The sequence below is a fragment of the Clupea harengus genome, chromosome 23 (genome assembly GCF_900700415.2).
Source record: "Clupea harengus chromosome 23, Ch_v2.0.2, whole genome shotgun sequence".
NCBI classification, from domain to species: Eukaryota; Metazoa; Chordata; class Actinopteri; order Clupeiformes; family Clupeidae; genus Clupea; species Clupea harengus.
In genome coordinates this window covers 11599963-11878083 of record NC_045174.1, presented here as the reverse complement: position 1 = coordinate 11878083, position 278121 = coordinate 11599963, and the positions used below count along the sequence as shown (strand labels likewise).

At 41.7% G+C, this 278121-nt stretch overlaps 16 protein-coding genes and 1 long non-coding RNA gene across 26 annotated transcripts; 6 read left to right on the top strand and 11 right to left on the bottom strand.

Annotated features, from left to right (window-relative positions):
- Nucleotides 1-18717: 18717 nt before the first annotated feature.
- Nucleotides 18718-44953, top strand: LOC105910183 (signal transducer and activator of transcription 5B-like). 4 transcript variants are annotated; one of them, XM_031560660.2, is made up of 19 exons: nucleotides 18718-18873; nucleotides 21517-21663; nucleotides 21929-22085; nucleotides 29882-29971; nucleotides 30353-30527; nucleotides 30670-30800; nucleotides 30940-31091; nucleotides 31319-31474; nucleotides 31883-32062; nucleotides 32612-32699; nucleotides 38789-38911; nucleotides 40524-40616; nucleotides 40850-41056; nucleotides 41320-41414; nucleotides 41499-41641; nucleotides 41972-42127; nucleotides 42369-42423; nucleotides 42555-42662; nucleotides 42864-44953. In XM_031560660.2, the coding sequence occupies exons 2-19, from the start codon at nucleotides 21584-21586 to the stop codon at nucleotides 42985-42987; spliced, it is 2313 nt and encodes a 770-aa protein (XP_031416520.1). In that variant the 5' UTR covers nucleotides 18718-18873; nucleotides 21517-21583; the 3' UTR covers nucleotides 42988-44953. The 4 variants fall into 4 exon arrangements, with proteins under 4 accessions (XP_031416520.1, XP_031416518.1, XP_031416519.1 ...); XM_031560658.2 differs by having other exon boundaries at nucleotides 18721-18873; nucleotides 21517-21647; XM_031560659.2 differs by lacking the exon at nucleotides 18718-18873 and adding an exon at nucleotides 18951-19195.
- A 2484-nt stretch (nucleotides 44954-47437) lies between these two features.
- On the bottom strand, nucleotides 47438-62701 carry LOC105910188 (transmembrane protease serine 9-like). Its single transcript, XM_042703364.1, has 15 exons — nucleotides 62647-62701; nucleotides 60302-60349; nucleotides 59243-59299; nucleotides 58569-58630; nucleotides 58064-58293; nucleotides 55179-55450; nucleotides 54849-54985; nucleotides 54491-54734; nucleotides 54083-54281; nucleotides 53542-53810; nucleotides 53013-53158; nucleotides 52621-52840; nucleotides 49042-49187; nucleotides 48680-48929; nucleotides 47438-47469 (listed from the first exon to the last, which is right to left on the bottom strand). Exons 1-15 carry the CDS (start codon nucleotides 62699-62701, stop codon nucleotides 47438-47440), a joined length of 2367 nt encoding a protein of 788 aa, XP_042559298.1.
- Nucleotides 62702-104035: 41334 nt separating this feature from the next.
- LOC116218789 (tryptase gamma-like) lies at nucleotides 104036-106207 on the bottom strand. The gene is made up of 5 exons (XM_031561551.1): nucleotides 106202-106207; nucleotides 105846-105965; nucleotides 105505-105745; nucleotides 104460-104622; nucleotides 104036-104318 (listed from the first exon to the last, which is right to left on the bottom strand). The coding sequence occupies exons 1-5, from the start codon at nucleotides 106205-106207 to the stop codon at nucleotides 104036-104038; spliced, it is 813 nt and encodes a 270-aa protein (XP_031417411.1).
- Nucleotides 106208-106214: 7 nt separating this feature from the next.
- LOC105910185 (testisin-like) lies at nucleotides 106215-109568 on the bottom strand. Its single transcript, XM_031561550.1, has 6 exons — nucleotides 109529-109568; nucleotides 109036-109158; nucleotides 107696-107752; nucleotides 106964-107086; nucleotides 106592-106766; nucleotides 106215-106470 (listed from the first exon to the last, which is right to left on the bottom strand). The coding sequence occupies exons 1-6, from the start codon at nucleotides 109566-109568 to the stop codon at nucleotides 106215-106217; spliced, it is 774 nt and encodes a 257-aa protein (XP_031417410.1).
- Nucleotides 109569-114174: 4606 nt separating this feature from the next.
- LOC105910187 (polyserase-2-like) lies at nucleotides 114175-123447 on the bottom strand. The gene is made up of 10 exons (XM_042703363.1): nucleotides 123384-123447; nucleotides 122943-123105; nucleotides 117959-118165; nucleotides 117545-117816; nucleotides 117186-117340; nucleotides 116777-117080; nucleotides 115683-115881; nucleotides 115193-115461; nucleotides 114677-114822; nucleotides 114175-114465 (listed from the first exon to the last, which is right to left on the bottom strand). The coding sequence occupies exons 1-10, from the start codon at nucleotides 123445-123447 to the stop codon at nucleotides 114175-114177; spliced, it is 2070 nt and encodes a 689-aa protein (XP_042559297.1).
- Nucleotides 123448-126234: 2787 nt separating this feature from the next.
- LOC105910189 (serine protease 27-like) lies at nucleotides 126235-128356 on the bottom strand. The gene is made up of 5 exons (XM_031561548.1): nucleotides 128281-128356; nucleotides 127825-128023; nucleotides 127294-127562; nucleotides 126761-126906; nucleotides 126235-126617 (listed from the first exon to the last, which is right to left on the bottom strand). Exons 1-5 carry the CDS (start codon nucleotides 128354-128356, stop codon nucleotides 126327-126329), a joined length of 981 nt encoding a protein of 326 aa, XP_031417408.1. The 3' UTR covers nucleotides 126235-126326.
- Nucleotides 128316-129864, bottom strand: LOC116218788 (chymotrypsin-like protease CTRL-1). The gene is made up of 5 exons (XM_031561547.2): nucleotides 129828-129864; nucleotides 129586-129754; nucleotides 129182-129450; nucleotides 128816-128967; nucleotides 128316-128699 (listed from the first exon to the last, which is right to left on the bottom strand). Exons 1-5 carry the CDS (start codon nucleotides 129862-129864, stop codon nucleotides 128367-128369), a joined length of 960 nt encoding a protein of 319 aa, XP_031417407.1. The 3' UTR covers nucleotides 128316-128366.
- Nucleotides 129865-133745: 3881 nt separating this feature from the next.
- Nucleotides 133746-137213, bottom strand: gnptg (N-acetylglucosamine-1-phosphate transferase subunit gamma). Its single transcript, XM_012838897.3, has 10 exons — nucleotides 137069-137213; nucleotides 136827-136881; nucleotides 136391-136513; nucleotides 136183-136266; nucleotides 135483-135576; nucleotides 135264-135378; nucleotides 135065-135147; nucleotides 134856-134978; nucleotides 134695-134776; nucleotides 133746-134547 (listed from the first exon to the last, which is right to left on the bottom strand). Exons 1-10 carry the CDS (start codon nucleotides 137118-137120, stop codon nucleotides 134462-134464), a joined length of 897 nt encoding a protein of 298 aa, XP_012694351.2. The 5' UTR covers nucleotides 137121-137213; the 3' UTR covers nucleotides 133746-134461.
- Nucleotides 137214-137344: 131 nt separating this feature from the next.
- Nucleotides 137345-141821, top strand: tsr3 (TSR3 ribosome maturation factor). Of its 2 annotated transcripts, XM_012838919.3 has the most exons (7): nucleotides 137345-137420; nucleotides 137742-137954; nucleotides 138263-138470; nucleotides 138674-138867; nucleotides 139820-139987; nucleotides 140116-140170; nucleotides 141163-141821. In XM_012838919.3, exons 2-7 carry the CDS (start codon nucleotides 137834-137836, stop codon nucleotides 141305-141307), a joined length of 891 nt encoding a protein of 296 aa, XP_012694373.2. In that variant the 5' UTR covers nucleotides 137345-137420; nucleotides 137742-137833; the 3' UTR covers nucleotides 141308-141821. The 2 variants fall into 2 exon arrangements, with proteins under 2 accessions (XP_012694373.2, XP_031417563.1); XM_031561703.2 differs by lacking the exons at nucleotides 137345-137420; nucleotides 137742-137954 and adding an exon at nucleotides 138063-138175.
- A 542-nt stretch (nucleotides 141822-142363) lies between these two features.
- Nucleotides 142364-152209, top strand: pdpk1b (3-phosphoinositide dependent protein kinase 1b). Of its 2 annotated transcripts, none has more exons than XM_012838917.3 (14): nucleotides 142364-142548; nucleotides 144307-144504; nucleotides 144735-144777; nucleotides 144903-145040; nucleotides 146181-146325; nucleotides 146421-146518; nucleotides 146682-146757; nucleotides 147065-147133; nucleotides 147229-147325; nucleotides 147408-147581; nucleotides 148945-149171; nucleotides 149262-149319; nucleotides 150207-150359; nucleotides 150531-152209. In XM_012838917.3, the coding sequence occupies exons 1-14, from the start codon at nucleotides 142525-142527 to the stop codon at nucleotides 150642-150644; spliced, it is 1614 nt and encodes a 537-aa protein (XP_012694371.1). In that variant the 5' UTR covers nucleotides 142364-142524; the 3' UTR covers nucleotides 150645-152209. The 2 variants fall into 2 exon arrangements, with proteins under 2 accessions (XP_012694371.1, XP_031417561.1); XM_031561701.2 differs by lacking the exon at nucleotides 142364-142548 and adding an exon at nucleotides 143067-143590.
- A 778-nt stretch (nucleotides 152210-152987) lies between these two features.
- kctd5b (potassium channel tetramerization domain containing 5b) lies at nucleotides 152988-161836 on the top strand. Of its 2 annotated transcripts, XM_031561704.2 has the most exons (7): nucleotides 152988-153613; nucleotides 157867-157975; nucleotides 158139-158230; nucleotides 158818-158913; nucleotides 159022-159126; nucleotides 159690-159815; nucleotides 159989-161836. In XM_031561704.2, exons 1-7 carry the CDS (start codon nucleotides 153389-153391, stop codon nucleotides 160016-160018), a joined length of 783 nt encoding a protein of 260 aa, XP_031417564.1. In that variant the 5' UTR covers nucleotides 152988-153388; the 3' UTR covers nucleotides 160019-161836. The 2 variants fall into 2 exon arrangements, with proteins under 2 accessions (XP_031417564.1, XP_012694375.1); XM_012838921.3 differs by lacking the exon at nucleotides 159022-159126 and having other exon boundaries at nucleotides 152990-153613.
- A 6422-nt stretch (nucleotides 161837-168258) lies between these two features.
- Nucleotides 168259-174143, bottom strand: LOC116218649. The gene is made up of 3 exons (XR_004162961.2): nucleotides 173923-174143; nucleotides 170926-171029; nucleotides 168259-168617 (listed from the first exon to the last, which is right to left on the bottom strand). It is a non-coding gene; the product is annotated as an uncharacterized LOC116218649 (long non-coding RNA).
- Nucleotides 174144-174149: 6 nt separating this feature from the next.
- ube2ib (ubiquitin-conjugating enzyme E2Ib) lies at nucleotides 174150-178613 on the top strand. The gene is made up of 7 exons (XM_012838922.3): nucleotides 174150-174440; nucleotides 175287-175357; nucleotides 175987-176070; nucleotides 176198-176270; nucleotides 176376-176485; nucleotides 176581-176660; nucleotides 177669-178613. Exons 2-7 carry the CDS (start codon nucleotides 175292-175294, stop codon nucleotides 177730-177732), a joined length of 477 nt encoding a protein of 158 aa, XP_012694376.1. The 5' UTR covers nucleotides 174150-174440; nucleotides 175287-175291; the 3' UTR covers nucleotides 177733-178613.
- A 114-nt stretch (nucleotides 178614-178727) lies between these two features.
- On the bottom strand, nucleotides 178728-184205 carry LOC116218648 (interleukin-4 receptor subunit alpha). 2 transcript variants are annotated; one of them, XM_031561009.2, is made up of 9 exons: nucleotides 184117-184205; nucleotides 181996-182086; nucleotides 181478-181622; nucleotides 180907-181088; nucleotides 180541-180707; nucleotides 180127-180286; nucleotides 179914-180001; nucleotides 179580-179643; nucleotides 178728-179448 (listed from the first exon to the last, which is right to left on the bottom strand). In XM_031561009.2, the coding sequence occupies exons 2-9, from the start codon at nucleotides 182063-182065 to the stop codon at nucleotides 179203-179205; spliced, it is 1122 nt and encodes a 373-aa protein (XP_031416869.1). In that variant the 5' UTR covers nucleotides 182066-182086; nucleotides 184117-184205; the 3' UTR covers nucleotides 178728-179202. The 2 variants fall into 2 exon arrangements, with proteins under 2 accessions (XP_031416869.1, XP_031416871.1); XM_031561011.2 differs by lacking the exon at nucleotides 184117-184205 and adding an exon at nucleotides 182554-184108.
- A 1954-nt stretch (nucleotides 184206-186159) lies between these two features.
- Nucleotides 186160-198046, top strand: cog7 (component of oligomeric golgi complex 7). Its single transcript, XM_012838963.3, has 18 exons — nucleotides 186160-186406; nucleotides 186804-186983; nucleotides 187132-187280; nucleotides 187445-187561; nucleotides 188237-188405; nucleotides 188506-188588; nucleotides 188843-188965; nucleotides 189540-189738; nucleotides 189942-190069; nucleotides 190236-190390; nucleotides 190559-190675; nucleotides 190824-190889; nucleotides 193076-193256; nucleotides 195529-195669; nucleotides 196760-196843; nucleotides 196945-197059; nucleotides 197200-197343; nucleotides 197546-198046. The coding sequence occupies exons 2-18, from the start codon at nucleotides 186818-186820 to the stop codon at nucleotides 197707-197709; spliced, it is 2301 nt and encodes a 766-aa protein (XP_012694417.1). The 5' UTR covers nucleotides 186160-186406; nucleotides 186804-186817; the 3' UTR covers nucleotides 197710-198046.
- An 865-nt stretch (nucleotides 198047-198911) lies between these two features.
- On the bottom strand, nucleotides 198912-244398 carry kcnc3b (potassium voltage-gated channel, Shaw-related subfamily, member 3b). Of its 3 annotated transcripts, none has more exons than XM_031560573.2 (5): nucleotides 243636-244398; nucleotides 224160-225141; nucleotides 221165-221353; nucleotides 219875-220006; nucleotides 198912-204280 (listed from the first exon to the last, which is right to left on the bottom strand). In XM_031560573.2, exons 1-4 carry the CDS (start codon nucleotides 244380-244382, stop codon nucleotides 219885-219887), a joined length of 2040 nt encoding a protein of 679 aa, XP_031416433.2. In that variant the 5' UTR covers nucleotides 244383-244398; the 3' UTR covers nucleotides 198912-204280; nucleotides 219875-219884. The 3 variants fall into 3 exon arrangements, with proteins under 3 accessions (XP_031416433.2, XP_031416435.2, XP_031416436.1); XM_031560575.2 differs by lacking the exon at nucleotides 219875-220006 and adding an exon at nucleotides 214870-214910 and having other exon boundaries at nucleotides 243636-244396; XM_031560576.2 differs by lacking the exon at nucleotides 219875-220006 and having other exon boundaries at nucleotides 243636-244320.
- An 11290-nt stretch (nucleotides 244399-255688) lies between these two features.
- On the bottom strand, nucleotides 255689-258069 carry LOC116218786 (butyrophilin subfamily 3 member A1). Its single transcript, XM_031561546.2, has 3 exons — nucleotides 257697-258069; nucleotides 256705-256761; nucleotides 255689-256279 (listed from the first exon to the last, which is right to left on the bottom strand). Exons 1-3 carry the CDS (start codon nucleotides 258067-258069, stop codon nucleotides 256143-256145), a joined length of 567 nt encoding a protein of 188 aa, XP_031417406.1. The 3' UTR covers nucleotides 255689-256142.
- Between the last annotated feature and the right edge of the window lie 20052 nt (nucleotides 258070-278121).

The window sequence follows — 278121 nt, the reverse complement described above, 5'->3', positions numbered from 1 at the left end:
GTTTGATTTTTTGAGAGACACTGGCCTTATAAAAAGGACTAAGGATGAATTAAATAAGTCATATTGATTGTCATGCATTCTTTCATCCTACCTTTTCAGCCTCTATATCTCAAGATTTTTCTTCATAATAACACTTAAACTAAAGAAAAACTAAACAATTCCTCAAAGTAAAAATACTTATAAAAACTAAACTTATATAAAAAAAAATCAAACTGAAAGACTAAATAAAAATAAAAACTACAATAACTCTGGTGAATTCACAGAGACTGAGGCATTTTCACATGAACATGGGTTGGCAGATGAACACAACCAGGATGTTTGAATGGTTTTAAAAATCAACTTTTTGAATGAATAAAACATATAGATGAGCTCTCATCTTGTTGACTTTGTAAAAAGGAGATATGAGAAATATTATTAAAAAGATACTAAAGTGCACTACTGTGAATGTCGGTGTAGGGAGGAAGTCAGAGAACAGATGGTCAACAGATAAGCATCAAACCTTCGAGTCAGAATGACACAGTGGACTGGCACGTGGAGGCAACAAAAGACGAACAAGCACAAAGCTCTATAACTTCATTCAAAGGTTTCTCCAAGGACTAATATCTGAAATTAAAGATGCATTTCCACAACATAACACAATGATAATGTAACTGCAGCCAGTAAGACAAACTCATTTGCATGAATATACCAAAGCATTTGCAATTTGTTCAAAAGACTGGGAAATTGCTGCCACCATGTGCACAAGCGACTTGTTGATGTGGAGGTTGAACAAGTCAATTGTACCAAAGTCACTGTTTAACCGGTAACGTTTCCCTGTAATTGTAAAGTGAATTCTTGGCCTTAAAGATTTCAGGTGCAAACGTAGCCAGAGACACGCGTATTTAAATCAGCATTTTGGGTGTTTTGTTGAAGGCATAAAGGCAAAAATTTACGGCAAAATGCATGACCATCCTCCACAGTGGTGGAATGGCATGGGACGATAATGTCCGCAGCCGAAACTCCTCCACTATGGAGTATAGCGGGTGCGCACCATGGAGGCTTTTTGTATTGGCAGCCGCAAATTCAAGAACTTTTCTCATGACTGGATGGAAGAGAGGCTGACACTGATCATGTGACACTGATCAGTTTCAGACCTTTAGCATCTTTATGGCAAAAGTTATTAAGATTCGGCACTTTGAAATTTTGGCCAGCCTGGTTGAGGCAAGGACATTCCCAACACCCCTTTACAGGACTTGGTTCCAAGTCTCTATGACCTCCGGCATAAGCATGGGGGGTTTCATCCCTTATCCTCATCCAAACCCTACTCAAACCCTAATTAGCTATGAGCAATGTCAGTATTATACGGCCCTCTGATATTTTACCAGCTACTCCTCAGGATCCTCCAATCTCCAAACGGGAACCAACACATTCAAACAATAGTGACTCTCCAGAAGCTCTAGAAGCTAAAAAAAAAAAGAGAACATGATGCGGGCAAGCAAGGGAATTAAGTCCAAGCACACAATGCCAATCTGATTCCTCTCCATCTCAAACTGGTAATTCCCAACCAGCTACAAAAGAAAACCCAACGATCTCATCTAATCCTAATCCCAACTCGTCTGTTTTGAGTTACAATAGGTAAATTAGACCCCTACTAGACATCCGAATACCAGCCGTAAGAACCCAGTTTTGGAACTTGGAGCAAGTAAACTTGTTGTAATTATTGGATATTCTAATGTGGCACTTCCACAATCCTCAGGTTCAAGTGGACCAACTACTGCTCAGATGATTCTACTTATAACCAAAAATCCATGTGTTTAGAGGCATGGACTGTCCCTTTTGAGGTCCCACAGGGCTGCCCTATCATGTCGGAATTTAATAGTGAATCATTCGGCTCAGTACATAGACCACTTCATCAACCCACTGTCACAACTACATGAAAGTTATATCAAATATGTACTACATCAATAAATTAAAATCCAAATAATTTCCATAGCATTCCTTTCTTTTTACAATTGATATTGATAGTTTGTATACAAACATTGATAATTACTTGAACTTGAGGGCAGTGAGCAAATTATTTCAACAACATCCAGATCCCCATTGCCCAGATCAGGAGATATTAGCTCTTGTGGATATTAACCTCACACGCAATGATTTTGAGTTTTATTCAAACTGCTTTTTACAGATAAATGGCACAGCGAGGGAAAGAAATTCGCACCAGCGTATGCCAATATTGATATGCCTCACTGGGAGGCAGTGTTGGGGAGTAACGGAATACATGTACCGGCGTTACGTATTTAGAATACAAATTATGAGTAACTGTATTCCGTTACAGTTACAATTTAAATAGATGGTATTCAGAATACAGTTACATTGTTGAAATCAATGGATTACATTACGGTACTTCTCTGTTTCACAAGTTTATTCACTCTCTAAATAAATTATGGCAACTTGATGCATTTCCCAGAAGCCCAACATGAAAACGAATGAAAATTAGCTATTTGCGTGATCAGTAGCTGCTAAGAGGAGCAGGTGCCAGAGCCGGCACAACAGAGCCAGGGCAGGAATGCTTTTCTATACTGGAAATTCAAACGGCATTTCACGTTAAAGAAAGAGAAGGGAGGACGTAATATAACTGTGCAGTGCAACCTCTGCTTGCCAGCAACCAACCTCCTTTCAGCGTCCAAAGACTCCACCTCCAACCTGAACAAGCATCTTAAAGTAGGCTACATTTATTTTTTAATTAGCCAAGGGTAGTCATCTGCTGTAGTTTTACTGGTCACCTTTCTATTTTATAGTTGTATCAGTCAGATGTGCGACTTTACATTCTCCTATGTGCTACTAGCCCCGGAGGCGTTGAAAGACTCTGATTAGCCCTGTTTGACATGCTAGCTAACGTTAGCTAAAATTAGCTCCTGTTCGCTTAAACTGCGGTTAGATTTTTGTAGTATGCAGTTCGGGACTACAAACACAAAATTGTATCTGCAAGTTCAGGTACTTGTTAGTAACACTACTGTGGAAGCTTTTATATGTTTGCACGCTCCACTTATAAAATGCAATTCAATGTGGAAGTAATCCAAGTATTCAGAATACAGAATACAGAATACTCAGATTAGTTAATGTAACGGAATACGTTACAGATTACATTTTTGGGCATGTATTCTGTATTCTGTAACGGAATACGTTTTCAAAGTATCCTTCCCAACACTGCTGGGAGGACACACTGTTTAGAATGTTGACCTTTTGCCCTTGCCTCTATTTTATATAATTGGATGACATTTTTGGAGTCTGGTCCTGTGGTAGGGACTCTTTTGAAGAGAATTTCACAAAGATTTTCTGGAAATGAATGAAGCAGTCAGTTAATTGAGGTAGCTTTTCTGGTAGTTGATGTAGCTTTTATGAAAACTGGTCTTTTTTTTAGCTGTGTTTCTTCTGTAACTATTCCACAATCTCATACTACATATGAAGGTTAGCTAATTATATGTGAAGGGATTAATGAATGGAAGTTTAATCTGATAATGTGTAATTTCTTCAGGGGTGGAAATCAGTCCATTGTTAATGGGAGTTGTTTTCCATTTTATGAAAGTGCATGTAGAATTTCCATTGTTGGTCCTCAACCTTAGTATTGCAGGTTAATCAATCATTTTTAATGTTGTGGTGCCACACTTTTACTCTGCAACTAAGAGCCTGAGTTTTTGGTATGGCATGACATGACCTTTCACCTCCTTTCATGTCTCCGGACCAATACTGGAATACACTTTGCCCGATTCGTGTCTTGAGTGTCTAGCGGTGAAACAAAAACTTAAGGTAACTTTCGCAACCCGGTTTTCTGATACTATAGGGCAGGGGTCGGCAAGTAACCTGGGCCGCGGGCCAGTATTTTTCCTTGCCACTAGGTGGCGGGCAAGAGTCTGGGTTGCAGCCTATTTAGACGCTGCGATAGGTGCCCCTTACGTGACCTCGCAACAACTAGGCCTACATTGGGCATGGATAGGTCTACTAAAAATAACTAATGATAATAAATCTTTGAATTTGAATGAGCCCATTGTGAATGTTAATGAGCCCATTGGTGGTCTGTTTGAATAATTTCATTATTTTAATGAACTCTATCTTAGCCCCCTCTGTCAATATGGCCTTGCCTATTGTGAATAATAGCAATGATGGACTTCTTTCAACATTGAGCCTCCTAATTAGACCTAGGCTACTACTTGGAGTCTATCTTAGGCTACTTTTATTTCAAAATAGTTGGTTGACGCACTTCCTTACAATGCAACAAAGTTTATTGTTTTGGGTAAATAGCGTGCAGAGAGAAGTTAGCAAAGAATTAGCTGGGAACGATGTCTTTGTCAAGAGTCTGAAGAGGAAAGTTGACAACCAAAACAGAGCCTATAAAGGGGAATGGAAAGACAATTTTGCGTTCATCTTACCCGGTTTCACTAATGGAAAGCCCATGTGTCTCATATGCAACAAAGTTGTCGCGGTTTGCGAAACATAAACCTATGTTTTTTATTTCTCAATAATCTTGTTGCAACACTTCTGTCGGGCTGAATTTCAATTAAAGACGAGTGATGAAATTAAGAATGCAAATCATAGTGACCTGGTGTTCTCTGTCATTTTAATGAACTCTATCTTAGCCCCCTCTGTCAATATAGCCTCGCCTATTTTGAATAATAGCAATGATGGACTTCTTTCAACATTGAGCCTCCTAATTAGACCTACACTGTAAACCCAAACAGTTCTACTAACTTATTAACATTATGTATTCAGTACTTAAAACCTGGTATTTAGTTGACCCAACTTTAAATGTATTAGTTTTCTGAGCAAGTGAAGACGTTTTAATTGTATTGGAATGTATTTGTTTGAGTAAACATTGCCTGATAACTCATATTTTTTTAGTTTCATTCAAACGTGACGTCTGACGTCATCAACGTCGTTGCAGGACTAGTTCACAACAGAATCAGAGATCTTGTGATGAGAGACGGAGATAGGTGGTGGGCCGAAGCCTCGTATCTGTTCAACTTTGCATTTTAATTTAGGAGGACCTGAATTTCTAAAGTTGGGATGATTATATAATTTCTAACGATAAACCAGTTGTTGCCAGGACAGTTTCCCGTGGAGTTTGTCAAACCCATAGTGTAAAAGTTTGTTAAACTCGCCGGCTAACACAGTTGCCTACTAAATCAGTCGAACCAATAACACGATGTTATCCTGGCGTAAGAAAATTATTAACCAATCAGATGCAGCCATATTGACACCCGTTTCACCGATTACTCATGTTGACATCTTTCACTGCGGCCGCGACAGCTCCAACCCATTGAAACGGAGACGTGTTGTAAGTAATAATTTGATCAGTATTAGGCCGTTTTAAACATGTTTGTTTTCTAAACCGTCTTTTTTATACGTGTGTGATGGTGTAAATAGTTTTAGTTCGCTAACGAGCCGTAGTTTGTACTATATAGCCTTGCTTACGGTTAGCTATGCTATTTGTTAATACCTCATTTACCTTGTCTCTAACGTTGATTAAACTTGACATTCACCTTGTATGGAGTCGATGGTAGACTCATAAACCACGCAACACAAAACGTTATAGTCTAAGAAATATTTAATCATCAAGGGGGAAAAGGAAAGGTAAGGGGAAAATGTGGATTTCCTGAGCACTGGGACCAGAGCCACAAGGCAAAGGTCGGTTAGTACACAAAGAGCCACCCCTCCCTGGCAGTGCTGCCATACCAGGGTAATGCCAAGGGGTGAGATCTCTCCCTCCTATTCTAAGGTGTTATTATCACAATTGGTGCACTTGCACAGGTTGGTACATGGCAGCTCATACACTTTGCATGTACGTTTTCCCCTGACACAGTTTTTTTTTTTTGCAGGAGCAGTGAACAAGCTCAAGGATTGCCTCTGGAGCCGGTGGAAGTGACATCCAGTCCACCTCATAGAGCTCCCCAGCCATCTTCCAGCCATGATTGATTGGAGGAGGAATGTCTGGGTAACACTCCAGGCTCCTCCTGTGCACTGCAGCCTGGGTGCTTGCCCGCTGAATATGTTTGTGCAGAGTGTCCTGGTTTGGAGGCAAGTCTCACTCAGAATATCTGCCTGACTTGAACAATGTAGCCCTGGCCTTATTAATGTCCTGAGAGGTCATACGTCAATGTATTCTTTTTCTTAATTCAGTTTTTTGTATACTTTAATTTTCCAACACCATACAGAGCACTGACTGTATCACACCCGGAAAATGGATGGAGACCTACAAGGGCGTCACACTTCTCCTGTCCAAGATGGCTGTGCAGTTTTGATAGATCTTATTTGGGACTCTCTCCTCTTTACAGTGTGGAAATACAGGTTCGCAATGATGTGGCTACAAAAAGACAGTGCCAGTACAAAGACATCCGTGTGGCATGGCATTTGCTGCCATGTGCCATGATGACTGTCACATTGCCAATTAGTCTTTGCAGATGTGGTCCAGTGTTCAAATACATCATTTTGCAAATTTTCATTGTTTTCCCCCACATGCCAGATATTTTTTTCCATTGTTTTGGTGTTTTTTGTCCATGTCTCCTTATTTTTTGTTATCCCTGTTCTGCACGTGTAATTTGTAATTTGACCATGTAATTGGGAATGTGACAGTCATCATGGCACATGGCAGCCAATGCCATGCCATCCGGATGAATACAACCGTAGAAATTCAAGAGCTCAAGGAGCTTGAAACTATCCAAGAAGAGGCAGACACCAGGATGCTGTTGCATGCCGCTCATGCCTCAAACACCTGGACCAATATTGTGATGAAGAGCCCAGACACAGATGGCTTTGTTCTGGCAATGTCTTTTTGTAGCCACATCAATGCGAACCTGTATTTCCACACTGCAAAGGGGAGAGAGTCCCAAATAACAGATCTATCAAAACTGCACAGCCATTTTGGACAGGAGAAGTGCGACGCCCTTGTAAGTCTCCATCCATTTTCCGGGTGTGATAGTCAGGCTACATTGTTCAAGTCGGGCAGATGTTCTGAACAAGACTTGCCTCCAAACCAGGACTCTCTGCACAAACATATTCAGCGGGCAAGCAACCTGGCTGCAGTGCACAGGAGGAGCCTGGAGTGTTACCCAGACATTCCTCCTCCAATAAATCATGGCTGTGAGGTGGACTGGATGTCACTTCCACCAGCTCCAGAGGCGATCCTTGAGCTTGTTCACTGCTCCTGCAAAAAAAAAAAAAACTGTGTCAGGGGAAAATGTACATGCAAAGTGTATGAGCTGCCATGTACCAACCTGTGCAAGTGCACACATTGTGATAATAACATCTTAGAAGAGGCCTAGGGAGAGATCTCACCCCTTGGCATTACCCTGGTATTGCAGTGCTGCCAGGGAGGGGTGGCTCCCCCCCTTTCTTTATCCATTATGTTCCTTTAATCTCTTTGTGGACTAACCGACCATAGCCTTGTGGCTCTGGTCCCAGTGCTCAGGAGATCCACATTTTCCCCTTACCTTTTCTTTTCCCCCTTGATGATTAAATATTTCTTAGACTATAACGTTTTGTGTTGCGTGGTTTATGAGTCTACCATCGACTCCATACAAGGTGAATAACGTTGATTAAACTTGACAGAGACAAGGTAAATGAGGTATTAACAAATAGCATAGCTAACCGTAAGCAAGGCTATATAGTACAAACTACGGCTCGTTAGCGAACTAAAACTATTTACACCATCACTCACGTATGAAAAAGACGGTTTAGAAAACAAACATGTTTTAAAACAGCCTAATACTGATCAAAGTATTACTTACAACACGTCTCCGTTTCAATGGGTTGGAGCTGTCGCGGCAGCAGTGAAAGATGTCAACATGAGTAATCGGTGAAACAGGTGTCAATATGGCTGCATCTGATTGGTTAATAATTTTCTTACGCCAGTATAACATCGTGTTATTGGTTCGACTGATTTAGTAGGCAACTGTGTTAGCCGGCGAGTTTAACAAACTTTTACACTATGGGTTTGACAAACTCCACGGGAAACTGTCCTGGCAACAACTGGTTTATCGTTAGAAATGATATAATCATCCCAACTTTAGAAATTCGGTTCCTCCTAAATTAAAATGCAAAGTTGAACAGATACGAGGCTTCGGCCCACCACCTAAGACAGCAGGCTCAATAATTGTATAATATCAGTTAGACTTCTATAAGTATGTTCCTCCTGTAGAAGAGGCGTCGACCAACTGTAGGGTGACCATATTTGAGTTTGTGAAAAAGAGGACACTTCGTCGCGGGGAGGGGCGTGGTAGTGTATAGTAGTGATGGGCAAATTAAGCTTTGGTGAAGCATTGAACCATTAGGCACATTGTTTCAAAAATCGGTTCATTACTTGAAGCTTCAGTAACAGTGACCTCTCCTGGTGATGTGCCAAGGCTGCAACTAAATTAGCCCAGCCAGACAGTGGCACGAATCTTTAAAACAATGACAATCTAGTGTGCACGCACCAAATCCCCCCCCCCCCCCCCCCCCCCACGCACACACACACTCACACACACTCACACACACACATGCACCCGTATACAAAGATTGTGATATATATTTTTTTTTTTACAAATAAAGATTAATTCTTTTTTGTATATTGTGTTATTGAAGAGAGAGTGCTTGGGGAAAGGATGTGCTGGACAAATATGGCACAAGTTGGGTGTAACCATGTTGGATAGGGAACAGTCAAAGATTTTGATTTAAAACATTATTTGTTCTACACTTTTTGGACTGAGCCTGTTGATATAGTCTACTTTTCCTATAGCCTAAATATTTAACAGCCAGCGCACCTTATCATGAGCGATCAGAATAAAGTGTTCACACATGTCAGTACGACCTCTCTTCCTAGATGCTTTCATAATGATGATAAATCAATACGAACGTAATGACTGTCACAGAATGAGATAGGCTACTACGAACCAAACGCAATGTTGTGCGCGGAAGTTTTTATGCTTTGAAGGCGCTACAATTCAGACTCAAAACGAGGCAACTGACTGTTTCGTGCGTGGCGCTGTGAACCACTCAGCTGGTTCATTCGGAGTAATGCCCGAATTATAGATCTGCGTCGGTGTCCGTCCGGACACATAGCCACGCCTTGGCAACACCCTTCCCCGTGGTGGAACTCCCATCCGAGCCCATCCGAGCCCTTCGGAGAGCTGGACGGACACCGACGTGCACCTCTCGATTTTTGTAACTTTTTCGGATACGAACGGATAGCGACGGATACCCCCTTGGCTGTGATTGGTCCGCTAACGAAATCATTTCCTAACGACATCATTTCCGGAATCTCACATTTCCTGTTTCATTCCCTATCTGTTCCTATTCTGTTATAGAGTGTGGATCAGCCGAATATTTCTGTCCGAGCCCGGCCTGCGTCCGACAGAGTAGTGCCCGAGCCAGACAGCCATTCAAATATATTGTCGGAATCCAACCAGACATAGTCAATGTCTCAACTGTTCATACTAATGACACATTTACGTATGTTTTTTATGAATAGCCTGTAGACCGTCTCACAAGCTTCTTCTAGTTGATTATGAACAAACATAACAGAAGAGGTCTGAAGATATTTCTGAAACACTTATAAGGACGCTCAAATGACCGCGAATTCATAGGAGAGAATACTATCCCATTCTCACAGGAGACATCACAGCAATCGGAGCATATTTGTCAAACGCGATAAAAGATAGCCCTGCTCTGAAATATTCCCATTCCATACTGAATATTCTGTTTAGATCAAAGGTTTGTTTTTCGACACCGTGATATTTCAGATGATGGAACAGTTGAAATGAATGCTCATATACAAAAGCTAACCTTAACGTGAAGTGGAGTTAACTTGCAGCCAACACCATTGCATTACAAACCCTAACACACACACATAATGAGAAAGTAGGCTTATTACACCTGGCGATTATCTCGCCTTTTATCTACCATCTTTGAATAATGTAACTTATAAACACGTCGTTTTAAAGCGCTGTGGCCGTCCTGAAAAGATGTGTCAATAAATGAATTGAATCCATAGAATCCACGTTGACTTCACTACTTATTAAGATATTGTAACAAATCACGGAAGTGTGGAATATTTGTTATGGCTTTTAATTAAACATTAAACACAATACAATGTCAAAATGGCACGGGCTTTATGCCCTGCTACAAGTTATCACGAACAGACTGTGCTACCGTCACACACCTGTATAAACTCCGTCCCAACACAGAACAACGACATGCAATTAGAACAGTAAGGAACATTGTTAAATAACATCGTTGGGCGCTGCATCATAGACATGTATATATGTCTATGCGCTGCATCACATCGAGAAAAGTATGTGCCCGCCGCACGGCATTATGGGGCGACTATGCCAAGTTAAATATGGAATGTTCAATGCCTTATCGCGCTGACTTGTCCCAGCCCTACCCCAGCCCGACAGCAAGTAAAATATTTAGTCCGAACCCCAATGAGTCAATGTCACACATTTACATACGTTTCTTAAGAATAGCCTGCCTTTATTAAACTCGAGCATCAACAGATGAATGATAAATGCACTGGCTCACACAAACAAGCCCCGTTAAACGCACAAGCGCGCACAAAAGGGATATAAGCATATTGAAATGAATTATTCACATTGCAAGAACGGAATGAAATGGCCTACACATTACACACGCTATGCATCTGATATGCCTAAATAAAACTCACGTTATATGCTACACCAGAAGAGGCGCGAATAAAACAAGTCTTACCATTGAAGATTATCTTTTGAAAAATGTAAGTACACGGACACATTCCTTATAAAAGTATCTACATAGTCCAACCATCGATGTTTAATCCATGTTGTGGAGAAAGAGGATGGCATCAATCATATTTCATTAAAGCTTCACACTTCTTACATTGGACATATCAAACAGCCTCATTAGAATCCGCATAGAATATGATGCCATCCGACAGAAATATCTCCACAGGCCTACAGTAAATTTCCCCTCGAGTGTCGTTTTAAACTCTCCAGATGACAGTTTCTTTTTTAAAAAACTTTAAGTGCACAAAGTTCGTTATAAAACGATCTACATAGTCCAACAATCGAGGTTTAATCCATTTACATTTAGTCATTTAGCCGACGCTTTTGTACAGGGGAGAAGCATGTGAAGCAAACACGTTTACTTGACTACTTATTAAGATATTTAAATATGGAATGTTCAATGCCTTGACTACTAAGCAGGAATATCTCCATACAGTAGATTCCCCCTCGTTTTGTATTGTTTTAAACTCTCCAGATGACAGTTTCTTTTTTAACTTATTCCCTGATACCAGTTTGCCTCCTGTAATCGAGTTGTCACAGCTAGGACATAAAAAAAATCCCCGCACACAAGAAGGCTATTATCCTAAATGTGATTTATTTTAGTCTCAAAAACGAACTTCTCCATCACGTGAGGCAGACACGTTGACTTGACTACTTATTAAGATATTTAAATATGGAATGTTCAATGCCTTATCACGCTTATGTTTGAAAGCCATTGTTTTCAGCTTGCAGGTGCTTTTGCCTCTGGCCCAGTTTGTCGGTTTTGACGTTCATCTCTCTCCCCCAACCATCCAGGTTTAATAAATCCGCGTTGACTACTAAGCAGAAATATCTCCATACAGTAGATTCCCCCTTGTTTTGTATTCTTTTAAACTCTCCAGATGACAGTTTATTTTTTACTTCTTCCCTGATACCAGTTTGCCTCCTGTAATCACGTTGTCACAGATATTTATTTGCCCAGTCAGCTTGTTGGTCTTGACGTTCAGATGTTGCGCCTAAACTATCATATCGTCTCGTCACATGATCAAATAGAGACTTGACATTGGACAACAGCATACATATTACCCAGCAATCATCATTACAAATCTGAATATGACAAAAAATACCAAAGAAAATGAGATAGTATTCATTTCATTGAATCGTTTTTAATAGTTTCTATAGTGTATGTAAGATAAGCATATCATTTTGTTATAGATTGCTACTATTTTTCACACAAATAATACCTACCATGATGGAAATAAGTTTGCCTTTTCAAGTGAATATATAGCGTTAGACAGACTATTCATTGTAATGTAGTGTGTCTCAAAGACCCATGTGACTACACCTGTTGGTCTTGATGACGTGACGGCTGGGAGGAGGGAGATAAGCAATCGACGAATTCTATCACTCAAAGAGGTCGCGTAGTAGCTCGTCTGTGACCAAAAAACCGCTGCTCCACCCATTGTTCTGGCGGTGAATTGTTTTCAACACCCACAGCCGTCGAAGAAGTATAAATCAAAAACAGTACGTCCGAATCCGTCCGAATCTGTTTCTCCGCCCATCCGTAAAACGGACGGACACCGACGCAGATCTATAATTCGGGCTTAAGAAGCAGTTGCTGTTTCGCACGTAATATGTCACGTGATTTTTCCGTACCAAAGCAACCTTCGAAGCAGTGGTTTTATGGTTGGTGTAGTTAAGGTATGAAGCACGTTCCGGCGCTTCAGTGTCAGGCTGCCATCACTAGTGTATAGCATACAGATGACCCCACCCCTCCCCCCGCAACGAAATTTTGACATCTTTTCCACATGCAGATGTCATTGCTGTTTTAAACAATGCAACTAGTGGAAGCGGCACGGTGCTTAGTGTTGCCAGATTGGAAATGGTGAAGTATCGTACCAAATGCTCAAAATAATCGTCTTTGGAGGATAATTATCGTGCATCTGGCAACACTGAGAGGCCGGTCGACCAATGACAGTTCTCGCTACAGTCAGAGCTTGTGCTAGAAGGTGGAACGGGAGATACCCTTTCCTAAACTTGTAAGGGCGTAAAAACTAGTTTGTGAAGGACCCAGAGAAACACAAATATCCGACGAGGCAAAATCCTGGACGATTTTGCAATCACTGCCGGACGCATTTTTTAGGTCTCGAAAAGAGGACATGTCCAGGTAAAAGAGGACGTCTGGTCACTCCACCAAAGGAGATATTTTAGTAATCCTGTCGCTGCTAAGCGTCCTTATCTGGTAAGTAAACAGTGTTTTGTAAGTGTTTGTTGAGACAAAATTGCGGGAGCAAGTGAAATTGCGATAAGAAGAGGCGAATTTCCCTCTTTGTAATTATTATTGAGTGATCACGTTTTGGCTGTCAAGTAGCAAGTTCCAGGGTTCCCACGGTACCTGGAAACCATGGAAAACATGGAATTTATTTTTTCATTTTCCAGGTTTGGAAAAATGGAAACTGAGCAAAAGTGAACACTTACATGGAAATTGAAACAGTTGTCCTGGAAAATTGTATTGGATGATGTGTAAAATAGTAATAAAATGAAACTATTGAGCACAGAATTAAGATGAGTTTATAAAAACCCTTTACATGTGAACAGCTTTTACTGTAGATAGAAATGGATGATCCCAGGTTGTAGAGCATGCTCTTGGCATCATATCTGGTATATTGGATGTTGGAATTTGACGCAGGCAACCTGGTGATATGGACTTTAAAAGTATAGTTTCGGATTGGTGGACTTAATAACGACAAACGTTACTCGCAATCTCAATAGAAGGGTCAAATACATGCATTTCCCAGCCAACACGGGAGCCTTGACATCTACAGTGAAATTTCTAATGCAAGTTTATCCTCAAATGTAAGTAGCTGTGTTTTAACTGTGTGGTAAACCTGGGTTTATCAACGTTAGTTAGTAAGCCGTTCAATCTTGCTAACTAGCTAGCTGCAACTTGCTAGCTAGTTAGCTCCAACTTGCTAGCTATCAGCTTACACTAGAATTGTTGAGGTAATTTTTACCTTGCTTTTAAAATACTAGAACTATGTTTGATCCCCATATGTATTTCACTCATTGACTTTTCCTAAAACCGTGTTATTCACCCAGGCGCGTCGCACCCGTGGGGGATGTGGGTGTTTTAACACCCACACTTTTCCTGGTGAGAGGGTTCAACACCCACACTTTTTCTGCAGTTTTTCCACAGTTTTGCACAAACGCCTTCCGTCGAACTGCCGCCGTAGCTACGTCGTAGGCTGTGTGTAGCGATTATATTGCCTGAGTGAACAGAACTGCGTCCATAGCAACGCTCTGTTTGTCATGGCAACGGTGTGTTATACTTCTCAGCGGTCTTAACAGACCGCATTCCAATAGTCCAGTACTTTTAAGAAATGTAATGCAAGTATCTTTAGTGTTTGCCGTACACGTGTTATCACCGTTAATGTGTTACATCAATGTAAAGCTTAACTCTTTAATACTGGTACAAATTGCTATCGTAATTAGGTAGATACAACCTGAGCTAACGTTAGCTAACTGAACCTATCATTTAACATTAGGCTGTTAGCAACGTCTTTTTGTCACGCAGTATCAAGATGCAGAAAAGAAAGAGGCAGGAGAATATTGACACTTTTTTTCAAGAGAAATCCTGTAAGTGAAGTTGAAAGCTGAACGTTGAAAATGTTTGACATTAAACAACAGTAGCCTACTTCCATTAGATATTGTTTGCACAGCTGTAACTGTTTGGCCCTATTCCTTTACCACTGCCCATTATTACCACTTTAGGAGAGGAAGTTGCTGGAGGCATCAGTTTCAGAGAGAGCACAGAAAGGTTCTTAATATATTTTGTTTGTATATTTGTAGTTTGTAACAAAAATAATTTCCCCCTGGGATTATTAAAGTATTTCTGATACATGTTGTACACCTCTGTCATTGTATCCAGGGCCGGCGATTGCTATAGGCGAACTAGGCGACTGCCTAGGGCGACAAATGGGTTGGGGGCGCCCTCTAGTGTCGCCCTTGGACCTACTTCCCATTAATCATAGTTAGAATAACAAGCAAACAAAAACATGTTTATTAATCATGATCATCCGAGGGCGCCCCTTCAGCCATACGTTTACTTCAACCTGATTTTTAGATTTAAATGATGGTTATTGTCGATAGAGGGGGGGGTTGCGTTGCGTTAAGTTACGTTACGTTAGTTATGTGAGAGCTCCTGGACACTACCAGGGTGGGGTGAGCCGTGAGCGTGTCAGCTACGTGACATTTGCAAAAATGAAGTGGTCAAAACCATCTGGAGCACAGGGACGAAAACAAAGAAAGGAAGAAGAGAAAGGAGAAGGGACAGGAGAAGGGACATCCAGTAGTACTCAAGGGGCCAGTAACACACAGGCCAGGAACACACAGCCTGCATCAGGTGAGTCTATTTAATAGTATTTATTCAAGCCACATCCATACTTTAAAGTACAATAGAAACATTTTAGCATGTATTAAATACAATAGCTTGTTTTCTTAAAGAAGTTCAACCACATTCATGATCATTTCACTTATTATATTAAACACCGCTTGTCTGGCTATACAATATGCTTGAATACAGGTGAAGGTGAAGGGACATCCAGGACCACATCAAGCACTCAGGGCACCAGTGAAACTACACTGCCGCCTGCAGACACCTCACCCTCCACAATTCCTGCTATCCAGGGAGAACCTATAGATCCTGCTGACTGGCCAGCCCTCTGTGATCCGGTAAGGACAGAGTTAGTTTGCAGAGGACCATACCAGACCAGTCCAGACTTTACATTTCCAAAAAGAGATGATGGGAGAAGCTGCCACCACAACCACTTCTACAGGAAATTAGTAAATGGGGAGAAAATCAAGAGAAGCTGGCTTGTATATTCAAGGAAAAACAATACTCTGTATTGCTTCTGCTGCAAGCTCTTTTCACAGAAAAATGACCACCTCATTAGGAGTGGCCTAAATGACTGGAAGAATTGTAGTGAGGTATTTGAGATATTTTGTAGTGGTACGTACAGTATCCATAAAAGTCCTTTTGTTTGTAGAGGGTATAGTTAGGGTATAGAGGGTCATAATTTGCTTAAATGTCCTTACAGGTGCTTAAGAGTGTTTTGCACAGTTTATGGAGTTAACTTAATCCTAACTTTGAGTGTGTAATAAATTATTTAAAATAATAAAAAAGAAAATGTTCTGAAACTATTCTGGTGTTTGTTGTCCATGCAACATTTATTGTTGAACTGCAATGTAGAATAGTAGAATTATAAGTGGGTGAAAAAACTAGTAAAGTGATGTTAAGTATTGTGTGTGGGGGGGGGGGCGCAAAACTCAATCTCGCCTAGGGCAACCAAAGGGCTAGAGCCGGCCCTGATTGTATCCATCGTTTCTATTGTTAATAAACAAATCACATCCATCCCCCTCACTTTTGAAAAGCTTGCTACGCCCCTGGCTGTCAGGACATACAGCTGATGGGTGCTGATGCTCTGAACTTCCTCAGCTGACGTAGGAAGTACAGTCTTTGCCTTGATTTCTTCAGTGTGTGCTGGGTGTTCACAGTCCATGTTAGATCGTCAGTAAGGTGTATTCCCAGGTATGTCAAACTTGATCTAAATGACTTAACATAAGCATAACATTATCGTATATTTGCCTCATTGTTCTTATGGGACGCGGCTATGTATACAGCACTATTTAGAATCCATTTAGGCCACTTTTGAGGATGTTCGGGTGTTTTCCTCTTTATCGGTAACGTTGAATCTAACCACGGGAGCCGCCATCTTGCCATTCTGTTGACAAAAAGCAGCTACCTCATTGGTGTAGCATGATCACGTGTCGAAAAGTGCCAGCACTCGCGACCAAGATCCTTGTGCGCTCTGAAGAAACTAGTTCGGCATAAAACATAGACGCACCAAAAATTGACTGGAAAGTCAGCGACGAACTTTTTTTTGGTAGCTAAGCACGACTCGTTCTTTTTTATGAGCTAAAGATTGTGTAGATGCGCGCCTGTGGAGCGGGTTGAAACGAAAACAGTGTTCATGTTGCGGCCTATTAGTTAATACTATGTATTATTAATTGCCAAGGAATCTGTCAGCTGATAGTGATCTTACATCAGAACATTGACACATTTATGAGTTATTGTTGAGAGGGCCTTGACAGCAGTGAACAAGTTCAAATATATTCCTGCAATAATTATTATTTTAATTTGTCAATCAAGGAATATCATGATGTCAATTTGAGACGCACTTTGTCCCTTCGTGCACTTCCTGTCTACCTGCGTGAGGATGTTTCTGTGTTCAAGACCTGCAATGTAAGCCCTGTTAATATCCATAAATATAACAAAATCTGATTGTGTCTTCGGGTATTTTACATAATGAAAATAATTCCAGAATATATTTGCATTTTTGTTCCAAGTCTGTCTGTCAGTTTTTTGTAAGTGTTTCCATTGAAACTCTCCTGGTAATTGTATTGATGGTGTTTTGCAGGAGGAAGAGGAGCCAGATTTTGATGATGCTCCTGTTGCTCTCCTTACATCGGGTCCCGACCCCTTCAGCTGCGAGAACATCTTTGAATTGGGTGCAGAGGTTTTCTGAGGCATTTATGCTGTTGTTTGGCCTGACATATGCTTTCAATTTAGAATATCCCAAAAAACTCACGCACACATTCTCATACAGAACATTTGTATGTGTCTGGATGACAACAAACCTCTGAAACGGTCCTTACTCACCTTAAAAAAATTAGTTGTTGAAATAAACGATTTGTTGTTGACTTGTTAACTTTGTAATGCTGTTCTTTAAAGCTTTGATGTAATCTTTTATTTTGTCAGTTGTTTTACAAGAAATATAAATGATGTGATACCTCTTAAGTTTTTCTCATCTCACTCTTTTTAATAGAAATCTTACATAGATTTGAATGTTTCTTGTAGAGTAACTTTCAGTTTAAAGTCAGTTTGTAAACAGAACCAGAAAATCAGTATATGTGGTCAATAATTGAAAATAAGTAGTGCTCACTTAAAAAAAGTTAGCTATTTAAGTATTACCTACTCAGAATAATCAAGCGGAGTTCACTTAAAAAAAGTAAGCTTATTAAGTATTATTTACTCAGAATAATTAAGTTGAACTCTTTCACCAATATTAAGTGCACTGAACTTGATTTTTAAGGTTTAAAACCTAATTTTATTTTGTGTTGTTGAGTGAAAATAATTTAGTACATAGAGGTTAAAAGATTTAAGTATAAAAATATTTGAATATAAGTTCAGAGAACTTAAAAATTATGAAAACGATAACAAAATAAATCAGTATAGCCGATGTATCATTTTTAAGTTAAGTTTACTTAAAAATAATAATACATGTACTCAAATTTTATTATGTAATCGGTTACATCAAACGTTTTAAGTACTCTGAACTTGTTCAGGTTTACAGTGTAGGCTACTACTTGGAGTCTATCTAAGGCTACTTTTATTTCGAAATAGTTGGTTGACGCACCTCCTTACAATGTAACAATGTTTATTGTTTGGGGAAAATAGCGTGCAGAGAGAGGTTAGCAAAGAATTAGCTGGGAACAATGTCTTTGTCAAAAAGTCTGAAGAGGAAAGTTGACAACCAAAACAGAGCCTATAAAGGGGAATGGAAAGACAATTTTGCATTCATCTTACCCGGTTTCACTAATGCCCATGCCCATGTGTCTCATATGTAACGAAGTAAAAAAAAAAAAAAAAACTCTGCTACGATCGGAATAATCTGACGGGCCCAAAAAAAAATCGCTGGCGGGCCAGAATTGGCCCGGGGCCCGCATGTTGCCGACCCATGCTATAGGGAAGTGTCAACCCAGAACACCCTCCTTGCTGCATGAAGCAGGTAAGAGGTGTACTTGTTTTGAATAACCCAAAGATGCTGTCACCCTGATATATAGTAGGGCGGGGTTTACACTCGGACACAAGTGTCACGGCTGCCAGCCAATAGAGCTGGCGTGCTGATAGTAAAGGCTTCTAATTAATAAGCCACGGTGCGAATCCCATAGTGAGACACCTCACTCATGCTATCAAAGAACTAATGTTAAACAAGTGACATGTGAAGTCCTGTAGAGGAAGAACACCCCAAAACTACCCGACGACGTTTTAAAACATTGAACGGTGGGTGTGCACTTAGCTAGATGGCGTGAATTGTTGCAAACACACACACACTCACAGAAAGCATTCTGAAGCCTAGTTGGCGTCCACGTGATAGTACACTGGGCTATGTTTCTTCTGTTTGTTCCAAAATCTGCGAAGAAGCAGCGGCAGATTTTGAGTGTGGGAGTAGCCCATATGGGAGGAACCCGGTCGTAAATCCAGTGGCAACGCAATGTATTGCTAGCTTGCCATCTCTGTTGGCGTAAACAGGAGTTCTCAGATTGATGCTACTTTTAAACACGTTCATGGTATAACACCGTTAGCAGAAGACGCAATCTTTCAGGTAACTACTTGAGAGTAGTCTTGGATCATTGATGAAAGATGTTTTATGTTGACAGTAGCTAAAAATACACTAGAGGTATGCTTTCTTAGCATTGCGCTGCTAGCTAACTAATCTAAATCCAACGCAAGGGTTAATTCACAGCCTCTTGCATTCTCCTATCTTAAGTTAATCAGTTTCGCCAACGTTGGGAATTAGCGACAAAGTGTGTTTTGCATTTCCAGTCGTTTGCTGCCGAAAGCTGTTTAAAAGCGCTGCCACTTTTGATTAGCAAGGAAATGTCACTTGCTTGCAACATGCACGCACGCTAACTAATGTTAGCCATTTCCTTGATTTTTGAAACCCCAAGATGGCATTAGCTAACTTAATGCATTCACATGAAAGTAATTATGGGCCCTGTTACAACATGTGTAAACATAGCCAATGACGGTTTTATGAATTTCGTTGCTGAAAAGAAGTGAACGGTCATGCAAAGTGTTGTGCAATTCATATCCCTTGGGATGCTAGCTAGCTAACTAGCATCTTAGATGAAGTACCATAGCATGCTCTTGGTTTGTGAAACTTTTGCGCTATAAACGATTTTAGAGAAAATATATGTCTGTCTGTCCGAATGTATTTCATATAGTCAAACGCTTGGATGAGTGCACCTTAAACGTATAATATATCGTAGAGTTGTAAGGCAACTTGCTGGCTCGATACACATCACAGTTTTGCGTTAGCTGCCAGACGAGGCGAAATGCAACAAGTGACCGAGTAGAACATACATATTTAGCACAGAGTTGGTTATAGTATGGCAACGTTCGCTACATTAGCTCATTTATGTGGCTAGGATAACTAACAGGTAGTTGAAAACGAAACTAACAGAAAGGCCTCTTGAACTTAACTTGGCGAATCCTTCCTAGCCACATGCCTCACGTATATATGCTGATGTAGTGTTACAAGTAACGTTAAATAGTTAACAAGTAATACATTAAACATAGTTCAGTAATGCTGTATGCATTTTGTTTTATTTTTCTGTTTGTTGTGTTAGAGTGTTTCATTCAATTGGTTTATGTTTTTCAGACGATGAAAACGCTTAAAACAGATAAACACATAGAATATACAGATCGAAGACCTAATGCTCTTATATTTTGAACAAATGATCAACTATAAATTATCCTTTTTATTAGTATTTTACTGATTGTATTGCATTAAACTATCTGTGTGTAGTGCCATCCGAAGCATGAGCGTCATGAAGCAAACATACTTTGAAAAGCCATCATCTGTCCTCCTTTTGGCTGATGCTCTCTCTTAGCCCTTTCCATTTCCTTGATGGTCCATGGGTATTACATGAGTGAAAAAATTGCCAAACATTGGTTGCATCCAAGGCTACACCCATAGACTTGCAGTTAATCATGATAAGAACACCATTACACCCTCATTAAATTACTCACCTAGTTTTAGCAGCATCATCACTGTCTCTGTGTGGCCATGTGGCTTGTCTGTTGGGGTTGGTATCACTCTAGGCTATATTTGTTTGGTAATTCCAGAGATATTAGTGCTATACTGACAGCCATGAAATCATTCAAGGGCAAATGATTGTACCTGCCATTTTAGTTGTTTGTCATTGATTAGTGTGATGCTCTTGGTTTTGACTAAATAGTTCATATTGCTGGTTTGGTATTGTCATCTGACATTGCTCAGGCTTGGCTTTTGGTGCATTGATGGGCTTGTCCGCTTGTTTGGTGCACTGACGGGCAACGAGGCTTGTCCCAAACACATTGAGTGAAAGATCCAGACTCCGCATTTGTGATAATCCAGAAATGGTTCTGCTAAACTCTTCAGTCAACATAAAGGACACTTGTGGACAAAGTTCAGAAAGCGGGTTCACATTTCAGTATCAGACCTTGCCCTGTCACAGGAGGTCTGTGAGCAGAAGGAGATGGAAACTTTTGTTGATTCATTGCTGTTAATAAATTAATTGGGCTATTAACAGTGAATAATGACCATTTACTTGGCAAGAATGTGCTCACGGCAAATTCTGTCTCGCATGAAAGTGGGAACCTTGTTTCTATTTCCCCAATGAAATGCATTCCCCTCGTTCTTTCTATGCCTGTTTTTGGCAAGCCCTTGGTTACATAAGACGTTGCAGATGAGTGTGGTAAATCTTTTATGTTTTCCGTCTGGGCCAATAGCCCTTGTTCTCTCTGTTAAATACGCCTGACTCCTCTGTTCCTTTCCCTCTCACTCCACCTTTCTTTTCCATCACTTCCTCCTCTAATACGTCTACTTTTCTTCTCTCAACCTTTTTTCTCTCACTCTTTGTCATGCCCTCCCTCTGTTAGGAGATGGCGTTGTGGGCGCAGACACAGCAGCTTCAGGGGGAGGCTTTGCACCAGATGCAGTCTCTCTATGACCAGCACTTCCCCATCGAGGTCCGCCACTACCTGGCCCAGTGGATCGAGGCTCAGCCCTGGTGAGAGAGGCGCTGAGTGAGTGGGGGGGTTTGAAGAAGAATGTAAGGTAGTTGTAGCAAGACTGCAAATCCCCTATGTAGCAGTAAAACCCAAGACTTGTGCCAGCTGTATTTCCTGCAGCAAGCACCTCAAGGGACCCTCAGAGAGCATGGTGATAAGGAGAGATCTGTTTCTGTATTATATAGTTTACTACTTAACCAGGTTACATTCTTTGTGAGTAGTTATTTTAATCTGGTGTGCGTACACAAGCATATGTGGGAATGTGTGTTTTCCTTCCTAGGGATGCTGTTGACCATGAAAACACACAGGAGGAGTTCAAAGCCAAGCGCTTGTTGGAAAGTCTGATTCAGGAGCTGCAGAAGAGGGCAGAGCATACGGTGGGAGAGGATGGTTTCCTGCTCAAGATCAAACTGGGCCACTACGCCACCCAGCTTCAGGTACGCTGAACAGCACATGCACAGCTTCCAGTAGCTAGTAGTGTATACTTGCAAAAGCATATTGTCATTATTATTAGCTGTAGTAAGTAAAGACTTTCTTCCTCTATAGGGAAGAAAGGGTTTCTGAAAATTATAAATTGAGAAGTGGTTGTAGTATTTGTGGCATGGGATGTTATGTGGAATCTTTCATGGCATTGAGAACCCTTCCGCTGATGATAATTGTGATTGTGAAAGTGATCTAAAAAAGTAAATTTTCTAACATGAAAGTGATCACTTTATTTACTTCCTCTAGACCTCCATAAACATTATTTAAATGACATCAAGCATCATGTTTTTTTCCATTATGTCTGGATGGAATTATTGTTCTGAGATTAGGGGTTAAGGCTGGGTAATAGATCAAATTAATTTGATTAATTCAAGTTTTTCATCAAGATTAGTGCTTCCTCTGCGGTCACTCAAACGTCAGTGCCAGCACTTCTCTGGAGTTGCCATAGAGTTATGAAGAGTTTTATCCTACAAACAGTAGGTTTTTGCTTCTTCCTGTGAGCTCGGAGTTTGTACAAGCCATCGCTACAATAACACAATCTATCCTAATTCTGCTCTGACCAGCTAGCATTTCAGCGAGCCTACGAAAGCCTAGCAAGCCAACGCCAGCTAAAGCTTAAAGTTTGACTACTTCACAGCGAGTCACCACAACATCGTAGCAAATACAAATCCATAAAATCAAGCTTTGCCTCCCGTCTGATATCGCCACGATGCCCACCCTCAGTGGTGCACCTGGATGCGACTCCTGCCTCCTGCTCAGACAGAACGTAGTGGAACTTGAAGTCAGGTTAACGAACCTCTACCAGATCAAGATGGATGAGCAGTTAATTGACTCCATTGTCTCTGTGGGTCCCCCTCGCTCATACATGCACACTGGACATCTTGATTCCACTCTGCCCTGCGTGAATCCTAACTCAGACCCCAACATCGCTCCCTGGCCACTACTGGGGACCAAGCCCACCCTGCCGCCGGCGAGCTCCACTCCTCACCAGCCTGAGCCATGGCGAACAGCTGGCAGAAGCAAGCGTCACGGAAGGCGGTCTGGACGACACACAGAGCCAGGCCAGCCCTTGCAACTGGGAAACCGCTACACCACACTGGTGGATGAAGAGGAGCCCCCTCCACTTGATGACATCCCTCCTCAGCCCCCCTAGATGACATCCCCCCTGTGACCCCCCCTGTAGACCGGCTCCAACGCAACACCGGCATCGTACCGTCATCCAACATCGCCCACACCCCCCTGCCTCCCATCCCGGGCCCTCCACACAGTCGGCACCCCCTCGACGACTTCTCCCGCTTGACACGACAACCTCCACCCTGGTCATTGGCAGCTCCATGGTCAGAGATGTCTACATCCCCCCTTCACCTAGTGGTCCCTGCAAGGTTCACTGCTTCCCTGGAGCCAGGGTCTGTGATATTCACCGTAGACTCCCAAGCATCCTCGTCCTGAAGGCGGACTTCACAGCTCTCCTCACTGCCCTCATGGACACAGGAAGATGGATCGTCATCTCTGGGCCTCTCCCTACCAGAGAGGTGCTGAGAGATGGTCCAGACTATTCAACCTCCTGCGCCTCACTAAACATTAACTTTGTTAACAACTAGGGATGCACCGATACCGATACCAGTATCTTCGTTAAAATACTCGTACTCGTACTCGTTTTTGAATTGCCGATACCAAGCACCGATACCACTCATCAGTATTTCACTGCATCAAACTGGCCGGGCTATGCTGACACAAAATGTGATTGATTTGTCCTACCTGTCCTACCACTCTCTGCCAGACTAGTAAGTAGCTTTTTTGCCGTCTTGTGTTGCATTTGCTTGATGTTTGACTGTGTTAGGAAAGTTTGTCATAGTGTCAAAGTATTTCAGTATACAGGTTTCGCTAAATTTAGCTGCTAGCATCTCGTTAGCGATTAGCAATTCCGTTGTGCTGCCTTAACGGCGATTTGGGCTCATTTTAAGATAAATGACGACGACAGGAGTAAGGCACAGTGTAAGATCTGCACTGCTACGGTGTCGAGGGGCGGAAAGGAAAGTACTTTGTTTAACACAAGCAATTTGATTAAACATCTGAAGACGCACCATAGTGCTAAGGACACAGAGTTCACTGATGCTAGTGGCGCAAGACCGAAGCAACCAATCTTAACTGACGTCTTGCAAAAGAAAAAAACGCGCACGCACACACAGAGAGAGAGAGGTAGAGAGAAAGACTGTGCCACATAGGTTAAGTGATTGTTTGTGTACTTGAGCAGGAGATTCTTCTGATCCTTTTGTAACTGAAATGTGCTCTTGTGCTAATCCAGTAATAGTTATGTTCACTTTTTGTTAAGCAGACTGTGTTGTTAACTATGCAGCAAATTGAATTGCCTTTATCTGGTTATATTTGCATTTTGTCTAATGTGGTGATATTGTCTGTTTGAAGGCTTTTTTTGTGTGTTAAAACCAGAAAGCTCTGTTTATTTTTGGCTTCGGATAGCCTTCTGTTCATTTTGTACTATAGGCTTGACATAATCTGCAGAGGATAAAATAAAATCTGCCTCCAAATTAATTGCACTTTCATGGAGACCAAATCTAAGAAGTATCGGTACTCGGTATAGGCAAGTACACAAATAAAAATACTCGTACTCGTATCGGTTTGTAAAAAAGTGGTATCGGTGCATCCCTATTAACAACTACGACCTGTTCTGGGAGAGACCCAGCCTGCTGAAGCACGAAGTGGAGCCAGTCTGCTCTCGGGCAACATTAGGACCACCCTAAGGCATTGACATCCTGTAGAAAACATCACAGAGCATCTCTTTCGATGCTTTTGCCTCGTTTGGATATCATGCCATAGTTCTAAAGTGCCAGCCTCCTGTTCTGACAGTAACTGTGTATAGGCCACCCAAGCAATGTCCCACTTTTCTAACAGATTTTTCAGAACTACTCTCCATTATCCACACAAACTACAATAAGATTATTATCACTGGTGATTTTAACATACAGTACATCTGGATAATGGGAACGACTCAAAGACCAGGGATTTTATGAATCTCTTGAATTCCATGGACTTTACTCAACACATTACTGAACCCACACACAACCTTGGCCATACCCTTGATCTAGTGATTACAAAGGGTCTTACAACTGTTATATCGTCTATCTGTGACCTTGCTCTTTCTGACCACTTTTGTATTTTCTTTACAGTACTGGTACCTAAAGTTAAAAATAGTGCTGAATGTGTTATTAAAACGTTAAAATTAAAATTAGAAACGTTATCTTAACTCTGTAGCAGCTGAGAATTTCAAAGTGATGATGAACATAACTAGTACAAAAACCCCAGAGGCGGGGCCATCGTGTGTTAATGATCTAGTAACTACACTCAATACAAAATTAAGGACAGCACTTGACTCTGTCGCACCTTTGAAACTAAAAAAGGTTTTAGCTAAACAAAAAGCAGAGAAATGCTAAGAAATTAGGAAATAATTCAACTTAAGAGATCTTACAGAAGGTCTGAGCGTACATGGAGAAAGACCAAGCTACAGGTCCATCTTGATATTTTTAAGGAATATCTTTCAGTCTTTAATAAAGCAATAAGAAATGCTAAGAAGGATAATTTCTCGAAAATTGATATCTATAAATTCTAACAATTCTAGGGTGCTCTTTTCAACAATTGACAGCCTTATAAATCCTGCACCCAAAGTAGATGATAGTCTCTTTTCCACCTCCAAATGTGCGGAATTTGCAGCAGGCTTCAGAGATAAGATAACGAACATTAGGATGAGTATTGTTCAGGAAATACCAAATGTCTTGTTTTCTGATCCCCTTCCACCATGTTATAACAGTATCAGCTTTTTTGCACTGGCTGATACAGAAATGCTGAGCAATGTAGTGTCACAACTAGATAGATAGATAGATGGATACTTTATTAATCCCGAAGGAAATTTAGGTCATCCAGTAGCTTATACACTTAACTTAACTCACAAACATACATACACAAATCACAGTAGAAAAAAACAATACACATAGGGAAAAACATGTTCACAGGGAGTGGGGTGTATACAGATATTATACAGATATTACAGTGTGCATTGATTGTGTCAGTGTTGATGTCCACAAGGAAAGTAGTGCAAAGAGTGCAGAGAGATAGTGTTCATGTGCTTGTGTGGATAGTGCAAAGATAGAGTACTTGTGCTTGTGTGTGTGAGGATAGTGCAAAGTGATATAAATAGTAAAGACTGTGCAATGGGCTAGTATAGCCAGTAAAAGAGTAAAAAGATAAAAAGATGGACAGTGGGATGGAAAAATTAAGAGCTGAGGAGGGGAGACTGAGGAAGACTCATGCAGAGAAGTCCATCTCCCTCCCCCTCCCCTTCTGTGTGGCATTAAAAAGCTGGATGGCCCTGGGGACAAAGGACTTTCTCAGCCTGTCCGATGAGCATGACAGTGACAGGAGTCTGCCACTGAAAATGCTCCTCTGTCCGTTAATAGTACTGTGAAGTGGGTGGTGGTCATTGTCCAAGATGGTCAACACTGGCTGTGGTCAGAGCAGGGGGGAGGGGTGGGGTGGTTGTGGCATGCAGAGAGCAGTTAGCAGCTGATGCAGGAATAGGTGTTAGACAGTCATTAACACCTGGAGCTGTGTTGTCAAACCTGTTGTAGAAGTGGTTAAACTGGTTTGCCCTCACCACATCCCCCTCAACAGTGCTGCTGCTCTTCTTGCAGCCTGTGATGGTTTTCATTCCATCCCACACCTCTCTCATGTTGTTTTCCTGCAGCTTCTGCTCCACCTTCCTTCTGTATGAGTCCTTTGCCTCTCTCAGCATGGTCTTCAGCTCTCCCTGTACGCGCTTCCGCTCTGCCTGGTCCCCCTCTTTGAATGCCCTCTTTTTCATGTTGAGGAGATGTTTAACATTAGAGGTAATCCAGGGCTTGTTGTTAGGGAAGCAGCGCACTGTTTTAGTGGGAGCGACAATGTCCATACAGAAGTTCAGGTAGTCAGTAGTGCAGTGTGTGACCCCATCAATGTCCTCTCCAAAAGAGTCCTGCAGCACACTCCAGTCAGTTGACTCAAAGCAGTCCCTGAGGGCATCCTCTGCCTCAGGAGTCCATTTCCTGAAGGAGCGCGTGGTGGTTGGTTGCCTGCGCACTTTTGGTGTGTATTTGGGTTGTAGGAAAACCAAATTGTGATCTGATTTCCCTAAGGGAGGAAGTGGTGTGGCTTTGTATGCATCCCTCACGTTAGCATACATTAGGTCAATTGTCCTGTTCTTTCTTGTTGGGCAAGACACAAACTGGTGAAAAGCAGGCAGAGTTGAGTCCAGGGTAACATGATTAAAGTCCCCCGAAATTGCAATGAAGGCTTCAGGATGTTGAGTTTGGAGCCCAGCGATAACGGAGTAGATGGTGTCGCACGCGACTTCGACCGTAGCTCGTGGAAGGATGTAAACACAAACAACAATGGCGTGCGAGAATTCCCTAGGCATGTAATACGGACGGAGGCTAACGGCTAACACTTCAATGTCTGGGCAACAGATGGTCTCTTTAACAGTCACATGCCCTGGGTTGCACCACCTAATGTTGACATAAAGTGCAAGCCCCCCACCTTTCCGTTTGCCACTTAGCTTAAGGTCTCTGTCCGCTCTCACCGTAGTAAAGCCGGGTAGCTCCACGTTGAGGTCCGGAATGTTGCTGGTTAGCCAGGTTTCCGTGAGGCACAGTAAGCTGCACTCTCTGTACAACTTCACGTTCATCACCAAGGCTGCCAGCTCATCTGTCTTGTTGGCCAACGAGTTTACATTCCCCATCACAAACGAAGGAATAGCTGGTTTAAACCTCCACCGCTTCTGCAGGAGCCTAGCCTTCACCAACGCCCCAGCTCTGCTTCCACGGTAGCGTCTCACCAGCTCCTCCGGTATGGGGTAAACTTTGCCGGCATGATTTCTTGTCCGCAGTGCGAACAGCTGATCCCTCATGTAAACAAAGTACTGACTGCCCTGTTGCAGTCGATTCGTAAGTGTATCCATAGGATATAAAGATATCTACACAGTGCCTATGAAAAGCAAAGTGTAAACAAGGACTAACAAACTTTAAAAAGCTAAAAAAAGACTCGAGACAACGGAGCTACGTGGAAAGGCTGCCACTCACGTCGGCGCCGGATGAAGTAGTTTACATGCCCTCTTGATCCCATTCCCACCACATTTTTTAAGAACATCTTTAACTCTGTGTCTAAGGACAGCCTAGCCATTGTAAGCTGTTCCCTGCTTACAAGCATTTTGCCATCAGAACTTAAAACTGCCCTGGTGAGACCCCTGAAGAAAAGCCATTTAGACTCCTCAGTCCCTTGCAATTTTAGACCCATCTCCAACCTTCCCTTTCTAAGCAAATTGCAAAATAAGCAAACAATTGTCTTTAAACAGTTAAATAATTTCCTAGATGCTAACTGTGCCTTTGACACTTTCCAATCTAGTTCCAATCATAGCCCAGAAAAGGCATTAGTCAAGGTTGTAAATTACCTCAGGATTAATGCTGACTCCAAAAAACTATATGTCCTGGCCCTTCTGGATCTGAGCGCAGCCTTTGACACTGTCGATCATGATATCCTTATTGATAAACTTGAACATTTTTGTATGACCTGTGGGGTCCCTCAAGGATCCATTTTAGGGCCCTTACTTTTCAGTCTATACATGTCACCCCTTGGTAGTGTTATTAAGGAGACACAACATCAATTACCATAGCTGTGCATATGACACCCAGCTCTATATTTCTGTAACACCCAACAACTACAGCTATATTGGTTGCTTGGTAAATTGCATTTCTGATATAAATGTATAGATGTTACAAAACTTTCTCTAGCTCAACCAAGATAAAACAGAGGTATTAGTCATTGGTGAAAAAGCCGAAAGAGAGAAACTATCTGCACATTTAAAAACAAAAAGCCATTAGTCAATTACAAACAATACAGAATGCAGCAGCACGAGTCCTCACTAAAACAAGACGGAGGGCGCACATCACACCAGTATTCAAATCACTGCACTGGTTACCTGTTAGTTTTTCAATAGATTTCAAGATTCTCTTACTAGTTTATAAATCACTCCATAGTCATGCACCTGAATATATAACAGACATGCTCTCAAGGTACACACCCAGTACATCCCTGAGGTCTTCTGGCATTGAACTCCTAACAGTTCCAAAAGCCAGGACAAAGAGACATGAGGAAAGCAGCTTTTAGTTTCTATGCCCTCAGCCTTTGGAATGCTCTGCTGGAATATCTAAGAATGGCTGGAAACGGTGGAAACTTTTAAACATGCACTTAAGACATACCTCTTTAATCTCGCCTGCATGTTAGCCAGTGCTCTACAGTCCCTCGAGAGATGAGAGAATACGTCTGGGGTCTGCCCATCATCTTTGCAAGTCCTCGATATATGGGGCTGTCGGGGGAACTTTTAAGAAAGCTCTTTGAGGAGTTACCTGGACAGGTGTTGCGTCCAACCCCAGACGTGCCAAAGCCATCTTTATAGCAGGCCTGACTAACCTCTGGATAGTCTCTGAGCCCTCCGGTGACCTGTGGCTCATTTCCTGGAAGTTGGGGTCAGAGGAGTGGGAGCTCTCATCTGTGTCTGTTTTTGGACATCAACTTTACCCTTTTTTTGCATGTAACTACTCCTCATGAATGTTTGGAATGCAATGTTTACTACCATGCATAAAGTCAGCTGTAAGTTTGTAATTGGCATTAACGGTTATTTGACCGGTCAGTATGATTTGCTTTCTAGAACACGTATGACCGCTGTCCCCTGGAGCTCGTTCGCTGCATCAAGCACATCCTGTGCACGGAGGAGAGACTGGTGCAGGCTACTAATAATGTGAGTAAGAGTGGCACATACATGTATGCACATGCATTCAACACACTAATGCATTGGTTACACAGTACATTCACACATTGTTAACCACTCAGTTGCATGCAGAGTAGGACTTGAGCCGTGAGCGAATAATGTATATGTAATGCAGAAAAATATTTTTTTTAAATGTTTATGTTCTCATACGTTCAGCACACACATTCTGCTAATGCATATACATACATATACACACACACACACACACACGTCTGTATGTACCATACGGCGCAGAGGCATGCATCATCCTTACAATCATTATATCATTCTGAGCTCCTCACTACAAGTAGCTTTCTGTGTGAAACCTCGTGGTTGATCTGGGCCTGTGTTGCTCTTCCTCTGTCTGGTTAGGTGAACTCTAGCAGGGGTGGGGTGGTGGACAGCACATCTCAAAAGTACCAGCAGATCAACCAGACGTTTGAGGAGTTGCGTGTGATGACTCAGGACACGGAGAACGAGCTGCGCAAGCTTCAGCACAGCCAGGAGTACTTCATCATTCAGTACCAAGAGAGCCTGCGGATACAGGGTAACACGCACATGCATATATAGTCACATTTCAATGAACTCACTGGTTGCAAAATGATCCACCATTTTCAAATTTGAGCTCTATCCCTGTTCCATCTGTCTGTCTCTCATTTACCCTGCTCCACTCCACTCTCTCTCTCCAGCTCAGCTGACTAATCTGTCCACCCTCAACCCGGCTGAGCGCGTGCAGAGAGAGACGACCCTGCAGAGCAAGCGCACCACGCTGGAAGGCTGGCTCACGCGCGAGGCCAACACGCTGCAGAAGTTCCGACAGGTACGGCACGCCTGTCACACACGCCTGTCACACACGCAGACAAGCACATCATCACAGAGACTTGCCTGAGCAGAGGTAAGGGTGGAGTTCAGTTTCAAAGAGATACTGTAATTCCGATGACTCCCTTTGTCTGTCTTAGGACCTGGCTGAGAAGCAGCAGAACACGCTGGCTCTGTTACGGAAACAGCAGACGGTGGTTCTAGACGACGAGCTGATTCAGTGGAAGAGACGTCAGCAGCTTGCCGGGAACGGCGGACCTGCAGAGGGCGGACTAGATGTACTGCAGTCCTGGTATGCAGACAGACATGTGGGCACAAGATGCATGTTCTTAGCAAAGCAGTGTTTGCTTTTCCACAGTCTCGTATGCACATAGGAATAGATTGGCCAACCATGGTCCATATTGAAGTGATAAATGAATTTAGATGCAGATTGATATAAGGAGATGAAAACGTATTCAATTTAATTATGTTGTCGGTAATTTAATGTCTGTGTGTGTGAATGGCTCGGTGTGTGTGTAGGTGTGAGAAGCTTGCTGACATGATCTGGCAGAATCGTCAGCAAATCCGGCGGGTGGAGCATCTGACCCAGCAGCTACCCATCCCAGGGCCCACTGAGGACCTCCTCAAGGAACTCAACGCCACCATCACTGACATCATATCCGCTTTAGTCACCAGGTGTGTGTGTGTGTGTGTGTGTGTGTGTGTGTGTGTGTGTGTGTGCATGGCCATATTTATAGTCTCAGGTTTCATTGTCCATCTCTACATTTACATTTACATTTAGTCATTTAGCAGACGCTTTTATCCAAAGCGACTTACAAGGATGTATTCACATTTTTTTTTTACACTGATGGCACACTGCACATCAGGAGCAATTAGGGGTTCAGTGTCTTGCTCAAGGACGCTTCGACAGGGAATCGAACTAACAACCTTCTGATTACTAAACGACTTCTCTACCTCCTGTACCACTGCCGCCCCATATCATGTTCGTAAAATGTGTATTTTGGCTTCAGCTGTTGCAGGAACAGAACAGACTAACAGTAGCAGTTGTTTGGTTCTAAGTTGGATGTGCATGTGTGTCTGCAGCACCTTCATCATAGAGAAGCAGCCTCCTCAGGTCCTGAAGACTCAGACCAAGTTTGCAGCCACAGTGCGGCTGCTGGTGGGGGGCAAACTCAACGTGCACATGAACCCCCCGCAGGTCAAGGCCACCATCATCAATGAGCAGCAGGCCAAAGCTCTGCTCAAGAACGAGAGCACCAGAAAGTGAGCTCATGCATACTCTGACCTATTGTATTGACTCCTGAATTGCTCAGTGTTGCTTAATAAGTCATACAGATCTGATGGAGCCAGGATGCGGGTTGTTATCAATTGAACTGCACTATAGCTGCTGCTTATGCCCAACATTTTCAGTTATTTAATAAAGACTAGTTATACAATCATCTATTTAAAGCTTTTAAAGCAGTTGGATTTTGTGTGTTCTGTAGTGATGATGGTAAGCAGCTCCCCATGCCTTTTTTGTTTAGATGTATAGTCAGCCTATAGAGAACTTAACCTTGTGTAAGTTCTCTACAGGCCTTACACATGTGCAGGTCTTTATTCTGTGAGTTCATTCACAACCTCTTATCCTGTTTTATGTCTGCACAACCCACATGAAAAACCAGCAGGATCTGTCTGACAAGGTTTTTTTTTAATAGTCCCTGACTTCCAAGAAAAATTCTAAGATGGCTGCAGCAGCTAAATCAAAGCTCTCTACCATATGGTGTAGCTTAGGGTCTTTTTTCTGTAAACAAAAGCGCATCATGTGTGTTTCAGTGACAGCAGTGGGGAGATCCTGAATAATAACTGTGTGATGGAGTACCACCAGACCACAGGCACCCTCAGCGCACACTTCAGAAACATGGTAAGCTGTCCAAGTGAACCTCCCGCCCGAATCGTACGATTCCTCTTTCCAGAATTCCCTTATTACTACTTTCCTCTTGGAAGCTCATTGATGAGCAACTCTGAATATACAACATCAATATACAGTGGGGAAAATAAGTATTTGAACCCCCGCCGATTTCGCAAGTTTGGCCACTTGCAAAGAAATGTGTGATCTTTAATTGTAATAGTAGGTGTATTTTAACAGTGAGAAACAGAATATCAACAAAAAAATCCAGAAAACTGCATTTTATAACATTTATGACTTAATTTGCATTTGATGCAGAAAATAAGTATTTGAAACCCTAGCAAAACATGACTTAGTACTTGGTGGAATAACCCTTGTTGGCAAGCACAGACGTCAGACTTTTCTTGCAGTTGGTCACCAGGTTTACACACATCTCAGGAGGGATTTTGGTCCACTCCTCTTTGCAGATCCTCTCCAAATCCTTAAGGTTGCGTTTTCAATGGGAGGGAATGAGGGAATGAGGTTCAAGCCCAATATTCCACATTACATGGCCCCATCCATAGTCCCCTCGATGCAGTGGAGTCGTCCTGTACCCTTGGCAGAGAAACAGCTCCAAAGCATAATGTTTCCACCTCCATGCTTGACGGTGGGGATGGTGTCATATTCAGCATTCTTACCCCTCCAAACGCGGCAAGTCGAGTTGATGCCAAAGAGCTTGATTTTGGTCTCATCTGACCATATCCTGTCTCCCAATCCTCCTTAGAATCATTCAAGTGTTCATTGGCAAACTTCAGACGGCCCTGTACATGTGCTTCCTTGAGCAGGGGGACCTTGCGAGTTCTGCAGTACTTCAAACCATTACCTTCTGGCCTTTGAGAGAAAAACTGCACGAGTTAAACATTACAAAAAAAATGAGACACCCGGCGGTTTTGTTAGTCATGATAGGAGATGAAGAACTGAAGTTCTCTACTGTGCATGAAGCAAAGCTTGAACTCGGTAAAAGATACCCATCAATCTCGGATTAATGGGAACAAATAACCTGATTGATCTGTAGGAGTTGAACTCTTCTTTTTTTTTTTCTCTTTCTCATTTGCTTTCTCCTTTTGGATATACGGTGCTGACCAGCGGAAATATAACTTTGCTTATCCCTTCATGGAGCAACTAATATCTCAGGGATCATGTTCACCTCGAGACTTCCTTAAAAAATACTGACAATATTTGATGCTTTATTTTCTACCTTTTCCGTTATTCCATGAAGCCAAGATAAGAGACTTGAGGTACTTATTGGACTGAACAAATACCTGCTGAAAATGTTAAAAGAAAAGGAAGAGGAAAACGTAGCTATGTTGGTTTTTTTTCAAATTCTCTCTCTCTCTCTCTCTCATCCCTGTGCGTGTGCTGTGTGTGAGGCTGCTTATGGTTGTGTATATATGTATTCGTGTAGGCCTATGGAGGATTGTTGGTGTATGGGTGCGTGTGTGAGAGTAAGTTTGGATGTGTGAGTGTGGGGAGTGCGGGAGGGGGTGTGTGGTGAGGGGATGAGCTGGAGGAGGGGGTTTGTTAATTAAATGTGCTACCACAGGGTACCAGGAACATTAAGCATGGGAATAATAAACTAGATTTTGTACATTTATTTGTTAATTAAGGTATGCATAGATCAATGCCCAACGCATACAACCGTTACTCCATGGCTCAGGAAAAGCTGTCTGAAAACCTTCTGAATACAATTCAGGTTTCAACGTGGAATGTTAACGGGCTACAGGAAGGTACTAAAAAACACAAAGTTTTGTACTACTTAGGGAAATTGTCTTCCGACATCGTTTTTCTTCAGGAGCTCCACTTTAAAACAGGGCAGATAGAGTTTCTTAAAAGGCAATGGGTGGGGGAGGCCTTTGAGGCAACACTCTCGTCTAGGAGTAGAGGGGTGGGGATTCTTATAAACAAAAGGTTACCGTTTAAATTATTGTCACAAGCCGCTGATAAATATGGCAGATATTTAGTACTCAGGTGTGAAATATTAGGAGAGCTGTACACACTTATTAATATCTATAAACCCCCAATATCAGATTTGAACTTTCTAAATAAGATACAGTCGGTATTAGACAGAGCGCCAACAGGTATAATAATTCTGGGGGGGGGATCTGAACAATATATTCAGTTCTAAGGACAGTTCAACACCAACCAGGAAGGTAAAACCACCAAATACACTCCTAAACTTCCTCTCTACAAATGACCTTCAGGATATCTGGAGGACTTTGCACCCTAATACCTTAGACTATACGTACCTCTCACACTCTCAGAACAGCTATAGTCGTATCGACTACTTATTCATCTCAAAGAAGCACCTGGACATGGTTCTATCAAGCAAAATTAATGATATTGTAATATCTGATCATGCCATTGTTTCATTCACATTGTCCCCAAAAGAAAATGTAATATCTAACAGAACATGGAGAATGAATAGGAAATATTTGCTTGATATGGACTTTATGAGGTGTATAAATAGCAACATTGACTTATTTATCGAGATAAATGTGACCAGAGCGGATCCTCAAGACAAACCTGATATTGGTGTAATCTGGGATACCTTCAAAGCATATATTAGGGGTATTATGATAAGCTATGCAGCAAGGGAAAAAAAAGAATTGGACAAGGAATTAAATATAATAAAACATGAAATAAAATACCTTCAAAGAGCACATAAAACCCAAACTAATAGCAAAGGTTACAAGGAACTACAGGAAGCAAAATTAAAATTAGATAGCCTCTTAATTAAAAAAGCAGATGACTACAAATATAACTCAACAAAAATAAATTACATTGCGGCCAATATGTCAGGTAAACATCTGAGCTCCTTAATAAAGAGAGTTTTGAAAAGACAACCAATTACCCTAAAAGATGAAACCTTAAGCAAAACCCACATAAACAATCAAGACATAAACGACAAATTCAGAATGTTTTATGAGAAACTTTATACTTCTGAGGTTAAAGACCAAGATCCTCTTCCCTTTTTAAATTCAGTAAATCTTAAACAGTTATCCTATGAACAAAAAGAGGAACTAAATAGAGACATTTCCAGTACAGAAATACAATCTGCCATGAAGAAATTTCCCTTAAAGAAAGCTCCAGGTATGGATGGCTTACCTATAGAGTTCTACTCAACATTTTGGAATAAAATAGATCCCCTATTTATAGAGTTGATACAGACAGCACAAAAAAGTTAATCATCTCTGTTATACCAAAACCAGGAAAGAAAGGTGAAACACAGGGCTGGAAATTGGCACCCGCCAAGCGCCAATGGCGTGTAGATTTTTGGGCTGGCGACTAAATTGTGTCCGATGCCCCGCCACTTGGCTAATGACATTGCGGAGTACAGCGCCCGACTACCGCGCAAGTCGTGGTTAAAAATAGCTTGCAACGCCAACACGAACAGTGGGAGAGAGTTCTAAGAATTTCTATACAACTATAACAATTTGCACGCGAATACAAAGTTCTAATATTTTGCCCGCGAATACAAAGTTCAAACAGACTAACTTACTTTACCAGACGCAAGTTAACGCAGATAAACGAAAGCTAAATGTCTCAATAATGTGGCGATTCATTGCTGGTGCATCACCTTCAGCAAAGGTAAACGTCAGTGGGCGTCAACCGGTCTGCTGTCAGCTAGAATCCAGAAGTTCGTTGTCTCTGAATGATGTTAGCAGCAGCTAAGCAGCTAGCTATCCTAGCCTGTCACCCTACTGGATCCATCATTAAGATAAGTTTTATACTTCCTTGTCAGGCTGACAAGAAAATCAACTATCGATAATATGATTTTGAGCTTGTCTCCACTATTGTTGTGCAATGATATCCCCTGTCCTCCCGTCTCCCGAGAAGTTAAGCTAACTAATGTTTGCGTGCTAGCTATCGTTAGCTAGCATGGGGAGTTGCCATTGACTAGCGAGCTACAAACGTCAGCCAACAATGCAAAATCAAATGATATGACAGAAACAACGTCAATACCAGGCTGTTCAGTTACATTACAGGGAAACCAGCCATCAAGTACATGGAATTGTGTTGTATTATTGTCAACACAAGTTTTTTGTTTTATTTTTCGTTTCAGGCTCTGGGCTCTGTAAAGCGCCTTGAGACAATTGTACTGTTCTGGGGCTATATAAATAACATTGAATTGAATTCATAAATTATTTAAAAAAGTAAAATGAGTTGATTTTGTTTAATCCATTCTGATTAACAATGATATTAATTACATAGGTAAAAGTCAAACAATGTCAGAGTAGGTCTGAAATGCCAGGTTTAATTTTGGCCGGTAGAAAATATGATTGGCTGGTCATTTTTTTCATCTACCAGCCATTTTGGCTGGTAAGCCAAAAAGTTAATTTCGAGCCCTGGTGAAACACCTTCTGACTATAGGCCAATACGTTTAATTAATTGTGATAAGAAGATCATTACTAAAATATTAAACAATAGACTGTTACAGATTCTACCTAGTCTAATCCATCACGACCAAGCCGGGTTTATACAACATCGGGACCTAAGAACCAATACCAGAACATCTATTACGCTGGTACAATATGCAAAGAAGTACAATAAGGATTTGTCATTATTAGCAGTAGATGCAGAAAAGGCTTTATACCCAACCAGTTGGCAGATACTTTTCTGTTCCTTAATCTTTAAAAAACTGATCTTGCAACACTGGAAAAATAAAGAGGCACCTGCATTCGAAAAATAGAAATCCTTAATGAAATACTACTTGAGCATTGAAAAAGCATTGTCAGAGGACCAAAATAAAAAGAAACAATTTGATAGCCAATGGAGCTCTATCTATAACGCACTTTAGCTAACGCTGCCCAAGCAATAGACAATAGCACCCATTCGTTTTTTTTTGTTTTTTTTTGCTTTATTCATGTATGTATGTATGTATGTACTTATTTAAAATGTTGGATGAGTGTGGATGAGTACTATGTATTAAGGGGATGGGGATGGGGGAGGGGGAGGGAAAGGTCTGGGAGGGGGTTAGTGGGTTGGGGAGGGTGTGGGATAGGGGGCTTGATGAGAGGGAGATAAGGTAGAACTGAAACTAAGGTAGAACTGAAGGGGTGGGGATAGTTGGGGCCACCTTTGCTGAATGGTGTGGGAAGCATTCATTATTAGAAGATAGCTAAAAATTATGGTTTTGTTTGTAAAACTGCATGCTTCCCCAAATTATTTGTGACTATTGTACATTTTGGTAACCTACCAAATTTTCTGTTACCTTCATACCAAATAAAATTAATTATGAAAAAAAAAAAAAAAAAAAAAGTTCTTCAAACCATTACGGCGTAGTGTGTTGCCAATGGTTTTCTTGGTGACTGTGGTCCCAGCTGCCTTGAGATCATTCACAAGCTCCCCCTGTATAGTTCTGGGGTTATTCTGCACCTTTCGGATGATCACCGATACCGCATGAGGGGATATCTTGCAAGGAGCCCCAGACCTAGAGCGATGGACAGTTGTTTGGTGTTGCTTCCATTTACGAATAATCGCACCAATAGTTGTCTGCTTCTCACCAAGCTGCTCGCCGATGGTTTTGTAACCCATTCCAGCCTTGTGCAGGTCTACAATCTTATCTCTGACGTCCTTGGTCAACTCTTTGGTCTTGCCCATGGTGGTGAGGTTGAAGGTGTGAAGTTTGATTCTTTGGACAGGTTTCTTTTATACACATCACCAGTTGAGATCAGGTGTACCTTGTTAGGCCTAATGAGGGGCACTTAACTGGTCATTGGGAGCCAGAATTCTTGCTGTTTCCTTGGGGGTTCAAATAAAGTCATAAATGTTATAAAATTCAGTTTTCTGGATTTGTTTGTTGATATTCTATTTCTCACTGTTAAAATACACCTACCATTACAATTATAGATCACACATTTATTTGCAAGTGGCCAAACTTGCGAAATCGGCAGGGGTTCAAATACTTATTTTCCCCACTGTATGTGTTTGCTATTGACACGACATAAGTCATCAATCATGTGTCTGCAGGATGGAGTAAATCATAGGGTGGCCCCACCCCCCACCCCACCCCACCTGTTGCAATCTGTATGTTTTTTTATGTGAGGTGTTGGTTTCTCTTTCAGTCTCTGAAACGTATAAAACGGTCGGACAGGCGTGGGACTGAGTCCGTGACTGAGGAGAAATTTACGATTCTGTTTGAGTCACAGTTCAGCGTGGGGGGAAATGAACTCGTCTTTCATGTCAAGGTAAGTCTCACACACACACACTCACATGCACTCTGAGAGACAGTCACTCGGTGTGTAGTGTGTTTTCATTAGTACACAAAGTACTTGTAAAAGGAACCCAATAGTGTTAACAAACTTAAACAAAGGGTTAAATAATGCTAAATAATAAAGGCTAAATGTATAGCTGATAAGTCAACGACCAGATCTCTACATTATCTGTGACTATGTCTATCTCAGGGTCCTGTGTTTGTCAATACAATATGTGTTCTCCCCTTTCTCTCTGTTCTAATTGAGGTGTGACCTGTATATGCACAACACCATTTGGCTGTGTGTGTGTGTGTGTGTGTGTGTGTGTGTGAGAGAGAGAAAGAGAGAGTTGTGAGGTTGAGGTGGCATAGTGAAAAAGGGATTATTGTTTTTTTAAAGCGTATTCATGCTCATTTTATTTATGGCTCTTGAGCCTTCAGAATTAAAATAAAGCTCTCGCATGGGGTTGGAATTCGTAATGCCTTCAGGATTTGAACCTCAGCTTTCAAAATAAAGCCACTCAAGAATGCAAAGACTCCAAGACATTATTGTTCTGATTTTGATGTTTTTATGTATGTACACAACCGTTCAAACCGGCATGGCTTCCACGAAAATCCATATTGTTGTCCATCAAACAGGATGTTAAATTAATCGAAAATGTAGCCAAGATATTGACGAACTTAGGAATGATGATTTCCCCTTGAAATAATGAGAATTCTCCTGCATCAGAGAATTCTCCTGCATTACAGCTCGATTGCTTCTTCCCTAAAAAAGGTCTTTTAATATAATAATATAATATATTATAATATAATTTGGAGCAATGCTTTGTATTAATAATAATTTGGAGCAATGTCTTGTTGTAGGATAAAATTGACTTCAGTCAAGTACCGTCCACAGGGTACCATAATGGCATGACGATGGAGTTCTAGCCTTCCTTCTTAAAGATTGATTTTACTCTGTACAAATTACGTACAAATGACATACTTTACCCGCACCAAAGCAGCCCCAGACCACATTCCCTCTCCCGTGATTGAGACATAGGGTCCAGCACCTCTCCAGCTGCTTTCCATTTGTTGCGCTCCTCACAAAGTTTCTTCTGTGATCCTCCTATGTGAAGTGAAGCACCTCACTTTTTAGATTGGTCTGTTTGCAACATTTTTCTATCATCTTCCAACCGGTATCTTTTTCCTTTTGCCTATTTCAGCTTTTGAGCTTTTTCCTTCCATCGGCCATCGGTCTCAAATATGGCAGTTTCATGGCAATTTCCTGCATGGAGTAGCCTTCTTTTTTCTTTCTTTTTTAGAACAACAATAGACTTATGTGTTTCTGCAGAAAACTCTTTCCTTTTGACCATTTTAAGACTATAATCCACAAGTGCTGATTCCATTCAAAATCTGCTGTAATAATCCATTACAACATTAACAATGCCCACGCTACATACATGGTAGATTTTAGGTTATTAAAATAGAAAAAAAAGTAATTTTCTTTCAGAAACAAGGACATTTCTTACGGATTCCAAACCTTTGAACAGTATTGTATGTGTGTATATATACAGTGTGTGTGTATTCATTCATTCATTCATTTATTTATTTATTTATTTATTTAGACTTTGTCTTTGCCTGTGGTGGTGATTGTTCATGGAAGTCAAGACAACAATGCTACAGCCACCGTGCTTTGGGACAATGCTTTTTCTGAGCCGGTAAGTGTGTGTGTGTTTTACAGATGTCTCTTATTCTGTTTCCTTGAACATAGGAAAACCCCTCTATGTAAATATCTGCAGTGGCTTTGGCTCAGGACATGTCTGTGTGGTCACTTCTTCATGGAATGATGAATTTGGTAAAGCAGGGTGTAGTTTTCCATCCCCAGATGGCATGCATGGGCTGATGTATCTTTATGCAGCAGCTGTGGCATCACACTGTGTTCCTCTGACAGGGAAGGGTGCCCTTCGTGGTGCCTGACAAGGTGTTGTGGCCACAACTCTGTGAGGCTCTGAACATGAAGTATATAGCGGAAATGCAGAGCAGCCGGGGCCTGTCGGAGGAGAACCTGGTCTTCCTGGCTCAGAAGGGCTTCAACAGCGCGAGTGTCAACGCAGAGGACTACCGCAACATGAACATGAGCTGGTCCCAGTTCAACCGGGTAGGACACTTGATGAAGCCTTCTTCCATCACCTGTTATCATGGACAGGAGCTGTGTTTGAACATAGAATAATACACTAATACAACAACTGCATGTCTGTGTCCCTTTTAACATCACATTGAAATGCAGCCATAAACACAACCTCTTAGACATTTACATTAAATACATTTAGATACAGTTTGATATGAGGAGATGAAAACGTATTCAATGGTTTAATTATTTTGTTGGTAATTTAATTTACGTGTGTGCGTCTGTGTGTGTAGGAGAGTTTACAAGGCCGGAACTTCACCTTCTGGCAGTGGTTTGATGGCGTAATGGAGCTGATGAAGAAACACTTGAAGGCCCACTGGAATGATGGGTAACAATGATGACTCCTTACTGAATCTGTAAGCTCAGCCAACGATTGCAGTCACTAAGTGTGTGTTTGTGTGTGTGCGCATAGGGCAATCCTCGGCTTTGTAAACAAGCAGCAAGCACAGGACATGCTGATGTCCAAACCCAACGGTACCTTCCTCCTGCGCTTTAGTGACTCTGAGATCGGGGGCATCACCATCGCGTGGGTGGCAGAGAACCCCAACAAATCTGGTGAGGGACTCACTCTTTTCCTCACGCTGTTCCTGTGCACCGCACAACCCCTTACCCCTGTTTCCTGTCAAGGCCGAATTTTCTGATTTCAAGAGAAATTAATGCAAGAGATTAGTAGTGTGGCAGATAACTGGGGTCCAATGTAGGAATGTAGAAGGTGTAGTCAGCTGCAAACCGCTATGATGGTGCATCCAAGAGTGTGGCCCAGTAAGGGTATATAAGAGAGTGAGTGTTCTGACATTCATTTGGAATTAGAGGAGTGTAAGAAATTGTGGAGTTTTATTTATTTTTATTTTTATTTATTTTGGAGTTGTTTATTTTGTGTGGCAGGTGAGAGGATGGTGTGGAATCTGATGCCCTTCACCAGTAAAGACTTCTCCATCCGCTCCCTGGCTGACCGCATCAGTGATCTCAACCACCTGCTTTTCCTCTACCCTGCCCAGCCCAAAGATGAGGTCTTCTCCAGATACTGCACACCTCCTCTGTGTAAGCTCCCCTGATACACACACACACACACACACACACACACACACACACACACACACACACACACACACACACACACACACACACACACTGTCATATGTTTTCACCCTTTCTTTAATGATGATGATTAGGTTCTTGTGATCATTTGATAATTTGTTACCTATACCTGAAATGGTGGCAGACTATGTATTTGTTATATATAATGTAACCTTTTGCTTAATTTTCTTTCTTTTTTCTCTAGCAAAGGCAGTAGATGGCTATGTCAAACCAGAGATCAAACAAGTCGTCAAAGTGGAGTAAGTCGCCTCATGTTTATCCACACTCACATGGACTGCTCTGTAGAACTGCATATGTGTGTACAAATGAAGCTATACGGTTCAGGGTCTGTGAATGAATCCCAATGTCTGAAACTGTCTTTGCTCCCCAGGTTCTCGTCCCCTAACCCTGAGCCGCCTCCTGGCACTCCCTCCTTCATGGACCACACAGTCTCTCCCACCATTAGCCAGCCACAGACCTTTAACCTCTACCCACCAGTGTAAGTAGAGAAAGACCTGCGTTGCTGCAGGTGATTGTGGCATCTGATTGTGGCTGCCCATGTTCAAAGGAGCACTTGGGTTCGAATAATTCTTTAACCTTTCTCCATTTAATTCGTCTGTTTTTTTTTATTCTTTTATTCTGTTTTACGCTTGTCTGTGTGTTAATATTGCGTGTCTCTGCTTGTGGTGTGGGCCCTCAGGAGTGACTCTATGCTGGATGCAGACGGGGACTTTGACCTGGACGAGACCATGGATATGGCACGGCAGGTGGAGGAGTTCCTGAGGCAGCCCATGGAGACTCGCTGGGGAGGGCAGCAGTCTTGACCCTATGCTAACACACCCACGTCCACACATCAGCACCACGCACATACATGCATCGCCCCACTGTCAACCCCAACCGTCTTCCTCTACTGAAAGACCTGTTTTACCTACATCCACTGACTGACTCACATCCTAGTCCTGTCCTGTGCACATCACACCACACAATCTCCTTAAACACTCTTCCTTTCTCTACCCATTTACCCCACCCACTCCTTGAGTAATCAGTGTCCAGTCCTCCTCTCCTGTCCCCTCTCCTCTCTACAACACAACTCACGCAATTGGCTGTTTCCATTGGAATTCCAATTGTTTTTCTTCTGTTGTTTTGATGTGCTATGAGATCCTATGTAATGGTGGAGAACTGGTGTAATGATCTCTGGTTTGTTGCAATGACTTTGACAGTGATGTCATGAAAAGGGAAAACAACAAAAGGAGACAAGACCTTGAGGACCACGCTACCTTCAGGAGTCAACATGCCTTTAAAGTTAGTTACATTGCTAGGATCAACAAACGTGTATGCTATGCAACACCATTTATATTTACAGCTGGGCTGGTACTTATCTGTGTAGTCATCCACCTCAGTCATCGCCGCCATATTGCCAATAACAGTTTGCCTCATCTCCATTTCACCTCCATTTTAAACTCAAATCTGGAGCAACTCAAAACTTAGCACTTCCCTCTTTCTCTTAACAGAGTATTAGTTTTTATCTCAAGTACCACTTCATATAGTCCAGAGCTCTTCCTCTCTCTTCACCTCTTCCTGTGTGCCTTGAGAACGTAAGTTTGTCAAATACCAAAACCAAAGTCTAGTTTTCTGATAACTGCCCGTTACATGTGTCCGTTTCTCAGAGTACTCGGCATTGTTCAGTAGAAAAATATCCTTTAACTATTTTTGAAATAAATTCCAGTTTGTTTCACGATTGGATACGATTGGAGTGGAGAGTAGTGCAACATCTCCCTCCAGAGGCCGGAAGGTGCAGACCTATGGCTTTCCCTGCCTGGTGTTGACCCACAAGAATCTACACCTAGTTTGTGCTGGAGTTGTGTCCCAGATAGGCTTGGATACCAGTACCATTAATTATAAGCTGCACCACCAGCTCTTCACGCAAATGACCAGTCATTGGCTAGATGGTGTGTTCCACTAGGAGCAGTCCATTGGCTAGATGGTGTGTTCCACTAGGAGCAGTCCATTGGCTAGATGGTGTGTTCCACTAGGAGCAGTCCATTGGCTAGATGGTGTGTTCCACTAGGAGCAGTCCATTGGCTAGATGGTGTGTTCCACTAGGAACAGTCCATTGCAGCAGCAGTGCCACTGGGTAAAGCTGTGCTCAAAGCTAATGCCTGCCACCTGTGCTTTATATGTTCCCAGCCCACTACGCAAGGTGCACAATCAGAGTAATCAAATAACTGAACTTATTGTTATGACAACCAATTATTTAATAATTGTGAACATATTTAATGTGTCTCTCAGCCCCAAGTTTTCTGTGATGTTCTGATTCTGTCTCATCTTTCCTGTTGTACTGTACTCCGCTCTTTCCTTTCCTTGAACTGGAATTGTTTATTTCTTATGAACACACCATTCCTTGATATGTCCCGCTTGTGTGGGTCATCTGTGGTTCGCCCCCCTTACGGTTACGGTTTTCAAACTCACCGCTTGTATACACCTCAGGACAATGCTGATGACCAACGTGGATGTAAGATACATTTCCCCCAAAAAGTTACTCTATTAGCTCAGTGCTATCTATATGAAATAATTGTACCTATTGAAATCATATTTTACTAACACAATGCCTTTTACAATAGTGATAACTGTTTTTATGGTTGAAAAAGTCAATCAGATCAGATGGCTGTTTTATTCTTTTGGGAGAATGTTGTTTTCTCCATTGTTTTGTACGTCATTGTTTGTATCCTTTGTAACAGTTTTTATGTTGTTTTTGTCAGAACATCGTGAATTATATCAGAGATTGTGTTATCATTTTGTTGATTGGTTTACTCCCATCATGTGAAAATTGTGTAATTAGTTGCTTATTTGGTGTTGTATATTAGTTTTCTCCGCCACCTTACAAAAGTTTTATAGATATTTTATCAGACATTCAGCACAGAGTTCTGAAGTTACCCTCATTAATGTAGATGATTTGGATATAATGTTTTTGTCTTTCGGACACGTCCAAGTACAGTCTTTGTCTTTGATCAGTCTAGGCAATTATTCAAGTCATTTTTCTAAGTAGTTTCCTGTTTGTGCTTTCCTCCATTATTTGTTGCTGTCAAGGAATGATGTCCTCTGTAGGTACAGTTGGAACTCAACAGATGAGTTTGTTCATTTTGTGATTCAAACAGAATTTGTAAGTGAAATGTAAGCCGTTCTATAAAGTTGCACCTCTCCTCCAAGAACTTCATGCAAATGTAACCTGATATGCCCCGTAAATCGTTTGAAGTGCGACTTCATGAAGGATGGGTGTTTCTCAAAGTTAAGGATGCTTCCTTGGTAGGACAGGTCCTTGCAAGTAGGGTCCTTCAGAGGCTAGGAAACACATCGGAACAGTGCTTCGGCCGTATTTGATGATGTAGCATCCTTGAAACACAACCATCAAGGATCCTTCCTTGATTTCCTTGAAACACCCATTGCTGTTCTGATGCTGCTAGTCCTTTGTTCAGAGAATTTTCAAGGATGCATTTGGAGTATCCTCAGTGTTCTTAAAGTACCCGCAGTCTTATGAGCACGTACCAAAGCGTGTTTTATTTATTTATTTATAATAATTTTAGTAGCACAGAATTGGATGGACACCTGCACACTCGCTAGACTGTCCCATTGTTCTCTGAATGCTAAGAAGGTGTCTTGCCTAGCCTCTGAAGGACTTCCCAGACACCCACTGTCTTTGCAGTTTTTAGTGTTAGCATTTTAATACTTCCTGGTTCCAAAGTAAAAATCCCTATGGAAAAATAAACGGGGTTTCGCAAAATCGACAAAAATAAGGTGGTGAAACAATGCCAGGAAAAAACCTTGGCAAACCATTTGGTGAGTTAAAATGTAGTTATAAGTTGGTCTTTTGTTGTTAACTGTTGTCCTGCTTTGTAAAAAATAAAGCTGTTGCAACCAGTTAACTAAAGCAGTAAAAAGAGGGCCTAGATCCTGTCGCTTGCCTGAAGCAGCATGTGGGACTCTAGAGAGGTATGAATGGCTACAGACAGCTCTCAACTCATTCTTTAGAAACTGAAGGTTTAAAGCTCTAGCAACTAAAACATCTGATTTATTCTATTAAATAGATTTAGGCTATCAAATCATTAGGTAGACTACTCGGTGCTTACTAAAGATATCTGTGTGGTGGTTGGGAGAACACTTGTGATCCACGATCGGTAAAGCTAACTATGGTTAGCTACGTTTTTCGCTGTAAGTAGAGGGATAGCAACAGTCATTTCAGAGCTCTAATGGGTCTGAAGTTTATAAGGAGATGACATACACATGCATTTTATTGAAGAGAATCGAAAAGGGGTTTCTCAAGCAGTTATTTAACTACCGTGGGCGTTATTTTGTGAATTTTTCGAAGCCCCCTTCAGAATCTGTCATGGTTTTTTTTATCACAAATCAGAACTTGCAAAAATGCTAATCCACAGCATGCATAGTGACGATTATCACTTGCACACTCTATTTTTCTTTCACTTCTTTTAATGCACTTCACCTCTTAACCCAATCACCAAACTCTCTCTTACAGCAGGGGAGGGAGAGTTTATAGGATTCCTTGTTAGCTCAGGGTATCAGGGGTGGCTTGATCATTTAAGCAGATGTAAGCAATGCTTAATACAAAATTCACAACAGCTGAAAACAACACGCATGGACTCAAACTACATGTGTTTGTTATAGTTAACGATTGATTACGATTTGGCCCCCACTAGCCACATTTAAAATTACATGAAGCGCATGTCTTTGGCATGAAGCACATAAATGGATTTCAATAGGTGTAATCTGTTGTGTGGTTTTTTTTCATATTGGTCAACTAATCTTTTATTCCAGTTTTTGAAGCGGGTTTTGAAGCGCTGCTTTGCTGTTTTGAATCAATTGTGCACATCTTTTGCACATTCATTCAAAGATGATTGACAGTAGGTCTGACACATTTCAGTGTTTTGAACATTCTGTGGGTCCCAGTCAGAACTTTATGATTATTCATGGTTATTCCTCGCATTCAAACAAAAGAGATTCAATCAATAAAGATGTCATTGCTTTCAGTAAACATTACAGGAAAACTTTGGGATTTTTTTACCCTATTTTTAGATATTTTTGGGTCCAAAACTTTACTACAGATACTGGATGATTGAAATTGGTCCAGTATTGAATTAGAATGCTCCAACCATCAACCACAAAACAGCTATTCAATGGAATATCATGAGGCAAGCATCTGCCCCAAAGTAAACTTCTTGTTTTCGGCACAGGCTCATAAATCTGACAACATGGAAAGGATCCTTACAGATAAACATCCATCTGCACGTCAGAGCCTAGAAGAAGAGACATATAAAACACTGACGGTACAAACATCCATTTTCTACAGCTTCATTACAATTATTGAGGTAAACAGACGTAAGTCTCTTGGCCTTAAACATGATACGTGGAGAGAGAACTCCATACACCTCCCTTTACACACTCTTTTGTTTCTGACCTTACAAGTGCATCCATGCTCGTACGCTTATTTGGAACATACCAAGGCAGGACAAAGAAACATACACATATTCCTTTAGGAGCGCACCTGACATCCACACACGCACACTCACATTCCCTCTTTAGTTCAGTAGTTGGGTACATCTAGTTTCATTGGATATTGTGTGTTTTAGTTTTGATATTTTACAGACTGTTTACAGAAGGCTTGTTGAAAGTGTTGTAACTTGGCACCTGGGGGCTAAGAACAAAAACAGACTGTCAAGAGTTACAAAAAATAGCATGGCAACAAAAAGCCTGACATTTTTTTAATAAATCATAAAACTGCCCTCAGGAAGAACCCGTAGAGCCACCGACAGCAACCAAGAACATTTACAACGTATTTTATACTGAATGCAAAAACTTTGCTGAATTCATGAACATCATTCACACTGGAACCATGTCCATTATTGTTGTCTGTACTGTATATGTTGTGTTATCTATTTTTGAATTTATTGTGATTTACTGTGAGTTTTAACCAACCAAAGGTAAATTTCCACATCCGTGGACAGTAAAGATTATTATTAATGTTTTAAATAAATGCTTTGGATTATATGTGCTGGTCTTTAAACATTGCATAAGAGTGAGTGCTGCCAGCCTCCACTATAAAGAACTCCAAAGGGCTTTAACCTTTACTATTACTATTGATATGGTAAATTTGGTTATAATTGTTAAAACTTTATATGGTGCCTCCATGTGTTCAACTTAATTGATCTGCTGTTGTGTTGAATAGTTGATGCCTATCCAGTCGGGTGAGATCACCAACATTTTATTGATGCTGATATCAGGAATGTACCAAAATGATCTCGGTGGCCTCATGAGAAAAGTATTAACATGAATGCACAATTGCACCCACATTTGTTTAGCACCTGTGCACAGAGCTGATATACTGATACTATTTTGGTACCCCTGCGTGAGGACCGAGCCAATGTGCCTTTCAGTCACCAATACAAACATGAGCGAGTGGTATAGTGAGTAGTGTGGGCAAAAGAACAAAGAACATGGAGGACGCACTGTTGGCAGCAGCGGCTGGAGATGTGGCTGGAGTGCGGGTTGTTGGTGCAGGTGCGACGCGGGAGGGGACAAACCGCACAAAGCCAGGTGGGTCACTGCTGATGTGGGATTTTATCCAGTCCTGATAACGGGATACCCTGGTGTAGACTCCAGGTAGCCCGGATCGGCCACAGCCAAGCCCAAAACTAACCACCCCAGACTGGATCCACACAGAGTCCTGTTTGTTCATCATTGGACCTCCAGAGTCTTTCTGATTGGATAAACAAAAGAAATTATTTTATTTTATTGGCGCCATATATATTGTTGCAGACAATGTGTCTTGATCCCATATCCCCTTGCCAAAGTTATGTTCTTAATTTTACCAGACATGTGTCCTTCCCTCCGTCCAGTAGGCCAGAACACATCATGTTGTCAGTTAGTGCTACAGGTTCCAGGAGGCTACTGCAAATGTCATTTCCCACCACAGGAACCTTCACTTCCTGTAGGGCTTTGGGTAAGGGTAAAGGTTCTGAAAGGAGATGTTAACCGAGGCTTAGATCACCAGTAGCTTTGTTTAGATTTGTTAGATTTTTATGTAGCCATATTTAAATATTCTATATTAAATATTATGTATAAATATCAGATGTCACTCATTCAGGTTTTCACATTTACACTGCACTGTCTGGAACAGTGGGATGATGCCATACTACAGGAAAACCTAGCGGTCACCACTAGGCTCATGACAAGTTAAACCTGTTTATAAGCATGATTTGAGTAAAAACATCAACCCTGCTGCAACTTAATGAATAGGAACGATCCCTGACTGACCTCACAATTCTATCAGTGCTACTATAAATATTTATACAAAATATGTGAATTATTCTTCCAACTGCCCCTTCCAGAAACAGTTTAACTGTAAAATGATATCATGCTTTGTTGGCACAAGTGAAATCTGTGATTGGACCTTAGATCCAGTTAAGGTAATTAATTACACTTGCATCAAATGATTACAATAGCAAACACTTCACCTCCTTCCTTGATGTAGCCCCATCCAGTCACCCAACTCTCAGTGCCATTGGGGAATAGGCTCTCTTTGTCTGCCAAACAGACAGGTCTTATATGGCTGGTGAAAGAGACAGGACTGCTGAGTCTAAGCAGAGCCATGTCATGGTTGAAAGTGTGTCTGTCCCAGCCGGCATGCAGAATGATTGCAGCCACTCCTCGGGATGCTGCGTGTGCACTGCTGCCCTGTAGGAACTGCCATCCCAAGCGCACAGTCCAGTATGAGGAGTCACTTCTAAGACGGCAGAGCAAAGAGATTATTAACATGTGGGACAGATCTAAAAGCTAATTGCTAACTCTTACTAAGTGCATTGTTTATCAGAAATGATTCCGTTGAAGGTCACCTGCTGACGCAGTGAGCAGCAGACAGCACCCACTCCTTGTTGATGAGGGAACCTCCACACACGTGACCATATGGTCTCTCGAGGCTGACCTGCCATGGCCAGCTCCCTGCAGAGGCATCCTGTCCTCCAACTATCCTGCTACTGAGAGGAGCTGTGCCACAAACTAGAGAAAAGGCCAAGACTAGACAATATCAACATTACCTGCATTTTCCATCTCAGATCAAAATCAAAAATCTATTTTGGACACACCAAAGACTATTGACGTGGCAAAAGCAGAATCATGATGGCGTCTTTATGGAAGATGTCAGTACTGAATAAAATCATGCTCAAATTGGCTGATACTCACCAATGGTAGTCCTAACTTCCTGTTCGGTTGTAGGGGCTGGGTCGGTTGTAGTTATTGAGGTGGTAGTATCTAATTTATGAAAAATACATTTATTCAGCATTTGCAGTAATGGTTAGGACATTTTGCCAGTTTCAGTAAATTTAAACTACCATGTTACACCAATGTGAACTGCCTTACCCTCTGCCATTTGAGCTTTCAGCCCTGTTTGCAAATAACATTTATATCAGTTAATATCAGTCATGATAGCAAGCATGGCATGTTCCAATGTATGTTATCTTTTTTTCTTACTTCCTTTGAAATAAAAGAACATTTTGTGATATGAATTCCTCCTGGCCCACAAAAGTAATGAAATAATCTGTGACTGGTGTGAATGTAATTGTCTTAATTCTAGGCTAATCAACCTAAAGCTATGATGATGTAAAGCTCTATTCCCCTCTGAAGCATTATAAAACAGCCACACAGTTACTTACCATTTACACAAACGATTGCAGCCACAATGTACATGCATCCTGCCATCACAGAAATGCACAGAGAAATCAATGGTGGAAAATATGTCTTAAGTCCTTTTTGGAGCCTGTGCAGTTACTTGCTGCTCAATCCAGTCCCTCACTGATTCACAAAGCATCTCCTGCAGACTAAGGTGCAAATAATATGTCATCTGATAGGCCTGTTTATACTGTAAATATTAAGCACTTCCTGGAAACTATTCTAGACACGGGTGAGTTTGTAGCAATGTTGTGGTGAAAATAAAGCAATTACATTGTGCACCTGTATTAAGCATCAAATCCACCATCCATAAAATGTGAAGAGTGTAAAATGCTGGATAGGCCTAATAATGTCAGACAGTGTTTCCTTATGTGTCCACAAAAAAACAGAACCAGTTGTTAGAAGTGGCATTTAAAGTTTATTACTGTTTTTATTTCCCATGCGTATTTTGATAATTGTTGATGCATTCTTCAAATGCAGACCTTTCATGGTTACTTGATGATGAGAGCTAATTATTTAAACAATAATTCAGGAATAATTTCACTTAGTTTATGTATTTTTGTAGTTGCTAAACATGAAAGAATAATGTAGTGATCTGTGTCTATTTGACAAAGCTGGTGGCTTGGGCAACTGAATCCACATTTTTTAATGCAAACTTTGTTTTACTGTAGAACAGATGACCAAAAGTCTGGTATGTGCTACAAAGTGAAGCTGAAGCTGTTGATTTTTTTGTTATGGGTAACATTTTTCTGCATGATTTAGCATGTATCTTTCCTCTGTTATGGAAAATGTCAATATATTTTTCCTACAATACAGATTTGAGTCTTTGTCAGGACTGAACTTTGAGTTCAGGTTGTAATTGTGCTTCTTAGTTAGTTAGTATGTGATGACCAACCATTGCCCCTTTTTATTGTTGTATGTTTTACCAGAAATGTTACAGGAGAATATTAGTTTGTCATGTCCTGATTTGCAGGTTTGTGGTAATGTTTTTTCTTCTTTTCAGATCTGGATAAAACTCTTTGTTGTAGGTCGTTCAGGAAAAATCTTCAAAAAACTTCAAAAGTCAGTGTGGATCAAAAAAGGTTTATTTTGCCAGTGCAATACCAACCGCATAAACCTGGGCAAGTCGCAAGACAATACCGATTTTACAGAGTTTTGCGTTCTCTTCTTATATCTCTGATGGACCCCTCTTGTCACACTAAATCATCTGTGGCCCTTCCTCATGAATATATGTAGTTTTTAATTGGATATTTGGTCAGCCACCTGGCCTGACCTGTCAGAGGCCCAACAGAAGATTCCTGGTATGCTAACCCACACATCAGCACTTCACACATCAGTATGTTTGCTATACTTGATAAACATTTAAACATAGAGTGCACATAATATAATTCATTTATTTCAATAGTGAATCATTTTTAGTAGTTTAGTAGTTTTTAGTAGTTTGTCAGACTGTCATGGTGGTTATACTGATTGTTGATTTTCTACACACACAGATTATTGAGTTTTCATTCACATATTCTCCACCACAAGTTACAGTAATTGCATTATAAAGAGAAAAGGCGAATGTAACAGCCAACCATTTCAACAGAATCAGAAATTGTACTCCTAATCCAGAATGTTTGGCCCTGTGTTAGGACAAGGATTTCTATCGAATCAGACAAGAGAGAGGAGGAAAAAAGAGAGGAGGAGATGCAGGCAGACTGAGGATGTGACGGTGTTCCCACTGGCTGTGGTGGAAGCTGGAAGCAGTGGAGTAGTGGTGATGACCTGGACGATGCCTGGTGGGTCACTTCTGATGTGGGATTTGATCCAGTCTTCATAACGGGATACCCTGGCGTAGACTCCAGGTAACTTAGGTCGAGCACAGCCCATCCCAAAACTAACCACCCCAGACTGGACCCATGCAGAATCCTGTTTGTGCACCATTGGACCACCCGAGTCACCCTGTTGAAAGAAATGAAAAATGTGTAAACATGGCCGTTTTTGTACATCTCTGTGCTGGTTTGGGAGAAAACAACACTCAAGACTGTAGTTGTCTTTTCCAATTGTTGACCAGTTGATTTAGAACAGTAATATTGATGCAAATATGTGGGTGGTGTGAGATTAAATAAAGTACCTGGCAAGAGTCTTTCCCTCCTTCAGGAAGCCCAGCGCATATCATGTTGTCTGTAATTCTTGTAAATGTTAAGAGCTCATCACACAGTCTGTTGTCAACCACAGGAACCTCCACTTCCTGAAGAACCCCTTGGTATGGAAGAGACTCTGAGAGCAGAGAGTGGAATGAAGAGCAGAGATAAGGACAGCAGATGGTGTAAGCTATATAGCATTCTGGAGACTAGCGCTTAGTTTCATGAGATTGATGACATGAAATGCATCATTCGCATATTATTAGAGCGTGAGTTTAAATAATGATCGATGAGACATTTTTACAATCATGGTTAGAATGCATGTTATTTTTTAGTCTTTCCATTTCCATTTACATGTAACATGTTTCTAGCAGTTGTTTCTTCTGTTCAGAGTTCTTGGACATTTTCCACTGGAAATCCACTAGCCCATTACTTGGCTCTTGGCTCATTGTTAGCAGAAGCGTTAATCAAAAGCGTACCTATTTTAAGTATAATTAATAGTTGATCAAGGAATGTCACCTCCTTCTCTGATGTTTCCCCAGCCAGTGACCCAGCTTTCTGTGCCCTGGGGAAAAATGCTGCCGCTGGCTGCCAGACAGACGGGTCTAATGTAGTTGGTGAAGGAGACAGCGCTACTCAGCCTGAGCAAAGCCATGTCATTCTCATTTGTGGAAGCATCATACCCAGGATGTAGAATTATCTCAGCCACGGTTCTAGACGCTTCATTTGGGTTCCGACCGTACATAGACTGTCGACCCAGATGGATGGTCCACCAGCTTGTGCTAGCACTGATGGGGAATAGATAAACAGAGAAAAGTGTGGGTGGTAGGAGAAGAAGATGAAGGTAAAAAGTCTTCTTGTGCAAATTTTACTGTGGGCGCACTTCGCCGCTACCAAATGCATTCTCACTCTGGAACATGTTTGGAACCAGAAATGATAAGTTGGGCAGACTCAAGGGCCATGTTTAGAAACACTGCCAGAGATAACTATCTTTTGCTTAATAGGATCAATAAAAGCAGCAGCAAAGGCAGACTAGAAAAAAAATGCTGTGGCCACTTACCTGCTGAAGCAGTGAGCAGCAGACAGCACCCACTCCTTGTTGATGAGGGAACCTCCACACACTTGACCATATCGTCTCTGGAGGCTGACCTGCCATGGCCAGCTCCCTGCAGAGGCATCCTGTCCTCCAACTATCCTGCTACTGAGAGGAGCTGTGCCACAAACTAGAGACGAGACAATAAACTTTACTGAAGCATCGCCTAAAAATGCTGAATGTTGAGCGGTTGACAAGAAAATGTTGCTGAGGCATTTCATCCAACAATTTCATCCTAGTTGTGTTGCACCCTGTAGTTGCATCCACCATGATGACTATATTAGATCTGGTTTACTTTATTATGTAGAGTAACTGCACAGCACAGAGAGTTTAGATAAAAAGTAGATGGAAGGTTATTTGAATATTTCCACTTACTGTCTTTACTGTTCTGACTGATGCAGGTGAAATCATTGTCTGTGTCCATGCCATTGGAGGTGAATTTCACAAAGCCAAGACCTGGTCCATCTCCCACATTCTCCATGATCCAAGTCTGGAATGCAGAAACACGGGCATAGACATCTGGGGCTGTACCAGTTCCACATGGGACCCCATAGTTGGTAACACCAGCCTGCACCCACACGGAGCCTTGTTTGCACTGCAGGGGACCTCCATAATCTCCCTGGAAGGAGGGGTCAAGGAGTCAGTGGAGAGGTGTTCGGTTTTCTATTTGACAAACACATCAACAATCGACATATCTCATGCCTCTTTTTATAGTTTTGTATAGTTGCCGTACATGACAAACAGCTTTGCCCTCCTTCCCTCCAGCACAGATCATAGTGGGCTGAAGGTCGTTAACCTTGCAGGCACACTCTTTGTTCCCCACTACCTGAAGCTCCACTTCCTGCAGTGTCTGAAGAGATAGACGGGGCTCTGGCAGAAGAGATAAATCAAACAAAATGTAACTGTGACCTTTTTGTAAAATGCTTTTTCCACACATTCATTTTAAAGCTTCCTGAAACTACAAACATTTATACCATAAATGCTTTTATGAAGTCTTGACATGCAAACAATATCTACAATACACAATAATAACAGTTACAGTTAGTGTATGTTAAAATGGCACCTGCAAGGTTCTCAGAGCCCCAGCCAGTAGCCCAGCAGGTGGTGGCATTGTGGAAAGTGCTATTGTTGGATGACAGGCAGACGGGTCTGATATACTCGGTGAAAGTGACTGGTGTACGCAGCTTCATTAGAGCAATGTCATTAGCAAATGGCTCATAATAGTAGTCAGGATGAGTGATGATTGACTGGACAGAACGCTGGACTTCATTAGGGTTGGCAGTGATATTCTGGGTCTGCCTGCCCAGGTAGATTGTGTACCAGGGGGGATAAGTGCTGAAATATGGAACCACACATAAGGGTTATGTGCATCTCAAATCCACATTCTATCTTAAACACATATGAAAGACAATGACTCTAAATCAGGTTAATTAGGGTGACCAGATTTGAGTTTGTGAAAAAGAGGACACTTCGTCCCGGGACCCTGCCCCCTCCCCCGTATGGGGCGCCGTTTGTAAAATGTTGCACGTTCGAAAATCCTGCTCAGTTTTGGTACATTTAGCATTATCATATGGGAAAAAAAGCATGACAATATTCAAATGTCACTTTTTCAAGCATTTAGAGATAAATTCATGTAAATTCATGCGATAACTTTTCCAAGGATCATTTTTGGCAGTAACACAAAGTTGTTAAATAATATAAATATTTCATCTAAATGTAAATGTTAAATATAAATGTAAATGTAAATGTTAAATATAAACGTAAATGTTCGATGTTATATATAAATGTTAAATATAAGTGTTAAATGTAAATGTTAAATGTAAATGTAAATACAAATATCAAATGCTAAATGTAAATGTAAATGTAAATGTAAATGTAAATGTTAAATGTAAATGTAAATGTTCAGTCTACATGTCAGACTTGACGACAGAACATTACAATATTTACGGTAATTCATAGCTTTCAGTCACACTACAAGGGATACCTTGCGGGCAAAAGCGAAGATGTCGACCAACAGTGGACATCGTCGAGCAGTGCAGCCTACTCAATTACGATCGCCATCAAACACAGATCATACCACAATAGCCAGACAGAGATATCTAGAAAAAAAATTACATTTTGGGAACCTGTGATCCCTTTACTGCACCCGCTGATATTTGTATTTCTATAACGTCGTAGAAGTCCCTGCCTGAGCTTGAGTTTGGAGATATTTACATCTATCTAATAGAAAATCCGTCCCCCTACACACCTCAAAAACTGAAAGCCTACCAAAAGCACAGATAGTAATTTAATTTTCAGAAGGGGATGGGTTCATAACGATGTTGTCTGGAAGGTGAAAACTAATATACATCTTCATTATCAGAGCAAAGATGATTGCCATTCAATAGCTAGCTACCAGCTAGCGAGCTACATGCTGTTAGCTAGCAGCCTTTAGCCTACCCAACACTGTTCTTTATCATTTGACACAATTTCCTGGTTAACACAAGTACAACCACCTGGTCTGGCGAATGACAACTGAAATTATCTTCCCAAGTATTTTCTACTGGCATTATAGTATTACCAGTTGGATGACAAAATACAGTAGCCTAGCCTACTTGCTTAGGTACTTGTCGCAATCTCAGAGCAGAAACCGGGTAATCCAATTTTAATCGTGTTGATGCTTTGTTTCTTGACTTTATTTCTTGATCTATTCCCGTTTTAGGTAGTTATTCTGATAAATGAGGCGACCAAAACAGTGTTACTGCTTTTATTGCAAGCTCCAAAAATAAGGCTACTTTACTGCCCGCCTGAGAAAAGTTGACCCAGAAGACGTTTACAATCAGCTGGAAACAGCCGGGCTTGTCTCCTCGCCGATTTGAACAGCCAACCGAGCAACAACTGTCTGGCATTTTACTACCTATGTCAGACAATTTCAAAGCGGATATACTAAATAATCTTGAATGAAAGATGGTCAGTTCCTGTATAAATTCCAGTGGTAGACAGCTGTGGAGTGTATTTCTTGCCAGCAAGCTGGTAATTCAGACGTGACGTGAAAACTATGAAAGCCAATTACCGTAAATATTGTAAGGTTCAGTCTTCAAATCTGACATGTAGACTGAACATTTAACATTTACATTTACATTTACATTTAAATTTAACATTTAAATTTAACATTTACATTTAACACTTATATTTAACATTTATATATAATATTGAACATTTACGTTTATATTTAACATTTACATTTATATTTAACATTTACATTTAGATTAAACATTTATATTATTCAACAACTTTGTGTTACTGCCAAACATTATCCTTACATGAATATCTCTCTAAATGTTTGAAAAAGTGACATTTGAATATTGTTGTGCTTTTTTCCCCATATGATAATGCTAAATGTACCAAAACTGAGCAGGGTTTTAGAACGTGCGACATTTTACAAACGGCGCCCCATACCCCCGCAACAGAGTTTTTGGAATTTTTTTTCACATGCAGATGACCCCGCGACGACGTTTTGACATCTTTTTCACATACAGATGTCATGTACTATTGTAAACAATGCAACTAGTGGAGGCGGCAAGGTGCTCAGTGTTGCCAAATTGGAAATGGCGTATCGTATCAAAGGCTCAAAATGATCGTATTTGGAGGATAATTATCATATCTGGCAACACTGGGAAGGCGGTCGACCAATGACAGTTCTCTCTACAGTCAGAGCTCGCAAGAAGGTGGAACGTAAGGGAGATACCCTTTCCAAAACTTGTAAGGACGTAATAACTAGTTTGTGAAAGACCAAGAGAAACACAAATATCGGACGAGGCAAAATCCCGGACAATTTTGGAATCCCTGCCGGACGCATTTTTTAGGTCCCGAAAAGAGGACATGTCCGGGAAAAAGAGGACGTCTGGTCACCCTAGGTTAATAAAATGCTATGCTATTGCAGTATGCAGTATGCAGGCTTGTGTTTACCTTCTCAAGCAGTGGGCAGCAGTTAGCACCCACTGGTTGTTGATGAGAGTCCCTCCACAGATGTGTTGTCCTACATGGTCATAGTCATAGTCATAGTCATAGTCATGGTAATGGATGCTAACCTGCCAGGGCCAATTGCCAGAAGGGGCGCCCTCTCCACCCACAATCCGGCTGTTCAGAGGGGCTTGCCCACAATCTGACGGAGAGGTAGAATGTGTGGTTAATGTTAACTGCATTCATTCAGTAAATGTACAGTATAAATGAATTGTGATTTTAATGTATACAGAACTGGTAATACACATATTAACTGTTCAGTTAAATAGTCCTGCATTCATTGTGTGATGTGCATAAGGGATTATTACAAGTTCATTGTGAATAGAAAAGCTTTGTCTTAAATGTGCTGCTTTGAATGATCAGTGAAAATTAAACAGGAATATATCTTACTGTCTGCAGTAGTTATTGTCCCTGTAGTGTCAGAGGTGGTGGCTGTTGTTGTGGGTCTTACATCAGGAGTGGTACTTCCTTTCCCAGTACTAGTTATGGTTTCACTGGTAGCAAGGGTGACACCTAGAGCAGAATAAAACACATAATCAAATGACAGAGATGAAAAGGATGTAAGGACTGATCTATGTTTATAACGTGTAATATTTCTGGCAGAGTCACAGCCGTGGGGATATCCTTTACCAACCACACTCTCACTTGTGTCATATTACAGAAATATACAAAAATCTTTCAAGTTATTTTAACACTTTTTCAAGAGATTTTTGAAGGTAGAACTAAACACGTCACTCAGCTGGACACATGCACTGTATACATATTTAAATAAACACACAAACACAACTACACAATATACAGTACAGTCAGAAAATATTCAGACTCAAAAAAATCATATTCAGATTCAATAAAGCTAAAAATCCTGTTTTCGCTTTGTCATGATAGGATATTGAGTGTAGATTGATGAGCCAAATTGAATTGAGATGATTTTAGCATACGACTGCAACATAACAAAATTTGAAGGGGTCTGAATACTTTCTGAATGCACTTTATATGATGTATTTACATGCTCATACTCATACAAACACACACATATATACATACAACTTTACATACACACTCTTACAAACACATGCATACAACTTTACATACCCACACTCATACAAACACACACATACACTTTACCAGGACTGGTGATGTTTTCATTTGGGGCGGTGGTGGCGTTTTCAATGCGGGGAAAGCCTACAGATAAAATGTTATTACACAAACACAATGAAATATCTGTGTAGATGTCCGTGTGCTTCAGAGAGCCTAACTTGAACTTGTGAGTGTTTGACATCAAACACACATTCACTATATACCAATACACACACAGTGGAGAGACAAATAGAATATTGGGAATGGGGTAGGGCCAATAGTTTAGATCTGTGTGCTTTACCTTCCTTTCTGAAATATTTACCTAGCCAAACAACTATTATGGTGTGATAATATGGATGCACACAAAATCACCATTAGTAATGAATACACTTACAACCTTGTGAGGGACCGGACGGTCACCCCACGTTCTTTTAGGGATGTGGCGACTGGAATTGGTAGTGTAGGATAAATACAGTGCAGGAGATGGTGGTTTTGTCATAAAAATATATATATTTATTTACAAGGGGCTATAAACCCCAACACAGTGCCCCCCAAATAAACCAACAAAAACATTCAGGCCGTACCGCCCGGAACTCAAGTGCGTGGCACCCTGGTCACCTGCTTGGCCAATTATGAACTAAACACATCACAAGGCACAAATCTTTCAAGTTATTTTAGCACTTTTTCAACAGATGTTTGAAGGTAGAACTAAATACGTCACTCAGCTGGACACACACACTGTATACATATTTAAATAAACACACAAACACACCTACACAATATACAGTACAGTCAGAAAATATTCAGGCTCAGCATATTCAGATTGAAAAAAGCTAAAAATCCTGTTTTCGCTTTGTCATGATAGGATATTGAGTGTAGATTGATGAGCAAAATTGAATTGAGATGATTTTAGCATACGGCTGCAACATAACAAAAAGTGAAGGGGTCTGAATACTTTCTGAATGCACTTTATATGATGTATTTACATGCTCATACTCATACAAACACACACATATATACATACAACTTTACATACTCACACTCTTACAAACACATGCATACAACTTTACATTCCCACACTCATACAAACACACACATACACTTTACCAGGACTGGTGATGTTTTCATTTGGGGCGGTGGTGGCGTTTTCAATACCTACAGATAAAATGCAATTACACAAACACAATGAAATATCTGTGTAGATGTCTGTGTGCTTCAGAGAGCCTAACTTGAACTTGTGAGTGTTTGACATCAAACACACATTCATTATATACCAATACACACACAGTGGAGAGACAAATAGAATATTGGGAATGGGGTAGGGCCAATAGTTTAGATCTGTGTGCTTTACCTTCCTTTCTAAAATATTTACCTAGCCAAACAACTATTATGGTGTGATAATATGGATGCACACAAAATCACCATTGGTAATGAATACACTTACAACCTTGTGAGGGACCGGACGGTCACCCCACTTTCTTTAAGGGATGTGGCGACTGGAATTGGTAGTGTAGGATAAATACAGTGCAGGAGATGGTGGTTTTGTCATAAAAATATATATATTTATTTACAAGGGGCTATAAACCCCAACACAGTGCCCCCAAAATAAACCAACAAAAACATTCAGGCCGTACCACCCGGAACTCAAGTGCGTGGCACCCTGGGCACCTGCTTGTAGTGATGGCAGCCCGACACTGAAGTGCCGGAACCTGCTTCATACCATAAACTACACCAACCATAAAACCACTGCTTCGAAGGTTGCTTTGGTACGGAAAAATCACGTGACATACGGGCGACACAGCAACTCCTTCTTTCTCTGAATGAACCAGCTGAGTGGTTCACAGCGCCACACACGGCGCTGCAACTGGCATTGCCTCGTTTCGAGACTGAATTGTTGCGCCTAATTCAAAGCATAAATACTTCAGCGCACAACATTGCGTTTAGTTCGTAGTAGCCTATCTCATACTGCGACAGTCATTACGTTCGTATTGATTTATCATCATTATGGAAGCATCTAGGAAGATAGGTCGTTCTGACATGTGGGAACACTTTATTCTGATCGCTCATAAGGTGCGCTGGCTGTTAAATATTTAGGCTATAGGAGAAGTAGACTGATAAAAATATCTATCTATCTATCGATCTAGTTAGATCGATAGACAGATAGATAGATTATTTATAAGTACAAGCACATCCTTTCCCCAAGCACTCCTCTCCCCAATAACACAATATACAAAAAATAATTAATCTTTATTTGTAAAAAAAAAATAATATCACAATCTTTGTATACGGGTGCATGTAAAAAACACACACACAGTGTGTGTGTGTGTGGGGGACACACACGGACACACACACACACACACACACACACACTAGATTGTCATTGTCTTAAAGCATCCTGCCACTGTCTAGCTGGGCTTCAAGTAATGAACCGATTTTTTAAACAATGTGCCTAAATGGTTCAATGCTTCACCAAAGCTTAATTTGCCCATCACTACCTGCTTGGCCAATTATGAACTAAACACTTCCCAAGGCACAAAGACAAGGCACACAGAACAAGCACAAAGGAACAGGCATAAAACAGGGCAAACGCTGTCCACAAAACTAGACAGAAAACACATACACCTTCTCACAACAGGGAAGTGTTTTACCCTACTACCTCTCATCATTCCTCTCCACTGCCTCTCTGTCGTGTGTCTCTCAGCCTGTCTCCCACATAACAATGAGGCACCCTTTAAAATGGGGCACAGCCACTTGGGCTTAATTAGGTCCAACCATGGACGCAGGGGAGCCCAGACCCAACCATTATGGTGGGGGAGTCCAAAAAGTCTTAAAGGGCACCATCCCTTTTTGCCACGGTGAGGAGGGGGAGAATTCACCTTCTCACAAACCTCTTTTTCTGTCATACTGGCATTTATCACATTTTTAGTTTAGTGTGGTCTGTGATGTTATTAAAGGATTCAAGAGAGACGTCCTTATAATGTGTAATTGTCATAGAGAGTTGACTGATGAGGATCAAACCCAGGTGTCTTGCTTGTCAGCTGAGAACTCTGTCAGTTGAGCCATAGAGCAGTGGTAGGACACAGTCACAGTTACAATGTTATGAAAATGAAAATTCCACCATCAAACTACAAAAATAGATAATACAAGAATCCAAGATAAATATATATATACATATACATACATAAAAAACCCATGGAAGTCAGGGAAAACATCCAAACTTACAGAGACTTGGCAACTTAGGTTCAAAAGTGATATGAGGTAGCAGACTAAAGAACTCAGCAAAGACTGAACAATTGTGCTATGAATTCCTCCTGCCTAACCACATTAAATGGATTCTCTGTGACTGGTGTGAATGTAATTGTCCAAATTCTCGGCTAATCAACCTAAAGCTATGATGATGTAAAGCTGTATTCCCCTCTGAATCATTATAAAACAGCCACACAGTTACTTACCATTTACACAAACGATTGCAGCCACAATGTACAGGGATCCTGCCATCACCGCCATGCCGAGAGAACTCAATGGTGGAAAATATATCTTAAGTCCTTTTTGGAGCCTCTGCAGTTATTTGCAGCTCAACCCAGTCTCTCACTGATTCACATAGCATCTCCTGCAGACTAAGGTACATTTAACATGTCATCTGATAAGCCTGTTTAGACTGTAAATATTAGGCACTTCCTGGAAACTACGTAGACACTGGTCAGTTTAAAGTAATCTTGTGGTGAAATTAAAGCAATTAAATTGTGCACCTGTATTAAGCATCAAATCCATCCATCCATAAAATGTGAATGGTTGAGTGTAAAACGCTGGATAGGCCTAATAATGTCAGAGAGTGTTTTTTTTTGTGTTTTTTTTACAGTAGAACAGATGACCAAAAGTCTGGTACGTTCTAGAAAGTGAAAGCCCATATGAACCTGTTGTTGCTGTTTTCTGCCTCATTTAGCAGTATCTTTCCTCACTCCTGTTATGGAAAATGTCAATATTGTTTTTCTAAAATACAGATTTATGTGGGATTTGATCCAGTCTTCATAACTGGATACCCTGGAGTAGACTCCAGGTAACTTAGGTCGAGCACAGCCAATCCCAAAACTAACCACCCCAGACTGGACCCATGCAGAGTCCTGTTTGTGCACCATTGGACCACCTGACCTGAGTGACCCTGTTGAAAGAAAGGAAAAATGTGTAAAGATGGCCGTTTTTGTACGTTTATATGCTGGTTTGGGAGAAAACAGCACAACTCAAGACAGAAATGGTCTTTTCCAATTGTTGACCAGTTGATTTAGCACACTGGTGGTGTGAGGTTAAATATTTAAAAATGGATGAATAATGTAGAAAGAAATCCAGATGTACCTGGCAAGAGTCTTTCCCTCCTTCAGGAAGGCCAGCGCATATCATGTTGTCTGTAATTTTTGTAAATGTTAAGAGCTCATCACTTGCAACTCCTTCAGTTCCCCTTTTCAAGTCTTTGAGACTTGAACACAAATCATTGTCATAAGGTCAGAGTCAACTTGTTAGTTTGCTTGAATTAAGTGATTGCTATAGGGGTGATTACCCACCCAAGTGATCTCCAGAGTCCTGAATTCTGAAAAAGATCTGAGAAATAGTTAATCCTGGGTAAAAGGTTTTATCTGCGACAAGTGAGCCCAGCTGTGTTTTCCATTCCCTAAAGACAGAAAGCAAGATGTTTCAGTTTGCATGATTATCACATAAGGTCCTTTTCATCCAGATTCCAGTGGCCCTTGGATGCCAAATCTTTTGAGCATTACTTTTTGTCCTTCATGGAATATTCTGCGCCCTGTGGTGACTTCCATCTGATCTTTTTTGTCTTGTCTTATTCTTGCCTGTAATTGTTTGTCACGTAGCAGTTTAGAAAGTGTCTGACAGTAGGCCTCTATGGCTACTCTGTGACTGTTCATACTTACTTCAACAGTTAGTATAGGATCATTTGGTAGAGTCAGATTTCTTCCAGAGAGAAGTTTAGCCGGGCTAAGACCTGTCTTTCTGTTTGGTATGTTATGCTTCATCAGTAACACAACAACACAACAGGCAAATGCGCTGGCTAGTTCCCACCGTCCTGTTCTAAGACCTGTTTTGAGAACTCTGTTATGACTTTCAACATCCCCCTATGCTTTGTGGCCGATAAGGAATATATAGTTTTGGTTTCATTCCTATACTTTTCCAAAATGACCTTCAGCACTTGTCCTGTGAAATGTGAGCCTTGGTCAACCTGGAGAGGGAATTCCCATCGGGGCCAGATGTGTGTGTATGACACCTTTGCAACAACATCAGCAGTAGCTCCCCGACATCGGTCTATACAAACAAGCAAGTATTCATATCCTTCTGACTGGGGTAGTGGTTCCACAACATCTTTTTGCAAATGGGTGAATGGCCTAGTGGATCTCTTATCATGCCCCATAATGGAGCCAGGTAGGGCAGTAAGAAAGAAACCAGGAGTATCCCAGAACTCAGACAATAGATTCTAGACAATAGATAACTTCACTTACACAGACCACACATATTTGCAGTTGCTAAAGATAAAACAATAATTTCATTATCTGTGTTTATATGACAAAGCTGATGTCTTGGCAACTGAAACTACATGTTTTAATTCAAACTTTTTCTTAAAAGTATAACTGTCAGGAATTTGCAGGAAGGGACCCAATCGCAGACCAGATGCAGGGGAAAACTCAAGATTTATTCACAAAGGTTAAAGCTCAGAAGATCCAAAAGGCAAAAAACTAAGAAATCCAAAACACACAGAAGAATCCCACTCGGGAGTCCAAAAACAGGCAGGGCAAAAAACATCAAACACGGAAGCACGGTAGAGAAAGGATGGAGGCACACAGCTAAACAGGACAGAATCTCTCACCGTACAAAAACTGACGAACCAACACGGGACAAGTGACAGACTGAACTTAAATATCAGAAGGGGGAAAGCAGGTAATGGGAAACAGGTGAACTAAACAAGGGGAATTAACGAGACACAGGAGAAACAAATCAGGCAAACAAACAGGGTTATGATTAGGGACAGGTGAGGGAAACACAACGGGAAAGAGGTGAGGGCACACAAAGAAAACAAAGGAACATGTGTATGCGACATAACAAGTCCGTTATATTGTCTTTTGGCCACCAGAGGCCGCCAATGTGCCAAATCATGGCAATGACTGCCACGATTCGTGATAATCGTAATAACAGATTACCAAAAGTCTGATACGTGCTAGAAAGTGACACATGAAGTTGTTGTTATGGGTTCATTTTTTCCCGCCTCATTTGGCAGTATCTTTCATTACTATTTTCTTAAAATACAGATCCAGGTCTGTAGTTCAGGCTGTAATTGTGTTTCTTAGTTATGAAGGAGTTGGAACAATCAGAATTGAATTCAAGGTTCAGAGTTAATAATGATGTACAATAGTCAATAATCCAGTGCATCTTATATCTATTTGTAACTGTTGCTTTTATTTGGACTGGCTAAAAAGTAAGACTTCTGGTTTTATATTCTGTTAGAGGAACTGACCTGAGGGAGGAGTGAAGGGGTTTTCACCTCTCCCCTGGTCATGTCAAAGTGTATTTGAAGGCCCTAGGCCTCATGAATACAGGCCTCAGAGATCTGTTGGTCACAGCTGGATCTCTTAACCCATTGCTGTGTCATGAAGGAATGGGACTATGGGGTGACACCCCTTGTTCTATGAAAAGTATAAGAACTTTAATGTTACAGAACAGGTTTCAAGCCTTGCAAGAAGAATAGCACAAATCAGTGGAAGAGCACTGGAACAACCTGAAAAACATATGGAAGGAGGCGTGCCTAGAAATAGTGGGCAGAAAAGCAACAAACCATAAACCTTGGCTATCAACAAACACACTGAAGAAAATTAAAGAGAGGAGGGCAAAGAAATACACACTAAACAAAAGCAAAACCCGAGCAAAAAAGCAGCAGCTCACAAAGAATATGAAACCGCAAATAAAGAAGTGAAGAAAAGTGCCAAATGTGACAAGGGGAACTACATCGAGAATTTGGCACAGGAAGCAGAGGAAGCAGCTGGAAAAACAACCTCAAAAGAACCACCAAGTAACTAGCTGGAAAGTTTAGGCAGACAAACACTCAGATCAGAGACAAACAGGGACAACTCCTCACCACCAAGGAAGAACAACATCAAAAGGTGGACAGAACACTTTAGGGAGCTGCTCAACAGACAACCCCCTGCCCTAAAGGTAGAGATCCCACCAGCCACACACACGCTTGACATCAACTCACCCAACAAGATCTGAGGTGAGAAAGGCCATCAAGGCATTGCGATGTGGCAAAGCAGCAGGGCCATTTATGTTCAGGTTTCAGGAATGAAAGATCATGCAGCGACCAAATTGCTAGCCTCAGGATCATTATTGAGCAGTCCATAGAATGGCAAACACCTGTTTATGTCAATTTCATAGACTTTGCAAAGGCATTTGACAGTGTAGACCGTGAAATGCTATGGAAACTCATGGCCCACTATGGAATCCCCCCAAAGTATATCAACATCATTAAGAACATGTACTGGGACATGCAATGCAACGTACTCTTCCAGGGATGCGCACAAGAAATTCAAAGTGCTCACCGGCGTGAAACAGGGCTGCCTGCTTTCCCCTTTCCTCTTCCTTCTGTGCATTGACTGGATCATGGTACAATCAACCCACAATAAAAAGACTGGAATCCAGTGGAGTCTAACAGAACGTCTGGAGGATCTCGACTTTGCGGAAGACATCGCACTACTCTCCCATAGCCACCAACAGATGCAGGACAAATCCAAACTGCTAGAAAAAACGGCAGCTGGACTTGAACTCAAAATAAATGGACCAAAAACCAAAGTAACGCAGATATATCAATCATCTCCCTCAAGACGAAGCTTCAAATCTTCAACTCCAACGTTAAAACCGTGCTGCTCTATGGCTCCGAAACCTGGAGAACCACCACTAACATCACGAACAAACTACAAACCTTCATAAACCACTGCCTAAGACCCATCCTTGGACTCTACAGGCTAAACACAATTAGCAACATCAACCTGTGGGAATGCACAAAACAAGAAACAGTAGATATACAGCTGTTAAGGAGAAAATGGAGCTTGATTGGACACACACTACGAAGAAACACAACAGCAATAACAAAACAGGCACTGACATGCAACCCACAAGGCAAATGGGGTAGAGGATGAGTCAAAAACACCTGGAGAAGGAGCACAGAGCAGGAATTCAAGAAGAAGGGGCTGACGTGGAAACAGCTGGAGAGGATGGCTCAGGACAGAAGAGGGTGGAAACAATTCATCAAAAGGAATACAAAGGCCTAACTAATCAAACTAATGTTACAATGGCTGACAGTAGAGTTTTGTTGAAGCCCTTGAGTGAAACCTCTGTTTCTGTCCCTTGATGTACATCACTGCAAGATTAAACCTGAATTATTGACTGATTGTATCTCAGACTGAGCCTCCAACAACTCTTTAGGTCATACAAAATTACCAACAGCTAGTTAGTATGCGATGACCAACCATTGCCACTTTTGATTGTTGAATGTTTTACCAGAAATATTACAAGAGATTACAGTTACAGTAAATTAATTAAAGAAAAGACGAATGTCACAGCCGTCCATTTCAACAGAATCAGACATTGTACTCCTAATCCAGAATGTTTAACCCTGTGTTAGGACAAGGGTCTCTATCCAATCAGACAAGAGAGAGGAGGAAAAAAGAGAGGAGGAGATGCAGGCAGACTGAGCTTGTGACGATGTTCCCACTGGCTGTGGTGGCTGTGGAAGCTGGAAGCACTGGTGTAGGGGTGATGGCCTGGACAAAGCCTGGTGGGTCACTTCTGATTGTGGTGGTTCTGGTGGTTGCCGTGGTTGCGGTGGTTGTGGGGGCTGTGGTGGTTGTGGTGGTTGTGATGGGATCTGGAGTGATGACCTGTACGAAGCCTGGTGGGTCAATACTGATGTGGGATTTGATCCAGTCTTCATAATGGGATACCCTGGTGTAGACTCCAGGTAACTTAGGTCGAGCACAGCCCATCCCAAAACTAACCACCCCAGACTGGACCCATGCAGAATCCTGTTTGTGCACCATTGGACCACCTGAGTCACCCTGTTGAAAGAAATAAAAAATGTGTAAACATGGCCGTTTTTGTACGTCTATGTGCTGATTTGGGAGAAAACAACACAACTCAAGACTGCAATTGTCTTTTCCAATGATTGACCAGTTGATTTACAACAGTAATATTGATGCAAATATTGGGGTGGTGTGAGGTTAAGTATTTAACAAATGATGAATAATGTAGAAAGAAATCCAGATGTACCTGGCAAGAGTATTTCCCTCTTTCAGGGAGGCCAGCGCAAAGCATGTTGTCTGTAATTCTTGCAAATGTTAAGAGTTCATCACACACTTTGTTGTCAACCACAGGAACCACTTCCTGAAGAGCCCCTGGGTATGGAAGTGAGCAGATAGTGGAATGAAGAGCAGGGAGGAGGACAGCAGTCAAGACGGTGCTAAGCTAATTAGCATTTTGCAGAGTAGCGCTTCGTTTTTTTATATTGATGACATGAAATGCATCATTCACATATTATTAGAGTGTGAGTTTAAATAATGATCGTTGAGACATTTTTACAATCATGGTATGAATGCATGCTATTATTTTGTTTTCTTGACCCTCATATTTCCATTCACATATAGCACTTTGCCTAACAGCAGTTTCTTTTGTTCAGGGTTCTTGGACATTTTCCATTACTTGGTTTTTGGCTCTTGGTTAGCAGATGTGTTCATGAAAAGCATACCTACTTTAAGTTTAATTAATAGTTGATCAAGAAATGTCACCTCCTTCTCTGATGTTTCCCCAGCCAGTGACACAGCTGTCTGTGCCCTGGTGAAAAATGCTGCCGCTGGCTGCCAGACAGACGGGTCTAATGTAGTTGGTGAAGGAAACAGCTCTGCTCAGCCTGAGCAAAGCCATGTCATTCTCATTTGTGGAAGCATCATACTCAGGATGTAGAATTATCTCAGCCACGGTTGTAGACACTCCATTTGGGTTCGGACAGTCCATAGACTGTCGACCCAGACGGATGGTCCACCCGCTTGTGTCAGCACTGACGGGGAAAAGATAAAAAAAGAAAAGTGTGGATGTTAGGAGGAGATGATGAAGGTAAAATGCCTTCCTGTACTAATTTTACTGGTGGCACACTTCAGCAGCAAAGGCACACTAGCAGAAAGTTGCTGTGGCCACTTACCTGCTGAAGCAGTGAGCAGCAGACAGCACCCACTCTTTGTTGATGAGGGAACCTCCACACACGTGACTATATGGTCTCTCGAGGCTGACCTGCCATGGCCAGCTCCCTACAGAGGCAACCACAAACTAGAGACGAGACAGTAAACTTAAATAGAAGCATCACCTAAAAATGCTAAATGTTGACACCTCAAAGATCTGTTCATCGTGTCACTTTATTAATTCACCAATTCCTTAATAAAAAATTGGTCTGAGAGCATGTATATGTTCCAGGTCGCATAATTGTACTGAGGAAGTCTTTATAATGTTATACTTTGTATTTCAGGCAGTTTCAAGTGCAACAGAGACAGATTGTTATCGTCAAGCAGTATTGTGAAACCTGGAGCCTCATTTATAAAACGTTCTTACGGACAGATTTGATCTTAAAGTGTTCGTACGATCAAATCCACGTCAAAGTACATATTTATGAAAAACATCTTTGACGTGGCAAATTACTAATCTCCACGTCAGGTTGCAACTTGGAGTAAGCATATTTCCTTGTGGCAATACTGGAGTACTGCAGGAATTCAGAACTCAGAGCGCCGACACACAGTTTCATCATCGTCACCACCACCATCATTATTAGGGCTAATGGTGAAAGGCCAAATTAATGTTTCGCTCAATAAAATCAATTAAACCATTCGAATAATTGAAATTGCATCAGCCCACAGCACTGTCCTTAGGACAAAAACGTGTGTAAAACATTTAGCTCAATCTATAGCCTATCAGAAGTCTGATAGTGTCTTAGTTTTTAGTAGGAGATATGGCTGCATTGGCGTTGTTAGATGATATTGCCAAACGCTCAATTTGGCATAGGATGATGTATGGCTGATAAGCAGGTACCGCTTGTCCAAGAACGGCTCTGTTAGAGCTTTGTGCCCAAATGGGCCCTCATCTACAGAGACGCTACGGATGCTACAAGGCCATACCCGTTCAGATTCAGGTTTTGTCTGTTCTTGGGTTCCTGGCTACAGGAACGTTCCAACGAGAAATTGGAGACCAGTTGGGTATATCCCAGTCATCATTAAGCAGAATTTTGCCCGATGTTCTTCGCAGTATTATCCGTCTATGTCTGCAATTTATTAGATTTCCATACAGTGCCCAAGAACAGTGAAATGTGAAAGTGTAAAACAGGGTTCCCAATGGCTTCTCACCCCGATTGCGCACACTCAGACAGCCGAGGAAGCCCACTTCAATAGCGGACAGAGTTTGGCATGCCGCACTTCCCGAAATTTTGAGAGATTGAGAAAACAGTTTTTGTCCTAAGGACAGTGCTGTGGACTGATGCAATTTAAATTATTCAAATGATTTAATTGATTTTATTGAGCGAAACATTAATTTGGGCTTTTCACCATGTAGAGTAACTGCACAGCACAAAGAGTTTAGATTAAAAGTAGATGAAAGGTTTTTCGAATATTTCCACTTACTGTCTTTACTGTTCTGATTGATGATGCAGGTGAAATCATTGTCTGTGTCCATGCCACTGGAGGTAAATTTCACAAAGCCAAGACCTGGTCCATCTCCCACTTCCTTCATGATCCAAGTCTGGAATGCAGACACACTGGCATAGATGTCTAGGCCTGTACCACTGCCACATGAGCCAAAGTGTGTAATACCAGCCTGCACCCACACAGAGCCTTGTTTGCACTGCAGGGGACCTTCTGAATCTCCCTGTAAAAAGGGGTCAAAGGGTCAGCAGAGAGGTGTTCAGTTTGTTATTTGACAAACACATCAACAATCAACAAACCGAATGCCTCTTTTTATAGTTTTGTAAATAGTTGCCTTACATAACAGACACCTTTGCCCTCCTTTCCTCCAGCACAGATCAGATTGGACTGGATGACATCACGCAAAAGAAATTCCTCATACTTGCAGGCACACTCTTTGTTACCTACTACCTGAAGTGTCTGAGGTGATGGAAAGGGCTCTGGCCGAAGAGATAGATCAAACTAAATTCAAAATGTAAAATGCTAATTTAATAGCTTTTAAAAACTCCAAAGATTTATACCATAAATGCTTTCATGAAGTGGTGACATGCAAATAATATCTCTCTTGTACACAAGTATAATTTCAGAGTTCAGGAATACTACCTCCATAGCCCACAGCGCCCCAGCCAGTAGCCCAGCAGGTGGTGCCGTTGTGGAAAGTGCTCATGTTGGACGGCAGGCAGACGGGTTTGATATACTCTGTGAAAGTGACCTGCTCACTCAGCTTCATTAGAGCAATGTCATTAGCAAATGGATCATTATTGTAGTCAGGATGAGTGATGATTGAGTGGACAGAACGGATGACTTCATTATGGTTGGCAATGGTATTCTGGGTCTGCATGCCCAGGTAGACAGTGTACAAGCTGGGATCAGGGCTGAAACATGCAAATGCACGTAAGGGTGTGGACATCTCAAATCCACATTCTATCCTTAACACAGATGAAAGACAATGAGTCTAAATCAGGTTAATGAAATGCTATGCTATTACAGTATGCAGTATGCAGGCTTGTGTTTACCTTTGAATGCAGTGGGCGGCAGTTAGCACCCACTGGTTGTTGATGAGAGTCCCTCCACAGCTGTGTTTTCCTACATCATCAGAATGGATACTAACCTGCCGGGGCCAATTGCCAGAAGGGGCGCCCTCTCCACCCACAATCCGGCTGTTCAGAGGGGCTTGCCCACAATCTGATGGAGAGGTGGAATTTGACGAGAGACAAGACAATAAACATCGCCTAAAAATGCTAAATGTTGACACCTGTAAGTAGTGATGGCAGCCTGACACTGAAGCGCCGGAACGTGCTTCATACTAGTGATGGCAGCCTGACACTGAAGCGCCGGAACGTGCTTCATACCTTAAACTACACCAACCATAAAACCACTGCTTCGAAGGTTGCTTTGGTACGGAAAAATCACGTGACATATTACGTGCGAAACAGCAACTGCTTCTTTCTCCGAATGAACCAGCTGAGTGGTTCACAGCGCCACACACGAACCAGTCAGTTGCCTCGTTTTTCGAGTCTGAATTGTAGCGCCTTCAAAGCATAAAAACGTCAGCGCACAACATTGCGTTTGGTTCGTAGTAGCCTGTCTCATACTGTGACAGTCATTACGTTCGTATTGATTTATCATCATTATGGAAGCATCTAGGAAGAGAGGTCGTTCTGACATGTGGGAACACTATTCTGATCGCTCATGATAAGGTGCGCTGGCTGTTAAATATTTAGGCTGTAATATGACTGTATCAACAGGCTCAGTCCAAAAAGTGTAGAAAAAAATCTTTGACTGTTCCCTATCCAACATAACTGGTTACACAAGCACACCCAACTTGTGCCATATTTTTCCAGCACATCCTTTCCCCAAGCACTCTCTCCCCAATAGCACAATATACAAAAAATAATGAATCTTTATTTGTAAAAAAAATATATATATATCACAATCTTTTGTATACGGGTGCATGTGTGTGGGTGGGTGGGTGAGTGTGTGTGTGTGTGTGTGTGTGTGTGTGTGAGGGGGGATTTGGTGCGTGCACACTAGATTGTCATTGTTTTAAAGGTGCCATATTATGAAAATTCCACTTTTTTAGTGCTTCTACACGTTCATTTGGGTATCTGGCGTGTCTACCAACCCAAAAACGCTGGAAAAAATCTATTGGCGATCTTTGTTATGGTTCCTGGATCTTTGTTATGGTCAGAAACGTTATGATTGAGTCTGCGAATGAGATTCCCGTTTTATTGGCCTGTCACAACACATTGGGAGGTTCCCTACATGGCCTTGGCCCACCCCCCACCTCATCCCCAGCCCACACCCCCCCCCCCCCACACACACACACACTCATTACATATTTGCCAGAGCGCAAGCCATTATTGCAAAGCTCGGATATACTTTGAATAGCTAGCTAGCTAGCAGCATGAAGCAAACTAAGTACTCAAGATGCGCTGTGGTGGGCTGCACAGATCTCTACATCACGTTCCAGCCTCAGAAGACACGAGCGAAATGGATTGAATTCATATTTGAAGGCAATGTCCCTGAATGAACTTCAGGCGAGGGAAATGTAAGTATTTTTTTAAATAATTCTGTTACTTGCCCATTCAGTGTGGTGGTTAACGACGTTAGCATGTTGTAGGGGGACTAATTCAAACAGCGATTTATGAACCGTGTTATTTTAGTGGTGGTTAATTGATACAATCGTGAATAAGTGCTGTGTCTTATCTCCTGAGCAAGCAAGAGTGTCAATATGGGCTAACGAGTTGTAGCTAAAGCCCATAGAAAAGAGCTATACAGCTCGCTAGCTATTAGCACTCTAGCTTGCTCAGGAGAGTTTAGCTGCAGAGAGAAGACACAGCAATTATTCACGATTGTATCAATTGTACATCTTGGTTTCTTTGGCGTCTGTTGTCACGTCCAACAGCACAACATATCACGGGCATTTAGAACTTTGTGTGGGTTGTGGCCGTAAACAGCTCGCTAGCTATTAGCGCTGTAGATTGCTCAAGGCAGTATCATAGCTAATAATAGTAGTTGATAACCAACGGATAATAATGTATCGCTAAAATGTATGATTCCCGTTGTTAAGGTTTGAGAATTCTCGCACCAAAAAGGCATCATTCATAAACGACTTGATAAGCAGCTTAGACTCACCTGCAGTTACCAAAACAGTTTGTCAATGTGGGGCATTTGAGGGTTTTGTGTATAGTACAGCACAAGTTAAAAATACTGTTCACTGTATGATTATTTCATAATGATTAATGAGAAAAATGCCGGGTTGGTAGTATGCCAATGTTATTGTACCTACTTTTCTGTGTTGTGAAACTGATATTAGGTGTAATGGAATACAACATTTCTTCAAATGCTAGAGATGTATTGGCTTTTAGTTCATGTTTCATGCATTGCAGTGCAAGGATAATGGTCAGTGAGATGACATTTTATTTACAGTATGGAGTATTTTCCTTTTATTACATTCAGGAAAAAACATGAATAACATTGCTGCTCTTGTGGTCAGGGGCGGAGATCCCATTTCATTGTAGGGGGGGACAATACATGGTCAAATTTCAGAGTGTAATTCCGGGGGGGGACATGAAAAAATTGCTTTCACGAGAGCTAGCATAAACTGCTAAATACCGAATTCTCTTATCACATTTACAAACAGAAATTCTAAGTCATTTTAGAATTATCTAAACAGCATTAAATGTACTAACACGAAATATCTATTCACAGACAAATAATGTCCAAAGTTCAAGAGAACTTGATGCTCAAAATAAGTTATAAAACAGCTCAACAGGGAATCAAACTAGCAACTTTTTGATTGCAATACGACTTCTCTACCTCCTACGCCACTGTCACTCCATATTACAATACCAGCATAGTTCATGGACCGCAGAAAAAGATGACATTAACTTCAGATAATTTAACAAATCTGGAGAGGCACTGAGATGTAGACCTACGTTTATTAACTAGCATGAACCTGCCCTGACAGGACATTGTCCTAGACTGTCTAGCTAGCTATCTTAACTGTGTTATTTACCGGCATGCGGGTGTTATCGGCAAACGTTCACGTTGTCATGCCAATCCATTAATAAGCTTATGTATACTTGTGCATATCGATTGGAACTTCGTAAATGGAGTTTAGAAAAAAACTTCTTCTTTACATGTTCTTACTGCGTTCGAGAATGAGGTAAATCTCTTCACATATCGGGTATCATAGCGGCAGCGACAGGGGACAGAGGAGGAAACAGTCTGACAATCTGACCGTGTAGGCTACTGGGCTGATTAACTGAAACACAGAGCTGCCGGTAGCCCTGCCCGTTGGAAACAGCATGTGAACCAAACCACTTTGAGGAATAGGGGGAACATGATTTTTCAACACTTACGTCTATAATTAGCACCGCTTGTGTCGTCGTATTTTTATTTTAAAAAAAAAATCAAAAAATATATTTTTTTTTTTAGTTTTCAATGATTGTTGGGGGGGACAACTTTATGGTAGGGGGGGACACGTCCCCCCCGTCCCCCCCGGGATCTCCGCCTATGCTTGTGGTTAAGGAAGAACATCTGAACAGTGTCCTAGGCTACATCATGTGGCCTGTCAGACAGATCCTCCAAAGCACCATCTGGAGCAGAAGAGCAGGACCACCCAGATTCTCCGTCCCAGAAAGCCCCAAGACCAGCTAACAAAGCTTCTGTACACCAAATACCTGTAACGTCTGAGCAAAGTTTACATTGTATTTAGAGAATAAATGGTGACACACATCTATTGAGTCTTCCTTTGTTAACAGTATGGCTACTGATGGCACAAATTGTGATTTTGTAATCAATGTTTTTATTATAATTGGTCTTTTTTGTATTTATTACCCATGTACTAGCCAGTACATTTAATAACTATGTTTAAAAAGCTCTGTGGCATTCTTTGAAGCAAGTCTATAGAAACAGTTTTGGTATGTAACATGTCAACAGTTGACACATGCAAGATGAGCAGTAAGCAAAGTAAGACAGAGGGAAGATGAATTTATTGTATTTTCTTCCCCAGTTATATTTGTATTGCAGAAATCACTGATGACTCATATGCATAAAAAACAAAACAACTTACTGCTATATTCCCCTTAGACATAAGGCCCATAGTCTGCTCTATAGATGTTGAATGCATTCTGTAGTGAGAACACATTCAATCACACAGCTAAAAGTCCCGGATGATGCATGTTGGTTGGTTTGGAAGCTGCAGTAGTCTTCTTGTTACCTTGAATATTGAAAGTGTAAGTATCATGAAATATAAAACAAGATGACTGCATAATTACCATGTCATTCACAAATAATTTTACCTGTGGCATCTCCCTGCAGCATCCATTCTCAGGCTCTGCAGGCATTTGCTCACACTTGGCACAATTACGCCTGTATAGAACATTGCAGGTGAAGTGTATTTGAATGTTGTGTTACAATTACAGACACAAGTTGACAAAAACGATATAATGAGAAAACAATGTTTGAACGCTAATAAACAGAGGTAAACACGTTACGTTATGTTCTACATCTGTGTTAGTGCCATTTTCCACATTGTAATTTAGACTCAGATTAAGATATTATTTTGTTTAGATTCATATTTAGTGATTGCTCATTATAATGATTGCATAATTGTATTTTATAGTTTTGCATTTCAGTTTAATATATGTTTAGTGTACATGCAATGCTTAGAATAACCAGATATGCATGGGACATAAGAGTTGCTTTGGAGTGCGCGTGGTAGTGAGCTACGACGTAGTCTGCTCGCGCATTGATGGAATGTATAAGAACTGCCATTTATTTCATTGTTCAGTATTCAGTAAGGACGGAGCGAAAACACTGTTTTCTACCGTTGTTAAACGCACTAAACACGCGTAGAGACTCGTTCTTTCCGTCTAGAGTGGTTAAGTGAATGAATATGTTGAAAATGAATTCCTGATAAGTTCCAGAAGGGAACTTTAGCCACTACAACCTGCTTGGTCCATTACTGTTGTCAGATAACATTTTACTTTACAGCTGGAGCTTTACTCGTGTAGCAGGCATAATGGCGTTCCCGTTACTTGCATTTACATAAACACTTTTCACAAACAGTAACTTACATAAACACACTGTATTTGTGACATACTCGTACATGCACACACTATTATCTAGCATTGCGATGTTCTCGTCACCGACTAGACCGTATGACCTTAGCCAAAGTAAAAACAAGTGAAGTGACAAAGTGTACTTACCATTCAGAAACGTCCTGTTGTACCCTAAATTCTCGAACTTGTTTGGGAGCCTCTTCTTGTTCAGGGTCTGAACAATCTCGTATCCAGTCGCCATATTTTACAAAACTAAACTTGGTAAGAATGAGTAGCTAAAAACTAAAAGGTTAGAATGATTAGCCCAAAACCGTAGAGGAGGGGGGAGGAGGGCGGGGGGAGGGGTTAGCTGGCTCATTAGCATAAGCGCTCAAAACAGCTCGCTGACAGAATGGCTGTGTTTGGCAGGGTAAAAAGGATGCCATTAATAATGATCCTTGTGGTATTTTGACCAAAATATGTTACAGACATTTCATTAAGACCCCAAGGAACCATATCAACTTGTGGTAAAATGGGCATACGATGGGTCCTTTAAAGCCTTGTGCCACTGTCTAGCTGGGCTAATTAAGTTGCAGCCTTGGCACATCACCAGGAGAGGTCACTGTTACTGAAGCTTCAAGTAATGAACAGATTTTTGAAACAATGTGCCTAAATGGTTCAATGCTTCACCAAAGCTTCATTTGCCCATCACTACCGGTCTGTTCATCATGCCTCTTCATCTCTTTATTAAAATACAAAGTGACAATTCCTTGATTAAAATATGGTCTGAGGCAGCGGCGTAACAGTGACTTGGTGGGCCCGAGTGAAGATCTCATCAAAGGGCCCCCTAACCGATCTATCGTCATGCGAATTTAATAAATGTTGTGTTTCCTGAGGCGCAGGCAAATCTACTTATGATGTTCAATACACATTAAGGGTTGCTACAATATGTTTTAATGAAAACACCAATGAACACAGTATTTCATCGATCAAACTGATTTTGGAGAAATAGTGTATAATTAGCAGATAGACAACACATGGGAAAACATTAATACAACTTCTTCAGTGGGTAATCAAACATTATTGTGAATTACGAACATTTGCATGGATTTATGGGAACAGCCACTCGACAGCGGATCCACAGTCAGCGCCTCGTCTGCTGCAATCAATAACAAAAAAAACTTCCTCCAACAATATCACTTAGGCCTATGCGCAAAGTCGTCGATGTCGTTTTTTTACGACATTGAAGCGAAAAAAGTAAGTAGCATTAGGCGTATGAAAAAAAACGTAACACGCATGACGTTTAGAAGGGCATCCTACGAGCCTTGCGTTGAGCAAAATCCTCAACAATTTCAGAAATGTTCAACTCCTTGGCTCGGATGCTTTCGATGGACAGGGTAGCTAATCCACTCAGTCTCTCCTGCCCGATGCTGCTCCTTAAGTGGGTCTTAATCATCTTTAGTTTAGAAAATGATCGCTCTGCTGTGGCTACGGTCACAGGTAAGGTAAGAAACAATAGCAGAGCTGTGTACACCTCGCCAAATGCTGATGTAACCGAGTGGTTAATAACAATCAGCATTTTTGCTATCTTTTGCACTGATGACGGCTGAGAGATCGCTGCTTTAAAGCAGGACCTGAAAGATAGAAGTTGCGCTGGAAACGTGGGCGCAATGTCCCTGTCATAGTGGCCTGACAAAACTTTTGCCTTTCCAAACAGCTCATCATCTCTTGCCAGTTGAAGGGTACTGGGGTGTAAAGCATCAAAGACATGACAGGTTGCTCGCATACTACTGAATCTTTGGGAAAGCTGGCTGTCAACACGCCACGCAATGGTAAGAGCAATTCCTGCATTAAAATAATGTATCATGACAGTCTGGATGATTTGAAGTGGTAATTTATTATCACACTAGCATTCAATTATCACAGCAAACTATTACGCTGAACCCTAAGTAAAGTACAAAAAAGTTAGAATAACGAAACCTGTAATTATTACTTGTGAAGGGATATCATTCACGTCTTACTAAACCTAGCCATGCGAAAGTGAACGAGGTAAACAAATCCTTTCTGTTTCCTCTTCTGAGCCTATGCAGGTCACGTGAAAAATTATTCTAAGATCCGTATCCGAAGACCCAGTCAAAATGAACGAATCATTTCTGTTTTCTCTAGCTACCAGTGCCGAGCCTATGCAGGTCACGTGGAAAATGAACGATGAACGAGATCTGATCTGTATCCGGCAGATGAACGAGTCGTTCACCTCCCGACCGTGTCTTCGGGTCAATGAACGATCCGGCAGATGAACGAGTCGTTCACCTCCCGACCGTGTCTTCGGGTCAATGGACGATCGGGAGGTGAACGATTCGTTCATCTGCCGGATACAGAGCTTCGGGTCAATGTTTCGTTCTTCTGCCAACCGAGTCTTCGGATCAATGATTCGTTCATCTGCCGGATACGGATCTTTGGATCATTTTTCACGTGACCTGCATAGGCTCAGTACTGGTAGCTAGAGGAAACAGAAATGATTCGTTCATTTTCCGACTCGGTCTTCGGATACGGATCTTTGGATCATTTCCCACGTGACCTGCATTCAACGAATCATTTCTGTTTCCTTGGCTGAGCATATGCAAGTCCCGATGCGTGGCCACGAGAAAATGAACGAATCTTTTTTTGAGAGGACTCGTTACTCTCGAGTCCTTGTAAGGATTCGTTTAAAATGAACGAATCGTTCACGAACGACACATCACTAATCGTCGTTAACGACGATGCGGCTGGCCTGGTCAGTACTTCAATGTTAAAGCAGATGGTTTGGCCGATAAGGTTGTCCCATTTCTTTAATGAGCCCGAAGACGGGCCCCCTTCCGCCACGGGCCCTAGTACAGTTGCACTCCCTATGGTTACGCCAGTGGTCTGAGGACTTTCGGTTACGCAATGGAGTCTTAAGACGTGCGTTGGCTGTGCTCCGATAACTTTCAGAATATTTTTACTAAAATAACCTATATCCAGTGGTGGAATGTAACGAAGTATTTTTACTTCGTTACTGTACTTAAGTAAATTTTTACGTATCTGTACTTTACTTAAGTAAAAATAATAGTGCATACTTTTTACTTTTACTCCATTACATTTTTTAGCTATTATCTATACTTTTACTCCGCTACATTTCTACAATATGTGTTGTTACTCGTTACATTTTATGAACACAAAATGTTGCCTACACAAAACTATGGATTGCGTTGCTGTTTTGGAAGTTTAAACCAATCAGGTGGCTCTATCAACTCCAATGATATCAGAGTGCGCGTTTGGCAGCAGCACTAGCGGTAACCTTACCTGTTATACCTGAACATTCAACAGACAGCCTGACTACTGCCTATTCAACATGGATCCAGAGTCAGCCTCAACTGAGCCCTCTGATATAAGCCACCCTTGGCCCTATTTAAAAGATATGTTCGAGTTCAAAGGCCCCAAGAATGACTCCTGGAGGTTTCAATGCGTGTCCTGTCTCCCTCAAAAAAAGGAGTTGCTAGCCTTCAATAATTCTCCCTCAAATTTAAAGTAGCATATCGAGGTAAGCAGAGTGATTGCTATGCTAAGTTAATGTCCCTGACTTTTGAATATTGATATATGTATTTAATTTGTTTACTGACATGATATTATAATGTTATCTAGCGAAATGCATGTTGACAGCAATAGCATCAAAAACATGATTGTATCTTCATTATATATGTGGGGTATTTTTTATGTTTAGATGAACATGGATTAACTCATCAGTTTGAAAGTCTCACTCAGGAAGGGCAGACTAGGCGGGAAACAGTAACTCAGCCATAGACATGATTCACTGATCTTAAAGTCAGCACTAAAAGCACGACACATTGACACATAAGCACACACACACAGGGGTCACAGAGGATGTCAGGGGGGTTTTAGGAGATCCAGACACACACATTGACACATAAGCACACACACACACACAAGGGTACTCAGGGGAGTTACAGAAGAGGGAGTAGTTAATTCTGATTGGTTTTGGCAAACAGCCAGATAGGACACATCCCACAGGTTACAGGCCTTAAATTGGTATACGGAGCATTCACACAATGAGATGATCCATGGGCATCCCCTTATTGCGGCTTATTGATTGCAATAAATACTCCAGATTTCTACATCCAGTCTCCGGTCTTCTGATTGAAAGAAAAGGTGTGGGACTCAGTCTCGCCACAACATATATTTAACTAGTGGTAAGATAAAGCTGATAGGTTAGCTATGTCAAGCTAGCGTGCCTTGTTCTGTCCAGTTTTACAATTACATTTGTTTTTCATGTTCCATGTTTCCCTTTTTTTACACGTTTACAATTAAATAAAAGATTTAAAGATATCACATGGTGTCTTTATTGGTTTGGCTTAATGGTATTAACTTTGCAAATAATCCCTGGTAGATAACTTGTCATCCGCAGAATTGTAAGATATAGTGTGAACAGTATTACAGATGGTAGGCACAATAAGTACACCAACCTTTCCAATTAACAAATGTTGTTGCTTATAATTACTACTAGTAGTGACATCTGTAGAGGCATTTATTACCAGTAGCTATTTCTTTATCAAAATGGCACAGCCTAGACATTGAGAGACAACCCATTGCGTGAGTACTTTTAATACTTAAAGTAAATTTAAAAGTAAGTACTATCTCGACATTTCCTGCCGTTGTAGCCCAACTGTCTACTACGGGAGAGCCACTGGTTTGACGTACTCAGTAATACGTAAGGATTTCAAGCAGGTCATTATACGTTTTTATCGTATTTGACACTGTCATTTCGTTTATATTCGATTCCACCATTAGTAGCTTTATGGATTATTAGTATATTTGTTAAAGATACCCGCTAATTTGACCGATTTTCCTGTTTGTTCATAGACATGTCATAGTTGCCAGCACCCACGATGATGCTCAGAGCGAACGTCAGTTTGCCCAAGAAGTAGCCGTTGAGAGTTACAATTAGTTGCTTAAGCAATATAGTACTCGTGCGAGTGGGGTAGGTAAGGGATATTCCCACCCGTGGGAATATCCCTTACCTACCCCACTCGCACGAGTACTATATTGCTTTTATAAAACAATTTTATAGTCAACCAATTAACATTTAAACACGAAGTTATTGATTAAAAAAAATTTATTTCGCCATTGTTTCTCCGCAACAAAAAAATAGTTCCATTGTCAACGTCTTTTGGAATTATAAGAGCTTTGAATTAACGGTTATCGCTTAATTGTATCAACGTGCTATAGAATGTTTCATCGCGGAGTGATTTATTATTAGCTGTGAAAAGTCAGAGTTGGGATGTCCTGGGATATTCCAACTCATGGAACGTCTCTCGTCCAATCAGAAACAGCTAAATAATTCAATAGAACCCAATTGTTTTATAATTAGTGATAGTCGATTACCACTACTACGGCAACCCGTTGGAATGTTTCGTGGACGCCGTAGCCGTCCCTCTAACGTCACTGCTTAAAGTCCCTATTAAGCCCTGAATCATCATGTCATCATGTTGAATGGCCACATTGCTAACCTCAGGTGACTGCTAGCTCTGGCTGGCTAATCTGTATATATTAACATACTGAACTGATTTGATTGAGGTTCATGCATTTTCGTTTCAGTGGGGAAAAAATGCTTGTTCTTCATTTAAGCCTGTTAATTTTGTCAGTATAATTTTACCATCACGTTTTGAGTGAGTGAATGTTAAGTGACCGCTGCCACCTCGAGGTGCTCTATCTTGTTGTACAGTTAGTGGCTAGCATTAACTTACTAGCATTAACTTACATTTTCTCTAATGTATTTTTCTAGACTTTTGGACGTTTTGTTTCCACAAACTAGATATCATATAATTGTGAGGCTCCTGTTCAGAGTGCAATATTACATAGTCTCAGTTTATTGGGTGGCTTCACTGTCTAGGGTATAACATCAGTACAATATTAGGAGCAGATAACACTACATGAAAAATCGGTTGTATGTACAGTGGGGAAAATAAGTATTTGAACCCCTGCCGATTTTGCAAGTTTGGCCACTTGCAAAGAAATGTGTGATCTATAATTGTAATGGTAGGTGTATTTTAACAGTGAGAAATAGAATATCAACAAACAAATCCAGAAAACTGCATTTTATAACATTTATGACTTTATTTGTATTTGATGCAGAAAATAAGTATTTGAACCCCCAAGCAAACAGCAAGAATTCTGGCTCCCAATGACCAGTTATGTGCAAGAGCACACAGATTAGTCCTCATTAGGCCTAGGTACACCTGATCTCAACTGGTGACGTGTATAAAAGAAACCTGTCCAAAGAATCATACTTCACACCTTCAACCTCACCACCATGGGCAAGACCAAAGAGTTGACCAAGGACGTCAGAGATAAGATTGTCCTGCACAAGGATGGAATGGGTTACAAAACCATCGGCAAGCAGCTTGGTGAGAAGCAGACAACTATTGGTGCGATTATTCGTAAATGGAAGCAACACCAAACAACTGTCAATCGCTCTAGGTCTGGGGCCCCATGCAAGATATCCCCTCGTGCGGTATCGGTGATCATCCGAAAGGTGCAGAATAACCCCAGAACTACACAGGGGGAGCTTGTGAATGATCTCAAGGCAGCTGGGACCACAGTCACCAAGAAAACCATTGGCAACACACTAGGCCGTAATGGTTTGAAGTACTGCAGCACTCGCAAGGTCCCCCTGCTCAAGGAAGCACATGTACAGGGCCGTCTGAAGTTTGCCAATGATCACTTAAATGATTCTAAGGAGGATTGGGAGACAGGATGTGGTCTGATGAGACCAAAATCAAGCTCTTTAGCATCAACTCGACTTGCCGCGTTTGGAGGGGGAAGAATGCTGAATATGACACCATCCCCACCGTCAAGCATGGAGGTGGAAACATTATGCTTTGGGGCTGTTTCTCTGCCGAGGGTACAGGACGACTCCACTGCATCGAGGGGACTATGGATGGGGCCATGTAACGTGGAATATTGGGCTTGAACCTCATTCCCTCATTCCCTCCCATTGAAAACGCAACCTTAAGGATTTGGAGAGGATCTGCAAAGAGGAGTGGACCAAAATCCCTCCTGAGATGTGTGTAAACCTGGTGACCAACTACAAGAAAAGTCTGACGTCTGTGCTTGCCAACAAGGGTTATTCCACCAAGTACTAAGTCATGTTTTGCTAGGGGTTCAAATACTTATTTTCTGCATCAAAAGCAAATTAAGTCATGTTATAAAATGCAGTTTTCTGGATTTTTTTGTTGATATTCTGTTTCTCACTGTTAAAATGCACCTACTATTACAATTATAGATCACACATTTCTTTGCAAGTGGTCAAACTTGCGAAATCGGCAGGGGTTCAAATACTTATTTTCCCCACTGTATGTGTACTATGGCTGCTCGCTGCCCTCTGCAGACGAGCATCAGACGTTCGTGCTACGTTTCCAGTTGGAATGTTGGGATTTGGGGTGGGGTGGGTGGTAGGGGTGGGCGATATGGCCAAAATCTTCTATCACGGTATTTGTAATTTTATATCACGGTTAAGGTATATATCACGGCTTATTATACGTAGGGTGACCAGATTTGAGTTTGTGAAAAAGAGGACACTTCAGCGGTGGCGAAATGTGTCCACAGACATAGGCTATACAGTATGATCATTTATTCATTGACCCTTAAGAACACTAAGGTGCAGAAACAATACTGCCTCAATAGGCTATTGGCCTAAGCAATAGTGGCCAGTATATGCCTACTTTGTACTGAACGTTTCCGTTGAATCTTTAAATAGTAAAATTAAAACAAAGTGCATGAAGTGGCATTTAGTCCAGTGCTTATGTGGCTTTCAGTGGTTCTTTAATGTACTTTCAGGAGGTAAATCAAGTGTTCATTTTTTTTTCAATGTTTGTTCATATGTTAACAGTGGTGGAGGAAGTACTGAAGTTTAGTACTTAAGTAAAAGTACAAGTACCCAGGAAGATAAAAGTAAAAGTAAAAGTAAAAGTACTACATCAACAATCCTACTTAAGTAAAAGTAAAAAGTACTTACTTTTACATTTACTTTAAGTATTAAAAGTAAAAGTACTCACGCAATGGGTTGTCTCTCAATGTCTAGGCTGTGCCATTTTGATAAAGAAATAGCTACTGGTAATAAATGCCTCTACAGATGTCACTACTAGTAATAATTATAAGCAACAACATTTGTTAATTGGAAAGGTTGGTGTACTTAATGTGCCTACCATCTGTAATACTGTTCACACTATATCTTACAATTCTGCGGATGACAAGTTATCTACCAGGGATTATTTGCAAAGTTAATACCATTAAGCCAAACCAATAAAGACACCATGTGATATCTTTAAATCTTTTATTTAATTGTAAACGTGTAAAAAAGGGAAACATGGAACAAATGTGACTGTAAAACTGGACAGAACAAGGCACGCTAGCTTGACATAGCTAACCTACCAGCTTTATCTTACCACTACGTTAAATATATAATGAAGGTCCAATCATGTTTTTTTTATGCTATTGCTGTATGTCAACATGCATTTCGCTAGATAACATTATAATATCATGTCAGTAAACGAATTAAATACATATATCAATATTCAAAAGTCAGGGACATTAACTTAGCATAGCAATCACTCTGCTTACCTCGATATGCTACTTTAAATTTGAGGGCGAATTATTGAAGGCTAGCAACTCCTTTTTTTGAGGGAGACAGGAAACGCATTGAAACCTCCAGGAGTCATTCTTGGGGTCTTTGAACTCGAACATATCTTTTAAATAGGGCCAAGGGTGGCTCATATCAGAGGGCTCAGTTCAGGCCGACTCTCGATCCATGTTGAATAGGCAGTAGTCAGGCTGAATGTTCAACTATAACAGGCAAAGCTACCGCTAGAGCTGCTGCCAAACGCGCACTCTGATATCATTGGAGTTGATAGAGCCACCTGATTGGTTTAAACTTCCAAAACAGCAACGCAATCCATAGTTTTGTGTAGGCAACATTTTGGCGAAACTATGTTCATAAAATGTAACGAGTAACAGCACATATTGTAGAAATGTAGCGGAGTAAAAGTATAGATAATAGCTAGAAAATGTAATGGAGTAAAAGTAAAAAGTATGCACTATTATTTTTACTTAAGTAAAGTACAGATACGTAAAAATGTACTTAAGTAAAGTAACGAAGTAACATAACATAGACGCCCCATTGACCGCTTCAGCCCGTTGCTGCGACGTGCGATAAAGTCGCCGCAATATTGGTGAGGTGAAGCCTGTAAACAAACGCAAGTAAACGATGGAGCTGCGGTTTTTCTGCATAAAAAGCACTTCACCGTTTACATTTCTCAACCGATTTCACTGAGTTGTTTTTATATTCAAGGGTTTATGATCTAGGTGGAGTACCAAAAAGTTTTGTCTCCATGTTACTTAGAATATCGACGGTTATAATCACCATAGACATACACAGTATACATGTATATGTCTATGTTAATCGCTGCTAGACGCTCACTGTTCTTGTGTTCCCACAGCTCCTTCACTATGAAATACTGAACATAAATCCAAACTATCGAAATAGTGCATCTTTAACTACTAATATTTGACCATCATTGAGAAAAATGGAACAGAATCTGCAAATAAATGGCTACACTAGACACTTTTCAGTACATATTTTTCAGTAGATCTTTCAGTAGAATCTTTCCCAACAGTCGAGGATTACTCAACAAGTAGGCATGACAGTCCTTGCAGGTCATGTGCTTAAAAATTGTATTAGGTATCGTATTATACGGCTCTTCAGAATGTTCAAAAAAGTTCAGTTGATTTGAATGGGCCACCCCAACGTTTGCAGGTCTGTACTTTCTTTATATTCACTGCAGCGAAAAAGTAATGACCATCATTGGCAACGGGTTTTGTGCTTTAATTCACGTCTTTCATATCATATCATTCCGCAAGTAGTCCGGTCATTTAACATAACTTGAAGACAGCAAGTAATGGGTTGCTACGCAACACCTGAAACTTGAAGGTTCTATTTGCCTGAAGAACTATTTTCTTCTAAACGGAAATCACAAAACAGCAACAAAACCGTTAAAGAGGTCAGTGTTTCCCCTACTGTTATATTAGGGGGGCGCCCCGCCCCCCCAACGGCACCCCCCGCCCCTCCTGGAAGGTCAAGTTAATTTTGTTCAATTTTATTTTCTATAAAGCGCCAGATCACAACGGAAGTAATTTAAGATTACCTTTCCTATAGAACAGGTCTATAGCTTGTTATTTTATTAAACAAAATAAATAGCCTTATGTTATTTATCTTGTTTACACGACGGCATGTAATTTCTGTCTCCACATGGTCGCGCGATTACAATTCTCTGTATCACGCATGGCGGAGTTCCGCCACGATGCGCACAAACACACACACAGACACGTGCGCGCACACACAGGTGAGCACGCTCCCACCAGCGGACAGAATTGGGCTTAAGAATCAGTGCACAGCTACGGACACTTAAGCTTTAAAAAACACATTTCCAGGAGTTCATGAATCCAGCGATCTTTTCCTAGGTAGGGTCGAGAAAGAGGCCTAATGAGAATGGCTACAAAAGACGTGGAAACAGAACGTACGCCCATGTCCGCACCGAAAATTCAGAAATAGATCTGGCTTCTATTTTTTATCATTTTCCGCGAGTTGTGCGTGGCCCTTTTTACATAGAGTCTGGTAATAAATCTATGACATGTAATGAACATTATTTATTTTGCTGTGAATAATGAAGGAAGCAATACATCTGATTATTTCCCAAACCCTCAAGAGCTGTTGCCATGGAGATGTAACTTTACTTTCTGTTTGAAGATAAGGTAGCAGCTAGTGTTGAAGAATGGATGACTTTAAATTGGACGACTTTAAATTAATATATGAAATTGAACATTAACACCTATACGGATAAAATAAATAAACAAGGATAGCAAAACAGATTGATAAGCATAGAATGAGAACGGCAGAAACACAGGCCGGACGTTAGATAGACAGATCATAGTTTTTTTTCGTCATATGAAGGCTGAGACATTCATAACATTTTATTCAGTCTTACTGATGGTCCTTTTGTAATGCCAACATGTGCACTTCGTTGTGGATAAGTAAAGCCTATTCTGCTACATTTTTGTAGTCCTGGTAATCTTTTGTTTGGCATATTGGTGAGGTTATTAAGAGGACCATTTCTCAATCGTTTTGTTCTTGATGAATTAATGTTTATTTATTAATCAGTTATTTTTCAACAAATTCAATTATAATTACAAAGAGGACAATTCGCAACTTTATATCCCAACTTTCACTTGTTTTCGGCAATTTCATTGCAAAAAACACCTACCAATAAAAACTTTCATCAGAACTTTTTGGAAAAGCTCCTGCGAAATCAGGAATTTTAGGCCGCAAATATCTCAAAACATTTTCTTCCAGAAGGCCAAAAAGGTAAACTGCAGTGACAAAAGCTGCACACTTTGGGGATAATTGTCATAAAAAGACATGTTCCGATGTTTAGTTCAATGTACAGTTAAAATAATTGTTCAGTTGTTTTATTGACTGCTGTCATTAAATCTCTACCTCATCTGAAATGTAACCCAAAGCTAATCTTTACACTCATTCAACAGGTATCTGGTAAATCTATTCCTTATTCATATGAAAATATCCCACATATTCCCCCCTTTGTGTCCATATGGACACACTAAACCATATTTTCATAACTCTTATCAAATACACACTATCAATCTACCATATGATGAAACAAGTACATTTGAACTCCTATATATCAAAACCCAGTTTTAGCATTATTTTAAACAGTCTATCCACTTCATGTAACTCAATATTAATACCCCCATACAATACAACAGTCTCACTAGGGTGGTCCTAGATGAGCATACAGTAGTGTTTACAGAACATACCAAATGTAATACAACCATCTTATCGTGTATGCAGTGTTGTGCGTTTTGTTCAGTCTCCATTTACATGGATACACTTAGGTGTAACAATATCAGTATCCACATTCTGGTGTTCCTTTACTCCCGAGATGCCATGCCCCTATCCCCACAGGTGAGAACAAAAACCTTCTTATTTTAAGGTAAAAAACTGGACCCACTGCCCTGTCCTGTACAACGACACCTGCATTCCGCAGGCTGCGAAAGGCAACCATGCACATCCTCTTTTCCATCAGTTTCTGAATGCAGTGTTGTGTAACATATAAAGAAACATACAAAAATACAATACATACAAAAAACCAAACATTGAAACAAACAAAACAAGCAATATAAATATAAACAATACAGAACCAACAATATGAACAATCAACCAACAAATATAAACAATACAGATCCAGTTATGTATGCAATGTTATGCAAGTGGTACAGTCCTAATATGTATGAATTTTCTGCGTGCTGTTGTAGAATTGTTATGGATGTCCCACAACAAACATCTTCTTATAAGTTCCACTGATGAGATCCTCCATCTGAGTCTGCCGGAAAGCCTCCTCTGACCATGTTGAGCTCCATCAGTTTCCTTCCCCCAAGGGTAGACACATCCATCCACTGCAGCATGTCCATGACCTTGGCAGCCCTTCACCCAGGTCGAGCTGCTACATCTGAATGGTCCCCACTCCAACTCAGCTCCCTCGAATTGTGGTAGTCCCACCGCCTAGTGGTCCTGCAGTTAATACGATACAACACACTTAACACCTTCACCTCTCAGCCCTATTGGCTGGAGACTCTTGTTTTAAGAACCTTAACCCATCACCAGTCTCCCGACTGGACCAGTCCATAAGCTTCCACCTGTGTATATATAATTCCAAAGATTAAAAACAATCTATACACATAATTTTCACATATTTCATAGGCATACTTCCAAAGTGTGTAGTACGATATCCAGGGATTGCATTCCATAATTTCCCACATGTCTTAATGTTATACTAAAATAATTCCCCAAATGCTTGATTAAAACAAAAATTCCCACATATAACATATACTTACCTGTAAGTTTTGCTGAAGGTTTCAGAACACTCCCCTTCAGCACACTCACACACCTTCTCCTTCCATGACATTCACACTTCCAGCTGCATTTCGTCTCCAATCACACCCATGATTGTATGCAGCTGACCAACCTTCAGTTCATCCATTCTCTCACTCCTCCAGTTCACTCCTGTGTCCCAGCGCATGACTGCTCCGTGCAGCTCCTGCCTCATGTAGACTTAAAGATTTTCAGTAGTTTGCCTAGTTACCTTACATATAATTATAGACCATTTTCATTTTCTCCATTATGATTGTCTATTTCCCCTAACTTTAACTCCTTAAATAAACTACCATCCATTCAGCTACATTATCTCCCCCACAGCTCATGACACTTACCATCCCTTGGCTTCAGTCCTGTCCTCAGACATACCTTAACCCATCATATAAAACCCATCCATTACTATAATATCTATATTTCCCTTGTCATATCTAATACACTTATACCTTTCAGTATAACACATTCCAAATGGAACAATAAGATTCAGCGGCCAAATCCCTGGCATTCACTTATATATTTCCCGCTGAGCTCAGGTACCAAGTTATCCTTCATTCCTGAGCCATAAAAAAGATTAAGAAGCATATCAGTGGGTATAACCTGTACCCACACCCCATAACATCCCCAAGGTTTGATCTCCACTCCTTTATTCCTTATTATAGATGCTACACACATAGCATTATGCAAAATTTCATCCCAAAACCTCCCCTAAATAGGGTGACCAAAACCCCATACCTTTAATTTTCCTAATTTAATTCAAATACCTCCCCCCTTACGCACTTAAAACTAAAAAGTGCGTGCAAATGTACAAGGCAGATAACATGTATAGAGTTGTCATGTGGCCACAATAACAGCTCAATAGTTTACCAAGCCTGCAGTTTACACCATTTTTAAATCAATTTGGTCTTATCCCATGAACTAATAACATCACTTATGTACATAATATCTTCATCACTAAGTTTGGCTATAAATGAATTGCTGAAACACTATCTGACAGGAAACCCTGCCCACGTGGCTTATCAAAGCATACAAACTCACCCCCCTTAGTCACATTTATATAGACAAAGGATCTTACTACCCTGGCTTGAATACTAAAATCACCCCACTCACACCAGGATACATCACTAGTATATACCAATACTACAAAAGGCATGTCACTCCTTCCTATCTCCCATCCCCCAAAGCAAATACAAACAAACCATTCCTTCCAAATACACAAATAAACCATCTTATTCCTGCTGCACCTCAGCCCGAATCACTGTAGAAGGTTCCACCAAATCTGTAAGACACACTTAAAAACCATGTTATTTTCATATATACTTACAAGGTGTTAACACAAAACCCACACAGTTCCTCACATCAATCTTTGATCAGCCATCAGCCATCAGCCATCCAGTACCATCCTCAACCTGGCTTGCTTTCAGGTTCCACTGACACTTGCACACGGCTCCCCTTCTCTCCGTCACTCCTCTCATCTGTATGTGAAAACTAATAAGTGAAACATTACATATCCTACCCCTCTTTCTCCATCTCTTTAACTTCCCATTTACCTTCTCATTCTTACTTTCCATTTAACTCCTTCAAACCACTTTTCTTCTGTCTATCCATTTTCCTATTCCCTCAATCTATAAATGTATATGTAATTACCCTGTTCTTAATTTTATTTCAAGAAATTATCTAATGTTTTAAACCCTCATTTATTCATTTAAAAGTCCTTATCTATAGCCCATTCTAACTTTAACTTTTATTACAACATAACATACCTCCATATACCCCTTTTGCCTCCTGCTCTTTCTTATCAGTTAACCCCTTAGTCATATTAATTACTTCCAAAACTCTCTTCTAAACCCCCGCTAGGCTCTATCAATCTCTTGTTTTCTCACTCTCTCCAATAAAATTTCTCTCAACCCTTTCCTGACGCCCTGTTGCTAAATAACCATACTTCTTACCTACCCCTGCCTGGCTTCCCATGGCCCCAGTGCCACACCTGGGCCAACAGTCTTATCACTTCTAACCCGAGGGCCTTTTGTGTATGAACCAGAGGGGGACGCAGGGGGTCTTCCGTCAACAACAGCTGTTCCAACCACTACATTCCTTAACCCTCTCTCTAAATCAATTACCCTCTGTGCTTTCTTCTCCACTCTCTGCCATTTATTACCATCCTCTGTATTCACTATGGTATGAATTTTAACCTTAACTTTACCCCACTTTAGTTATATCTTGTTACCACGTTTCTTACCCTGTAAATACTTACAAGTCTAAAAACGTATTCAACACATTCAACAGCCTGTTCCAAGCCTCAACCACGTGTGTAAACACAGAACTTTCCATTCACATTTTAGCCAAACTCAGTATGCTCAAAAGATATTACGTTCTACTCCACACATCTATTTTCCTCCGTAAACTACAGATTTTTCAATGCGTGTCAACGAACTAAAATATTCCTGCTCATTAATTATAACACAATCAACAATACGTTGCTCGTATTAAATACCACAATGCAAAACACCTTCGTCCTAAGAACAGCGGAATCAGCCGATCCGTCTCCTTCAATAAGATGAATTAGTTTAAATTGTATTCTATGGTTTCAATAAGGAATACAACAGCAATCTACAATTTCACTTCAACTAGTTATCCACCCAGATCTTTACCTGAAGTAAAACAAAACTACGTCGCGTTAATATGTGGTCAAAATATCTAATAACAGTCGAAAATGACTTGGCTCCTGTATCAATACAGTAAGTTTATTAAAATGAACTGCAATATAAGGCGATGTGATATTACTATAATTACCAGATTAAGTCTTCACGGCGTCTGTATTCCACCAATACGTTCGTTAAACTTAAACTGCAAGCTAGGAATTCAAAAGTTCATTCACCCACTTCCATACGACTGGAGCATTTATCCTATTATGCTCCTCATTAATCACTGATATTTATTTAGAACTTTAATATTTTGTCTACAGTGATTATACGCATTCTATCACATCAATTCCAGACGCACAATTCCGTTTCCACAAATACCTCGCGTTCACGTGATCTCACACGTGTAACACGGCTCATTCAATACCCAATACCTTACTGTTTCAAGTAACTCAACTTATGTATTCCCAAGAAAGCCAGCACATGCGATAAACCAATAACTCAGTAGTCTATTAAGGCTTATTTGAACTGCTTTGAATACAACCTAAATCCCATAAAGGCCAGATCATGCGATAGTGGATATTTCAATAGTCCCCTATTTGAACTGCCTTATAATACACAATTTCCCATATAAGCCAGAACATGCGATAAAACAGCACCGTACTGCTTAGTTCTATTTGAACTGCTGAATCTCCCATAAAAGCCAGAACATGCGACAACGGTTAATTCACTTCCCGTTGTGTGAACTGCTAAAAACATTGGTTGCGAACCAAAAATAGCGACTATACCGTACTTAAAGAATTCCCATCTACACTCCAAACTCCGTGCGGTTCGTTTTAATGAAGACTGAGAACACCAACACCCCACTCTAAATCACCAAGCATTCACTACTCAGCAAAGTATGCTTACCTTGAATTTAAAACAGAGGCCTTCTGCATAATACGGGCGAATTCAGGAGTGGAATGTGTAGTGTTCTCTGTCTTTTCAAGATCACGTCGAGGTCACCAAATATGTCGTGTCTAAAATATACACACACGCGGTCCCATTTAAGCAGGAGTCGAACAGCAGATAGTGAATTCTTCAGCAGGGTTTATTGCAGATCTTAAACCACAATAAGAGAAAGTCCTAGGAATATTTCTGTCTGCCTAGCGTCGCGCGCTGCCATTTAAACCTCTTCTGACATTCCCACTTCAGCCTTGACTGGCTGACCCTGTATCCAATCACATCATTAACCTCTAACCTGACTCCATCCAATCAGAAAGCTTCCATGGTATACAATACCACGCCCATTTTAACCTTAGGTCACTTCAAGCTATGCCCTCTTATTTTAAATCTCTACCTTATCTGAAATGTAACCCAAAGCTAATCTTTACAATATTTCATTCAACAGGTATCTGGTAAATCTATTCCTTATTCATATGAAAATATCCCACAATAACAACAAAAAATCCATCACATCAGGAAAGACAGACTTCCTAGTTCTAAAAATCTCAATCACAATAATTAATTCCCACATACAAAGTTAACCGTTCCGGTGCTCGCCTGACTCTCTGTGGTCTGGTGCTTGGTGGTTCATTCACACTCTCATTTTTATTAATTCTGTCATCAGAAATCTCATCTCCTTCCAGTTCAAGACTGGGTACAATCTCATAATCCATGTGGTCATACAAATGTTCAGCAATTTCAACATTTTCTGTATCTCTGCATAACTCAGAAGATTTAGTAGCAATCAACTGGTCTATGTGTTTCTTACATGTTTGTCCGTCCACATTTACAAGATAAGTTACAGGACCTAGTACTTGTTCAATAACACCAGATTTCCATTTCTTTCCATCCCCTCCCCGAAAATTCTTAACCAGCACTGACTGATTTGGCTGTAAGACTCTCACACGGTTCTGGGTTTTTCTCACACTGTCTTGTTTTTCTTGCATCTGCACAGAAAACTTTGGTGTAACTTGTGACAACCTAGTCCTGGCATTTCTCCTAAGAAACAGCTCAGAAGGAGTTTTTCCTGTGGCTGATGATGGCGTGTTCCTATAACTAAACAGGAAACTATCAATGCAATGTTGCAAAGTACGTCCATTACCCTTCTGCTTGTCTAGTGACTGTTTAAATGACTGCACCAGCCTTTCGGCCAATCCGTTAGAGGCTGGATTGTAAGGTGCGGACTTAATGTGTTTAATCCCATTGCCTTCTAAGAATGTTTCAAACTCTTTCGAAACTAGCTGTGGACCATTGTCCGAAACAACCACTTGGGGGAGCCCATAAGCTGCAAATAGACCCCTCATAGCTTCAACAGTAGCGGTAGCTGTGGTGTTACTCATTAATTTGACCTCTGGCCAGCGTGAATAAGCATCATTGACCAGCAAGAACTGATGTTTTCCCTTTTCTGCAAAATCAATATGTATCCGCTCCCATGGCTGCTCTGGCCATTTCCAAGGGTGCACTGGTGCTTTGTTAGGTGCATGTCTATTTTGTTGACAGGTCAGACAACTTTTTACCAGGTCTTCAATTTCTGCATCTAGGCTGGGCCACCAAAAATGGCTCCTGGCTAATGCCTTTGTCCTAACAATGCCCAAGTGTTCTTCATGTAGTTCTTTTAACATCTGGCGTCTTAGTGTGGTAGGTATTATTACTCTTAACCCCCATAGAACACAATCTGCTTCTACACTAAGTTCCTCACGTCTGTTCCAGTATGGTTTCAATTCATCATCAAACATATGTTTAGGCCAACCACTCTGTGTTAAATGTCTCACTCTGGTAAGTATCTTGTCTTTATCGGTCTCTTTCTTTATGTCTTTGGCTGACACCGGAATTGACTCTAACCATAACACTCTGAATTCAGGGTTGCTTAGTGGTGCCTCTTTCTGTAATGGTAATCGTGATAACCCATCTGCATTGGCATGTTCTAATGATGCTTTGTAGACTATGGCATACTGATAAGCTGCCAATAATAGAGCCCATCTCTGAAGACGTGCAGCAGCTAATGCTGGCACTCCTGTTGTTGGTCCCAGAATCTTAAGCAGTGGCTTATGGTCGGGGACCAACAGAAATTTCCGGCCATATAGGTAATCTCTGAATTTCTGAACACCAAATATGATACCTAAAGCCTCCTTCTCAATTTGTGAGTAATTGATCTCTGCTTTGCTCAAGGTACGTGAGGCATAAGCTACGGGCCTTTCACTACCATCGGGCATCTTGTGTGCTATCACTGCCCCTAATCCATATGCACTAGCATCACAGGCCAACAATATTTGTAAGTCAGGATCAAAATGTGTCAGAACAGTTGAAGATGACAACTGTGCTTTCGCCTTTTGAAAGGCTGCTTGACAACTAGTGGACCAGTTCCATGGACTATCTTTCTGGAGCAACACTGTCATCGGTTTTATGATGGTGGACAGGTTCTCAATGAATTTCCCATAGTATGTCAATAACGCTAAGAAAGCACGAAGCTCAGTGACATTCTTTGGAACTGGAGCATCGGCTATTGCTTCCACTTTCTCTTGGATAGGGTGTAACCCTTCTCTGTCAATGTTGTGCCCCAAGTATGTTACACTTGATTGGCAGAAGCTGCATTTGTCACTGTTAACCCTTATACCTCTCTCTTGCAAACGCTTTAACACCTGTTCCACATTTTCCCAATGTTCACTTTCAGACTTCCCCGTTATCAAAATGTCATCTAGGTAGCAGACAACACTTGGAAGACCTTGAAGTATCTGATCCATGATACGCTGAAATATGGCTGGTGAACTGGTGATGCCATACGGCATCGGTTCCCAAACTGGGGTATGCGTACCTCCAGGGGTACGCAAAGTGGTTCAGGGGGTACGCGGGGAGAAAATTTGATTTGCGTATTACATTTTCAAACTGAGCTATAAATAGACATGAAGTCGCATTGGCAAAAATACTCATGTATACCCATATTCAGCTAAATAATTACACTGCCAAAAATATCTACAGGTAGATGAGTGACCCGCCATGGTAGTTTCAAGTGTTGAATACGTGCTGAATATGTGCGCGGGGGGAGGGGGCGTGTTGGCAGCGGTTAGGGACCTACCCTGACAATTTCACAGCTTCAAGTTGTATAGGCTGAATATGTGTGCGGGGGGAGGGGGCGTGGCGGCGGTTACAAACACGATAAAAAAAAACGGGGGGTACGTAGCTGGACATTGAATGTCTGAAGGGGTACGGGACTGTAAAAAGTTTGGGAACCACTGCCATAGGGTAACCTATTCATCTGATACAGCCCCTTTGGTGTGTTAATGGTCAAGTACTGCTTAGATGCATCCTCTAGCTCTACCTGCTGGTAAGCTTGAGTAAGATCTAGCTTAGTGAAGTATTTTCCACCAGCTAACTTGGCAAATAGATCCTGTGTTTTAGACAGAGGGTATTTGTCTACATCTAACCATGGATTTATGGTTACCTTGTAGTCACCACAAATTCTGACCTCTCCATTAGTTTTTGGAATACACACAATTGGAGTAGCCCATTCACTATAGTCTACAGAACTACATACTCCTTTCTCTATTAGTTTTTCTAACTGCTTGTCAACAGCTGCACTCAAAGCATACGGTACTGACCTAGTCTTACAGAATTTCGGCTTAGCATTCTCCATGACTCGCAGTTTTGCTTTTACCCCTGTGATAACACCTCGATCAGCATTGAACACTTGAGAGTATTTCTCACGTAATTCTGTCAGTGGATCTGCTATTGGTACATGGTTCACTCTTGACCAGTCTAAGTGTAAGTACTGAATCCAATTCCTAACCATTAGAGTTGGACCACTTCCCTTTGACACTAACAAAGTTAGCTTTTCTGTCTGATTTCCACATTGTACTGTCACTTGGAATTCACCCAGTAACACAATTGGCTCTGAAGAGTATGTTTTCAGACTAACATCACATGGTTGCAGCTTACACTTATCAAACCTTCGCTTGTACAGCTTCTCTGAAATAATGCTCATTGCTGCACCTGTGTCTACTTCCATTTTTATCTTGGCACCATTACATCTTACCATTACCATGTATGGCTTCACATACTCACTGTCACCTTTAACTGAAAACAGTTCAAAGTCCTTTTTGACCCCTGGTGCTTCCTTGTTAGCACAGTTCTCAGTCTCTGGAGGATGTCCTCGCACGTCCAGGTTGTGTGCAGCTCCGCCATTCGGAGATGCAGAACGTTGCCTCAGCCGTGTGGTACCTGGTCCCTTGTCCGGTGGTTCCCTCGCTCGGCTGTGGTGGTTTTCGCAGCGGCACGCTGTTTGCTGAAGGAGTTGCCTTGGCTGTAGGTCTCTCTCTGCGATGCATTCCTACAGGCACGTTCCAGGTGTCCCTTCTTATTGCAGGCCATGCACTGGAAATCCTTGTACCTGCAGTTGGCAGCAGAATGTCCTTCTCGCTGGCATCGGTAGCAGGTGTCCCCGTTGGCACTTGGTGTTTGCTTCCTCTCAGTCTTTTCGCGTGCGTGAGCTTTCCATTTGCTGCTGCCAGGGGCGGACTGGGGGAAAAAAGTGGCCCGGGAGTTACTGTCAGACCGGCCCACTCAATACACGGCGCGCGGCCCACTCAGTACACGGCGCGCTGCCCACTCAATACACTGCGCGTTGCCCATTCAATGCATCGCACGTATAGACCAGTCAGTGGCCTACTTGGAAAAATACCCATACACTTAACATTATTTTGGATGATTACAAAGAAATTACATCATATATGTTTTTTTTTAATAACATTTGGATCCACCAATTTGCCTGGGTGGACACATGGAATAAAATGATACTGGCTATTGTAACACTCCAAGGTAGGTATAGGTTGCTAGATGAATAGGCTTAACTCTGGGCTAGTATCAGATGGTTATACGTATAACTACAGAACATTAAGGAATGAATATCCACACAATAAAGAAACTGGAATCAGAGGGTAGAATTAGTATGAACTATATTGTAGAATGAACAGAATAGAACATACGATGGGGTATGAACATCAGTGGTATCAGTAGTATTGCATGCTGGGTGTCGTGATTGTGTGTGTGTGTAGGGGTGTTGAAGGTGCATAAACAAAACAATAAGTTAAGTAACAGAACCTAAACTAACTCTGCTGGCCCGGGCGCATTATAGTCACATGATAATAAAAAACAATATCATTATACTCATGTGTTAGTATGACCTCACTATCTAATCTAGATAACATATTAACATTGTTTATGTTTGTGTTGTGTGTAACACAGTGATTTAGCATAACAAGCTAGCTGGTTAGAAATTATAAGATTGCCCTCTTTACAACTTCCACCATGGATAGCTTGCTCATCGATTGTAAACAAGTGACAACGGCTAACATGTTAAAGTAGATCATCTCGATGATGACAATAGCGCCAGCTTGCTTATTTTACCAGATCATAACGGTCTCAATTTTGGACATGTATCTACCTAACGTTAGCTAGGCTAGTTGGTAGTGAACGTTACCTCATCTGTGAAAAGCAAGCTAACATTGGCCAAGTCAACGCCACAATTTACCTTGTATCACTGTCACTGTCACGCGAAATAACAGTCGTAAATGGCCCAGAGTTTTCCTAAATGCAATTCCTCAAAACTACCAGATGCCCCAAGGGCCGCTCCGTGTTAAGAAGGGCTGACGGCACACGTCACTACGGTTGCGTGCCCTGGCGGGTCGTATATGCAAATCCAGGTGCGTTTAATTTAAGAATCCTCATCCTCAATCCGCACAGCTGAGAACACTTCGGCTGTGTAAGAACCCATTTTCAGGTGTTCATTAATAAGGTGGAGATCGTTTCTTACGTTGAATTTCTGAAGTCCGTAGGAACACATTTCAGAAGACACTTCAGAAAATTTTCGAAAAGTAGGCACCATGAGTGTGAATACAGATCGCGAGGAGGAGTATAAAAATCAGTCAGTGATTTCAATGTTATAGTTACTAGAAGAACTTATACGTGTTCTGAGAAGTATGGAAAATAGTTGAAAGTGCCGGCGGTGTAAGTGGGACGGCCGGTTGATTATAGACGTGGGCCGGTATTTTGGACCATCCCAACCTCGTCGGCCCACCGGGGATTCCCCCGGTATCCCCGATGGCCAGTCCGCCCCTGGCTGCTGCTCACACTGTCTGTTCTCAGCGGTGTGTGCTGGAACGTTTTCAAACTGCTCGTTGTCGACTCAAAATTGTTCACAAATGTCTTTCACTTTTGCCCATTTTAGCTTTTCTCCATAAGCAGCACTCAACAACTTAGTTCTCAGCTCCTTACTACTGATTCCATAAACTAGTTGATCCCGCAACTGCTCTTCTAGCGTCGCGCCAAATTCACATGTGGCGGCAAGTCCTTTTAGCGCGGAATATATTCTGACAAAGACTCTCCATTTTGTTGCTTTCGTGCACGGAAAGTATAACGTTCACTTAACACGTTCTTCTTTGGCACATGAAATTCCCTTAGAGCTTTTACAATGTCAACATATGAAGCTTCAGACGGCTTTTTCGGAGCTAGCAAGTCTGAGTAATGGGAAAGTCTTTGCACCTACCACAGATAAGAAAACGGCCCTTCGTTTTTCTTTTTCAATTCCGTTGGCTTCCACAAGCTGTGCAAAACGTTGCTCATACGTTTCAAAACTTTCGCTGCTCTCGTCGAAGCACAAGCCCGTCTCACTGCTAAAGACAGCCATCTCTGGTTCACTTGCTTGCTAGCTGCTAGTTTCCCGTCGTCGACGTTAGCATCCTCGTTCAACTTCAAACAAAAGAAAAATTGTGGTTAAGAAATCCCATCCTCGTCGCCAGTTTGTTGTGTCCGGGTGGGGGCACGCATTAAATAAGAAAGAAGCGTTGGAGAGGCTGATAATGTAACTGATATTTATTACTAGTAAGAACAGGTAGCCCTGGCTCATCAGGAGCGCAGAGTGGAGTGCAGGCAGAGTCCATGTACAAGAGGGCGAAAGAGGGGAGCGCATCCCATTTATAGTTCCCCCATGACCTGAAGGATCATGGGAGCTGAAGTGGAAATATGCATACACAACACATAAAATACATATTTGAGTCTTTTGTCAGGACTGAAGTTTAAGTTCAGGCTGTAGCTGCATATTACTGTGCTTTTTAGTTAGTTAGTATGCGATGACTAACCATTGCCTCTTTATGTTTTACCAGAGATATTACAGGAGAATAGTTTATCATGTCTGATTTGTAGGTTTGTGGTAAAGTAAACACTATTCTTTTCAGATCTGAATAAAACTCTTAGTTGTTGGTCGTTCAGGAAAAATCTTCAAAAAACCTCAAAAGTCGCAAGACAATACCCACTTTTCAGAGTTTTGCATATACTTATATATATATATACCTCTGATGAACCCCTCTTGTCACACTAAATCATCTGTGGCCTTTCCCCATGAATATATGTAGTTTTTAATTGGAGAATTGGGGGCACGGACGTTTTTAGTCCATATTTGATCAGCCACCTGGCCTGACCTGGCAGAGGCCCAGCAGAGGACTGCTGGTATGCTAACCCACACATCAGCACCTCACACATTTAAACATATTCTAATTCATTTATTTCAATAGTGTAAATCATTTTTAGTAGTTTAGTAGTTTTAAGTAGTATATCAGACTGTCATGGTGACAATTATACTGATTGTTGATTTTCTTCACACACAGATTATTGAGTTGTCATTCACATGTTTTACACAAGTTACAGTAATTTCATTGTAAAAAGAAAAGGCGAATGTAACAACCATCCATTTCAACAGAATCAGACATTGTACTCCTAATCCAGAATGTGTTAAGACAAGGATTTCTATCCAATCAGAAAAGAAGGGAGGAGGAAAAAAGAGAGGAGGAGATGCAGGCAGACTGAGGATGTGACGGTGTTCCCACTGGCTGTGGTGGTTGTGGTGGGTGACCGAGCGGTCTCTCACACGGTGGTTGCTGTGGTTGTGGTGGAATATGAAGTGATGACCCGGACGAAGCCTGGTGGGTCACTCCTAATGTGGGATTTGATCCAGTCTTCATAACGGGATACCCTGGTGTAGACACCAGGTAACTTAGGTCGAGCACAGCCCCTTCCAAAACTAACCACCCCAGACTGGACCCATGCAGAATCCTGTTTGTGCACCATTGGACCACCTGAGTCACCCTATTGAAAGAAATGAAACATGGGTAAACATGGCCGTTTTTGTATGTCTATGTGCTGGGGTGTATTCATCGTAAGGGCTTAAGTTAAATCGATCAATTGGCCTATTAGCCCATTTGAATTACCGAGATGATTGAGAACTGGATATATCGGTTCGTCGACGGCTTATCCGCGGTCTAACCATGTCGTGAATTTGAACCAGGCTAAACTTATCAGGGCAATTGTGCGTGCCCGTTTTACGTCAAACGGGAGAAGCATCGATCACCAAAACCATGATTTTCTGACGGTACAATGGCTATTAAACTCAATGAAGGAGACTCTTTTTTTTCTCCGCTACCGAGCAGGAGATGACCATGAACGCTTATGAAGAATACAAGACCATAATCATGGCAAAATCCAACACCGCCACCGCTGCGAGAGCAAGACAAGAAGCTGTGTATGGGGCTGTTTATGGGGTGATATCTATGTATGTACATAAAATGGCAAGTGTGACTTTAGTGCAGTGGGTGGTAGTGCTGTCAGTTAGTAGTTTTACTACTAAAAGTTGTACTAGGTTGCTAGTTCGATTCCCCTCACCTCAATACTAAGTGTAGTTTTACATTTCCTTGTCGCTTTGAATAAAAGCGTCTGCTAAATGACTACATGTAAATGTATTAATAAGAAATTCAATAAATTGAAGCAGTGAAAAGAAATTGTGTGTATTTCTCTCTATTTTTATCAAGAGTCCACCTTAATCATTTTCTATAATAATGATATGCTATAGTGTACTAATAACACTGTCATATAAATATGAGTGCTTTGTTCTCCGCATCGCCGACACTACAAAAATGTACCACTCGCAAAAAAGCGCAAGACAGTCAATGCTCAGCTGTGGTGTTTGCAATAAATGTCTCGAGAAGGTCTTGTAAATAAATTATTCCTTGTCGGCTGAATTTGTAGCGCTCATACAAGAACTCATCATGATGGAATAATGGATCTTGGCAATCGCGATGAACTCTTTCTCACTAGGAGGCGCCAATCTAACTAATATCGCTCCTTGGTCAATGGGATCGCTCCTTTTTCCGGGGGTGTGGCAAGCTTATCCAGCTTCACTTAAATTAGCCTGCGCTGGAGCAGGTTAGAGCTAATTGATGTGTTGCTATGGTGATTTATCGAAAGTTGCTTCCATGAACCGAAAGGAGGGACTTATATCACCTGACGAATAGGGCCCTGGTTTGGGAGAAAACAACACAACTCAAAACTGTAGTTGTCTTTTCCAATTTTGACCAGTTGATTTAAAACAGTAATGTTGACACACATATCTGATTCTGTGTTTGACATGTCCTGTGTTTTTGTTTTGGTAGCCATGTGCCTTTGTTATGGTACCCATGCGCTACCATGAGCTCTGCCCCTTATCTGGTCTTTGTTTCCCGCCTGTTCTGCTCCTCACCTGTTCCCAATGATTACCCTGCCTTACCCTGCCTTTTTTAGTTATTTGCCAAAGAGAAGCCTTTTGAATTGTTTTTTATTCTGTTTTGGAGTTTCCGTTGGTGTGGATGCCTACAGTGGTTGTGTACCCTGTTTTTGTGTTTGCCTTTTTGGATATCTTCTGTGCTTTGATGTTTGAGGAATAAATCCTTCTTCTACCGATCTGCGCTTGGTAACGTATGACAGGTGGTGTGAGGTTAAATATTTAAAAATGGATGTATAATGTAAAAATAAATCCAGATGTACCTGGCAAGAGTGTTTCCCTCCTTCAGGAAGCCCAGCGCATATCATGTTGTCTGTAATTCTTGTAAATGTTAAGAGCTCATCACCAAGTTTGTTGTCAACCACAGGAACCTCCACTTCCTGAAAAACCCCTTGGTATGGAAGGGACTCTGAAAGCAGAGAGTGGAATGAAGAGCAGATATGAGGACAGCAGTCATGATGGTGCTAAGCTAATTAGCATTTTGCAGACAAGCACTTAGTTTTATGAGATTGATAACATCAAATAACTCATTCACATATTATTCGAGCATGAGTTTAAATAATGATCAATGAGACATTTTTAAAATCATGGTGTGAATGCATGTTATATTTTAGTTTTCTTGACCAACATATTTCCATTCACATATAGCATTTTGCCTTACAGTAGTTTCATCTTTTCAGAGTTCTTGGACATTTTCCATTGGAAATGTATGAGCCCATTAGTTGGCTCTTGGTCAGCAGAAGTGTTAATCAAAAGCATACCTATTTTAAGTATAATTAATAGTTGATCAAGAAATGTCACCTCCTTCTCCAATATTTCCCCAGCCAGTGACCCAGCTTTCTGTGCCCTGGTGAAAGATGCTGCCGCTGGCTGCCAGACAGACGGGTCTAATGTACTTGGTGAAGGAGACAGTGTTGTTCATCCTGAGCAAAGCCATGTCACTCTCATTTGTGGAAGCATCATACTCAGGATGTAGAATTATCTCAGCCACTGTTCTAGACACTCCATTTAGGTTACAATCAATCACAGACTGTTGACCCAGATGGATGACCCACCCGCTTGTGTCAGCACTGATGGGGAATAGATAAACAGAGTAAAGTGTGGATGGTAGGAGGAGAAGATGAAGGTGAAAGGCGTTCTTGTACAACCCTTATTGGTGACGCACTTCAGCAGCAAAGGCATGCTAAAAGAAAGATGCTGTGGCCACTTACCTGCTGAAGCAGTGAGCAGCAGACAGCACCCACTCCTTGTTGATGAGGGAACCTCCACACACGTGACCATATGGTCTCTGGAGGCTGACCTGCCATGGCCAGCTCCCTGCAGACGCATCCTGTCCTCCAACTATCCTGCTACTGAGAGGAGCTGTGCCACAAACTAGAGACAAGACAATAAACTTTAAACCATCGCCTAAAAAAAGATCTGTTCATTATGTCTCTTCAACTCTTTATTATCGCTTTGAAAAACAAAGTGACATTTCCTTAATTAAAAAATTGTCTGAGAGCAGGTGTATGTTCCAGGTTGCATAATTGTACTGAGAAAATCTTTATAATGTTGTACTTGATATTTCAGGCAGTTTCAAGTGCAACAGAGACAGATTGTTATAGTCAAGCAGTATTGTGAAACCTGGAGAGGTAAACTTAAGTGGTTTTCATTTTTAAGAAAATTATAAAAAATTGCTGAGAAGTTTCATCCAACAATTTCATCCTGATTGTGTTGCATCCTGTAGCTGCATCCAGCATGATGACTATATTAGATATGGTTTACTTTATTATGTAGAGTAACTGCACAGAACAGAGAGTTTAGATTAAAAGTAGATAGAAGGTGATTGAGTTGTACACTCGTACTTCTTTGCTGCAAGATTGTTCTCCTCTGTGTGTGTGTGTGTGAGTGTGTGTGTGATATCCATGTGTGCCATGGGTTTTGACCGTCTGGTTACACCTCTAGTAGAAGCCACCACCAGGGCCTATGCTAATTGAATAAAGGAACAATGCCCCCTTGCACCTTTGCAGACATCCCCTTCCTTCCCCAGAGGCCATCATCCCACTGTATCCTCCCATGGTTGACTGGTATTTAAACTGTAACACTGTAATGTACTTTAGTCTCTTCCTTGTTTCTACATCGGATGCTGGAATTGACTCCCTGCAGGAGCACACTGGAATAAACCTCAGAGAAACCTTTGATTCGCCTCTCTGGTTCATTTTCCAAAGTTTATCCGCAGCAGATTCTGTCAAAAGTTGTTTAAATGTTTCCACTTACTGTCTGTACTGTTCTCTCTGATGCAGGTGAAATCATTGTCTGTGTCCGTGCCATTGGAGGTGAATTTCACAAAGCCAAGACCTGGTCCATCTCCCACTTCCTTCATGATCCAAGTCTGGAATGCAGACACACGTGCATAGACGTCTGGGGCTTTACCAGTGCCACATGAGCCAAAGTTGTTAACACCAGCCTGCACCCACACAGAGCCTTGTTTGCACTGCAGGGGACCTCCAGAATTTTCCTGGAAGGAGGGGTCAAGGGGTCAACAGAGAGGTGTTCAGTTTTCTATTTGACAAATACTCATCAATAATTAACAAACCGTATGCCTTTTTAAGACAGACACCTTTGCCCTCCTTCCCTCCAATACAGATCATAGTGGGCTGAATGATGTCAAACGCAATAAATTCCTTAAACTTGCAGGCACACTCTTTGTTCCCCACTACCTGAAGCTCCTGCAGTGTCTGAGGAGATGGGAGGGGCTCTGGCAGAAGAGATAAATCAAACTAAATTTAAGTGTTACATTTTTGCTTTTCATCTTTACGTAAAATGCTTTTTCTTCACATTAATTTCATATCTTTAAAAAACTCTACAAACATTGACACCATAAATGTTTTCATGAAGTCTTGACATACAAATAATATCTCACTTGTACACAAGTAAGATTTCAGATTTAGTATTTGTTCAAATGGAATACTACCTCCATAGTCCACCTAGCCAGTAGCCCAGCAGGTGGTGCCGTTGTGGAAAGTGCTCATGTTGGACTGCAGGCAGACGGGTCTGATATACTCTGTGAAAGTCACCGGCTCCCTCAGCTTTATTAGAGCAATGTCATTACCAGCATCGTACAACGTGGTGAAGTCAGGATGAGTGACGACTGACTGGACAGAACGCTTGACTTCATTAGGGTTGGCAGTGATATTCTGGGTCTGCCTTCCCAGGTAAACAGTGTACAAGGTGGGATCACGTCTGAAATATGCACATCTCAAATCCACATTCTATCCTTGACACATATGAAAGACAATGAGTGTAAATCAGGTTAATAAAATGCTATGCTATTACAGTATGCAGTATGCAGGCTTGTGTTTACCTTTCAACGCAGTGGGCAGCAGTTAGCACCCACTGGTTGTTGATCAGAGTCCCTCGACAGGTGTGTTGTCCTGTGTTGCCATTTTCAATATGGATACTAACCTGCCAGGGCCAATTGCCAGAAGGGTCGCCCTCTCCACCCAAAATCCATCTGTTCAGAGGGGCTCTCCCACAATCTGGCAGAGAGGTAGAATGTGGGGTTAATGTTCAACTGCTTAAATTCAGTGAATGTACAGTATGAATGATTTGTGATTTAGTGTATACAGTACTGGTAATACACATATTAACTGTTCAGTTATACAGTTCTGCATTCATCGTGTTATGTGCATAACGGGATTATTACAAGTTCATTGTGAATTTAAAAGTGTCTTACTGCCTGCGGTAGTTATTGTCCCTGTAGTGTCAGAGGTGGTGGCTGTTGTTGTGGGTCTTACATCAGGAGTCGTACTCCCATTCCCAGTACTGGTTATGGTTTCACTGGTAGTAAAGGTGAGACCTACAGCAGAATTAAACACATAATAAAATGACAGAGATGAAAAGGATTCATATGTGTTTATAACATGTAATATTTCTGGCAGAATCACAGCCGTGGATATTCTTTACCAACCCCACTGTCACTCGTGTCATAATACAGAAATATACACAAATCTTTCAAACTATTTTAGCACTTTTTCAAGAGATGTTTTGAAGATAGAACAAAATATGTCACTCAGCTGGTCACATACACTGTATACATATTTAAATAAACACACACACACACTTACACAATATACAGTACAGTCAGAAAATATTCAGACTCAGCGTATTCAGATTGAAAAATATCTAAAATCCTGTTTTTGCTTTGTCATGATAGGATATTGAGTGTAGATTGATGAGGAAAATGTAATTTAGATGAATATACATTATTTTAGCATAAGGCTGCAACATAACAAAATTTGAAGGGGTCTGAATACTTTCTGAATGCACTTTATATAATGTATTTACATGCTCATACTCATACAAACACAAACATATATGCATACAACTTTACATACTCACACTCTTACAAGCACATTCATACAACTTTACATACTCACACTCATACAAACACACACATACACTTTACCAGGACTGGTGATGTTTTCATTTGGGGCAGTGGTGGCATTTTCAATGTGGGGAAAACCTACAGATAAAATGTAATTACACAAACACAATGAAACATCTGTGTAGATGTCTGTGTAGATGCTTCAGAAAGTCTAACTTGAACTTGTGAGTGTTTGACATCAAACACACATTCATTATATACCAATACACACATGGTGGAGAGACAAATAGGATATTGGGAATGGGCTGGGGCGAATAGTTTAGATCTGTGTGCTTAACCTTCCTTTTTGAAATATTTACCTAGACACAAAACTATTATGATGTGATAATATGTATGCACACAAAATCACCATTAGTAATGAATGTACAGTGCCCTCCACAATTATTGGCACCCTTAGTGAATATGAGCAAAACAGGCTATGAAAAAATATGTCTTTGCTGTTTATCCTCTTGGTCTTTCACTCAAAATATTCACAAAAATCTTACCTTTCTATTGAAGTAAAATTATTGAAAGAAAAAAAATGTTTGACATTAAAAAAATATTATTCTCCAAAACATTTGTGCCACAATTATTGGCCGCCATTGTAACATTTCAGTTTTTATATCCTCCATAGCATGAGGGGTGTCACCCCATAGCCCCATCCCCCCATGAATATGTATCAGTCTACTACCTCTGAGACAGGAAACTCCACAACATTTGTTCACTGGGGAAATTGATTAAGAGATCCAGCTGTGAGCAAATGTCTCAGAAGCCTGTATTCATGGGGGTAAGGGATATCAAAGACACTTTGACATAACCATTGGATTACTGATTATTGTCAATCATTATTAACTCTGATCCTTAATTCAGATTTTTCAACTCCTTCATGTTCAACTGCATAAATTCAGTGATGCAAGTCCTTTTTTACTTCCTTACAACATTTTAATGATTCCCTATTTGAAATTTCTTCATATTGCAACATGGAGGTCAGATATAAATATGCAGGTGTAATATAGAGCTTGCATTGCACTGGGTTATCCCACTGAAGGTGTCCTATATATGGATGTGTGTGCACTGGCAGTCTAAAGAAGCTGGTAATTATATTTTAGTGATATTAAGATAGAATTCCAATATGGTTGAATTCTAAAGAGGAAACACAAACCAAAATGAGAGTAAAAAGTGAAAAAGTTGTGTGGCATGAATGCTTTGTGATTTAGTGTATACAGTACTGGTAATACACATATGAACTGTTCAGTTATATAGTTCTGCGTTCATTGTGGTGTGCATAAGGGATTATTACAAGTTCATTGTGAATTTAAAAGTGTTGTCTTAAATGTGCTGCTTTGAATGATCAGTGGAAATTAAATAGGAATATAACTTACTCTCTGCAGTAGTTATTGTCCCTGTGGTGTCAGAGGTGGTGGCTGTTGTTGTGGGTCTTATATCAGGAGTGGTACTTCCATTCCCAGGACTAGTTATGGTTTCACTGGTAGCAAGGGTGACACCTTGAGATGTGTAGAGCAGAATTAACACAATATACAGTACAGTCAGAAAATATTCAGACTCAGCATATTCAGATTGAAAAAAGATCTAAAATCCTGTTTTCGCTTTGTAGGATAGGATAGGATATTGAGTGTAGATTGATGAGGAAAATTGAATTGAGATGATTTTAGCACACGGCTGCAACATTACAAAATGTGAAAAAGTGAAGGGGCTTGAATACTTTCTGAATGCACTGTATATAATATTTTTACATGCTCATACTCATACAAACACAAACATATATACATAAAACTTTACATACTCACACTCATACAAACACATACATACAACATTACATACTCACACTCATACAAACACACACATACACTTTACCAGGACTGGCGATGTTTTCACTTGGGGTCGGTGGTGGCATTTTCAATGCGGGGAAAGCTTACAGATAAAATGTTATTAAACAAACACAATGAAATATCTGTGTAGATGTCTGTGTGTTTCAGAAAGCCTAACTTGAACTTGTGAGTGTTTGACATCAAACACACATTTACTATATAGTGAAGGGGTCTGAATACTTTCTGATTGCATTGTATATAATGTATTTACATGCTAATACTCATACAAACACGAACATAAAACTTTACATACTCACACTCTTACAAACACATCCATACAACTTGATATACTCACACTCATACAAACACATACATATATAAATAAAACTTTACATACTCATGACCTCAAACACACATTCATTATATACCAATACACACACAATGGAGAGACAAATAGAATATTGGGAATGGGCTCGGTCCAATTGTGTAGATCTGTGTACTTAACCTTCCTTTCTGAAATATTTACCTAGACACACCAGACTATTATGATGTGCTAATATGGATGCACACAAAATCACCATTGGTAATTAATGTAATTACAACCCCTTTTTCTGTCATACTGACGTACTGATGTAATTAAAAGACTTAAGAGAGACTTCCTTATAATGCGTAATTGTCATAAAGAGTTGACCAACGAGGATCAAAACCAGGTCTCCTGCTTGTCAGCGATGTAATGGAAATGAAAATACAAATTCCACCATCAAACTCCAAGATAGTCCAAGATATATACAGTATATATATATATATATATATATAACCCCAGGGAAGTCAGGGAAAGCATCAAAACTAACAGAGACTTGGCAACTTAGGTTAAAAAATTACATAAGGTAGCAGACTCAAGAACTCAACAAAGACTGAACAATTGTAATATGAATTCCTCCTCGCCCACAACAGTAAAGGGATTCTCTGTGACATGGTGTGAATGTAATTGTCTAAATTCTAAACTAATCAACCGAAAGCTATGATGATGTAAAGCTGTATTCCCCTCTGACGCATTATAAAACAGCCACACAGTTACTTACCATTTACACAAACGATTGCAGCCACAATGTTCATGAATCCTGCCATCACAGCCATGCCAAGATAAATCAATGGTGGAAAATATATCTTAAGTCCTTTTTGGAGCCTGTGCAGTCATTTGCTGCTCAACCCAATCCCCAGTGATTTATATAGCATCTTCTGCAGCCTAAGGTGCATTAACATGTCATCTGATAAGCCTGTTTAGACTGTAAAAATAAGGCACTTCCTGGAAAGTAAGTAGAGACTCGTAACTTATTAGTTAAATTGTGGTGAAATTAAAGCAATGAAATATGCACCTGTATTAACCCTTAGGGGATACAGGCCTGTAATACTTTTTTAGGTAGTCTGACATGCCTTGATGTTTATGTATATTTCCTCTAACTAAAAAACATGGATGCACAAGTGGCATATATGTAGAAGATTAAAGGTTTCTGGGGGTGTTCTTTTTATGATTGTAGGACAAAAACTCAAAATGAACTCTAATCCATCCATCCATAAAATGTAAATGGTTAAGTGTGTAACCCTGTAGAAAATACATGGTTAAGTTTCCTTTGGGTTTTTCTGTCTGTTTACCAGACAGACAATGTATTTGTTTTTTGCTTTATTTTCTGATAAGGTAAAATGTTCATTTAACAAAGGATCGTAATTTATACTATTCTTATGTTTAAATATAATGAAGTGGGTAAAATATTTCATTTCTGTTATAACATATTGGCCAATCAGTGGCGAAGGTGAGAGTTCACGGATGTAGGAAAATCCGGTGGAAGATCGACAAGTGAGATAGATATACACGCTCTCTTGAGCTACGGACAAGCGACAGAGAAGGTCACGTAGTCGACTGCAACTAATATACATTACTCTTTAGTATATTATGCGTATGGTTATCGGCCTGATAACCAGTTTCATAGTGTACATGCAGAAGTAGGCTATTATACGTTACACAGAGAAGTTTCAGGCAGTTTTCATAGACTTGGGTCTGTCTATAGGTGACCAGCCCAGTTTGGTCATATAAGCAGGATAACTGCTATCATTTGATAAGGTATATGATTAAAATTTAAATTTAAAACAGTGCATTCTACTTTTCTTTTATATTCAGTGGTATCTATTTTCCTTTATTTTATTTTATACCTGTTGAATTCATTTTCAATACAAGTACCTAAACTATACCTTAAGGGTGGAAATTCATGTTTCTATGCATTATTGTGTATTAAGTGGGTTATTAAAGTCAAGTTAGTCTAGGTTCCAAGAGGGTTAATTGCAGTAAGTACAGTTATAATATTCACAGCATAATTCACATTACATTTATTTAATTCATATAGAGAGTAAGAACTCAGGGCGTCACTGACAGTACCACATATATGGGCTGGGGGCGCTACAAGTGTAAAATGCGGAATAGGCCTAATAAGGTCAAAGATTGTTGTATGTTTCCTTATGTATCCACAAAAAAGCAGAACCAGTTCATAGAAGTGGCATTTAAAGTGTATTACTGTTTTGATTAACTTTTGATGCATTCTTCAAATGCAGACCTTGCATGGTAACTTGACAATGACAGCAAATTATTTCAACAATAATTCAGGAATAATTCCACTTAGTTTATGTACTTTTGCAGTTGCTAAACATGAAAGAATAATTTAGCGATCTGTGTCAATATGACAAAGCCGATGTATTGGGCAACTGAATGCATGTTTTAATGCAAACTTTTTTTTTACAGTAAAACAGATTACCAAATTCTGGTACATGCTAGAAAGTGAGCCCCTATAACTGTTGTTGCTTTGTTATGGGTTCATTTTTGTCTGCCTCATTTAGCAGTATCTTTCCTCACTTCTGTTATGGAAAAAATGTCAATATTCTTTTCCTAAAATACAGATTTGAGTCTTTGTCAGGACTGAACTTTAAGTCCAGGCTGTAATTGTGCTTCTTATTTAGTTAGTATGCCCACCATTGCCTCTTTTTATTGTTGTATGTTTTACCAGAAATATTACAGGAGAACCTTACAGTTACAGTAAATGCATTGGGAAAAGAAAAGGCGGATGTAACAGCCATCCATTTCAACAGAATCAGACATTGTACTCCTAATCCAGAATGTTTGGCCCTATGTTAGGACAAGGATCTCCATCGAATCAGACAAGAGAGAGGAGGAAAAAAGAGAGGAGGAGATGGGTCACTTCTGATGTGGGATTTGATCCAGTCTTCATAACGGGATACCCTGGTGTAGACTCCAGGAAACTTAGGTTGAGCACAGCCAATCCCATAACTTACCACCCCAGACTGGATCCACACAGAGTCCTGTATGTGCACCATTGGACCACCTGAGTCACCCTATTGAAAGAAATGAAAAATGTATAAACATGGCTGTTTTTGTCAACGTGATCTGCTGGTTTAGGACAAAACAGCTCAACTCAAGACAGAAATTGTCTTGTTTAATTGTTGACCAGTTGATTTATAACAGTAATCTTGATGCAAATAAGTGGGTGGTGTGAGATTAAATATTTAAAAAATGATGAATAATGAAATCCAGGACAACAGTCAAGACGGTGCTAAGCTAATTAGCATTTTGCAGACTAGCGCTCAGTTTTATGATATTGATGACATCAAATGCATCATTCACATATCATTAAAGTGCCAGTTTAAATAATGATAGACATTTTAACAATCATTGTTAGAATGTATCAAGAAATGTCACCTCCTTCTCTGATGTTTCCCCAGCCAGTGACCCAGTAGCTTAACATGTCATCTGATAAGCCTGTTTAGACTGTAAATATTAGGCACTTCCTGGAAACTACATAGACACTGGTCAGTTTATAGGAATCTTGTGGTAAAATTAAAGCAATTAAATTGTGCACCTATATTAAGCATCAAATCCATCCATCCATAAAATGTGAATGGATGAGTGTAAAACGCTGGATAGGCCTAATAATGTCAGACAGTGTTTCCTTATGTGTCCACAATAAAAACAGAACCAGTTGTTAGATGTGGCTTGCAAACATTATTACTGATTTTATTTCCCATGCTTATTTTAATCGCGTAAAATGCATTCTTCAAATCCAGACCTTGCGTGGTGACTTGACAATGAGAGCTAATAATAAATTGTAAACAATAATTCATGAATAATTTCACTTAGTTTATTTATTTTTTACAGTTGCTAAAAATGAAAATCATTTAGTGATCTGTGTTTATATGACAAAGCTGATGTCTTGGGCAAACTTTGTTTTTACAGAATAATAGATTACCAAAGTCTGGTCTGTGCTAGAAAGTGAAAGCCCATATGCAACTGTTGTTGCTTTGTTGAAAATGTTCTGCCTCATTTACAGTATCTGTCCTCACTCTAGTTATGAGAAATGTCAATATTGTTTTTCTAAAATACAGATTTAAGTCTTTGTCAGGAATGAACTTTAAGTCCAGGCTGTAATTGTGCTTCTTAGTTAGTTAGTCTGCGATGACCAACTATTGCCTCTTTTTATTGTTGTATGTTTTACCAGAAATATTACAGGAGAATATTACAGTTAAAGTAAATTCACAACAAATTCACAACCATCCATTTCAACAGAATCAGACATTGTACTCATAATCCAGAATGTTTGGCCTTGTGTTAGGACAAGGATCTCTATCCAATCAGACAAGAGAGAGGAGGAAAAAAGAGAGGAGGAGATGCAGGAAGACTGAGCATGTGACGGTGTTGCCACTGGCTGTGGGGGAAACTGGAAGCAGTGGAGTAGTGGTGAAGACCTGGACGAAGCCTGGTGGGTCACTCCTGATGTAGGATTTGATCCAGTCTTCATAACGGGATACCCTGGCGTAGACTCCAGGTAACTTAGGTCGAGCACAGCCAATCCCAAAACTAACCACCCCAGACTGGACCCATGCAGAGTCCTGTTTGTGCACCATTGGACCACCTGAGTCACCCTGTTGAAAGAAATGAAAAATGTGTAAACATGGCCGTTTTTGTACATCTCTGTGCTGGTTTGGGAGAAAACAACACAACTCAAGATTGTAATTGTCTTTTCCAATTGTTGACCAGTTGATTTAGAACAGTAATGTTGATGCAAATATGTGGGTGGTGTGAGATTAAATATTTAAAAATGGATAAATAATGTTGAAAGAAATCCAGATATACCTGGCAAGAGTCTTTCCCTCCTTCAGGAAGGCCAGCGCATATCATGTTTTCTGTAATTCTTGTAAATGTTAAGAGCTCATCACACTCTTTGTTGTCAACCACAGGAACCGCCACTTCCTGAAGAACCCCTGGGTATGGAAGGGACTCTGAAAGCAGAGAGTGGAATGAAGAGCAGAGATAAGGACAGCAGATGCTGTAAGTTATTCTGGAGACTAGCGCTTAGTTTCATGAGATTGATGACATGAAATGCATCATTCGCATATTATTAGAGCGTGATTTTAAATAATGATCGATGAGACATTTTTACAATCATGGTTAGAATGCATGTTATTTTTTAGTCTTTCCATTTCCATGTCACATGTTTCTAGCAGTTGTTTCTTCTGTTCAGAGTTCTTGGACATTTTCCACTGGAAATCCATTAGCCCATTTGTTGGCTCTTGGCTCTTGGTTAGCAGAAGTGTTAATCAAAAGCATACCTATTTTAAGTATAATTAATAGTTGATCAAGAAATGTCACCTCCTTCTCTGATGTTTCCCCAGCCAGTGAGCCAGCTTTCTGTGCCCTGGTGAAAGATGCTGCCGCTGGCTGCCAGACAGACGGGTCTAATGTAGTTGGTGAAGGGGACAGCGCTGGTCAGCCTGAGCAAAGCCATGTCATTCTCATTTGTGGAAGCATCATACTTAGGATGTAGAATTATCTCAGCCAAGGTGCTAGACTCTTCATTTGGGTTCGGACCGTCCATAGATTGTCGACCCAGACGGATGGTCCACCCGCTTGTGTCAGCACTGTTGGGGAATAGATCAACAGAGAAAAGTGTGGGTGGTAGGAGAAGAAGATGAAGCGAAAAGGCCTTCTCGTACACATTTTACTGTGGGCGCACTTCGCCGCTACAAAATACATACCCACTGTAGTCTAGAGCATGTTTAGAACCAGAAATGATAAGTTGGGCAGGCTCAAGGATCATGTTTAGAAATATTGCCAGAGATAAGAATCTTTTGCCACTTACCTGCCAAAGCAGTGAGCAGCAGACAGCACCCACTCCTTGTTGATGAGGGAACCTCCACACACGTGACCATATAGTCTCTCGAGGCTGACCTGCCATGGCCAGCTCCCTGCAGAGGCATCCTGTCCTCCAACTATTCTGCTACTGAGAGGAGCTGTGCCACAAACTAGAGACAACACAGTAAACTTTACTGAAGCATCGCCTAAAAATGCTAAATGTTGACACCTCTAAGATCTGTTCATCATGTCTCGTCGTCTCTTTATTAGCGAAATACAAAGTGACATTTCCTTAATTAAAAAATGGTCTGAGAGCAGGTATTTTTTCCAGGTTGCATAATTGTACTGAGGAAATGTTATACTTTATATTTTGGCCAGTTTCAAGTGCAACAGAGACAGATTGTTGTAGTCAAGCAGAATTGTGAAAGCTGGAGAGGTAAACTTAAGTGGTTCACAAAAAAATTGCTGAGGCATTTCATCCAACAATTTCATCCTAGTTGTGTTGCACCCTGTAGCTGCATCCACCATGATGACTATATTAGATCTGGTTTACTTTATAAGGTAGAGTAGGGGTTTTCAACTGGTTTTGTCCCCAGGGACCACCATTCTGACTAGAAAGTAATTTGCGGCTGACTGATGTGCCTTCGTGCGCGTGCGTGTTTGTAACCGCCGCCGCCACGCCTATTCTGCCTAGCACACATATTCTGCCTATAACACTAAAATATGTGAAATTATCAGGGTATATCACTAACCGCCGCCACCACGGCCCCTCCCCCTGCACACATATTCCGCCTGTAGCACTTGTCAGTGTAATTTCTTCGCTGAATATGGGTCTACATAACATCAGTATATTTCAGGCAATGCGACTTGGCTATTCAGACTATGTAGATTGACATATTTTTCTTATTTTAGATATTTTTTACGATATTCAAGAGTAATCTGGAAATGTATTGAAATATCAAAGCGAATTTATAAAAATAAAAAAGTCAATGGTGAACTGATCAACATAGGCTCATGTCGCGGACCTCCTGCAATGCCGTCGCAGACCACCAGGGGGCCGCGGACCCCCAGTTGAAAACCCCTGATGTAAAGTAACTGCACAGCACAGAGAGTTTAGATTAAAAGTAGATGGAAGGTTATTCGAATATTTCCACTTACTGTCTTTACTGTTCTGATTGATGTTGCAGGTGAAATCATTGTCTGTGTCCGTGCCATTGGAGGTGAATTTCACAAAGCCAAGACCTGGTCCATCTCCCACTTCCGTCACGATCCAAGTCTGGAATGCAGACACACGGGCATAGACGTCTGGGGCTGTACCAGTGCCACATGGCACCCCAAAGTTGGTAACACCAGCCTGCACCCACACGGAGCCTTGTTTGCACTGCAGGGGACCTCCAGAATCTCCCTGGAAGGATGGGTCAAGGGGTCAACGGCGAGGTGTTCAGTTTTTTTCTACTTGACAAACACATCAACATGCCTCTTTTTATAGTTTTGTAAATAGTTGCCTTACATGACAGACAGCTTTTCCCTCCTTCCCTCCAGCACAGATCATAGTGGGCTGAATGACGTCACCCAAATAAGTGTTCTTAACCTTGCAGGCACACTCTTTGTTCCCCACTACTTGAAGCTCCACTTCCTGCAGTGTCTGAGGAGATGGAAGGGGCTCTGGCAGAAGAGATAAATCAAACAAAATGTAACTGTTACATTTTTGCTTTTTATCTTCATGTAAAATGCTAATTGAATAGCTTTAAAACCTCCAAAGATTTATACCATAAATGCTTTCATGAAGTGTTGACATGCAAATAATATCTCTCTTGTACACAAGTATAATTTCAGAGTTATATACTGTATGTCAAAATGGAATAGTACCCCCAAGGTTCACAGAGCCCCAGCCAGTAGCCCAGCAGGTGGTGGCGTTGTGGAAAGTGCTAGTGTTGGATGGCAGGCAGGCGGGTCTGATATATGCGGTGAAAGTGACCGGCTCACTCAGCTTCATTAGAGCAATGTCATTATCAAATGGCTTATTTTCGTAGTCAGGATGAGTCATGATTGACTGGACAGAACACTTGACTTCATTAGGGTTGGCAGTGATATTCTGGGTCTGCCTGCCCAGGTAAACAGTGTACAAGGTGGGATCACGTCTGAAATATGCAAACCCACATAATGGTTATGTGCATCTCAAATCCACATTCTATCCTTAACACATATGAAAGACAATGAGTCTAAATAAGGTTAATGAAATGCTATGCTATTACAGTATGCAGTATGCAGGCTTGTGTTTACCTTCTCAAGCAGTGGGCGGCAGTTAGCACCCACTGGTTGTTGATGAGAGTCCCTCCACAATTGTGTTTTCCTACATCAGAATGGATACTAACCTGCCAGGGCCAATTGCCAGAAGGGGCGCCCTCTCCACCCACAATCCGGCTGTTCAGAGGGGCTTGCCCACAATCTGACGGAGAGGTGGAATGTGACAAGAGACGAGACAATAAACTTTACTGAAGCATCGCCTAAAATGCTAAATGTTGACACCTGTCTCTTTACCTCTTTATTATCGCTTTAAAATACAAAGTGACAATTCCTTAATTAAAAAAATTGTTTCAGAACAGGTATATATTCCAGGTTGCAGAAATTCAGTGATAATCTTTTTACTTCCTTACAAAACTGATTAACTGTGACATTACTTCATATTGCAACATGAAGGTCATATATACAGACGTGAACAAAATTGTTGGTACCCTTCCGCTAAAGGAAGAAAAAGCCACAATGGTCACTGAAGTAACTTGAAACTGACAAAAGTAATAATAAATACAAATGTACTGAAAATTAACTAATGAATATCAGACATTGCTTTTGAATTGTGGTTCAACAGAATAATTTAAAAAAATAAACGAATCAAACTGGCCTGGACAAAAATGATGGTAACCCTAGAAAAGATTGAAAATAATTTGACCATAGGGACATGTTAAACTAAGGTGTGTCCTTTAATTAGTATGACAGGTGTCTTCAAACTTGTAATCAGTCAGTCTGCATTTTTAAAGGGTGAAAAGTAGTCACTGTGGTGTTTGGTATCAGGATGTGTATCACACTGAACATGGACCACAGAAAGCTAAGGACAGAGTTGTTTCAGGAGATTAGAAAGAAAATTATAGACAAGCATGTTAAAGGTAAAGGCTATAAGACCATCTCCAAGCAGCTTGATATTCCTGTGACTACAGTTGCACATATTATTCAGAAGTTTAAGGTCCAGGGGACTGTAGCCAACCTCCCTGGATGTGGCTGCAAGAGGAAAATTGATGACAAATTGAAGAGACGGATAATACGAATGGTAACCAAAGAGCCCAGAACAACTTCCAACGAGATTAGAGGTGAACTCCAAGGTCAAGGTACATCAGTGTCAGATCGCACCATACGTCGCTGTTTGAGCCAAAGTCGACCGAGGAGGACACCACTGTTGGTTGAAAGCAAATCATACAAAAGCGAGACTGGAATTTGCCAAAATGCATATTGACAAGCCACAGGGCTTCTGGGAGAATGTCCTTTGGAAAGATGAGACAAAACTGGAGCTTGTCAGTTTCAAGTTATTTCAGTGACCATTGTGGGTTTTTCTTTCTTTAACGGAAGGGTACCAACAATTTTGTCCACGTCTGTATATACCCACAATCCGGCTGTTCAGAGGGGCTTGCCCACAATCTGACGGAGAGGTCAAATGTGTGGTTAATGTTCAACTGCATTAAGTCAGTGAAGTCCTTTTTTTCTTCCTTACAAGAAACTTAATGATTCACTTCGTGAAACTTCTTCATATTGCAACATGAAGGTCAGATATAAATATGCCACTTATTTGGTGCTATAATGTGTTACTTTCAGCCAAAACAATACTTTCCCTGATGTCTCTTCAGGTGTAATATAGTGCTTGCATTGCCCTGGGTTATCCCACTGAAGGTTTCCTATATGGATGTGCGTGTATACAGTGTATACAGTACTGATAATACACATATTAACTGTTCAGTTATAGAGTTCTGCGTTCATTGTGTGATGTGCATAACAGAATTATTACAAGTTCTTTGTGAATTCAAAAGCTTTGTCTTAAATGTGCTGCTTTGAATGATCAGTGGAAATGAAATAAGAATATATCTTACTGTCTGCAGTAGTTATTGTCCCTGTAGTGTCAGAGGTGGTGGCTGTTGTTGTGGGTCTTACATCAGGAGTGGTACTCCCATTCCCTGGACTAGTTATGGTTTCACCGGTAGCAAGGGTGACACCTTGAGATGTGTAGAGCAGAATTAAACACATAATCAAATGACAGAGATGGAAAGTATGTAAGGATTGTTCTGTGTTTATAACGTGTAATATTTCTGGCAGAATCACATCTGTGGATAACCTTTACCAACCCCACTCTCACGTCGTGTCATATTGTTGAAATATACACACTGTCTTTCAAGTTATTTTAGTACGTTTTCAAGAGATGTTTGAAGGTAGAACAAAATATGTCACTCAGCTGGGCACATACACTGTATACATATTTAAATACACACACACCTACACAATATACAGTATTCAGATTGTAAAAAGTTCTAAAATCCTGTTTTCATTTTGTCATCATGGGATATTGAGTGTAGATTGATGAGGAAAATTGAATTTAAATGAATTAAAACATAACAAAATGTGAAAAGGTTAAGGGGTCTGAATACTTTCTGAATGCACTTTATATAATGTATTTACATACTCAAACACATGCAAACACACACACACACTTTACCAGGACTAGTGACATGTGTGGCATTTTCAATGCGGGGAAAGCCTAGAGATCTAGAGATAAAATGCTATTACACAAACACAATGAAATATCGGTGTAGATGTCGGTATGTTTCAGAGAGCCTAACTTGAACTTGTGAGTGTTTGACATCAAACACGCATTCATTAATACACACACAATGGAGAGACAAATAGAATATTGGGAATGGGGTAGGGCCAATAGTTTAGATCTGTGTGCTTTACCTTCCCTTCTGAAATATTGACCTAGCCACACAACTATTATGGTGTGCTAATATGCATGAACAATGGCATGGATCACATGTTTAGTGTGGTCTGTGATGTAATTAAATGACTTAAGAGAGACGTCAGTTGAGCCACAGAACAGTGGTAGGACACAGTTTGGAAATCTGGTGGACAACCACAACCCCAGAGTTCTGACAGTTGTCTCATATAAAGTTAAGCTCGCTGTTCTACATGCAGATAATATTTTAAAACTCTACACTGTTAAAGGACAGATAAAACAAATGATATAAGGCGAATATGCCTGTCATGGAAAGTGTGCTTCATGCGCTTTAGTAAAAACAATGAACTGGAAGTATCCTTTTAGTTTCCTGTTCTTTTCCTTCTCTATCTCATGCTACATCCCATGGTAGCACATATTTGTGTCAGCAACATTTAAGCAGATGTATTGAAAATGTGTGTCCCATTTTCCTGATAATGCCTGTCTTATGTTGGTACATGTCATGTCACATGTAGGACGGCCTTTACAGATCTCGGGTACAACAAGTGGTGCGTGTTGCGGCTGTCACCAGCCAGTTATGTGTTCCTGCTGCTCAGGATCTATGGTTGGGCAATTGTTATATTGAGTAGGTTGTTGGCTATGAGTACTTGCATGTGACAGGCAGGATTAGCCGCTGTGGGAAGTCCCCCACCAATAGCACAAGGAATTTAACATCTTTTCCTATGAATAACAAATTAAAATATCTGTTGCGTCAAAACTACTCATCCAGCACTTATTTTTTTCATTATGTGAGTTAAATCTCAAACAAGCTAAGCCAAGCCAAACCTAGGGAGAATAATGATTAATGTATGTAACATCATTTGATGTAGATCAATAGAGTTATTTCAAAACTTAAATATCACAATTTCTTGAAGGCATTATCTACTGAGTAGGTCAAAGTTCTCTTGGATTTAAATTGTCCAATTGCTTCCAAAATTCATTTGAAAAGCTGACAAACTGTGCTGCATTTGAATTCTCTTCACATATCTCTGTACAGATATCTGCCTTATAGCATTATACTGACTAGATGACTCTCGCTGTATATCTGCATAATATCTGCGTAGATCACTCAGTAGTACACACCTGCGATAACATCTATTCCCAAAATCAAAGTTTAAGGCATGAGAATGAGACACTCACAGTTGAAAGTCGGTATGACCAACACAATGAGGATCCATGTTCTTGATGCGTCCATGGCAGAACAGCGATAGAGTTGGAGTATTATGTTGTTCTTTTCTATCTATATACTTTGGCCTCACCTATATTTTTCAACGTCATTGACATTTTTTGTTCATTAACCATCAATTCAATCTTTGAATGCAGTACAAATATGGACAATAACTTGGGAAATTTAAGGTCAACTATTTATTTGTATTGGTTGGGCAAGAACCCTTTACATGAACAGTCCAATGTCAGTGTGATTACATAAAATACAGCATCTTGGAAAATATTACCATGTTCCCAGATCTACATCCATACAAGCAACATTCTTCATGTTGTTGAACTTTTCCCTCATTATCAATGGGGTCCAATGTTCAGTTAAAATCTGGTTGGTGTCTATAGTTAGATATTAAGCTAACTCACCCTATCATAATGACACATATTCATGACATAAGCTTATTAATTAATAATATTTCCTGATGAAAGATCACACACTTTTCTATGTACATAGGCATTTCTTCTGCGACATTTGTAGCCCGTTTTTTGCTTTTTAGCTTGAATAGACGGTTTCTCTTTAAATTGTTATATTTTATATTTTTTGTTTAAAACTTGTTTAAAATGTGTAAATAACTATGCTAAAATGAGAGGCAAAGGTATACAAATATTAAAAGTGATGGGAACACAGTGGTTTACACCCCATCCCAGAATATCCATTCATCATTTAAACAGAAACACAAAAACTAAGGGAACCATTTTTTCTTTTCTTAACTCTCTTAAAATATAGAGTGAGAATGGAAATTGTATGGAATGACCATCAGTAAACACATATTATTTAGGTACATCACACTACTATTAGTATTATGTTTAACATTTCTATAAGGTTATGGTTATGGTTATGGTTATGGTTATAGTATAGTAGTTTGTCCAAAGCGACTTACAAAGCATTAAAAAACATATAAAAAAACATTTTGGTATGTATGGTAAACACTGCCAGAGATAACCATCTTTTGCTTAATAGGATCGATAAAAGCAGCAGCAAAGGCACACTACAAGAAAGATGCTGTGGCCACTTACCTGCTGAAGCAGTGAGCAGCAGACAGCACCCACTCCTTGTTGATGAGGGAACCTCCACACACGTGACCATATGGTCTCTGGAGGCTGACCTGCCATGGCCAGCTCCTTGCAGAGGCATCCTGTCCTCCAACTATCCTGCTACTGAGAGGAGCTGTGCCACAAACTAGAGACAACACAGTAAACTTTACTGAAGCATCGCCTAAAAATGCTAAATGTTGACACCTCTAAGATCTGTTCATCATCTGTCACGAGTTGGGACATTTGTTGGCCTCTAGATGCCGCCAAAGGACTCCATTTGCTTTGTGTTTTGTTGTCCATGTGTTTATTTCCTGACCTTTCACCTTTTGTGTTTACTTCCTGCCTTTGTTTGTTTTTTCCTGCATTTTCTGTTCCCGCCTGCTTGTCAGTGAGTCACATGACCAATTTCCCTTGTATTTATACCTCGCCCTTTGTCAAACTCATCACTGAGTCTTAAGCCCTGAAAGAAAGACTCCCCCGGATCCATGGACCCAGCAGATGCATCAGCTGCGAATTACTCCACGACCGAGGTAGAGTCTTGCAAACTCGCCCCCCGGTCCATTGGTCTATTTAAGGTGGTCCAGAGGATCAACCCAGTGTCCTACCTGCTCCAGTTGCTCTATTCCCTAAGGATCCACCCCACCTTTGATGTCTCCTTGTTGTGACCGCTGCTCTCTTCGCCCCTGCCTGCTGCCCCCAAAGTTTCCCCCACTCTCTAAATCATCTGGAGCCAACCCACGTTCACAGTTCAGGGCTATATCAGATCTGAGGGTGTCTTAGATCTGGTTTACTTTATTATGTAGAGTAACTGCACAGCACAGAAAGTTTAACTTAAAAGATGGAGGGTTTTTGAATATTTGCACTTATTGCCTGTACTGTTCTGTATGATGTTGCAGGTGAAATCATTGTCTGTATTGTCAATATTTTACCACTGATGTCTCTTCAGGTGTAATATAGTGCTTGCATTGCACTGGGTTTTCCCACTGATGGTGTCCTATATATGGATGTGTGTGCACTGGCAGTCTAAAGGAGCTGTTTATTATATTTTAGTGATATAAAGATACATATCCAATATGGTTGAATTCTAAGGAGAGAAAAAACAAAGCACAATGAGAGTACTGCTCTGTCAAATGGACGTGTCTGAAAGTTGTGTGGTTATAATGGCATTCCGGGTTCCATAGGGTTCCACTCTATGCGCTGCTGTCTACTGTTGGTGGATTTTCTAATACCACAGATAGGTGGAGAATATTAGATTTTAAATTAGAAGATGTTAACATGGAGAAGAATTCTGATCTTCAATCCTGAATTGCAACTCCTTCATAAGTATACAGCGGTTAGTCCCTGCTTGATGTGCATAAGGGATTATTACAACTTCATAGTTAATTCAAAAGATTTGTCTTAAGGATTTGAATGATTTGTGTGCTTTTCGTGCTTTGTATAACTTACTGTCTGCCGTAGTTATTGTCCCTGTAGTGTCAGAGGTGGTGGCTGTTGTTGTGGGTCTTACATCAGGAGTGGTACTTCCATTCCGAGTACTAGTTATGGTTTTATCGTTTTCAAGATGTTTGAAGGTAGAACTAACGATGTCACTCAGCTGGACACATACAGTACATTGTATATATATTTAAATACTCACACAAACATACCTACTCAATATACAGTACAGTCAGAAAATGAGTGTAGATTGATGAGGAAAATTTAACTGAGGCTGCAACATAACAAAAAATGAAAAAGTGAAGGGACTGCATATAATGTATTTACATATTCACACTCATGCAAACACACACATACATGCATCCAACTTTACATACTCACAATCATACGAACATTCACATACATGCATACCGGTATACAGTACATCTACATACTCACACTCATACAAACACACACATACATGCATATAACTTTACATACTGACAATCTCACAAACCCACACATACGACTTGACATCACTGTCAGTTGAGGCATAGAGCAGTGGTAGGGCACAGTCAAAGTCACAATGTGATAGAAATAAAAAATTAAAATTCCACCATCAAAATATAGAACAGTCCAAGATATATATATACAAAAGCGGTTTAATAACCCCAGGTAAGTCAGGGAAAGCATCCAACCTTACAGAGACTTGGCAACTTGTGATACGAGGTGGCAGACTCAAAAACTCAGCAAAGACTGAACAATTGTAATATGAATTCCTCTGTGACACGGTGTGAATGTAATTGTCCAGAATCTAGGCTATAATCAACCTAAAGCTATAATGATGTAAAGCTGTATTCCCCTCTGACGCATTATAAAACAGCCACACAGTTACGTAATTACCATTTACACAAATGATTGCAGCCACAGTGTACATGGATCCTGCCATCACAGCCATGCAGAGAGAAATCAATGGTGGAAAATATATCTTAAGTCCTTTTTGGAGCCTGCGCAGTTACTTGCTGCTCAATCCAGCCCCTCAGTGAATCACATAGCATCTCCTGCAGTGTAAAGTACATTTAACATGTCATCTGATAGGCCTGTTTAGACTGTAAATATTAGGCACTTCCTGGAAACTACGTAGACACTGGTCAGTTTAAAGTAATCTTGTGGTGAAATTAAAGCAATTCAATTTTGCACCTGTATTTAGCATCAAATCCATCCATCCATAAAATGTGAATGGATGAGTGTAAAACGCTGGATAGGCCTAATAATGTCAGAGAGTGTTGTATGTTTCCTTATGTGTCCACAAAAAAGCAGAACAAGTTCATAGAAGTAGCATTTTAAGTTTATTGCAGTTTTTTTCTCATACTTATTTTACAAACTTCCGATACATTCTTCAAATCCAGACCTTTCATGGTTACTTGTCGATGAGAGCTAATTATTTCAACAATAATTCAGTAATAATTCCACTTAGTATATGTATTTTTGCAGTTGCTAAACATGCAAGAATAATTTAGTGATCTGTGTCTATATGACAAGGCCGATGTCTTGGGCAACTGAAACCACATGTTTTAATGCAAACTTTTTTTTACAGTATAAACGATTACCAAAGTCTGGTACATGCTAGAAAGTGAGCCCCTATGAAGCTGTTGTTGCTTTGTTATGGGTTCATTTTTGTCTGCCTCATTTAGCAGTATTTTTCCTCACTTCTGTTATGGAAAAATGTCAATATTCTTTTCATAAAATACAGAGTCTTTGTCAGGACTGAACTTTGAGTCCAGACTGTAACTGTGCTTCTTAGTTAGTTAGTATGCGATGACCAAGCATTGCCCCTTTTTATTGATGTATGTAAGGACAATATTACAGTTAGAGTAAATTAATTGTAAAAAGAAAAGACGAATGTCACAACCATCCATTTAAACAGAATCAGACATTATACTCCATATCCAATCAGACAAGAGAGAGGAGGAAAAAAGAGAGGAGGAGATGCAGGCAGACTGAGCATGTGACGGTGTTCCCACTGGCTGTGGGGGAAACTGGAGGCAGTGGAGTAGTGGTGATGACCCGGACGAAGCCCGGTGGGTCACTTCTGATGTAGGATTTGATCCAGTCTTCATAACTGGATACCCTGGCGTAGACTCCAGGTAACTTAGGTCGAGCACAGCCAATCCCAAAACTAACCACCCCAGACTGGACCCATGCAGAATCCTGTTTGTGCACCATTGGACCACCTGAGTCACCCTGTTGAAAGAAATAAAAAATGTGTTTTTTTTTCAATTGTTGACCAGTTGATTTACAACAGTAATATTGATGCAAATATGTGGGTGGTGTGAGGTTAAATATTTAAAAATGGATAAATGATGTTGAAAGAAATCCAGATGTACCTGGCAAGAGTCTTTCCCTCCTTCAGGAAGGCCAGCGCAAAGCATGTTGTCTGTAATTCTTGTAAATGTTAAGAGCTCATCACACTCTTTGTTGTCAACCACAGGAACCTCCACTTCCTGAAGAGCCCTTGGGTATGGAAGGGACTCTGAGAGCAGAGAGTGGAATGAAGAGCAGAGAAGAGGACAGCAGTCAAGATGGTGCTAAGCTAATTTGCATTTTGCAGGCTAGTGTTTAATTTTATGAGATTGATAACATCGAATGCATCATTCATATATTATTACAATGCGAGTTTAAATAATGATCAAGACATTTTTACAATCATGGTAACAATGCATGTTATTTTTTAGTCTTTCCATTTCCATTCACATGTAACATGTTGCCTAGCAGTTTCTTCTGTTCAGAGTTCTTGGACATTTTCCATTGGAAATCCATGATGAGCCCATTTGTTGGCTCTTGGCTCTCGGTGAGCAGAAGTGTTAATCAAAAGCGTACCTATTTTATGTATAATTAATAGTTGATCAAGAAATGTCACCTCCTTCTCTGATGTTTCCCCAGCCAGTGACCCAGCTGTCTGTGCCCTGGTGAAAGATGCTGCCGCTGGCTGCCAGACAGACGGGTCTAATGTAGTTGGTGAAGGAGACAGCGCTGCTCAGCCTGAGCAAAGCCATGTCATTCTCGTTTGTGGAAGCATCATACTTAGGATGTAGAATTATCTCAGCCACGGTTGTAGACATTTCATTTGGGTTCTGACCGTACATAGACTGTCGACCCAGACGGATGGTCCACCCGCTTGTGTCAGCACTGATGGGGAATAGATAAACAGAGAAAAGTGTGGATGGTAGGAGAAGAAGAAAGTAAAAAGTCTTCTTGTACAAATTTGACTGTGGACTCACTTCTCCGCTACCAAATGCATACTCACTCTGGAACATGTTTGGGACCATAAATGATAAGTTGGGCAGGCTCAAGGACCATGTTTAGAAACACTGCCAGAGATAACTATCTTTTGCTAAATACGGTGGACTAGCAGAAGGTGGACTAGCAGAAAGATGCTGTGGCCACTTACCTGCTGAAGCAGTGAGCAGCAGACAGCACCCACTCCTTGTTGATGAGGGAACCTCCACACACGTGACCATATGGTCTCTCGAGGCTGACCTGCCATGGCCAGTTCCCTGCAGAGGCATCCTGTCCTCCAACTATCCTGCTACTGAGAGGAGCTGTGCCACAAACTAGAGACAACACAGTAAACTTTACTGACACATCGCCTAAAAATGCTGAATATTGACACCTCTAAGATCTGTTCATCATGTCTCTTCTTTATCTTTATTATCGCTTTGAAATACAAAGTGAGAATTCCTTAATTAAAAAATGGTCTGAGCGCAGGTATATGTTCCAGGTTGTATAATTGTACTGAGGAAATCTTTATAATGTTATACTTTATATTTAAGGCAGTTTCAAGTGCAACAGAGAGAGATCAAGCAGAAGTGTGAAATCTGGAGAGGTAAACAAGAAAGTGGTTCACAAGAAAAGTACTGCTGAGGCATTTCATCCAACAATTTCCCCCTAGTTGTGTTGCACTCTTTAGTTGCATCCAGCATTATAACTATATTAGATCTGGTTTACTTTATTATGTAGAGTAACTGCACAGCACAGAGAGTTTAGATCAAAAGTAGATGGAAGGTTATTTGAAAATGTCCACTTACTATCTTTTGTGATGTTGCAGGTGAAATCATTATCTGTGTCCATGCCATTGGAGGTGTATTTCACAAAGCCAAGACCTGGTCCATCTCCCACTTCCTTCATGATCCAAGTCTGGAATGCAGACACACGGGCATAGACGTCTGGGGCTTTACCAGTGGCACATGGGACCACAAAGTTGGTAATACCAGCCTGCACCCACACGGAGCCTTGTTTGCACTGCAGGGGACCTCCAGAATCTCCCTGGAAGGAGGGGTCAAGAGGTCAGAAGAGAGATGTTCAGTTTTCTATTTGACAAACACATCAACAATCAGCACACCTCATGCCTCTTTTTATAGCTTTGTAAATAGTTGCCTTACCTGACAAACAGCTTTTCCCACCTTCCCTCCAGCACAGATCATAGTGGGCTGAATGACACCAGCCAAAATAGTTTCAAACTTGCAGGCACACTCTTTGTTCCCCACTACCTGAAGCTTCACTTCCTGAAGTGTCTGAGGATATGGAAGGGACTCTGGCAGAAGAGATAAATCAAACAAAATGTAACTGTCATCTTTTTGCCTTTTATCTTCATGTAAAATGCTTTTTCTTAACATTAATTTAATAGCTGTAAAAAACTACAAAAATGTAAACCATAAATGCTTGTATGAAGTCTTCACATGCAAATAATATCTCACTTGTACACAGGTATAATTTCAGAGTTAGTTTATGTTCAAATTGAATAGTACCTCCAACGCCCACATTTCCCCAGCCAGTAGCCCAGCAGGTGGTGGCATTGTGGAAAGTGCTCATGTTGGATGACAGGCAGGCGGGTCTGATATAGTCGGTGAAAGTGACCGGCTCACTCAGCTTCAAAAGAGCAATGTCATTAGCAAATGGCTTATTCAAGTAGTCAGGATGAATGATGATTGACTGGACAGAACGCCTGACTTCATTGGGGTTGGCAAGGGTATACTGGGTCTGCCTGCCCAGGTAGATTGTGTACAAGGCAGCTGAGCTGAAATATGCAAACGCAGATAAGGGTTATATACAGCTCAAATCCACATTCTATCCTTAACACATATGAATGATAATGAGTCTAAATAAGGTTCATATCATGCTATGCTATTACAGTATGCAGGCTTGTGTTTACCTCTCAATGCAGTGGGCAGCAGTTAGCACCCACTGGTTGTTGATGAGAGTCCCTCCACAGATGTGTTGTCCTAAGATGTCATAATGGATGCTAACCTGCCAGGGCCAATTGCCAGAAGGGGCGCCCTCTCCACCCACAATCCGGCTGTTCAGAGGGGCTTGCCCACAATCTGACGGAGAGATAGAATGTGTGGTTAATGTTCAACTGCATTAAGTCAGTGAAGTCCCTTTTTTCTTCCTTACAAGAAACGTAATGATTCACTTTGTGAAATTTCTTCATATTACAACATGAAGGTCAGATATAAATATGCCACTTATTTGGTGCTATAATGTGTTACTTTCAGCCAAAGCAATATTTTTTACACTGATGTCTCTTCAGGTGTTATATAGTGCTTGCATTGCACTGGGTTATCCCACTGAAGGTGTCCTATATATGGGTGTGTGTGCACTGGCAGTCTAAAGAAGCTGGTTATTATATTTTAGTGATATTAAGATACAATTTCAATATGGTTGAATTCTAAGGAGGAAACACAAACCAAAATGAGAGTACTCCTCTGTCAAATGGACGTGTCTGAAAGTTGTGTGGAATGTGTATGGGTTCCATAGGGTTTCACTCTATGCTCTGCAACAATACAGCAGTTAGTCTCTGCCCAGTGAATGCAGTGTCTAAAACACATTATTAGTGAATGTGCAGCATGAATGATATGTGATTTAGTGTATACAGTAATACACATATTAACTGTTCAGTTATATAGTTCTGCGTTCATTTGTGTGATGTGCATAAGGGATTATTACAAGTTTATTGTGAATTCAAAAGCTTTGTCTTAAATGTGCTGCTTTGAATGATCAGTGGAAATTTAATAGGAATATAACTTACTCTCTGCAGTAGTTATTGTCCCTGTGGTGTCAGAGGTGGTGGCTGTTGTTGTGGGTCTTACATCAGGAGTCGTACTTCCTTTCCCAGTACTGGTTATGGTTTCACTGGTAGCAAGGGTGACACCTGGAGATGTGTAGAGCAGAATTAAACACATAATCAACTAACAGAGATGAAAAGGATGTAAGGATTGATCTGTGTTTATAATTTGTTATAACAAGTTTTTGTAGCACGTTTTCAAGAGATGGTTTTTCGGGATGATTTTAGCATAAGGCTGCAACATAACAAAATGTGAAAAAGTTAATGGGTCTGAATACTTTCTGAGCACACTTTATATAATGTATTTACATACTCGCACTCTTACAAACACACTCATACAACTTTACATACTCATACAAACACACACATATACTTTACCAGGACTGGTGATGTTTTCATTTGGGGCAGTGGTTGCATTTTCAATCCGGGGAAAGCCTACAGATAAAATGTACAGTAATTACACAAACACAATGAAATATCGGTGTAGATGTCTGTGTGTTTCAGAAAACCTAACTTGAACTTGTGAACGTTTGACATTAAACACGCATTCATTATATATCAACACACACACAGTGAAGAGACAAATAGAATATTGGGCTCATCTGTGTGCTTTACCTTCCCTTCTGAAATATTTACCTAGCCACACAACTATTATGATGTGCTAATATACATGACCAATGGCATGGATCACGTGTTTAGTGTGGTCTGTGATGTAATTAAAGGACTTAAAAGAGACGTCCTCATAATGTGTAATTGTCATAGAGAGTTGACTGATGAGGATCAAACCCAGGTCTCCTGCTTGTCAGCTGAGAACTCTGTCAGTTGAGCCATAGAGCAGTGGTAGGACACAGTCACAGTCACAATGTGATCAAAATGATCAAAGTCCAAAAAGAACAGTAAAAAATATCAAGAAAAACAGTTTAATAACCCCAGGGAAGTCAGGGAAACCTCAAACTTTACAGAGAAGTGGAAACAGACTCAAAAACTCTGCAAAGACGCCACACAACTAAGCAAGGCACTGGTGGAAACAACGCCCCAAAACAACACCCAGGTGAGGTCAACAAAGTTGGGAGTAAATAAAAAAAAATCTGACAGTAATTTCAAAAATATTTGTGTTAGCAACATTTAAGCAGATGTATTGAAAATGTGTGTCCCATTATCTTGATGATGCCTGTCTAATGTTGGTACATGTCATGTCAACCCCAAATGGCATTTGTATGCTTTTGTGTCCTGTCCTGTATAGCATTATACTGACTAGATGAGGGTCCAGTGGATGTATAACATGTAACAGATATACAGAACATTTTCATACAGGCACCCATTACACATTTACCATTCAATTCACAGAAAAACGACTCTCTCTGTTTATCTGCGTGAGTCAGTAGTACACACCTGCGATAACATCTATTCCCAAAATCAAAGTTTAAGGCATGAGAATGAGACACTTACAGTTAAAAGTCGGTATGACCAACACAATGAGGATCCATGTTCTTGATGCGTCCATGGCAGACCAGCGATAGAGTTGGAGTAATCTGTTGTTCTTTTCAATCTATATACTTTGGCCTCACCTATATGTGTCAACGTCAGTGACATAGCCGTTTTTGTTCATTAACCATCCGTCCAGTCTTAGAATGCAAATATGGACAATAACTTGGTAAGTCAAAGGTTAACTACTTATTTGTATTGGTGTGGCATGAATCATATACATGTCAGTGTGATTACATAAAATACAGCATCTTGGAAAATATTACCATGTTCCCAGATCTACACACAAGCAACATTCTTCATGTTGTTGAACTTTTCCCTCATTGTCAGTGTCCAATGTTCAGGTAAAATCTGGTTGGTGTCTATATTTAGATATTAAGCTAACTCACCCTATTATAATGATACATATTCATGACATAAGATTATTAATTAATAATATTTCCTGATGATTTTATATTTAATTTATTTTATAAAGATTTTATATGTTTCGTTTAAAATGAAATGTGTCAATAACCATGCTAAAATAAGAGGCAACGCCGGTATACAAATATTAAATTTGACATGGATTATATTAAATTATGACAATGGAAATTAACTAATTAGACAGATGATAGATTAAAAGGTGAGTTTTTAAGCATTTGTCAAATATACCAAGGCTGTCACTGGAAAGGACAGCGCAAGGTCATTCCACCACCGAGGCGGATCCCAGCAAGTGGGTTTCTATTGTATGGTGTTGTTCTGCCGTCCAGTACAACACAACATACCTGTCCTGTTGCCTACATTTTTGTGGACTTTGTCACACCTGGGTAAAATTGCGTTGAAATATAGGGGAAATAGTTGTTTTTCCATTTATACTGACTCGTTCGCCTGAAAGTTCAACTAGTTATTTGCAACTAAAAAAATCTTGCACCACATAAACAAATACAATTTTATTTTTCATTTTAAGGGCATTTATATTTTGCAAGTACAAACCAGGAATTTTGTATGCTTCCCACAAAGGACATTTAGAACTGAAATCTGCATAATTAGATTTTTGAGGTATCCTATAATTTCACATCTTGGATTCACTTTTCAGGAAGTATATAGTAACATTACCACTGAAGGATGACAATTGACAACCAAAGGTTAGGACTAGTTGGCAGGTATGTTATGGATGGTTTACTGACTGTTGATTTTCTGAAATTGGCAATCAGTGAATACTCCACTCCATCCATCCCAGTCATTATGCTTGCAGGTCTGTGCCATATGAACTAAACATTTCCCCAGGATCCTGCTTTCACAAGATGTGGGCGAGAGAGAGAAAGAGTTGGAGAAATTGCTATAGCCATACAGTGCGCATTATAAAATGTCACCACAGAAGCAAGGTGTAAGATATTGGAAGGTTTCACATACTAGGCCATACCAATTGATCTCTACCCTTACTCTCAGCCACACCAGGGGTATGGAGCCAGGCCTATTAGACTTGATTCTTGCCTTTTGTCTCAGCCAAAACAAGATTGTTGGAGCTGGGTCTATTAGCATTTAGCCCTGCCTGGCATTCAGACCTTTCATATCTAGGTAAACCCCATACTGTCCCCTCCCTTACACACCCTCACCTTGAACTAGACCCCCTCAGACACACCCCTCCCCTTCCTTATGACAAATAAGGTCTTTCCTATCACCATGTACGCATACACCTTCACACAGATCGCGTGAGGACCTTTTGACCACATTCTCTTCCCCCACGGAAAGAGTGACACATTTATATCAAATACACCCAAAAATCAGAGACCCCCACAAATTTTATTAAAACACTACAAAGTGCATTTGAGATATCAATTCTATCTGGCCTTCCTCCTATATAAAATATACAACATGGAAGAACATAGACAGAAAAAAAATGGCTAGGTAAAATTATATGAAGAAATATGTTCATTAAAACAGGCTCTTTATTAATTCACGATAAAACACTCTTCTGTACATACTCTTGTATGGTACTGTCATGGCAATTAATGGACCATTGAACTCTCCTTTCACTGACCACATGTGATCCTTATTACACACCACTGGCTCTTTAAAAAAAATACCCACAGGGTCCTAGTCAATGTAAATGGGTTGGTTCATGATCAATGTCAATTTTTACATTTTTTTAAATAAAAAAGGAATCAAACGTAGATTCCCAGTACAGAGCCAGAGATGTCAGACGTTTTAGAGGTCACTTCAAGTAGGTTCTATCTGAATGTAGCTGAAGACTGAAGAATAAGGAGTACTGAAATACTTCTTCCTGTCCACTGCCTGCCTGGCTCTGAAAACTGGTCAGTGCGGACACTTTCACTTTCCAGTGTTCCCCAACTTGTGCAGTCTTTCAACATTGTTAGCTAGTGAATCCTCGGTTGGTTAAGATGCCTGCATCAAGTGAGGTCAACCAGCAGAATTATTATCTGGGGTCATGTTTGCACAACTGGGCACTGTGGGTGAAGGCTGCCGGCTGCCTGTGAAATCATAGCAGATCAGCAATAAGGCCTGTATCACCACGGAGACGCTGCCCTTCCTGTACAGCAACAGTCACCGGTGCTTTGGGTCTGACTAAAATATATGGGGAAAGGCAGAGTGGGAGAAGAAACATGATAGGGCATAAGTTTACAGAAGTAGCATAAGTCTACAGAATGGTTTCAGCTGATGTGTTAACTTATGCAAGACAAATATTATGGTGTGTGTGTGTGTGTAGTTTACCAGGGCTCAGATCATAGGGAATGTTGTGTTGTGACAGAAGAGCGCGTAGTCTTTCAATTTCAGCATTTTTCTTCTCAATGTCCTGTCAACACAAGCATACAAACATTTGAGGCATACAAACATTTATAACTGTCTCTTTAAGTTAACCCCCATACACAGACCTGTCTGCACTGATCCATTGTCTGCTGGGCCTTCTGGGTGCGTTCTGGCTCCTCTGGTTTCGGCTGGGAGCGCTTCAGGAAACCCGCCTCCTCGAACAGGTCCCGCAGCAGCTTACTGTAACCCTACTCAAACAGACAGAAATACTGTTGAAGCGGAAAAAAAGACAAATCTGGGTGATGGTATCTGTGTTTTGTTTAATATGTACTACCTGATCGGTGATGAGACCGTCGTATCGAGCCTGTTCAGCCTCATCCCACTCCTTCTGCAGCTTCTCACCGAGTGTAGGGTAAACTACCGGCACATATTTGCGCAGTGATGTGGATGCAATACATATAAGGTACATACATACATACAATGTTATTTTCTGTTTTGAACTGTTTTGAGAAATCTCTAATTTCTGTGCTTACCCAGGAGGGAGTGTTGGTGGCAAACTAATGGTGTCTCAAATGTTACGGAATAAACACAGGTTTGGGGCTCCGACACCCCTGCTAGTTTACTGCTGTTTCCACAAGCCAGAAGCACCTGGACACACACACACACACACACACACACACAAGTGTCAAACACCCAAGAAAAAAACCCAGGTAAAAGGAGTGCCATGACGTGCAATAAAACACACACTCCACCTTGGTTTGTCTGTTCTTGTTCCCACATGGGTCTCCCTCTCTCATCCACATGCCAGTAAAAGAGTTATTCTGAATCTCCCACTCCTGCCAGATCCTACACACACATGGAATGGACAGATCAATGAGCCATCAGATTATTGGGTTAAATATAAGATACAGGCCTTGTGTTTTTGGGGAGCAATCTGGCTGTTTCTGCTCAGGGGGGAAAAACCCACACAGTTCCATATTCAACTTTAACACAAAACTTGTTTTTCCACCTTACATCACATCAAACATACCTAGATTTCTGGATACTGGATAGCTCGACTGTCTACTTCTACCCTGTTTTTACAGCAGTATGATACAATCAGCGGTGCAGATGGGATTTTTGAACTGGGGGGGACCCTAACATCGCCTAATCAGCTGTGCAGAGTTATTAACTGATGATTGTCGCCTTACGTAGGGAGAGTGGTGGGGACGGATCGGGGTCACTATGAATCTGGGGGGGACCCCCCGTCCCCCCCGTCCCCAGTGCTATCTGCGCCCCTGGATACAATGCTGTTAACTTTAAAACTGTCAGGTTTCAATTGTTGATACTATAATATAAACTATGGTTTGAATAATGATTAATGATTAGATAGGTTAGGTGTTTCAACAATGTGTTGCTGTTGTTTGATGTTTGTGTATCATTACCTTGCGCCACTGTTTTATGGTTACTCACCCCAGGATTCCACTGTAGGCGTTCCACCTGAATGTCTGTTCATGCTGGGTTATATTATGGAATGGGCAGAACTCATATTTATACCTGTGAGCAAACAACACTATTTTAACACTGCCACACCTTTAGAATGTATACACACAAAGCCACACACACACACTAAACCGCACTTGTTTCAATAGCTTGCACTGCAATCATGGTCAGTACTCACGTGGATTCGATGTAACTGAAGCACTTTCCTGCCAGATGATGTAGGTGGGGGGGTCCTATTACAGGGGAAGGGTTGGTCCTAGCCTGTAGCCTTGTACCCTGGGCCAGGAAGTGATTGTTTAGCCTGAAAGAAAAGACCTGAACATCATTTACAGTGTATATGACCTGTTAGCTATATTCATATATTTAATATCCACTCCATGCTGTCTGCTCCCAGCACCGTAAACACGATCAGACGATGCATATAAACTTGATGATCTATGAACTTACTAGGATACAATTATTAAAGATTTAACCTTTAAGTCATCAATCGATCACCAATCAGTAATAACCTTACATTCCAGACGGCAAACAGCCCATCAATTTAGACTTTGTTAAAGTTATTTATCTGACAGATACTCAGGTACGTCTAAAGCTGAAATGTGGCAGTCACTTACCCAAAAGTATTGGGCTCCTCCACTATTTTCATCTTCCCTGAAAACGCGACATCCACTGAAAATCAAACAGAGAAATCTGGAAACTATAATCGGGACTTCTGTGAAGTAAGAAAACCGTGAATGTGGCCATCGTGAAGCGTAACCTACACAAGGTGGTTAATGGAAGTTCTTATTTACTTGAGCCAGTGGTACAACTCAACCTAGCCGTTGTATTACATGAAACAAAAAAATGTGACACTCACCCAGTACAATCAGACATAGCAAGTGGAAATATCGCCCACATATATGACACATTATGCATTTATTGTCTTCTAAACACTGAGCAGTACATCCTTATTTTAACGTAAGAGCCATGTTTGTGCTGCCTGAACACGTGATTTAGTCAGCTGACACACCGAACGATTTGTACAATTTTAATGTAATATCATTAACATACATCTCACAATTTATCAATGAATGCATCCACCCTATACGTCGCACTGGTCATCTGATATTAATTTTATGAAGTTATTTTTTTCTTTATGAAAATTAAATATCCAGGCTGTTATATTGTTGCGCATGCTCAATGACAGCTGGCAGTGACAGATCTACAACGTAAGTTTCAAGAAGTTAGCAAGAAACGCTGTGTTGAGCAGCATCGTCTGTCTTTGAAAATAGTAACATGTGTTATTACAAGATTAGTGCCATTGGTGAATCATGTGTTTTGAATATGAAATTGGCTCTTTACCCTGTCTTTCAAAATGGCAACCCCCCAGCGAACTATGCTAACTTAGGTAGCTAGTTAGCTAACTGAACCTCTTGAAGCTCTCGTGTCATGTTTACGCACTACTGGCCAGTTTAAGTGAGCACATGTTGACAAGATTTGTTGACATAGAAAACTGTTTTGCTGGTTTTGGTAACTTGTTTTGTTTCCAGATCAGGGGATTGCACTGTTACACGTTTAGTTCGTTAACGTTAAGTGGATCAAGTAATTTGTGGAGTAACTTCGATATCGAAAGAGATTAAGAATGGGAAAGAAGAAAGCAGGGAAAAGTGAACGGTATGTGAATCGGGGGAAAGATACTCGACACAAGATGAAGGGCAAGTCATTGGAGACCTTCACTGAGGAGATGCATAGCGCCTTGCAAGGTCTGTCTTGGTTTTCTCTCCATTGTCTCATGATTTATTAAATCCCAGCATCAGCTAATTATGCCACCTGGCTCATGTTAAGATAAGTCACATCAGCTAATTATGCCACCTGGCTCATGTTAAGATAAGTCACAAATATGTGCCATTTTTGTAAGACATCTCTCTTATGGATAGTCTGGATCTGCAGCATATGTTCATTATGTTACACATACCACTCATGGGTAGTTATTTCTTTATATCTGACTATAAGTACTTGTGTGTGTGTATATATGTTGACCAAAGTACTTGTGTGTTTATACGTTGTGCAGCTAGTGAGGAGCCAGCCGTAGAGGGAGCAGGGGTGGTGAAGCTGCCATGCCCCTTGGCAATGTGGGACCTGGGCCACTGCGATCCAAAGCGCTGTACTGGCAGAAAGCTGGTACGCAAAGGCCTAGTGCGTGGGTTGCGTATTAACCAGCGCTTCAATGGCCTAATCCTCAGCCCCATGGGGACCAGATATGTCACCCCTGCAGACCGGTGAGCCAATAGTTGTATTGGTCAACACACATGATGTAGCCATTAAGGGCTAGATCCTTTTGAATTACCCATTTCAAAAGAATCTCTCGTCTTATGAGCAAACATGCAATACAGTGACATGAAATGTAGTCAGTGGCACTCCAAGTGGTGCAAAACTTGACGTCTTGTGTGCATCCTTTGCCCATTTCCCATCTGGTCGGCAGGGAGATTGTTGCTCGGAGTGGCGTAGCTGTGATCGACTGTTCATGGGCACGGCTGGAGGACACACCCTTCAACAAGATGATTGGCTCTCACCCACGACTGTTGCCTTACCTAGTTGCAGCCAATCCCGTCAACTATGGTAAACCCTGCCGGCTGTCCTGCGTAGAGGCTTATGCTGCCACTTTTTGTATTGTAGGTAAGCATCTTTCAGCCAATCACACTTGAAAACTTGAATTTACAGGGCTTACTATATGCTGTCATATATGTTGTAATATTGTTTCATTATCTGAGACCATACATACTGAAAAGGCGCTTTTTCACTGCAGAAACTCTAGGCACTTACCAGGTGGTCCAAACTGGGAACAGGTAATGGCCCCCTTATCGCTCCTTTCAGCCGATCCGTTTCCATTACAGTGTAGGAACTACTAGACTTGACCATAGCCTTGGCTCTTTGATCGCAGTATCAGTTCCAAGCACTCGAAAATAATGATATATTTTTCCAGTGGCAGCACCAACATTAGGCCGCTAAACCAGAGAATTTCGAAATAACGTTTGGATTACCCCAAGGTCAAGACAGCTGTTGAATGTTCCTATAAAGCTGCTAACACTCGATTAAATGGCTTCATGGCTGCTGTAATTATTTGATAAATGAAGATACCAGCAACACTTTGATTAATTAAAGCCTAGGTTTCAGCTGATGTTATGTTCATGTCTTGTTCAGTCAGTGACCGTAACCTCAACATGTTAACTCTTTAAGCTCGCCGTATTCACCACGTAAGGTCTGGTAAAAAATATTCTTGCTGGCTTAAAAAGAATGGCACTTGTTGTCTTTCACTCACGTCAAGTTTAACTAATAATCGTCAACCATTACTGCAAACACCACCCAGTAGTTTCAGGACCGTTCAGAAGGATCTACCCAAGAGGCCCTGCCGTGGAAAACTTAAAATGGCCCGCGAGTTCCTGCAGTGGAAAAGCACCTATAGAAGTGCCAGTACTGTCAGTCACTTTGGATAAAGGCAGTGCATGTGAAAAGTAATGTAATCAAGAGAAGGCATGTTTGATTGGAGGTTTAGTGTGCTTTACTACATGCTGAGTTTTTCTTCATTGCAGAGCTTTATATATATATGTGTGTGTGTGTGTGATTTCAGGTTTTCGGGACCTGGCAGTGATACTTCTCAAAAAGTTTAAATGGGGACATGGTTTCCTGGAACTCAACCATACCCTGCTGGAAGGCTATGCCGCTAGCCAGTCAGAAAAGGAGTTGCTGGCTGTGGAAAAAGACTATCTGAACTCCGCCCCTCAGGAGGAGGAACTAGGTGAGGCTGAGGGTACATGATGGACACCTTTGCTTTGCTGTTACTACCTTTAAACCTAAATTATGGCTGGTTATGTTTTTGATTTCTAATGTTTCCTGAGCATGTTTTTTCTGTTTGTGTATGCACAGATCCCTTTGATGTAGACTCAGGCAGAACGTGTATGAATCTGAACAGACCCATGAGGTGAGTAGCTCTTGGCATGGCACACCAAATCAGATCACACAATGTAATATTAGACAGTACATCAAATCTACTTTTATTGGCCCAATTGGACGTGGCAATTTTTGCTTTTGGACAAATCTCACCACATCTGATGCTGGATTTTTGGTTGAATTGACCTCAGTTCTTCTTTAAAGGTGTACAGGGTAAAATGTGTATGAGTTCTACTTAACCTTCCTAACCAGCCAACTTGACTGCTTCTGTTGGTGTGGAAGGGGGGGTTTCCCCTTTGAAGTATAACTAGTCAAAATAACCAAAACGTATCTATGGGTTTGCAGCCACCACCTTATAGGAATTAGGTTATAGGGAGACCGGTGTTGACATGGGCACTGACCTGTATGCGGCTATGTAGTCTAATATGCGACACCTCACTCGCAACCATCATTTACAATTTTCTGCGACGTGTACCACAGTAGCTCTTCTCTCGGTTTGGCACAGATGGGGTGGCCTTTAATGGTCGTGGGCGCCCAATACCCTGGATCTGGTTAGTGGTTTGTCTCTCCTACGGCCACTGCTGGCAGGGAACATCCTACAAGCCTTACCGTTTTGGAGATGCTCGAGCCCAGTTGTCTCGCCATAATGATAAGCCCTTGTCAAAGTGTCAGGTCTTTATGTCTGCACTTTTCTCTTGCATCCGACACATAGATAACGGGGATGCACTGTTCACTTCCCATCTAATCTGGCCAAGCACCAATGTTATGAGCTAATTAATGTCATTCACTCCAAATGTGAGTCATCAATGTTTTGGCTCATCTAAGTATTTGTGTGCTCATCTTTTTGTACATTCAATTTATTGTTATACACTAGGTGAGCAGAAATGGGATGCCATCAGGGGATGAATGACATTTGATGTCCTCAGTTTACCAATTATACACCTACCAAGTCAAAATGAGATGTAAGGGTTGAGCTGTTTGTTTGAGAATTTAGTCTGCATGTGCTTGCACTTTTTTTTACAGGGAAGATGATGATGAGAATGACAGCGATGAAGCCAAGACATCTGAAGAAGAAAAGGAAGAAGAAGAAGAAAGGGAAGAAGAGGTAGAAGGGAGTGGAGCAATGGCCGCAGAGGGTGCAGAAGACAGTGATGAAGAGGCGTCCTGATCTTCAGATTGTCTGTTTCTAACCCAAATCACACAGAAGTCATCAGACATGGTTGAGTTCAGGGCCTATCCTTCTGAAAGAAGGACCTGTGGACTAATAATGACAATTCAGTGTATAGTTTCAGCGATGCCAAGCCCTGTCAACTTTGGCTCTGTACTAAATAATGGGCAACAATGTTGTCATGGTGATTGATGCACTTACAGTGTGCCCCACTTAGGTGAGCAGTGAAAAGTGACTGAAACAATCTTGTGCCTCAGGTCTTTCATATTGGTTGAAGTGCTTGTTGAAAGAAGTGAGTAGTGTGTGAGTCTGTGCTAATACATCATTTTAAATGTGATTATGATTTGTGGACATGGGTTTTGCATTTAATGCCCCCTTCAGGTCTGCAAGTAGTATGACAGGCAGACACCATTTTACATTTAGAGCTGTCTCTCCAAAATTGTGTCTCCTTTTTCTGCTATATACATAATATAACAATTGAACTATGTATAATAAAAATATATGTAGAGTTGAACATTGCTTGACCCCATTAGATGTGTTACTGTACCAGACCGTGGTCTATATGGAGAAGCTCAGTTGCCATCAAGATGCTACAAGGGGAAGAAGAACAGATCAAGTGGTTCACCTGGGTTGATAGGGTTAGGTAAAAAGAGCCTTCATATGACAGGGAAACACCTAAATGTGCTGTGCTGTTTGAGAAGCATTTTTTTCCCTTTGAGGTGCTTAAATGCTTGGTGTTCCAATCCATCCTGAAAAGAATAAAACAAATAATGCTTTTTTTCTACAACTACATTCTAGTATTTTCACGTTTGTATTCTAAATGTAATATTGATAGACGTTTTAATTTGGCTAAAAATAACACAAAACCTGCCTGTTTGGTATAAATAGACCAATTTGTAGTCCTCACCACCAAGTAAGAGAAACAAATAAACGCACAAAGTTGTTGCTGCAGCTCAGGTGGAGACGCAGTTATGTTTGTCTTGCAATACATAAGGTCAATGTACTATATCGTCATGACCAAAACTCAACTGTCAGCCTAAATCTTGCTCCGGGCTTCATCACAAGGGGGCGCACACAAGCAGGTGGTGCTCGATCCTCTCGACTGCGGTAACATTGTTGTGGAATGACGTCACAGCTGGAAAATGAAGGCGCAGAGGCAGCCATGACTACAAGCTCTGTAATTATTTAATCCAAATAAATACTCGCGGAAAACTTCCATGGCAAGAGCCACAAGTCAGATTGTAAGTATTGTGACTCTTCGATAAATGCTGATTCGAAGCCGTTGCCCATGATAAATAGTATGTCAACTGTAAAAGAACATTTTCTGTAGGCCCTTACTCGAGACGCGATGGTTAGCCTTAGCTAGCTAGCTAACCTTACCTAGCAAACCAAAACCCAGAAGGACCTTCGGCGAAATTGTTGTGCTAGTTGCTAATGTTTAAGATCTTACTTTGCTTTGGCGTATGGAACGTTTCAAAACCTTTATTACTAGGTTACTCTAATCCGTCTATTTAATACATATATTACATCCTTGGTTTATTTTGTAACGTTAAGCACGGGCTTTGCCAGTGTTGTGTTTACAGTAGGTCGTGTGTGTGGCCTTACCTCTTGTTATCCTGTAAGCAAACACTCTTTAAGCTAACGGTAGCTAGCTATCGACTAGCATGATCCAGCGCACTTGTGCGAACTTATGAGTCAACTTTAGCATACACGAAGGAGCTATGTGGAGTTAACAGTCAAGCTATCCAAGTAAATCAGCAGCAATTGATTGGTTTCTAAACTAAATTTGATTTTGTTTGTGATAATATCGTGGTACCAAGATACATTTGTAATGTATGCAACATAACCCGCTAACATAGATTGCAACTCAAAATATCTAAGCTCGCTACCCTAACTAGCTAATTTATTCGTCAAGCTAGTGTTCATGTCAGTTGAGCGAGCGAATGAAACTATGCTAGCTAGTGTATCTAGCTAACATTAGCCACCAATGAGTTAAAAAGAAAACATTACACTTATTAATTAGTTCTGTTGGGAAATGCAATTCTCCGGCATGGTTATCATTTTCACAGTTTACGTGACTTAAACAGGGAGGTGGTCCATGTGAGTGTAATGTTCAGTTAAAAACTTAGCTTGCGTATACTCTAAGTGATTGGCCATTTTCGTGAAATCGGCAGCTGGCGGTTGTTATATGGTATGTTAGCTACCTTTGGGCAGCTAGCGTTTGCTAGTTTAGTAGCCGTAGCGAAGATCTTATAACGGCAGCAATCTGTCCAACGTGCTAAGGTTAGCTCACCTCAGCTCATTTTCTTTAATGAGGAAGTTTTACACTTGAGTGATCTTGAATTTTTTTGTGTGGTGTTTTATGATTGATCAATTTATAGGAAAGTTAGCGAGGACTTTGAACATGACCTACCAGCTGGCTAATATGGCCAGCTAGCCAAGTTGTTTTTACCAATAACAGTGCAGTATCGTGGACGGCCTCATGTTAAATTCGTCACTTTGCTAGCTAGCCACCTACGACATTGTAATTCGCAATGGAGGGCTGCTAACGGCATCATGGATGAGATCAGGTAGCCAAGGCAAGCTAAGCTATACAATCACATAGTTAACGTGACGTGTCTCTTGTCCGCAAGAAGCTAGTTGTAGGTAGGCTATAATGTCTGCTTAGCCAGCTGGATCTCCTTGAATGGCATTGGCATGGCTCCCGCCTGTATTTGTGTTTATCTTGTTTATTGTGACCGTCGAAGGCCGTTGGTGACTGTTCGAGGTTGGGCCAAGGTTCTTTACTGTAGAAACATGTAGCTGGAGTAATGGCATGGGAGGGGAATGTAATAATGAGCAGATAAGGTTTTGCATGTCCATGTGAACTGGTGATGCACCTGTTTGCCTGTGGGTGTATGAAGCTTAGTCTGTGTCTACAAAGTGTGTTATGTAACCAGAACTGTTAGTGTACTACATGGTCAATGTCTGTCTCTTCCTGTCTCCCTTCCTCTTTTTAGTATGATGTTGCACCCCTCCACTCCTCTGTTGTTCACTGCCCCTGTCCATCCATGGTAAGAGGTCAGCAGGACACGCCACGTCTCCCCGGCAACAGCATGGAGGGTCAAGTCGCACCTCCCCAGCCCGCCCAACCTCGCAAGAAGAGATCCGAGGATTTTAGATTTGGCAAAATCTTGGGAGAGGGCTCCTTCTCTACTGTATGTACACTCTCCTATACCCAAATGCATCCACACACACCAGTTTTGTGAAACCACAGTTTTCTTATCTTGTATGCATTGCAATGTTCTACACTTGTAGTTCCCCACACTGGGGGTGTAGACTGACAGTCATTATCTGAAGGTTGAAATGCTCACCATTTTATTTGGTGTATTGTTGTTGTTGTTGTTTTTTATATTACATTTACATTGTTGTCCTTTTTTCTTGGTAGGTTGTCCTTGCAAAGGAACATACAACAGCGAAGGAATATGCCAGTAAGGATATACATTGACATTTTGCAGTGGAAAATTTCTAATATGTTTCTGTTTGGTGAATGTCTATGATAAACTTGTGTGAGTCTCAGTGTTTGCCATTGTAAACCTATGATGTTTTGTTGCAGTTAAAATTCTGGAAAAGCGCCACATCATGAAAGAGAATAAGGCCCAGTATGTGAAGAGGGAGAGAGACGTGATGTCAAGCCTCGATCATCCCTTCTTCGTCAAACTCTATTTCACTTTTCAGGATGAAGAGAAACTCTGTATCCTTCATACACACACACACACCCGAAGACACACACACCTGCTGAATCTTTAAGCTACGGGATTCCCAAGTTTCAATTATTTTTTCTTTTTTTCATTGGAAGGATTTTGAGCCTAGGTATTGATATAATCCTTTTGATGGGTTTATCCATCTGTCATTTAAGGATATAACGGTGTAAGAAAAATAAATTATGTGTTTGCATTTAGATAGTTTTAACCCTTTGGAATCAAAACTATTTTCTTACTTTTTAATATCCCCTTGGTTTCTGCCCCACGTGTTTGGTATCAGTTTATTCAGCAGAACCTCTGCTTTCATAATTTGTCATTATTTCTACACTTCAAGGTAATATAAATGTACCAGTGTCAGACAAATAGGAATTTTTTCTTTCAGATGGAGTCAAACTGCCTGTTTCACTCCTTGGATCCTGGCTGTAAATGTCATCTATTAAGCAAAGGCCCTGTGTCTGTGTCAGTTTATTCCCTGATATATTTCTGATGTCATAAAGGCCAACGCCCACTGGCGGCGTCTGAAGTGCATCAAGAGACGCCAGAGTTTAGAATTTAGTTCTTTTTAACTGGGCAACGCCCACTGGTGGCACGTGCACGACAACACCAAAGTTTAGAATACGGTTCTATTTCTTGAGTGTCAGGTCCATAGAAATGGCTTTGTTTAAAATTGAATCTGTGTATTCATAGCGCTTTTAACCATTTGATCCGACTTGAATGGCCCTGTGGATTAGAAGCATGATTGTTCTTTCCTTAACAACTGTTGCCACTAGTAAACTAAAGCTACCCAGCTTATGTAGTAGTTGGCTAATAAAAATTATGACTTGATGGCATAGTAATTATCTATCTAACCATTGTCACTTGAAATTGCACTGTAACGCTGTGTGTCTGTCATTGTTATGCCTTAAACGATCACTAAATAATGCTTTGCTTTCACCGTTTTGACAGTAACAACGTTAATGGATGTTTCAGAACACTAGGTGCATTCCATGATGCTCTGTTGAATGTGGGTGTTGGCCTTAAGATATTATATTTTACATATAGACAACACACAGCTGGACAGATTTGCTCAAAACTATGCTGTATTGTAACACTACCAGTTCTGAAGTGTGTATTCCTTAACAACTATTCAGACTTTGGCCTGAGTTATGCTAAAAATGGGGAGTTACTGAAATACATCCGTAAGATCGGCTCATTTGATGAGACGTGCACAAGATTCTATTCAGCTGAGATTGTGTCTGCGCTGGAGTACCTGCATGAGAAAGGAATAATACACAGGTGTGTGTGTGCGCCACGGAATTATATTCTATGTGGATTCATGTGTGTTTGTTGCGTGGATGATGTTGTGATGTGTTCTGATGTCTGCATTTCAGAGACCTCAAGCCCGAGAATATTCTGCTCAGTGAGGAGATGCACATTCAGATCACCGACTTCGGCACAGCAAAGCAGCTCTCCTCAGACTGCAAACAGGGTGAATGCACGCACATACCTCTCCCCACACACACACACACACACATGTCTGTTGTGGTCTGTCAGTGTCTGGTTCTGCTGTCTGTTGTGGATTTGTCTTTTGATTTTGGCTGTGTATAGTTCTCTCTTATGTGATGCACTGACTATGTGTTCTTGCATTGCAGCAAGGGCAAACTCTTTTGTTGGAACAGCTCAGTACGTGTCCCCGGAGCTTCTGACTGAGAAATCTGCCTGTAAAAGGTAAGTTCTGTGCACAAACACATACGCGGTCAGACATGTATTGCCGTTGCTGGTGTGAAGCCTGTGTCTGAAAATATGTGTGAAAAGGTGACACTTATTCTTAACCTCATTGGGTTACTTTATACTTCACAAGATTTCACTTTTAGGATCAGCTTTTTAACGCATTACATACCAAGTTGCCCAGATATAGTGGCAAATCAATACGTCTGATCTGTGGGCATCACATTGCTTCTTATATTGTTGTCTTGGTGATTATGGTAGATGTTTTGGTTGTAACTCGTAAAGCTACTTTCTTTCTGTTCCACAGTTCCGATCTTTGGGCATTTGGCTGCATCATCTACCAACTGGTTGCTGGGTTACCACCATTCAGAGCTGGGTAAGTCCAATTCATCCAGCACCACTAGAGTTGGGAGGGTTTTACAGCTGAAACATTATTCATATGGGCCTTTTTGTGTTCTGCTCTCTCTACAGAAATGAGTATCTAATATTCCAGAAGATTATAAAGTTGGAGTATGAATTCCCTGAGAAATTCTTCCCCAAAGCCAAGGACTTGGTAGAACAGCTTCTGGTGAGAATGTTAACTCCAGTGTTAAGTTACAGATTTCACTATGTTGCTTTTTTCCTCACCGCTTTTTCTGTTTCGCTTCCAGTTGTTGGATCCTGCAAAGAGGATTGGTTGTGAGGAGATGGGCGGGTACGAGCCTCTGAAGTCTCACCCCTTCTTCGAGTCAGTTTCTTGGGGAGACCTGCACCTCCATATCCCACCCAAACTCAACGCTTACCTGCCTGCTATGTCAGAAGATGACGAGGACTGCTATGGCAACGTGAGTATACATACACGCAGACACCAGTTCACATAATGTGCAATGGATTCACTTAATTTGGGTGAAAGCGCGTAGAGACCCTCGATTTTAGCTATCCTCCTCCCTCACAGCTAATATAAACTGGAGTTTACTAGAGTGAGTAAATTGCATTTTAAAAGGCTCAAGAAACAATTTAAGCTGGTACACAACTCTTCGCTCCTCGCTCATTTTGCCCTTTAAAGTGAGTGTTGGCAGCTCTTATTTTTGCTACTCAAGCCTGCTATAGCTACCTACATTAGCTTAGGGCCTAAATATTTCACAAACAACAGTGTAGCCTATGATGTGATTTGAAGCCATCCAAGTAGAGTTGTGTCTGCTATGTGGAGGCTATGGGCACAGTTGGCCTACTTACTCATTTGAAAATGTGAAATAAGCTAACATTAGTGAGCTAGTTTTATGAAGGCAAATAAAAGCCTATCAAGTCCTTCTGAAGTATATTTGCCATGACATGAATAATCAGAATGCTTTGCCTTCACATTTTGTAGTTCAGCAGGTGATAACTACCTAGCTAGCCAAGTTATTTGACAACGATAGTTGCTTTGAAGAAGAGAACGAGAGAACGACAAAACGGTTGTTTTATCTAGTAGAAAAGCTAAAACTTTCAGTTGAGGGAATGTCTCACTTGCACATATGTTGAGAATATTGTGGAATAGAACGAGAGATTTGTTTGTATTCCAATTCATTTGTTTCAAGTTTCATCTATTGAAAGTGTCGTTCAAGACAATAAACCTATGTTAAAAGTGAATTGTGATGTAATAGTGTCTTTAAGGCAACCACATGCAGATACACAATACAAACAGGAATTTTACCACTATTGAGGTATGTTTTTGTAGGTAATTAATTTTGGTATATGGTCGAAGGACAAATAAACTCACATTTTGTTCCCATTAATCATTCAGGCTATGCCCTATGTAGTACTGTCGTCTGAGAAGGACCACCTCACAGAAGTGAAAGAAAAGCTTATACAGCACTACATCGCTAACTATATCGACTGTTAGTGCCAGCCGTACTCTTTTTGGCATTTGGAGGGGTTTGGCATGTCTTTTAGACCAAAACTCTACTGCTTAAAGTGCACCCACAAACATTCTTATCTTTGTGTTTGTGACTAAAAGAAAGAACCCTTTCCTGTATTGCATCTGTAAGATAACCCATTTTAGCCTGAGGTCTCATCATCCATGTACCAGTCCAGTGTGTCTGCACATGCAAACCTCTCTATAAAAAGCCCATCAAGAAACACAGGATACTATTATTACACGCTAATTACGTCCTTAATTAAATGACCTCTTTTTCGCTTTTTCTTCTCATCTTCCTCTTACCCCCGCAGTATGATGACCTCCTGAGCCAGTTCAGCAATATGCAGGTGACTCCGGCAGTGGAGGCTCCTTCTCCTACACCTGTTTCAGTCCCCAGTCCTGCCCCCACGTACAACCCAACCCTGTCCGTGGATCAGTTCATTCACGACCTGGACAGCAACAGCATGGAACTGGACCTGCTATTTAGTGATGAGGAGAAGCGCCTGCTGCTTGACAAACAGTGTGCCGTCAACCCATGGTATTCAGATAACCAGCCAGTCTTTCTCACTCTCGTTTTTTTTGGCCCTAAACCATCTTGTATCTCACCCCCCTTTTGTATGTGTTTTAGGCACCAGTTCGTAGAGAACAATCTTATCTTGAAGATGGGCCCTGTAGACAAACGCAAGGTAAGGGAAGAGCTCCACTCTCGTTATATAAGTATTTTGATGGCTAGCTATCTCCTGGCCACTCAGTGTCTTCAGCTCTTCAGGCAGTACATCTAAGACCGGCAGCCAGATCGTGAGCCATATATATCTACATATGTTCAACCCTCCCTTCACAGAAGCAAACAAAAGGTTTGGCCATGGTGGTGGAGGCTAAGGGCTATGTGTAGCATGAAAACAATTATATGATTGAAACATATCTAGGGTACCACTAGTGTCCATCAACATCGATTGATATTTTGATGTGCCATTCATTTAGTCGAGGCAAACAGACCCCTGTAGATCTGTAGGTCTTAGCACTCAAGCTTTGAGCTAGCTGATGGACTTGCTACTGAGTTGTTGTTGCTAAGTACAGGATTGCCATGCTTACCTCAGGTGCATTCGTAAATTCAATCCGGCACTCTGAAAGTGGATTGATGCTTTGTAGTTCAAATGGAGCGTTCCATTTCTCCACGAGTTAACGCTTTAACCATCATTAATTTTGCCTCGGAAATTGTATTTTTGCGATTAATAACGCCATTCCTGATGACATGAGCTTATGCCCGTCACCACACCATTGCTTTGCCTTGCTGTTTTCACTACAGTGACTCACTAGCGTTTCTTCATGTACAAAGTTACCACCATGAAAGCAGCTGGAGGCACTCTAGCTGGTTGGCATGCTAACTTTAGTAGATATCTGGGCATAGGTGCATAGATATCTGGGCATAGGTGTTTTTGACATCACGTCAAAAAGGTGATAGTCTTCGGTTTCTGCTGCTATTTCTAGTTACATTTTCAATGTTTCAAACAAAAATTCCTACATATACCACCTTTTAACCTATGTTTTTGTGTTTATTCCATTGTCTCTCCAGGGCCTATTTGCGCGGCGAAGGCAACTACTCCTGACTGAAGGTCCTCACCTGTACTATGTGGATCCAGTCAACAAGGTTCTCAAGGGGGAGATTCCCTGGTCTCCAGAGCTTCGGCCAGAAGCCAAGAACTTCAAAACGTTCTTTGTTCACACGGTAAACATTTAGTCATTCCATTTTCACATATGGCAGGGCTACAGCCAGAGTGATGAACTATTGAACTATTAAAACATTGAAGAGGTTACTAAAATGAATGTGGGTTACGTTTGGTCGGTTAGAGCACACTTACGTTGCATTAGTTTAATGCTTGTTCTGTTGTTTTCACAGCCTAACCGGACATACTATCTGATGGACCCCAGCGGAAACGCTGACAGATGGTGTAAGAAGATCCAGGAAGTCTGGAGGAAGATCTACCATAAGCACCAGCACCCTGGCCTATAGGAGTGCAGATTCTCCTCGGCCACACCTCCCCACATCCCTCTCGGCCAATTACAGAACAGAGACAGTCCCAAAACTGCACCTTTAACTAGTGCAGTTTCTAGAGTAGACTCCATCTCCTCTCATTTTCATTGTTGCTCTCTTCCTTCTATCCTCTACCCCCTAGTCCCCTCTCTCGCAGTGCATCAGAATACTCTGGAATACCTACGTTTATTTTTTAATTTTTTTTTTTTTTTATCCCATTCTTGCTGTCCTGTATGCCAAGTAATATTTTAGTGCACAGGTCAGTTTTAAGGTAGTGTGGCATTTGGAAGTTAGGGTAGTATGGCATTGAGTCGGTAGTCATGATGTTTCGCCATTTTCCTCAAATTTCACACTTACCGACCCAGCCAGAAAAATGAGATGACTTTTAAAGTAGTTCGTATTTCAAAATTACTTCCACTGTCATCCTTGTCATCTCATTCTCTGGATTGTTCCCCTGCCCTCTCTTTCGCTCATTGTCCCATACCTATGTGTAACTTCTGTCGTTAACTTCACCCTTCTTCAAGAATGCAAAAGCCCTCACCCTCAGCTCTGATCTGATTGGTCACCATTAGAATTAAGGCGGGTCCTTTCCCTTCATTGGCCACCATAGATGGTCTTACTGATATGATTGGATGAGTGTTTAGAATGTTTTCTGGTCTTCATTTTGTCCCTTCCTCCAAACAGCCTCATCCTGAACAAAACTCACCCCAGGAGCAAAACCCAACTGAAACGCCCACGTGTCCCAATCATCCAATCACCTCCCCCCTATAACAATCACTGCAGAACTCTGGGAAATGTAGTTCTAAAGGGGTGTGTCCACAAGGGTTACACATCAGCCCTGAGCCAATGGCACGACTGATTTCATTGTTTGTTTTTTTTTCTTGTTTTTTTTTTTCCCCCTCTAGTCTAAGGCTCTACGATGGGGAGGGGATAATGGTTGTGAGTGTGAGTGTGTGAGTTGATTGGTGTGCCTGTGAGCAGTGAGTACACTGTGTATAAGGTGGGTGGTATGCGCCTGAGTGAGTGTGTGTCCTGTCTCCCTGGGGCGTTTTAAAGGAAAGGCGGCAGATGGTTGCGTTTGTGTATCTCTCCCTCTCCTCTCTCGGCTAGGGGAGCAGGGAGAACTGTGATGTACAGATGATGTAATATTGAAATCTGACGCGAGAAATGCAACGATGCTAGGATCCAGGTTTTGTATTTTTATTCTTGTATAAGGTTATTGGATGGCTACTATTCTAGCCTCTAGTCATTCTGTGTTATTTAAATTCTAATATATGAAAAATCATATTTGGATTGAAGTCATATTCGGGGGCCATGCTGTGTGTATGTTTTGAGATGTAAAGCCTTTGAATGTGAAGAATTATTGTAAACTATGATATTTTACAGCTTTTTTTTTTCTTACTATATCATATACATTTTCTATTTGCTCAGTGATTTAATCATATTTCTGATCATTTGAAGCCTGTCTCGTTGCCACGGTGAAGACTGCTATTCTGCAGCGCCACCTAGAGCTGAAATAAAGCATGTAGGGGTTTAGGCCGACAGACCATGCCTCTGTGTGTGTTTGTTTCTCTCTTCTCTTGATATCAAAGATTGGAGATTGGTGCAGGTTGGAGGTTTAGGTATACAGGTTGGTTATGGAACTGTGCAAAGTTAGGTGTAAGGATTGAAATGATGCCATTAATATAAATTGGTAGGAGTTTGTCAGAATTCACTGTTTTTACATTGGTTTCATAAAAAAGAGGCAATCACTTGTGTTACACAAATCGTCGTTTGGAAACAAAAACGCTGACGTCTAACATTGATTTAAATATTACACTTGAATTTGCTGAGAAAGAACCCTAACTGGTCTTTTCCCTACAGTTCTCATTTCCTATTCTCCCTTTCCGTTTTTACTGAGTGGTGGAACTGATCTGGAAGTAGACTTCATACCTTTATTCTTCTCCTTTCATGCATTGCCCTGAATGTCTTGTATTAGTTTCTAAGTTATCTTTCTTAACCTGGAACCATTAGGATCTGCAATGGCCGCGCTGATGGACTATTACTAAGTTGTGAGCAATTCCCCTCCCATATTTGCTGCCACATATAGGGAACAAAACACACAAGCCCTAATTGAATGTGAAGACAAGGTATGCTTTCAATCGCTGGTTTTAGTTGAACTTGCCACGTCCTTTTTTCTCAGTTAGTAGTATAATGGATGTTATACGTTTTTATCAGATCTCTAAAATGATGTCTCCATGCTGCTACATAGAATATACAGTAAATTCTAGTCTCATGCAACCGAAAGTGGAGCTTGGTGTGTGGGCGGGGTTTCCTCAGACAGCCCTCTGGCGGTCAGTTCAGGAATCTCCAAGTAGCCCAACCCCCTGCGGGAGAGATAATGACCGTATGCACAGGAGCTGTCATGAGGAATTTGCTGTGTTTACCCCAAGACCACAGCTACCCCGAAGCATACCGGACAGTTGGAAGTTGTTCGAGGACTCTAAAGTGAAGACAAAGATTCGATGCTTCCTTCATCGTACGTTCGTATACAGAAATACTTTATAGATAAAGACCGAATGTGAAGTTGAGCGGGTTCCATGGTGTCTGTTTTTTCTCATGTAAAATAAATACAAAAGACACTCCCCGTCTTTTCACATCGCTGCTTGTCTGCCGAGCGGAACGCTCGCATTGGCCGTTTCCTGCCGGCGCCCCACTCATCGAAGAGAAGGCAAGGAAGCGGAATGGCCGAGAATAGCTGTGATATCAGCGGACAAGACTGCAGGAGGTGTCCGGTTCTGTCTTCCCCGAGTGGTAAACCCCCAACATCTTTTAACGGAACATCGAAATGGGTCCGTTTGAATGTCGGTGGAACGCATTTCCTAACAACACGACAGACCCTCTGTCGGGATCCGAAGTCGTTTCTATATCGACTCTGCCAGGCGGATCCCGATCTGGACTCGGATAAGGTAAGCAAAGTCTTCCGTCTCAGATCGAAAAAGTAGGTATTTAGGATAAAAATCGTTCGGATGAACAAAGTAGTCGAACAATAGAACGTTTGAACGTCTGCAACACTGAACAGTTTGCGTTGATGTCATTTTCAGCTTGAAGTCAAATAGCACATAATTCCATAGCTCCCGAGTCCCATAAATAAGTTAGAAGGAAAACGGGAGTTCCTTGTGAAGTGTAATGCACATCACCCAGCTACGAGAGGATGCAATAAGCTAGACAAACTCCATGTGTAAGCTGAAATGTCGCCATGGACGTAACCTACTTTTTCTTTGACTGTGTCTGCCAACTGCCCGTCGCACTGCTGAGGTTACTTAGCGAAAGTTTTAAGAAATCAATGTATTATGGTATAGGTGGTTTAGACTTTAAAATCCATGTGCTCCACGAGTAATGGGCCTGTTTAACTCGAGAGGAAACTGCTTAAAATGATTTAGCCTATATTTCCGAGGTAGAAATGGAAGCTGCAGTTACAATATGAAAATGTAGCTGGGCACATGGGAGATCTAGTTTGCTGGGTGTTAAAGTGCCCGCTTCTCTTCGTGTGATTGCGTTAGCACGTACCAACGTCAATTAGACTGTTAATTACAGTCTACACTAACGATTTGAACATTTTAAACAACCCTACAGTTGTCCTGTAATATTGTGCTGAAATGCATTGGGCGTATGATTCAATTTTTGTATGTGACGTTCGACCTTTTGAGTCTTGATAATCCGCTTTCACTCAGTTTGGGGTTGACATAGGGCTCGTGTCCACGCGCGTGCGTACTGCATGCTGTGGCCACACAGACCCTCTGTTGTTGTCTGGGGTGCCGAAGTAACCCAAGCTTTGCGCACACACACAAGCTGCCAGGGGTATGGTGGCGCTGGACGTTGGGTGTGCGCGCAAGTGATATTCAAGTTGTATTGCCATGGAATAAAATCATGCACAACTCCTCTATCATCTTTTGATCAGCCTCCACACTTTACCGGCAGTGGTGAATGGAAGACTTGCTAGTTTCAGCATGATGTTTTTTCATGGACATACCTGTGATACCACAGGCATACCATAATGTGTGTTGGGACATTTCTGTCTGCTCATTCACAACTGGTCAGACATGCTGATGGCTCTCTCTTCATTGGCTAGATAGCCTGTGTGGGGATGGGGGTCTTGATGATGAGGTCATCATCATGCTGCTGAGCCATCTGTCTCTCTTTTACTCTCTAATCTTCCTGTTCCCTGCATCTAAGGGAAAGACTGCACCGCCTGCACACAATTTCCTGCACTGTCAGGATTAGAAATAGATTTGCCTTTGTTTTACACAAAATAAAGTAGAACAACAGTGTAAAGTAAATGCTGACATGGGCATGGGCATGGGCATTCCCCAAACTTGTATCAGTCTTCCTGCATACTCTTGCTCCCCTGGTGTCTCACCTACTCTCATAATTTAATCTCAGACAGTAATCTCAAAATAATCTCCAAATCCAGAATAATCACATGGTTTAACCCAAAGAGAGCAGCGGTGGGATTAGCTGGTAAAGAGCCGCTCTCTGTCTTGGATTTCCATAATCCTAATTTTATTTAGCTAATGTATGTATTGCTGTCTTTGTTGCATTGCTTTGAGAATATTACTGGGCCAATCCTTGTGAATGTCCAATCTACATTGCATTTATACTTCTGACAAATTATGTAGTATAAACAAGTTTTACTTGATGAATTTGTCACAGAGTCTCTCCTAGATATTGGTATGTATGTGCTATTCAGTCGCTGTAGATATATAGCAGAACATGGAACGAGCATGGCAATGGCATGCTAGTTTCTCTCATACTAGTACTTTTAATTACTACTACCACCACTGCTGTTACAGATACAATTATATCTTCTTCATCCATATCTTCTTTTTGTTCTCACTCTTCCACATTCTATGCTATTTTGTTTCTCAGTGTGGGATTTTTTGTGTTACAGAGGACAACAGGGTTCCCTTTTTTGTCATGGATTTTACTATAAAAAAAATACACTGGTTTGCTCATCAGTCAGTCAAAGTTGATATGAAGTAGTGACCTCAGACAAACTCATTCAAATAAAACTTCACTTTTGGGGAAACTGTGGCCTGTAAAAGTATTGAGATTTGAATTTCACCGCTTGTTAAAAACAAGAATCAGATAAAAATAAAAAAGAATAAAAAAGTCTGAGAGAAACTTCACAATAAATAGACAGAAATTTTTAGGCAATTTCCACAGGTCAACTTAACCAGTTCGCAACCGTCTGAATGAGCATCACTTTCGCTTTCACTACCTCTGAGTGGCACATGTGCTGTCCTGACAGATGGCTTGGGCAGGATGGTTTCTTCAATAGCAGTCCTTGGTTTTCAGAATGACAAAGCCCCATAATGCAATTTTATTACAAACATTTTAAACATTAGTGATATGTTGAGCATTGTAAGGAGATGTATTGCAATATGTTGTCCTTCAGTCATCATGTCCAGATATTGTTAATTCAATAATAATATAATGCTATATTACTGCTATAAATGCTATAAGTACTATGGCACTAAACAGTATTGTTTCTTTTTCTCGCCCCTAAGATTTCAACTTAAGTAAAGGGCGTTTGGTAGCCTGACGATGTCATACTCATAATTCTAGTCAGAATATGAGTCTGATATCGCTCCATTGGGCTGTGATTATGGGGCGTGTTTCAACCGAACCAGGAGAAAAAATGCCTCTTCGCTCAATTGGTTACCTACAACCAATCAGAACAACGTAGTATGTGACCAGGGCCATATGATATATTAAACTTTTACCGGATCCGTAGGAAGGAAGGCAAAAACATCTTTTCGATTGACAAATGCCTTAATCGCGTTTCTCTGTTGCTCTTTCAAAATGAATGCACTGTCAATGTCTAAATGGACTCGAATCTATACATTTCAGCTCTCCAGCGGCAGCCATGTTTGTTGAAAACGAATTCAACTCGTGTGTTGGTGACGTGCTTGATTACGTTACTGTTGATCATCTGTCCATCATCGTATAAAGCCCACCTTGACAATTTGATTGGTCCGGCAATGTCTGTCCGCAGATAATTTCTCCCCAATGGAGTAATGCCAGACCGAACTTCCCGACTTCAAATGTTGTGGGCGGGGCTAAGTTCGGTCTGGTATCCAGGCTAGGCGTTTGGTGCTCTACTTTCTGTTTTTGTGATGCCAAATGCTACTGCTGTCACTACTCTCTCTTTTCTGAACATACGAAAGCAGGAGAGAGAATCAGATGAAAAAAGCAGAAAGCTTATACAGATGGCGAGAACATTCAGGAAAAGTTTGGTGCCTGACCACCACTGAGAAATTCTTGGTCATTTTGGAATACACCTTACCACCATGTCTCTCAAATGGAATTGGTCCTAATGGGCCTTCTGTAAACTGGGAGCATGCCAAGGCAGTGGGGATGTGTCTTCTTGGGGGATGTGTCACGTCAAACACAGCATGCTATGCTTGCAACCAATTTTTCCCTGAGCTTTAATATACATTTGAAGCACAGGACAATTTAACTGATGTAACCTTTTAAAAGATTACATAGGATGAATTGTGCGGCTTAAAGTGTGTTTGAGCCTGGATGTATGTCTGGGTAGGTGCTCTGTGTGTGTGTGTGTGTGTGTGTGTGTGTGTGTGTGTGTGTGTGTGTGTGTGTGTGTGTGTGTGTGTGTGTGTGTGTGTGTGTGTGTGTGTGTGTGTGTGTGTGTGTGTGTGTGCCTGTGTGTGTGCTTAAGCATGTGCTTGAATGTGCCTCCATAATTCATGAGAAGAGCCTGACTGCACTTTAAGAAGGGAGTTACTGTTGGGCTATGCACACACACACACACACTTACACACACAGACCTGCTCTGTACATCAATATTTAAACCCATTTAAGCTAGAGAATGCCTTCTGCCATTTACCCTTGCAGCTCTAGCAATAGACCACAGAATTCTAGAATTGTGTGTGTTTGAGAGGGGGCACAGAAGGGTGCCTGTAAGTGTGCATATGACATGGGCAACAGCATGTGTCAGAGTGCGTGTGTGTGTGTGTGTGTGTGTGTGTGTATTTTTAGAGAGATCTCTGGGGGTTCTCATGTGAATCCAGCTCACTTCTGTTTTTTCTTTCTGTGCTACTGCTTAAAGTTTAATAGCTTTAATGCTCTCTTCCTTCTCTCTTCTGTCTCTTTTCTCTCTCTCTCTCCCTGCCGCACCCTCTCCCCAATCTCTCTCTAGGATGACTCTGGGGCATATCTGATTGACAGAGATCCTGTGTATTTCGGGCCTGTGCTCAACTACCTGAGACATGGAAAGCTGGTGCTGAACAGAGACCTTACAGAGGAGGGTAGGAATGCATTATCCTGCATACATACACACACACACACACACCCACACATGAAAACACACACTCATTCACATACTTTTTGATGGGCTTACTCAAACAAGCCAGATACATTTTGCTTTTTATTTCAAATGTGCTATGCACAATGTGCTTGCGTGTTTTGAAGGGGTCCTGGAAGAGGCCGAATTTTATAACATCACATCGTTAATTAAACTCATCAAAGACAAGATCAGAGAACGAGACACCAAAACCACACAGGTGAGAGAACGCACACCGTCACACGCTCACTAGAGACACACAGTGATTCTCCCACACACATGTCTATATTGGGGATTTTAATGCAACTGGGTCACCACTTCTAGTCGTTTCTCTTTTTTTTTTCTTACAGCTCTGCGTCCAAATTCATTTCAGCCGTGGTTGTTTGCTAGGCTTCTTTCAATATAGTTTGCTGTACTCCATGTTGAAAAAGATGGTCTATTATTGATCAGTCTGAAAGCACTATCGGCATGCTGAGAGAGACAGAAAGAAAGGGGAGAGAGCTGCTCACCTGGGACTGGAGCGGCTCTTTAGCTGATTAGCCACGTGCGGGCCTGGTCTCCTCGCTGAGTGCACCACACACACTTCAGGTTGTGTCTAATGGGATGAGTCCCAGTTCCGGTAGATTTCAAATTAAAAAATATGAACAAGAAGGGGAGGGGAGGGGAGGGGAGGGGGGGCCCAGGTCACGGACCCAGGTCATTTTTAAATAGATGTGTGGCTGGCATGTTCAGGTCTATGTGTGTGTTGAATTTAAGTCACTGTTTTCTTACTTTTTCTCTCCCTCTCCTTCACTGCTGTGCTTCTAGCTGCCTGTGAAGCATGTCTACAGGGTGCTGCAGTGTCAGGAAGAGGAGTTGACTCAGATGGTCTCCACCATGTCCGATGGCTGGAAGTTTGAACAGGTAACTTTCGGCAAAGTGTTCTTTCGCCGCCCCAACCCTCCATCTCTCAGGGAATCACGTGCTCTTGATGACGTGGGCCTTGCTTTGTGCTCTGATTGGTTGTTGCAGCTTGTCAGTGTAGGTTATGGGCGGGCCCAGAAGTCAGAGTTTCTGCTGATTGTGTCTCGGGAGGTGATGGGGGAGGAGTCTGTTCACCCTGCCAAAAGGGGAGAGGTGTGTCCCACAATCCTCTCTGGCCTCCCGCCAATTACTGCATGCCCCGCCCCCTCCAAGCGGCGGACATTTATTTTTCTCTTTTTTTTCACTGTGGTTTCAGTTTAGGTTATGTTGACTAGTAAATGTGTGTTCGTGTAGACCTCGGTGTGTGTGTGTGTTTGTGTTTCCGGTTCACTGCTACCAGCTGGAGCCACCACCTGGCAACAGGTTCATTGTTGCTAAGGCCAGGCATGCCTGAGCATGTCACTGCACCACAGAAGAAAATGTGTGTGTGTGTATGAGTTTGAGAGTGTTAGAAGTTACTTAGTGAGTTATCTTAGCTGTCACTGATTTAAAGTTCTTTTTCCGCATTGCATGTCTTTTTAAAAATGACATTTGTCACTCTTTGTCTTTGTTTTTTAATCTCTTTGCAACAAGAAAAAAGGAGCACCACTTAACAGCTTTATTGATTTATGTTTTTATTCATGTTAAAACCGGTTCCTCATTCTCTGTGTATGCTTTTCCTGTGTTTGTGTTTGTGTGCGTGTGCGTGTGCGCGTGTGTGTGTGTGTGTTACACAGCTGGTCAGCATTGGCTCCTCCTACAACTATGGCACAGAGGACCAGGCTGAGTTCTTATGTGTCGTCTCCAAGGAGCTGCACAATCAACCATACGGCCCTAACAGCCAGCCAAGTGAGAAAGCAAAGGTGAGGCGTACGAGTCTGCTGTGTATCCAGGCTGTGCATGTAACAGCCGTAACACATATTCCTCTGTTTGACTAAGGGCTGTGTGTTTGTGAAATCTCTCTTTTGATCGTTTACACATGGATCTGTGGTGTAATGTGTCCGTCTTTCTGACCCGTTATTTCTTGTTTGCGCAGATTTTACAGGAACGTGGCTCCAGAATATGAGCGCAGGTGCCTGTCACAACTGAAACATGCAAACACATATCAGCTTCCCCGTAAAATATATCAGCGCACGTGAAAAACACGCCATGAACACGAGCCAGAACATGCCAAGGACACGCCCAAAAACCCAGGGACACACAAAACATATCAGCAAGCCGACAGCATGTCACCATCCCACAGAGGACAAAGCAAGAGGAATCCTTGCTCCTGTCCAGTGTTTCTCCTGTTCACTTGACTGTAAACATTGACCTGTAAATACCAAGGGAGGGGGGAGGAGGTTTCCTCTAGGTGCCTGTTCAACTGGATTTATTATTTCTTTTTTTGGGTGGGGGGTTGGTAGGGGGGAGGGTCTTGCTGGCTAGATCAGGGCCTGTGTTCATCAACCATCTCAGCATGGAAAGCACAGATGTGGATTATCGTAACCTTAACGTCTCCTCATCCAACATGCCCATATTTTAACCTTGCTAATTATCAGTGCTTTGTCCCTTGAGAGGCTTCATGAACAACATTCCAGGGATCACAAGCTGGGAACAGACAGATTGTCCAGCTTTCTTAGAATCATTCTGTTGTTTCTCATGGATAGCATACAACTGTATGTTATATCATTATGCTTGGTTAGCACGGTAGCTAGCTGGCTAAGTTTGTTTGGCCTGCTGTAGTGGAAATGAGTTTAATATGCTGTTTAGGGCTGCTCATGGGCATTTGGCTCACATGAGAAGGAGGAAGTGTTAGCCAAACAACAGAAGAGATTTGTCAAGCTTGCTGCCTCATTGTTGAAACAAGCTCATAGCACCAGGGCTCAGATCACTGCTCAGCGACAGGCTTTAGTGGTCTGTATTGTGAGTACATTTGCTGCAGTGCTTCTGTTGATCAAGCTATTGGGAGCAGTGGCAGGCTGTTGTACAGAATATTAATTGTTAGTAATTAAAGACAATCTTTGGTCTTCTTGAGCCCCTCGAACTTTAGCATTGTGGCTATTTCAAGTGCCACCAGCAGACTGCCGTGCCCTATAAATAGTATTTTGTACATACATTTAACATATTTTAAGGTAATTTTGCTGCATAGATTACCTACAAATGATATCACATGAACTTCAAGTTAATCTACATATTTGATAAGAAACACATGACCATTCAAGTGGTCAGCCTTTAAGAGTTACATAGTTTAATTACTGTTTTGTTTACATATGTAAATACTGATAATAAAAGGGACCATGATCAGCCAATAATTATCTCTTAGTAACTTGTATTGTGAGGAGGAAAAGAAGGAAAAGATAAAGTTGGTGCATGTGTGACAGACTAAATGCCTGAGTAGATTTTAGAAAGTGGTTGATGGAAACTGAGGGGTAGGTATCAAATTGTGTTTAATCATGGATGGTATTTCGAGACTAGTCGTGTAGGACTAGACTAGAAAGGGGTGGTATGTCAGTGAGTCTGTGCGCGGGAAAGAGAGAAGAGGTGTTTTTTTTCTGTAGTTCTTATTGGTTTCTGGCAACAACAAAAAAAGGTAAATGTATATCAATGTTTTTCACTTCCATATAGACTCTCTGTCTCTTGTGAGTGTCACACGGGGTGCACTAAATGCACTACACACACTTAGCACGTCACAAAAATATTCCACTCACAATTTAAATCAGACTACATGCCCCATTTCCGAGGACGGCTTACCCCGCTGTAATGACTGTTTGTACATAACTTTTCTATGTATTGAAACATACCAAACTATCCTCCAATGATTTAAGCTGAATGTCTGTTTTATATATTCAGGCAAAAATGTAGCTGCACAAATGGACTGTTATGCTATAAACAAATTTCCACATTGGTTAATGTCTTTTTTTGTTCTGTTTGGATTTAACAGACAGTGCTGACATACTGAACAGTTTATATTTTGATGACACACGGAACTAACCAAGCCTTCCCCTTTTTTCAGTTAGCTTTGCCATATACAAATACGTGTCAACAAATTGTATGTATTACCCCATAGACTAGAGTAAAAAGACAATTACTCTCATGTTTGCAGGACAAAGTTTTCCCCATCACATTTGCTGTTTCAACACAAGGCACATTTTATTAGTCATTTCCAGACATTCCTAATGGAGTGTGTTACCTGTGTGACTAAAGAAAACAGTCATGCTGTTTACTCCCCTTGAGTAATGTATGTTAGAAAACAGAATGTCCTGAGCTTGGTAAAGTAAAACCTGGAACCTGTTTGTAGTGCAGAGTGACTGTATTACTACTTGAGATTATTCATATCCTGTAAGTGTGATGACTTGCATACAATTCCAACAACCCGATCTGTTGGTCCATCATTGATAGTCCAGCCTACAACTATCAGCAGGATACTACATTCACTCTCCCTTACTCTCGCCCACGATGGTGTGGCAAGTAATCAAAATAACAACCAATTATCAAAACAATAACTCAAACCTACGCCTATTTATTATTGTAAAGAGAGTGCCAGCAGATGGTGTTTGTTCATTCTGTATAGTAAATACTCCTTGTAAAGTGAAACCTTGTCGTTCTCACTAAGGTAGGGCCTACGTGATCTGCAGTCATTGCGCGTGATGCGGAACCGTTGAGAACAGGAGAACCAGACCCTCCCGAGGACGCAGTCAGACAACACTGACACCTGGTGGTGCTTCAAATTAAACACATAAGAGAACATACAGCGACAACATATGCCGCTGAGACGATGTTGAAGACGTGCATGTCCTCTCAAATAGAGCGACAACCATGTGTATATTATTGCAAATGTATCATATAGGCGAATGGAAAGCAAATATCAAGTGGCTGACAAACATCTAATGTTTCGTTATGTATCTTGTCTTCTTGTAGTTAACCTGCGTTACAACAGACACATGTCCAGAAATATCTGCAAACAAATCGACACGCATAATAAATCGTTAAGCGCATGAAAATGGATGTTAGCTACACGTCATGTAGATTTATTATATAGAAACATATTATAGATTTGGTCTTTCTTTTTTTTTCTTTTTTTACTGCAGAGGCCGTCGTTCATCTAATTGAGGAGGCCATCACAGAGATTTACCTTAGATATGTAAGGGATAATGTATAGAACGCCGGTCATTATCGGGGAAATAAGCCCCGACAGTTGATGTTGAGCCTGAAGGGGCTTATTTTCCCGATAATTACCGGCGTTCTATACATTATCCCGCTTATTACACGGCTACTTGCCAAAACGAAAAAGTAACTTAACACAGTGTGTCTTTTTATAATATTATTTTAATTACAATTTATTTGTTACCATTCGTGGTGTTAAAAAGCAGAGAAATAGTTCGCCAAAGACGTTGAACTTCAAAGACGTTGAACATTCTTTAGAACACAGCTGCTCAACTGTCAGCTGAAACTCAAGATCAGATCAGCTGACGTCGCTAAGCAACGGAATACACTGAGGTTGATAAATTACCGGATTACTTGCAGAGTGCTTGTTGTGGGTTTTATACCTGCTAGGGTGCTCATATCTACTAGGGTACGTCATAGAGTCCACTACGATCCCCCAAAGGACTACCATCATGTAGCGACAGCAATAACTCGATTCGCTCTTTGACAGAAACTCCCTTTTAGTCGGCGTACTAATGAAGATAAATTGACAACAAAACAATTAGGACTTCCTAGACCAAATGTATCCCTTCAACAGGTTTCTACAAAGGGAGTATGGATTAAAAGACCTGAAGCATCTGGCAGAAAGAACAGTGAAACACGAAAGCTGTAACCCCCATAATCAATTGCGCCCTGCAATTGGGACTATTGGGTCACGTCAACATCATGGCACAGCTAGATAGTGCATATCAGCGGAACATTTTAGAGCACAACAAACAGACGGGGGAGAATCGTTATGTACTGGGGAGACTGATATCGTGCATAAAGCCCTGTGGGAAGTGCGAACTTTGAGACGATGTGCGAGGGCGACACCAGGCTGCAAAGACACTAAGATTCTGTGAGTCAAACTTTTTTTGGAGCTGATGGATGTATCAATGCAATCTGCAAGAACAAAGTTTCGTTCATTTAGCAGCATTTTAATATGTTATCTGTTGCTGTTATTTGTTTCAGTTGTGCCTTTTGCTTCATATTGTATGCCACACGTGTGCCACAAGCTTAATAAATGATGCAAGTTATGAGCTATGTGTCCGTCTAATCTTTTTACTTTGTTGCAATCATTTTACTTTAATGCTTTATTATAGACAACATCTTTGTGTCGCGCTGAAGCATGTGAAATGTATTTGAAATAGGATTTCTGCTCCCTGCTGGCACTCAAAATGCAGCCCATAGCATATCTTACTGGTCTATATAGGTCTACTGCATATAATCAGCTACTTCTATTTTTGTGACGGTGACATGACGTCATACAAAATTGCCCCACCAGAAATTTCAGGCTAAAATCGCCACTGATCTGAGGCATAACCGGGACCACATTTTCCGGTCGAAAAGCTGAAAATACAGACAGCTCTCATCCACCTTTGTTTACATTTAGCAGAATGCTGTTCTTTACTGAGCATTTATTATGTTAAAATTGTTGTTTCAATTCAGAGACCAGCTGCTCCAACACCTTGTCCTTCTACCCCCATCCCTACTAGTCCAACTTCATCTTCAACTGCCTCACACTTTTTCACTTCATCAGCACATCATACCAGTATATTTACTTCATAACCACATTTACTGAAACATTCTTACAGCACTTAAAACAGACTTGTGCACTGTACTGTCAAATGTTTCTCATGGTTAGGCTTAAACTGTGTGAAATTTGCTGTTTTCTAAGTTTTCAATATGTATATTTGTTATCATGTGTTCCAGAACAAGATTCAGTTGATGAGCTTGAAGGACCAGTAATCTCCCATCCCAATGTAACATCAATAACATCAATCAATTACACATTGCATCTGGGTCCTAGCCTACCTTTCCATGATCCCTTAATTCAGTTGTAACCTGGATGTCCTATCACCATGCACGTCCTTTTGCTTGTATATCTCAGGCAAATACAGAACTCGAACCTGTGAAGCATTTATTATTACAAGTGTGGAATAAAGTCTCATCTCATAGGTATGGCCATGAATTCTAAGAAAACAATGTATTAATACACACCAAGGCTTAACTGAAATGAGGATGCAATGGAAGTCCACATTCTATCAGGCCACATTACGATCAAAACGAGTTGCTAAATGAAAGTTTGAGGATTTCTGCAGCACTGTATATAACCCAGTAAATGACATTCACAGCTTGTATTTCAGGCACTGAATTGAAGCTCCCTGACAAGAGCATCAGCAGTGTGCAGTGTTACATGAACGTGAAACTGAACGAACTGTAGGGACAGCCGATCTGCACAAAGACAGTTTTTTATCAAACATGTCAAGGAAGAAGCAGTGTGGAGACCTTAACTTCTGGTGATGGGACAGTGGAGCCCTGCTGATGATGCAATGTGTGTGATGTGTGAGTAAGAGGGGTGCAGCATTGAGGGGCGACGCTGAACTCCCGACTGCTACTGATGTGCAGGTTGGCACTTCGCATGGTAGCCTCTTCCATCGGAGTGTGAATGGGTAGATGTCTGAGGCATTAACATGTAAAGCTTTATAAGTGCTCTATGAATAGAAAAGCGCTACATAAATGCAGTGCATTGACAATTTGAGTCTGAAAGTGGGTTGGGGGAGTCTCTATAACAAATCATTTTGTGATTTGTAAACTTGTGAAGGTAGCGCTTCCTACTAAGTTAGTATTATGAAATATACTATATTTTACCTCCTAATCAGGAGTGGATTTATTTATAATGCAAAAAATAAAGAACTATATCCATAATGTATTGACATTTGCAATGTGTTTATTTTCCTAAGAAAAAATAGGTAATTAAATAAGAATTGCTAATCAAAATGTCCGTGATTACAAATGGATTACATTTATACATCATTTCTGTTGCTTTGCATCTTTTTATCATCTAGACAGGCACTACCTCTCGTCTGCCAATCAAAGAGTCATCAAATTTACATATCTGGTACAGGGGATGAAAAGAAACCGGTTTGACGAATTTGTGACTGGTTGTTTCTAGGAGGTGGAGCCAAATATTGGCAAAACGGTATTTCTAGGAGGCACTACAGGGTATGTAAATATGTGAAGTGTGATTTCACTTCACTCACATATTTTGCATGATAGTTGGATGTTACTTCCCAAATTTGATTGCTCTACGAGGTTAGAAATGCTAAACCTAGGTTTAATCCATGTCACATGTGATAAATGGGATGAAAACAGATGTACCTGAGGTCAATATAAGACCTTGACCTTGTTGACCATCGCAGGGGTGCATTTTGTGAAAGCACGACAATCTATGGCTGCGGTCGGATAGTCCGTCCGATCGTCTTTTCCTAACCACTTTTCCTTGACCTCAATGGAAAACTTCATGAGGTCAAGAAAAGATGAAAAGTGGAATTCAGAAGGAATCCGACTGCACGAAGCATCTAATTATGCGAAGGCGGATGTTATTGATGTGGGTCACATTAATTTTTTGTTGATTGGGTTGTTGTTGCTTTTGCAAGGAATTATGGGGCAATGCTATCCCCTTTCCTTTAGCAATGGATGCTTCAGTGTAAATTGTTCTAAAGGAGGTAAAGAAAGCATTGAAGCACCTTTTCTTTGGCATTTAGAGAATTCGACCAGCTCTAATCATGGCTGCCACTTAGATACTTCTGGGTAATTTCACTCAGTTAGGATCCTTCCTAAGCGAAAAAGACTATCCTGACAGGGCCTGATGAAGAGGTTGGAATTCTGATGCTTTCCCCACACACGTGTGTATCTTTATATACAAAAAAAAGCTCCAAAGTGTCAGAATGATTTTTTGCCTTCTTATTCTTCACCCTTCCCTTCACTAAGGTAATCAGATATCAGAGCTGTATAAAAGCACATGGTAGGTCAATCTGTATGGTGTATGTAAACAAGTGGTACACTAATACAGTTTGCTCAGCTAAGATCGCCCTCCATTTCCTAAGCCAATCCCTGTATCACTTCATTAGATCAATTCTGTTAAGTCATTATTGTATCTGTCTTCAGTCATGTATGGTAAAGCTATGAATACAAAGTGTCAATGCCTAATGAAAGTACAGACATGGTGTAATGTAAATACTAATTCACAAAAAGATGGTGTCAAGTATGGCAGACATTGAAACAAAAAAATGGGACTTGGAAAGTCAATTGTCTTTCCCCAACACGGAAGGTAATCAGTGAGGTATCTTTACATGTCAGACATATTTTCATTTAGCATTCTTTTTATTTTGAAAGAACAGCTCATTTCATTCCACATTCTATATATAAACACTTTCAAAACAATAACAAATATAAATTACACCTGCTCACCAAAAGGAATGCATTGTCCAAGATGTGGTCTCCCTTTAAGAACAGAAGGAGAAAATTAATTTCTCTTTCAAATGATTTTATATTACATTCAATTATTTACTACCATTATTATTGTTATCTCTATTACACAGTATCAAGTCCAGTGCCTCCAAACCTTCACATGACACTTGCTTATCACCCCCAAGCTAATAAGTCCCCTTGCTGTTCACCGTATGTAAAGATGTTTTTGTGTAGTATGTTGTATTTTATAAATGTAGCATAATGTTAATGTGACACACATAAGGAGTATACTGTATATGACTTATTTGATGAAAGAGAGAGAAGAGGGAGTAGGATGAGAGAGAGTGGGAGGGGCCTGAGAGAGTGAAAAGACAGATGGGAGTGGGAGGGGTCTGAGAGAGTGAAGAGACAGCTGAGAGTGGGAGGGGCCTGAGAGAGTGAAGAGACAGATGAGAGTGGGAGGGGCCTGGGTGAGTGAGTGAAAAGACAGATGGGAGTGGGAGGGGTCTGAGAGAGTGAAGAGACAGATCAGAGTGGGAGGGGCCTGAGAGAGTGAAAAGACAGATGGGAGTGGGAGGGGCCTGAGAGAGTGAAGAGACAGCTGAGAGTGGGAGGGGCCTGAGAGAGTGAAGAGAAGGCTTGGGGGCGAGATAAGGTTAAGGCTGCTAATTTGGGACAATTCCCATAGATACTGTACATAAGACTGAGACTCACTAGAGAATGTTTGCAGTGGTACCCTAGACACTAAGAATCGTGTTACCTGGAGAGTATGAATCCTTAATTTGTGCCTGTATGGCAAGTATGAGTACGAGTCCTTTCATTATGAGTCCTTTCATTTTTACCAGGTTAACGTGATAGCAATCAATCAATCAAGTTATCAATTTTTTTTCATTTGTTTCAACACAAATGTATAACATTTCATTTGGTATTTTATTTCAACAACATTTCACCAAAATCTTAGACGGCACCTTTAAATCTCAGGGAAAAAATCTCTCTCTTTTCTCACCAATTTTTTGCTAGGTGGACTCAAAGGACTTAAACACTCAATGAAACAGTGACCTAAACCATACCATTACAAACTTGACCGTTCACACGTACCCCTCAAGTACTCCAAAAACATTGGGCACATTGCCCAACGCAATGCCTGCTCCTCAGATCACTGGCTGTGAAGGCTCCTCAGTGAGGGTGTCCCCTCTTCTTGACATCAGCAGCTGGAGGGGGACGTAGCCACTGGCCATCAGGTTGCAGATCTAATGAAGATGTTATACACATACTTTAACTCCAATATCATATACTAAAACACTCAGGGGAAATTCAGCCTTCCCCCACTAATATTTCAGTGCAACAGAGAAATGAGATCTCGAACACGATGCAGTGCAAGAGACAGAAGGAAAGAAAAATCTGGCAACAAATCAATCTACCATTGTCAGCCAGCAAAGAAAACTACATTCTGTGCCTTGACTTTGCTCAATTGACAATTACCTGGTCTTTACTGATTATATTACAAATGTGCTGATATGTTTTGTTCTAAAACATTAAGCATATGCTGCATAAGTAATAAGATACAATCCTGCACAATATTTGTGCAATGGTTGATGCATGCATCTGTGGAGAGCACAGAGTTGGGGTAAGTAGGCATATAGCCTGTTACTAGTACATCACATTCAGAAGAGTACGCCAATAGCTTACTGACCTCATTATCCATCAGTATGCAACTGTTGGTAACTGACCAACAATTCATGTAGAGAAATGTAAAATAAATAAATAAAACACACTGTTTTTAAACTAACACCATCTGTTGTTACTGGTATTCCTAATAAACATAGGGGAAATCAGTCAGTATCCTGCAAACAGAAATCAAATGCAACTTGCCTCAAGGCCTGGTTCAAAGCCCTGGTCTCGTTTAATATCATTAGGCCACCATCAGTCGGTCGTTTAGTCAGTCAAGTTTAGTCTTTCGAAATTGTTCACTGACCATCACCTTAAATCAAACACAACCCCTAACTTAACCATACATTGTAGTTAAGAGTGTCAACAGATAGGTTGTTTATAAACTGAGCATGTGTGGATAGTATGTAGGGGACCATCCAAATGAAGCGCGACCACTAATTCCCCCTTGTGACCTAATGACCTTTCTAATAACCAATAAAATGATGCATGTTGAAATCGTTATCGTTTTGAACGAAATGACACGCTGACACAGTGACACAGGCGTTGCTGACTACGTGTTTACTGATGTGCCATTGATACCAAAATCTGGGCAATCCTCATGCAATTACCATTTATGCGTATTCTCCACTCGCTTCAGAAATGCATCCGGTGTGTGGAAGCCTTTAAGTCCGGGACAGACTGGATGCATACCTGTTGCGTTTCGGACACGGAACACTAACGCTTTCAATTGGCGTCCATGGCAGTGGGCCAACGTGGCTATACATCCAGTGTGTGAAAGCCAATCCAGCCTTTTCACAGTTGTGCAAATAGTCCTGTTATGAATTCACCAAAATGCCCTCAGACACTTCCCCAAAACGACAGAATGACATCTTTTGCTCACGTTTGCAATAGTGGGTATGTTACAGGGGGTGTTCCCTGGTTCCAGAAGTACATTTCTTTTCCTCCTTAGAGATTTCTAAAAATGTGTCTGTAGCATCAAGTAGAGATCTGTGGCTCAAGACTTGGGGTCCACTGGGGGCCCCTGTTCTTCTATCAGGACTCCACCTCTCTCGGGTGTGTTATCCACTCCGGTTTCCCTCCCATCCCATCCCTACTTCCAGGTGATACTGGAGTCTCTGACAGAATTGCTGCATGTCTCTCTGGCAGCAGTTTGGATGAGGATGTGCCGCCTTCAGTTACACATGGCAAAAGACTAAGCTTCTAGTCTCAGACCATCCATCATAACGTCACTGTCAAGAGTGGGTAGATCCTGATCCCTCCCACAAAAGCTGCCAGAAACCTTGGGGTGGTGATCAATAATCTTGACCATGTGACTGTCTCCCAGTCATGTAGATTCACTCTGTGCAACAGGAGAATACATCCACACCTGGGTGAATATGCTGAGCAATTGTCGGTACAGGCACTTGTTATCTCTAGACTGGATAACTGCAAATCGCTACTGGCAAGTCTGCAACCTTGCCCAATCAAACCACTCCAGATGGTCCAGAAGGCAACTGCAAGCCTGGTCTTTTATCAGCCCAAGTGAACCCATGTCACCCTGCTCCTTGTCAAGCTCCACTGCCTCCCGGTAGTAGCCAGTATCAAATTCAAGGCATTTATGATGGAACACAGGAACATCACAGTAACATTTCCTTCGTACATACACACTTGCACTGAAATAGTTTCCTTAGTTCTGATTTACTATACTGCACCCAAGGAAGTAACTACTGTGCATAGCACTTTAATGTTTACTCTGAAGAAACCTGTTGTACTTGACTGAACGTTGCCTCCTTTGTAAATCGCTTCAGATAGAAGCATCTGCCAAATGAATAAAAGTAATGTAAGTTCTACCTAAAATGAAAATGTTAGACCTTGTCATCAAATTGCTTGTGGATGAACAACACTTACCAGTGAAATTAAAAGGTGGGTTGACTTCCCTTAGAGGAATCAACCCACACCGCAGAGGTGCACTTCCATCTGCCTTCTCCATTCGCGCCGCACCAATTCACCATCTGATAACAAAGAATGTGAAACATTTTTTTCTCTTTCCAAAATGCATTGTTTAAGCAACTCTTGCTCTCCCTCTCTCCTTACAAGGTTGCACCTTAATAGAGCACTAAAGTGGTTGTCACAGGGGCATTCCCTGATTCCACAAGCAATTCTCTCATTTTTCCCCTTAAAAGTAGCCTGAACTTGAGATTCATGGCTTACTATCGTGTCCTGGATTGGATACAGTAGCTCTTATTGCAGGTCATTGTAAGCCCCTTTTGACGTAGTCACCTTTGTGCTCAATGTACGAATTACAGATTTTTGATTGATTTTATAAATGATGCTGAAATAACCTGAAATAAAACAATCATGACATCAGGATTAACACTGGCTAACTAACAATAGCCTGCCACTGATTGCTTTCCAAGTGGCATGGCCTGGTCCTTTTCCTCTTCACATTTTTAACAATGAACAATAATGTAAAACAAATACATTCTTAGTGATTTACACTAAAAACGTTTTCTTTGTCATACATTTTATCCAGTACAGAATAAGTCCTGAAAAAGTGAACATCCCATTACATTTAGTGGACAATAATGAAATGATGACTTCAGTGCGATACCAGCCTAAATATCTCGATTCCGATACTGAAATGATAACAGAGCAAAAACCTTAAACATCAGGGAAAGAACTTTAAATTTTCCTTTTTTAAATGAATAATAAATAAATAACATAAATCAATAGGAGTGAACTAAAGATGCATTTACACAAGAAAATGTGAGGTGTGATTACTCAGCAGTAGCAGAGGGTCACAAACAATAAACACACGGATCAGACATGGGAATAAAAGCAGTAGTCCATACGAAATTGCGTTGAACAAACTATACAACAACACACATATGAATAGACATCTCTATTGCCATCATTAAATTACCATAATCATAAATGTGCATTTTCTGTCTCCAAAACACAACTGATTTTTGTTAATCAATCAGTTGGTGTACTTTAGTATATTCTGATGAACAAAGTATTATTACAGAAAAACTGTGCCGGAGTTGGGAGTGAGCTAAATCCAGCTGGCTTTGCTTTCTTAATGTTTCTGCCATAGTATTATCGTTACACAATTTTTGCAATAGGATGATGCATATATCCAAACATATTATATTCTAAGATTATCAGCCATTGCAAGCTTTTGTGTTTACCACAGCCAAGGCTTGTTCCACCTCTCGGTCATCCATAACGAATAATGTAGCCTAATGTAGTATATTCAGTTTGTCACTACATACACTTGAAAGAGGGCCCATCGCATTTCGTGGGAGACAAAGAAGAATCAGAACGAATACAATAGGGATCCAGAAGCCTTGCTGCTTGGACCCCTAAAAGAAGCATCCTCCAGACCTGCCAAGTCTCCCGTTTTTCCCGGGTTTCTCCTGCATTTCTGACCCCTCCCGTTTTGTCATTTCTCCTGGTAATCTCCCGTATATTATGAGGTCCAAACTTATTTTATTAATAATCAAATCAAAATGTTTGTCCAATGATCTACAGTTGCCAGATCATGAACTTCAACTCAAAGGGAAAGGGAAAATGACAGAAGGGGACGCCAGTGTACGTCCGTCAACATATCAGGTTTTGCTTTGCATTCCACATAGCAATGCCTCCTCAGAGAGGAGTTTCAGTATGGTTAAAAATAGCTACAGAGAATAGAACACGTTTGAAGAACAGCAATTTGTGCTCTCTCTTGTCTTGCAAAATAAACTATACTAAGCCTCCTTCAAAGTACACCCCATCTAAGAAAACACGTAGGGCAGCCAGGTCAGCCACACACATACAATATTACAAAACAGTAGTTAACTTTTAACAGCTATTCTGTATAGATCCATTAGGATTTCTATGAATGAATTTCTATGTATAGCTGGCAAAATCTACTGGCCATTGTTTTAAATTATAATGCATATCCTGAGACCTGTGCAAGGCTTACATCAACTGTTTCTGTGATGTTCATATGAATGATTTTGTAATAAAAAAGTCATGAATAAAAAAAAAAGTTATTGCAATAGTTTTTGCAAAGCTTGTCATATTGATTTCAACATAGGGCATGGCGGTAAGAATGACGTCCGTCAACATATCAGGCATTAGGCTACTTTGCATTCCACATAGGAATGCCTTGAGGAGTTTCACTATGCTCTGTATCTATAAAATAGACTAATGAACACATATGGTAGGTAGCTTAACGGTTTTAAATCGGCTTGGTTTTGAATATTTAGAATACTTTTACTGAAACCAACCATTATCTGAGTGAAATCATCACAAGCATAATAGGTAGGCCTATCATATAACTTCCATGACTTTACATTGTATTAGATATGCGTATGTGAATATTGAATTAATAAGCCATGTACATTATAAAGTGTAAAAACTACACTATGGACAAATGCACAGCCTAATCTAAAGCTTTAACATATTGCATTCAGTTTGTTGATAGTTCAAATGAGGGAACAAAATTGTAGGATCATTGTAGCCTGGACAACTGTCCACCAGCATTGTCCAATTTAAAGCCTCAAACTCTGTGATATTAACGACCTCATTGCTAGTTGAGAAAACCTATCCAGCCAGCCATAAGAAAGTGCATATTCTGTTGGCTCTAAACTGATAATGAAATGCTTGCCATGACATGCATGGTCAAAGTCCTTCGCTGTAGTTTAGCTATAATCATTCGCTATATTAAAATAATGTCTGATATGAAAAGCCTGGTGTCTAGCTTGCGGTAGCTTGTCCATGTTTGGTGTCGAGCTGACGACAAGAGATAGCCTTTGGTGCTCACACGACTGATGAACTTTGGGCGTTTCTGTATCAGAACTGAGTTAAACACAAGTATGGAAATGAGTATAAAATCATAGTAAATGCATGAGCTGTTACCTGTATTATGCCCCATTTTTACAGACCCTGTTTGAAATAGAAGACACAATACGCACGCGCAAACGGTGCACCAATGAACAAGCTCTATTCTTCCCATACTCTCAGCTACGGTGCTCTCTATGGTTCTCGGCAAAGTAAAAGCTATGTAAATACCTCTTGAGCGACGTTGGTTGTGGCCCCTTTAAATATTTGGTTGCGCAGGAGTATGCCTGATTGGAAATATACAGACAAGGAATTTCGTAGAACGTGGCCATTCGCTTATTCCACATTAATACTAAAACGAGAGGTATTACATGTGAGGCTGGATTTAAAATGAAGCCATTTGAAAAGCTCAGGGAGGTGCTTTTTAATCATTGTTCAGGCAACTGAACTGTGGTACTATATGGTCCTACATAGATAGACTGGTTCAGAACGGGTGTTCTCTTCGGGAGGGAAACTTCATAGGATTTTGTCCCGAGACAAACACGGGTTCCGTCACAAACGCCATAGTAGCCACGGAACAGTCTGGCATCGAAACGGTAACGATATTTTAATGCACGGGCATTATATTTAAGCCCTCGTATACCCGTAAGAGTCAAGTTGACTTGGTGGGTTCGGTTTTTTGTTGTTTAGTCCGGTTGCTGTGTGAACGCGCGTTCGTAACAAGGGAAGTGTGGTCTTTGTGCGGCACCGTCATGGATGCCTTTCCTACCAGACGGCTGCACTTAAAGTCACAGTTAGGGAAAAACAACAACACCAGTGGCCGGAGCGATATACACATGAATAGCATATGTCCTTACTGTCGTTCATATTCAAATGGCCCGGCTAAATGCTTTACTTAAGTTAATCTAGCCATCTTGGCATAGTTGAGGCTGAAGAAGCGGAGTAATGATTGCTAGCTAGCTAGCTGCGTTAGCAAGCTAGTGTGAACATAACCCCGAAAGCTGAAATTAGCTAGCATTTAGCCGTAGCCCTGTATGTGTTGCTATTAAGGTTGCATTGTCAATGATTGTTATTGTTAGTTTGGTGCTATGTTTTGTTTGTATCTGTATTTCAAATGTGCAATTAAGTACCGCAATGTGGTATTTTGCTGCTTTCCATAATGGCAAAAGACTGAATATCTATCGCGGTTTTTTATGTTACTGTTAGCTTGTACCTTAGCGGAGTTACCGGCGCACCTTCCAATATGTTTATAAAGCAAGCTAGCTACCATCAGCTAACGTTTACAAAACGTTTAATTTTGTCTAACTCCTCCAGTACTTTACTAAACAGGCCCGCTACTTTGCAATGACAATGATGGTTCGAAATTATAGTATACTTAGCCAAACAGTGACTTACTTCTGATCGCAAAAGTTGAATACTTACGTTTTTTCTTGTCTTATCAGCTACCATGTCTGGCATTGCTCTGAGTCGACTTGCACAGGAGCGTAAAGCATGGCGGAAAGACCATCCTTTTGTAAGTAAAAAAAAAATTGTCTCTCTACTACATCTAAAACAAGTGATGCTCATATCTCTGCCACTCTACCACATTGTGATGGACTAAACATCTTTAGACTTTCATATTTCGTATTCAAGACCTCGTATGCACAACTGAATCTGGCATTCATCCCCTCGATTAAACGCCCTCTTAATGTGGAACTGGCAAGTAAACCAGGCATTAACAATGTGAATAACGCTTGGGATGGAGAACCATGGGAACAACATAACCAGTTTACAACGTTTGATGAAAACCGTAAGGTCTTTCTGTAAAGTCTAGGAAGAGCCTAAATATTTTTTTGAACAGGGGGAGGGGGGCTGGAGGTGAAACTGGCTGTGCATTTTGGCATGCATAGAAATGTATGTATGAGGATGTAGAGTATGGGCGACAGGTGGCATAGATGTTGAAGCTGCTTTTCCCCTAACATCCACACACTCCCCACGAAATTGGTGTTTGGTAGGAGACCAAAATGGAAATGATGCCTGCACTGTTACTTTGACTTCCAGCAATCATGTACACTATGTTTCGTCACTTATCTCTTGCATATGATAAAATGGCTCATCATGCACACATTCCATCAGTCTGAAAAGGGTTTGTGGTCTTTTTAGGGCTTTGTTGCTGTGCCAACGAAAAATCCAGATGGAACAATGAACTTGATGAATTGGGAATGTGCAATTCCTGGGAAGAAGGGGGTAAGTGTACTTGTGTTTCAGTGGAATGCTTACCTACATACTTTTATTTATCCTAAATACTTATTCAGCAGGGTGTTACTGTGTTATGTACTGAGGAGAGACACTCATGTATACATTCTCCTCATAGACTCCATGGGAGGGAGGTCTTTTCAAGCTGAGGATGTTGTTCAAGGATGACTACCCTTCATCACCACCCAAGTGTAAGGAACTAGATGCACCACAGTGCAGAGCAGTGTATCATACTTACCACTGTTGTGTCCTGAGAACTTTGACATAGTTAAATCATACATATGTTTCTCCTACAGGTAAGTTTGAGCCGCCTCTGTTTCATCCGAATGTATATCCCTCTGGAACGGTATGTCTGTCCATCCTGGAGGAGGATAAAGACTGGAGACCGGCGATCACCATCAAACAGGTAAACGGAAAAGAAACGTACACACTTGAGCAGTGCCATACAGGAACACAAATCTGTAATTTCTCGCTGATTACTTGTCGCTTTCAATCCTCCAGATTCTGTTGGGAATTCAAGAGCTTCTAAACGAGCCCAACATCCAAGATCCAGCTCAGGCTGAGGCCTACACCATATACTGGTGAGCAATGCCATTATTGCATGCTTGTAGTAAATTGCCTTCTTCTGTTTATTTGGGGAATTTATTTATTTTTTCCTTAACTCTCGGCATATATTGTCATCTGTACCAGTATCAAGAAGATATTTTAAAAACTAGTCACCATACCGGTCTATATTGGTGCTAATGCTGATTAGCATCATTCATGTAAAACTTGTTTTAATGGAATACTGCTGTTTTGGTTTAGTTGAGGTCTTCAGGAACGTTTTGATTTCAGAACCATTTCTACAGCCGAACATTTCTGTACATACGGTTATGTGAATGAAGCAGAAATATCAATTGTCAAAGCAATTAACAAAGGGGAGCGTATAACTGCTCCCTAAAGCCTGTGGTGACAACTGACCCTTTCGAATAGTGAATCGCGTCTTTGCCAGGGATATCTGGTTTTGGTTGCTATAATTCCTTTTGTGTGTCACTGTTGTACAGTCATATGTGGTATAATTAATTTTTTTGTATATTAGACTGTTGTTATCAAGGACCTGTATGTCATTGGAACCATTCAGGATCCTATTAGATGTCTCATTAAAATGATCTTAGGCATCAGATGTGCACTTACAGCCCTGCACTTTCTTAAACCTTGCTTATGGTTACCATCAAGTGCTTACTCAACACTAATCTTGCAAGCCAAGACTTTTGATGAACTGCATAAAGTCTCGTCTGCGTTGCATTTTAAGCTGGCTCAGAGCCATCTGCTTTGACAGGAAGGTGTCTGTAAACCAACATGCAGAATGATCAAGCGCCATAGAATTAGAAACAGTTTCTGTTTCTATATATGTTTCTATAATAGTACAATGTGACCTGTGTCTTATTTGTAAGCAAACTAAAGTGCAGCAGCAAAGCATGCAAATGTTTTCCCCCTCCCATCAAATTGTGTGTTCCCTCAGAGAACCAGTTCATATACCAGAGATACCACTGCATTAATGGAATCCTTACATCAGTCTAATTTTGTGATTTTTGTTCTCTTGTTTACAGCCAGAACAGAGTGGAGTATGAGAAGAGAGTCCGAGCACAAGCCAAAAAATTCTCTCCATCGTAGGTGTGATGCAGGGGGACGCGTTAATACAGAAGGAGGGAGTGTGTCAGCACGCCCCCCCCTCTCTCTTTCTCGCTCTCTCTCTCTACCCTCCTTCCCCCTTCTGCCCCTTTCTTTCTGAGCACACGTGTTCTATACACACCTGGACTTCAAACTTAAAATTTGAACACGCTCTGTGCCATCCAACTGCATCTTACCCCTCCCCCACGAAACGCCCTGCCCAGGCCATCCCTTCCTCCATTCATCCTCTTTCACTCCCTAGCTTTTGTTCATTCTCTTTTATTCCACCTCCCACATCTTTGTCAGCAGTCTCAAGTCTGAACTGAAACTCCCAGAAAGCCCAGTGGCGACATGGCTTCATCCCCGGTGCTTCTCGCCTTGGCCAAACATAGCCAGAAACTTCTGTATGTTGCAGGTGACCTCATGTGACTATATTTTGAGTTTAACTCTTAAATGTGTGACTGTGGGCGTGAAAGTGTTAATGTAAGTGTGTGCATGATACATTTTTCCCCCCCTTTTTTATTTTTATTTTTTTCCCTCTCTGTGTATGCACATGCGTTTTTGTATGTTATTTTTTTTTTCTTTTTTTTTTAATTATTGCTTTCCTCGGCGGGAAAGGGCACCGTTGCCTTTGATCCCTCCTCCCCATCTCCTTTAAAAAAAAAAAAATGTAAAAAGAAAAAAAAATCAGAAGTACATACATATTTCCCCCTCACAGGACCTGCCGAAGACAGATGCGTACACTCCTGTCTTTTCTGCCTGTGTTCTTGTCCCCTTGTTTTTGTTTGTTCGTCATTGACTTTGTTTTAAATGATGGGAACATTAGGCCATGCACTCTATCTGTTCAAGTGCTTAGTCAAAATAAAGCTCTTTCTACAAAAGTATGCCGGTGTCTGAGTGCAGTTCTTCAGACATGTGTCCATGTCTGTGTTTAGCGTGGAGGTCCTGTGTCCCTAAGCAACCATGTGTTTATTCTCATTTGCTTCTGCATGTAATGTATGGACTTAAAACAAACCATATGGTAGGAGCCAAAAAGTGTTCCGATTCTGTGGTGCATTCTTGCGTATGGGCTTATATAACAAGTTATAACTTCAAAGTGTTTTTGAGGAGGGCTTATTCAATATAAAGCATTTTCAGTTGTGTCTTTGCAAATGAGCGTGTCCCCATATAACCACGAGAACTGACGTGCTATTCTATTTTTAACGACAAATTATGTGGTGAACTGAATTACGTACTTGAACCTCAATGTTATATTCAAGGTAAATAATGGTGATGGGCAGGTAGCCATTGCACAACATATATGTGGCCTTGATTGGCTTTCTTGGCTGAAGTATAAAAATGTAAACATTTGTATGCATACATGTGCAGAGGTAGAGGCTACTTTATTTTGTTAAAATGAGGAAAGGAGATAATTGCTTTCAAGGGGGTGTATAAGGATGTGGTTGAGAGAATACTGCTATCCAAACATGTCCATTATGGTGTTAAGGTAGTGAGGATGCTGTAGTCCTCACTGCAGTGCAGTCTGTCCATCTGTGTTGTCATGGAGTCAAGCAGCACACAGCCTGCATTGCCTGTGAAGCTGTTCAGTTGGTCCTTGTTGCCAATGGTAACCAACAGTTGTTCGTATGGGTTGATGCCTGCCTTGATGGATTGCAACGTTACGGTGTCGATCTTCAAAGACTCCTCGTGTAATGGAATCCCCACCATGCACGCATGTCCCTGTTCATACAGACACATCATAAACAATGTCATTCACACAGGTGATGATCACCAACTAAAACATAAACATGAAATATGGCACATAGGACTGGCTGATGTGACACTGAGGTGAAGCGAAGGTGGAATCTCACAGGGAAGTCTCCACACTCGGTGACATAAATGACTGGGTGTGGGATCTCAGCATGTTTTTTCCACCTGGAAACAAAAATACATATATATATATATAAATACACACACACACACACATATATATATATATGTATGTAATGTAAACCTACACATAGAAAAGCATACACACTTAAAAAAGATGCAAATGTCATCACACCATGTTTGTACACTGTAAATATACAATTGGTCTTCCAAATATTTATTTCAAATGTAATCATACACAATTAACACATTTGATGGCATACACAGTGAAATAGTGAGCACCAAGGGTATAAACACAGGGAGCTGGGAGCTGACCTGACCAGTAGGACATAGCTGATTAGGAACAGTGTGAGAAACAGGCAAATGAAGATCACTGAACCAGTCGGCAGAGATGTATCCTGGTCTTCATACAGAAATCAAACACACATATATTTCAGGGACCTGTATTATACATATGATTTTGTGCTATGAAGATTAATTCAATCTCAACTGTATCATGTTTTGATAGAGAGCTTAATTTAAACCTACGATTGGCTGTTCTCCAGTGGAGGATGGGTGCCCATTGGCTCCACACTCCCTTATAGTAGATCTGATTGGGCTGTGATCGCACTGTTGCCAAGTACTCAGAGCCAGGAGAGAAGACCGACATGGCTACTGAAAGGTTTCTGTTCGTTGTGAAGATTTCTTCCTATTTCCACAGTCACAACAAAACACAGATATCCACACATGATAATGTCTACATACATGCATTCCCCTCACGTCAAAACATGAGAGAAAGGCAATCTTATCATTGCTGGTGTTTGATCCAATCAACAGTATGTTGCATCTCACATCAATCCTGCATCTATGTGTATGTATGAGGCAGACTGATTATATATCTAAATAGGGTCCAACTTGGCTCTTTTTCGTTCCAGTACAGAGAGATGTGTTTATGTGCTTTACCCTGTGGCCCTGTGTTGTCACCAGGAGGAGCTGATACTTCAGGTTAGGGATGAGACGGACATGCTCCTCGTACACGCTGCTCCGTGGTTGATACCCACTCTGCCAGCCGAACACGGCATCTTCCCCTACCCACTGCATGGAGAGGTTCTCGGGAGGGATGGGTTTAACTGGAAAGGGAAAGCTGCTGTCAGACCATGCCTTTTCATCTTACTGAGTGTGAGTATGTGTGTATTTATGTGTTTTATTAGTAGCCTATTTAGATTTGAGTTCACTTGCTGAGCATCAGTATTCTTAGACGTTAGTGTTTAGGGAGTGAGCACTAGTGAGTGGATTGCATGTATGGGTTGTTTCTATGTGATTCCTCACTGTGATTCCTTGGCCAGTACTTTGGCTGCAGCACCACGGAGCTGTTGTTGCCATGGAGACTGGTGAAGAGTGAGATCTGGTATCGGTCTTCATCGGTAAATGAGAAGCCACCAGGCACAAATGTATACAGTGCACACCCCCAGGAGTCTACTCCTCTCGTCAGCTCACAAGAAGAATTTTCACTTAAGAAGAATAAAACATGCAAATACAAATAAAGACAAACAAATAATTGCCTCAGATGGTACAGGTGACTGGCAAGGTTCAGACCAAATGTTTTCAGGACCAGATGTACTGTACATCTTTATCTTGAAAAAATGCGGAGGTCACATCCAAGGCAGTAAACAAACAATTCTTCAGAAATAAAAGACATTTGATTAGCTATGTGAGCTAAAATAATTATCAAAAAATGGCACTGCTCTTGCACAGCTGATAAAGGGGATTTAGCTCAAATGTTTTTTTGTGTACAAAGTGTGCGCGTTCGCAGGAGATATCCACATTTTATAAAAAAGAAATAGGATATTTGAAAGTCCTTCAGCTATGCATGTACATGTGCTTTACATATACAGCTCACCCCTCCCAGTCTTGAGCTTGCAGCCATGCCTTCATATTACTGCTCGTATCAGTGGTATTGATGCTATGTTCAATGTTGGTTCCATTTAAGGAACATGTTATTGTGAAGAAGAAGTCATTTAGACACTCTAGTCCAAAGCTCACACCTACAGTAAATTGCACACACATACACACACACACACACACACACACCCACACACATATACACACACCCACACAGAGAGAGAGAGAGAGAGAGAGAGAGAGAGAGAGAGAGAGAGAGAGAGAGAGAGAGAGAGAGAGTGAGAGAGTATCTTATTTTAGAATAGCAACATGATACTCTGTACTGCTTATTTCACAAAAAGAGAAATATGAATATTTCTCACACTCCTACAGATATAATAAAATATATACCATGTCCAAATGAATAAAAGTGATTCCATTCAGTGCATGTCCTCTCTGATGTATAGGACACATACTCTGATAAATAAGTTGATGGTTATGAAAAATTCATGAAGCTGTGTTCTAGGGCTGCTGTACCTGCAGGAGCCTGAGCCCAGAGCTGACAAGTGAACGGAGACAGTAGAAGACAGAAAGGAAGGCGCTCCATGTCCTCCCGTCCCTCTGCACCCTGCACAGTAACACAGCACTTCACTTTGATACGTCTTCTACGAGGTTTTGATGAAACCTTATAAATATACTTCACTGCAATCTTTTTTTTACACAACCTACTTCAGTATACACCAGTTTGTCCTTGTAAATGCACATAACCACTGCATGGATTGGAAATTCAAGAAAATGCAAAGATATACTTACTCAAAGGTAAGTAAACAAGTCAGCTTAGTGAAGAAGGTCTTGCAATGCACAACAACAAAAAGTAAACAACTGTACAGCATACACAGCAAAGGTAAACGTATATGAACATGACATTTGCCACTGTGACAGCAGATGTCAAAGATTGTGCACACAAATGAAATACATAGCAACACAAATTAACCAACAACATTTTGTATGTAAATTGCTTTTCACAAAACATTTCATTTCAGTAAATCAAGTTATATTTTTTTGCTTTGAGCCCACATTTGCAAGAATAAGTACCTAGCTTTGGAGATCTCTGTACTATGGTGACACCTTGCCTGCAACCACAAAGTTGACTTGCTCGTCTGTGTATGTGAACTCTTGAGTGCTGAGATGCTGGTTTAACCATCTCTCAAACATACACACCCTGTCTTGATGTATTTATGTATCAGTCATAACAGGGCGTGCATATCTGGTGGTCATCCTACCACAGCCTTGTTTTGGAGCCCTGTGGTCACATGACATGTCCATATCTCTAAATGATTGCAGAATGGTGTGTCTGAGTGGCGATGCTGTGTGTGTTTGCAAAGGTTAACTAGACGCTCCACATAGTGGTGCGTAATATCACCATCGCATAAAGTAAGATAATTAACAAGAATCAAGTATTGATAAATATATAAAAAGATAAACGTGTAATTTAACACTGTAAAGACTGGCATACCCAATGTTAGCCATAGTTGTTTTTTTTATATATATCAGGTCTTCGTGGCAATTTATTGATCACAAACAAAAGAAAATAATTTTCATTGCATTTAGAACATTTCAGAATATTTAATCTGGGTTGGTTCTATTTTTCCAAACAGGAACCTTTTTAGAAAACCTTTTTATTTCACCTTGTCATAGGCAATTTTATTTGTTTATTACAGCACACCCAGTGGTCAAATGATGCAAAATGTTTTGTTTTATTTTTTGACTACGACAAGGCAAAATAAAAAAGCTGTAAAAAGGTTTCTGTTAAAAATAAAAAACCCACATGAAATATTTCATCCACGAAACTTGGATACTCAGGATCCCTCCGGAGGTGGTGCAAAAAATGTCACATCATTTGACCACTGTAATTTTTATGCAACGACAAGGCAAAATAAAAAGGTGTAAAAAGATTTGGAAACAAAAGGACCAACCCATGTGAAATATTCCAAAACGTTTCAACGTTATTTTTTGTTTCTAAAATAAAAATTCTTGTGATCAATAAATTGCCATAAAGGCCTGATGTATCAAATATGATTAAAAAAAATCATATTGTGGCCATGTTTTTTTTTTTTTTTTAGTTTGTCAAAATATCCAATAAACACTTCAACAATGTAGAAATATATTATTCTGTCTTTTTATATATTTTTCAATGCTGTTTTTTAGTTTCACTAAATTATTTTTCATGCTCTCACTTTATGTGGTGGTCATATTACGCACCTTATGCACATTTGCACTGCACATTTTTGTTGGTATTAGATTATAAAGTTATAAAGTTCTTAAGATGTGCTTAACATATTATTAACATTCTTACTCAAAGGTAAGTAAACAAGTCAGCTCAGTGAAGAAGGTCTTGCAATGCACAACAGCAAAACGCAAACAACTGTACAGCATATACACAGCAAAGGTAAATGCATATGAACATGACATTTGCCACAGTGACATCAGATGTCAAAGAATGTGCACACAAATGAAACACATAGCAACAAAAACATATGTATGTAAAATTGCTTTTCACAAAACATTTCATTTCAACATGAGTATATATATGTTCAGACCAGTAAATTAAGTTATATTTTCTGCTCTGAGCCCACATTTGCCAGATTAAGTACCTACCTTTGGAGATGGCTATTGTGATACCTTGCCTGCAACAACGAAGTTGACCTGCTCTTCTGTGTGTGAACTCTTGAGTGCTGAGATGCTGGTTTAACCATCTCTCAAACATACACACCCTGTCTTGGTGTATTTATGTATCAGTCATATCAGGTGGACATCCTACCACAGCCTTATGGAGCCCTGTGGTCACATGACATGTCCATATCTCTAAATTAATGCAGAGTGGTGTGGCTGAGTGGCGATGCTGTGTGTTTGCAAAGGTTAACTAGACGGAGCGTCTATTCTGTCTTTTTATATAATATCTCCATCGCATAAAGTAAGATAATGAACAATATTCAAATATTGATAAATATATAAAAAGACAGAATAATATATATTTAAACAAACGTGTAATTTAACACTGTAAAGACTGTCATACCCAATGTTAGCCATAGTAAATGTTTTGATACATCAGGCCTTCATGGCAATTTATTGATCACAAACAAAAGCCAATATTGTTCATTGCATTTGGAACATTTCAGAATATTTCATCTGGGTTGGTTCTTTTTTTTTCAAAACAGGAACCTTTTTACAAAACCTTTTTATTTCACCTTGTCGTAGGCAATTTATTGCGCTTAGTACAGCGCCCCCAGTGATCAAATGAACATTTTTGCACTACCTCTGGAAGGGATCCTTCTATCATCAAAGAGTTGTGGAAATGTGATTTTTTTTTTAGGTGATGCAAAAATGTTGCCTAATTTCACCACTGGATAGTGCTCTGACAGGCGAAAAAATATTTTGTTTTGTTTTTTGACTACAACAAGGCAAAATAAAAACGCTGTAAAAAGGTTCATGTTTGAAAAAAAAACCCCACATGAATGATTTACTCCACAAAACTTGATATAGACTCAGGATTCCTTCCTGAGGTGGTGCAAAAAATGTCACATCATTTGACCTTTGTGAGTTTTATGCTACGACAAGGCCATAAAGGCCTGATGTATCAAATATGATACAAAAAAACATCATATTGTGGGTACTTTTTTTTTTGTTGTAATTTGTCAAAAACTCAAACTATATAGAAATATATTATTCTGTCTTTTCGTATAATTTTCAATGCTGTTTTTTAGTTTCATTAATTATTTTTCATTCTCTCGCTTTATGCGGTGGTCATATTATGCACCGCTATGCAAATTTGCACGGCACATTTTTGTTGCTATTGGATTGTAAAGTTATAATGTTCTTAAGATGTGCTTAACATATTCTTAATACTCTTATCATAAAACTCAAGATTATTTTGAATGAAACAGGAGATATGAACACACACTTAAGTTTACACTAGATGCATTTTGGCCTTAGGATCTTCTGTACTTTAATTTGTTATGCATTAAGATGAGTGAATAAGGTATTATAATGTATGTAGCCTATTTGTATATCCATTTTTTTCTGTGATTCGTTGTATTTTATTTGTGTGCTTCTATAAAGTTTGTATAACAATGTATATAATAGTGTGTGTGTATGTGTGTGTGTGTGTGTGTGTATGTGTGTGTGTGTTAGTGCGTGTGTGTGTTTTATGGCTGTTTCTGTATGTGTACTAGTATTTTCAACACCTCATTTTCTCATCCATAATGCCCCATGTGTAGGCTTGGGTTCCTGAAGGAGGCATGATATGGTTTATTTGGGGATAGTCAGTTATGCACACAGTAAATCCAAATAAATACATATCATATTAATCAAGACCAAATCTAACAGAAACAGAAAAACAAAAGTTCACTGCCTTTAATGCCTTGCCTATATGTTTCCTGGGAGGATTTTTATGAAGGCAGCATCTCATGAGAACTATGGTTTTACACCGGATGGCATTATATGTAACCCTGTGCCACGTACCTACAAAAAAATATTCTGACTCTGCTGTGTCATACGACTCTATCAAATATCCTTATCGTTTATTACGATATGCTACATGTTGTCATCCCCCCAAACCTATAAATGGCGTTAGTTTTAACTCGCGATTTTATTTTATTTAGAATTTATATGCAGCACGGAACCATTAGCTTAAGAGGATTGTCAGCGGGAGTACAATAATGAGTGCACAACCAGGAACTCACTGTAAACATAGGAAAATCCTGTCTCTTGGAGATATTCACTTCTTACATTTGAATCACCCTGGATTAACGCTGGAGGAAGCTGTTGCTTTACTTGAACTGTATTTAGTTATTATGATTATTTCCTTCTCCTGGGCACTGTATTTCTTGTTTGTTTCCAAGCCAGTGATGGGGAAAATCTATTGAATAAACGCTTCCTGACGTCTTTGGTAATGTCAACCAGCCACCTGACTTGCTAGGCTAGCCAGTAGCAGCTTCGTTTACCTGTGTCTACATTTGAAACCCTTTTAAATGGTTAAACCTTTACGCAGCATTTACGACTTACACATTCCAAAGCTATTTAAGTCAGTAGAAGGGGAACCACTAGGGTATTTTATGAACGTGTGCCGGTGAGGATTAAGGTTTGGTTCAGAGTTGACGTTTGTACAAAAATTGATATTTCAAAGATGTGTAATGTCTCTTACGGAACTAATTTACACTATTTCTGTAGGTTAACATCACCTGTCTTTGCCACTTAAGTCGAGAGATTTACCTAAAGAAGAACGAAGCACTCAGTGCTTGTCAGGGATTCGCTTACTGAGCTTTTCATTTTTGTTCGACTCGCAGTGTCATTAGGGAAAATGGATTTCTCCAAGTTCCTAGCGGATGACTTCGACGTGAAGGACTGGGTGAATGGCGCTTTTAAAGTAGCGCAGAAGGACGCACCAGGAAAGGCAGATGCACATGCAGCTACACTGGTGATGAAACTGCAGCTCTTCATCCAGGAAGTAAACAATTCCATCGAAGGTAGTGTAGTGCCGTCAAAAAGCATGATTGTGTGCTGACTGAACTCAGACAGCATGATTGTATTAATCCCTCACTTCCCCCCTCTCATTCTTTGTGTATTTGTATTTGTATGAGTTGAGTAATGCCTGTATGTTGTTTATTTATGTAGAAAGTAGTATTCAGGCTGTCCAGAACATGCCACGTGTGTTGCGTGACGTGGAGGCGCTGAAACAGGAGGCTTCATTTCTGAAGGAGCAGATGGTTATGGTGAAGGAAGACATCAAAAAGTTTGAACAAGATACAGTGCAATCCATGCAGGTATGCAGTGGGTCTCCTTCTCTTTATTTTCCTCTATTTTTCATGTCCAATCTTGGTCTGTGTTAACATGGCTGTGAAGTCTCTGTATTTATTATGATTGTGGCAGTGTTATTAGTGGGCTAGTCAGATGAAGTCACTGAAATGTGGTACATGTTTGTGTTTAGGTCCTGGTGGAAATTGACCAGGTGAAGTCTCGGATTCAGCTTGCAGCAGAGGCCTTACAGGAAGCAGACAAATGGAGCACGCTCAGTGCAGACATTGAAGAAACATTCAAAACTCAGGTGAGCGTGCAGTGAGCATACACTAAATCTGATGCTGCTAAATGCCGGATGTAAGACTAACCATCATGATCAAATATATGACATGATGTCCCCAGGCAGATATAACGCTCAGTTTAACTCGGCTCACTTAATTTAGGTTGTTTCACCTAAGATGGAAATCTTTTTTCATCAGTAAAAAAAATGCATGTCTCACAGCCCCTCACTCCAGCCATCCATGCTTCTGTAAATAAAGAGTAAAGCTAATAAATAATAAGCAAAAAGCAAGTGCTAGTTATGTTTACTGAGACAGCCATAATGTCAAATTGAATGACCTACTCCTGGATCTTAAATACAATATTACTTCATTAAATAGGGTGCAAATGGGGTGTGTCTGGTGACAGATCTTGCCTGTGGCCCCTCAAACCTGTCAGCTATTATGAGCTCAGCTCACTGTGTGTGTGAGATAAAAGACATAAAAGAAAAGCCACAGTAACTAAAAACACACTGCAGGCCTCATCTGTGTGTATGTGTGTGTGTGGGGTGGGGTGTTTGTGTTGGTTAGAGGCCACATTAAGAATGTGTTACTTTTCAAGAGGTCAAGAGTGTAACACATACACACATCCACTTTCCTGTGAGAACAAAAACATATGGTCATGAAATGTCTTTGTGTGTGTGTGTGTGTGTGTATTTGTGTAGGATGTGGCTTTGATCTCCAGCAAACTGGCAGCAATGCAGGGCAGCTTGACAATGCTGGTGGACACGCCCGACTACAGTGATAAGTGTGTCCAGCTGGAGGCTCTGAAGAACCGTCTGGAGGCACTGGCGAGCCCTCAGATTGTGGCCACTTTCAACTCTCTGTCCATAGGTAAGAGGGCACTACTGTCTGCCTCAGTGTTTCAGCAGTGTGACACAGAGTTATGGGTGGAGTACTGTGTACTTATTTGCATATTTATGTGCCCACACAGACCAAGCCAAACTGTTTGTGAAAGTCTTCAGTGAGATGGACAGAATGCCACAGCTGTTGGCATATTACTACAAGTGTCATAAGGTAAGACACGCACGCAGCACACACATACACACACGATTTATGTTTATGTTTTTTTTTAGCACTGTTAAAATACGTTCATTTTTGCAATGAATTTGAAATAGAAAAAAAAGGCAACTAAGCTTGAAAGTTTATCGAGCACTTCAATTTACAACTAACACAACGTTCCAACTACCAACCGGCTGACAACAGAAGGATGTGCATCGTGCTCAGATTGTAACGTGTCTCTAATGGGTGTGTGTGTGTGTGTCTTTCAGGTGCAGTTGTTGTCAGTGTGGGAGAGACTGTGTCAGAGTGATACCCGTCTGAAGCAGCAGCTCTCAGAGTTCTATGATACACTGCTGTCTACGTGGCACTCTCAGCTGCAGTGGAGCAGTCAGGTACACACACACACACACACACACACACACACACACACACACTCTCACTCCTGCTGGCATAGCCTTACTGCTGCCGCCAGGTATGCACATACAGTAGGGTTACTCATAGATACACACACACACACACACACACACACACACACAGACAGACAGACACACTAACCAATCATGACAACAACACCAACAATATTGTCATCATCACCATCCATTATAGTGGCAGTAAACACAGTGCACAGTAAATGGACTGAATTTATATAGTGCGTTTCTACTCATAGAGCACTCAAAGCGCTTTCACAGATTAATGCTTCAGATGACTACCCATTCACACACTGATGGCAGAGGCTACTATATAAGGTTGGGGGTTCAGTGTCTTGCTCAAGGACACTTTGACACCTGGTGAGGAGGAGTCAGGAACAAACTAGCAACCTTCTGATTGCTGAACGACTCCTCTACCTCCTGAACCACTATCTCCCTGATAGTGGTATACATACATTTACACACTTTCCATGGAATTAAATGCACAGTGCTAATACTTGCAGACTTTTGTAATAATACATTGTGTGTATGTGTGAAGGTCTTCAGAAATCCATATGAGGTTGTGACCGTACTGATGATCCAAACTCTCAGCGCTATGGTGCCATCCATCCCAGAATGCATAGCAGTGGAGCTAAAGGGTTGCCCAGGAGAAGATCGCCTGGACACCCTGTTAGAGCTCCACCAAACCGCAGCGAACTTCAGCCGTAGCCTAGAGACAGCCATGTTGCCTCATCTGGGTAAGCACGTGTTGTCGTGTGGGCCTGTGTGTCCTGTGCTTTATCTATGAAGTGTGTTGTTTCCTTTCAAAATGTTATCATCTAACCTATTATCAGATACGTTCACATTTGTGCGTGTGAGGGGGGAGAATGAAATCGGTTGGAATGCAGCCAGCTGGACCTCATATTTTATCTGATGGTTGTGTGTGCTTGCATGTTTTTAGCGGAGTGTAACTTACTGAAGGTGGGGGAGCTGGTGTCTTGTGTGTATGCGCCATACAAAGCCTACCAGCTGCAGTATGGAGAGCTGGAAGAGACTAATCTACTCATTCAGCTCAGTGCTGTACCACTGGTGAGTAACACACACACTCACACACACACACACACACATTGTGTATATACATACACACACATACATATATAATATTATATATATATAAATATATATCTATATTCCCAAATGTATTTATGTCTAGTACATTAAACTCTGTGTATGTGCGTCCTGTGTGTGTTCACAGGAGAGAGGTGAGGTGCTGGACTGTGTTCTGGAGCTCACACACTCCGTGCAGAAAGTGTTTGGTTTGGCTGCGGCCGCTGCCGACCGCTGTGTGAAGTTCACAGATGGCCTGGGTGTGTGTGGTCTTATTCGGGCCCTGCGAGCGCTTTTTAGCAAGTAAATACCACATGAAACACACAGGAACCTTGTCCTCATGTCCTCCTTCCCTGTCCTCATACTAGTCGCAAGGATTCCATGTTCACAAGTTTTCTCGCTTGTTTTCCATCCATCCATCCATCTATCCATCCATCTATCTACCTATTTATCTTCCCTCTTTCTCTTTAGGTATGTGTCTGATTTTTCAGTCACTCTGCAGTCAATCAGAAAGAAGTACAAGTTGGAGGACCAACCCACCTCAGAAGTGTTCACTGAAGACTGGACAGCCTTCCAGAACTCTGTCAGGTGTGTATGGCTAGAAACAGCCTCCACACCATAATGTACATATGCACACACACACACACACACACACACACACACACACACACTGTGTGGTGATTGTACATGTTTATTTGTGGTTTGTTGACTGATGTGTGTTGTGTTTTCTGTACAGAATTATTGCCACATGTGGAGACCTGTTGAGACAGTGTGGAGCCTTTGAACAGCAACTTTCCAATAAGTAAGAACACACACACACACACACACACACACACACACACACACACATACACCAATGAGCCAAAGCCTTACGGTCACCTGTTGAGCCTTCACATGCTGCTAAAACAGCTTCAACCTGCCAAGGCATGCAATCAACAAGACATCTGAGGGTGTCATGTGGTATCTGGAGCTAGTGGAGTTGCCATGAAAGAAAGAATAAACGTTAATAATAAACCTTGATTAGATGATTAGGCCTACTGAAGCAAATGTGTTTCTTGATCACTCATTAATGATGATTAATAATTATGTGCACCAACAGTAACCCAACCTTGGTTTAACACAAGAATGAAACTCAGCCTACCTTACAATGCATCAAACTCCCTCAAAACTCTCATACATATCGATTTCGGTCTTTATGAATACTCACTCGAGCCAATCTTGTTATTAGAGCTAATCTCTGTCATACCGTTCCTCAGGTAGGCTATGTCTTTAAACATCTCAAGAAGCCGAATGACCTTTCTGCCAAACCAGTCGAGACAGGCATCTTCAGTAGAACTTCAATTATATTGTGAATGTTTAGGGTGTCTCTCTTAGGATGGTGCACAGATCAGAATCAGTTCCCTGCTGCATCGCCGTGTTGCGTCAGCTCGAGTTCTATCGTGACATTCTGTTACCGGAATTTACCATGCATTTGCTTGTACCGCTTTCACTAGTAAATTCAAAATAGTTCCGTACGGGACTGACATGTTTCCTCTGCGACATATCTGACTTTTTCAGCTGGTAATGAAGCCCACTTCCATTGGTTAGTGTCCTGAAGTATCGTTTTTTGTGACACCCCTATTGCCAGATCATAGTTTGTCTCTCCTCAGACCACTGCTGATAGTACTGTTGACCATGAGCATTCCACAAACCTGCTCATTTGGAGATGATTTAACCCAGTGAACCCAACTACAAATTTTTTTTACTGTTCGCTACTGTGTCCCAGACCTTCATGACAATTGATAAAAGTGAATCGATGTTGTTTGCTTTGTCTGTTAGTGGTCATAATGTTTTTGCTCATCTGTGTTTCACACACACTCATGCATATATACACAAAATACTCCTAGCACACACATCAGTTTGGTCTGTGCTCACCATTAACCCAGGGCATTTGCATACTCTTACAGAATCATGTCATATGGTCCGTAAAAAGGCCTTCTGGGTGAATTTAGGCTCTGTGAAGCTGAGAGTGGCTTTTAGGCTTACATTTTTTATTTGTTTTCAGAAAATTCTTTTAAGACCTCAGTTACTTTCACAATCTACTGCTGGTCATGTAGGTCGGAACGAAAAAAGTTGGATGCATAATTGAGCAGTTGTTATTATCTCGTGCTTTTTCACATGTTTTTCTTTTTTTCCCCAAGACATTCATGCAGAGGTGTGGACATTATGTGTGGCACTTATGAGTGTCAAATCAACAGAAGGACTTTCTGTCACATCACCATAACATCTGTCCACAGCCTGATTTTGAGTGATGTCAGGTTAATCGGGGTTAAACTGGATGTGTTAGAAATCTCTGAATGATTTAAAACATGCCAGACATGAAATAAATTGCCCTTCAAGTAAAAGCTGTCACGTAACTTGAACAGTGACATTCCATGCCAATGCACCCCATTTCAATTATTCACTACGAAGTACAGTGGGGGAAATTGGGTCACCCTCATTCAGAAACGCCAGGTCATCAAAAGTGGCAGTATGGCGCGCCTTCCACCTTGCCACGTGCTCTGAGCTGTGCAAGACAACAGCTGCTTACAGACAACAGCTGCCTACAGACAACAGCTGCTTACAGACAACAGCTGCCTACAGACAACAGCTGCCTACAGACAACAGCTGCTTACAGACAACAGCTGCTTACAGACAACAGCTGCCTACAGACAACAGCTGCTTACAGACAACAGCTGCCTATAGACAACAGCTGCTTACAGACAACAGCTGCCTACAGACAACAGCTGCCTACAGACAACAGCTGCTTACAGACAACAGCTGCCTACAGACAACAGCTGCTTACAGACAACAGCTGCCTACAGACAACAGCTGCCTACAGACATGCTGGAGGATTTGGAGGGTTTCTTCAACACGGCGTCCAGACATTTAGTGGTTCTGCTATGTAACCCCTCCTTTACCTGAGTTCGATTGGTTTTGGTGATGGGTTCTTTTTCATCTGATTGGCAGGATCCTGGCAAGGGCAGGGCACTTTCTGTGGGAGGGGTACAGCCCGCGCAGCCTGACTGGACTGCAGGAGGGTGTGACGGAGAGGAGGGGCCAGAAAAACCCCTGGCAGGAGTTCAATTACCTACAGCAGAGCAACATGGCTGAGTACAACAACCTGCTGGAGACGCTGTTCTCTCTGAAGGTAAACACACAGTCCACACTCAATGAGGAGACATTATTCGGTTCGATAAACACACAGTCCACACTCAATGAGGAGACATTATTCGGTTCGATTTGGACCTCTCACACACTTGCAAAAAAATAAATATGTCCAGAGGAGTTTCTCCAATAGTTTGTAAATCGCTGACCGTATCCATAATCTGGTATCTACAGGCAACATTCAGATTTCCTCCGGCAACACAAGTTCACAAGTTTAGTAGAGGTCAAGCAAACTATGGAACCATGTGTTAATGTTTTGCTGTCCTCCTGTACGGTCAGTGCTTTAAGTGTAGTTCCCGGTAAGACACTAAGGAGAAAAGTCATAACACTCTGGTTCCCTTCCTGCTCAAGTGATCGAGGCGGTCAGAAATAAGATATTTTATCTATAGTGGATCTCATGACTCACTTATCATGTTTCACTTAGTGCCAAAGGGAGGCTGACTCAGAAACGTAACATGGATTCTCTGACAGCAATTCTAATATCAAATCCTCCTCCTCAGGCAAAATTCTTCTTAAAGTATGTTAAACATTTGAGCAATAGTTTAATACAAGAATGTAATCACATCTTTACAAGTTCTTGGCATGTTGTGGTGCTGCTGCTGTTGCTTTCATCTTTAGCATTTGAAGTGTACAGTGGCTTGCAGAAGTATTCAAGCCCCATGAATGTCATCACCATTTTCACAGTTTCAAAACATACTTACACATATTTTCCCACTCAGTATTTTCATTGTGAAAACTTATTCTGCAGTATATCTCTGGTTTAATTAGTTATTTGTCTACTAAAAAAAAAAAGAAAAAAAAAATTACAAAATAAGATACTCTGCTTGCGTGATAATCAACCCCTATACATTAATACGTGGTAGAGAAGCCCTTTGCTGCAAAATAACAGCCTGAAAGTCTTATGAAGTGGGACAACACCAGCTTTGCACATTGTTCTGCAGTGTTTTCCCCCCATTATTCTTCATATAATGTATAAATCCATCATCTAGGTTGATGTGGTGGCGGTCCTGGATTGCACTGCCACAGATTCTCAGTAGGAATTTGATCAGGGCTTTGACTAAGCCATTATGGAATATTCACTTTTTTGTTTTTTAGCCACTCCAAGTGTTTCTTTAGCCTTGTGCCTGTGGTGATTGTCCTACTGGTTAAGTAATCTGTCTCCCAAATCTTGGTTTGTACAACAGACTGCAACAGGGTTTCTTGTCATATTGTGTAGAATTTATTTCCATTCATTCTCCAATTGTAAAATGTTTCCCAGTTCCTGCAGAGGGGAATTATTCCCACAGCATGATGTTCCCACTGCCATATTTCAGGACTGGGAGAGCATTTTCCTGAGGCGTTGGCAGCGTGACATTTAAGCCACATGTAGCACTTTGAGGGTCAAAAGCTCTATTTCGGTCTCATATGACCATACAAATCTTTACCCATATCATTAGCAACCTCCATACATGCTTTAATGTGGCTCTTCTGAAAAAAAATTGCTTATTTTTGCCACCCTCCAATAGAATCTAGTTTTATGAATATGTCTTAAATTTGTGGACTCCTACACCTGCACCTGGGGGTGGTTGCTGGACGATGGTGGGCTCTCTTACCAGTTAATATGTTCCTTTGATACTTCCGCTTTCCTCTTATGGTTCCAATGGTGCTCAATTGGACATCAAAACAGTTGGACAGTCTTTACCACTTTTTCACTTAAGAATTTGAAATCTTCATTCCCTTATTATTTTACAACCTGGCTGATGACTCCTAGACAGAATGATCTCACAGATGGCACTTAATTATGACCAGTTATGGTAACTAGATGGCATCTCTGTATCATTTGTGAATAATTTGGCATCTTGTTTTAATCTGGAACTCAAAAGCATGGGGTTTGAATACTTATGTAAGCAGTATATTTAATTTTGAAAGTTTTTTTTGAAGTGTCTTTTGTGTGTGAAAATTGTAATGATATATTAACCTACATGTGTATCTTATTTATAACCTGTTTAATTGATCTATGTCTTACTTTTACATGCTTTTATTTATTTTATTATCTTTATCTTTCTCATTGTTCTCATGCTGTAGTGACCTTTTCCTCTTTGAGTTGTGATTTCTCTGTGTCAGGTGCTCTATAAATGGGCATTGATTTGATCTTATTTAATGTGTGTGTGTGTGTGTGTGTGTGTGTGTGTGTGTGTGTGTGTGTGTGTGTGTGTGTGTGTGTGTGTGTGTGTGTGTGTGTGTGTGTGTGTGTGCGTGCGTGCGTGCGTGTGTAGGAGAAAGGCACCGGTAACTCTAGCCTGCTGGCTGAGACACGCGCATCTCTCACACGCTTGAACCAGCAGGCCAATCAGCTTGCCTTCGACTCCGTCTTCTTACAGATCAAACAGCAGCTCTTCCTCGCCAACAAACCCGAGGTTAGTGTGTCTATGTCTGTGGCTGAGTGTGTGTGTGTGTGTTGCTGTCTTGTGGTGAACAATGCCAGCTACATTCCAAACCACTTGGGAGTATCCAGATTATGAATGCCACTCAGTAAGCACATTAAAGGCTCAAAGATGTTCGGGACGGTGTTTGTACATCTTTAATCGACCATCATTAATCATGCACAGGTTGCAGTTTAATGATGTTTTGCCATTTAGGCCATATAAATATTACTCACCAACAGGAAATTAAAATGACTATAATAATCGATTGTAAAGGACTGCTGTGTGTGTGTGTGTGTGTGTGTGTGTGTGTGTGTGTGTGTGTGTGTGTGTGTGCGTGCGTGCGCGTATGCCCGTGTGCGTGTGTACGTGTGTGTGATCGGCACACACCAAGCACATTCCACATTCAGAAATCTCTCTGTTCCTTTCCACCTGGTCATGTACATAATCTGGCCACAAGAACCCTCTCAGGAGCAGCTTCACCGTATGCATGACCGCACAGGGGATTAAGTGTCTAAACGGAGACATGTTTAGTGTAGCGACTTCACTTGTGTATTTTAGCCTGATGTCGGTTACACTGTTTCAATGCACATTTCCAGCTCATGTTACTGTACAGCAGAACCCCCCCCCCCCATCCCCTTAACATTATCGCAAGGATATTATCAATCTCAAGCAGCTAATGTTGCAGATACCTAAGACTTGGCTCTGCGACAGGGGAGAGTGGATATCCTGTGTAGTTATGCATCAGTTGTAAATGATGTTTGATGGGAAATGGAGAGATTACTTGAGCTGTTGCAATAACGGTAAACTCCACAGGAAACGGAGATGGCTGACATGATGGAAGGGCCCTTTGGAATGATCAGGGCTGCTGGGGTGCACACTTTTGCTTGTGATCTTTAAACTGAATCTCTGTGTGTGTGTGTGTGTGTGTGTGTGTGTGTGTGTGTGTGTGTGTGTGTGTGTGTGTGTGTGTGTGTGTGTGTGTGTGTGTGTGTGTGTGTGTGTGTGTGTGTGTGTGTGTGTGTGTGTGTGTGTGTGTGTGTGTGTGTGTGTGTGTGTGTGTGTGTGTGTGTGTGTGTTTCAGGGTAAGGGTTCCAGCTGTTTGGGGGAATCTCTCTCTGAGGACCTCCCCACTTTTAGTCTGTCTCCACAGGAATACATCACCAATGTAAGATCCACACACAAACCGGCTCCTTTTGGGTTCCCACCAATTAAGGATGCGTATAAATATGTCCTACTATGGATTGATTGATTGTGTGTGTGTTGTAGATTGGCCAGTACATTATGTCTCTGCCATTACACCTGGAGCCATTTGTGACTCAAGAGGACCCAGCCCTGGAGCTTGCATTGCACACAGGGAAACTCCCTTATCCACCTGAGCAGGGTAAGACACACGTAGACAAGCGTCTACACACACATACACACACACACACACACACACACACACACACACACACACACACACACTGACATAAAGGGATGTTTATTTCCACACTTACTGTCCTGTGTTTGGATGTGCCCTAGGTGATGACGTCCCAGAGCTGGAGAATACAGCTGATTACTGGCTGGGCTCCATTGCCAGGGCAACCATGCAGACTTACTGTGATGTCATTGTTCAAATTCCGGAGCTCACTCCTCATGCCACCAAACAGCTGGCCACGGACATTGGTACAGTAGCCATAGCCACCCTCACAGTCTCCACTTGCCTCTTAAGTCCAGCTACCCACAATTTTTACATTCCTAGCATTAGCATCCACCCTGACACCTGTCCTAATTCTTCCAGTAAACCAAACTGTTGTGAATTTGAGCGTTCAATTAGTGTGCTGCGCTGACCTCATGTATGTATGTATGTGTATATTGGCATCACCAGATTACCTTAGCAATGTGATGGATGCGCTGGGCCTGCAAACGTCTAGAAATCTCCAGAACATTGTGAATCTTCTACGAGCCAAGCCAGACCAGTTCCGTCAGATGGCCAAACCCCTCCCCCGCAGGCTGACCTCCACCATCGCGGCCATGAGAGGAATCGAGTGAGGGCGAAATTGGAGGAATACGGGCAACCATAGAGGGATCAAAGGAGGAATGGCACGCAGACCACAGGCCGCTATCTCCTCACTCCAGTCACTCCGAGACACGTCCCTGTCTAAACGTCTGGTGAACACTACAGAAACTGTACAGGGTTTTCATGCTTTGGTCACCTGGTGTTTCCAGCCTGTGATAATCATGTCTAACTAGATGTCTCTTCATTTGTTTCATGACTCTTCTTATTATATCTGTGGTTAAACAAGTTTAATTCTGTGAAAAGAACTGGGATTTTAACCTTCCTTTGCTTGTATGTTTTAAAAATGAATAAATTTGTCCCCTTCCCTGACTTAGTGATGGACCTTCATTCCTCTTCCTGGTGATTAACTGGTAGAGCAAGGGGCCCATAACCCCAAGGTCACGGGATTGATTCCTAGGGTTTAAATCCACAGTAAATCACTTTGGCCAGTAAAAATGAATAAATGTAAAATATACTCAATAATGATTAATTTTAGAGTAACCTATATAAAATAAAATGAAATGGTACACCTTCAGCAGAAAACACATGATATTTGGTCAGAGAGAGTGGTTGAATGGCATTTATAAGAGCACTGCATTTACAAGCACCACCCTTTTCTCTCCATGTGGGGCAGTGCTGTCTTACTTTACTGGATTCATACATGAGTCAAAGAGATAATCCACTGGAACCTTGGATAGTCCTGCTATGGCCGGCTATTTACATCCATTATCCACCCAAACAACCTACTATTTCACCTGAAGCATGCCTAAGAACCTTTACTTTAAGAACCTTTACTTGAAACATTCAAACATACATAAGAGCAGTGAGACTACTCTTCTCTCCATGCCTCTTTGTCAGAAACACGACTAATGAAAACTGGACACTCATGTTTAAAAATATGACATAAATTTATTATTTTATTGGTTCTTAAAAACATTTTACATTTAATCCATTTTAACATATCCATGTTTTTGTATTTTCTGTTGTTCCATGTCTTTTAAAAAGCATTGAGTGATCTGAGTAATGAATACTGTCTTGCTGCTGGGTTGGGCCCCCCCCCCCTCCCCCTCCCAAGAACCTCGAGTTCAGATCCCTTTCAGTTACAGAACCGCTGTTTTAAGTCTCATTATTCTGAAGGTGACACATCTGAAACTTGATTGATATGTTTTTTTTCTCTCTCCTAACCTTTTTTTTGGGGGAAAATATTAAAAGATAAAAACAAACATTACATTGAAATGCACACTTCGCGGTGATTCATGGTTGTGTCTTTAACAACATTTCCAAAATAAAACTCCAGCACCCATCGTATCCCCCATGACCCCCCGTCACCTCTGTGAGATGACCTTTCTTCCACCTCAACAGCTCTCTACTGTGCAGGCGTGCCGTGGGGATTGTCTGATCAGGGTTCTGAACAATGGCAGCGATACATCACTGGCTCTGTGTGTAATGACATATTGATTATTCTTTTTGTGCCACAGCAAGTCAGTTATTTGTCATACACAACTGGGGTTGCAAGGGCTTTTATTCTGTAAGGTGCAAGGATCCTGCACTGTGTGTCTGTCATACTTGTGTTGCGTTCTATTCTCCATCATCGTCATCATCATCTTCATCATGATAATCCCTCATTTTGCTTCTCGCTGTACTGGGGTCTGTGACTTGGGTCTAACTGATGGAATAAAGTGTTCCATGCCTGTGTATGTCTGACCTTCACTAAGCACTTACACATGCATGCTTATTCTACAAACACACACACGCACACACAGTAGGTGCAGTGGACGTACTATAAGGGCACAGGGGGTTTTAAATGGTAAACCATAATCAGAATAATATATATATATAAGCATCACAATTATCGATCATGTCTGTACATGGAATCATAAAGTCTTGCTGTATTTGTGGCAGTGGTCATAGTGGTACAGATTGCATATTCTTAATTCAAGTACATAACAAACAAAAAATAACCTAAGGAACATAAACAAAAACAAAAAGGGCTTTTTTTGCCCCCCAAACAATTACAACAGCAGGCACATGAATATCACAAAAAAGTGAAATCAAAGCACGGAGTCACGGACCATTCCCACTCATCAAAATCTAAATGGTATCAGAACCAGAGAAAGGACTATGCGCTGTAGGGAAGGGATGGGGAGAGGGACTTCAACCTTCTCACTAAACAAGTCGTGAGGTGGTTTCCAGTGGATCTCGGTGATGAACAGAATAAAACACTCAACATGGTTTACAGGGGAAGCTTTTCCCCCAAAGTATTCCTTGTGGGAAATTTCCTTTGAAATATTTATAATACCTCAATTTCATGACCCCTGACTGGGAGGCATAATGTCTTCTAAAATAAGACATCAAATCTTTTCTATTTAAGTGAGCGTGGTTGATCATGGAAACCTTCAACATTTATTTTGGTGATTGAACAACTTAATGGAACTTGTGCAAAATTATGAAGTAATATCTTGATATAAAATCAATACAAAATAGAATCAAAAATGACAGACAAATGCACTTGAAGACAGTATCAAATGAATGAGGTGTGTATGGCAAAAAGAATGAATTGTTACCGGCCAGTGAGAGACTCTGGAATCACTGACATAGTCCTGCTCAGTAGCAGAACCACAGCACACATCTGCGTTTCTTTTTGTGAGCCTCAATGACAGACAGCTGCTCACATTCCTTTCTATAATAAACAACAGTGATGTGAAGGCTAACATAGACCACCCGACCTCATTCCTCCTGTTTCACACCACTGACACAACAGAAGCACTCCCTGTGAGACCCCTCTTATATTTGTGCCTTTCCAGAACCACTTGACTAAACTGGACTAGCCTCTCACTCATTTTCTCTTCTCTCTCTCATTCTCTCTCATTCTCTCTCTTCTCTCTCTCATTCTCTCTGCTCTCAGTACTAAGGGGAGTTATCGTCTGTGGACTGTGCTACAATGGAAGACAGGGGCAGTTCAATGCGAGGAAGGCTAATTCCACTGCAGTCCAGCTAGCTGAAACAATAACAGCAATACACAAGCTATGTCAGCAGAACCAATTGCTCACATTAGAAAAACAATTACACTAGCTTTAAGGAACATAAAGGCTACTGTGTGTTGGGTGCTTGGGGTCGCTCCACGTGGGCCTTACCAAACCAGATATGAGGTGAGAAGAGAAGAGGAGCCTCAATTCTTTCGAGAAAAACTTCCGGCAACTACATGTACCATAGTCTCAATCATGCAGTGCAGAGCTGTGACCACTATGTCCGAGGGAAGACTTTTCTATTCCATGTTTAAGCACAGTGATCCCAGGACTTCACTGAAACGCACACAGAAAGACGGACATCACATCTTGTCCTCTATATCTTGCAACTGATACAGCTAAATCATATAATGCATGCTGTCAACATTACTGCCTGCTAAACGTTCATCGAAACCCTGCAGAAGGATAACTTTAGGACCATGGGATACCTGTCACTGATGTGGGAAACAAATAGACAGGTCCCAATAGGAGACCCTGACTTGTCTGACACAAACTGCCTTCCACCTGAGATTAACAGAGGTTTGAGCAGCTCTCCTTGGAGAGGTGCTGGCTTTCCCACACAGAACTACAACTCCCATACTGCATCTAGGTGACGGAAATAAACAGGTAGGCATTTTCGTATTTTCTGCCTGCTACAATCATCTCTCCACACGTAGGAATTATTGCCAATGAAAAAAAGCACAGGAGGAAGTAGAAGAACAGTAAGGAAACGAAAGAGGATGGCAAAAGAAACACACAATGACCAAAAAAAACAAAAAAAACAACGGAGATTAACTTTTGTGTGAGAACGCCAGGGCGCTCTGCTCTACATGTGCTAACATTAGTTTCACGGAAGGCTTCAGTTTCAGCACCCCCTTCATGGCTACAAAGACACTTGTGCAGTTGCTCGGTCCACAGAGCATCAGGGCAAGAGGACATGACTCTACGGACACAAACAGGGAGAGCTGGGCCTATCGTCGCCAGCAGACAGACAGGTTGGAACATCCTACAGGAAGTCTAGGGGCGCCTAGGGCCCAGCTAGGCAGTGCACACAGGTGGAGACAGCATCGACTGAAGAAGAAGTGCGAAACATGGGGCAGTAACTAGCCAAAGAAATTTGGTGGGCTTCTCATGTTTTTGCTCAACTAATAAAACATAGTTCAGTATTTATCTTGCAGTCATACACATTTTTTCCATTATTTATTCACATTTTTTACCATTTAAAAACAAAATATAGCTCTTTTAATATAATCTTTTTTTCTTTAAATATTAATTGCATATCATGTTTTTTTGTTATTTATTTTATTATTTATTAGTATTTTTATTATTTATTTTTTAAGTATTTCTAGCCCCCATATTCCACTACGGGCTTGCAGGAAATACAGTCATGCAGAGTACTCATGCTGGTAAACAAAGTTACAAAAATGCATTTTCTGTTTTCTTTTTTTTTCTTGATAGTGTTTTTTAATCTCTTTTCCTAGTCCTTTCAGTGAATCCCCTCATGGTGCGTTCCTCTAGTCCTCTCTCTCCAATCCCTGGAAAGAGCTCTCTGTATCCTCCATCCATTTCTCTATCCTCTCTTTCTCTCTCTCCCTGCTCATGCAAGGAAATGGCAGTGGTTGAGGGGTGGCCAAGGGCTTGGTTGACCCACGCGATGCTGAGAGCTTCAATGGACCTGCTTCTCCTCTCGCGGAGACTCTCTTGGTCAACTTATTAAAATATAGATTTGTTCTTTTTGGACATTTTTTTTTCGGAGTTCTCCCTTTACTTGGTCCTTGCATTCTTTTTGGTGATATGGTGATAACGTTCCCATCTTGACGGAGATGAGAAAGTGCTGCTCAGCAGGAGCATAACAGAGAGAGAGAGGGAGTAAAGAGGAGACAGGAGTGGAAGGGTTCGAGAGAGATGTCCAGACTTTCGTTCCTTTTCCTCCGAGGGGACCTGTACAGGGATGGGGCATGTTTCGGTGCGAGCATATTCTGCTCACAAAAGTGCCTGTGTGGCTCCCCTCTGTTGTGTATATATCTGTGTATGTGTGTCTGTGTGTGTGTGTGTGTGTGTGTGTGTGTGTGTGTGTGTGTGTAAAAGTCTGGGGAGTGTGGCAGTATTGTCTCTGGAGCCCCACACGTTGACCTTGTCTGCGGTGGGGTGGAGGGACAGGGCAGTCTGTGATTCAGTCAGTTGGAGAGCCCAACACAGGGGGGGCTCGGCAGTGGAGCGCACGTTGCGGGGTATGTGCGTGGTCCGACGGGACAACGATTTACCGGTAAGCCTCACTAGCCCACACCTAGCAAAGCTGCGGGAAGAGACCTCTCTCTCTCTACCTCTGTGCTTGGTCATCTTCATCATACAGTCGGCAGCAGAGAGGACAAACTCACTCGAGTGGCAGCAGGTCCTCTCTGGGCTCTGTTAGGAAGTGACATATAAGGGGACAGGCAGAAAATGCTGGAAAATCTCAATCGCTTTTGTCGTCCGAGGACCTTCGAGGGCATAGCACAGAGAGAGAGCTTTCGCTACTTCCTGTGTTTATGTCCTTCTTCATTTGGTCATACCCAAAGGGCTTTGGCAGGTTCGGGCTTTATTGGCTGAGGGTTTTGGCAGGTTGAGCTTGATGGGCTGAGGGCTTTGGCAGGTTGAGCTTGATTTGCTGTTGCCTCTGATGCAAACCAATGGAAGACTGAGTAACTGGTGTGATAATCCAGTTCCCTTCAATGTGGACCATTAATAGATAAAAGGATTGTTTTCATAAAAATGTGGAATATCTGGAGTATTTTACTGACATTGAGTATTCTATTGAATTAATGTTACTGGAGATCACAGGGGATCATTTTTTCTGTGGTTGGCTTCGATTATATTTGTAAGTTTGTTTGTGTCTGTGTGTGTGTGTGTGTGTGTGTGTGTGTGTGTGTGTCTGTGTTTTAAAATGGCAGTGGGGATGACATGTTAAAATGTGTGTTTACCAAGTTCATCTTTAAAATCAGTCTGTGCAAATGGTCCATGAGACAAAAAACGTCACCTGTCAATATATTTTTTCCCAGCCAACAAATGCTACAGTGTGTTAGCAGAGATGCTACATAGTTTGTTTGTTGTGTGTCCCTTGTTCTTTGTCGAGTGTCACATTTGCACTAGACTCAACTGCATTACATAGTGTATCACAGGAGCCAGGTAGTCCACTAAATAACAGACAGGTCATGTGTTTTGGAATGTTTTTTGATATTTTTTTCCCACTCACATTTTTTCTTGTCTTTTTTAAAGAGTCTATCTCTCTTTGTAGGTGGCAGTGCAAAGATAAGTTTGTCAAAGTAACCAGTCAGTCCATTGACAAAAGAGTGTTCCGGAGTTCCGTGAGGTTGCTTTGGTTACCATGTGGAGATCCGGCCACGAGGAGATTCAGATATCTTTTTTTTTTGTTTCTCTTTTTGTTTTCCGGGTCACTTCCTCTTGCTACGCCCACCCTTGTCATATGTCACATCTGGTTGATGCATCCCGTCAGTTAACACGGGTTAAATTCGCTCGCCGTCTCCTTGCTAGACAACTGCTGAACGCTAGAAACTTAACACTGGAATGAAAGACAGAGAGAGAAAGCATGTGTTAGCAAGTTGTCACACATCAGACAATCCAAGCTGTTAACTGTAGTTCAAAACTTCATAATCAGACATGTTTTGATAACACGAGATTTCAGAACTATGGGTATACGCATTAGAAATCTGATGAAGCCTCTCTCTCCAAAATGGCTTCAGTGAAGTTGCTAACAGTAATCACAATAAAAAATCCAATTGTACCACACATGCAATTAACACAAATTAATTAATTAATTAATTAAGACTGAACGCCATTAAATAATTTCAACATTTCTACCATTATTAAGAGAGTGGAGTTTTTCGGACAAGCCTGCTGTACTTCATTCCTGCAGGGCCAGTGTGTGCACATAGTTCCATGCCTGGAGAAGCAATAGGCCCCTAATGTCAATCTCATGTAACAATCATGTCAGTCAGTGTGGGATGCAGGATATGGAGCACAGCAGTCCATCCAATGCATGTCCGTACACAACTGCTTTGACAGTGGGACACTATACATTTGGTATACGGACTCTTAGTGTCAAAGACAAAAGGAAACTTATTAGCTTTAGTTGGTAAAGGAAGAAGGTTAGGAAGGGGCTTTACCTGCAGCTGGCTGCTTAAGTTAAAGCTGTTGACAGTCATTTTAGTGATAAAAGTCACATTGGCCTTAATACATTATAGCTGTTGATGTTATTGATATACCTATTGAACTACTGATCTTTATGTAAGGGACCAGGATGAGTGAAGAAATGAACCATAATTTTGATTATTAATTACAACTGATTCTATGATGAAATTACATACAATATTTCTGTAAGGCACTAAACATTACAACTAAACACTTGGTGTCTATGCATGGAGGTAATTGTAAGTAATCAGAGGTTTCAGTGTTTCATCTCTAAATTGTAACTACCTAATGTTTACTATTCCAGTGCATGCATCAAACGCAAAAAGGTGATTATAAAAAAGAAGCACAAAATGTAAATAAACCTTGAAAATGAAAATGTGTGTACGTGTATGTGTGTGTGTGTGTGTGTGTGTGTGTGTGTGTGTGTGTGTTTCCTTGGGTGTGTCTGTGTACTGTACATGTGTTTGCATTTTAAGTTGAAATGCTTGTAAAGTACAACACAACACAATACAATATCTACAACACGTAACATGCAGAAACAAACCAAACACAACGACCAACACGGGCACAATGGAACACATACAAACATGAACTGACATTAAAAAATGCCATTCACACAGTTAACTTTACACTATTAACTGCCAAAAAGTTAAATAATTATTTCACAGTAACATCTTTAAAATCAAAATAAGGAATGAAAATTGAAAATAAATGATAAATACAAATTAACAAATAGAAACAGAAAGAATTACAGAAAATTCACAGCTTTACCCTCCCAATCCCAACCCCACCTGGGCACCATGAGCGAAAGAAGAGTATTTTAAGCTCTTTTTAATGAATATTCACATGTATAGATACAGTTATGTACATATGAATTGATTAACACTGATTCTACAGTATCAAGCTTGGCTTTGCAGGTTTACAGTAGCTAGGTAAATCTAGCTAGCGTTTCCACTGATTTCTAGTAGTGACACTGTTACTAGAGTAGCCTCATAGAGGGCAAAACATCTTAAATTATCTCAGAGTGTCCTAGCAGACAGGTACTGGATTCCACTCCATGTTGGGTTGAGTCAACAATCCCCTACTTTTTAAAACCAAAAATGGTATTTTTTTCCTTTTCATCCAACAGATTTCAACTACAAGTAACAACACATTTAAGATGTGGACACCTACCACATGTTCACAAATGGGGGGAAAAGATGAAGGAAAAAACACAGATCTAAAGATCTAACTACGTTATTCACCAGCAATCAGTGACAGGTACTCACAACTAAGAGGTGAAATAGAACAGAGAGCACAATAGTCATACAGTGCATTTCATGCACCTTATCACAGTATGTATCACAGCTGTTACTCTGGTCTTAGAGTGCACAAGAGACCGTTAATGGGCTCGACAGAGATGCCATGTTTAAAACAAAATGGCTCCTCTTAGTAGGTCTATTGTTTGCTACGTTTGCTGATTCTGAAGCAGAACAGACAAAACAAAACAGACTAGATTTATTTCCCCCTTTGTGTCAGATTTGTGATTATTGCAAGCTTTCCTTTTCTTTGTTTTAACTATTATGATATTTCAGCAATTTATTATAATTATTCAGCAATTGAATGGAAGCACGTTTGTCATAAATGGCTCGATGTGAATTGAAACTTTTTCATTCTCATTTCTGGAAGCACTTGTCCTTTTGACAACTAACAGAGTGGAGTTGCATTTAGAAAAAAATCTTAAAGAAAAGGAAACACAGTTTGTACGAACATACGTATATATCATATACAAATGAAACCCTAGAGTACAAAGTAATGTTTTTAAGAATAAAAACAATAGTTTTCAAAAAACATCTATACCATTGGAAAACAATGAGACATATACACCAGCAAGGACAAGACATCAAAACGATAAATTATCTTGAGTTCCTACAGGTACAGTCTTAAAATCATCAAGTGATCATTTAACAGAGATGCTGTATAAAGAATATGAGTACAGCTTTCTTTCTTTCTTTTAGATTAAAAATATATATTGCACACATACATATATATATATACAAACAAAGCATCTGCATATGAGGTGTCTCCATCATTATAGAAATGAAAATATTGCACACAGGTCTGCATATGTTAATGTTAATGATAGTATCAGCATTTGCTAGTCTGCCACTTTGCATAACCCATATTGTTGTCCGAACATTCTTGAAAACATAGTTGGGCAAGTCAATGCTGTTAACCAAGTAGATGAATAAAAACGACAAGCTCCACTGATATCCCAGCCCTGCTCACCGGGGTGACATTGATCTAACTGAAATAAGGTTTCTTTTACATGAGCAGGTGGAGTATGAGCTTGTGGTGATTTTACGGGCATTCACACATACATCTGAAAATGGATGGACAAGTACAAATGACAATGAGAAGAAGAGTTTAAAATACAGTATATACTGTGACTTATACAAATGACATGAATCTCAACATTAACTTCAAAGTTAGGAACAGCGATCATAGTGATGATAATAGTGATGATGATGATCATGATGGTGATCGTAACGCTTCAAATGAAGGCTTTAATATTTTGCCATGGCTCTAAAGGTAGTGATAGTAAGTATTGCACGAGTGTGCACTATGCTCCATCTGCACATGCAAGCTTAGTTTAGCATGTTAATAACCTGACTTGAACATTCAGTAAAGTGCTCGTATTAGTGACAGATAATAACATATACTGAGCAATATCTATAGCCCAACATCATTCCACACGACATTTTACCGGAGCTAGTTCCTTTCCAAACATTGTAAATATCATGATGGACTTAACGGCTTACATAATGTTAATACTAGCAGGGTGGCAATTGCATACACTTTTATAACTGAGAGATTGTGTTGTGATGACGATTAGCATGTATAAATAAAGTGCATTTGACAGTCACATAAACTGATCAAATAAATCTGAAACATACTGATGTGCGGCATATGATGAATGCCGTCACAATCTCACTCTTCAGTTTTGAACCATTAAAAACTAAAAGCCACAGTCTACAGTGCAACCTCCTGCGCAAAAGTGGCAAGAAAGAGTATTGCATCTTTTACCAATACAGTGATGCTGTTGAGACAGATTTCTTTGACAGAAGATAGGTCTCTGGATGTCAGTAAAGATGTTTCAAATATAATGTGACTATATAGCTACATATATCTACCATGCTTTATTAAAAGTATTTTTTTCTTTTGCGAGTTCCGTAACGCATACGTTTATCATCTCTAAACTGGAGGCTGGGCAGATATTAGTAAAGGTGACATCAGCTCTAGAGTTAGGCCTAGATTAAATCCTGAGGAAGGACAGACCCCAATAAATGAAAGCACCTTAAAAACTAACACTGATAAACCACTTCCCAAAGATAATTTTCTCAAACCAACTTGCTCTAGCAGTGTTGTGGGATTGTTAAAAGGTTGTTCATTTTTTAGGCTGTGGCTTTAAGTTCAATTCTACCATTTCAAGAGTGAGAATGCATTACAAATGTAAGCCCTGTTTAATGTTCTTTTTAGTTAGTGTTAGAGTGCAAGAACAACTATCAATAAAAAGGTTTTTACTTTACTTTTTAACATTAAATTCTCATGTTCTCTCTTTGGCTGTATGGAAGCGCAATGCTATTCGTATGTGTGTGTGACCTCTCTTGAACTAAACCATGAATACATCAAGATGTGGCAAAGTAAGCACGGGGGGAAATACTTCTACTCACAAACAGTAGGGAAACATCTTATTAGTGAAGTAGGCATACATTTTTTTTTCAATATTTCTGAATTCAGTATGTTTAAACCTCCACCATGTTATTATCCTTTTCCACACAGTCTCCCACTTTATCTTTCTCATTGTGTCTCTTAATTGAAGGTAACTACTTTTTTTCTTCACCCAACCCCAACACCAAAACGCATGCATCTTAATCCATATATTCACAAAATCTAGTGGTCCAATTGCGTCCGTTCAGGATCAGATTGGGTTATTGCTACATGTTACAGGAGGCGTCGCCTTCCCGATACGCCCCGGCCTTCCTGTGTTAAGTCCTAGTGTCCTGCTCCTTGCTGTGTTATGTCCTAGCGTCCTGCTCCTTCGCGTGTTAAGTCTCTTCCTGCTACAAAATGGAGGGGATGGGGGAGCGGCAGCGGCGCAGAGGTCCGGGGGCCTCGTAGGGGTCAAAGGGCGCGCTCGTGATGGGGGCCAGGCGTAAGGAGGACCCCGCCATTCCTGATATGTTGTTCAGGCTGCGAGATTTCTCGTAGCCCGTTGCTTGACAAGAAAGTCGATTGATTGATTGATTGATAGATTGATCGTTTGATCGACCGATTTTGTTTCCGGGGTGGGAATTTACAGTAAGACAGGTTTAGAGTGGGTGAGATTAGTTGTTTTTGTGTAATGGTGAAGTAAAGGTATTGTTTTAAAAATGGGTTTATAATTGATTAATGGGGACAGAATGAGTGAAGAGAGTTTAGAGGTTACATGTCGGTTACATTGGAGTTGTAAAGTGATTGTGACAGAAAAAAACACACACACAGTGTAGATAATGACAAAAGGGGTACATCACACCAACAAAAAGCAAACAAGATGACAAAATGAAATGTCATATAGTGATAAAAGACACATAAAGGATAGACATAGACAGAGAGACAGAGAGACACACACAGACACAGGACAGGACAAAACAAGAAAATGCGAGTTATGAAATGTCATACATTTTTTCAAATCCTTCACAGAAAACATAGACTCCTCTGTAGTCAGATACTGAGACATCCACACACACATCTCCACTGTTTGAATGAAGCACCTGGTATGAGCAGGAAGTCAATGACACCGGTATTAGCAAGTGCTACTAAGCTAAATGGAAGTGTTAAGGCGGAACTCAGGGGTTTCAGCCAATCAGTGGATGAGCAGCGGTATAGACTGAAACCAGGGCGGAGAGGACAGAAGCAGCGGAAACACAAACAGGTCTACACACCTTCCCTCAACAGGGACTAGACCACATGAGGTTGTCAGGGATGCCAAAGTTGCCACTTGAGAGTATAATAGTACAATAATAATAATAATAATAATAATAATAATAAGTACAATAATAATAATAAGTATAATGACCCCCAACCCCGCCAGATTAATGTTCCTCAAGTAATGCAGAAATGGACTTTCGTTTCAGCTTGTGCTGTTCAGATGTGTGCCTTCACACTTGATCAGAAACTGAAACACAGTTAAATCCCTGACAACCTTTAGGGGCCAAACAACAACAGCAGTGGTACTTTACCAGAACATTCCACCAGTGAGCCTGCATAATCCAGTCACAAGAGGGCATATCCATGAAACAGGAAGTCTCCTATTTCTCGGCATTGCTAATGCATAACTGATTTATTTTCCTGTCAGTGGAAAGCCATGCTCCTGACACTTATACAGACTTTGTGGCAAAAGATTCTCGTAAAACAGTACAATAGTGGCTTCATTCCTTCCACATGTGAGCCCAAGTCTTCTCTTTTTCCTCTCTTTCTTTTCTCGTGTGAGAGGTACTTTAGCGGCAGAAAGACCAGACCTGAGACCCTGTGCTGGAATAAGCTCTGATTGGAAACGATTGGTCTCTGTGGGGGAGGATTCACTTTGTGTCGAGGAACGAACACAGCCGAGCATGCAAACATGGGCTCCTGCTGGTGAGGACTTCATGACAGACACTTCAGGGCTATTTTGCGCACAGCTGAGTCACGATGGTGGCGAGTCACGTCTGGTGTGCATTATTACTACGGCAACAACAGCCGCGGCACACTCCAAGGAACTTGAAACAAACCGCTAGGAAAACTTGTGACCAGAGAAGAGACACATGAGCTATAAGCCTCCTGCTCTAATTCACCATACATCACTGACTACACCCAACAACTGGAATCTCACATGAAACTTCATATCTAATCCATCCATCCTCCATCTTTTATACGATTTTACTGTTAGATTGGGAAGTCTCCTGTGTCCACCATTTGACTCTAATTCTAGTCTACATTCCTCTGCTCCTCAGTTGTATGTTGCTGTAATTATAATATGAGATGACAGACGGAAGCTTGAGTTCAGATCTATGGAGGAAAAAGCTCCATGAGGAGTTCTCCTGAGGGACATCACCAAGTGGCCGCCAGTCACCTACTTTCCTTCTTTATCTCCGATGCTCATCCCCCTGTTACCATCACGACTTCTCTATTACTGTGTTAACACGCTGTACCACTTAAGAACTTTTTCACAGCTGCTGTTCTCACTAACAAAACCTCCAGAACTTGAACTCCAAAAGTCCAGAACCTGATCCACACTGTTCTCACTAACAAAACCTCCAGAACTGATGGAGGCCCTGATCCACACTGGATCACCCCAGCATCAGCTGCTGTCTATGGACTAAACCGCAGGGACCGTCGGCCCCTTGACCCCATACCCTCGGAGCTGTCATTCCCATTGCCCCATCCCCCTGTCCCCCCCCCCCACCGCTTCCACTCTGGATCTGCCCTTGCGGATGCATGGCACCTGTACTGGCTAGGTGCGGAGCAGAGTGCTGTGGCTGTCCCCTCCTGGCTCCAGTGCATTAGACAGCACTCACTCAGGTCATAAATAAAAGCGCCTGTGCCCCACTCCCATCTCCTTTTCCAGAGCTGCACTATCTGCAAACCAGCAGCCTGCAATATTAATGAAGCATTTCCGTCCGGCCACTCAGCTTAGCCGGTTGTGTGTGTGTGCGTGTGTGTATGTGCGTGTGTGTATGTGTGTGTGCGTGTGTGTGTGTGTTTGTGTGTGTGTGTGTGTGTGTGTGTGTGTGTGGGTGTGTGTGTGTAGGTGTGTGTAGGTGTGTGTGCGTGTGTGTGCATGTGTGTGGTGTGTGTGTGTGTGTGTGCGTGTGTGTGTGTGTGTGTGTGTGTGTGTGTGTGTGTGTGTGTGTGTGTGTGTGTGTGTGTGTGTGTGTGAGTATGTCAGTGTGTGTACACACATGTATGTGCCCACCATGAAAACAAAACCTAAAACATACACAACGTAAAACGCCGTAAATGGATACTCTCATACACATGGTGCGTGTGTACATGTTGGTCAAAGCCGCAAACCTCATGCCAAGAATCACCAAAGGTAATCTTTTTTACACCCTACTCTCTACAGTAACCTAGAGTTTAATCAAGTATTCTTACACCCTACTCTCTACAGTAACCTAGAATGGTATCCACTATTCTTACACCCTACTCTCTACAGTAACCTAGAGTCTAATCCATTATTCTCACATTCACCTTTTTGCATCTGGTATCATGTAAGTTTTGCCGCTGTTTAAAATGAATACATTTACAAAGTTCCTTGAGTTTTAGTGAGGTAATTTTTTATGCAGAATGACTGCATGGGGGAATAAGTAAACAAAGCAAAAAGCAAAAGAGGTTAAGAGAGAAAGACTTGCACCTGCACACACATACATACATTTAAAAAAAGATAAATAAGGAATGACTCTATGTGACTGATATTAATTAAGGGCAACTAACTAAGATACTTTAATCTTTCGGTCATATGCAGAATCGTGGGTACACTGGATATATCTAACTATTCCTTTTCTCACAGGGACTAAAACACGGATCTGTCTCATAGGGAAACATATAATAACATACAAAACAATCCTGATAGTGACTATACAAAAGATTAAAATGCAAGGGAGCGAACGTCTTATTGTTATCTTTGCGTTCTGTATGCAAGAAAGAGATACTGCACTTATGAGTTAGTGCACCTCTCCTGCTCTCGATATGACTGTCCCCATAAGCTCCACCTCCTCGCTTTACATTCATCTCACGCTAACTGCTTTTTTTTAAATGGAGTCACTCTCGTGCCTGTTCCCCCGCTGATAAATCATGCCATTAGGCCTTGCACTCTGCTCAGGTGTATTTGTGCATACAATGAACATTTGTTGGATTGAATGCTCAATAATTCAGAGCGACCCAAGAGATCTAAGAGAGCAAAGTTGGCCTGACAAGGTTTTCGCCTGGCTTTTGACGATGAGATCATAGTTGGCTGTTTTGAGATGATTAGTTTGAGTCAATAGCCTGCGTGCTTTGGAACTGAATTAATTAGAACGCTCACTTTCTGCCAAGTCTTGCCATGCAATCTATGGGGTTTTAAGCAGATTGCTGTTTGTTACTCGGATGCATACAGTAAAAAAATTAGCATAAATATCCGCAGAGATAAGTCAGTGCTCGTGTCTGCAGCTGTTCTCACACTACCGGAATGACTGATGTCTGAGGACTACAATGCTTTATGAGAGTCTTCCAGTAAACCTTTCTAAGGCTAAAAGCTATTCATCACTGAGCAAAATGGCAGGCCACTGACGGAGACGTGCTTGAAAAGAGAGAGGGGTTGTCACAGAGTTGGAAATACATGGGCTCCCTGTTACCTGCATTGTGTGCATTATAAAGCTGGCCATGCAGCCAGTAAAATGTGTGGAATGACACTATTCGACTGAATAAGATAAAAAAGATCACTTCTCCAATAACGGAAGTCTAAACTAAAAATGTGAGTGTAGTGTCTGATAATTCCGGCTCTACTGCTTGCGCTGACAAGTTAATCCATGTTATGACAACTGGGGCCACAGACGGAACTGTGAGAGTTAAATATGTCTGTGGCAGATCAAACAGCTTGCCACTTTAAGGTATGGCATCTGTTACATTTCAACACTAGGGAATTACCTGCAATGCAAAGACTGAAGAGTAATCGCTTCACTGTTTTAAATGTACATTATTATTCTGTGACACTCTCTGACTGCTGATTACTGTCTGTCGACTTTTCGTCAGATTCAGTCCACATTAAACACAACAAACTGAGATATAAACACAATATATATAAACAGCTCCATATGTATGCACTACCAGTAACTGTTCAAATACATATAGCCAACTTCGGAAAACAATTGGCTTATTTATTAAATTTTAGTTGCAAATAGTCTAGATATCACCAGGCTAGCTTCAAGAATACAGCTAGTTAATACCGTATGTTCTCTGTGAGGGAAAGCCGCTGCGAAGCGACAGGCTTGGCGTCCCTTACCATAAATGGATCTAATGCCCACAAGGTCAAAGTTCAAGGTAATCTCTCAAGCCCACTCCCCATCTCTCTGTCTCCCACTGATTTCCTACCTAATCTTCACTGTCCTATCAATAAAGGCCAGAAAAGTCCAAACAAATAAATAAAGTTCTCTGTCCTCTCCTTTGTTCCCTTCACCTTGATGGTAATGAGATGAGTCCAGGATGACAAGTGAAGTGCTTTGGGAATCTAATTGCAATCATTTATTCATTCGCTCAACCCTACTTTATACCAAATCAGCTTGATACCCTCTATCCAAACACATAAGTAAACATACTGAAAGACAAAACGACGTTGTCATGCCAATATATGTCATAGGACTGAAGGGCACCACAAAACTAGATGTGCGGAACTCTGAACTTTGGTGACATATAATTCAACCCCAACAGTAAATCTTCACACAAACTGAATATGGTGCATTCTACACGCCATATATATTCATTTGTCTCTCTAACTGTTTAAGCACCATGTAATGCTTCCATAATTTTGACCTAAATGTGTAAAATTACCCACCCTTACCCACAATAGCAAATAGTTTGACCTGGAGCCCTTTTTGTAGCCTGTTAATCAACACCTAAAATCCAAGGTCATGTTCAGTTGTTCAGTAGATTGAATGCCTTTATGAAGTAACATTTTAGGTAAACTACACATGTTCATTCTCATCTTATGAAAAGAGGTTCTGGGATCAAGCACCAACCCACAGTCAGAGTATACACTACTGATACGATACTGACACAACAACAACAACACTACAAAAAAGCAAATAACACTCACACCTTAGAAACACCATGGCAATAAACATGGACCTACAGACAAACAGTACAAAGACTTTATAAAATAATTACCTACCTACAAACACATTGGGCACTATGAGATTAAGTACCTACCTACAGTCACACATTAGACACGCTTGCACTGCAGTGGCGGCCTGAGGAATGGGATGGAGAGTGAGTGTTAGTTACACACAGAGGTGAGGAGGACAAAACATGGAGATGGACAGCAGAGACTGACAAAGAAAAACAGACAGAGAGAGAGACAGACAGAGGGACTGGGTACAAAAGGCAAATATTCCAACCAGGATTTTTAAGAGGGACATTGCCTCAGAACTGCACATAGAAACTTCACAACACAAGCTATTGAAATCATTCTTCCCTTCCCAAAAGCCCAGGCATTAGCATGTAAAGCCACTGGTAACTGTGTTAAAGACAAACTGCTCATGAATGCACTGCAGAATGTCTGCGTCCATAGTTGTGTCCTACGACTGTCAACGCTATGGAAGATACATGTGTACATCCGCTGGATGAGGCTCTAATCTCGACCCTTGACAAAAGCCTCATTCTGTTGCATATTCCTGCGTGGGATCAATTGGCTATTAAAGTTGGACCCAGCTTGTATTACCCACAATTAAGTCTATTGATTTGGTGTTGACCATCACACAAATCAGCCTGTGCTCGGCAGTTCAATAGGGCCTCTTTGGTGACAGATCCATGAGCTTTGAGACCTATACGTTGGCCCACTATCCCAAATTTAGATTTCCCAATGTCTCCTCTACCACATGTGAAATGCATAAATCCTGGTGCAAATATTTGCAGTGCTGGTTGCCATGGAGATCATTGAATGGTTTTAAGACACATACAGGGGGCCCCTAATTTCATTGACGGGCAACGAGCAAAGCAACGAGCAGCGAGCAATGAGCAAAATCCGCTGCACATGACCTAAAGGTAATTTAATAACTTGGTCAAATAATTTTGCTATTTTAATACCATGAGCAAGATCCTAAGTGCCTACATGAGTGGGTCAGCGCAATGCTCCCACAAACCACATGATCGCTTTAGTTAATGTGCGATGGACTTTGCCCATTGCTTTGCTTTTTGCCCGTCAATATAATTAGAGCTCATCAACACACACACACACACACACACACACACACACACACACACACACACACACACACACACACACACACACAGAGACAAACACACACAGAGAGACAAACACACACAGAGAGACAAACACACATACACAAACTGTGAGGTTAAAAGGTCATGCCAGTAAGACAAATGCCAAGAAATGAAGAAAAAAGGGACAAGGTAACAAGAGACCTTAGAGGACAAGACAGGAAGGCGCAGCACAAACAAGAACATGGAGGAAAACAGAGACACTCAGACTGCAGAAGTTTGTCCATCAGAGCACACAAGCACTAAAGCCTACTGCTGGAGCACTTGTCTGTCCATAGACCATGACACAGCATTCAAATGTGTGCTTGTGTTAATGGAGCTTATGGCTGTATTGATGTTTTGTCTGATGGTAACCTCTGATGATGATCAGAAGGGACAGAATAGAGAGTGATATAAAAGAAAACTGGATGTGAGTGATGATAGTTGATGAATTCTCAACTGTACTTATTGATTTGTTCTTCTCACTGTTACAAATATAAATGGACTGGGGTGAAGGGAGGGAGAGAGGAGAGAGAATCAGCACTCTTAAACTGACTTTACAAGTAAGCTGCATTAGCGGTGCTGGCTAAAGGAACTTTATAAGCCACACAGGTGCATTAAATACATTTAGCGCATTACTGACTGTACAGAGAGGACATGATGCTACAGCACATTAGATACACAAATAGCATTAGTGCCATAAATTAAATAAGAAGAAAAAAACAACTACAGGAACTACTTTTGCTACAAGCTATTAGCCATTCAAGCCACATTAGATTCAGACTGATATGCACTCTATACTAGGTTTGCCAGGGAACAGACTTTTCCTTTGGTCTTGAGCTGAACAGAGGGGGTTAGCAAATGATATACAGAAAAGAAGACTGACATCAGACACTCACAGACATATATACTACAGTTGGGTCAGATGTGCTCTGTCAGATACCAGTAATCTCATTACTATCTTAAAATGCACACAAAAAGTAACATATAACATGGAAAGTATACATACTGTACATACATAAAGACAAATGAAAGAAACACACACGCACACACACACACAGTATACACACTAACATAACTAAACTACTACTGAAAGAAACTATCAATTGCCATCTTTTCACTCTTTTGTGTTCAAATAAGTGCACATCTGTCCACAAACACGCACAAAAAAGACCAAACACGAAGGAAACAGAAAATCTAAACTTCACACAGACAAAAGAGAAATTGACGTAGAGGCTGACAGAAACAAATACAAAGGGCAAAATAACAAAGCAAAGAGTCAGAGAGAGAAGACAGAGACAGCGAGAGAGAAGAAAATCATATGGGTAAATAACTTTGAGCCCTTTTGACCGTAGACTCTTACTAACCCATGCAGACACTGCACTAGGACAGGAGAGGCCACACAGAAAAGAGCCAGTGAGGGAACAGGGAGAGAGCGGCGGCCACAGGAACCAGCGAAATAGACTTTCCTCAAACAGAACACAAACAGACAGCTAAAGCACAGAGGTAAAAGGAGTAACCAGGAGCCGGAGGAGGAAGGGGCTGGCAGGTTGGGTGTCCCACTTTAAAACTCACAAAGGGGTCAGCTAGACTGTGCCCTTCAGCTCTGCCCACACACACGCGGGCATCAGTCGGCTTTTGCACCCGGGGGTGATGAGTTCAGCCCCTCGACACACCACCACTGGAGCAGCAGACTGACTGGCACACGGGCAGGACACTGCCCTCTGAGGGTGGGAAGGGGGAGGGGGGGCAGAAGAAGCCATAAGTAAGTGCTGCCCTTTTTACCCCCTTTTTCCTCTTGGCAGGCCCAGGGCCTCAGACGGATGATATCACTATCAAAGGGCCGAGTGTGCCAGGCGGGGTGGGTGTCTGCCAGCCTGAGGTTAGCGCAAGGCCAGGGCTGGGGCACAGTGTGGGCAAGGGCCCAAATCTCTAACAGGAAATACCCTCAAGTGGCTCACAGCGAGCCACGATCAGATTTGAGAGGGAGCTTTTTTTGGACTGTTTTTTTTACTAACACCCTCGTTTTTTGTTTTGAAGCAGGACAGGGCAGAGCGATTTTATTCCAAAGGACCTTGGTAAGGGCAAACCAAAGCCGTTCCGGGCATCCTTGAGGAGGGATACCTCTGTGCATGGCTGGCTTACCTTCCCCCCGCCAGAGGTTGTCTGTCAATCAGTCAGTGAGTACGTCCAATGGTCTGTCGACGTGTCAGTCAGTGTGTCAGAGTTTTGCTCACATACAGAAATATATAGATATATACACACACAAAGACAAATACAGGAGACCCATAGCCTTTGGGCTACAGAAAGCACAGAAAGCACATTGTTTGGAGGTCGGGCGAATAGTACTTCGTAATTATGCCACACAAAGACATCTACAATGAAAAGTAGTTTTCATGTAAGGAGTTGTGCACAGAAGAATTATTCATGTGCTTTGCAAGGCAGCCTCTCGCTCTCGCTCGCTCACTCTCGCCCCGCGGGTCATTGCCTAATGGAGTGAGGAGTTCGGAGCGTCGCTGAGTGCGTCGGAGCAGGCGTTACGCCTCACGCTCGGCGAGCCCCCGGCACCACAGAAACATACGGGCGGCACGACTCGGAGCTGTCAGCTTGGCAACGGATCAGGGAGTACTATTCGCACAATCTCGAGGGCTTCACTGACCCTGTTGAGGTTTGACCCGGGAGTGACAGTCAAAAGCACAACATCGCACCCACCACCGTACACTTTCCAGGGAGCACAGAACTGGTGTACATACAGACATCTAGGGACATGTAAACCACAACAGTAATTTGGCTGTTTTTTTTTTTCCTAATGTGCACAGTACAACAAAGTGCGATGCGTGTGCTCAACTGCCCTTCAGGGTCAAATATCACCGGGGCAGAGAAAAAGAGAGAGAGAGAGAGAGAGAGAGATAGTAAGTGAGATAGTGGGAGATTGAGAGATAACCACACAAGGAGAAAAACACAGTAAGCAACGTCACGGCACCACGGACACAACACTCGCGTACAGCTTTGAGAGGACAGAGACAGACACAGTGTAATAGGTAGGAATGAAGAAGCCCACATACAAACGCGTGATATGACACAACCTGAAGAGAGAGACAACATAGAGCGCGTGAGACAACACCCCATCTCACTCAAACACACATACACTTACACTCGTCATCTCCTCCCACACACATACACACACACACACACACACATACACACACACCCACTCACACACCCACACACACACACACACACACACACACACACACACACACACACACACACACACACACAAACACACACACGGAGATTCACACATCCCATACAGATCAGCGCTTCTACATTATTTCATGGAAAGCTGTGTCTATAGTGGACTTTTGTGTGGGTTTTGTGGTGTACACAGAACATGTCATAGTTTGATCGACGGTACAGGACTTTAGGAACTCAAGGAACACCGTTGGGTTCAATACAGAAATTGTGGCACACTGAGTTTAGGCTGAGTTTGAGCTTGTGTGAAGTCATAAGGATGACCAGAGAACGTCTAAAATGACATGAACCTACAAGCAGACCTTTAACGGGCCAAATCAGGCTAAATCTGATATGTGTGGTGGTGGATACTGTGAAGGCTCAACTCAGCCTGAACTCAACAGACAAATCAGTGAGCGAAAGCCCACATAAAAGAACACTCAGTCATATGCACTCTTCAACTCTATCTAGAACAGAATACAACGTACAAACAGTGGAATACACCTGTGACCAACGACACACATCAGGACATTGACAACTGTAACTGTGTTTCATTTGCGTGTGTATGTGAGTGTTTGTGTGTGTGTGTGTGTGTGTGTGTATGTGTGTGTGTGTGTGTGTGTGTGTGTGTGTGTGTGTGTGTGTGTGTGTGTGTAGAGGGGTGGATTTTAACCAAACACAGAGCCCCGGGGCTTGCTGGCTGCTGCCATTGTGACGTTACCTCTCAGGGTTTATGGTTTGATCCAGGAGGAGGCGGAGTTTGCATTGAGGTCCTGCTGTAGCAGTGACCCATCCAGCTTATACCATTCCTCAGCCAGGGAGGGGTCGGGGGCTGCTGCCAGGGCGGATGCCTCTGGGGTGGTGGGGTGGGAGGTTTGGGGTGTGGTTGGGTTAATTTGGGGGTTTGTGGTGGTGTTGGGGAAGGGAGGTGAGGTCGTTTTTGACAGGAGAGGAGTGTTGGGGAGTTTGGGAGGGGGTCGGTGTAAGGGGGGGGGGGGGGGGGGGGGGGTGTTTGGTGGTAGGTGACAGGGGGTTGGTTTGTTGTAGTGGTAACATTATGGATCAGTGGGTTTTAGTTTGGGATGGAAATTCCATGGGTGGACATGAGAGTCAAAGGATGGGGAAGGGGATGAAAAAGCACGGAAGCGATGGAAGAGTGATGACAAGCACAAGCATGACAACAAAGAGATGGAGGGAAGGAGGGATTAAGCAAGAGTTATAAAAGGCACAAGTGAGGTGGAATAAAGAGTGAAGAGAAGAAAATAGAAAAAGAGGTAGAGAGACATAAAAGAGAAGCAGATGAATGCATGGTTAAATATCCAAGAAACAGACAGACAGAAAGAGAAAGAAAGACAGATAGATAGACAGAGAGAATGAATGAAGAGAAAAATAAACATATTAAAAGAAAGACAGAGTTTGACAGACAGTCAGAGGACAGGACAAACAACCAAATAAAAGAAAAAGAAGCAAAGAAAGAGTGAGAGATAGATACTTGGCCACACAGAGAGAGAATAGAGAGAAAGAGTCACAGAGATAGAGAGAGAGAGAAAGGCAGGAATCAAAGCAGTGACAGAAGCGAGGAGAGGATGGATGCTACTAGACAAGTTACTGTGGCTTGGTCTAGAGGTTGAGAGACTGGATGTATGGCTCTGTCTTGGGTCATGGGTGTAGATCTATATTCCCAGCTTTGCCGCGTGGTTGTTGTCCCTGTGTGCTTGTGTGAGGAGTCAGTGAGCACAAATATAGATCTCCATCTGCTAGATGGCCAGCTTGGTCCACTGTGGTGTAATGGCATTCTGAAGTGAATGTAGACATGAGGTATTTGAGTGATTGCTATGAACTGACATTAGCGGGTTTTTTTTTTTGGAGCACAGCTCTGCATGAGCAGATTGAGAGGAGACACAGATCCATAACATTTCAGGTCAGGAGCCCAGATCTCTGGAGTGGGTTGAAGGGGAGGGAGTGGGGATGGGGGGGGATTGGTCGGGCGGCGCAGATGGAGGATCCTTACCTTTCCTCACGTTCGTGTCAGTGTTGCGGAACTCGCGTGTGTTGAGCAGGAAGCAGGCGCGGTCCTGCGGGTAGCGATCACGGGTGCGGCCGGCCGGACTGCGCTCGTCGGGGCTCAGCACCTGGTCGATGGTGGGGCAGTCCTCGTTGGCCAGTGCCGCATTCGCCGCGTCGCCATTCTGCTTCGAGTCTGAGAGGAAGAGGGATGGAGAAGGAAGGAGAGAGACAAGTGCAGTGGAGGGGGAAAGGGGGAGGACATGGTATAGAACCGGGAAGAAGAAAGCGAGAGGGAGAGAGGAGGATGAAGATTGAGAGCGGGAGAAGGGGAGTGACAAACAGGGATAGAGAGTGAGGAGTGAGAAGAGAGGCAAAGGAGCAGAGCTGTGAGATAAGTACTACAGCTGAAGGAGAAACAGAGAAACTGAGATTCAGCAGGAGAGGAGACAGGAGAGATCTCCATAAGCAGGGCACCACCAGTAAGTACAAAGCGTCATGAATGGACACACACCCACACACTGCATATACACACACACACACACACTGCACATACACCCACCCAACCACATGCGCACACACACACACACACACACACACACACACACACACACACACACACACTGCACATACACCCATCCAACCACATGCGCACACACACACACACACACACACACTGCACATACACCCATCCAACCACATCCGTACACACATACACACACACACATATGCATGCATCTGTAATCCAGACTGACGCATCCTCTTAGAGCTCTGCAGGTCTGCGCCAGAGGAGCTGAATGTACGCGCAGTGAGTCAACTCTGTGTGTGCAGAGCAACATTCATGCAAGACAGACAGGGAGGGAGAGAGATGGAGAGAGAGAGGGAGAGAGAGAGAGAGAGAGAGAAACAGAGAGGAAAAGAGAGATGAAGAAGAAATGAGACAGAGGAAGAAAGGTAAAAGGAGAGAAACTGAGAGAGAGAAAAAGAGAGAGAGAGAAAGAGAGAGAGAGCGTGTGAGAGAGAAAGAGAGAATATATGCAGGGCGAGTGGTGTTCATCTCCTCAGACACAGCTGTCAGGACTAATCTCACTATTTACTGACATACCCACAGCAAACCCGGATGGGGGAAGTGCAGGCTGAATAAGTGCTTCCAATTACTCTGTATTAAAAAATCAAAACTAATGACAGTAACCTAAGTAGGACATCATGCGGAAGGATTTAGTAAGTCTCACTATTAACTCCCCCATATGGTGCTCAAAATATTATTCCTCATAAAATATTCCATCTTTACACAGTGTCTTCTCCAAGCACCACAAAAGAGCTTTTTTATGGCTGTGGTGATATGAGAGACGAAGGAATGTGTGCCTGAAAGTAAACACGATGTCAACAAATCATCTCACAACCGTCTCACAAATAATGCATGCGTTAGGTTTCCATTTCATCAAAAAAAAAGAGCAGAATCTGCAACTTCTGTGAGACGAGCTCTGTCTCTGTTTCTGGTTTTGCTCCAACAGTGTTGATATTTGCAGTTACACATAAACTGATGACGCCTAATGTATTTAGACGTGAGAGAATTCTTTTGGGAGCTCGTCTGACAAATTCACGTCTCGCGTTGAACACGGGACGGTTTGTGGATGGACACTTGACCCTTGGCACTAAATCAGCAGTATGGCGTCCTCAAACCTCCACCCCGGACTGCAGCCAGGCCCTGAGCAGCCTGGGAGGCATTGCTGCCTGCAGCGACCGGCCTGTGTGTTTATGTGTAAAAACAACACATTAAGTCATTAGAGTCTGTGGGCCGCAGACAGATGGAGCGCTCAGGGCGGCCGTGTGGACGTACCAGTTGATCATAAATTAGAGATCAGATCTGATGGCGCCTCAGCGCTCCAGAGCAGAAGTTGAGAATGAAAAACAAAAACACCCTACCCAACTCTAAATTAACAATACGTAAACAATAAATTAGTTCATATCAAACTGAAGAAATTAGTAATGGTTATTGACCATTCTACCAATCTACCAATAGCTAATGACAGACTGACTAGCAGAATGTTATTGCTATATGTGATCGGTGGACTGATCAACTACGTCTAGTCTATCTTTGCTGATCTTCCACTATAATCTATCAGTCCCTTCTTTAATATTCAGCTTCATGATATATTTGTTCTTTCTCAATTCCTCTGTCTATAACTCACTGCAAACTGCAGTATGCCCCAAACATTCTGAATTAAGACATCTACTGAGGTATTAACTATTAACTGTAACATGATTAACTATTAACCACATGAAAGTATTTTATGTCTTTTTATAAATCAAACCCATGTATTGATTGCACCTGTGTATTAACGTGGGGATTTTTTTTTCAACGTTACGTCCTCCTGTTGCTGACTATGTGGGAAAGAGCAAGGTAATGGCGAAATTATAAGAACCATCTAGACTCAACTGGGATATCTCCCACTTTAAAATCAGTCTTCAGACAGCACTCTTTATAGGCCTATCTAAACCTCGGTTTAACAAAGACATTGTCTTTTCTGACAAACAGTGAGGTTCACGTGAAACGAAATTTCTGTCTATAAAAACAGTGTGACCTAGCATAAAAGTGTTTTCATGTAGACAGGCAGTGTGGTATTATTGATGGGGTAAGGGATATAACACTTCTCATGAGAGTTGAAGCTCATCTGAAGTAAATGCTGTAAACCACTGTTTGGCTGGATTCCTCTCTCTAACTTATCTGGGACCAATTTCTTATAGGTTCACTGGTCTCTCATTTATGATAATCTCTACAGCTCAGTTTTGGTTCTCTGCTCTCTAAAATGAATGTCTCCCGGCTCTCTAGTTTTCTCTAACTCATTTATGGGCTGTCTGCACACTCTTAACTCAATTGTATCAAACTATTCATAATTACATCTGATAAGCTTATTACTGTCCTTCTGATAAGAAACCCAACTGCAACTTATTCCTCCAGCTTATTCTGCAATGACAGGCTACCTGCTTGCTCAACTCACCTCGATTTATCTCGATGATCTCCTCCTGCGCGAGTGGACAGTCCCGTCCGATCTCCCCTGAGCCCATCACGCCGCCCAGCACGTTACCCAAGATTCTCTGGGGCGAGGCAGTTGCCATGGCGAGTGCATCTGGCTTACAGTAATTGGGGGATCCGGGTTGGGGCGCCCGTGGAATGTGTTTGTTCTTCTTCTTGGGCAGCTTCTGCTTGGCCATGGCCAGGGAGTAATACATGCCGAAGTTGTTGACGATAACGGGCACAGGCATGGCGATGGTCAGCACACCAGCCAGGGCACACAGGGCACCCACCAGCATCCCTGACCACGTCTCTGGGTACATGTCCCCATAGCCCAGCGTGGTCATGGTCACCACGGCCCACCAGAAGCCGATTGGAATGTTCTTGAAGTTAGTGTGGGCGCTGGCCGTCGGGTCGGCGGGGTCAGCCCCGATGCGCTCGGCGTAGTAGATCATTGTGGCGAAGATGAGGACGCCCAGCGCAAGGAAGATGATGAGCAGGAGGAACTCGTTGGTGCTGGCGCGGAGCGTGTGGCCCAACACGCGCAGCCCGACAAAGTGGCGCGTCAGCTTGAAGATACGCAGGATCCGGACGAAGCGAACCACGCGCAGGAAGCCCAGCACGTCCTTGGCGGCCTTGGATGAGAGCCCGCTCAGGCCCACCTCCAGGTAGAAGGGCAGGATGGCCACAAAGTCGATGATGTTCAGTGCGCTCTTGAAGAACTCCTTCTTGTCTGGGCAGAATACCACGCGTGCGAAGACCTCGATGGTGAACCAGACGACGCACACACCCTCCACGTAGGTCAACCACCTGTCCGTCACCACCTCGTACATAATCTCCTCTGTTGTGACGTTGCCTATGGTCACATTCTCTGTGCGGTTGTAGATGGTATTGAAGGCCTCGTGCGTCTCCATGCAGAAGGTGGAGATAGAGATAAGAATGAAGAAGAGAGACAGGAACGCCACATACTGCAGGAAAAGACAGGAATGACAAACAGAGATAAGAATGCCATGAGTTACATGCCTGCAGAACATACAGTTGAAAATCTGTTGGTTAATGATTATGTCTGACAAACTAAACAACCAGTAGCATCAGTAAAGATTTTATACTGTACTGTCTGAAGGAGAGAGGGAAACAATAGAGCAACAACAACAATTGTTGGAATAATGCTCACTGGACTAAAAGGACAAATACCCATTTGGATAGCATCCAGGCTTTAGTTGGATGACCATAACGTGCAGTAGGGTAACTTTCCGGTAGTCTCCATGTAGGACGTCAGTGGTGAGAGGATCGATATAAAAATGATTTGTGACATTAAGTCACAGTGGAGATGTGAAATGCTCCAGAGAATGTGCTAGGCTCATTTTCAGACTCTTTAAATAGCATGAACTAATTCAACAAATCTGTTAGCAAATGTCCTAAAAGTACAGCAGTAACTTTATCTAGCTAATGATCACATTTACAGTATCTAATGACTGACACTCACATTCTTCCAAATGCTTGGACACCAAAGGTAAACTAAATGAATTCCAGTAGGACATCACCATGATTTCAGACAGTATCTGAAAAGCACCAAACCCATAACAACTGCCCTGCTAGTTCTTCTAATGTATTATAATACTTATACTATTTATAGATTTTATGTCTTCTTCAGGATTCAAATTTTTTTTTTTTACAGTTGACAGTTACTGCATTCTGTCCTGTTTTACCAGATATACATATATCACTAAATATATATATACTATTTTTAACACCATAGTTTCTAACTATAACTGTTTAAACCATCTTTGCCAAATAAAAGACCAGACAGCAGTAAATCACCTGGGAATTTATAGTAGCCTAGCCGAGGACTGTTTTGTATTCAAGCCAAAGTTTCCACAAGCACTCCAGGTCCCATTTTGCTGATGCGTCTAACGTCTGAAGCGCAGACAAAACATTTGCAGGCTGAGGTAAATGCTGATGCTAACTTTGTTACTGTTTTGGACACCTTCCTTAATTGGCCCTGTCCCTGGGGGGTTGGGGGAGACCAGTCCCTGTGGATGGCGAGTCCAATTCCCATACTCCTCTCTGTCTGCACACTACGCAGCTGGTCCTCCAGGCACCAGGGACTGTCTCTGAGCCAGGAGGAAGTGTGCCGTCTAAGAGGCCCGGCTGATGCAACTGCCCTACTTAAAGCTTTGATGTGTTTATCATTTCCTTACTGCTGACAAAAGAGGCCCGTCCACGCATATTTATTTTTTTCACACCGAACATCTGAGGATTAATAGAACAGGATCTCCCAGAATCTCTTTGGGTGAGCCACTTTAGAAGAGAATTCCTTTGTAGGAGATGCGCTGGTTTGTTGTGGTTAGAGCGAACGGTGCCAGTAGGGTCTGGTTGATAGCGTCAAAAACACCGGGACTAGTGCCACAGCTCGTGTCATCCCTTTCTCATCCCCTTGTGCCTCCACGGGCTGAGCCTTCATTAAGATTCTGTGTGTGTGTTCTGCGCTCCACTCTTAATGCATTCCTATGAATTATAAAACACACGGACTGAGAGAAGACACTCATCCATACTGTAACGCCAGCGTTGAGGGTTTGTGTGTGTATTCCGCCCTAGCCTCTGACTCACACAACACACACACACACACAAACTTCCCAGCCTATGTACACACACACATATAGGCAACTACATCTCCCATACAGCAACACATGCGAATACGATCTACAGGCACTGAAATGGGGTTGAGTGCTTTTTTTAACCAATCGAGTCGCTTCTCCCCTCCCTCCATCGCCTCCATATTGGTTTCATAACCACCCCAGTATCTTTCTCCTTTTTTTCAATCCACCTGCACACTCCCTCTCCCTCTACACGCACACAAGCACATGTGCCTGTGTGTGAGTGCATGTATCTGTGTCTGTGCACACACACACGTGTGTGTGTGTGTGTGTGTGTGTGTGTGTGTGTGTGTGTGTGTGTACTGCTCTTGTAATCAATTCTGAATAGTTCTCCTCAGATCCACTACTCCCCCCCCCTCTCCATCTCTCCATTCTTCCTTCAAACTAACAAAGTGTATCCATTTCACATTTAGTGCTTGAGTGTGAGACAAAGGCCCTGTGAGTGCGAGAGACAGAGAGGAGCTGTAATGCCTGTTTCTACAGTCAGGTTATTCCCCACGGTCTAATACTGACTTCCCCCCCCTCCTCTCTTCCCCCCCTCACAACATCCTGCTTCCTTTCTCTCTCCCTCCATCTCCCCCTCTCTCCCTCTCTCCCCCTCTCTCCCTCCATCTTCCCCTCTCTCCCTCCATCTCCCCCTCTCTCCCTCCATCTCCCCCTCCATCTTCCCCTCTCTCTCTCCATCTTCCCCTCTCTCCCCCTCTCTCTCCATCTTCCCCTCTCTCCCCCTCTCTCCCTCCATCTTTCCTGCTCTCCCTCCCATGTTTCTCACCAGCCCAGGCATGACCTACTTTGCTGCCGCTGCAGTGCTCCCTCTTCTTCCCTCGCCATCTCCCTCTCACTGGCCAGGTTCTCAATCACTCGTTCACTCCTTCCCCACTCCACTAGCTGTACACCTGCTCTACCCATCCTCCACTCCACTCCTTCTGCCCCCAAATCCCTTCTTTTTTTTTATATTTATCCCTACTCTCGTCAACCCCCCCCCCTCCCCCTCATCCCAGTCCCCCCGTCTCCTCTCTCTCCCCAACCCCCATCGCTTGTTCTGTGCCTGCTCCCCCCATTTTCTCTGAGGTTTACACAAACCTGCCACTTTGTTGGCTCATACATATGACTGATGACCATGCAGAGAGAGACAGACCAAAATGAGAGAGAGGCACACACACACAGAGAGAGAGAGTGAGTGAGAGAGAGAGGGAGAGAGAGGGAGAGAGAGAGGGAGAGAGAGAGACCCTCTGGTATATTGAAGTGCATCAGGCATTTTCCCTGATTCCTAAAGACGCCACCACTTAGTCCGAGCAGTCATTCAAATTCCCTTCCGGCTCTAAATTCCTCTCCCTCTGCTTCATTGTGCTAAAGCAAATGCATCACTTTCCCTTAGTGTCTCTCGTTTGCTCTTCCAGTCATTCCCCCTCTCTCCCTCTCTCTCCCCCTCTCTCTCTCTCCCTCTCTCTCTCTCTCTCTCTCTCTCTCTCTCCCTCTCTCTCTCTCTCTCTCTCCCTCTCTCTCTCTTCCTCTCTCTAGGAAGACAGAAGAGTGGGATGCATCAAGGAAATGTTAAGGGACGTACAGATAGCATAGGTTAAAGAGGGCAAAAACAAGGCTAGAAAAAGAGAAAGACTGCATATAGAAAAGGACAAGGGGCTGCGTCTGCTTTAATAGCTCAGGGATACAGTGTGTGTATCATGGCAGTGACTAACACTGCTTATGTCTCTGTCTAAACGCCAGGGTAAAGACAGGGTGAGACCATCATACCAACAATACAAAGATGACTGGATGTGTCAAAACGAGTTGAGTCAGACTGTGTTTGTGTGTGTGTGTGTGTGTGTGTGTGTGTGTGTGTGTGTGTGTGTGTAGATGTGTGTATGTGTGTGTGTGTACACGCACATGTATGACTGCAACCATTAGTGTGTGAGTGTGTGTGTAAAATGTTTTTAAAAGGTTTGTGTGGGTGTGTGTGCATAAGTGCATACGTGTGTGGTGTGTGTGTGTGTGTGTGTGTGTGTGTGTGTGTGTGTGTGTGTGTGTGTGTGGTCGTTCAAAAAGAATCATGTCTTTTAAAAGTAATGAAAACATACTGTAGGCAGGCAAGAGAGATGATGAAAGAGGAGGTAAAGTGCTGCGACGAGATCATAAAATGCTCATTAAATTAGATGCATGCAAGTTTGGTTACGTAAAAGGTAGTTTACTGTAAATGGTGCACGACTGTGCACCACAGTATAAGTGTAGTCATAGCATTTGAGAGCAGTTTTTGAGAAAATGAAATCCGTTGTGCATTTTATTGTGTGCATATTATGCAATGCCAGAAAGGGTGGGATAGGGAGTGGGGTGTTGTGCATCTTAATTTAGAGGTCTGACCTTGCCAACTCCCCATAACCTGGGGAGAACAGAACATCAATAGTAAGTTGCAAAACACTAGCAGAATTTCAATACTGATGCAAAACAAGCAGCTGGTCTTAACAGAGCAGGATACTAGAGTAGGTTATCCTAATTCGTAGTGTTAGCATTAAACTACATGTAGGGAAACATTATTGTTATTGTTAGCATTAAACTATAGTAGGCAAACATTATTGCTATTGTTAGCATTAAACTATAGTAGGCAAACATTATTGCTATTGTTAGCATTAAACTACAGTAGGTAAACATTATTGTTAGGGATGCACCGATACCACTTTTTTACAAACCGATACGAGTACGAGTATTTTTATTTGTGTACTTGCCGATACCGAGTACCGATACCGATACTTCTTAGATTTAGTCTCCATGAAAGTGCAATTAATTTGGAGGCAGATTTTATTTTATCCTCTGCAGATTATGTCAAGCCTATAGTACAAAATTAACAGAAGGCTATCCCAAGCCAAAAATAAACAGAGCTTTCTGGTTTTAACACACAAAAAAAGCCTTCAAACAGACAATATCATCACATTAGACAAAATGCAAATATAACCAGATAAAGGCAATTCCATTTGCTGCATAGTTAACAACACAGTCTGCTTAACAAAAAGTGAACAGAACTATTACTGGATTAGCACAAGAGCACATTTCAGTTACAAAAGGATCAGAAGAATATCCTGCTCAAGTACACAAACAATCACTTAACCTATGTGGCACAGTCTTTCTCTCTACCTCTCTCTCTCTCTGTGTGCGTGCGCGTTTTTTTCTTTTGCAAGACGTCTTTTAAGATTGGTTGCTTCGGTCTTGCGCCACTAGCATCAGTGAACTCTGTGTACTTAGCACTATGGTGCGTCTTCAGATGTTTAATCAAATTGCTTGTGTTAAACAGAGTACTTTCCTTTCCGCCCCTCGACACCGTAGCAGTGCAGATCTTACACTGTGCCTTACTCCTGTCGTCGTCATTTATCTTAAAATGAGCCCAAATCACTGTTAAGGCAGCACAACGGAATTGCTAATCGCTAACGAGATGCTAGCAGCTAAATTTAGCGAAACCTGTATACTGAAATACTTTGACACTATGACAAACTTTCCTAACACAGTCAAACATCAAGCAAATGCAACACAAGACGGCAAATAAGCTACTTACTAGTCTGACAGAGAATGGTAGGACAGGTAGGACAATAAATCACATTTTGTGTCAGCATAGCCTGGCCAGTTTGATGCAGTGAAATACTGATGAGTGGTATCGCCGTATCGGTGCTTGGTATCGGCAATTCAACTACGAGTACGAGTATTTTAACGAAGTATCGGCACCGATACCGATACTGGTATCGGTATCGGTTCATCCCTAATTATTGTTATTGTTAGCATTAAACTAACAGTATACAACATGCTCACAACAGAAACTGACATTACAAGGATAGTCAAAATCTAGTTTGCAACTCACTGAATAGATTAAATCGCATAAATGTTGTTATTGCTCAGTGCTTCCTTGCACAGGTAGCCTTAACCTGAGGGCATTAAAATTAAATTGGTACTGGTCTGCCATTTCGGAGTACAGTTGCAAGCACTGGCCTACCTGTAACAGTAGCAGTTATTAGAGTATTAGCTCTGAGCTCTCCCCACAGGAGCCCTGTCTGCACAAAGAACGGCAAGTAGGCCTGCACAGCCAGATCAATAGGAGCATCCATCACAGGATCATTCACTTACACACGCGGCACGAGCCATGCCCCTCACACACGGCCCACCACTCGACCACTAATTAAATCTCTTTTGCAAGGGTGTGTGCTCGCGTGTGCCCACATGCCCATGACTGTGTGTGCGTGTGTGTGTGTGTGCGTGTGTGTGTGTGTGTGTGTGTGTTTGTGTGTGTGTGTGTGAGTGTGTTTGTTTTTATACATGTGCACCACAGCACAGCGTCTCAGAAGGAGGAGCTGGTCGATTCACTTTACCTAATATGAATGGTAATGGAAGCTGGGTGTTTAACTCAAGGTCACAGGCGGTTTAAATGACAAATCTGTGTGCGAGAGACACTGTTTTCGTCAGGCTAGCCTGTGATCACTATTTGGCAAGGTGCTGCTCCTGAGCAGACCCCAGGCAGCAGGGGGGGAAGCCGTATTTGGCGGGCCTCTGTCCTTGGTGATGGAAGGGGAAGCTAGCGCAGTGGTCGTCATGGAGACGGTGATGAGACAGTGCCGCAGTAAACACACTCACACACTTGCACTCACACGCATACACACACACACACACGCGCGCGCATACACACACTGTGAGTCGCCAGAGTCCTGTTAAAGAGCGCCGCACATTCTGCATGCAAAACACACCTCTGCTAATATCCATCCATCACTATCTCTCCCTCCCTATTGCACTCGCTCGCTTGCTTTCATCCTCTCTGCATCACTCTGGTCTGCCCATCTCTCACACATTCAATCTCACATGCTCTGTCTGTCGCTCCCTCCTCTCCTCTCCTCCCCTCCCTTCTTCTCTCCTCTCCTACCCTTCTTCTCTCCTCTCTATCTCCCTCTCTCCATCAGTCTCTCACACTTACTGGTGAACCATTCCACCAGCTCAAGTGTTGATGTGGCATCACATAAACGCTACCACTAAGGGTGATCTATCTCTCCTCCCGTGTCCCTTTCTCTTGTTCCTGGGGGTCGCCTCTGTCCGTCCCAGCCCCCTAGCCAGCTCCTCCATCATCCGCTGACATTATGATGTGGAGTAGAGACGGATGAAGAGGAGAGGGAGCAAGAAAAAACTCCTGCGGATAAATTAGCGTAACATGACAGAGAGTTACACCCCCTTAAGCGGCCCTCCCACCTCTGCTTGTCCTCTGCATCTGCAACCATGTCAGAAACTTCACCAGCGCTGGCCAGGCAACACTGGATGTTATTTCATTACCACAGGCAACACTGTAATTTCTTTACGATGGGCACCGGCAGCCATACTAACCAAATCATGAACAAAGGCATTTGAGTAAATATCTTAACCATTACTTTTGAATGTTGACTGAGGTCAAATGCATCTTTTTTGAAAATATATTTGAATGCTGTACTGCTGTACTGAGGTAACGCGTGGAAAAGCCAGAAAGACCAAGGCCATTCAGAAAAAGAGAGAAAAATAGAAGAAATACAGAGGGGGGTGGGGGGGTTGGTGGAGAGAGAGGGGGAGATGGAGACAGAGAGGGGAGAGACACAAACAGAGAGATGAGGATGAAAATATGGGGCAGAAGGGAAAAGATGAAGGAAAAGGGTGAGGGGTGCAAATGGGAGAATAGAACTATTAACCAGAGCGGAGAACAGTGACCAAGTCCAGAGTAAGGCAGGGGGATCTGGTAAGAACCAATCAGCACTAAGGAAAGCAGGGCATTATCTTCCTTTGGTGGGGTGTAGGGGTATGGGCAGTTACACCTGAAGAGACATAAAAGATGTCAGCACCCCAGAGGGAAGGAGATGGGGGGAGAAAGAAAGATGGTGGCAGACAGAGAGAGAGAGAGAGAGAGAGAGAGAGAGAGAGAGAGAGAGAGAGAGAGAGAGAGACCACCTGCAGAGTTACCTGATGCAGCACAGGACACTGCGGGAGCCTGAAGGTCAGTGGGGGAATGGTCAGGTGTGTTATTGTGTGTGTGTGTGTGTGTGTGTGTGTGTGTGTGTGTGTGTGTGTGTGTGTGTGTGTGTGTGTGTGTGCACATGTGTGTGTGTGTGTGTGTGTGTGCACATGTGTGTGTGTGTGTGTGTGTGTGTGTGTGTGTGTGTGTGTGTGTGTGTGTGTGTGTGTGTGTGTGTGTGTGCGTGTGTATGTATAGAAAAATGAAGCCCAGCGGGATGGGGGGGGGGAGGAAACTAAAGAAGAGATGGGCCGATGCCAAGACTTGAGGGTATCTATTAGGTGTGTGTAGACAATGCAGAGTGTGTGTGTGTGTGTGTGTGTGTGTGTGTGTGTGTGTGTGTGTGTGTGTGTGTACATGCATGGGTTGTGTCCACGTGCCTAGTTTCCCGAGCTCTTATAAAATATCTATAAAATGTGGTTCTGTTTCGTGTTTTAGGTTTTGTCTGGAGACATTGAAGTTAGCAGCCAAAATGTTTTCATTCAGTTTCCTTCAGTCGATGTTTGAGGGACAAGTCCAGTTGTCTTTATAACTGTGTCATGGGCAGCGATGCAAATTAAACCTGTAGAATACCTGGCACTTTGACAGTAAATGCACTCCTATTTACGAACACACCCACACACCATACGCACACAGCAAGGCACTACAGAGGGGATTATTTCGCAGTAAGGTCCAGGATCCCAGGACACAAGCAACAGGAATCGTAGGCAGAGTACGAGGAAGAGAACATGCATGTGCTTGAAAGACAGCATCTGAGAGAAAAAGGAGACAAAGGATGCATGATAGTGCAGAAGAAGAGGGATGAGGGGGGGAGTGTGGCTCAGATAGAGATAGATTGAGTCTGTGTGTGTGTGTGTGTGTGTGTCTGATAGAGAGAGCGAGAGAGAGAGAGAGAGAGACAGAGAGAGAGAGAGAGGGAGACAGAGAGAGAGAGAGAGGGAGGTACATCTACCTCTCCATCCTGTCTGTTTTGTATGCGCTCCAGACCACTGCAGCGTTACCATGTGCGTTTGTCCTTGCGACACAACCCCCTACCACACACACACACTATTCCTGTCTTTCTCTCTGTGGCTCCCAAACAAACACACACACACACATTCACACGCACGCACACACACACATTCGCACGCACGCACATACACACACACACATTCGCACGCACGCACACACACACACACACACACACACAGAGCCCCCAAGCCATCTTCCTGCCTCCACTGTCTCAAAGGGTGACAGGCTGTTTGGCAGAGTGGCTCTCCTGTTCTATTAGTTCTGTTGACCATGTGCCTCTCACTTTCTCTCTCTCATTCTCTCTCTCTCTCGTTCTCTCTCTCTCATTCTCTCATTCCCTCACCTCAGTTTATGTCCTTTCATTCTGTCTCTCTAGTCTTTCATGTCCCTCCCACCCTGTCTCTCTCTCCCTCTCTGGCTTTGTATCCCTCTCTCTCCTGCCTCTCTCTTCCTCCCTCTTTCTTCCTCCCTCGCTTAATCCATCCAGACCTCTCTGTCCGTCTATCTTTCTGTCCTTAATCTAACTGAGAGCTTCGTGACAAAAATGCTTTTGTAAGAGGAAAAGGAAAAGTCATGGGGCTCAGAGGAGCACCCACACACACTCCCTCTAGCTCTTTCTCTCTCTCTCTCTCTCTCTCTCTCTGTTTCTGGCTCTCACTGTGTATGCATATGTCTTTACGCTCACTCAAATTCACACAACAAACACAACCTGCGGGTGGAGGTCCCAAACCAATGACCAATGGATAAAAAATGCTTAATACAGGCTTTTGTGCTATGGTGGCTATAGATGGGGGGCATCCTGACTGACCAGATGGTGAGACACACACACACACACACAAAACATGTTTTTTGCCTTCCAGCTCAGCACACTCAAAAATATTTTCGACGCCTTATCAGGCCAGCCCAACAGGTTACCAAGAAGCAACCTGGTGTCCCCTTGTGGATGAGGTGTGTTTGTGAAAGTGTACAGTCTAACTACAGAGCAAGTCTAAGGCAACACACACACCCTTAGATTATTTTAGCTGGTCAGGAACATGACTGTCTCAGTTCATTAAGATGTCTGAGTAGTAGAGCACCAAGGTGTGTGTGTGTGTGTGTGTGTGTGTGTGTGTGTGTGTGTGTGTGTGTGTGTGTGTGTGTGTGTGTGTGTGTGTGTGTGTGTGTGTGTGTGAGTGAGTGACTGAGAGAAAAGGAGACAGAAACTGAGTAAGAGAGTAAGTAAGAGAGAGAGAGAAATAAAGAAAGAACAAGGGCGCCTACTTGCTCCACATAGTGATGTAGCAGAGTCTGGTATTGGAAGACCTGACTCAGCATACAGAGAGAGAAACAGGAGGAGGAGAGAAAGAAAGGAGAAGGGAAGGCTGATAAAGGAGAAGAACAGAGAAGTAGTGGGGAACAGAATAGGAGACATCCAGCATATGTGAAAAGGTGACGAGCAGTGGAAAGAAGAGAGAACGAAGAGCACATGGACAAAAGGAGGATAGCCTTAAAAAGAGAAGAGAAAGAAGGAAAGAGAAGACATGGAGAATGCAGAATAAGAACATAGGAAGCCACAGAGGCACGGATCTGAAAGAATAAAGAGGAAGGCTGAAGAGGACGGGACACGAGAGGAGAAAAGTGAAAGATGAATACTCAACAAGTGAATACAGGATTCAAGTCTTTTCGAAAATTTGGCAAATCTGGATTTGGGGATTTTCTGCCACTCTGAATATCTGCTCGAGCTCTGTCAAGTTGGAAGGGGACTGTCTGGGGACAGCTATTTTCAGGTCTCTCCAGAGATGTCCGATTGGGTTCAACCTTCAAACCTTTGGTTTCTTGGTCACCTTTCTTACCAAGGCCCTTCTCCCCCGATTGCTCAGTTTTGACTCAGTTCAGCTCTAGGAAGAGGCCTGGTTGACACAATCCTGTCTCTGAGACAGTTTCCCCTCAACCTCATTGTTTTGTTTTTGCTCTGATATGCATTGTCAGCTGTGAGACCTTTAAGACGGTGTGTGTCTTTCCAAATCATGTCCAATCAATTGAATTTACCACAGGTGGACTCCAATCAAGGTGTAGGAATATCTCAAAGATGATCAAGATGAGAGGCACCTGAGCTCAATTTCAAGTGTCATAGCAAAGGGTCTGAATCCATATGTCAATGTGATATTTCAGTTTTTCCTTTTTAATACATTTATAAATATTTCTTAAATCCTGTTTTTCGCTGGGGTATTGAGTGTAGATTGATGAGGGAAAAAAATTATTTAAATGATTTTAGCATTAGCCTACTACATAACAAAATGTGAAATAAAGTGAATGGGTCTGTATACTTTATATGTATAAAGTATGTGCTTGAGAAAGATCTACATGACGTGAGGCGCTCAGGAAGTTGGCCACAGTCCTGTGGGTGATGTTACCCATCAGGCCAAGGAGCACAGTGCAGCTTCGGTTTCCAGAGCAACCAACACCACATCCTGGCATGCCGACACTGTGCCTGGGTACAAAACCTTGTCAGGGAAAAATGAAACACAAGACAGTGTGTTTCCCAAAGCCAGGCGCCAACCTCACACACACACAGACACACACACACACACACACACACTGTCATTCATTTCCATGCATGTTGACATGCATTACTTTCCCTCCATACATTTGTATACAATGTGTGTGGGTGTATGAACGCATGTGTGTGTCTGTGCATGTGTGTGTTTATGTGTGTTTTTACATGGCATTTAAGTGTTCCCCCAGACACATGAATTAAAAGCCACTTGGCAATCCACTGTGATGAGGGTCCAGAGGGGGGTGGAGTAGAGGTAGTTTAGTATTGTGAAGTCTCTGACCTTTCAACAATTTTTCACTGACACTGCTATTTCTTGGCGCCTGAAAGGCAGTATATAGTGAAAGAGTGCAAGGAGGGAGAGATAGAGATGGATAAGAACTAACAGTAAAGAAAGAGGCTGAGAGTGAGAGTGAGAGCGAGAGCTTAAGTGTTTGGACTGTTTAGCGTGAGTCAGACTCCGCACAACAAAGAGCACTGATCCGCGATGACTAAGCCTTGGCACTTTAAACGTGCGAGCGGTGGATAGGATCCATGTGTTTGTCTGTCTGCATGTGTCCCCCATCCGTACACGTGATTTGATGCGTGACCACCTTCTCTAAGAGGAGCCCGCAAATGCCTTCTGAGATGTTCGGTTCGCACCAAACAAAAAAAAAAAAAAACCCGCACATCACCACGCAAACCGAGAAAAAGCAGCTCATGACATAATTTCTTGGTCTCTGATGGGCAGAATGGCTGAAGGAAGCGGGCATCTTCACTGGCGCTGTGATGAGAGCGTGACCAGAGGGCATCACACCCCCAACCCCCCACCCCACCCCCCTCAGACTCTCTGAGGCTTCACTGCTGTCACAAAGGCCAGAGCTTTTTCTGAGGGACGGTCGAGCCAATCGGCAAAGGCAGGGATGCGGAACCGAACCCCCGCTTGCGTGACGGCATCCGACGCAGTCACCTTCAAACATATTTCCTCTCATCGGCTGAGAAGAAATGAAGCTGGACCCTCCATGCTTTCCTCAGGGCACAAAACTAGTGCACAAATAATCTCACAAGACTATGCAAAATTAGAGATGACCCAGTAATGAAAGGGGAACAGCGTATCAGTAACAGATTTGGTGGGGGTTGGAGGAGCTCCTATCTCCACACAGCACACACTAGTTCCTGCAGCAACAGCAGGGACCTGTTCAGACGGGTTTTATTTTCCTCTGCCCTTCTAAGACATTTCCAAAATGTTACAGAAACCAAGGTGACTCACACAAGATGTGACTGTTTATAATGATGCGATATTTGCAACTGAGGAGTGTTACATTTCTTTTAACAGTTGCTGAAATGTCCGTAATGGAGTGAATGAATTGGTTCCAGTCCTAGAAAATGTCTTTTAAATCACTTGGTTTTGAGCGGTAACGCGCCTTTAACCATTGAGAACTGCTAAACAAACAGCTTCTCCTTATCTTTTTGTCATGCCAGAGAAGTGACAAAGGTAATGAGGTTTCTTTGGTATAAAATGTCCTCTAACTACAGCTATTTAAATTCATTTTAAATGTTTACTAAAATGTGGAGCATTTGTGGGATTTAGATTTTGGTTTTTATCTCATGACGCTCATGGAGTTTCACTTACAAATAGTGTTATAGGAATTTCTTTGTTTGTTTGCTATGTCAAGTAGAGAATTGGAGACCCATCCATTTGACCATGTAGGACAGTGTAAACAGGACAGGAATGGTGCGTTCACAGCTCAGCATTACTAAAATGCAGTGGCATGCATCACCCCTCAACCTGGTGGACCCGGTGTGTGTATGTGTCTGTGTCTCTCTATGTATGTGTGTGTGTGTATGTGTGTGTGTGTGTGTGTGTGCGTGTGCGTGCTCCCCATGGCCGCCTGTCAATTTCCACCGGGTGAGCGGAGCGGAACCCGTATCCAGCATCAGCGGCTTGTGGAGGCGAGGCGAGCAGTAGAGTTGCAGTGTCCCCACCGAAAACACCCAATGTCACCCAAAACCTGCCCGTGCCCCTGTGCTCGCCTTCGACATCCACTGCTATATATAGGCCCCCCCACCCCCCTCCGTCCACAGTGCTGCTGCTGCTTCAGGGGCCCATGGGTGCCCGTCCCGTCCCAACCATGCCGGGTCACGTTAGTGTCGAGCGCAGCAGACAGGAGCCTTGAACCCAGTGGAAAAGCATCACTTCTGACAAAGGTGCGCGACTCAGCACTGAGCGGACCGGAGAAATCCCCGACGGCAAACTGAGGGCCCCGCGATGTGACCTTCACAGACACACACAGACACAGACGTTTACATGTGGAAAGGCTCACGTGGAGGCATGCCCCGTATGATCTATTCAGATTTATCTGCACACTCATGAAGATTGAGCACTGACAAGTATACAGACAACCTTCCCGGAGTCAATGAAATATTCCAATCATGACCTGGAATTTTCAGGGATGGAGCCGACATTCCGATGCAGAGTGACATGAGAGTCTGCTTTTTACATGACAGCAGACTAAGGGTCACATAGCCTTTAACTCCATCAATAGTTATTAGTTCTAAGAGACCCTTCCAGGACCTAATGATATTACCGACACACACGTAGCTCTTCTCCTTCACACACCATCAGTCATCATGACCATTACATTACACTATGGCTCATGACATGTCCTTCATCACCAGCAGAGAACATAAAACATGCCCCAGCCCCTACACTTATGGTATCTAACCATCTAATACACACACACACACACACACACACACACAGAGAAAGACATGCACACACACATTCATACAACATATTCCTACACACGTGCATGTCCACTTGCATCCACACATCTCTTCACATGCACACAAGCATGTCCGCTTGACTACTCCACACACAAACACACACACGCACACACTCACACACACACAGGCACACATACAGTACATACATACACACACGCAGATGACACCAATGAAGCAAGACATCTCAGGCAACTCGCTTATCACGACCATGAACTAAAATGGGAAATGCAGTTGCTAGGACAGCTTTAGTGCACCAGTTGCCACATGGAGAAAAAACCCTGAATTTTGACCGTACGCACAGAGTACATGCGCCGAGGTCCATATTTATGGATATATTTTTAGATTGGCTCTCTTATCTCTGAATTAAACATGAATCTTTCTGGTGCAGGCCACACAAAGTCATGTCATGACTTTTTGGATATGAGCACATCAGATCGGCCATCCAGGTCGGCCATGCTGGATGACCAAATACTACAGAAGTGGGGAGGATCAGTGATTCTGGCGGCGGCAGTAAATGGTTTTGAAACTCAATAGCCCAACAAACACACCACTCCCCCTTCAGTCCACGGCACTTCTTTGCTCGGCTGGATGACGGACCGGCGGATCAATGTCCTTATTGGCTGGTTCACTCACTGTGTTTGTTGTTGATTTCCCCCTCTATTATTCCCTACTATAGACCATAGGGGTGCTCACATCAATCACAGATTTTTCTTAGGGTTTATACTATAGAGTCTTAGGGTATATACTATAAAGTCCTTCATTGCCCCCCAAAAAATTAAACCAACTGTGACTAATGAGTCCATGATTGTGTTCATGAGACTGATGTGTTGGTAATCTGCATATTTACACAGTGATTCACTGGCTCTAAATAGGCATGCAAATAAGGTAATGGGCATAGGCCTGTAAAACATTATTGTAGCAGTTCTGCTTTAAATATATTAGGAGCAAACACTTTAGGTGTACAGTATGATGAGTCAAGAACAGAAGAGCAGTAGTTGTGGTGGTAACCCTATCTGGGCATATTTTCTTACATCTGGAGAGCCAAAGCTGAGCTCATTTATGGGCAGAAAATGTGGGGAGGAGGTTGATTAGCGGGGGGAAACAGAAGGCCTGTATTCTGAGTAACTCTCCGCCGGTCAGACGCTATCTAAACAACCTAAATCCCCTCTCCGGAAAGAGGCCGCTTTATTTATTCCATCCAATTCAATCCCAAAATTGCCCGTTTGATCTGAAATACAATTAAGTGCTGTCCCTGCCAAAGTATTAAAAAAAAAAAAAAAAAAAAAAAGAATCAGATTTTTTAAAAGACAACAAACAAATACATTTTGTTTGCACATCCTCTGAATGTCAATACGTCTTACAGAGCCGCCATGCTGAAGTTACATGTTATCAACATTATCACATAATTCTTAGACTACCATTCTCCGTTTGATAAAAAAAACATCTCTTGTGCTTTATTCTCATTCACTCTGAGTCAATGGCAGCACTCTGAGTTGTACATACATTTGTATGCTTGCATGCGTGTGTGTCTGTGTGTGTCCATGTGTATCTGTGTGTGTGTGTGTGTGTGTGTGTGTGTGTGTGTGTGTGTGTGTGTGTGTGTGTGTGTGTGTGTGTGTGTGTGTGTGTGTCCGTGTCCGTGTGTTGGCATGAAAGGAAGCTGGAAAAGTGACAAGGCAGTGTGACCCCAGAGTGAGCTGAAAGACAAGCACTGCGCAGATAATCGATAAATGATCAGTCAATATCCAGCCGACATGGAGGCAAGCAGATTGGATTTCTGGTGCCTTTAGTCATGATCGAAGACGTAACGGCAAGACCCCTGCCCCCACCTCTCCTCTCCTCTCCTCTCTCTCCTCTCCTCTCCTCTCCTCTCCTTCCCTCTCCTCTCCTCTCCTCTCTCCTCTCCATATGTCTGTCTATATACCCTCTGTCTGTAGCTCTCTCTCTCTCTCTCTCCCTCTATCTATTCTCACTCTTTTTCACCTTTGTCTTTTTATGTTTGCTCATTCATGCTTTGTCCTTCGTTCTCTATATCTCATTCTCACACACGTTTCATCTTCCCCTTCTCCCTCTATCTCAATCTCACTCTGTGGTGCTCTGCTCTCTCTCTCTCTCTCTCTCTCTCTGTCTCTCTCTCAGTCTCTCCATCTCTCCACCTCGCTTTCTCTCTCTCTTCACTGCAGCAGAACGGCAACCGATACTCTCCTGTGTTGCGTGGTGGCGTGAGCGCACATCTTGTGGGAGCGTGTGACGGCGCGTGTGTGAGCATTTGCTTATTTGTTGTGTATGTGTGTGTGTGCGCACATGTGATGGTATGTGTGTGCACACGGGCGCATGTTTTTTGTGGGAGAGTGTGTGTGTGTGTGTGATGATCTGCGGTCAGATCGGAGCATGAGAAATGGTCTTTGATTATAACACACATCATAAATGCTTTACAGTCCAGACCGTGTGCTAAATCATAACCGTGTTCCTTTAAATCGAGGCAATAATCTCCTCCCTCCCCTCCACTGCTCTCTCTCTGTTTTTCTCCCCCTCTCTCTCTCTCTTTCCTCCCCTCCCCCTGGTCCCCCTCTTCCACCCCCACAGCAATCTGAGTTGTGCCGTATCTCCTGCTCTCAGATCCTTGACTCCGGGTTTCAGGGGAAAACAGGGGAAAGCGGCCCCTGCATGGAGCAAGTACAGTACATGACAACCTGTACATGCACACACACATGCTCCACACACACACACACATACACTTCACTCTCACACACACACACACGTACATTAAGGACAATCACAAGGAATAGCAAGCAGGTCTCAATGACAAAGAAAGTACACACACACACACACACTGCTATCCAGACTTCGAAAACCACAGAACGATGGCCAGTATATCAATCCATCATCCCTCAGTTGAGACACATGTCGCCCCAGTCCCGGACAGGTTATTGACCTGTTATTGACATGTTATTGCCACAAACGACGACAAAAGCACTGGCAAGGACTGAGTGGTACTCAATAACGATCCTTTACACTCCTTATAAGCCTTGCATTATCTAAGGACATATGAGCGCACCTCTCCTCCTACAAGTGTTTACTGGCACACACACACACACACACAAACACACACACACACACACACACAAACACACACACAAACAAACACACAGCCATAGCCCTGAGCTGTATTGTTAACTGAAGAACAGCTGTAGTATGATGCATTGGAGTGACAGGTCCTCCAGGCATCCGCACTGCCAACCACTGCACTGCTTGGGCATGGGACCATGGCCGTCTCATACGTCTGGACAGCAGTGTGGAGGTACGCTCCACAGAGTAACGGAAGGGGGGAAACATTGGACCTCTCCTATTCCAATGTGTCAGGAACAAGTCAGATTGGTGCCTCCCACCCATTTATAGAGCCGGCTCAGAGCTGTATTGATCGCCTATTGAGCTTACTGGCCTAGGGTTCACACTCTGGACACCAGCACCATAAAAACAAATGAAGGAACCAAACAGTCAATACAATTGTAGTAAATTGTGGTAGTAATATCTAAGATTGACAATTCCACATACAAATGCAGTCACCTGACTTACAGTATATATGTGTATTTATGTATCTGTGACTTGATGTTTACCTGTGGCGATAGCCCTCATGTGCAAGGTGAAAACTGGTTTACACACATGCACACGCACACACACACACACACACACACACATCCATTAGCATCCACGAAACACATTCTCTCTCATCAAGGTACATGGTAGGCATAACAACGCTTTTTTCAAAGGTCTCATTATATAACCTCCATATGGCACCTCCTCTATGGCGGCTGTTTGCGTTTTAAAAAGCGTCAACACTCATCGGATCAGATTGCATCAACAGATAATATTCTGCAAACTAAGTAGACAGCAAGCAAACAAACGAAAACGCGAAGGATAGAGCCAAATGACATCTTCTGGAGATGCACAGACCCAGCTGGGTATGAGGGCGCACGCACCGAAGCATTAAAGGAATGTGCTTGTGTAGTGAAGAGGGTTGTAGTGCATCATATCTATACAGACACCAGACGAAGACTTTATAGACGGAGAAAACTGAATAACTAACACTGTTTGGTGTTATGGACCAAACAGAATCTATCCGAATAATTAACCACATATAGAGCAATAACACAGACATACCTAAGAGAGAGAGCTTTTTATTTATAATGCGCACTGTCTGATCTTAATTGTAAACAAAAGCGCCTGTTTTTGTTAGTTTAAGAATTACCTGCGTGGTTCTCACATAAAGTTGCTTACATTTTCATTAGACCACTTCGGCTAATTGATATCCATCTGATCAGTGAGAAATTACAGTCCCCTTTTCATATTTAAACAATTACGCGTGGATCATCAATCAACTTCATGATCATGTCGACAAACTTTACAAAACTTTGAGAGGTGTCTGGTGATTAATAACCTTCGGGGATTTAGGTACAGACTAAAGAGGTGTGAACGTCTCTCGAATTGAGGGGTACTCACCCGGGCATATTTGGATGAGTAGGGGTCCTCAAACAGGTTCCAGAATCTGGGCCGCCACACGCGCCACCAGCTCGGCCTCACCCCGTCCTCTTGGAGGCAAAGTCTCTTCAGATCCCCGTCCGCGCCTCCAATGAGCGCTGGGTCATCCTCCTCCTCTGGCTCGGGGTTCTCGAAGCTGTCCAACGCCTCCTCTGCATCCCGATGTTGTCGGTAGTTCATCCAGCAGCACGCCTCCACGTCCGTCTCATCAATGCCCCAGAAAGCGAGCTCCTCCTCGAACAGCGGACCGCACACATCGTTGGGACAGTGCAACTTTCCCGTCCGGTAGTAGTTAAGGATGAAGGAGAAGACTGAAGGGTGGCGATCGAAGAAGAACTCGTCTATTTTGGGGTCGTAATCGAAGTTGTTAAATGCGTCCGGTTCTGTCAACCACGACAGGCGGGTACCGGGCAGCGTCTTCAGGGTGCTGCGGTAAGTCTCGTGTCGAACCCCCCCGCAGTTTATCACAATTTTCTCGCTTTCCGACGGACAAGGCATGTCTGCGCTGTAACATGCTTTGTTGGCCGACTTGTTCCCACCCTTGCGCCCTTTGAAAGAGGAGACACACACCGAACTGAGCATAGAGGAACGGGGGGAGGGAGAGGAGGGAAAAAACGGAGGGGGGAGGAGGGAGGAGGAGTCTGCGGAGAGAGAAAGAGAGAAGAGGTAGATAGTTATAAAGAGGGGAAAGAACGATGTTTTACTCATAGATTTATCATTTAAGAGTTGTGAGAATATTGTATTGCATAGCACTACTTCAATAACGTTGACAATTCAGTCACGAAATCTTTAGTGCACATTGATCACATTTGAGGATATACACTGCAGGTGTGTGTGTCTGTGTGTGACAGAAATACATGTGTGTAAGATCACACATGGGAATGTGATCATACCAATGACAACACAGTCTCATTCCGAATAATATCACTAAAGAACACATTAAGATACCAGTGCTTATAACAAGAAGAGTCTGTAATGCTATGTTCAATGAATACTGGCGACAGGATGTGCAGCCAATGGATCAATATGAGAAAAATCTATGGAATCTAAAGGGCTGCTAATGATCAAATGAGACCTGAAAGAGTATAGCTTGGAAATGGACTGTACTAGGCACTGGGACGCCTACTGAAGGTAACAGTCCTGGCAGACGCAAGGGCATGTGGTATTGTTAGTGCCACACTGAAAATAGACACAGAACATATGGGAAGGGGGGGGGGGTGCCAGGGGTCTGCCTGTCTTTTGCTCACCTGCCACGAAGACCTCCAGTGCATTCAGACTGAGCATTTGGTGGATATGAGAGACACATTGTTATTTCCACAGAATAGAGAAGAAACTCTGTCAGTGAATGTAAAAGAAAGAGAAAAACGTGACTGAGAGTGAGATGAAGATATGGAAACTGCACAGGAGATGCAGACTGAATGCAGAAAAAACACAGGAGAAAGAAAGAGGGGGAGATGGAGAAACAAGCATCTGAGAAAAAGCACCTTCCCTGTCAGTCTTCTCTGTGACGTATGCGACTTGGTGCAGAGTGTTAATGCTTCTCTCTCTCTATCTATTTCTCTGTTGCTCTCTCTCCCGCTCTCGGTGTGTATTTATGTATGTGTGTGTGCGTGTGAGCGTGTGTGGGTGTGTGTGTGTGTGTGTGTGTGTGTGTGTGTGTGTGTGTGTGTGCGCGCGCGCGCGCGTCTCTTTCATCTGTCCCAGAGCAGCCCTAAATCTTTCCCTCCCTTAAAATGAACCAGCTAATAAGTCCCTGTTTCATTGCAGCCTCATCACTATGGAGAGCGGTGGGGCTGGAGAGGGGGACAGAGAGAGCGAGAGAGCGAGAGAGGGAAAGAGAGAGAGAGAGAGGAACAGTAAATCACAGCGTTTACAGAGTGATGGGACAGGACAGAGCAGATCTAAAAAGGGGAAAAACAACTGAAGCAAAATAGGGACAGGGAGGAGGACGAATGGAGATGAGATCGAGAGGGAGAGCACGTGAGAAAGAGAGAGAAAGCGAAGTGAGAGTGGGATAAACAAGGAGAGAGGGAGGGAGAGGGAGCATGAATACAGTATGTCCACACAGCAGTAAAGCTTCACAAGCTGAGCTGCAGCAGCAGGATAGAGGGGGTGGGGAGAGAGCGACAGAGGAAGAGAGCGAGGGAGAGGGAGAGGGAGAGGGAGAGAGTGAATGAGTTTTGCTGCAGTAAAAGCCTGAATTGTTCTCTGTGCTTCATCCTCTTACTCTTTCTCTCTCCCTCTCTCTCCCTCTCTCTCATTCTCTCTTTCTCTTGTTGTCTCTCATTCTCTCTCTCTCTCTCTCCCTCTCTCTCTTTCTCTCTCATGTCCTGTCTCTGCACACGCAGTGTCATTGTCAACATTCTAAACGCTACCCTCTCTCGTCAGACACTGTTAACGGCTTGCTTTCAGTCAGGACGACATGTCACTTTACCTTCCCGCTCTCTCACCCCTCTCCTCAGCGACCCCCCCCCCCCCCCCCCTTAAGCTCCCCCTTCTCTCTTATTCCGCATAAAGGAGTCACATTACACTGAAGGGGTATCGGCTCTTCACTCTCTCTTTGCACACTCTCCCTGCTCTCTCTTGCGTTGCCTTTGCACACCTTTCTTGCTCTCTCCCTCTCCACTCTCTCTCTCTCTCCCTCTCCACTCTCTCGCTCTCTCTCCCTCGCTCCTCCAACATTGCGTCCTCTATCCCTCTGCAGTAAACTCATACACTGTATGAGTCCACCATTCTTTATTCACCTCTGCATCATCTCTTGATCCTTTTTGTTTTCTCTCTTCTTTGCTAGTCTTTCTATTTAGTTTGCTTGTTTGTTTTCCTTTTGCCAAATATTTCATAGGTTTTCCTTTCTTTTTTTGTATATCCTTCAGTTTTCTTCTGTCATTTCTGCCTCTACCTTCTGTAAGTCTTCACAAAGTTTCTAAACTCCTTTATCAACGCCTACTCAACATGGAGGTACTCTGCAAAGAAGAATCTGAGGACAATCTGACATCTGCTGACACAGGTAAGATTCCACCATGCATGGGACAGGAGACGGAGTGCATTGAGTTTACATGGAAACAAGTGATTGCGCTGATCAACAACCAAAAGAACAGCCGCTGTACTACCTCAATGGACAATAAGAAACAGTTTGGTACTAAGAACAGGGGTAAAAGAAGTGCATTCTAATACCATGCAGAAACGGAAGACAACAAGAGCCTAAGTAGTGTCAGTAATGGTAGTTGCTGAGGGCCCTGAAATGGTTGAAACTGCTACAGCATTGTTGTGACTGTGTCTACTGGATCCCTGACAAACACTCAAAGAGTTGCCTGCTGTCCGGGATGAGAATAGGAGCCAAGGGTACCGCAGCGAGATGGAGAATAAACTGACAGAGATAGAGTGAGAGTGAGAGAGGGAGATAAGTGGAGTGAAATGGAATGAGATTAATAACATGTCGATCCTCTGAGAGATGCTAGGGAAACAGAAGGAAAAGTTGAGGAATGGCTTGAAAAGATTGGAAGTGGAAGTGAAAGAGCTGAGAGAGAGACAGAGAGAGAGAGAGAGAGAGAGAGAGATGAGTTGTCAGTGTTTAAGTGGATAGGATCATATTTCAGCACCATGGACAGTACCTGCTGTTATGGGACAGGGGCTTGGAGGAGGCTCTGTGAAACTGCTCCAAACAAAGACAAAGGAGGCAGGACATAAAACTGGCAGAAGGGCAAACAGAAAAAATAGATAGGTTTAAAAAAAGGTAGATTTTTGTTTGGGCAATAGGAACAATGCCAATTATTTATATTTATATTCGCAAAAAAACTTCACTTAATGAAGAGGTTCAGATTAAACACAAACTTAATACCACCACCAGTTTCATTGAATTACATTCATTATTTATGTGTTAAACACAAATTGTTGTCCAGGTTGATGTCCATTAAGGTCTATGTATATATGTGTGTGTGTGTGTGTGTGTGTGTGTGTGTGTGTGTGTGTGTGTGTGTGTGTGTGTGTGTGTGTATGTGTGTGTGTGTGTGTGTGTGCGTATGAGAGAGAGATGAAAGTATGCTGGTTTCTGTTAGCCTACAGCTGTGGTGAACAGTGGTGACGATTTACAAGGACTGGAGGGGGGCTGTGAAAGGGAAAGGGAGGCAGAGAGAAGGAGAGGGAGAGAGGGGGAGAAATAGAGTGAGGGAGAGAGAGAGTGAGGGATGGAGGGAGAATGGAAATGAGAGAGAGAGAGAGAGAAAGAGGTGAAAAAATTCTCCTATTATTAAAATAGATTTAGTGTCTTTCAAAGCATCAGTGCACACATTCCAGTGTGTGTGTGTGTGTGTGAGTGTGTGTTTGTGTATCCATGTTTACACACAGGGAAATGACAGGTGCAGAAATATCCTTGCAGAATGCCTTGAAACAAAAGCATTTGAATCCACTGCTAAAAGAGAAAAAGAGATAGAGAGGGGGGATAGAGAGAGGGGGAGAGCCTAGCTTGTGCAGGACAACTGCAGTGACGCTAATATATATTAGCAGAAACACTGCAGCAAGAGGGGGAGGGCGCGAGTGAGTGAGAGGAGAGACATAGCCGGAGAGGGAGAAAGCTGTTACAGGCAGAAATGCCAGCAAGGTACCAGCAGAAAGAGGGAGGTAGGGGAGGGGAGGTTTAGAGTGAAAAGAGGAGAGGCAGAGAGAGAGAGAGAGAGAGAGAGAGAGAGAGGTTTGAGTGCTGACTGAGCTAAATATGTTCCTATAGTTGGCAAAAACACAGGAAAACCATTCCAGTTCTGTCAGACAGAAAGCGAGAAAGAGGGAGGGAGAGAGAGAAAGAAAGTGAAACTGGGAAGAGGGCTGTTAGGACAGAGAGTGGAGTGTCGGGGGAAAGGAGGGTTATACAGGGAAGGAGGAGATGACGTGAGAGAGAGGGGGAGAGGGGGAAAAAACGATGGATAAGGGAGGGGATGGAGAGATGACGTGAAAAGGAGCGGAGGTGTAGAGAAAGAGGAGGATAAGGCAAGCAATGTAAGGCAGAGAAGAGAGAGTGGGAGAGGTGGTGGGGGTAGAGAATAGGAGGACTGACTGATAGAGACAGAGTAAATGGAAAAAATGAGAGCGGGAAGATCAAAGAGAAAATGTGAGGGGAATAGGAACGAGGGAAAGGGATAAGGAGAGGAATAGGCGAGAAGGGCATTCTGGGGAAAAAAAGATAGAGGGCATTCAGACAATACATGAACAGATCATGGATTGGAAATAATGGGAAAAAAAGACTTGACTGTAGGGGAGGGGTTTCATGGCAAAGATCCCCTAATGACAAAGTACACTGAGGGGTGAGCATGGAAAAGGGCTTTTAAAAAGAGAGAAAAGAGGAAGAGAGCAAATGAGGGAGAATATGCCATGGCCATTCCCTTCTTTTCCAAGCCATTTTTGAGTCAGGTTTTTGCACAATTTACCAACTGCTTTCAGTGCTCTCTCCCTCTCCCTCTGCCTCTCCACCTCTCTCTCCCTCTGCCTCTCCGCCTCCCCACCTCTCTCTCTCTCCACCTCCCCCCTCCTCTTTTTTTTCTCTCCTCCTCCATCCCTCCTTCTGCCTTGTGCAGAGGAGCCACCAGCTGGGCTGATGGAGGAAGTGCAGAGACGCAGAAATGCTGCAGTCACCTCCCCTTCCAATGCAGTGACACCAAACACTGTCCTCTACCTCTCTCTCTTTCTCTCTCTCTCTCTCTCTCTCTCTCTCTCTTCATCTCCCTGAAGCTCTGTCTCGCTCTCTCTCTCTCTCTCTCTCTCTCTCTCTCGCTCTCTCGCTCTCTCTCTCAATTTCTCACTCACTCTCTCTACCACGCGGAGATGGCAATGCAAAACCTTTCACTGGTCACAAACATGCTGAATTCGTGTGAATGAATCGGACCAATTGTACCATGCCGATGTGGTTCATTGTAGCTCTTAGAGTAGACCTACTCGGAGAGAGCTACATACAGAAAATCTATTCATATGTATATGACACAAAAAAACTGTCAGCTGGAAAGAACCACTCCAGGACAAAAACAGCCTCATCTTCCCAGTGATACTGTGGAGCAAAACTGTGTATGTGTGTGTGTGTGTGTGTGTGTGTGTATGTGTGTGTATGTGTGTGTATGTGTGTGTGTGTGTGTGGGGAGGGGGTGACTCTGCCAACCAATCCCTTTCTCATGCAGCCATGGGAGCTTACACTAAGTCTGTCTGTGTGGGTGTGAATATGAGTCTGTGTGTGTGTGAGTGTGCACGTATGCGCGTGTGTGTGTGCGTTATACAAAAATGTATGTGTTATACTTTATGTGTACATGTGCGTGTAATTGCATGTGGCTGTGCAATTCTAACAAGCAAATCCCCAGTGCAGAAAAGAGACTGGTGCCGTTACGTCACTGGTGGTTTCCATCCTTTGTTTGTTGTTTAGCAGTTTTATCTCTCTGCATGGTCTTCCCCTATTTCTACTATAACCTCATCAACCCCGACATAAATATAATCTTGTAATGGTTTAATGACCACATAAGAGGAATCAAGCTCAAGGGTAACAGAACTCTGCTGTAAAGGGACTGCTCGAAACTGTTCTGCTGTGGTGACCTAGGAACACAAACCCGGCAGGACTCCGAGATTCTGACAGAGACAGGCACCTGGCGAGAGCATTACAAACCCCTTGCGGGGCAGAGAAGGCCAATCAACTGCCCCACGCTGAGAACAAGGGGGCAATAACAAGTGCACCGGGGAGGGCACCGTCAATCTGCACTTACCCCAAGCAGTGCACAGCAAACACCTAATCACGTAGCTTTAACCCGAAGGAAAAAGGGATATTTAACAAAAACATGGAAGAGAACAGAGATGTCATGAGGCCTAATAGCCTACACATAATAAGGCTACACAGACACATTTCGTGACCTCCGAAGGTCATAGCTAGACAGGCTGCATGAGGACTGATGGTGAAGAAATGTGTGCCTACATGAAAGACCACCATCAAACATGTCACTGTAATCATAGTGAAATGGACTGTTGAGCTTTAGCCACATGCGTTTAGTCTGAAATGGGAAAGTTACGTTAGGGCCAAAGGAGATGTTCTCCGTGACAAATTGAGAAAGCGCAGCAGTGAGACACTGACCCTGCAGAGAGAAAAGGTCCGAAGAGCGAGGGACATAGAGGACGAATGTGGGGAGACAAATATAGAAATGGAAAGAGAGGAATTCTCAGGGGAGGAAGGATAATCTTACTGAGGTGCTAACCCACTGATAGTGAGGGAGATCTGCGAGTGAGAGTGTCTATGTGTGTGTGTGTGAGGATAATCTTACATTAGTGTTAACCCCCTGCTACCTCTTGTCATTCACCAAGAGCTTGCTTACTCCGATACTCATTAAAATCTCTGGCATTAGTGGCTAATTACAGCCATTGAAAGACTGCATGCACACACACACACTCGCACACACACACACACACACACACACACACACACACGCACACACACACACACACGCACACACACACACACGCATACACACACACACACGCATACACACGCACACGCATACACACACACACACACACACACACACACACACACACACACGCATTCACACACACACTCCTCAGAACAATTGTGCACAGCAGCCCCAGTAACATGAGACCTCTGTTGTAACAAGAGACAGAAGTCAAAATGATTGAACAAACTTATTGTCAAACTTCCCAAACCAGTTCCCATATCGGACCACTCAATTTAACCAGACAAAGCAGTGTTCTTGAAAATGGGTCAAAAATACCATCAGTGTAAAAGAATACTTAAGTCCTTGTTAACTGGGTATATTATGATAGATGTAAATGTGAGGAAAAGGGGACAGAGAGGACAGTGTGGACAGAGAGAACAGTGCCCAGGATATAGCCTATTAGGGGATCAAGCCTAAATAAACTAGGACAGATGAGGGCCAGCACCAACCTCACAGGGGTGTTCACTCTCTTTTCAGTCTCATTAATGTGTGGAAGGCTTTTTTTTATCAGGGGACAACCAGCATTGTAATTCAAAATGTTCAAATGATCCTGAGCTAATTGCTGAGCAAGAGATTAAGCCTCCATTGCAGTCCTTAAGCTCTCATAGGAAATGTGTACTGTGTTCAGTGCTTTGTGGACATAGATTTCTCCTGAGAGTGAGCCAGGGTGAAAATTGGTTCAGGACCATTTATCTGCCAAATATGGACCATGAATGTTTTGGTTAAAATATTGCTATGCTAGTGATTGTGTACTTTAAGACCTGTAGTGTGAAGAATTGTGACAGCACAGTTGAGCAGTGACAAGCTAAATATAAGCATCTCTACAAAGAGGGCAGAAATTACACTACAGTGAACTGAATGAAATGAGGGAGTTGAAATGCCTCTACTGTTTTATATATTAATGATTTTCACAGGATGTGGTGTAGGAAGCTATTTGTGGTCTGCTCAATGGGGAAATTGGGGCACACGGTAAATTTTGACGAAAGAGAGCAGACGGGGACTTTGTAATATTCATAGAGTGTCTCCGGCCACGGAGTGCAACTCTTAAATTATTCACACGCCTTTGCTGACCCCTTACATAAGCCACAACACCTCACAGTCCTCTTCTGCAGGGCCCTCAGCTTGTGCCTTCAGCGCGAAAGCCATTACCCCAACCACACACTTAACCCTGCGTCTACATTGAGCTCACCATTTTCATCCTCCTCCTCCGTGGACGAGGAGGTTCATTTTATTTCAGCCTTCCAAACCCAGTTCCCCAGAATCCATTTCTCCTCCATCGTCTCCCTGCCTCCCTTTCCCCCTCCCTTCTCCCATCGTCTTACTTATCCCCCCGTAAAGATGGGTACCCGTTCAACATGGTGTCCTCGCCACGGATCCACCCGTGTTACACGCCGTACATTCAGAAGGCAAATGAATGAAACATTGTAACGGTTCGAGGGGAAAAAACGTCACTCTAAAAATGTGTCTCGTAGTAATACAGCGAGACGTTTCACGCCTATTTCAATGTTTATGACTAAAAATAGGATATCGTGCTCACCTGATTATGAGGTTGGCATGGGGTGAGATATATCACCATAATTTATCATAGAACACACCCACAGTATGGAAATATCGCACTATGGCCAAAACAATACTTGTTGAATGTTCACAAACTAAATCCAATAGCTTGGATACTGGGGATTTTACTTGTCACACTCAAGTGAGGATACAAAACAGTTCCAAAAACAGCTGATGTTATTTGAACTGTTACACCACCGGAACATTGCATGTAAAGACGGAGATTCCCACAGGTCTTTCAATACTCACTTGCTTTGGGTCTGGGTTCGGATAGAGTGTGCGTGTCCAAAAACACGCACATTAAATCTCAAGCTTAAAATCGTTTTGTTGCTGTTGTTGATGGTGATGGTTCTTTTAACAAAGGGATATCCAATTTCTCCCACAGTTCACGCTTTGTCTTGCCTTATCTCAGTACTAAAACAAAGAACTGTTGTTGAATGCGGCGTTTTCCCCTTTTTGCTTAAGGTAAATAAACAAAACAACCAGACAACGCCAATATTGGTACTCTTATGAATCTTTAAAACATGTTGATTTCATTAAGCAAAATGCCCTGTAATCTCTACGAGGTAGCTTGCGGCGTTTCGTGTCAAAATGCTGGCATATTTTCTTCGATTTCAAAAAAGCTTCTGTTCCTGTCTCTCCTTATTGCCCAAAACCAGCTCCTCCCGCCGTCTCTACGCCTCTTCGCGTAGGGTGTGCAATTAAATGATATGATTATGATCTTCTGAAATATCCACCTCCCAGTGTTTCAGTGGAGGTATTATAGACGCTGGACGCACTCACACCCTGGTCGACAATGCTTGCACACATACACACACCTAAAGCTGTCTCTCTCTTTTCTTTTTTCAGATGTCATCTGTGGGCGGAGGGGAGAATTGGAGAGAAGATTGGGAAAACCCAGGCGAATTCTCAGGCTAATTTCTGATGCGATGCCAAGGGCTCCTCTTCAAACACCCATCATGCTCTCGGGTGGCGCTTCTGTAAAGGTTTGGCGAGATACGTGGGCGGGGGGGCGTTTAAGCACACGCGCACATAGACAAACACATACACAAATTGAACGGGTGGATGAAATATGATGGGATGGAGAGGTAGGGTGACAGGTGCAACCACTAAGGTAATGAGTGAAGAAGATTGCACTAAATTTCAGTCAGCAGCTTTTAGAATGGAGAAACTGGCAAGAGCACACCTCTTTGTCAGTTTTATGTAATGCTACTTAAAGCACATGACATGCCTACATAAATAGCCATGAATTAATGAGGTATGTAGACATTCACATGTCAACACAACATACTAGACTTATATATATGTGTCATTGTTGATTTATTGATTGGATGTATTAATGTAGACCAATGTGCATGGGAAGACTTGTATTGTGTGTATGGGTGTATAACTTAAGTAAAAAAAATGCATAATAAAAGAATTGGCCACAATAAATAATGTAATGTAAATCTCTGTGTTCAACTTACTCGGTAATACAATATATTACACACCAAACCCTATTCACCCATGGATGGGATTTACAAAAATGTTTCTTGAAAGAGGACTTTGAGAAACAGTCTACTGTGTGTTGTGCAGTTTGGAATCATCACATGGACTAAAAAACGGTTTTCTTAACTTGTGACCTGATCAACATTTGGTCATGTTCATAGACACCTGTGGAAGACCTTGAGTTGGGTTTTGTTTGGTGTTCTGACAAGAGTCCACTGCACACATTATTAGCTTGATTACAGTGGTAGCATCTGCCTCAGCTGGGAAAGCAACCAAGAATAAGACACAGGAGCTCGGTATTTAAGCTACTTTGATCTGGACAGGGTACTTCTAATACAGCTCTTTGCACATGCTTTATGTTTGAATTCTTCAGTGTACTTTCACTGAGTCTATCAGTTACAAGACAGAAGATGTGAAAACTCCTGTAGCTTAGTAGTACAAGTACAAGAGAACAACTACAAGGGGATGAAATCATAAATGTTTAGCTCTGTTCCCGCTGAGCAGACATACTGATAGAATGTTCACCTTTCCATTACGCAAGACAAGTTTTTATATATATATATATATATATATATATATATATATATATATAGCATAAATATATTTATATATAGCATAAATAACAGCAAACGGAACGTCCAAAGTAAAATAAAGACAAAGTGAAAAGATAAAAACATAATTGGCTATGGCTACACACAGTGTAAAATGGCTCTTACTGAAATATCTACTATAGATATACATAAAAATAAAGCACCAAAGGCTGACACAAAGGTCCAATGGAACACATGCAGACTCTGGACTTGGACCTTGACAAAGACATTACAAATTACAAGGAACTTTTCTGTTACACTAATATGGAGCACTAAGTTATATTGACATATAATGCTGAGAAATGTGTATAATTTAGTGTAAAATTTAAATGTATCTTATTCCTATGTAAGGACATGTTTTTACTATTGTATAGCATGGCGTAGTATAGCTATAGCAACTCTTCTAAGAGACTAGAATCTTCAGGTTTTTATGTTACTGAAATGTTCCAACACATTTCTGAACAAGGAGCAAGAACATCCATTCTGAGAGGTGAGACAGACACACAGAACAGATTCAGAGTTAAAATAACATCTTTACCTTTGTATGCTCCACGAGGCGTCCAGCTTCACGGTGCTCAAAGGGCCTGCACAGAAACTGACAAATGCTACTGTTCAACCATCATGCGACTGCACTAGGAGCACACAAATAACAACCTAGACTAGACACTAGAAAATGAGATGAACAACAGGTAGTCCACAATAATTCTCAGGGGGAGAATGTTACTTAACATTTAATCCAATGAAGGAACCACACAATCCTAATTGACAAATTGACAGACCCAAACGGAGACAGCAAAGTCAAGGAACTTACACCCCAAACATTAGGACAGAGAACAAACTAGAGTGAGTGGGGTGAACTGGGGGGGGATTTATATCCATATCTCAGTTAGGTTGCTCTACCTGTGAACACCTACACAATCTGAAACGGAATCTGACAATCCACCAGACACAGAGAAAACTGTAGGAAATACATCTTAAAGAAATGTAAATCTATATAATATAAAAATATACAAATGGCTACATCTAATAAGGAAACTATCCACAGAAACGGAGCAAAGGTGACTCAAGCAAGATGCCGATGACAGGTTTGTCTTGTTTTGAACCTTGAACATACGTTCATACTGTAGGTCCACAAGTTCTTTCAACCGTCAGTTTCCCGATCGTCTTCAGGTGCATTTTCGACGACAGTCTGCGCTTTCAACATGGCAAGTTCCCTCCTGTTTGCATGCTTCTCAGCCCACTGTTTTGAAATCCTTCTGTTGCATTTCATTGGTGTCGCGCTTCTAGTCCACACAACGACATGGCAATAAATCTGAATCTAATCTACCCTGATCTACTACACAGTCAGTCTGCTGTTCCGACAGTTAGCCTGAACTCCTCCTTCTTTTCCATGATGTCTTCTGCAGCCTCCTTCCAACGTTGTTGCTCCTCAGCAGCACCTGTCTCCTATCAGAGACAGGACGACACACTGGAGGCGTCTCACCGGTCCTGTGTCCCATGACTGCAGCCAAACGGAGAGACAAATAGGACACATGTATGAAAGGGAACAATCAATCAATCAATCAATGATCAATAAGAAGAGTGAGTATGGAAATCTGACTATGCCTAATCTTAGTCCCAAAATGAGGCCAAATGTATGACCACATCCAATTAAAGTAGATGCCACAAACCAGAGATCTTCAGTTTGTTTAACCTCAATCAATTATCTATTTTCCTGTTGCAGCAGTACAAACCACTGACTCCCCCAGTGCAGGCAGCACCCATTATCATGGAAAATATTTAGAGAGGTTGACTCATAGAGTCACTGGTACATGATTTGATTACTAAATGCTATTTATCCCCTATGTAAACATCACAATGTTATAGACCAGAATGAATACATTGATTATTATTTTACTGAATTGATGTGCTGTTCATTGGACTTACAGTTTGGTCTGTATCCTACATTTGCACTGTTAGTTCTCATGAGACGGATTTTTCCATCTAAATGAAACACAGAAATAACACACATCATATGTCTTATCCAACAGTCTCCCCAAACTGTGCATGTTTGTGAAAATATATATACCTGTATGTTCACATACACGGCAAATGAATATTTCATTAAAATAATGTATGTACTTTAGCATATCCGGCATTAGTGGTCCACCAACCACTAGTTAAAATACACACAAGTCATTATAGTGTTAACCAACACAAGATGATGCAAAATCTTCAAGAGATTAATCAATTTAACCAGTCAGTGTTCTTAAGAAGTCACCGTGAAGCAAAACTCTAGTTAGATAAGCAGATGGCTCTTCCTGCTACATTAAAAAAAAAAAGTTCTCTACCACGGAACTTCAGTGACAGATTGGCCAGACACACGAAACTTGTCCTTTTCAAAGATCACATCAGTCATTTTTTTGTTTATGTCGGCTTTAGTGATTCTACATCATCAGAATGAGTCAACACTACTGGTCATGTAGCTCACAAACAGCTCACTTGCTGTGATAAATCCTGAATGAAGCACACCACACTAGACTTCAAGGTCATTCACGAGAAGACGTAATAAAATTGGAAATGGCGACTTCATGTGGACACCAGGCGGTATAGCGCAAGGGGAAAGGGCCAAAGGCTGTCAAAACAGCATAGCAACATGACCCCACCATTTTACAGTCCTACTCTCACATCTAATCTCAGATAACAATGTTCAGGTCTCTTTACAAAAAAGCAACACAACAACGCCTCATAAATCTATCTGTGGGAAAACTTGCAGCGATGTTTCATTTAATGTTTCCAAATGTATGTACACACGCACAAACACACATATATATGTATACACATAGAAACAAACATTGAGCTCACAGGAAAAGTGACCAGGAAATAAAAACAAAAAATGAAGATGAAAATGAAGTGTAAAAATGAAGAAGTCTGCTTACTTTGGATGCTTTCGACATGTTGCAACAGCGTCTCCTCCAGTTTACAGTTTCCATGAATGACCTGGCATCTGAAGAGCCCATTGTCTGAGTGTGTGATGTCTCTCAGTCTCAGAGACACATTTCCCTTCTGCAGGTCCTCAGTAAGGACGCTCACTCTGCTCTCGTAGTCTCTCCCTTCTGTCCCTTGTCCATTCTTATTCAGATAAATACAGTCTGTCCTCTTCAGCCACTTGAGTTCCATGGTAACCACACTAGTCTCAAGAGAGAGGTGACAGGGCAGAGTGACGTCTTCACCAGGGTTGGCATGGATGTCAGCAGGGGAGGAGGACACCAGTTTGAGGTCACCTATGGGGATATGCAGATGCAAAGCCATTTTTTCACAGTATCAAGTTGCTAAATGTCCATAAATAAGAATAGAGCAAAACTAAGATGAAAATCATCATTGATTGTTGACCTGTGTTTAGATCCGTGTATCTTGCACTAATTCACATTATGGTTCCTGGTGCCAATCCACAACGCATTTCTTTTGCACAACATGTAGCATTTAACTCAGAGCAATCAAATTTCTTGTGTGAAGCCACTGAGTTTCAAGAGTCTGCTAATCATTTCACATTTCACGATTCATTATAATATGATATAATATATAATAATAATTGTAATAAGCTCACTGTTAGGCTCCATTTCTTTCTCGCCAACTGTAAAGTAGAACATCATAATTCGAATATTTCTTTGATATTTATGGCTTTGTGTTTAGCGGTGGCCTGAGGAGAATGTTTCAGTCATGCAGGATGTAAGTCAAGTAACATCACTCTACACCTCAACACAAACACACACACATACACACATACACACACACACACACACACACACACACACATTTTCACTAAAATGCACCCACCATTCACACACACATTTGGTGTGGGAATTGTTCAACAGAAAAAACATCCCAACAAGTAAAACAAGCCATTTTCTAAGTGGTTAATTAATCAGTCTGATGAGTTATAATGTTTGTGGATTTAGTAAATAGCAAAACTTATAGTATACAATTTGTAGAAGGAACATTTGCTTTACACTTTGCAGAATTCTAAATCTTTACCCTAGACTTTGTAGAAAGCAAAACTTTCACACTAGAATTTGTAAAGGTTTGTAAATTTGTAAAACTTGTGTTATAGACTTTGATCACCTTGACAATAGACTCTCCCGTAAACATTGTAAAAGTCTTAAATTTGCAGTCTTACTTACAGCTTACAGCGTGCTTACAGCGTGCTCACAGCAATGGCACTAAAGTACGGAAATTCAGCAGCACATCGGGCAGCCCTCCTGAGAAAACCATGGCCCCACCGTAAATCCAATCTCATTTTTCCCCAACATCAAAGCTACTTACACAAAACTTTAATGCTAATCAAACTCTTTCACTCCCTTTTTCAAGAGGGTTTACCTTTTGTTCTCCTCTTTTATTCAACGCTTCCGATCTACTGCACCCACTCCTTTGAATTCTTCCACTTCGTCCGTGCAGGAATGCAAAATAACCTGTTGATCATTTCCAATGCGATTGTAAGGGACGGAACACACGCAATCACATTTCACTTTTCACTTTTTCACATATTTTGATCTTTTTTGCGTCATGTGTATGTATAAATGATCTCATCTTTACTATCCTCATCCTCCTCTTATTCCATACACTTTCACTGCTTTAACTAAAAGGGCAATTGTTCACAAAAGGCAATAGGCAAAAGGCTTTTTGTGCATGTATACAGTCTGCAAAGTTACAAAGCACAAAGTGCACACCAGATAAAGTAACTCTCTCCCACAGAAACACCTTTTCTCACTTTTCTGCCTGAAACGCTTAATTGGAATTTCAGCACTTTTCCCTTGTTACAAGATGACAGTCGCAACACAATTCTAACTGCCCGCCTAGCTGACCTATCAGACTACACTGGGCTCATTGGTAAGGGGGGCTTAAGGACATAGAGCTCTAATTGAGCCTTTCAGACAGAGGGTGAAAAGAAATATACAGTATGAGAAAAATGAAGTGCTTTTGGAAAATTGAAGCATGTAAATCTATTCTAGTAGAGCCCAAAAATAAAATTATGAACATTGAAAATGAGCATAATAGGTCCTCTTTAAGTTGTAATGGATACCTCATACGAGCTTGTTATATGATAACACTGCTCGCTTTGGATAAAAGCGTCTGCTAAATGTAAATGTAAACTGCACCGTCAGCACATCAACAGCTATCATGCAATTCAACTGTGGAACAACGCCAGTGAGGAAATGTTTGGAATTTGTACAGGCACAATGTCACGCTTGCACTGAACTCTGCATCACCCCTACCGACTACAACTCACCCAGCTGCATTACATTCCCAACCACCTGAGTACTGATCACCATCACCGTCACTTCAATATTTATAATAATAATTATAATAATAGTGATCCACATAAAAATAAACATAAGATAAACATAAAACATAACACACACACACACACACTCACACACACACACACACACTCACACAGCATCTGAGGGCCATTTGTCACACTCGTGCAGACAGACTTTGACCCCTGATCCTTTTGACCCTAAGGTCACGACCCCCTATTGTGTTTCTGCCCATGATAAAGTGCATAAACATAAATGAATAAATAAAGTTAACATAAAAACATAAAGATAAAGATAAAGACATAAATTGCATAACATAAGACAGAAAATGAATACAACTGCAGAGATATAGTTTATTTATCCCCTTAATATCACATTATATTGTTGTAGCTAGTTAAAGGCTAAGGTGAAGAGATATGTTCTTAGCTTTCTTTTAAAAATGTTTAGCGAGCTAGCTTCCCTGATATCTAAAGGCAGTGTGTTCCATAGCTTTGGGGCGTATTTGAGAAAGGCTGCATCCCCGATTTTCTTATGGCTGTTGCTGGGAACCTCCAATAAACCAGTATTAGATGATCGCAGTGTTCTTGAGGGCAAGTATTTGACAAGGGAGTTTGCAATGTAACTTGGTTCCCGTCTCCTTCCCCGACTTTAAGGTCACTCTGTCTCTCCGTGTTCTCTCCCTAGCTACCGTGTTTGATTTCCAAGTTCGCGTTTTTACTCAGTTTGCTTTCGTTGTGTTTCTTTGAACATTTAAATACTGAGCGCTGTGTTTCTTTGAACATTTAACTTCTGAGCGTTAAATACCAGTTTTACTTTTGTGTTCTCCCCTTTATTTCCCCTGTTCCCCCTGTGCTGGCTGTGTCCAATAAACTCTTTCACGTCTCTTTGTCGCCTGAAGTCCGTGACACACACAAACTAATTACAGAACTTACTACTGCCACAGAGATTGCTGTATAACTTTCCCAGTTTTATCAATGTTGGCTCAAGAAAGGCAGATTTCAGAAAGTCTTTTTGTTTAAACTGAAGAAGACAAACATAACATTGTCTTAAATCATAATCCATGATTACTTACACCAAGCAAAAGGGAAAACAGGGACGGAGTTCGGTAGCAGATCAGCATGTTCGGTCTCTTGCCAGGTTCCTGAAACCGTTTGCAAGGGTTGTGCAGGAGTCACTGCACAGGCAGGAGTCAAGCAGAATCCCTGTGTGCAGCCCCATGACTTCCCATCTTAGAAGGAAGACAGGTGGTGATAGAGGGGAGGAGGTGGGATAATAGTGTGTGCCTTGAGCCAAATGCAAAAGTGGACAAGCTTAACTGGGGGCTTAGAAGGGGTTACCTTCACCTTCTGAACTTCCATTTTACAACCCCATTTTGGGGAGGTCCTACGGGTGTGATTGACAGCTGTCACACATCCCACTTCCCTATTCTAAGACATATAAACCCGTTTTCCTTTTCTATTATGTCACATAGGATAGGAAGATAGGAATCTTCTCCACTAGAGACTGACCTATATTTGTTACAGTGCATTTAGAAAGTATTCAGACCCTTCAGAAGTATTCAGACCCCTTAACTTCTTTCACATTTTATTATGTTGTAGCCTTATGCAAAAAAAATATTTAAATCCATTTTATCCTTCATCAATTTACACTCAATACCCTATAAGGACAAAGCGAAAAATAAAACACCAATGGCAGCGATCTCAGCTGGGTATGACGCGGCACGCTTTGCAAACCTGGATTTGTACATACAGTACATTGTACGTACATTTGGATATGGTCCTTAGAGTGCCATAATATTAACACTCCATCAGATGCTCAAAACAGTCATGTCAGAACAACATAGATAAACAATCTCATCACACAAATATGGTATTTTGCAGAAGCCATCCTGATGCATGTGTCCTGGCCCAGCTTAGCGCTGCTAACAAGAGCAGTCCTGCTCCCTTCTGCCCCTCCCTCTCCATCCTCAGGGTCTCTTCCAGTCTTGCTCCCTTCTGCCCCTCCCTCTCCATCCTCAGGGTCTCTTCCAGTCCTGCTCCCCTCTGCCCCTCCCTCAATTCAGATGGATGGGATTTACAAAAATGTTTCTTGAAAGAGGACTTTGAGAAACAGTCTACTGTGTGTTGTGCAGTTTGGAATCATCACATGGACTAAAAAACGGTTTTCTTAACCTGTGACCTGATCAACATTTGGTCATGTTCATAGACACCTGTGGAAGATCTGGAGTTGGGTGGTGTTTTAACTCAACTTGAATTATACCTGGAATGAAATATGTCGCTGCTGTGCTACATATTGTCTCCTAGAAGCCTCAGGTATCAAGTGCAATTTCCACATTGCCCTCAGATGAAACATACCATGTAGTCAGCCAGTATAATAAACATCAGTACTGTCTGTGCCAGTTTTATTTGTTTGGTGTTCTGACAAGAGTCCACTGCACACATTATTAGCTTGATTACAGTGGTAGCATCTGCCTCAGCTGAGAAAGCAACCAAGAATAAGACACAGGAGCTCGGTATTTAAGCTACTTTGATCTGGACAGGGTACTTCTAATACAGCTCTTTGCACATGCTTTATGTTTGAATTCTTCAGTGTACTTTCACTGAGTCTATCAGTTACAAGACAGAAGATGTGAAAACACCTGTAGCTTAGTAGTACAAGTACAAGAGAACAACTACAAGGGGATAAAATCATAAATGTTTAGCTCTGTTCCCGCTGAACAGACATACTGATAGAATGTACTGATAGAATGTTCACCTTTCCATTAGGCAAGACAAGTTTTTTTTTCACAGAAACTGCTATGCTATATATATTTATATATAGCATAAATAACAGCAAACGGAACGTCCAAAGTAAAATAAAGACAAAGTGAAAAGATAAAAACATAATTAGCTACGGCTACACACAGAGTAAAATGGCTCTTACTAAAATATCTACTATAGATATACATAAAAATAAAGCACCAAAGGCTGACACAAAGGTCCAATGGAACACATGCAGACTCTGGACTTGGACCTTGACAAAGAGCATCCATGCGATTTGTGCTTCCTGGTGTTGGGGTTTGCTTGAGGGTTTGTACTACTGTAGGACACAAAGAAACAAATGATTGTAATCTTTTGTTCATGCATAACAGTTTGGAAATTGAAATGTTGCTTCTCAGATTACATGATGTGACACACAGACATGTTGTTCTTGCTACCTCTAAACTTTAGAGTCTAAAGGAACTATAAAAAGCAATCTTGTCTGTCTTGACACATCAACATTACAAATTACAAGGAACTTTTCTGTTACACTAATATGGAGCACTAAGTTATATTGACATATAATGCTGAGAAATGTGTATAATTTAGTGTAAAATTTAAATGTATCTTATTCCTTATGTATCTTATGTAAGGACATGTTTTTACTTTTGTATAGCATGGCATAGTATAGCTATAGCAACTCTTCTAAGAGACTAGAATCTTCAGGTTTTCATGTTACTGAAATGTTCCAACACAGTTCTGTACAAGGAGCTAAAACATCCATTCTGAGAGGTGAGACAGACACACAGAACAGATTCAGAGTTAAAATAACATCTTTACCTTTGTATGCTCCACGAGGCGTCCAGCTTCACAGTGCTCAAAGGGCCTTCACAGAAACTGACAAATGCTACTGTTCAACCATCATGCGACTGCATTAGGAGCACACAAATAACAACCTAGACTAGACACTAGAAAATGAGATGAACATTACTTAACATTTAATCCAATGAAGGAACCACACAATCCTAGTTAAGTGTACATCCAAGACCCAAACGGACACAGCAAAGTCAAGGAACTTACACCCCAAACATTAGGACAGAGAACAAACTAGAGTGAGTGGGGTGAACTAGGGGGGGGATTTATATCCATACCTCAGTTAGGTTGCTCTACTTGTGAACACCTACACAATCTAAAACGGAATCTGACAATCCACCAGACACAGAGAAAACTGTAGGAAATACATCTTAAAGAAATGTAAATCTATATAATATAAAAATATACAAATGGCTACATCTAAAAAGGAAACTATCCACAGAAACGGAGCAAAGGTGACTCAAGCAGGATGCCCATGACAGGTTTGTCTAGTTTTGAACCTTGAACATAGTTCATACTGTAGGTCCACAAGTTCTTTCAAACGTCAGTTTCCTGATCGTCTTCAGGTGCATTTCGACGACAGTCTGCGCTTTCAACATGGCAAGTTCCCTCCTGTTTGCATGCTTCTCAGCCCACTGTTTTGAAATCCTTCTGTTGCATTTCATTGGGGTCGCACTTCTAGTCCACACAACGACATGGCAATAAATCTGAATCTAATCTACCCTGATCTACTACACAGTCAGTCTGCTGTTCCGACAGTTAGCCTGAACTCCTCCTTCTTCTCCATGATGTCTTCTGCAGCCTCCTTCCAACATTGTTGCTCCTCAGCAGCACCTGTCTCCTATCAGAGACAGGACGACACACTGGAGGCGTCTCACCGGTCCTGTGTCCCATGACTGCAGCCAAACGGAGAGACAAATAGGAGACATGTATGAAAGGGAACAATCAATCAATCAATCAATGATCAATAAGAAGAGTGAGTATGGAAATCTGACTATGCCTAATCTTAGTCCCAAAATGAGGCCAAATGTATGACCACATCCAATTAAAGTAGATGCCACAAACCAGAGATCTTCAGTTTGTTTAACCTCAATCAATTATCTATTTTCCTGTTGCAGCAGTACAAACCACTGACTCCCCCAGTGCAGGCAGCACCCATTATCATGGAAAATATTTAGAGAGGTTGACTCATAGAGTCACTGGTACATGATTTGATTACTAAATGCTATTTATCCCCTATGTAAACATCACAATGTTATAGACCAGAATGAATACATTGATTATTATTTTACTGAATTGATGTGCTGTTCATTGGACTTACAGTTTGGTCTGTATCCTACATTTGCACTGTTAGTTCTCATGAGACGGATTTTTCCATCTAAATGAAACACAGAAATAACACACATCATATGTCTTATCCAACAGTCTCCCCAAACTGTGCATGTTTGTGAAAATATATATACCTGTATGTTCACATACACGGCAAATGAATATTTCATTAAAATAATGTATGTACTTTAGCATATCCGGCATTAGTGGTCCACCAACCACTAGTTAAAATACACACCAGTCATTATAGTGTTAACCAACACAAGATGATGCAAACTTGTCCGAAACTTGTCCTTTTCAAAGATCACATCAGTCATTTTTTTGTTTATGTCGGCTTTAGTGATTCTACATCATCAGAATGAGTCAACACTACTGGTCATGTAGCTCACAAACAGCTCACTTGCTGTGATAAATCCTGAATGAAGCACACCACACTAGACTTCAAGGTCATTCACGAGAAGACGTAATAAAATTGGAAATGGCGACTTCATGTGGACACCAGGCGGTATAGCGCAAGGGGAAAGGGCCAAAGGCTGTCAAAACAGCATAGCAACATGACCCCACCATTTTACAGTCCTACTCTCACATCTAATCTCAGATAATAATGTTCAGGTCTCTTTACAAAAAAGCAACACAACAACGCCTCATGAATCTATCTGTGGGAAAACTTGCAGCGATGTTTCATTTAATGTTTCAAAATGTATGTACACACGCACAAACACACATATATATGTATACACATAGAAACAAACATTGAGCTCACAGGAAAAGTGACCAGGAAATAAAAACAAAAAATGAAGATGAAAATGAAGTGTAAAAATGAAGAAGTCTGCTTACTTTGGATGCTTTCGACATGTTGCAACAGCGTCTCCTCCAGTTTACAGTTTCCATGAATGACCTGGCATCTGAAGAGCCCATTGTCTGAGTGTGTGATGTCTCTCAGTCTCAGAGACACATTTCCCTTCTGCAGGTCCTCAGTAAGGACGCTCACTCTGCTCTCGTAGTCTCTCCCTTCTGTCCCTTGTCCATTCTTATTCAGATAAATACAGTCTGTCCTCTTCAGCCACTTGAGTTCCATGGTAACCACACTGGTCTCAAGAGAGAGGTGACAGGGCAGAGTGACGTCTTCACCAGGGTTGGCATGGATGTCAGCAGGGGAGGAGGACACCAGTTTGAGGTCACCTATGGGGATATGCAGACGCAAAGCCATTTTTTCACAGTATCAAGTTGCTAAATGTCCATAAATAAGAATAGAGCAAAACTAAGATGAAAATCATCATTGATTGTTGACCTGTGTTTAGATCCGTGTATCTTGCACTAATTCACATTATGGTTCCTGGTGCCAATCCACAACGCATTTCTTTTGCACAACATGTAGCATTTAACTCAGAGCAATCAGAGTCTGCTAATCATTTCACATTTCACGATTCATTATAATATGATATAATATATAATAATAATTGTAATAAGCTCACTGTTAGGCCCGGAATGTTCCATTTCTTTCTCGCCAACTGTAAAGTAGAACATCATAATTAGAATATTTCTTTGATATTTATGGCTTTGTGTTAAGCGGTGGCCTGAGGAGAATGTTTCAGTCATGCAGGATGTAAGTCAAGTAACATCACTCTACACCTCAACACAAACACACACATACACACATACACACACACACACACACACACACACACACACACACACACACACACACATTTTCACTAAAATGCACCCACTATTCACACACACATTTGGTGTGGGAATTGTTCAACAGAAAAAACATTCCAACAAGTAAAACAAGCCATTTTCAAAGTGGTTAATCAATCAGTCTGATGAGTTATAATATTTGTGGATTTAGTAAAGAGCAAAACTTATAGTATAGACTTTGTAGAAGGAACATTTACTTTACACTTTGCAGAATTCTAAATCTTTACCCTAGACTTTGTAGAAAGCAAAACTTTCACACTAGAATTTGTAAAGGTTTGTAAATTTGTAAAACTTGTTTTATAGACTTTGATCAGCTTGACAAAAGACTCTCCCGTAAACATTGTAAAAGTCTTAAATTTGCAGTCCTACTTACAGCTTACATCGTGCTCACAGCAATGGCACTAAAGTACGTAAATTCAGCAGCACATTGGGCAGCCCTCCTGAGAAAACCATGGCCCCACCGTAGGTCCCATCTCATTTTTACCCAACATCAAAGCTACTCACACAAAACTTTAATGCTAATCAAACTCTTTCACTCCCTTTTTCAAGAGGGTTACCTTTTGTCCACCTCTTTTATTCAACGCTTCCGATCTACTGCACCCACTCCTTGAAATTCTTCCACTTCATCCGTGCAGGAATGCAAAATAACCTGTTGATCATTTCCAATGCGATTGTAAGGGACGGAACACACACAATCACATTTCACTTTTTCACATATGTTGATCTTTTTTGCGTCATGTGTATGTATAAATGATCTAATCTTTACTATCCTCATCCTCCTCTTATTCCCTACACTTTCACTGCTTTGACCAAAAGGGCAATTGTTCACAAAAGGCAATAGGCAAAAGGCTTTTTGTGCATGTAAACGGTCTGGAAAGTTACAAAGCCCAAAGTACACAACAGATAGAGTAACTCTCTCCCACAGAAACCCGTTTTCTCACTTTTCTGCCTGAAACGCTTCATTGGAATTTCAGCACTTTTCCCTTGTTACAAGATGACAGTCACAACACAATTCTAACTGCCCGCCTAGCTGACCAATCAGACTACACTGGGCTCATTGGTAAGGGGGCTTAAGGACATAGAGCTCTAATTGAGTCTTTCAGACAGAGGGTGAAAAGAAATATACAGTATGAGAAAAATAATGTGCTTTTGGAAAATTGAAGCATATAAATCTATTCTAGTAGAGCCCAAAAATAAAATTATGAAAATGAGCATAATAGGTCCTCTTTAAAAGTTGTAATGGATACCTCATACGAGCTTGTTATATGATAACACTGCTCGCTTTGGATAAAAGCGTCTGCTAAATGTAAATGTAAACTGCACCGTCAGCACATCAACAGCTATCATGCAATTCAACTGTGGAACAACGCCAGTGAGGAAATGTTTGGAATTTGTACAGGTACAATGTCACGCTAGCGCTGAACTCTGCATCGCCCCTGCCGACTACAACTCACCCAGCTGCATTACATTCCCAACCACCTGAGTACTGATCACCATCACCTGTCACTTCAATATTTATAATAATAATTATAATAATAGTGATCCACATAAAAATAAACATAAGATAAACATAACACACACACACGATATGAGGGCCATTTGTCACACTCGTGCAGACAGACTTTGACCCCTGATCCTTTTGACCCTAAGGTCACAACCCCCTATGGTGTTTCTGCCCATGATAACGTGCATAAACATAAATGAATAAATAAAGTTAACATAAAACATAAAGAAAAAGATAAAGATAAAGACATAAATTGCATAACATGAGACAGAAAATGAATACAACTGCAGAGATATAGTTTATTTATCCCTTTAATATCACATTATATTGTTGTAGCTAGGCTAAGTTAAAGGCTAAGGTGAAGAGATATGTTCTTAGCTTTCTTTTATAAATGTTCAGCGAGCTAGCTTCCCTGATATCTATCTTGGGGTCGAATTGAGAAAGGCTGCATCCCCGATTTTCTTATGGCTGTTGCTGGGAACCTCCAATAAACCAGTATTAGATGATCGCAGTGTTCTTGAGGGCAAATTTTTTTGATAAGGGAGTTTGCAATGTAACTTGGTTCCCGTCTCCTTCCCCGACTTTAAGGTCACTCTGTCTCTCCGTGTTCACTCCCTAGCTACCGTGTTTGATTTCCAAGTTCGCGTGTATCAGTGTGCTTTCGTTGTGTTTCTTTGAACATTTAACTACTGAGCGCTGTGTTTCTTTGAACATTTAACTTCTGAGCGTTAAATACCAGTTTTACTTTTGTGTTCTCCCCTTTATTTCCCCTGTTCCCCCTGCGCTGGCTGTGTCCAATAAACTCTTTCACGTCTCTTTGTCGCCTGAAGTCCGTGACACACACAAACTAATTACAGAACTTACTACTGCCACAGAGATTGCTGTATAACTTTCCCAGTTTTATCAATGTTGGCTCAAGAAAGGCAGATTTCAGAAAGTCATTTTGTTTAAACTGAAGAAGACAAACATATCATTGTCTTAAATCATAATCCATAATTACTTACACCAAGCAAAAGACCGCATCTTTACCTGATATAAGATATGAACATAGAACCTTTGGTACCACTTTACAATAAGGCTCCATTTATAAAGGTTTATAAATGGTTTATAATTAGGTTATTAATTAGGTTGTAAACACTTTGTAAGTCATTAATAAGCCATTATAAATTAGTTATAACACAGTTTTTATACATCGATGCAGGCTCACTATTTGGGAAGATCCCCATCTTGGCAACCCACTGTCTTTCCCTTAACTGGCTGTACTAGCCCATTGCACACTCCCTACCATTCTTGTATCTGTTACTACCAGACCCGTGGAGATTACCCCCGCAGGTTTTTTTTTATTTTATTTGAATTACATGGGATGCACACTATGGTCTTATTGTCTTGTCTGTGTTTCCAGAGTTGATATAGAAATAAAGAAGAATATATTTAATTGTGCTTTCTTTGTTAGGTAGCCTAGTGACGTGACGACATAGGTCAGAAGGTCACAGACCGGCGCGCCAACAGTAAATAGGGAGCTTGAGTTTTGATATCTTGCCTATATAGGGGGGGCTCTTGTGTTTCCGTTACGGTACTGGTTACTACCCCACTCCTTTTGAACGTGTTCTCCCTATGTGTATGTGATTTGTGTATGTTGTGTCTGGATGCTACTGGATGTCCTAAAATTTCCCTCTGGATTAATAAAGTATCCATCCATCCATCCAAGATCAAGTTTCTGCTTACTACTCATGAATCTTATGAGTTACTAACATTTATAACTGGCAAAATGGAGCCTTATTGTAAAGTGTGAAACACATCATCATTTATTAATCAGTAACTAACATTTGTAACTGGCAAAACGGAGCCTTATTGTAAAGTGTGAAACACATCATCATTTATTAATCAGTAACTAACATTTATAACTGGCAAAACGGAGCCTTATTGTAAAGTGTGAAACACATCATCATTTATTAATCAGTAACCCCCCCCCCCCCCCCTGCGAGGCCCCCAGATGGCATTGAGCAAGAGAGATCGAAGATACAGTGCCCTCCACAATTATTGGCACCCTTAGTGAATGTGACCAAAACAGGCTATGAAAAAATATGTCTTTGCTGTTTAGCCTCTTGGTCTTTCACTCAAAATATTCACAAAAATCTTACCTTTTCATTGAAGTAAAATTATTGAAAAAATGTTGACATTAAATAAATATTATTCTCCAAAACAGGTGTGCCACAATTATTGGCACCCCTTAATTCAATGTTTTGAGCAGCTTCCCTTTGCCAAGATAACAGCTCTGAGTCTTCTCCTATAATGCGTGATGAGGTTGGTGAACACATGGCACAGGATCTGAGACCATTCCTACATACAGTATCTCTCCAGATCCTTCAGATTCTGAGGTCAACACTTGTAGATTCGGCTTCAGCTCTTCCCACAGATTTTCTATGGGGTTACGGTCGGGGGACTGTGATGGCCATAGCAAAACCTTTATTCTGCTGTCGGTGAACCATTTTTGTGTTGATTTTGAGATGTGCTTCGGATCATTGTCCTGCTGGAAGGTCCAACCACGGCCCATTTTAAGCTTCATAGAGGGGGCTGTTAGGTTTTCATTTAATATCTGCTGGTATTTGATGGAGTCCATGATACCATGTATCCTAACAAGATGTCGAGGGCCTTTGGAAGAAAAACAGCCCCACAACATCAAAGTGCCACCATACTTCACAGTGGGTATAAGGTGCTTTTCTGTATGGCTATCTTTCTGTCAACGCCAAACCCACCTTTGATGTTTGTTGCCAAAAAGCTTTATTTTGGTCTCATCTGAACATATAACTCTATAATAAAAGTCTGACTTACATTTGGCAAACTGTAGGCACTTTAGGTTGTTGTGGATTGACAGCAGAGGCTTTATTCTGGACACCCTCCAAAACAACTTGTGGTGATGTAGGTGGCGTCTGATGGTAGTTCTGGAGACTTTCTGACCCCAGGACTCAATTTACCTCTGCAATTCTCCAGCAATGATACTTGGAGATTATTTTGCCAGTCGAACCATCCTCCTCACGGTGCATGGGGTCAATTTACAGACAGGTCCTCTTCCAGGCTGATTCCATACATCTCCTGTCGCTTTAATCTTCTTAACTATTGCCCTGATTGTGGAAATGGGTATTTCCAACTGTTTAGATATTTTCTTATATCCCTATATCCGGGTTTCAGCAGCTCAACAACCTTTTGTCGCACTTCGACACTGTGTTCTTTTGTCTTTCCCATCTTGATGAATGACCAAGGATATTTGGCCTGTGTCACCTCATAGTTATACCCCTGTGAAGCAGGAAGTCATGGTTTACCACTTAAGAGTTCCTAATCAAACAGGTGAACTTAAAAATGTAAAACATGACTGGTAATATACTTCAGTTAGATTTTAATTATAAGATTTTCTAGGGGTGCCAATAATTGTGGCACCCATGTTTTGGAGAAAAATATTTTATGTAATGTCAAAAAAAAAAAATCTTTCAATAATTTTACTTCAATGAAAAGGTAAGATTTTTGTGAATATTTTGAGTGAAAGACCAAGAGGATAAACAGCAAAGATATATTTTTTCATAGCCTGTTTTGGTCGCATTCACTAAGGGTGCCAATAATTGTGGAGGGCACTGTATGTTCAAATTCAAATACACATACACAAACACACACACACACACACACACACACATTTTGGGGAGGTCCTACGGGTGTGATTGACAGCTGTCACACATCCCACTTCCCCATTCTAAGACATATAAACCCGTTTTCCTTTTCTATTATGTCACATAGGATAGGAAGATAGGACTCTTCTCCACTAGAGACTGACCTAAATTTGTTACAGTGCATTTAGAAAGTATTCAGACCCTTCAGAAGTATTCAGACCCCTTTAGCCTTATGCAAAAAAATCAATTTACACTCAATACCCATAAGGACAAAGCGAAAAAACAGGATTTTAGAAATTCCTGCAAATGTATTAAAAATAAAAGATCTCTGGGTATGCTGGGTATGACGCGACAAGCTTTGTAAACCTGGATTTGTACATACATTGTATGTACATTTGGATATGGTCCTTAGAGTGCCATAATATTAACACTCTATCACAGGGGTGGGCAATTAATTTCCCCAAGGGGCCACATGAGATAGTGAGAGTGTTGTGGAGGGCCGGACCAATAGGCTGAACTCAATTCTGCTCAATATAAGTTGCATCTCTTTATAAAAAAAACATTAAATTGTATGGTTTTGATTAACTGCTACTGGTAAGAGTAGATGTTGCATTTAGGCTATCAAAAAAATGTGGTGCAGGCATAGTAAAAACGCCAACATTATTTAATCAACATGTAATCAACATTCACCAAAACGATTTTGAAAATGCAGTATTTTTTTTTGCAGTATTAAAGGTGTTCCCAGACGATCAATACACATGGCACACACACACACACGAGAGCAAGCTTGTAATGCAATAGTATAAGTATACAAATTAATAGTAATATCATTTTTTATCAGCGCAAATGGTCGCAGGCACGCCCACACGCACGAATGTAGGCCTACGGAAATAAAAAAATATCCCGCAAACATACGGTTAGTTGCCAAAACAATAGAAGACATTTCTCCAAAATACCTCTTTTTAATCATTTTGTTGCCGTTTAGTTCTTCACGCAAATGCGAAGCAACCCACCTTCTGACTTCAAGTTTCAATGACTTTCAGTTACGTTAAATGACCGGACTACTTGCGTTGCGGAATGATATGAAAGATGTGAATTAGAACACACAAAACCCGTTGCCAATGACAGCAGTCATACATTTTTCGCAGCAGTGAATATAAAGAAACTGCAAACGTTGGGATGGCCCATTCAAATCAACGGAACTGTTTGGAACATTCTGAAGAGCCGTATAATAAATACAGGGATTTACGTTTGATTCCTAATTTACAATTGACCTCCGCGGGCCGCACAGGGACAGCCATAGGGCCGCAAATTGCCCTTGGGCCGCACTTTGCCCAGGTCTGCTCGATCAGATGCTCAAAACAGTCATGTCAGAACTCTCCATCCTCAGGGTCTCTTCCTGTCCTGCGTCCCTCTGCCCCTCCCTCTCCATCCTCAGGGTCTCTTCCAGGATCAGCATCTGTTTTTTTTTCTTTATTTCAATGTTATTCTCCTCCAGCTGTCAACTGAATTCACTTTGCATCTTTGCATTTGAGAGCCTGAGGTTTCTCTGGAGTTCAGGCAGGATGACTTTCATGAGGTTTCCCTCCGCTTCAGCCATGGCCTCTCTCTCATAGTTCTCCTGGATATCCTCCATCTCTTTTCTGTGTCTCTCTTCCTTCTCTCTATCTCCTCTCTCAGCTGCTCTCTTTCTCTCTCCACCTCAGCCCTCTACTCTGACGACTCCTTCACCTGCCTTTCCAGTTCCCTCTGTCGCTCGCCATTCCTCTCCTCCTCAAGTTCTTTCTCAAGGCCACTTATCCTGATTTCCAGAACCTCAATCTTTTCCTCCTTTTCCTGTATCTTTCCCTCCATTATCCTAACACACTCTTTCAACTTTCTCCAGTTGTTCCCTGCATTCCCTCTACTCCCTCTCTTTCCTCTGTTCTCTCTCTTTCTAAATCATTCTCTCCATCTCTCTTAGCTGAGTGTCTGCCTGTAGATACAGTAGGTCTCACTGCTGTAGAAACTCTTGTTGTTGCCTTCAACCATCTCCTCAATCTTCTCCATAAGTCAAAGTCAAAGTGTTTATTATCGCATACACCAAATTTCTTCAGCGCAGCGAAATTCTTATGACTTGGCAGCCAACATCTACGCAGTAGACGGCATACAACAGGTAACACAAATAACATATACCAAAATAACATATACCAGAAATAACATATAACATATAACAAGTAACAACAGTTTAAAATACAAGAAGGGCAGTTTCCAGGGTGGGGAATATTAAATTAAATAAGATAAAAAATGTGGGTTTATATATATATGTAGCAAGTGTATTTGTATGGGTGTGAAGTACAAGGTGATGGCGACTGTTCAGTGTTGCTGATTCAGCAGCCTAACAGCCTGGGGGTAAAAACTGTTTGTGAGTCTGGTAGTCCGTGCTCGGATGCTCCGGTAGCGTCTACCAGACGGCAGCAGTGTGAATAGACCATAGCCTGGGTGGCTGTGGTCCTTGACAATGTTCCGTGCTTTTCTCAGGCATCTACTGTTGTAGGCATGTACTGTCGCTCGAAGCACTTCATAATGGTGGAGGTCAGTGCTACGGGGCGGTAGTCATTTAGGCAGGTGATGGATGATTTCTTTGGTATGGGGATGATGGTTGCCTGCTTGAAGCAGGTGGGGACTTCAGACAGATGTAGTGAGAGGTTGAATATGGAGGTGAATACCTCCGCTAGCTGGTCGGCGCACCCCCTAAGGACGCGGCCAGGAACTCCATCGGGCCCGGATGACTTCCGAGGGTTCACCCTTTGGAGCTCTCGCCTCACGTCAGCCACATTCAGGGACAGAGTGTAGTCGTCTCGGTCCTCGGCCAGTTTCGCGGAAGGAAGGGGGTTGGTTGCCTCAAACCTTGCGTAGAAGGTGTTGAGGTCGTCAGGTAGAGAGGCGGCAGGCTGATCATCACTGCTATTTCTCCCTTTATAGCCAGTGATGTTCCGCAGGCCACCCCACATGCGTCGGGGGTCGGAGCTGAGGTAGGTGGACTCCAGCTTGTCTCTGTATTCTCTCTTTCCATCTCTGATGGCCGTCCGTAGGTCACATCTGGACTTCCCCAAAGCCTCCGGATCTCCAGAGTTGTAGGCAGAGGACCGTGCTCTGAGTTTGGCACGGACATTACCATTTACCCAGGGCTTTTGGTTTGGGAAAGTCCTAACACTGACCCAAGGGACGACATCATCGATACATTTGGAGATGTATGAAGAGACAGAGTCTGTGTATTCACTGATGTCCCCATCAGCTGCATCACAAAACATCTGCCAGTCTGTTGTATCAAAGCAGTCCTGTAGAGTGCTAATGGATTCAGCACTCCAGCGTTGAACTGCCCGAAAAACCGTTTTTTCCTGTTTTAGGCGTTGCCTGTAGGTAGGGATTAGCATGATGGAGGTGTGATCCGACTTTCCAAAAGCCGGGCGGGGGAGGGGTTTGTAACTGTTCCGTATTTGCGTGTAGCAGTGGTCAAGAATCTGCTCGCCCCGGGTGGGAAAGTTTATATGTTGATGGTACTTCGGTAGTACTTTCCTCATGTTAGCCCTATTGAAGTCTCCAACAACAATAGAAACTGCCTCAGGGTGAGCATCCTCAAGTCCATTTATAACTCTGTATAATTCCTCTAACGCGCACGTTTTGTCCGCCTGCGGTGGAATGTAAACTGTTGTGATGATAACAGAGCTGAATTCCCGTGGAAGGTAAAAGGGGCGAACTTTTAACGATAGCAGCTCCAGGTCTGGTGAGCAGTGTGCTGAAAGTGCAGCAACATCTGAGCCCCAGCGAGAGTTAACCATCAAGCATACCTGAAGCCCTTCAACCTGTCTGCTATTGTTCTTCTCATTCACATTAAGAACAAGCCACCTCTGTCCACACTTCTCCACCACTTGCATGAGCTCCTGGCATCCCATTGGCAGCTGCTCCTCCATGTTCTCGCCTGTCATGTCTTCTCTAAAGGTGAAAATAATCAGTGTGTGCTTCCAACAAGTCTCCGCAAATACCTTCTCTACATCCTCGGCCTCTACAGTACACAGTGGCACAGGAATGACCAAGATAAAAGTGTGAGGTCCTGGAGCTGACAGTTGCATACACAACCCCACGTTCCCTCTCAGCTTCCCCTGTCAGAATCCGGGGCTGAACCAGTCTGGAGTGACCACCACCATCAAATCGAATCGAACCCAGGACCTTCTTGCTGTAAGGCGGCAGTGCAAGCACCTGAGCCACGGTGTCATATGTCATGCAAAGTGGCGACAGCTGGACCGACAGGCTGCGGGGGAGGAAGACGAGGCACCACTGGATCAGTTTGTGCTTGGCATGAAGACGGCTCCTGTGAGGACGGAATTACAGCGCTACCTGCGACGACAGCCCCCTTTTTAGACAGCGCTTGGGAAATGTGGGGTTGGAAGTGGGAGCTGGTTGTTGCTGAAAGCTGCAAATGGCCTGCAAATCCCCTATATTGGCTATGCCTTGCTGGACTTTATGGTGGGTGGTGTTCAGCTTCAGAATAAAGGGGTGTTTATTGTTAATGATGACTGTTTAGGTGCAGAACGGGAATGAACATTATAGCAGACTGTTGGCAAGAATTTATGCATGGCCTTCATCCTGGAGAGGCAGCTTTCCGGGCCCAGCTTCCACCTCGAGTAGAGCGGGAGTGGGGGAAGGCATTAGCTATCTGCCAGCAAGCCAGCATGGGGCTCACCCCGCCATGCCAAGGGCATGTAAGACTCCCAAAATCAGAGACTATTGTGGTTCCCGCAAAATCTGAAATCTAAGTGTGGGGGTGGACGAGCGAAGGTTCGTCTTCCTCAGGACGTACCCTATTGGTTGAACCATTACCCCAGCATGATGCAGAGTCGTGAGTGGGGAGGGCCTTAGTCACCACAAGGGGGGGTTATGTGCCAAACCGCCTGTGTAATCCCCATCCTTATCTTGTTGAGATTGAGTCTGGACTCACCTGTTCCAAGTCTTCGGCTGCCCAGAACAGATCCTTTCGGACTGGGGGGGGGGGGTGCCTTTGAGTCGGCCCTCTTCGCGGAATTGTGCCAACTGTATTGATGCCAAAGGAGTCAAATAGCACCGTACCACCCACAAGGGAACGGGGCATGCGAACGCTTCAGTCAGAACCTTTTGGGTCTGTTGGGGTCTGGAAGAGGAAAAGTCGCAGTGGCAGGCTAAGCTGCCAGCCTTGCTCCAAGTCTATAACAACACCATGCATAGAACAACCCACATGACCCCCCATTTCATGGTCTTTGGACGCCACGCATGCTTGCCAGTAGACTGGATCCATGGAGTAACCGTGCAGGCGGACACTCACGCGGCGAATGGCTGGGTTCAACACCAGCTCCTGGGGAAAGTCTACCGCTTGTGATCTTCTATCATGTGCACCGTGTGGATAGCATGGACTGCTGTTCCCCACACAGACTTCCCATTGGGGCTAACAAATTACTCAAACGCTTTCGATCTGGACAATTATCATCTAGCCTATCCACGGGATCGAGGGGCAAAGAGGAAGGGTTTAAGAAGAGGAGGCTGCAGACTTACGGGGGAGACGGCTGGGACAGCAAGACGGGTCAGAACAACCTAACAGGGCTGCAACGGATAGAGAGGCAGACGAGACAAGAGCACGCCATCATCACGGAGAGCCGCGTTTGCTGGATGATCAATGCTCACAAATCCTGACCTAAGGGACGTAACATTTCCTTCATGGTTAAACGCTCCGTTGTTGCTGTGTACGTGGCCTGCTGTGTTTTACGTGGCCTGCTGTGTGCTGTGCTGTGCCTGCTGTGATCCCTTGCCTTGTCATCCGAGGTTTGCTGGTTGCCGTTTCCGGATTGGAAGAAACTCCACTGACGAACCATTGGAACCACGAGGAGCCAACGTTGTAGACAACTCAACGCTCACAATATCCAGCATAAAAGGAAGTAAAGTTGTCATCCTGATCCTCTTGCGTTGTGTATTGGCCCGGCTGAATCTTGATTATCTGTTTTGTTGTGGTGTATGTTGCTGCCGGTTCCGGGAGGCAGGGCCGGTCCTTCCTACAGGCGACATAGGCGGTTGCCTAGGGCACCCCTCATTCTTATCATTTTTTCTTTTGCTGGGCAGAGTTTTTTGCGCCACCTTCTATATCTCCAACCAAAATTTTGACATAAAAAAATGAATCTAACATAAGGGAAAAATTTGCCAAAAATCAAAAGAGGAAGGGGTACGTACCTCATTGG

What these genes read in the sequence shown, in the direction of transcription:
- LOC105910183 (XM_031560658.2), top strand. Translation starts at nt 21,520, where the DNA reads ATGGCGTTGTGGGCGCAGACACAGCAGCTTCAGGGGGAGGCTTTGCAC. An exon ending in TGGATCGAGGCTCAGCCCTG is followed by an intron (nt 21,648 to 21,928) that starts GTGAGAGAGGCG and finishes TTTCCTTCCTAG; the next exon opens with GGATGCTGTTGACCATGAAA. An exon ending in AGAGAACCCCAACAAATCTG is followed by an intron (nt 41,642 to 41,971) that starts GTGAGGGACTCA and finishes TTTGTGTGGCAG; the next exon opens with GTGAGAGGATGGTGTGGAAT.
- LOC105910188 (XM_042703364.1), bottom strand. Translation starts at nt 62,701, where the DNA reads ATGGCGGTGATGGCAGGATCCCTGTACATTGTGGCTGCAATCGTTTGT. An exon ending in GAGGGAAGGACACATGTCTG is followed by an intron (nt 48,930 to 49,041) that starts GTAAAATTAAGA and finishes TTATCCAATCAG; the next exon opens with AAAGACTCTGGAGGTCCAAT. An exon ending in TCCAGCCGCTGCTGCCAACA is followed by an intron (nt 47,470 to 48,679) that starts GTGCGTCCTCCA and finishes CTCTTCTTCTAG; the next exon opens with GCTCTGACGTGCAGATGGAT.
- LOC116218789 (XM_031561551.1), bottom strand. An exon ending in GAGGGAAGGAGGGCAAAGGT is followed by an intron (nt 105,746 to 105,845) that starts GTCTGTCTTAAA and finishes CCCTCCTTCCAG; the next exon opens with GAAAATTCTGGAGGTCCCCT. An exon ending in CAGAGAGAACAGTACAGACA is followed by an intron (nt 104,623 to 105,504) that starts GTAAGTGGAAAC and finishes TCTTGTCTCTAG; the next exon opens with TTTGTGGCACAGCTCCTCTC.
- LOC105910185 (XM_031561550.1), bottom strand. Translation starts at nt 109,568, where the DNA reads ATGCCACCACCGACCCCAAGTGAAAACATCGCCAGTCCTG. An exon ending in TGAAAACATCACCAGTCCTG is followed by an intron (nt 107,087 to 107,695) that starts GTAAAGTGTATG and finishes ATTCTGCTGTAG; the next exon opens with GTCTCACCTTTACTACCAGT. An exon ending in GCTGCCCACTGCGTTGAAAG is followed by an intron (nt 106,471 to 106,591) that starts GTAAACACAAGC and finishes TGCATATTTCAG; the next exon opens with ACGTGATCCCACCTTGTACA.
- LOC105910187 (XM_042703363.1), bottom strand. Translation starts at nt 123,447, where the DNA reads ATGGATCCGGGGGAGTCTTTCTTTCAGGGCTTAAGACTCAGTGATGAG. An exon ending in TGAGTTTGACAAAGGGCGAG is followed by an intron (nt 123,106 to 123,383) that starts GTATAAATACAA and finishes TGTTGTCTCTAG; the next exon opens with TTTGTGGCACAGCTCCTCTC. An exon ending in TAATCTAAACTCTCTGTGCT is followed by an intron (nt 115,882 to 116,776) that starts GTGCAGTTACTT and finishes TAGCATTTTTAG; the next exon opens with GCGATGCTTCAGTAAAGTTT.
- LOC105910189 (XM_031561548.1), bottom strand. Translation starts at nt 128,356, where the DNA reads ATGCTGGATGCAACTAAAGAGTGCAACACAACTAGGGGGAAATTGTTG. An exon ending in GCCTCAGCAGTACTTTTCTT is followed by an intron (nt 128,024 to 128,280) that starts GTGAACCACTTT and finishes CAGCATTTTTAG; the next exon opens with GCGATGTGTCAGTAAAGTTT. An exon ending in GCTGCTCACTGCTTCAGCAG is followed by an intron (nt 127,563 to 127,824) that starts GTAAGTGGCCAC and finishes ATTCCCCATCAG; the next exon opens with TGCTGACACAAGCGGGTGGA.
- LOC116218788 (XM_031561547.2), bottom strand. Translation starts at nt 129,864, where the DNA reads ATGAAGAAATTTCACAAAGTGAATCATTACGTTTCTT. An exon ending in AGTGAATCATTACGTTTCTT is followed by an intron (nt 129,755 to 129,827) that starts GTAAGGAAGAAA and finishes TCTCTCCGTCAG; the next exon opens with ATTGTGGGCAAGCCCCTCTG. An exon ending in GGGAAATGTGGGCGTTGGAG is followed by an intron (nt 128,968 to 129,181) that starts GTACTATTCAAT and finishes CTCTTCTGCCAG; the next exon opens with AGTCCCTTCCATATCCTCAG.
- gnptg (XM_012838897.3), bottom strand. Translation starts at nt 137,120, where the DNA reads ATGTGTCATATATGTGGGCGATATTTCCACTTGCTATGTCTGATTGTA. An exon ending in GAGGAGCCCAATACTTTTGG is followed by an intron (nt 136,514 to 136,826) that starts GTAAGTGACTGC and finishes CTTTTCTTTCAG; the next exon opens with GCTAAACAATCACTTCCTGG. An exon ending in ACAAGAACAGACAAACCAAG is followed by an intron (nt 135,379 to 135,482) that starts GTGGAGTGTGTG and finishes GTGTGTGTCCAG; the next exon opens with GTGCTTCTGGCTTGTGGAAA.
- tsr3 (XM_012838919.3), top strand. Translation starts at nt 137,834, where the DNA reads ATGGGAAAGAAGAAAGCAGGGAAAAGTGAACGGTATGTGAATCGGGGG. An exon ending in GATGCATAGCGCCTTGCAAG is followed by an intron (nt 137,955 to 138,262) that starts GTCTGTCTTGGT and finishes TACGTTGTGCAG; the next exon opens with CTAGTGAGGAGCCAGCCGTA. An exon ending in CCCTCAGGAGGAGGAACTAG is followed by an intron (nt 139,988 to 140,115) that starts GTGAGGCTGAGG and finishes GTGTATGCACAG; the next exon opens with ATCCCTTTGATGTAGACTCA.
- pdpk1b (XM_012838917.3), top strand. Translation starts at nt 142,525, where the DNA reads ATGGCAAGAGCCACAAGTCAGATT. An exon ending in TCAGGATGAAGAGAAACTCT is followed by an intron (nt 145,041 to 146,180) that starts GTATCCTTCATA and finishes ACAACTATTCAG; the next exon opens with ACTTTGGCCTGAGTTATGCT. An exon ending in TTACCACCATTCAGAGCTGG is followed by an intron (nt 147,134 to 147,228) that starts GTAAGTCCAATT and finishes CTCTCTCTACAG; the next exon opens with AAATGAGTATCTAATATTCC.
- kctd5b (XM_031561704.2), top strand. Translation starts at nt 153,389, where the DNA reads ATGGCCGAGAATAGCTGTGATATCAGCGGACAAGACTGCAGGAGGTGT. An exon ending in ATGGCTGGAAGTTTGAACAG is followed by an intron (nt 158,914 to 159,021) that starts GTAACTTTCGGC and finishes TGGTTGTTGCAG; the next exon opens with CTTGTCAGTGTAGGTTATGG. An exon ending in ACCCTGCCAAAAGGGGAGAG is followed by an intron (nt 159,127 to 159,689) that starts GTGTGTCCCACA and finishes TGTGTTACACAG; the next exon opens with CTGGTCAGCATTGGCTCCTC.
- ube2ib (XM_012838922.3), top strand. Translation starts at nt 175,292, where the DNA reads ATGTCTGGCATTGCTCTGAGTCGACTTGCACAGGAGCGTAAAGCATGG. An exon ending in CGGCGATCACCATCAAACAG is followed by an intron (nt 176,486 to 176,580) that starts GTAAACGGAAAA and finishes TCAATCCTCCAG; the next exon opens with ATTCTGTTGGGAATTCAAGA. An exon ending in GAGGCCTACACCATATACTG is followed by an intron (nt 176,661 to 177,668) that starts GTGAGCAATGCC and finishes TCTTGTTTACAG; the next exon opens with CCAGAACAGAGTGGAGTATG.
- LOC116218648 (XM_031561009.2), bottom strand. Translation starts at nt 182,065, where the DNA reads ATGGAGCGCCTTCCTTTCTGTCTTCTACTGTCTCCGTTCACTTGTCAG. An exon ending in AGCTATGTCCTACTGGTCAG is followed by an intron (nt 179,644 to 179,913) that starts GTCAGCTCCCAG and finishes TTTTGTTTCCAG; the next exon opens with GTGGAAAAAACATGCTGAGA. An exon ending in CCGAGTGTGGAGACTTCCCT is followed by an intron (nt 179,449 to 179,579) that starts GTGAGATTCCAC and finishes CTGTATGAACAG; the next exon opens with GGACATGCGTGCATGGTGGG.
- cog7 (XM_012838963.3), top strand. Translation starts at nt 186,818, where the DNA reads ATGGATTTCTCCAAGTTCCTAGCGGATGACTTCGACGTGAAGGACTGG. An exon ending in TTTCAACTCTCTGTCCATAG is followed by an intron (nt 188,406 to 188,505) that starts GTAAGAGGGCAC and finishes GTGCCCACACAG; the next exon opens with ACCAAGCCAAACTGTTTGTG. An exon ending in GCCTTCCAGAACTCTGTCAG is followed by an intron (nt 190,676 to 190,823) that starts GTGTGTATGGCT and finishes TTTTCTGTACAG; the next exon opens with AATTATTGCCACATGTGGAG.
- kcnc3b (XM_031560573.2), bottom strand. Translation starts at nt 244,382, where the DNA reads ATGAGTAAAACATCGTTCTTTCCCCTCTTTATAACTATCTACCTCTTC. An exon ending in ACTCATCCAAATATGCCCGG is followed by an intron (nt 225,142 to 243,635) that starts GTGAGTACCCCT and finishes CTTTTCCTGCAG; the next exon opens with TATGTGGCGTTCCTGTCTCT. An exon ending in TGACACGAACGTGAGGAAAG is followed by an intron (nt 220,007 to 221,164) that starts GTAAGGATCCTC and finishes CCACCACCCCAG; the next exon opens with AGGCATCCGCCCTGGCAGCA.
- LOC116218786 (XM_031561546.2), bottom strand. Translation starts at nt 258,069, where the DNA reads ATGGCTTTGCATCTGCATATCCCCATAGGTGACCTCAAACTGGTGTCC. An exon ending in ACATGTCGAAAGCATCCAAA is followed by an intron (nt 256,762 to 257,696) that starts GTAAGCAGACTT and finishes TGTTTCATTTAG; the next exon opens with ATGGAAAAATCCGTCTCATG. An exon ending in TGTAGGATACAGACCAAACT is followed by an intron (nt 256,280 to 256,704) that starts GTAAGTCCAATG and finishes GTTTGGCTGCAG; the next exon opens with TCATGGGACACAGGACCGGT.